The sequence below is a fragment of the Pseudopodoces humilis genome, chromosome 2, assembly GCF_049639895.1.
Source record: "Pseudopodoces humilis isolate 2021_Gansu_Grassland_sample_001 chromosome 2, ASM4963989v1, whole genome shotgun sequence".
Classification (NCBI taxonomy): Eukaryota; Metazoa; Chordata; class Aves; order Passeriformes; family Paridae; genus Pseudopodoces; species Pseudopodoces humilis.
This window is the reverse complement of record NC_142201.1, coordinates 89,852,115-90,140,472: the sequence shown is the minus strand read 5'-3', so window position 1 is coordinate 90,140,472 and position 288,358 is coordinate 89,852,115. Positions and strand designations below refer to the sequence as shown.

Genomic DNA, 288,358 nt, shown 5'->3' with positions numbered 1-288,358 from the left:
AGCTAAGCTGAACCTAAGTGATGTGACATGAGACACCCTGCTCCTGCTAAGATGCTGAATATTTTACACAGAGCTGTTCTGGGAAGCTGCTTGCATGTCTATTGGCCGTGATGCAGTGGAGATGCTGAGAGTCCACAAAGCTCTGAGCTGCGAGGTCCTGGTTCTAGGCAGGCAAAACAGGATGCCTGGTTACAGAGGGATGTCTGTTCCTCTGCAAAGGTTAGACCTAGACTCTAACAAGCAGGGAGGCAGGGGAGAGACACAGCTCAGGGCATCACTGAGAACTAGTTCAGAATGATCTGAGGATGACCAGACTGCTCTCATATCTTCAATTATGAGAGGTCTCAAGAAATCCCAACAGAGAAGGCACTAGAGAGGTGCTGTGTGCTTGCAGCTCCCTGAGTCAGCCAATTTTGGAAATAGAGGACTAACATTAATTTAGCACGTTTTTCAGTTAGCTCTTGTCCAGAACCAGATGATGACACCTGACCTCTGAACCACTCAGAGAGGCAGAGAGGAAAAAGAGAGGAAAGCTCCTGTATGGCTCATGCCAGCAGTAAATATACAGAAGTGGAAAGCAGGTGGATTACAGATACCAAGAGGTAGGCTTCAAATCAGTCTCAGGTCTTTTGCACCTCTGTCTCCCCAGTACTGGAGCTATTTCATATCCAGCCAATTCAGAGCACAGGCAAGGTGTGCTTTGCCCCCACTCTCTGTGGAAGGATGTGCCCTTGCTTGCTTCAGGAGGGAATGAAGGAGTGCAGTGAGCCTGAAGCAGGCCAGACTTTCAGCTGTACCTTTTATTCATGTCCAGGCTTTCCACAGTCTTTGCAGATATGGGCCCCTTCATACTATCTCCCTGTGTTACTCTCTGGAGGAGGGGATGGGGAGCAGAGTGAAGGAGAGCTGGTATTAAAACGGACCACACAGCCCTGGAGCACAAGGTGTCCTTTAGTCACCAGCTTTCCTTTCCCTTAGCAGCCCACTGAATTTTTGCAGGTTACTACAGACCTCTGACACAGCACCTGCACCCTGGAAGCAAAGGCAGTGTGTGGCTGAGTCACTCTGGAGGTGTGAGCAGGTGCCTCATCAAAGGGATACATCAGGAATGCAGAGATGCATCAGGAATGCAGAGATGCATCAGGAATGCAGAGATGCATCAGGAATGCAGAGATACCCAGCACCATGCAGGGGATGAGGCCCAACATCACAGCCAAGAGGTTACAGGGCAGGCTGGGCAAGTGTGTGCAGCCTGTGGGGTCATGGGTGAGGGAGGTGACCACAGCACAGCACTGCTGTGGGGTGTGATACGTGACAGGGAGTGGGACAGGCCCTCACATCCAGCTGTGGCACATCTCACATCAGCAGGCCTGCAAAACACAGCTAGCCAGCTTTGGAGCACATGCACATTTCTTGACTGCTCAGTCTATTCCAGGCACTCCTTCTGCATCCAGGGGACAAGGGTCACTGCAGTCCTTTCACAGGGTGCCAGTGAAGCAGTAGGGAAAGAGCCAAGGTAAACCCTTGAAGAAAAGCAAGAGCCACCACAAACACAACTGACTGAGCCCAGCAGGAGCAGGCGTGTGCTCTGTGTTGTCCCTTCAAACAACATTCAGAGAAGTAGTATTATAAGCCGGTGGCTGCCTCCCACAAGGCAGTCCTGGCTGGCACGGCCAGCCCTGCCAGTCGCTTTGCTTTTCGGCTTTGCCTAAGCCGCATGACCTCTATGTTTCTCTTTCTTTGCTATTACAGCATGTGGCAAAGAAGAGGGACTCCTTCCAAAACCTTTGCCCTCTTTGAGAGGGCAGCAAAGGACCAACTCAGCTTGGCACTGGCCAGCAAACATAGGGATAGCAAAACGCCTGCATCAAGTATAGAGGCTGCCTTCAGAAGTGCTTGGAGCAGTGATCCTCAGGAATTAAATCCCCAGGGAAACAGCCACTCTTGCCCATCTATTTACTTCCAGCCACAGGGCTCTGCCTCCACAGGGCCTCTACGCTGACTGGTGAAATGCAGAGACTTGAGCACATGGTACCTGGACATTAGGGGCACAAGCCAAACATCTAAGATACACCTGAGTCTCATGGCCTGACTCACCCCCTGCCAGTATTTCAGTTCCTATCCCTCAGCCAGGGCCCTCCTGCAGCCAGTGGACCCTCATCTGCTGGGGTCTCAGCCCATGCACCCCTTTTACCACAGCACATGTCCTTCATGGGCCTCCCATGTTTGCCAGGCTGAGCAGGGGAGAGAAAAGGCTTCAGAAAGCCTTCACAGCAGTGACACCAGTCCAGCTCTCTTCTATCCCCTCCCAGAGCTGAGATGATGGGCTATTTCAGCTAAGGGGACACTTCCCTGAGTGGCTGGCATCTGGGGATCTCACATCTAAGTCTTCATATTTTCCTGTGTGTCAGTCAAGTGAAACTAATCACAGATGCTTTTTAAAGTAGTAGATGCTATCTCACCAGAGACTGTCTCCTTAATTGTGTTGCTAGTTGACAGCCTGCCAGGGCCTCTGCACCTCGTCCAGGAGTTAATATTTTATCTAGAAGTTCAAGGGAAGCTCACTGGAAATTGTGCTAGCCTTGAAATGCCAAAGGTAACTTGCAAATATTTCCTTCCGGACCCTGAAATGTTGCTAGTAGAAACGTATTTTCTGAAAGAAGATGGCTCCAGACCTAGGCTAACAGCTGGGGAGATTATTCATGGAAATCAGTGCCCTGAGGCTCTGTATCACTTTCATCTGTCTTTCCAAAACCCCCCACCTTTATGGAGACCAAACGCATTACTCTTCCAGGGAGGTGAAATGAGAGCAGCTCTCCAGCAGAGGAAAATGTGCTCATCCTGAAAAGGTTTCTTTGTTCTCATTGCACGGGATCGTTTTTCTACTGTGCAGCAGATTTATGTGAGGAACAGCAGTGGCAGAGGGCATAATGACTCCATTTTGTTTAATAATTAACTCACATGGTCTCCGGGTGCCACGCGTTCCAGCAGACGCTGCAAGGCAGTCAGGCTGTGCCAGGGAGAGAGCAAAGCAGCAGGTGGGCAATAAGGAATAACCCATTTCTCCTCCTGCTCACTGATGTTGTACCCTGAGCACTTCTGGGGTCTTCTTACCTGAAGTATGCTGTCCCAACAGCTCTTAGAGCTCTGCAGGCTCAGAGGATTTTACCAAAACAACTGATACTGTGGCAAATTTTTCCAATGGGGAACATGTAGCAACTATTTCAAAGAGCAAAGCCAAACTACGCAGCAAGAGTGAATGGAAGCCAAAATTCATCTCATTGCATTTTTCAGCTGCCTTCAAGAAGTTCTGTCTTTCAACCCATCACTGTTTGGTTTGCAAATGGCCAGGAAATGCTTTACAGTGAAAAGATACATGCTTCAGGAGAATCTGCTGGAAACTTTTCACCAAACTTTTCTCAAATTTATTGCCAGTTCCTCAGAACCAGATAATTTTTGGAGAAAATATGTCTTCAAAGAACTTGCCAGTTTGAAATACTGCTGAGGGAATCCCTTTTCTAGGTATCATAACATTTAGACTTTTTTTTAAAGAAAAAAATTTCACTACAGATATAAAATACTTGGTTGTTAAAAGCCAGAAGGCTAGATATAGTAAAATGGTTCTAAAAAGACCATTTTAAGATTAGTGAAATAAAATATTTCAAAAAGGCCTTCCTTTCCCCTAGCAAAATATCAATTATTTGAAAGGTTAGAGATTTTAACTTCTTCTCCAAATATAAGATAGACTTCTTTCCACAATATCTCAAACCTTTGGGAAACGAGAAATCTATTTCCTGCTCAACTTGGCTTTTAGGAAAGCAGAAAACAATAAAGTAGAATGGAATTTGGCTGGGAAAAAACCCACAAAAATCTCAACCAGAATCCTTTCCTTGAGTGAAAACAATCCAAAGGTTATGAGAGACACTTGCAGTCAAAGCTGAGGCAGCTGTAGTTTTAGCAGCACTTCCCTTCCTGACCAAACGCCTGAGATGCCATCAAGTCCACATTGCCTGGGACCTGAATTCTGTTCCTATATCTCTGTCTATTTTAAGGCATATCCCATACATGGTCCTTTCAGCTCCTCACAGTCAGGAATGTGGCTCTTCCTGGAAACCACCTGCTCAGGGAGACAGCTGGGCTTTTACTGAGGGTGAGATCTACGCTGCAGCCCCTCCTGGGTGGGTTGAGGCGTCTTCCTCACAGGGTTTCACATCCTCAGCACTCAGTACAGAGCAAAAATGTGGGAGGCACTTTGGTTTACACAATTACAACTTATCCAGCCCTCAGGCATCAGATCATGGTTCAGGTACAACCTGGCACCCACATTCTCCCCACCTGCCTGACACGAGCTTCCTTTGCAGGCCTCCTCTGCCCTCTGCACTCATCAGGCCGTGAGTCCTGCTGATAGCTGGGGCCAGGTGACTGCTGCTCCATGTCCTGTGGAGGCTGCCAGCCAAGCTTTGTCACCATGCCTCTCCAGTGGTCTGAAATGACCTTCAAGAGACTGGCTGCAAGGTGAAAGTACACTAGCAGGTTGAAGCTGGTCATTCAACATCCAGGGATTAGAGCAAATCAGCAAACAAAGCTGGTTTGATTTGTCTGCAAGACATCCTTGTCTAAAAGTCAGGTCTGTAAGCCCTAAAGCCGAAGCTAAGAAGAGCCAAGGGCCAAGGTAACACAAGTTCAGAGGACTGGAGGACTCTTTACTGGGCTGCCTGGAACAAGGATAAGAGCAGGTGAGAAGTGGGAGAATAGTGTTGCAGACCATGTCTAACTGGGTACTAAAGTGTGAATGCCAGTCAATACCCTATCTTCTCTCCTACAGTCAGTCCCATGGAAATTCTGTATGATGGCATCATCCTTGGTTCAAAGAGGGAGAGAAAAAGTCCAAACCACCTTGGTAATGGACAAGTTCCAGAAGAGATCCTTGAAAATCCTACTCCAGCTGAATGTTCTAGTAACGTTCTAGTGGTTCCTGAGAGCCTTAATACAGATTTTATCTGCCCTGTGACTGCTGAATTGTATCATGTTCTTTCATTTACCTGCTGAGTACCTCAAGAACAGACTGCACATTGGCACCCCAAGATCATCAGGTGGTTGCTTAATTTCTTCAGAGGAGGGTTGAGTGATCTGGGAAGAGGAAAGTATGGAGGATCTCAAAAGACCTCCACTCCCTGCTTTTTGGTTTAGCAGCACCACATGCCTCCTGCAATGCCAGGTCTGTAAAGGTGGTGCCCAAGCTTAGGGCATAGTGAGGAATTATAGCTAAAGTTCTCCCTCTTCAGTCCTTGAACATGCAAAGGGTGGCTCCACAATTCCTCCCAGGGCCATCCAGCTCAATGATGTGTGACTAACACTTTCATTGACCAAAGACCAACCACTTCCCTCATGTGACCTTACATAACTGTTCATCTATTTCGTTAATGAATGGAGCTTGAGAAAATTTCCATTGCCCAAGGCCCTTAGGAGAAAATGCATGAGCACTGTCTCCACCTTTTGTGTGCCGATGTGAGATTTTCCTATGGATTAACTGAGTACAGTAGCATTATTTTTTGGTTGCTGTCATTGGTGACTGAAATGGTAAGCTGTCAGGTGCCAGGGGGGTGGGAAAAAAAAAAGAGTCTCTGCCTGAGCCAGGGGAAACAGGAGACTTCCCCCTGCCAGGAGGAGCAACAGGGATGTCATTGCATCACCAGTGTGGTCAGGGACTGTACCTATTCCCAGGCAAAAGCTGCTCTGTTTACTCAGCCCTGAGCAGAGCCAAAACACCTCCCAGCTTCTCCTCACTCCCTGCACAGATCCAGCAGTGCCAACCTGCTGGTATCCTGGGAGCCAGACCCAGTCCTGGGGCTGGAAAACAGCTCTCTCTGGCCTGCCGTGGTCAGGATGGAGCAGTCTGATACTGGGTCGCAGCAGAGAGGGGTGATATGCTCCTCTCAGCTATATTGGCACGTCAGAGGTACCCACCCCAGCATTTACAGCAGGTAGGAAAGGGAAGAAATATGGGAATACCCCAGTATTTCTAAAAGCCCCTACCAATGCTTCAGATTTTACCATTTTTACCACTTCACTGTGGTGCTGCCCAAGACAGAAATTATTTCTATCGTAAAAGTCCTTCCGCCAGTGGAAGACTGGGTAGGGGAGAGCTCAACACCTCAATGTCATGCAAAGGTTCTTGCAAGTGCTAGAGGCACACTGTTTTCAGAAATAAGATTCATGTTGTTCTCTGAGGATGTACTTTGGAACCAAGGAATATTTTGGATGTGCAGCCTGGGCTCCCCATGGTGTGGGCTATAAATCTCATGGTTTTTGGAACGTTGCTGAAGCTAAGAAGATAGCTAGGTTGAACAAGACATGACTGGACAACCATGATGGATGGAAGTGGCAGCACTGAAATAATGGAGGATGCTCCTTTTTCAGTTTATGGGGAGAAAATGCAAATGTTGTTCGGGCTTCTGTAATGCCTGGTCTAAGTGCAATGATAAGTAAATATTTAACTGCAGAAAGAACATTCCCTTCCAGAGACTTAAGCAGCCAAGTTAATCAGTTCCAGACTATATTCAAGTCATGGGTGTCAAGAGGACAATACAAGTTCAAAAACCTTGAGGATGTTCAAAGTCTGCTATGACACCTCAGCAGTTGCCATGTCTTCCCTGGGATGCTATAAAGGAGGATATTTTCACCTGCTGAGAAAGCAGGATGATTAACTCACTTAAAGACAAGCTTTATAGGGTGGGGGAAGGACTGAAGATGTCGCAGACAGGAGTTTGAAGAGCTGCTTGTTGCATCCAGATGGTGCTTCAGAAACCTGGGAGATGAGGCTGCTGCTGCAGCTGGGCTGGGAAAGCCCTCAGGCGGGTCTGGAGACATTCCCTGCCCTGGCAGCCCATGGGATGTTCACCATCAGGGCTGATGACAGAAGTTGCCACTGGTAGAAGTTCTCAAGCTTTGGAAAGTGCTCAGTTTCTGCCAGACCCTTCTCTTACACAACATATTTCCAGTTGTTCTTTTATCCAAGGATAGTTTGTCCTCATGTGTCTCTCCCTTACAAAGCCAGTCTGTTCCCTTCAGAGATTATACAGAGAAGGTTGTCAGTACTCATGTGCCTAATAAAACAAGTTCCTACAGATTTGATGTAGTTCATATTTTCATATATTGTCTGTAGGGATTGCACTGCACTCCCGGAGCATTGGAAAGAGGCTTGGCATTCAGCACATTTTCTCCCACCAGTATGAGCAGTTGATGAGCTGGGATCTTGGTTGCTCTTGGCTGCTAATTCACCTCTGGCTCCTGCTGCTGCTTTGGAGTTGAGACATCTCTCTGTGGAGGAAAAAACACTTCAAGAATATATTTCTCTTTAGGTCCATCTGTCCTCTGATGTCTTCCCCACAAAACCCCCTGAGGTTCAAGGCACATATTTTCAGTCCCCTGCTCCAGACACTATTCTCTAGAGCTTATTTTGCTTTAAAGGGCCTCATTTAAAGTTGGGAGGAGGAAGGAGGGAAGGGATTCAATGTCCATTTGGATGACTGAACATTTCTTAAGTGCTTCAGCCAAAGCACTCAACATTTACTGTTTGGGGTGTTTTTTTGTTAGCAGTCAAGAGTCAAGTATTTTATCATGAAATTTCACTCTTTGTGTATTATTCAAAGCTCAACTCCTCCTAGAGAAATGACAAATCAGAATAATGGTAAACTGAATTCTGGCTACAAAATAAAAAGGCATAAGTCCGTGTTGCTGTTTCTCACTTTGGATTTAAATCCTCTGGACTGAACAGCCCTTACCAGGCACTGTGTAAAGTTTTTACCTAAAACAAGATGACAGGGGTCAGAGGCCCAAGCTAAGCTGATTAGCACAGCTAAAGCCATATCACATTGCTACAGTGGGGTCATATGATTGATCACTGGGATAAATATTTAGGAAGCTTCCCAAGGGAAGGGGAATAGACGGGACTGGCCATGGAAACCAGGCAAAATGGACAACTGGATTGTAGTAACAATGGGTCTGATACCATTCACCCAACATAACACAGATCACAAAAGCAGGGGTAGCTCTGCCGTGGGCATTACCTCTGCCATCAGCTTCCCCTTTGAACACGTGCTCTGCTCCACAGGACTCCGCATCACCTTCACTGACTGGCAGGATTTTCAGCAGGAGGGACAGAGATGTCGCTCTGCAGTCACACACCCCCATCCTGCCAGGCTTTTCTGGCTCAGGCCGCTCGTGCTCCCCTTTCCCCACAGCCAGGGCCAGCACGGTGCCCACTGTGGAAGGGCAGTGTGCTCACCAGCAGGCCACACGGCCTTTCCGTGGACACAAGGGACCCTCTGTGAGGGGCACGTGGACCAGGAAGTTTTAAAGGGGCTCTGAGAACACCCAAACCACGACAGTGTGTGAGCAGTGAGTGGGGGAGAGCGTGGGGGGCTCCCCTCAGCCCCCGGGTCCTCCTCTAGGGCCAAGTTGTGCCCCTTGGTGTGCCAGAGCTCTGCTAGGACGGTGCTGACTGGCCTCAGGGACCAGAGAGGCCTCTGGGACATCTCTGTTTACCATAAATGATGAGCAGCATCCTGGCCTGAGCCCAGGCCTTCATAAGCACAGCCAGGGCCTGGCTCAGCCATCAACCCACTCACCATGAGGCACCCAGAGCCTTGACATGAAGAGTTTCCTGAGCTCCCTCCATAACTCACAGCGACCAAAAAGGTCACTGGGAGGGCTGAAAGGCAGGAGGGAGGGAGGTACTGCCCCAGTGACCACCTCACAGTTCTGCTGCAGCCCTCAGGGAGGCTTCTTTGTTCTGCTGAGACCTGGGTACCTAAAAGGCACAGGAGCAAAGGCAAGGCACAGGAATTTAGAAGGATAAACATGAAGACAAGGAGGTTGTGGGCAATGGAAAGTGAGCACACACTCATTGTTTTTGTTTTCCAGACATCTAATGCTTTTACAACACCTTTCCCCCATCAAACTTAAAAAAAGAAGCCACCAGACGTTAACCTTCTCCTCTAACCCCAGTTTTACCAGCTCTCATTTCTTCACTGTTTGCCTTTCCTGCCTTGTTGCAGACTGAGGTTGTTTGCCAGAAAATAAGACAAAGGCTCGTTGCTGCCAGAATCTGCCCTTCCAACAACAAGGAATAGCAGTAAGTGAGCAAGTAGGAACACACAGAGCTGTACAGAGAGCAGAAGAGAATGGCTCCTATTATTTTGGTAAGTTGCTGTTGACTTTGAGGCAGGACTCTCAGGGAAAGGTAACAGCTGGTGTTAGACAAATGATACAGCTAGAAAAAACAGAAGAGCTTTTAGACACACAAATCCTTCTTCTGAGCTGAAGCAAAAGGCTGTAAATGTCAGCCTAAGCACAGATTTGAAAAGTTTCCTCTAAGTGTCTCTCTTTGGGGAAAAAGGAGGCTTCACAGGGAAAGAACTTGCCTTTCTTCAGGGAGCAAAATGGACTGGATCCTCAATCGGAGCTCTTCTGCATTGGGATGGTGCTTCCCCACCTGTAGAAACCATGGCTGTTGCTGAATCCACCAAACAAAACCTGTTATGCTACTGCACTCCCAGTACTTGTGAAGCATTGGCAGATGGCTCTGTCCCACTGCATCGCTGCACACGAGCAGTTTGCAAGTGCCTCTCAGACACAGACTTGTGAAGTTGAGCTGCAATTTACGCTGGCCCCAGAGATTTCAGGTCAGCCTATGCAATCGCTTAATTCAGTCTTTGGTGCAAACATTCATTGTATTTTACAAAAAAAGAGGAAAGAGCAGCATGTAGGGAGAAGCACCAGGATTGAGCAGAGCTCAGGAACTTTATTAGAACTAGAAGAAGCAGGTGAATTAGAGGAGGCTGAAAATGCTTTTGAGCTGAGACATGATGATGGTCAACGAAGCAAGCTATGCTCTGCCAGGTTGCAGGGTCAAGCAACAGTAGTATATTAACTAATGATGTCAAAATGGCCAAAGGATTGGTGTCAGGTACAGCAGACAGTTCTGGGATCTGTACATCTGCTCGGTTTGAACTGCAGCACCATTTGTCCTTGGGCACATGCCTTGGCTTTGATATAGTGCAGTGGGGTTCACACAGGAGACTGCACCCGAGTATAATCACGTTGCGTGTCATGGGAGAAAGCCACCAGCCTGTGGGTGGCAAACTCTGTCCCTGGGATTGGTGCTCAGCCACACAATTTTCCTATTGCGCAGCATGGACCCTTTCTGACTTGCTGTCTCAGACCTGCCTCACCCTCTGCCTTCCTTCTGTCATGAAACTCTAGAGATGCTTCTCCAGCAAGAACACTATTTTGTACAGGGCTGATCCACCCTGCTATCAACAAGCAGGTGTCTTGGATAGTAACAAAAGAACCAGCATCAATAATGGAGAGGGGAGAGAGAGATAGAGGTGCAATGAAGTGGAGAGAGGGAAGCCAATCAACCTAATGAAATAAAGTACAAGGTTAGTGAAAGGCTATTTATAGACTCCAACTGGTTCAGCCTCATGCACTTAGAGGCTGGTTCAAACTGGCTCCTTAACAGCAGTAATAATCATTACCGAAAAGAAAGAGAAAAAAAAAAACTGAAAGCTTGGAAAATTCACTGCCGGAGGTAAAGCTTTAGAGCTGTCTGGCTAGAGTCAGAAGTAACTGCATTACTGAGAGATTGAAAGGTTAATAGGAAACCAGCTGACACTGAAAGGGAACAATTAGAGAGGTTAAGGGGCTTAATATTAGATTAATGGTTGCCTGGAGGACCAAAAGCAGAGATTTCAGGAAAATGGGAGAATGGTGTGCAGAAAACTGTTTGTTTCACAGATGAAGAGCCCCAGGTCTGCTCTTGCCACTCCCTGGATAAAATGGAAGAAGGTGGCTCTTCTATTCCTTGTCTGTCTTGCTCAGTCTCCTGTTTTCATCTCTCTCCCTCTTCTCCTATTTGTCTCTTGGAGTGTCTTTGGGTGTGTTCTCCCCAACACAAGCACTGTCTGTGGTCCTATCATAGTGTTTTCCCTGTGTTCCTCCTCTGTCCTCACACTGTCTCCATAATAAAATAATGTTTACTATTCTCATGGCCCTTCATTCCTCCCAGTGTGCTGCTCTCTGGAGGCAGTGGGTCTCCAGAGCCTGGAGGCTCTCTGGGGTAGTGGGAACGGACACTTTTATCTGCACTGCCTGTAGCCAGGACTCAACACTTCATAAGAGAGGAAAAAAATAAAATAAAGGTTGATGAAGATCAGACGACATATCTGTTCCCCAGCACATTTTCCACAACTAGATGGACAATAATGAGACTGGTCAGGTCCCTGACTACATAAGATAAGCTGTTCTCCCTTCCCCCACATTATGAGATGAGTAGCAAAAGATTTGGGGTGGACTCATTGCATCTGTCCAGTGCAGACTCTGCAGCTGTAACATTTCCTGTCCCATTCCCCCATGGCCACTGCAGGGACACAGCCAGTTCCCTGAGAGTCCCTGTACCTCAATGTCATGAGAATTTTGTCACAAAACACCACCAGCTGCTGCTTAGGACCATACTGGGAGCACTGAACTCCCTGCACCACCCTGAGGGACTCCTGAGACCCAAGGAGAGATTCTTCCCTCCTGCACCTTCAGTGGCTGCTGCACTCGAGAACCTTCCCAAATGCCTGGCCTTTGATGGCTGCTTCTGTAGTCAAACAAGTGCAAGCTGGCTGGATCCATTACACTGCTTCCCAGAGTACAGCCTCCCCTTTGAAGATCTCCACTGCAAGTTTAGAGTGCAATGCTCTCAACACTTCCTTCTAGGGTTGTAAAAGCCAGGCTGGCACTCCAACACTTTGCAGGCACCTGACAGAAAAGCTTATTCATTTGTGATAATGACAGAAAATGTCCCAGCCTAGAGAAGTTATGGTCATTCATGGGCTATTAGCCCCAAAGACTTAAAATGCAGTGTTCTGGCTTAATGCAAACCTCTCAAGGTCACCCATGGGGTCCTGAGGAGAAAAGACCAAGGAAGCTCTGACTGGCATCAGAAGGTAAAGTAACCTGTTTGCTTCTTATATCCATGACAGCTGAGCACTGATTTCTACTTACCAGCTGGGACACTGCTAATCAACAGAAAGACCAGAAAGATGACTAGAGAAGCATTCACTTGAGGATTCATCATGAGGATGTGTTTACCCTCAGGTCTTTCTTTCAAGCAGCCTTTTCTGCTTAAAAGAAATGAGCCTGAAGGGACAGGTCCTCCCTGTCACCTTCCCATTCTACATAGGAGCACTTCCCAGACCTAAAATAAACCTCCTCTATGAGCCTGGCCAGCCACATCCCTGGAGCTGCATGTCTGCTTCAAAAGATCTGATATGCTCTGAGTACTGGCCTCTGCCAGAGCCTGGGGGTGCCCATCACCTGCAGCCTGAAATGCCCCAGAGTTCAAAGCAGATTTCAGCTAAGGTTCCTGAAGTACTGTACAAACAGCCATTAATCCTCAAACCATCCCTGGGAGCCAGACCTGTAATTATTTAGCTCACCATTTATCTCTGGAACTCTCTGTGCCCAGTTCTCCCAGCCTGGGGATGAAGAGAGGTAAAACAATACCTACCATTTCATAACAAACTGCAAATTAAATCAACTGCAGCTCAGCCGTTAAGGGAAATGTTACCTTTTCCATAATCACCTCCTGCAGGCAAGTGCAACAGCTATTCTTTGACAGCTAGGTAAACTTTGACCAAAAAAATGACAAGCTCTGAGTGAGACAGCCAACAAGTGGCAAAAGATTTCCAAGAGCAGAAATCAGGAATCCCATCTCTTGGTTTCTTGATTTATCAACTGAATTGTCTTTGCTCCACCCCTCACTCCCCTTAAAGATGACTGTCAAAGAAAAAGAAATGCCACCTATGCCCTTTATGTGACTTTCTAATAGATTAAGGAGTCTGTAGGATTTCAGTCCAATGGAAAAAGATTAAGCGTTTTTCCACTTGTTTTCTTACATTAGAAATGCAGGTCTTCCGGAGCCAAGAAGTCTCCAGTCTGTCTACATCATGACAAAACTAGGACCAAACAAAGACAAGAGGGCAAGAACGGGGTGGAGAAGGGGAGAGGGGAGAGGAGATGGAGCCAAACTCACAACGTGCTGTTTGCAAGCAACAACTGCATAAACACAGTAACAAAACGGTGCACAAAATATCAGTAAGAAATTATGTGCTATTCAAGAGTTGATTTTCCTGCAGCTCCAGCCAGGGTGTGAGAATCCACAGAGGTCAAACTCTGAGTACCCCAGGAGATCTGCAGAGCAAGAGGAAAATAGAAAGAGATCCTCATACTTTTTTTTTTTTTTTTCCTTCTCAAACAGAAGCCTTAAGTGGCCCGATATCTCAAAGAAGACAGACCCAGCATAAGGAATGAGGAGAACTGGGTAGTAAAAGCAGACCAATGGCTGTCCTTTCTCTGCCTCCTGTGTTGGCCAGATTCATGCAGAGGAATCCCTGGAGAGGAGATGTTGAAGGGAAGGAGCATGGGGATGGGTGGAGTAAACCAGTAAAACAAAAGGCAATTACAAAGTAAAGCGGAGATGGAGAAAGCGACAGAAGGACAGGGCTGGAGCAAATGTCAGCACACAAAGGAAATGGTCCCACTTCAGTCCAAAAACCAGAAAGGTCACTAAATGGTGTCAAAGGGACAAAGCTGTCCTTTCTCTGCCCTCTTCCTGCAGCTCCATCCCCTACCTGTTCCGGGGAGGCAGCAAGATCCCTGCTCTGGTCTAAGCCCAGAAGGCAGTAAAGGAAAATTTCAGTCAGTTCCAGCTGCACCTGTTTAAACTACCTCTGTGGCTGGGAAGTTTATTTAGAGCAAGTCTGCAATATTCAGGCTTTGCACTGCTTTAATAGCCTGGGATCAAAACCTCTATGACCAGAGGATGGAGTGAAGGGCAGTAAGGGGTGGGAGGGGGGGGACAGGTGATGTTGCAGCTGTATTGAAAGAAGTGCAGTTGCACAGGTCCTGTCTAGATGTGGCTGAGGAGTACACAGATCACGTTTGCACAAGGGCATTTGGTTGCAAGCCACTGAGTACTTCAAGGACTAAAATCCAATTCAGTAAGGAGAAACCTTTCCTCAGAAAGTGTTTTTCCAATTCTTTGCAAGTAGCTCCTCCAGAAACCTCCAAGCACAGAGCATTAAATAATCATCTGTTAAAATTACCTCCCTCCTTTGCAAGTACCTGCCAGCAATGCTTCATTGCTGTCTCTATGTATCCTGAAATCCAGAAGTCCAAGAACTGCCTGCAGTAACCAAGTGTAAATCTTGTGTCAGGAAGCAGGTAAATACACTCCAAACTGGTGCCTTGAGCTATAAGGACACCGTTCCCCCATTCAAGGAAACTGGAAGGGATTGTGATGAGCTCTTTGTCAAATGCCACAGCAGCCAAGCAATTGCTGATCTTAGAGCGGTGCCTGCTGGCCAATCATATCAGAAGCACTTGGAAATTTTTCCACAGGGGACAAAGTTGCAGTCAAGTTCAGGAAGACATTTCTAGAGAAGAGGTGCATGTCCAGCTCTGCTGTGCTTCTGCCAGAATTCTGTCATCCAAGTTCTCACCTGCTGCAAACAAGCTGTCCTAATTTTGTGAATCAGTCTGCTATTTACTTCTATCAGATCTCCAGCCCCACACTGTTGCTTGTCTTTACTCATGAAGGTTTTATTATTTTCAAGCCAATCACAAGGTAATTGATGACTTGATTATTTTGGTACAATTGTTGTTGTCTTGACAATGCAATTCCCTGAAAAGTAAAACTTCTCAAGAGTATCATCCCAACAAGATCCTTAATCTGTTTCATGTTGGATGCTGAGAACATAAGACACTTCACATCACTTAGAGCTTTTGAAAAGTCCAACATTTTACATACCTTTGCCATATAGAAACATGCTCAAAACAGCAACAATGCCACTTGTGCAGGCTGGGTGGAACAGCTGCCAAAGCCACTGTTTTCTTACTGTCCTTATGACACGCTGGGCAAAGAAATTATGTTATGGGTGAAACAGCTCTGATCACAGAGGCATTGTCTTGCATCTTGCATGCCTACAAATAGAAAAATACAAAAAAAGATGAAATTACAACGATATAATTCTCTCCAGAGATAAAGTGTAGCACTCTTATGCCACCGTAACACATGTATAACACGGTATTAAACTGGAATTAATCTTCAGCCTGAGGATCTGGAGACAATTTAGATATGAACAAAAAAAAAATAGGTAATGTATCTTGTAATTTCTGAACTTATGAGGGAAATAGAGTTCCATCAGAGGGTTGGAATTATGTCCCCCCAAGCCCACAGTTCTTTTAGGTAATGACACACACCTCTCCATACACAAACACACATGGACACAGAGCTCTACTCTTAAGGTAGGAGTTTAAAATATCTAAGACTGGTAATGGCAGAGGGTTGCATCCATCTTCATGGGTCTTCCAGGGGCTGAGACAGCACAGCAAACTCTCTCTCTTGGACCCATGTTTTCTCACTGATGGCAGGTGGGGCAGCCTCAGGTAGAGATTTCCCATTACTCACATTTGTTTGCTGTTTTGCTGCACTTGAACTGGCAGTGTCATGTTTTACATCCTCAACATGAGCAGGCAGATGGAGGTGGGAGGTGGGCAGGCAGACAAAAATAACAATAAGGTTGCTAAATGACTTTCTGAAGAACTGGATATTATCTATACATCTGTTTGAGCTCCCCCATGCTGTACATAAACCAAAACATTCAGCTGAATATGTATTTAAGGTAAACACCGGCCAAATGTCTGTGTTAAACTGGCAACTGCACAGATTTGACCTGTCCTACTCTCTCAGAAAGGACCCTCTCCCCACATCCTCTCCAGCTTGGGAGATGGCCAGATGCTATGATGTGAGCATTATAACTCAAAAACATCTGAAATAATGTGAATTAAAAAGCACATCTCGGGTTATGGACAAAAGACTGTGAGCTACACAAAGTTAATGCAAAAAAATCAAATGAAATGTCCAAGCAGATAATTTTTCTACCAACAACATCAATCTGCTGAGAATAAAAGTCTATTTTCAGAACTGGGGAGAATAAGGGAAGACTGCAGAAAATACTGGATTCAGCAATCTCTAGTCTTTGTGTTTGACTTTGCCGCTACAATGAACTTCTGTCCTAATTTATTTGGCTTCAGAAAAATGGAACAGAAAAACAACCATATCACCCTGAAATTACAGCCTTCTGATTGTATGGAGTATTGTATTTTTCTATTATTTATCTTTTTGATTGTTTATAATGTTGCTAGTTTCTTTGTTAATTTTTCTTTTTTCTTTTCTTTTTGTTAAACCAAAAAGGGTGAGATGTCGCCCTGAAAACTCAGCTTCTGAGCTTGCTAACATAGTTTTCTAAAGACTTTCCCAGGACAGTAACTGTAAACATAGATATGTGTACATTCCTTCTGTTACACGTCTTGTGATGGGCATCTCTCATGGCCAGTGCAGTGAGAAAGTGTTATCCTGACCATCCAATCCCTGGCCGTGGCCAAAAGCCTATAAATCCTGGGAGGAAAAATAAACTCTGCTCTTTCTTTCACCACACCTTGACCTATGTCCGCTTGATCTATTCATCTTCAGCGGTAACAACAACCAGATGATAAATAATTATTAATGTGGAGCACATTACTAGTGATTACAATACTCCAAATCACCGTATGCATGTTACTACTGTGACACCATAGTGATTAGAAAAAGCATATTATGAGTTCTGGTTAATATACTCCAGAGTTGACCAGAGGACTTTCATATTTAATCAGTGCTGTTCAGCAAAATTCATGATTCAGAGGGATGGTGGAGCCTGAGAACTGTAGTCTGGCTGCATTCCACACAGTTATTTACTTGGAGATTTTGTAAGAGTGATCCCAAATCAGGTATTTTTTCCCATGACCTTATTGCCTGCTAGGCTGGCCACAGGAACCAACCAGGTCCACACCACTGGAAGCCAGTGCAACTTTTCTCAGGACTCTGGCATGCTTCAGAGTAGATCTGAAGGGAGATGTGATCTGCAGCATCCCTGAGTCACAACATCTTTTCACAGGGAACAAGATCCCACCTCCATGGGCTGGCTCTCAACCACAAAGGCCTTCAACCTCAAGGTCCCACAGCCAGTTCCTTATGCTTTTTTTATTAAACCCAAGCTTTGGCCCATCCTGCCTGCTGGCTTTGCATTACCCAAAATCCTAATGGTATTGGTGAGATCATTTCCCCAAGGGTCCAGGCCCCTCTTTCAGATGTCCTAAAGATATGTTAAAATATTGAATGTCTTCACCAATTTCTAATTTCTTTAGGGAAAAAAATCAAACAACTAACTATATATTGGCTCTTGAAAACATCTACAACTAATCATACCACATGGCAAATCACCCCCACACTCACCAAATGCCCATTGAGTAAGTGGGCAGCAACCTGCCTCCTACAGCTCTTAATGCAAAACAGCTAATTAATAGGTTATTAATCTCAAGGATCCTTTTTCTCTCCCTCTGAATCAATGGCCTTCCTTGGGAAGCTTCACATTCCACACAGCAGAGGGAAGCTGGGAGTAATTTCCTACACTGCTGGGTCTAAGTCCTGCCCCAGCAGAGCAATGTCACCCAGACACACAGAGCTTCAGGCTGCCATTCTGGCACTTAGAGTCTCTTGCCTTTTTTTTCCAAGTGTTGTGTCTCTGAGACAATCCTCTGGCTTAAATGAGACACCATCACCATCAACGTGATTAGTTTAGTTAAATGAGTTGTTTAGTTTAGCTTAACATTTACTTAAAACAGAGAATTTGCAACTGGAAGTGAAATGTTTAAAAATGTAATTCTCAACCAGACCTAGAGGAAAACACTGATGTCAATGGCAAGGCATGACTCTGTTGTCAGGACTGCAAGACACAGCTTACTGCAGTATAAGGCCAGTCATTTCAAAAGGTTATTCTGGAATTAATTTATCTTTGTAGCCCTAAAATAGTCTGTTTTGTAGTACTCTTCACAGAATTTCTGGACCTTCTTTGCACTTAGCCCCATCAATCACTGATTGTTCCGTTCACTTACATTCCATCTTCCTGGTCCAACTACACCCTCTTATCCCCTCTCTTCCCTAGGAAGCAAAAAAGGACCTGAACTGCATACTTGAAGCACACCCAGCGAAAAGGAATGGTAAACAAATATAACTGAAAATTATAGAAGAGGAAAATAACTTCTAAATTGAAAAGAAACTTGCAATTTATAAGGCTAGGAATGATTTTTTTTCCATCATTTTTTTCAGGTGGAGAGGCTCAGCTGCTAGTAAAAATTGATCAGCTTTGTGACCCACAAGCCTACCCTTAGATATCCAACAGGGATGGAGAAGCAGCTGCATTTTAGCCAAGTTTTATATTTGGGTCATATAAAACTTCACAGATTAGAAACTTAAATGTGTCCTTGAGCAGAGGATACACTGATTTCTCCCATGACTGCACTTTTTAAGCCACACTGGCCAACATGATGCCCCAAAATCAACCCTACTCACCAACTTTTAAGGAGGAAAATTCCCTTGAGGTCATGACTAAGGCAAAGTTTTTCAGAATTCTGCTACATGTTCATTTGGGACCCTAGAAATGTTTCGTGTCCTTGTACCTGCCCCATAGTTCAAACTGCACTCAGAAAAGGTTGAGCAGACACACTCACCTCACCTTTTTGCTTTGGGTGTCCCTAAATTGCACTGCTACTGCTTGAAGAGGATTGCAAACCTGTGTTCCAGCAGCAGCATGATGCCACACAGGGTGTGTGTGTCACCTTCTTGCACTCTGCCAGGCACAATCAGTCCCTGGTTTTAAGGCACAGATACAAGTCTGCTCATAAGGCAACCATGCTGCCAGCAGGTGTTCCTGCTGTCCTGAGCTTCTGCTGCAGTCCTGCTCCTAGAAGCCAATCCTCTCATATGAAGCTATTTCTTAGGCACTGATAAAGGCTGTCTCAACTCACAGGACTGCTTTCACAGTGGAATCTGTTAGAGACTGCTCCCAACAGCTGCACAGCCAATGCTAATGAGTGGAAGACACAACTTTTCAACCAGCACAGGGAGATCCAGCATAGTGTGTTTGCAAGCAACTGAAAGTTGGGCATGTCAGCACAACACAAAGCTGCCTGCACAACTGTGGGACGAGTTTCGTGACTAAAATCCACACTTTCAGCAGATACTGAGCTCTGAGCTCATCAATTCTGGGATTAATTAGGAGCACCATCTCCTGCAGGCACCGCTTTCATAGGTTAAAGCTAGTGTAAAGGAGAGTCAGGACCAGGGAATCAGTCAGGCTGTGTCTTAGGAGCACAGGTACTTAGCAGCAGCTTCTACTCACTGTGAGTTTACTTATTAGCTAAAACAGGTCTTACCACCAGCATCAAGGATGTTGGAGGGCAGGCTCACTTCCTGGAATACAGTCAGCATTTCCTGGATTCAAGTTGTTCACAGGTCAAAAATAACTGCATTTCGAGCAAGCTTCTACTCTCTGTTATTGGAAACTGCCTATTTTTCCATTCACTGCAAAGTAAGATCGTACACAAGCTTTTCTCAGAAAAAAAAATAAATTTATTCTTTAGTTACTTTAGGAGACATTTGAAGAGAAGGACATAGGGAATGGCATTGCAAATACTGTCACCAAAACCAGCAGGAAGTCAGGTGAATTTATTCTCCCAAATGTCTGACTTCACACCCTTATAGGAAAAAAAAAACAAAACTACCCCTCATAAAACCCAGAGAAACAACCATACCAATAATAATAAAAAAAAGCTTCAGTGTTACTTTGAAAACTGCAGTTTGCACGTCTACCAGAAATTTCTCATGCACACAAGAAACTGCAAGGAAAAAGGGTGAAAGCTGGCAGTGTGAGACTGTAGAGCCCGTAGTTCTTGCTCTTATGTCAGCCTGCCATGTAAATGGGTTTTTCTACTTCTATCAAGCTCCAGAATTCCACAAACCGGTCTTAAGACTTCCAGCAACTTTAATTAACCACAACTGCTTACTATTTTTGAAGGATGTTGCTTCTTGCTTTGGAAACAATGTCAGTTATACCAAGTGTCAAATAATTTTCAAAACCACACTATGCGAGACCTTTCTGTGTTGTTTAGTATTAAATTGCATGGGATGAATGCATTACACAAACTGGCAAAGTTTCTGGAAGCAATTTCAGACAGTTCCACCAGTCATTTTTAAACAAATATTTCTCACATTAATAACAGAAAATAGGACTTTGCCCAAGGAGGCAAACAAACTATAGGTTTACTTTTACCACAATAACCATGACAAAAGATATCTTTGTGTGGAGACTTGTTAAAAAGTTATTAAGACAGCATTATCCTGATAAATTAATTCAAGGTGGAATGGAGAAGGACACTTGGGTCAGGAATACTGACCCCCAAAAAACAACAAACAAACAAAACAAACAAATGGAAAAACATATAAAATACATCACTTTGGGTTAAGATTATTTTGGGATCAGTTAGTAACTCTTAAGGATAAATAAAAATTGCATGTATATATTACAAATAGACATGACAAAGTTTCTTACATCTTGAGTATTTTCTTAATAAATTATAAATATTTACAGACAGCAGTAGAAGTAAAAGTTCTAGTCCTACCAGAAATTACTTTTGAACTTTTGTACACTGTACAGTGAACAATCTGTACACTCATGCAGTACAGCTCCAAGTAGCAGAAGAAATTGTGGGAGTGGAAAGGGCATAAGTTGAAACAGGAGGAAAGCTGAAGCTTCTTAATCTTTGGTTACCAGTGTCAAACCTTCATGATTCTTTACACATACCAAGTTAAAAATGAACTGGCTTTCAACTGAACAATCAGCATGTACACGTAAAGAAAAACACTCCATAGCTTGACGTTCTTTAAACATTAATGCATGGTGGTTTTCTTTTTGATTGTTTTTGAGCTTCATTATATAAATTATCTCAGTTTTCATGTTTTTGTTCTAGTCTCAAGCAACTTAAAAACATACTATTATTTCCTATAAATGACTAGAAGTGAACTGACATTCTTAGAAAAATGTAAAGAGCTAAGGCTTAAAAAGAAAAGTCTTAAAAGTTAAAAAAATATAAAAAGCTTTAGGAAAAGCCCGAAACTGTTGTTAATAGCAGCTTTGTTCCAGTGCAACAACGAGCTGAAATGCAGTTTTATCACAGAATGAACCACTGTGAGGAGATGATCAATTTGCCAGGCATCTGGCAACTACAGGACATAGCTTTGTCTAGAACCAAGACTAGAAAATGCAACCTTCCACCTATCTGGGCCTGTTGAAGGATGAAGGTTTTTTTCTGATTGCAAAAAAGCACTGATAAAAAAGTGTGTAGAAAGCTGATCCATTTTTGATTTGTCCACATTCATGCAAATATATAAAACTTTGTAAATCTCTTAATATCAACTACAAAAAGGTTTGGTGTGTTAGTAGGGCACTGTTTGTTAAAACCATATACAAAACAATTCAAAATATTTTGTCCATGATTTGGCCTATTTGTCTTCAAATAGTAGCACTAGAAAATGAGGCTCTCCTTCCTGAGGAAAGAAAAACAGGTAGTGGAAAGAGTTCAGCCTGTCTTCAAAGTGCGTCTTGATGAAGCTCTGACAACTTCATTGCTTGTGGAAGCCCTTCAAGGGAAAAGGTGGCACCTCCTTTATCACTGAATTCTACTGCTTCTCTTCCATATTTGTTTGGGCAACAAAGCAATTATTTGCTTATGCTTTAACATCTGAAACAAAAGAATAAGAGAAGCACACAGGTAAATTACTATGTATTTTCTTCTAGAGATTGAACTAACTACATGAGAATACTGCAAGCTTTAAATACTAATGAGGTGCTGTGAAGATGCTCCCACTGTCACATGAGTTGTAACAACCCAGCCAGAGCAGGTGCATGACCAGTGATTTGATAGCCACTAAACATTTTATCCAAATTACCTGCTTATGATTAGGCACGTTCCTCTGCAACTGGACTACATTTAGAACATTTAGTACTTACTGACACCCACCTGTTAAGTAGCTGGTAACCTCTGAAATTGTTCTGACTCCATGACTTTGGATCACAGAATCAGGTAATTTAAGACACCACTTCTATTCAAACATTTTATGTCTATAATCTCAGTATGAGCTGTGCATCACACATGCATGTGTTGCTGCTGCTATTTCTTTCACACAGTAATGTCAGGTGATTTTGGAGTTTTCTCCTTTGAGGGCTGAAAATACAGCTCTTATTTAACAAGCAAGGAGACTGAAGGCAAATGAAAGTTACAGTGCAGGAAGTTCAAGACTATATGATGATACTAAAGAACATGATCAAAAAGCCAGTTTTGTGTGTGTGTGTGTGTGCTATTTTCCTGTGTCTGTGCAGTGAAAGGGTCTGAATATGAAATAGGGTTCTGCCAGTTTACATCTTCAGGGATAAGCATTTCATACCCCTACAAAACACACAAAATGTTCTGTTCTCACATGGTTTGCAAGCAGCACCAAAGCAAGCACGGCTGCATCTGGCACCTCAGCATGACATAACAACCGACCAGTTTGAGACGCTAAACCTTTAAAGGTGAGGCAGGAGCAGAGTTTAGCCCAGCAAATCAGCACGTCACATGGAGAAGGAATAGACACCGAGTTACTTCATTTGGCTTTCAGTATTACTCACTGTTAACTAACAGGATCTGACTCAGTTATTATGACACACCACAGCTTCCTCTGCAGCTACACAGCCTGTTCTAAGTCTGCTTCCTGGTTTCGTGATCGATTCATCAGCAGTTTTGTCTGCATCACTGAGTCAGGTTTTTTATATTCAGTCCTAATTCCCTCCTACCCTTCCATTCATCCATGTTTCCTCACATTTGGAGATTTTTGCACATCTCTTTTCAACATTGTTTTCAGCAAATACCAGAATTTATTATATAAATAGATAAAATATTAGAATTGGAATTTATAAACCAGATGTGATTGCTTGGCTGGTAATTCAACAGAAGTATCAAACTTGGCAGAACAACTCTGCAGCAGTAAGGTGCCACTTGCTTTCACACTGCTGTGCATTTTGAGAATGTTTAAATGGATTATCTACACCAGCAGGCTCCAAAGTGGGTGTGCACAAGGCAATCCATTGTGGTGCAGGGAAAAAGTATTTTTGCACCAGTAATAAAATTTTAAAAAGAAAAATAGTATTTACTTCATCATTATCATATTTTGATTTTTTAATTTTGTGTATGTTTTATAATGTATATAATACTTCAGTATGGTAATAATTGTATATAACATATAAATATACATAAATTGGGTGTGCATGTTAAAAGTATTTTACTGATGTGGTAGACAATCACAAAAAGTTTGGTGACCACTCACCTGCAATACAAAAAGCAGAAACCAGTATGAGATGCCCACAGTTACACCACTCAAGTAAGAACTGTATGACAGACAAAATGACATTTTTCCTTTTTTTTGCAAGAAAGGAAAATTATTCACAGTCAACCTCTGTGTCAGTCAGCACACTCCCAGACCGAGAGCTTCACGCTCACATACCTTCTTTATTGCAGCTGGAAGAGTTGTTCAGGGGCTCCCCATTTCCACCTCCTGCATCCTGAGTCACTTCTGCAAGGATAAAGGTGATACTCAGACAATCCTGGACCTCACAACACTCTGCCTCTCTGCCCCAGATGGATCAAGAATGATCAGACTGAGATTTGGGCCATTTGTTTGGCAACAATCATAACCCTGACCAACATGTCCCACTCCCATGGGATCACCATTCAATGCCTCCCTTCTCTGCTCCCTTCCTGACTCTGCATTCTCGTCACAGTCCCTCACACATGCTGTAGAGGCCAAGCACAGGAAGCGCTCAGCGCCCATGGTGCCACCCATTAGGTGGCATTTGGCAAAAGTCTCACTGAAGAAAGACTGCTCACGGCCCAGGCACTTTTTTTTATTTATATATATTATAAATAAATCTATCTATCTATCTATCTATCTATCTAGCTATCTATCTATCTATATATATATCTATCTCCTTTGTTTATGCTGTGGTCATCTGCATGGTTGGCCAGCAAGCTGCTGTTCTTTAAGGTGTCTGCAGAGAGATAAGAAGACAAATACAGTCCCCTGCCTTGCTCAGCTTCGAGGTATGGCTCTATTGCACCAGACTGAGTTGCTAGTTACAGCTCTACATGAATACACAATAGAAAATATAAAAAAATAAATATACACAACATTAAAAAGCTCCTGGAGAGCATTCAAAGGATGGCCATGAGGTTGGTGAAGTCTCTGAAGGGGAAGCCTTCTGAGGAGTGGCTGAGGTCACTTGGTTTGTTCAGCCTGGAGGAGAGACTGAAGAGAGACCTCACCACAGTCTACAGCTTCCTTGTGTGGGGAAGAGGAGAGACAGGAACAATCTCCTCACTCTCATGACCAGTGACAGGACTCGAGGACATGGCATGAAGCTGAGTCAGGGAAGGTTTAGCTTGGATATCAAGAAGTTTTTCCCCCAGGGGGTGGTTGGGCACTGGAACAGGCTCCCTAGGGAAGTGGTCACAGCACCAAACCTGACAGAGTTCAAGAAGCATTTGAACAACACTCTCAGGGATATGGTGTGATTATTGGGGTGTCATCTGCAGGGCCAGGGGCTGGAGTTGTTCCTGATGTGTCCCTACCAACTCACCAGATTTATGATTCTATGAAGGAATCATGGCCAGTTTGCCTACTGGGTCAGTAGCACTGACTGCTCCCTAAAACAGGCCTTCCTGATTTACACCATTCTTAACTATCTGATTGTCTTTCAGGGCACTGTCATCCTCATTCTGGTCTGTCTGAAAAGAGACCAGAGAAGAACTGTAGTCCCTCAGGAGCACACTCCATTGCTTCTGCCCCTCCCCAGCACAGGCCACTGCTCTGTGCAGCCCAGGGCTCAGAGCACACCTTCTCTGCAAGTTAAGTACTGCTGTGCTGTCAGCAAAAGCCCTGCTTGAAATTGCTTTGTACACACATTTCAGAGAAATATGAAATATGAAACTCACATTTCATAGCCTAGCCTACTATTTCCCATCCATAGAGAAGTGACTGCCTGTTCCCCACAGGTGCTGCTGGGTGTACTGCACAGAGGTGTCCTGATGTTTCTATTCTATTCTGCAACAAAATAAAGGATTTTGTTTTCTGCATCTCATGTCCAAACTAACCTTTACCTATGGATCTGATTTTTCTCTTGCCTGAACTGCATGTTTCCTTTCCACTTTAAGACAGGCATAAAATAAGTCTCATTTTCCCATACCCATGTCTATGTATATGGAAATAGTTACACAAGGGGTAACACAATTCTGCAGTGCACCACACCTTCGCCATCATCTACACAATCCCTACTTCTCCAGATGAAAGAAAGCTCTTCTATACCCATTACAATACATGCAGGAAGAATAAGCAGCAAACTCTGGGGGCTTCTGAATGTTTCTGAGTTTCCTTTTCCTTATTGTCATCATTGGTGATTTTTTTTTTCCCTTACAGGGAAGGGAAACCAAACTTTTCCAACCCCTTATTATCAGCTACTTGTGGAAAATGGTGGAAGAGTTAGTGAGCGAATGAATCACTAGTGCAACCAACCGGGGAAAAAAACTGACATTTTTTCTTGACTTGAACAATAATGTTCATTTTCTTGACTTGAACAATAATGGGCAATTTCATTAGCCCTTTGGAGTTAAAAGAACTTCTAGGAAAAATACAAGTCCCAGAACTTCCTTGAAATTTACTGCGACTGAACTAAGAAAACAAAACTGGAGCTTTGCTTAACTGCCTGATGAATGCAGTCAAAAGACTTTCCTAAAGCATAAAGCAAGTGGAAGATATAGCAGGCTTCATTCCTTAGAGAAGCACATTTCATCTCCCTAATACAAATTTTGCAAGCTGGTAAGCATCTCTAAACTGGTGTGCTGAGGCTCTTATCTTGCCTCCATGCTCACTTCTGTTTCCCATATATGGTAAAATGCTCTGCAAACCCAGCAAAAGTAGCATCATTCTCATCATATCAAGAGGGAACGTGAAGCCCCAAGAAGATGTTTGCTCTGTGCTGTTTCCCAAACACAGCCTCCAGGTCTTTCTGATTTGTCTTCTAGTGATCTACCCATCAACATTTACTGTTCCTATGGCAATAGGTTCTTCTAGGCCAAAAGGGGAATAGTAAACTCTATACTGAGAACATGCTAATATGACTTGGACTGCAAAAGGCCATGTGCAAAATTACTTTCCCCCCTTCATGTTCCTCTGTTCTACGGCTCCATCTCACTAGTAACCTGCTTCAGGCTCTTCATTCTCACAATAAACAATGTGTGAAAATGCAGCTGCAAGAAAACAGAAATCCTTTTCCTGGAATATGTATGGAGGTAGCACAACAGTCTGCAAAATATGCAACTCAGCCTTAAAGTGACAATTTCATTTTTAAGAGATGATCCTGTGAACCACTATGTTATGCCAATTTAAGGACTCACAATTAATTTCAACTTCCCTCCAGTAACCACTTAAGGTCCCAGACCATGACCAACAATGTTTATATTTATGCCTACAACTTCACAAAAGTCTTGCTGAAGTAGATCTACTGGTAAAGCTGCACAGATCTGCCATAAAAAGCCAGAGACAGCTGAGAAGAGAATCTGCATCTACTTTTTTTACTTCATCTTTGTGTTCCACGAACACTGTAACTTTAAACCCTTCCTCTTTGCAGACCTTAAAGAATCTTTAATAGAAACATTCTAAAGAAAATTTAAGTGCAGTACCAAATGAGGTCTTTTGCGGGGGTTATTGGGGGGGTTTTCCTACCCATCCTCCTTTTCTCACTTTCAGATTCATCCACAGTCTCGACTTCAGCAGTCTCTGAACCATGGGCTAGAACCACAGCTGTAACAAATGTAAGGCACCAGACTGAGCACCCTACATGAAGGCACTGTGAGCTCAGAACATTCCAGGAGGGCACTGAGCCTGCCACCTGATGCAGGAGCTTTGGCCATTCCCCACTGAAACAATGTTTGGTCCGGTAACAGAACATTTTTAAAGAATCTTCCCCTGCTCTCCCTAGTCTTCTTGACTGCCTTGGGGGTTAATTTTGTTTGGTTCCTAAAAACAGACCACAGTCCTAGCAACAAAACTTGTACATGTTAAAGCTAGAAAATGGTAGCCAAATTCACTCTTATGAAAGGGGCATAGACTAAAGGAGTTGTACCCTTCCTTAGCTGCTCAGCATACAGAGTGATTTCCACACCCCAACACACAGGAACCCAGAAAATAGCGCAATCTTGCTGCAAATTAAGGAAGTAAAAAAACCCAAAAACTCTTCAACAAAACCCTTAGAAAGAAAAAATCCACAACCAACCAACCAACCAACAAAAAAAAAAGAACCAAAAAATCCTCAATGCAGATTAGAATGGACAGCAGAAGCCCAGGCAGAGATCTGGACAGCAAGAGAGGAATGACAGATTGCCCTACAGCATGCACTTTTGCAGCCCTCATCCTGAGGCCAGCCCCAGTTCTCCATTGTTAGAAAAATAATTCACCTCCAAAGACAGCTTTTGACCAGGAAAATCTCAGGCTATTCACTGTCAGTAACTTTGTCAGCCCCACTAACACATTCACTAACTGCAAGTCCCTACAATCATCCAATATTGGACCTCAACTGAGATTTTGAGTCTGCATGTGCACACTTTGAGAACCAATTCAAAAGCTCAGACCCTGCCATAAAAGGAAAGAGGAAATCAGACTCCCTGCTCCAACCAAGAGCAGGTGTTCAAAAACATTAATACCCCAATACAGATTTCTTACCTCCCTCTGAGTTAGGCTGTTGTTGGCCATTCCCAGGGAAAAGTTGCTCATGTTCTCCTATAAAGAAATTAATTTGTTTTAGAAAGGGGGAAAAAGTAACTACATGGAAAGAAAACTTCTTTACCTCTCCAATGAAAGACTGCACTGACACAGAATAAAAACTGACAAGCCCAGACCAAGCACCAGTCTGATTTCCACACATTCGTGACACTCTCTTACCTGATCCATTCACTGGACTCTTATTCTGAGAAGTCCTTCTTCTTGTTTTAAGTTTAATTATACCTGTACAAAAATAAATAGAATACCTGGAGAAATTACTCAGAAATAAAGTATTGTACCTTTAAAAATTTGTTTACGGCCTCCATCCACTTCATCCCCCTCTCCAACCCCCAACCAAAAAAAAAAAATATGCATTTCACTGAGAACATGCAACTGAATACTTGACTTGGAGGAAGAACAGAGAATGAAATACTGTTTTGAGGGAAAGACAGTCAGTAAGAGATCAACAGAATGGATCTCCTGCAACAGCAAGTCAGAACACATCTAATCAAATCTAAGGTGGAGCTTTAAAATTTTCTGATAATGTCTTGTGCTTAAAACAGCAAACTTCTGCTGTTTGATTACACTTGTGCAATGCTTATCCCACCAAGTTAAAACAGGTTTATTTTCTTGCATGTTCAAACCCTCATTGTTTCAAGGGAAGTAACTGAATTGTTTTGATTCTAACTGATGATCAGTTTTGATTGACATTCTTTGTGAATTAACAGCAACAGCAGTGTTGTTTAACACCACCAACATGAACAAGGACATAGAAGGCACTGTCTGAAAGTTTGCAGATGACATCAAAGTGGGGAGAGTAGGGGACATGCTGGAAGGCAGGGTTGCCACTCAAACTGACTTAAACAACCTGGAGAAACATGCTGGCAGAAAAGATGTGATATGCAAAGGCAAAAAACAAAGCCCTAAATCTCTTAAGTCACCCCATAGACCACTACAGGCTGGGCTCTGCCTGGCTAGGAAACAGCTCTGCAGGAAAGGACCTGAAAGCATGAAAAAGCCCAACATTACTCAGAAAAATGCGCTCTTGCAGTAGAAGACTTCCAAATACTGGGCTGTGTTAGCAGAAACGCAGTCAACCCATCAACACAAATAATTCCTCCTCTCTGTTCAATATTTGGGACACCACATGTGGAGTACTCTCTCTAGTTTTAGTCTCCCAGTTAATGTAAAAACACCATCTTTCTGAACTTACTCCAGAAAATGTCCACAGGGCAAGATGTCTAGGGACAGGAGCTGTGCTAGGAGGTGCTGAGAGAATTGGGTTTGTTCAGCCTCAAGAGGAAGGATAAGAGGATGGCGTCTAACTGCAGTATACAACTAACTAGAGAAAACAAAGGAAACCCCTCTCAGAGGTACAGAACAAAAAACCAGGAAGCAACAGCTACCAGTTGCCAAAGGGCAATCCCTAACAGAAAATATCCTTCCCTACAAGAGTGATTCAGCACTTAAACATGTGCTAAAAGAGGCTGGGAAATTCCCACCCTTGGAACTATTCAAAGTTTGACTGGACAAGGCCTTAAGCAACCTGATGTAGCTTTGAAGTTCGTCATGCTTTGAGCAGTAAGTTGGATGAAACTTCCAGAGATGTATTCCCACCTAGTTTATTCTATGATTCCATACCAACAGAAAGTAAATGGACACTGAGCAGGAAAGCAAAAGGTCTGCATGCAATCTATATCTACTTATGTCCTGATCAGAATATCATCAATTAGTCCTTCCCAGATGGGAGATGCATCCAGTACTCTTCACCCTGCATGTGGCCCCATCTAGAAGTCAACATGAATCTTCCAGGCAGAGCATGCATAGGATGAAGAAATGTATTCCTGTCTGGGACTCTCTCCAACACAAAGAGAAAAGATGGTGTACTCCTCTTTTTCAAATCAGAAGACAATTTAACACAGAAACCCAAAAATGTGGTAGAAAAAGATACACAGTGATAGCCTATAATTACTATTTCTGATTAAAACATCAGATTTACAAAGAAGATACTTGAAATCTGTGTAGGCATGGATCGAAAAACAAATACGGAACTCCAAGATGACGGCAATCCAGGCTTCCAGGAAGCACAGAAGGTCCCTTTTATCAGCTGACCACACTGAGTTGTCAGGTAAGGCTTGGCATATGATACTCAAATCTGGTATAAGTCTGTCCCAACAGTAAATGTGATCTTGAGGGCAGCTTTATAATGCTCTCAAAAACGACTGTGAAAACAGACTCGTGAAGGAACGGGTGAGGCTACAAATACTTGGTAAGTAGAAACACTGTAAATCAAACACCCAGTCTGAAGGAGAACTATGCAAATGCAAACTGCAGTGCTTCCCAGGACTCAGAGCCCAGTGTCAGAATGCAAGAAAGTTCAGTACATTATTTCCTTCAAATCTATTAATTTTTGCCTAAATTGGACTTATTTCTTCTACTGTTTTTACAAAACCTTTGATGGCCAAAAATTGTCATACATTCTACAGAACCTCAGATGATCATAATCTGGAAGCACATAAAGCTCAGTTAGGAAGTGTTATACATACCTTTCCTGTGCAGGAATATTAGGCTTAATACTAGGATAACAGCTGCAGTAAGGACTAAAGCTCCTAAAAGACCACCTCTGTTTCTTCCGTGAGAACTGTCTCCTTTAAAAAAAAATAAAGACCGGTTAGTTAAAAAGCAACTGTATGATACATTAGTTCAGTGGAGATACAGCCTCAAATATGTTTTATAGCTATTTTTTAAAAAGCAACCTCAATAAATCAGTGCACCAGAGTCAGTTATTAGCAAAACCTGAAGCCATCTCCAGGACAGTTACATGTTAAGGACTTCATTTCAGTGAAGGCACATCATCACTTGAAAGGCAATGGCTATTCCAATTCTTGGCCTATGAAAGGCTGAGCCAGATTTCAAATAAATGAAATTTCAGCAACTATCGTGTATGGGATTTGCACTGCAAGGTCTTGATGGTTTCTGTGAGAAGATGCCAGAAGCTGCCCCCATGTCAGATAGAGCTAATGCCAGGTGGCTCCAAGCTGGATCTGCTGCTGGCCAAGGCAGAGCCCATTGGTGGCTGTGGTGGGGTCTCTGGGATACCACTTCTAAGAAAGGGGAAAAACTGCTGGACAACAACGGCAAGGGTGAGAGGGGAGTGACAATACGTGAGAGAATCTGCCCAACAGACACCCAGGTCTGTGCAGAAGGAGGTGCAGGTGCTGGAGGAAAGATTCCCCTGCAGCCCATGGAGGACCCCACTTAGAACAGGTGGATCCCCAGAGGAGGCTGTGACCCCATGGGAACCCACACTGGAGCAAGGTCCTGGCAGGACCTGTGGCCCCATGGAGAGAGGAGCCCACGCTGGAGCAGGTTCACTGGCAGGACTTGAGACCCTGTGGGGAACCCACACTGGAGAGGTTTGTGAAGAACTGTGGCCTGTGGGAAGGACTCATGTTGGAGAAGTTCCCGGAGGTTGTCTCCTGTGGGAGGGACCCCACAATGGAGCAGGGGAGAGTGTGAGGAGGAAGGACAGTGTGTAATGAGCTGACAGCTGACTGCAAGTCCCATTCCCCATCCCCCTGTGCTGCTCATTGGTACCATTACCAATATCAGGTAATGCTACTGGGAGCAGAGCTGAGTCTGGGAAGAAAGAGGGGGTTTCAGGGAGGTGTTTTAGATCTTCTCTTGTTTCTCATTATCCTGCTCTGATTTTGACTGGCAATAAACTGAACTCATTTTCCCAAAGTTCAGTCTGTTTTGCCTGTGATAGTAATGGCTGAATGACCTCTCTCTGTCCTTACCTCAACCCATGAGGCTTTTGTCATATTTTCTCCTCCCTGACCCACAGAGGATGGGGAGTGACAGATCAGCCTGAAGGGCACCTGGCAGCCAGCCAAGCTCAACCCACTACATGCCTCATTTCTAACAAGTTTCTCCAATAAAGGAAGAATTCTCTGCTAGTAAACCATGACAACTATTTTTGCATGAGAAATGAGAAATTTTGTCACTCAGGGACTACCTTATGCACCCTACAAACCAGATGGTTCCAAACATATTCTTCCTCTGTATTTAAAAAAAACCCTAAAAGTTCAAGCCTCAAGCTGAGGTCTGTCCCAAAGCAATAAGCAACAGGAAGAAAACCCTCTTTTCTATCTTATACCTCTCTATGAAGGAGGAAAGAACTGTGGTCATGGACTGTGACTCATGCACATGCTACATGAGAAATTATTTTATCTTATGGCTACTAAGTAATGGCTGAATAGTTTCACTCCAATTCATGGAGAGCAGTATAAAGAGGACAAGTTGTTAGCATTAATTACATAAGGCCAGAAGGTTCAGAAGAGATCTTCTATGACTTCTAATCTTTATTAATACTCAATCAAATCACAGCTAAAGGATTTATTATGTGGAGATCCCAAAAAAAGTATCTTTCCACAGGGATCAAACTTTCATCCTCATACTTTTCACAAACTTTATACGCACTTTTAGCCCAGAAATCACTTTTGCTTTAGACTCTTTAAATTCAACTTCCTGGGAAGTCAAGAGAAATCTTGCAAAGGCCATGCTGTTTCCCAAACAAGCCTCTCAGACTTGTGTTTGCTACATGACACATTTATTACCTTTCCCTTCTGGCACGCATTGAATCAAAGAGATTTCAGAGCTTCTTTCGGTTTGTGAAAATTGAATGATACATGTAGCTTTGGTGGTAGTATCAACATTCTCCAAAGGGATGGAAAGCTTCTGGTTCTGATAGCTGTGTGGATTGTTACTGAGCTTCCAAGCATAATTCAGAGGTCTCTGGAAATGTGCTATACAGTTTAATACAAGTTCACCACTGCTGCTGTTGCAACTTATTTCAGGTTCTGGAAGGGAATCTAGAAGGAGAGAAAACATTCTGTATTACTTTAGTTATAAACTATATAGAATTTCAGCACAGGACAAGGGCCGGAGCAACAAAAGCAGCAGAAGAGTGTGTAGGCAGAAGTGTGAGGGTATGTCCACATGTGCATGGGAGAGAAATGTGTTTCTGAAAGTGACCTGACTTCTGAATGTGTTTGTGGTTCTCCCAGGCCTAGTCCAAGAGTCCTCATGGTTCACCATCCATAGGACTAATCGACACACTGATCACATATATTGCCCAAAGACTGCTAGTGAGGCTGAGTAGATCTGCACAGGATGATGCCACAGATATTCAGGCATGTATAATATGCCTGCAGGAATATATTTAACAGATACATAATGCCTGGCATTACCTGGTCAGTTTGCTCAAAAAGTTTGGTTGTCTACTTGAAAGTGTGACGTGCCATCTACACATGCCCTAGAAGTCATCCCAAGGTGAGTAACGATGGGCACACAAATGAGATGCCACCTTTGAAAATTTGCTCAAAACAAAAATAGAGACAAAGAACAGCCCCCTCTATTTCTGTTTGCTTCCCTACTAAATATACAATGCCTTTTCTAGACATTTTAAAGTGAATAGCGGCTCATATTCTTTATGCAGTTCTTCCAGTACTTACCTAACACAACAAGTACAAAGTTTAAGTAGTGATCTTTCACAGAATCCCAGTACTGTAACTCATATGTGCCAGCATCATCCTTCTCCAAGTTAATTATAGTCAAGGATCCGTTCTCCTTAAGTACACTCCTGCTGCTGAGAGGACCAAAATATGTCGGTTTGTTTTGCCCTTCCCATTCAGCCACTTTATCCTTGTTTTTCTTCCAGACAATTTCCACTATTTTTTGGTCTGCTTGTACTGGAAAAGTAAAATTTTCTCCCACGATGCCAACTACGTCCTTACAGTAGATGTGTACTATGAGGGGAGGGGGGAAAAAGAAGAAGTTACTTCAACAATTATTTTATAAAACACTGCTTGGCTAATGCCATATGCAATGTCAGATACATTCAAATTTAGGTTAGAAGTACATCACAAAGTTGCAAACTAAGGTACACATCAGTCAAGAATTACCCAAACCCAGGCTGTCAGCACAATGGTATGACAGGAACAGCAAAAGAATTCAGTTTCCACATTCTGGTCCCAAGCAGAGTAATTGCCCCAATGATCTTCCCTATCCTAAGCCCCTCTATCCTCAGTACTTTCCCTCTATCCTCAGCACTTTCCCTCTGTTCACTTGAATTAGGCCTCCTGCCCATGAGCTGGTGAAAAATATTAAATGAAGAATTGTCACCACAAAAATCTGTTTTAGCATCTTGCTGCAGAACACCCAGACTGAAGTTCTGATGATCAAATAAACTGCAATTTTTCCAGTATGGATATTCACAGTTAGTAAAAAGCATACTTCAGATGCAAAACTTCTACTGAGTCCAACGCACCTGCTCTGAAGTCATGGGGGTATTAGGGATTTCCCTTGAAAAGTCACTTAAGCAAGTTTATTTCACAGCCAATATATGTGAAATAGCATCCCAGCAAGGATGAAGCTGTTCAGACCTCCACTGCTCTCCATTTCGAGTCAATTACATTCTGCTAAAAATGTCTTGGCATTCAATATAAATAAATAAAACACAACAGAAGAGAGGTAAGAGTTCTTCCCTGTTTTTCATTGGAATCAGCTACATTTATGAGGAAAAAAACCAAACAGCTGATCTAACAGAGAAAATCCTGCTGTAGGGAAGGGATCACAACCTCTAAACCATCAGCATCTTTGTGTCTCTGCTTCAGTCTTCAGCAAAGACCTCCCACTTCCAAATAGCTCCAAATGGCTCTAAAAGAATTTCAAGATCACTGCCATGGCAGACAGGAACATGGACAAAAACACTTTGGTATCAATTTCAAGTTACACTTATATTTAGGAATCAATTTTGGTCCACAGTAGCTGGTAACTTTTTACTTCTAAGTTGAAGGAAGCGCATGGTTAAAATGCAAATGAGGTCTCATATTAAGGCAGGATTCCCAATCTGTACCATGTAAAACTTCCCCTTAAACAGTAGCTATGTATGGTGAAACAAATATTACAGATGTCTACTCCTCAAGCCAACTGGTTCCAAGTGACAGCTAGTATTCTGGGTTTTATCATTTTTATTTACTCCTAAATGGCATCAGTTTAAGGACACACCAATTCCTATATCCTGACAAACAGAAGGTCAGCTAGACCTTCCTTTCCCACTGGCAAAGGACAGTGCTCGTCAGCTTTTCTTCCACACCACAGAAACACAGACTTTCTCTGACAGGACAATGAACACACACAATAGAAACTCACTTCCATGTGCTTGGCTAGAGAACCGCACATACATGTCTTCTCCATGCCTTACTTTTTATGGAATATCCAATTTCCTTGCAATTTACCCATGAAAGCACTCTTCTCGCACCACTGGAGTTGCAACTTCTTGTTGTCTGCACTTACAGAGTTGCCTTTTCCAGGCACAGGAATTGTAGAAGTAATTGGGGTAAGCTATCAAATTCCACATCTTGTCAACACAACCTACCTGCTTTTTTTGTATTCTACCCTGTTCAGGCAGATTTAAACATTTTACTTGAGCATCTCTTTCCACCTATCTCAATTAATGATTTCCAGAAGAAAAAAGATCTCACAAACTCCAGACTTTGTGTCTGGAGACCACAAGATTGCAAGATGCTGGGTAGGATGGAACACTTTGATCTGACGAAGCCTGGAGTCTTGTTAGAAACCTTTGTTTTATAAAGACAATTTCCAGGAGTGCATATTCCTCAAGAAGTCATCACTCACTACCAAAGGACCTATAGTATTCCTAGTCTGGAGAAAAACTCCCTCCTCACTGTGAAATTCTGCCTCTAGAAGGTAGAATGTGCCTGTTTTGGCTCAAAGACACAACCAGGCTGTGGTGGCCTGACATGAGCATGAAGCCAAACCACAGTGGCTGTTGACAAGAGCCTTCAGCAAGGACAGCAGCTGCTTGCTGGGCACTTAGAACATGACCAAGGACAGCCACCACTGCTCAGGCAACCACTTACAACTTCCTACATTTGGGTGTTGATCCAGCTAAATGCTCCACGTCTTAACTCTCTTTCAGTTAGTCATAAGTGCTAGGCTGGAGTTATGAGGGCAAAATTGTTGCTTCTTCAAGCCCAGGAGTGAGACTGAAGGAAAGCAGAGCTGAGAAAAACCCACATTTTCTCTCCATGGGTTCTACATGGCACAGGGGGGCACTGCTGTCCTCAGCACGCTCTCTTCTTGCTGGCTGGTGAAACAAAGGCTTGGCAGCAAGGAGCTGATGTGCTCCTGCCCAAAGGCATTCAGGGCTCCCAGCAGCAAGACACTGAAAAGGTTATTCCTCAAGGATAACTGTCATCTCCCTCCCACCTTAAAACATCCAGTCTCTGTTTTTATTCCCTGCTTCACTGGTCTAGCGAAAACATGAAGAAGCCTCCCACTCAGTGCCATCAGCTTTGTTTTTTCAAAGAAATCATACAGAAATGTTGCATGAGGTCATAACCACACATCTTTCAGCTTCTGGAAGAAGCATGTGTCATCATGCTTTCTAAATTCCTAAGAAACCCTTCACCATCTTTTCTGCTTCATTTTATATTGAAACATATTTCCTATTCCACAGTGGTGAGCAAAGAGGGAGAAGTGATAACCAAACACTCTCACACACCCTTTCTGGGAGGTGAGAACTGCCTTTTCTTTCATTTCTCTTTCTTTTTCTCTATTATTCCAAGATAAAGTTCACATAACACAATAGTGCTGTGCTAAGGCCTCCAGTAGCTTCTACAGAAACCACTAGAATACCTGCTCCTGTATCCCCTAAAACCCACCCCAAATTCCTTCTTATGCCAAGTCTTTGTGCTCTTCCCTTCCAGTCAAATCACATGCTCAAAGTGGCACAGATAAAGAGGAGCTAACACTGTGTGGGCAAAGCCTCTTCTACAAACCCACCACTTCACCTTGTCTACATCATCTTCTGCTCCCACTACTCCAGCAGCCAGTCCCACACAACTCAGTGCTGTATTTGAGTTTTAATTCCCCCCAGACTAATTCTGATTCTTTCAGCATTTTAGCAGGCTAAAGGTATCCATATCCAGTTCAGACTAAGTAGAACTTAATACTCCATTTACCAGCAATAAATGTTTCATTACTGTATTTCTCTACCTGGTTTGACTTTCTTCACTATTTTTCTTGGAGCTGATGTAAAGCCTAGTTATTTTGGAGAATATCTGTAAACTAAGCCCTTTTTATTTTTAATGCTAACATTAATATTTTTGGTCTCAAATATTTGAAATGCATAGGTATATATTAGGTCTGTACAGGCAGCAGCTAGGTTCTCCTATTACCATTAAGACACTAACATTCCACCTGGTGAAATTGAGTGGAAAAGTCCTTATTAATTAGTTTACGGCAAGGAACTATTTGCTTCAGGAGTAGGGATTTCTAAAGAGTAGATTTTTTTCTTATTTGTTGTAACTTCCCAACTATCCCTCTCTTCAGCTTTTCTAAAATTTTGAATTCCTCCAGCAACTTTAATCAGCAGACATTTACATTCCCTCCTAATCCTCAAAACCACCAGGTGCATAAAACCCTGAAATAAATGTTCAGTCCAGAAGGACTATGAGAATACTCACCAACCATAGTCCTCTTAATTCCCCTGCAGGCCACAAACACAACCCACTTCCCAAACTCCAGTAAGAAAGCACTTAGACCCATGGTGTAAAAACACAGGCAAAAGCTACAGCCAGGAGAGAGAGAACGTGGTTGACAACAAGCCCAGACTGTTGCAAGATAAAATCAGACTTGTGCAGGAATGAATGCAAATCCTACATGTAACATCCAAAGCAGAGGTGTTCTCCTGCACACTGCAGCACGTTCACAGACTTGTGTGTTCCTCCCCTGGACAATATGGGGTTGCATCTACAGAGCTCTACAATCAACAAAGTCAGGACCCAAGGGTGGCAACTACCAACAAGCCTGGGTCCCTCCCCACCACAAAATCCACACCTTCAGTCATATCCCTCAGCAAGGGCCCAATAACAGGCAGCATTCCCATGTAGAGGTTACCCAGTTATTTTTAAACTATGCTGGTGACCAAAAACACAGGGTTAACTTACCTACTCCTCCTTCTCCCTTTTTTTGTCTGCCTGTTCCTGCAGTGAAATAGGCAAGCAGACAGAACAATCTGCTGACAGACTGTACTTGATACACACCCCGACTCCAGCTAAAGAAACAACAAAAGAACACACAGAAGGTGGGAACACCAGGGCTCGTGCATGGAATGGAGCAGAAGTGAGCTAAGTGCAGAAGAATGACAGTAAAAGCACAGAGGAGGGGCAGCCACTGATCTCTTTTCTCTGGTGACCAGTGACAGGATCCAAGAGACCGGTCTGAAGTTGTGCCAGGGGAGGTTTAGGTTGGATATTAGAAAACGGCTTTTCACCCAGAGGGTGTTTGGCCACTGGAACAGGCAAGGGAGGGAGAGGACTGAGAATCGCCACTTTTAGCAGTGGTTAACTGTTACGAAGGATCATTGTGTCCTGCAGATTATTGATTATTTACAGTCTCTAGGCCTTGCTTAGGGACAGAACTGACTTGCATTTAAGCCTGCCTTGAGCTATGAACAAAAGCAGCAGTTTGAAAGCAGTCCAGAGACACTGGAACAGGTTGCCCAGAGAATGGATGCCCCATCCCTGGCAGTCTGGATGGGACTCTGAGCTATCTGGTCTAGTGGAACATATCCCTGCCCATGGCAGAGGGCTGGAACTGGATGGTCACTGAGGCCTCCCCCAACCCAAACCACTCTATGATTTCAAATCCTCTGGTCACTTATTCCCAGCGTCCAGACAGCAGCACTTCCTATGCTGTACAAGCACAGTCTTCATGTAGGCTCCGTGATCAACAGCACTGAGGAATAATCTGTCTTGGTAACTCTTTCCTTCAGTTGGGTTAATTTCTAGCCAGATCATCTTTGCAGTTCTACTTATAAAGGATGGCCCAAACTGATGCTACAGACAGCAACTACTCTTGACCTGTGACAACACCAGCTTAAACAGATTCCAAATTACCACCTCTGTCTCTTACAAACCCTCTATCACCACCCTCAACAGGGCCAAGAGGTTCTCCTGAGGCTGTAAGCAGAAAGGAGTACCAGTAAGGAAAAAAACAAAAATAAACAAACTTACACCAACTTTTTCTTTCTTTCTTTTTTTTTTTTTCTATTAACACCTTTAACACCCTCTGGATCAAAGGAGTCTGTATATGCAATGCAGAGATGATCTTGGCTCTCTAAAGTCTAAGACCATTAATCACACTAAGGCAAGAAACTATCATAATTTTTTGTCACTGTGTTCATCCTGTAGTGTTAAATAGCAATGGTAAAAATATTGTTTCATTTTGGTAAAAAATATTGTTTCATTTTGGTTTTGATATGACATAACAACCTCAGCTCTTATCAAGAGTTTTTAACCAGAGGGCAGAGGTTTGATTTTTTTTTCCTCTATGAGGAATTTATAACTTCCTGTTTATTCAGGAAGATTCAAGACAGGACAACACAAGCAGGTGTCAGCTTCACAGTGCTGATAACTGAATTTTCCATTTATACTATTTTAAAAAAAATTAAATAATGTATGTTTAATAATTTCTATTAGCAACACACAAAATGATCACATTCCGTAAGCAAGCAGAATTTGTTACGTGTCAAGATTTTCCCACATTCATCACAATGACTTGTAGTGTAGCTCCCACAACACCTCTCACTGAGTGCAGAGACACAGAAGAAACATTGAGCAATCCCAGTTGTTTTTCTGATCAATAAAAATGTAGAAAGGAGCATATATTTGTGTATATAGAGGAAAAAAAAATCCAAGTAATTTTAAAATAATAATAAAAAAATAAAAGCTAGCCCATACTTGTTGAACTGCCTAATGACACAAAAAGCCATATTGAGGGAAGTTTGGTTTCTATGCTGGTCACTCTCAGAAGTAGTATGAAAGAAAAATAATTTTTATCAGCTCTCAGGTTGTTAGTCTATGTTCAGCACTGGAGAGGCAACTTCTGCTTTTAGGTGAACCAAGTTTTCTCAGTTTAACTCAATTTTTATTAAGAAGGTAAACTGAGAAAGGAAGCAACCATTAATGCAAACATACAATGGAAATGGCAATAAGGAATCCATCTAAATATGCAAGAACTAGAAGGCAGTAATAGTGCATAACAAAGGGTTGCTGCTCAGAACACTGAAAGTTGTGTAGCTTTCAGATGAGCCTCACGGCAGACGCAGAATGCTTCTAGGTGCTCTAGTTCACATATCCAGCTTACTTCCCATATCCCCTCTGCTTTTGGGGCAGGATGCTGACACAGCTGAAGGAAATAGAAGTTGGCTGCCATCTGCAGTGCTACAGAACATCCCCACAGGTGTGGCTTGCACTGTGATACTCCTGTTGGTGTGGTATTATTTATCCACCTCCTCCACAGGGAGGACACAAAGGTCTCTCTCTGTGGGTTCCTTCACCAAACTAGGCCACAAATACCACATTTACTTTCTTTCCCCCCCACATACAACATCCAGAGTCCCAAATCTGAACAGAGTTTTGTCTTGAACCTCCAACAACTGAAGAAGCATGCTCTTGGTAGGTCTAAAATCAAAGTCCTTCCACAGCCTTGAGGCGAGGCTTGTAATTGACAAGTCTGAGGTTCCATCAGATGAAAAACTGACTTGGCCTGGCATTGTGAAAAGCAGGAATCCCCATGTGGTGAGTAGGAATTCTGAAGACACCCAAAACTACACTGCAACTTCTGGCTTCCACAGAGGAATGATCTTCTCCCCTACTCCAGACATTCAGTAACGTGAATGGGATAAATGCAGTGCTTTGAATTTGGATGGAGAAACGATTCTGGAGGAGAAGGCTGACAAAGGATGAGGATCTTCCAACAGCATCCTGGTGTTTAGAACAGGTGCTTGCAAGGCTAGAAATTTGCATGCCAAGTTGAAGAGCTGCTGATCTACTTCATGTACTTGGGCAGATCAGTCTGCCTTTCATGGTCTTAATTTTCACATAGATGATAGATTATTTTACCTTGTTAAAATTAACACTAAACATTTACACACAGTCAACACACAAATAACAGCAATAATGCAAGCTTACAAACAAAAAACATGGTGTGAAACCATGCCTATTTAGCTTAGTGAACAACAGTAAAGGGTTTGCATTCCTGATCTCCTGCCTCAACCAACCACTTTAGAATCAAAGTTTTACAGAGAAGACAACAGAACTACCTAAGTTTTTCATTAAAGGATGACATTATGATACTTTCCGCCACAATTACCCTCTCCAGTTGTCCAAGTACCATCACATCTTCCTTTGAATTGTATGTTCTTTGGAACCTGGAATCTTTTTTTTCTATGTAAGTCTATATAGTAGGTGGACTGAGACACGCAGAGCAGCAGCAGCAGCACACCAACTTAGATAAAGCAAGGTAATAAAGTGTCTTGACTCACAGAAAAAGTTAGAAGAACATACCCAGTTAATCATGCCTTAGTCACACTCATTTAGAAATCTCTGCAAAAGCGCTGCAGGTGAGGTAAGAAATTGCAGCTAAGGCTTAACATGGGCAGACTCATGCAAGTGTGCAATGTCCTGGCTTCTCCACTGGTCCTCCCTGCACACCTGGACCCCCAGTGCTCTCTTACAGAACTGGATCTCTCCATAACAATTAAATAAAGCAAGCTGAAGACTTCTGGAATGGTATGAGGAGGAAATCACAGGGAGTTGCTCTGAAGGCTCAGCAGCAGAGAAGTTCCTTTTTAAACAGAGGGATACAATAGCTCCTATTTTAGGCACATTCAGGAAACTCCCAAAGCAAAAAAAAAACCATAAAAAACAACCCAAAACTCAGTCAGAAGAAATCCTTTAGACTAGAGGATTGATAAATTCTTCATAGATTAAATCACGCTTTTTGGCACACCTAGCAATAGCAGCTCGCTCTGATGACAACAAGAAAGTTTGTACATCCATGTTCAATTTCAAGAATGAAGAAATTTTGATGTTCACAGCCCAGTGCAAGGGCTGTGCATGTAAGGATTATGCTCCTAAGGCACAGCAGTGGCAATTTGGATTAAGAAGGCCTTTGATTATTATTTTAACAGCAGTTAATAGTAATAACTTACTTCTACAAAAAAACCCAAACAACCAAACCCCCCTGAAAAACCCAAAAAAAACAAACAAAAAAACAAAGCAAAACCAGCCAACAACAAAACCCAAACCAAACAAAACCAACTTCTAAAAAAGCCCCAGACCAGCACAAAACGATTGAGAACTTCGCTGCTTTGTCCATGAGCAAAAACGAACACAGAATACAAAATAAACAGACAAGAATATTTCTACAATAAAAAGGGATTTCCTGACTTCCTTAACACCTCCGGACAGAGCGGTACGAGGAGGAGGAGGCTGCCCGTGTGCTGTGGAGCTGCTTCCTTCGCAGGGCAGGGTAACCTTGGGGCAGGAATCGACACCCCTCGCGTGGGTACCACAAAACTCGCACCCATCCCCACCTAAGTATCCCGTTAACGCAAGTTTGAAACAAACGGGGCACAGGAACCTGCCGAGAACGGGATGGGGAGTTCCAGAACGTGCTGAAGGCCGCTGTGTAATCGCAGCTATCGGTGCAGGAGGGACGCGGCTCCACAGGGCCCTGGGCAGGGAGCCACTGTCGCCGGGCTCGTGGGGGGATGGCGGCGGCTGGGGCAGCTCCCAGGGCATCCCCGGAACCTCTCCCCGCTCCCAAATCCCTGCCGTGCTCGCCCCCGCCTCTCCCCGGGAGCGCCCGTCCGAACGCCCCGGGAGCGGCGGCCGAGGGTGCCCCGCTCCCGCTGCCCCGGGCACGGAGACCGGGAGGGAGAGAGGGAAGATGGAAAGCGAAGGAGTCGGGAAGGGTCCCCACCGCCCCCTCACAGCTTACCCAGGACGGACGTGAGGCACAGGAGCGGCAGCCACATCGCTGCCCGAGCGATCACTGCCCGAAGAGAAAGCAAGACCCGCCCCGCACCGCCCAGCCCGGCCCTCCGCCGGGAGCTCCCCGTGGGCACTTCTGGGAACTCGGGGAGTGGGGAAAAGGGCCTTCAGCCGCCCCCCGGGGGCACATCCTGTGCGGTGTGGGATGCCATGCGGGGCCTTGGAGTGCCAGGTGGTGCCGCGATAGGGGCTTGTGGTTCGTGGGGCGCAGCGCCAGCAGGTGCGAACAGAAGTTGTCGTGTTGCTCTTCCATCAGGGAGGTTCATCTCTGATAATTGAAAAGCTGAAAGTAAATCAATTTAGTGTGGAGTGGGAGCTGCGCAGGTTAGGTGAAGAGAGAATTTCAGCAAGCAGCTTGCCGCCTTAGAAAATGATCGCAGAATTGTTTGGGTCAGTTCAAACCCCTCTGCCATGGACAGGGACACCTCGGCTCCTAATGCTCCCTGAAACCTGGTGTTTAACACTCCCAAAAATGTCCACTGTTCTCTTCGAGGGACACCTGGCAATGCTTCCTTTTGAGGGGTGGGCTCAAGGCTAAGTCTGGCCATGCTCTCCTGTTCCACCCAAGGTGAAGTTGTTCTCTGGGGATGGTGAGTGAAGGAAAAGAAATAGAACAAAACCAGCTCTGACTTCTAGGGGTTTTCTCTGACACCAGCTGCTCAACAGCCCATTCACACTCAAACACACTTAAATTCTGTTTCATGGATGACTGGCCTCTTGACACTACTGAGTGTTTTTGAGGAAGAAAGGGAAAATACCACAACAGTTTGGAAAACGTAAGTACTCAGCAACTGTTAAAAAACTGCTACTCTGACAAATATTCCAGCGGCAGCTGTGAGTAAGCTTTCCTTTCATGGCAGTGAGTTGCTGTGAGTGGAGGCTTCAACCTCCTTCGCCTGTATCCCACTCACAGTGCTTTACCCTGGCTGAGAAGGGTCCAGGTGCAGACCCTACAGCCTCAATGCTCAGCTCTCAGCAGCTTGTCTGTCTGTCCTGGGGAACAGCAGCACAGCACAGTGCTGTGAGGGAGGCTCTCACCACAGGTTTGTCTCGCAGTCAGATCTCTCCCAGTGCACTTGGCCCACACATTCACTGACAAGCAGCTGTGCTGGGCTGTTCACCATCCCTTTGAGAGACCTCAGCTTTGCACTTCACACAACAGAATCTGAAAAAAATTGGCAGCCATTGATATCTCTAAGCAGAGGTCCTTTTCCAGAGTAAGCACTGAAGTTATTCCTACTCAGGGATTTTTTCCCCCTTCCTTCTAGGAGTTACTGTAAGCTCCTTTTACTCTTCACTGATGGCTGCTGCATGAGGTGGAATGATGCTGCATCTTGAGCTGAGCAATGCTGTCTTGTTCAGTTCTTACAAAAACAGAATAATACTGATCCTTTCTCCATAGCTGTGTTGGAACATCATGACATGCAACTCACAAATGAAGGCCCATCCCATAAATTCCTTTTGCTCAGTGACAGAAACCCACACAGAGCTTTTCTGTCCATTGGTTACCTTTTCCCCTCTGTTCTTAATCTTTGACAAGCATCCAAAGGAGCTCCCTGTGCTGTGAAGGCTCTGAGTCACAGTGTTTATGCCAGAAGTGTAACATGGCCACATTCCTTCAGCACTCTCATGGCAGGAGCACCTGTTCTGTGCTGCTGACTCATCCTCTTCTCAGGTAAAATGTTCTCTCAAGATGTCAGAGGCTTTGGATTGAATCTTGTGGCTGGGAGGATGCTTGCACACTACAACTTTCCTGCAGGTCATGAAATGTCTGAGGTTAGGAGAGAGAAATTTGAAGCAGTTTCACTTTGAAACAGGTGATTTTAGGGTGGAAGGAACCACGGAGGTCACCCACATGCTCTTAAGGCAGGCCTATGTTCCTACTGAGCTGCTCCACATTGTAGAAGATGATTAGGGCTTCACAGGGCAGAGAAACTGAGAGAGAAACTTGAACTTGGAGGCTGGTGCCCTCAACTAGGTTCTTCTACTTGGTAATACATGGTAAGGATGCATTCTCCCTTATGTATACTTATACAGGTGAAAGATCCATAAAGTACTCAAAAAAAACTCAGATTGCTGGTTTTCCTCCTTTCCTGACAGAGTACCCAGGCAGACTTGCCCATATTTTCCCTTCCTCAGTTGCCAAGACAATCTTTAATGCATACATCCTGCTCTGCCATTGCTGAGACACACTTCTGAAAGCCAAGAGTTCAAATTACTTTTTGTTGAGATGAGAACTAATCCCAGTTCCTCTGTCAGTCCTGGGAACAATACACAGGAGTCTACATGCTTGACATGGTTTCTACTTCACAGGCAAATGACAGAAAATACAGGAGCTCTGAGATCAAGTATTCTAGCAGTAGGGGGGATCCAGAATTTAAGGAAGGTGTATTTAATGTCCTTCTTCAAGTTCAAAGGCCACAGGGAGAGGTTTTAAATAGTCATCATTTGCTTAGCTTACACTTAGCTTCCCCCAAGGTGCTGCTATGCCAATTGCATTGTTTCCAGTATCAAAAATTAGTTTTCCAGGCTAAGTGAATTTTCCTGTGATGAGATTTCCACTTGACAACAGGATATTTGCAGTGCTTATGTGCCTCTACCAGCTGTTGCTTTGTGGGTGGGGACTTGACACTTTCCGCTGAGTTGGGCACTTTCAGCATTTGCTTGAATGTGCAGACAGCACATTTCTGAAATTTTATTTTTAATTAAAAGAATCTGTGCATAAAATCAAGTTTGTTTGCTTTTACTATCCTTGACATACTCAAGCAAATCACACTGTGCCTCGTGGTTGTGCTCTGTAAGGGACTGTTAAACAAAATCTAAAGTGGTTTGAAAGTCTTTGCAACAGCGCTCCCATTGCCATTATAATCACTCCCATTGGGAAGCAAGATAAGTGTAATTAAGTTTCTGAATTAATAGAACTGTAATTACTCTGTAATTAAGTTCACAAGCAATAAAAAGAAAACCCTTCATACCAAAACAGTTGAACTAGTAAGAGCATTTTAAGCACAGAGTAACTTGAGTGGCTTTTGCTGTTTGCATAAGGAATCACACAGTGTGATGCTATAATAAAAAAAAAAAAAAACAACTCCAGGAATTACTAAATCTGAGAATTCAGAAAAAAATACTACTCAGGAAACAGAATTTTCAATTTCATTAAGACATTTCTTTTTAAAAAACCACCAGTTTTGTGCATTTGCAGAATTGTCAAACACCAGGATGTTGTTTAACAGCTCTGCAAATCACAAAATAAAAACAGATCTTGCACATCTTGGCCCAAGTTTTGTTTAACTCTAGGGCTGTAATACTGGTGCCTGCTTTATATTACATGGCATTTCAAAATTTCCATAGGACTTGGAAAAGAAGGAATGGGCCCATTGGAGTGCGCAGGCTTTATTTTATAATCTGAGATTTGTAAAATAAAATAAGATTAATCTGATGCTGGGGATGGAAAGATGAAGAATGGGCTGGAAGCTAGGAAATGTCAATTGGCATTGCAGCTTTCAGCCTTGGAAAATTGATTGAGTTGAAAAACACAATCACATATTTGTGAGAGGACCTGCCTCTCTGACAATAAGCCAGCTCGATTCTGGAGGCAAGTACTTCAGGCTCAGAAGGTATCTCTGTATGTATCTCTGGGAGGATGAAGTTGGGGTGAGGCTTCAAGAGTCCTCCAGGCCAGGCAGCTGAGGCTGCCTAACTTTCAGTGCAAAGTGGAGAAATTTATCTCAGAAGATTTGGAAATAAAATGATCTTCTGCCTAAAACAGCCCCAAAGCCTTCAGCTGGAACAATCTGGGGTGAGGAAATTACTGCTATCACCAGTAATTCTAAAGAAAAGTAATGCCTGATGCTTTTTGAAATGTCTTTGGTCATCTTTCTGATCAGACTGAAGAAATCTCTTTATTTTGTTATTCAACTAAGCCATGGTAGATTAGTACCTGGACAGGAACTTTACTTTGCTCATTGCCCTTCCTGCCATTTCACCAAGGGTGAAGCTGCCTTGTCGAGCACGATGGACCAACACAAAGGATACCAGTGTGTCCTTACCTGAAAGTCCATCTCAGGAATATGGTACCTCTTGTACACGTTTGGGTGTGCACATGTGATTCTCCATCTGTACACATCAAAGTGGTAAAGTTTTTTATTCAAAGGTCTCTTTAAAGTATTTGCACGCTTATGATGCTGGTGCATTACTGAAGCCCTAAAAAATGTGGTCTGGACATGTTATGGTAATATGACCACCAGTTACATTTTAGCCTGCCTTTCCCCTCACTTTTCATATGTAATCAACTCTTCTGCCTTATTTAGGCTGTTACTGGTATCTGACCAGAAGTAGAAATACAGGAAAGGCAGCAATGCAGTAGGAAAATACGATGCAAGGCTGATATGAATCTTCCTGGCATAGACTTACTGTGCAGCCTTGTGATAAACCAGCATCCCTACTCAGCATTTGGCAGAAAGGTCTAGGTAGCAAGGATAAAGCACTGTAACTTTATCACTTGCTGGGGCTGGTTTCACTGGCTGATTTATGAAGTGAGAAGTTTCCCTTGAGGAAAGGGAAGCAGGGAGGAAAGGAAGATCAACACCTTCTTTAACCAAAAAGTCAGTGAAACCTCTGCTTCAAATTTTGACTAATGGTTAAATAAGAGCAGAGGTAATTGCTCAAAATCCAAATTCGGTCGTTTTCCCAAAAGTGCACAGGCTGATTGATCATTACAGAGTCAAGCTGATCATTAACCACAGCTGTTTTTCCCCTGTACAATCCTTATGCTTGTATTGGACGAACAGGAAGATGGATGAAGATCTGAAGAGAAAACTGCTTGTTGTTCTTGCTGTCCTCTTGCTGCCCAGCTCAGCACAAACAGGTAAGAAAAACATGAGTGCCTGGCAAGGGTTGAAGATCTTACAGAGAAGGATCTGAATTCAATTCTCCCTAAACAAGCTGTGTGTCAAGAGGGCCTTGCAATAATCTTGTTAGGTGCTGGGGAGAAAAAGTAGTGCAAGAATGGACCTTTCTTCTCTTTTGCTTTGATTCAATCACTCCCAGTGATTTAATTCCATTAACCTGATTTACAAGAATGATGCAGGTTTACCCTGAAATGTAAGGATGCAGAAAACGGAACACTTGGCCTCTGGCAGTGGCATCTCCAGCTTCAAAAGCACAGCAAGTGTGATCTGCAGTAGCTGAAAGAAAATAGACAAATGCCACACTTCTATTTCTTTCTTTAACGGTACTGTCAGCGAAGCTGCCTTAGTGATCACATCTGCAGTCCCACATCACCTGCAGCTTCACTGCACTGCACCTCCTGCCTTGCCTTTACTGATGATCCCCCTCATTTCACGTCATTTCTGACACTCACTGTGCTGCACTGGACCCACTTTTGCTACTTAGACTGGAGCAGGGCCTACATTTTTTCCAAGATGATCTCTAAAAGTGTCTCTGTCTTCCTTGTCAGTGCACAGGAAGACTGAAATAAACAACAGTAAGGGATGGTCACATCCTTCTAGGGGAATCTGAATATTGGATCTCACCCCTTTGTGCTGACCCTTAGGCCATGTTTTGTCTAGTTGGTGTAAAGTATCTTCTGAGGGAAATTGGGAAGCTGGTTGTTTGATTTAAAAATACATAAATGAATAATTATTTTATCATATGTCAGATTCAAGGCTATTTCACTTCCTCCAGTCCGGAAAGGGAAGGTGCATGTATTGTCATTGCAGCAGGATGCCACTATGCCAGCTCTTAAAGTAACACTGCTAGTGACTCATACTGCTGAACTTTTGTGCTTGCTTTCTAAATTTGCTCAGGTGTTTTTCTAGCTACAGGTTGGATATTTATTTTTTTTCTGTCTAGGTCAAAGTACCTTCCAGCAGCAACCTTTTCTTTCTCATAAAGCATTTTCATCCAGTAAATGAATCAATAGTGAAATTATCATTGACATATTTTTTCATCAGCATTCTCATATTTTATCATGAGCACTCTCATACTTATTTCTGGGTTTTTGATGCAATTGTCAGTTAGACTTGTACCTTTTACTAAGCTTACCAGAATTTGAATAGAAATATCCCCATTCAGTGGTGATTACCTGTCAGCAGCAGCCGTTTTTTTTAAAGATCTAACAGCCACCTCATAAAAGTACTTAGTGGCTGGTGTAGGTGGCCAATTTGCTAAAAAAACCCAGCAAAATATCACTCACCTCTTGGTGAAACAACTCTCAGAAGTCAAAGCTGGTATTACGTCCATGGTTGTTTTCCCAGAGAGCTGGAATTCCATCATAGGACAGAAACAACTTTATCAGTCAGGTAAAGTTTCCAGAATTGCCTTATTTTAATGTATGCTCTATACTTTCAATCTTTATTAATAGAAGTGAAATTGCTACCTTCATTTTCCTAATGAATTTAAATGAGGGGTGTTTTTTTCCCATTGCACAGACACAGACTAAAAGTGCCACTTCCCCCCTGTGCAGGGAATACAGACAGACTCTCAGGGCATCACTGCACTGACTTCCAGACAGCCAATTTCCTACGGGGCAGCAAACTGAAGGTCCAGTTTCTTCTGTTCACCTCCTCAAGCCCCAGCTGTGGAGAGCTGATTTCAGCTGATGATGGCATCAAGAACTGCAGCTTCAACAGCAGCCTGGAAACCAAAATCATCATCCATGGCTTCAGGTGAGAGAAAGATGAGCACTGTGACTAAGTTTTCACTGGGAGATGAAACACTGTGAGAGCGTTCGCAAACACAGGGTGGGCTGGCATGCAACTCTCCTGCTTGTGTGATCTTCTTACCTCCCCAGCAGAGTGACTACATGCAAAATAACTGCTAAGAACAGAGACTGGGATTCTCAGCCCCAAATTGGACCCAGGAATTTTCTGGGAGGCTGTTGGAAAATGCTGCTGACACCCCACCCCACAGCACAACTTGAAGTCCTTTAGTTTGTGACCCAATGTCTTTTCTTTTGTGTGCTTCACACCCTTTGGAGCCTAAAAAAAGTTAGAAATTAGTATCAATTTATTTCCTTTCTCTTTCATTCTCTCTCTTTCTCTCTTTCATTCTCTCTTTTTCTCTCATTCTCTCTTTCTCTCTCTGTCTTTCTCTTTCTTCCTTTCTCTCTCTCTGTCTTCATTCCCATCTTTCTATCTCTTTCCTTTTTTCAACATTTTTATTTAAAAAGCCTTTTCTTTAAGATTTTTGTCCCTTTAAATTGTCTTGCTGGATTTCATGCCCAATAGCCTGGATTAATAAGCCGTTTTGAACTCCAAGCAGACAGATTATCCTTCTGTTCTTGAAAGTGTTGGGATTGGAGCTGTTTTGGTTTTTTTTTAAACTGACATCATTCTGCAAGTTTCTGTGCCATTTTTCAATCAGGTGTAACCATATAATATTATTTGTTTTGAAGTTCAAAAGCCTGAATAGAAAGTGCATAGAAAACCAGGATGAAACCATAGCAGATGTTGCAGGGCCTTCTCAGAAAAACAGCTGTTGCCTTCAAGAGAAATAGCACACTCTTCACTAGCTGGCATTAGAGAAACTGGGTAGAACAGAGCCTCCTCGGTTTTTCTGGAATTCTTTGGCATAGATTATCTTTTTTTTGGTTGTCTAGGGATGAGAAAATGTAGTAGTGAAAGACCAGGTGATCCGGCCAAAGACTTCCTGCCAGTGGCAGCAGAGAAGGATCCAAGTGTTCTCAGTCACCTCACTTGCTCCAGGTGGTCTCTGTGGTGGCTGAACGAATCACCACAGAGAGAGTGAAATCTCAGCCTGAGCCCTGCAAATGTGATCTCATTCATTAAAATATCTGGTTCCCTCCTGAATCAGAGCATTCTGGAAAGTGTTATTACACCACCACCAAAAAAAAATTTCCAGGTGTGGGTGTCTGGCACCAAAAATAAATTTCAGCCTCTGTCTGGCAGCCTCCTCTGAGACATGTGAAGCTCCAGCAGCAGTGAACAGCACAGTGGTACATGCCCTGCTTGGGGAACACCTAACACCCTTGTCTCTGGTGACTCCACAGGGCTTTGGGTACCAAACCTTCCTGGATTGAAGGGCTTGTCCGAGCCATACTGCACACCAGCCAGGTGAATGTGATCGCAGTAGACTGGGTTTATGGGTCTACAGGAGCCTATCCCTCTGCAGTGGAAAATGTCACACAGCTGGCCCTCGCCATCTCACACTTCATCAGCAAGCTCCTGGTAAGCTACTGGGCATTTCCAGTGCAGGGAGCACAGCCAGGGAGTTGCTCCCAACCTGCTGTATCCAGGAGTTGGACAAATGGATTTTTTATTCCAGATTTTTCTGTTTTCCCTCTTTCAATCCACGCTTGAGTATGCCACCATTTTTATTCTTCCTTTAGAGTTTTGACATTTTCTGGAAAAAATCCCAGTTGTCAGCTGCCTCTTCAGAATAAACCTAAGGCCTGCCTTGGGTTTTCTCAGATCCATAGTCACTGGACAGTCTTCTTCTTCTGCTGATAAATTTTGCCCAGGAAGCTGGAGGAAGTGAGATTTGAAGCTATATTATGTTTGCTCTGGGCTTCAGATACACTTCCCACTCTGTGGAAATACCCAGATGTGCCCCGTTCTGTTCATGCAAAGCACAGCTGAACAAGACTTCTGCAATCAGGGTGATGAATCCTTGTGTTAACAGCTACATGTAAACTCTACATTAAATGTTTGCAGTGTTGACCAATCTGTTTAGGGCTGGGTTTGCATCTGTGGACCTGAAGAAAGCCTCTGAAAAACAGATAAGGGCAATATCCATAATTTCCTAAAGTATTTGGTTTTCCACTGTACGCTTCAAAAGCAATCCTGCATTAGGAGAGTTATAGAGCTGCTGTGTGGGCTGGGACAGGATATTTCACCTTTCTGCTACAGAAACAATAGTTTTTATTATTGTCACCCTGCAGGCCCTGGGAGTCTCAGGGACATCTATCCACATCATTGGGGTAAGCCTCGGAGCACATGTCGGGGGCCTGGTGGGGCACTTCCATGGCGGTCACCTGGGACGGATAACAGGTACCATCAAACTGAGCCTGGAGTCCTCACCTCTCCTTCAAGAGAGAGTGAAAGAGGCAAGAAAGAGGAGTCATTCAAAGTGGTCTTTTAATTTCATAAGGACTCACTAGATCCAAGCTTATGGGCTTCTTCCTAGATTCTGACAGCACCTTTCCAACATCAGTCCCCTCCACACTGCCAAAAGAACACAAGCATTTGCAAAAAGGTCCTTTCACCTCTGCTACACTCTTCAAATTGGTGCCAGCTTAGCAAAGTACAAGCCCTCATGACTAGTGAAAGCCCATAACACTCAGAAGCTTTGCTTCCAAATTACAGCACATACATGTGGTTCTTAGAATTAAAGCCCACAATGCAATTGCAAGGGGAGCAGCCGGAGTGAGCTGCTCTGCAGGAAAATGTGAGCTGAGAGCCAAGGGGACAGTGAGGTGGGTAGTGGCCTCACAGACAAGGGATACAGTCCTACTGTGTTTGGGCAAGAAGAGCAGAGCAGGTCCAGTGACAGCCCAGTGGTCATCAGGCAAGTTTGTAGTGATAAGGCAAGCCTTTTAGCTTTTATTTACAGAAAGAACAGAAAATAAGGGTTTTTTTCCTTCTCCTTTTCCTCCTTCCCTTTCCCCTCACAAATGCAGATGTGCTCATTTGTATATTGTTGATATTGCCTTTTCCATAAAGAATTAATGAGACTAAGTCCAAAGCTGTGAAACCAGCGAGCTCCATGGCATCTGGAACAACCTGCTTCCTAAACTATTTTTGCCTGGGGAGTAAAAAAAAAAGTCTTGTGGTGTTATTTTTCCATTAAATGAGAACAGGATAAACCTCAGGGGAAAAAAAAAAAAGTAATCTGCTTCTTGGTATTGCCAAGGATACTTCTCTGTGTTCCTATGAGTCCACAGAAGTTGCTCTAGGAGCAAGTTTTAGGCAAAAATGTAGATGATTGCTAAAGACTCAATTTTATTTGTGAGGAAAGGGCTCAGAAGTCTCTTTGGTTTAAAATCGTTAGGTAGTATGAAACTTGCATAATTCCTGAGTTGGTTAATGCCTGGGGTGCTGAATTCGCCACCTAAATGCTGATCTCCAGTGACATTTCTCAGGCTGTAGTGCTGATACACATGACAATACAATTCGGGAAGGCATTAAAAAGTTTGATTCTGTTTCACCAAAACTCCTAGAGACACAATGCACCCACTCTGTCAGAGCTATTTAAAGCTCGGTCATGGCTTTACAGCCTAGAACCTTGAGTTAAAACTGCTGAAAGGGTGTGGAGCAGCAAGGATAATGCAAGGAAGCTGTAGTGGAAGCTGGCACTGGCAGAAACTATTCTGGAGCTTAATTGCTGAGAACTGGGAATAATTTATTATTTCTGCCTAGCAGTATTTTTTAAGTTTTAGATAAAAATAACTGGTTCAGAAATAAGAAAGAGAGGGGTTGAAGAGTATTTGTTGTTGAGGTGTTTGATTTTCTTACAGCCCTGGATCCTGCAGGCCCTAAGTACACCAGAGCCAGCCCTGAGGAACGCCTGGATCCTGGGGATGCCCTCTTTGTAGAAGCCATTCATACTGATGCTGACAGTAAGCTGGCTTCCCTCTTCCTAAGCCTGGGCTTCTGTTCCCCCTGACATCATTATTGATAAGGGGGCTGTAGGTCATTGTCCCTTTTTTGCCAGACTACCATGAATTCAAGTTCACTCTGAGAAAGTTCTTGTTAAGAAAGGCTTTGATGACCAATTCATATCCCAGAGCACTTCAAACAACCGGCAGGCGGAGATTGCTGCAGCAGAGTGAGTTTATGAAGAACCAGCTCGGCATGATTTTTATTGCCTGAAGGGAATTTGTAGGTCAGGTTTCAATTTGGTTTTTTCCCACCTGATGTAAGAAAAGTGCCACAAGAGTGCTGTCTGAAAGTAACAGAGTCAAACCAACAGCTGGTGCTACAACAGAGTAACTTCTCTAAAGCACTGAGGATCTACATAGGCAGAACACGTGCTAAAGAATAATGTGGTGCCTTTGAGTCACACCTTTTGCCTGGAGACCATGAAAACCTTTACCAACACAACTCCCAATTATCCTTCATAATCCCAAATTAAGGCTGTGGTCAGTTTAGTTCTCCTTTACATAGAATCAAGAACTAGGGCTGCTGAGGTGGTGGTTAAGACACGGTTTCCAGTCATTTTGATGGCAGGGCCTGGAGCATTTTCTTCTCCATGCATCAAACATGCACATGTAGAAGCAGGAAATCTGGCCTTGATGTCTCCAGCGTTAGGGCTGGCTCTATACTACTAATGCTCAACCAATTATTGGGACCTGTCATCAGCATGTAGGGTAAAGCCCAAGGAAGAGCCAAGCCTGAGAATGAAGTGGAATTTCACCTCCTTTCAGATTTCGGGATCCGGATTCCTGTAGGCCACATCGATTACTTTGTCAATGGAGGCAAAGATCAGCCAGGATGCCCCCGATTCATCTCTGCAGGTAAGAGCACTCTCTGACCAAGCAAAGAGCTCTCATATTTAGCAGCCTGTGAAAATGCTGTTTGGCAAGTAGCTCTTGCTACAGCCAGGGCAGTCAGCAAAGTGAGACAAACATGTTCACAGCCCACATCTCTTTTCAGCAGTACAAGAAGCAGGTGAAATTAAAATCACATACAGATCAAGTGTTTTGGCAGCACCGCCATCAAGAGAAGCGATTTTGGTGATGCTTCTCTGTGACACAAAACCCTAGCTTCAGTAGAGATGATACATTGCTAGAAAAAGCTCTTAGGTAGCACTAACAAAAGCTGCCTTTTGTTTTCATGCTGGTAGTCGCGTCTACTTAGAATGTTCCTTCACTCCCAGTTCCTTGGGAATGAGCAAAAAGCCTGAAGCTGACAGGAACACTCGTGGCTGCTTGTCTCTGGTTAATTTTTTTCCTTGCAGGCTATAACTTCCTGATCTGTGATCACATGCGGGCTGTGCATCTCTACATCAGTGCCTTGAACCATCCCTGTCCCATCATGGGGTTCCCCTGTGCAAGTCATCAAGATTTTCTAAATGGTCATTGCCTGGACTGTGCAGAACCCTTCCTGTCCTCCTGTCCCAGAATAGGTACAGTACCAGCATGAGATCTTCCTGGAGCAGATGACAATACATTCCTGATGGTGTCAGTGCAGAGTACAGGATGCAGTCCACATTTCTCTCAGCAGGATTTGCTTTGGATCTCTTTGGGAAGAGTGAGAAGCTGTTTCATTTTCAGGTTTCTACAGACACATTTTAAAAGCTCATATATTGCACAAGGTAGAACAGTAAAATCTTGAACATTTCTGATCTTTAAACATTTCCTACGGCCCAGATATTTGTTGAAAGAGAGTTTCCAGAATTGCCTGCCAGAATCAGTAGGCAATCAGCTCAAAAAAATGTCTTGCTTAGAGAAGCAGCTGGAAATTTTAGTTCAAGCCTGAAGTCTCATTCTTCTGCACCATCCAGTGTTACTGAGTCACCTCCTTTTCATAAATTTCTGCCGTGGTCACCCCAAAGATGATGGGGTCCAGTCCAGATGATGACCAGTCTTTGGACTGGAGAAGGTAATAGGCTTCTGAAAATGGGCTGTGGCATGAGGAAAGGAAGTGTCTTCTGCTGCTATTTGCAGTATGGTGCCAGAGGAACATAAAGAGAGGCTTTTTTTGGTATAGGTTCTCTCAGATCAGCCACCTCTTCTCCATCTCACCAAACCATTTTGCCAGCTATTCAATGATGCAGGCCATGAGTTCTGGTGGTTTGCTCATTTGACCAAGGAATTCCATTTCCCTTGTGTTTACACTGTCATTTACATCTGCACTAAGCTACCTGACTTGGCAGTCTTTAGTCTTGCTCATTTTGCACAGATGCAACTGATAGCACAGTTTGTTAGCAGAGGAATGAAAAGAAAGCCACCAAGAGGTTCTCTGGTGATGATTACCTGGGGTAGCCAGAGGAGACTTTCTGAGGGAATGTTAACCTTTCAAACAGACACCACAAACTTGTACTTGCTCTGATTTGCACTGGTGTGAGAAATGGACCAAGACAGGGGAGTCAGGAAAGGAGGTGACTGATTATATTTCTGTTTTGTCATTCATGGCTTTCCCTGCACTGACTTCATTTCCTTTCACAGGCCTGCTGGAGCAGGCAGGTGTCAACATGAGCAGGCTGCCTCAGGAAGTGAAAGTTTTTTTAATGACCAGTCCTTCAGCCCCATTCTGTGGTAAGTAGCATGAGAGAAAAATGAGCCAGAAGGGTGCTGGCCTCTGAGGAGCCCGGGTAGTTCCAGCACATCAGAATTCCAGTCCCCATCAGAGTCAGCTGCTGTGTGCCATGGGGTCTGAGACACACCACTGAAGAGCAATGACCCTGCACATCCCTTCCATAAAGCCCTTTCCAACAGATTTGTTAGTGTGGGCACAGCCCTGATCTAACACAGCCATGTGGTTTCAGGGCTGAAGTACAAAGGATGGAAAATGCCTGTTTGTTCACACTGGGCTGTACAGACATGACCCTGTGCCTCACATAGCACAGAGATTTGATTCTTTCTTATGTCTGTTTAATCTTTTCTGCTGGTGGGGCCAGGGAATGAGTGCTAGAGCTCCTCTTTTGTCATGGGTAGGTCCTACGGATAGTACATGTCCTCACACCAGCATTCTTTGCTTCTTGCTCAGTCCACCACAGCCTGGTTGAGTTCCACTTGCAGAAGAAAAGGAACAGAGTGACCAGCATTGAGATCAGTTTCAGCAGCAACAGCACCAAGGACACAGCAAAGATCACCATGTGAGTGCATGCTTCTGGCCTGTTTTTAACCTGCTCCATGAGTAAGGATGTTTATCCTAGTCCAGGAAAAGCACAACAACAGTGTATTTCCCTGAGTGATTAACCACAACCTTGCTTCTTGAGTCCCTCCACATTTTCCTTAAATGCTCTCAAGAATCAGGCATGTGCTACCACTACTTAGTAACCCTGACTGGGTCCATGTCTTTCCCAAGTGCACAAAGCAGTAGGAACACTCTTGGAGCCCCAGGTTTGCATACTTTGTGTGGCTCTGCTGGTTCCTTTTCCACACCATACTCTGACCTGGCACCACTTCAAACTGCAATCACTGTCAGATAGTCATTAGCCCTGCTCTGGCAGACAGGGGTGGCTTACAGCAAGACCCCAATCCACCAGAGGCTCCAGACAGGTGGACTTGGTGGCTTAGACATTTCTCTTGATGCCCAAGAGGACAGCAGTTGGAAAGAGGAGACAAGTGCACCTCAGCACAGTCAGGAACATAGCTTGTTGCCTCTGCAGTAATGCAGAAATGCTCTCGCTCCCATTGCAGGCAAAACCAAGGGGCAGGGGACCAGGATCCACTGTGGAGACAGGAAGATGTCTCTTGAAAGCACCACCTTCCACCAGACTGTGTCTGAATTAAAAAATCAGACTCCACAGCTCTTGTCACCAGGGGATCTCCCCACCACAAGAAGTTCCCCAGAGCCTTCCTCACTTCCTACTCCTTGCCCACTGCTCTGGACTGGGATGCAGCTAGCACGTGCTGCTGGCTTCCACAGAAAGCAGGAAAAGAGCCTGCTAAAGTGTCCCAGCCATCTCCCCTGGGATCACAGGGCTTCCAGCGCTGGCTCCCACACAGTCCTTACTGCTAAGCCAGACTATGTGACCTGGAGCTAATTGTGTTGCTGATTCAGTCGTGGGCACCAGGAGGTAGTGGGGAGAAATGGGGAAGGGGAAGCCACACTCTAGGGTACTCTCCAGAGTGACACAGATGCTTGGTCACAGATTTCCAGCCAGGCAGCACAATTTGGGTTTGTACACCAGCCTGGTGGAGCTCAGTCTGTTCGACTCCTCCTGGTTTGGAAGCCAAATCTGCCTTTTTCACAGATGCAGGAGGGAAGAAATAGTAATAGCCAGGTCAGACCAGGACCTCTGCAGCGCTTCCACTGGCAGCAGTCGGACACTGGGTTTGGTGGGAGCCCAGCAGGAGGCATGTGAGCCATGGAGGGAAAGGCTGCCCAGGGAAGTGAGCCAGGCAGGCAATCCCGAGGCTTTGCTGTACCCTCTGGTTTTAATGAGACAGTGGAGTTAGAGCAGGGAAACCTATCCAGAGATGCCCTGCGGGGGGGAACAGCAGCTGTGTTTCTTTTAAATGCCTTTCTTAGAAGCACAAGGCTAAACTGAAAAATTTGCTTACAGCAATAAACCTACAGATTTGAGAGTATAAAATTGGAGATATCCCTTTTATTTCCCACTAGTAGCAAAGGGCAAATTTTCTCACTCTAGGCAAAGCTCAGCCTTCCAGTGCAGTCAAGCTCAGAGTATCAAATGGGCATCTAAACATAGATCCTCACATCACAGTTCAGACACTGATCGATCAGTGACTTATCTCAGATGATCTGTCATGTAAATCATCCTGCAGTTTCCCAGAAGCGCAGAGGGACTTACTTGGGAGTGTTCAGCTAGTCTCAGACCTTCAGCAAAGGACTCACATGGTTGTGTCTTGCCTCACACTGCCCTTCTTGTCTCCTCTCCCACATATCCATTCCACTCTCACTCCTCCCCACATGTTGCTCAGAATGCCCCAAGAGACAGGTCCCCAAGCTTCAGTAGCTGACATGGGCCTGATGAGTGAGGAGTTTGCTACACAGGACACTTCCCAGCTGCACTCCTGTGTGCTTACACATCACATGGCATCATCCCCCATATCCAAGAAAACATACCTCTGAAGCCAGCCAAGTCTCTTAAATCCATCCAAAGGTTGTGCAGGATGGGACCCAGCATCAGTCCCAAGAGTGGCTCTTTCAGCATGGTTAACTGTAGTGAGTTCCTCTGTCCATGGACAATGTGCCGTAGAGAGATGGCCTCCATTTGCTATCCATTATTCACTTTCATAAACACAATTTTGCCATGCTTCTTATTTTTAGCAGCTTCAAGCCAGACACAGACACACAAAACCCAGCAACTAGTGCTGCAGTCTAAGGGAGAGACTGGGTGTGCTGCTGTGGGCTGGCTGCTGTGAGTGCTGCTGTCAGCCTGGGCCTGAGAATTACTTTGGTTAGCAGAATTGTAGGCTCTTCCTGACCCTTTTGTCACCTCTCCCCTTTCCCTGCCATCAAATTTCTGATCAGACAGTCACACAGGTGGTTTTGGGACTGTGCCAAGCAGCTGCACATATATCATTCCTCACAAGCACAAGGAAATCAATGATCTCCGTGCTCTAGGAGGTGCCAAGTAGACCAAGTGTAAGGCCCACTGGATGGACTCCATAGAAGGGACTTAAAATACCTGGGCAGCACAGATCTGTGGGACACAACTTACTGGGCTCTGGTCATTGGCTCATCACCAAACCTCTGTCATTTCTCAGTTCACATTGCCTGGGTAAGAGAATAGGGACAGACAAACGTCCCTCTTTCTAAGCATCCCACCTTTGACATGATCAAAAGCAAGTAGCTAGAGAAGAGTATAAAAAAATCTCTGTGTAAGCGTGTAGCAATACTTCCCCAAAGAGTTTCCCTGTGTCCAGTTACATCTCAGGGACTTTCAGAGCCAAAGAAGAGATCTTTATCCTTACTAGCTTTTGTACTCCACAAACCTGTCCGGTCCCCCTCCCTTGACTTGTACAGTCTTGTAAATTTCCTGGCATTCACAACATCCCAAAGCAAGGATTTTTACAGCTTGAAAGGAGTGGTACTCTGCGCACTGTGCATTTTTTTGATTCTGCCACCTCTTAGCTTTCTTTGAGGATCCCAGTTTGTGTACTGGAAGAAATGATGCACAACTGATCCCTATCCATGCCATTCACCATTTCATAGATGTTGACTTATCTACTACTTACTTTTCTGTGGCAAGCTGAGCAGTGTTTCAATCCATATGCAACAGGAAAAAGAATTGGTGATGGAAGGAAATATATTTATACAGAAATATTCCTGAATACAGAGATAAAACATGGAGAGACAGCCTGGAAGACACTCATGCAATGCCTTGTTTTGACAGATGAGCCTTCTCCATTTTATTACGTGAGGGCTTCCCAATAATACTGCAGATTCCTCCAGTGTTTCCATGGATCCCCACATGGACTGTATCTGCAGGTTGACTGAACACCTCCCTCAATCTCTCATCCTGCCTTGCAGACCCAAGGACCAGGAGACAGGCAAACATCTGCTGGCCCACCGAGTTCCCCTCTGCCAGATAAACAGTGTGACCCTGAGGTATATCCCCAAGAATCGTTTTTGGAGCAAGGACGAGCCATCTGTTGTTGGCAAGTTCTGTGTAGCACCACTGCCTCTCAACAGCAGGTAAGCCTCAGGAATGTCATACAGGGATGCACTGAGCCTATGGATGCAGCCTGTGGTTTGAAGCAATGCCTTTTTTCCACCTATTTAGGGAAAAACACATAAAGAGGTCTTTCCCATCACCCCTGTGTCCCCTATGTAACTCATTTTGTATTTGTGAAAGAGAAAAGCTACAAAGGTAGTTCTCTAGGAGTTTTCTAAAATTCGTGCCCCAGGATAAAAGTGTAGTGCCATGGAATGAAAAGGGCTGCAATTCACATCACCTTGAAGATACTTATGTCACAAATCACGGCAAAAGCTTGTACTAACTAAATTTTTTTCCTTTGTCCTTGCTTGCCCTCTCCATCTTCCCCTGCCTACAATGGGTCCCCATCTAAAACATGACCGGTGAACATTTTTCAGGATGAGACAACGGGAGACCAATAATATATTTCTGTGTTTTATACAGCAAGGTTTATAAAACACTAAGGCTGTAGACAACCATTTTGGCATTTTCTAGGTCAGACATGGTAGAGTATATACCTTCAGCCATAGTTACCTTTCCTGGAGTAAAAGCAGCCAAGTCCTCCTCATCCTGAGAGAGATAATTGTCTTCTCCATAATGCAATATTCTTGGCAGGAGTTTTGCAGATCCAAAGTTCTTGCAGGCAGGAAAAAACAACTGAGTCTATAGTGACACCTTAAACTGTCCATCCACATTGCTTCTGAAATGCTGGCTCAAGGCTGAAGCAACCTAGTGGATACTTCAAAGAAGGTTCAAATTCTATTTTGATGGACAGTAGGGAAGCTGAAGTTCTAGGCAGTAAAATATATCCAGCAGGCCCAGATAGGAGAAGAAAAAAGGCATTCCTATATAAATACCAGGTACTCCCTTGAATATAAGGACTACTCCTTACTAGCATGTTTTGCACTCCAGAGTTGGATATGTTTTTATCACTTATGAATGGGACAGCAAGGCACATTGCCTGAAAGAGGTTCTAACCTGCACCCCTGGAAGGACTGGACTTGGCTTTGATAGAGATAGAAAGCTGTAGAGTTGCACAGGCTCACAGCTGTGCTCCTGTCACTATACTGGGAGCACTCAGAGCAACAGTGGTGCTGCTGAGATCAAGGGAAAGGTGAAGGACAGGAGCCCATACACACCCTTCCAGCCAGGGCACAGCAGCCCATTCACTATCCCTTGCAAAGCCAGCCTGACTTCTCTGTGCTCTTCCCACAGCAGGACAAGGTCGTGTCTGCCCTGGATCCTCACCCTCCCCAGCAAAACAGACATCTCCTATGACCTGCCCACCGCTTGTGCCTAGCTCTGCCTTCAGGATACGCAGAACCAGAAAGGAATCCTAGATCTATCGCTGCTCTCTGCTCCCAGATGATACTTTCAGCATAAAACTGGATGGGTTTTTTACTCCCTGCACTAGGGGCAAGATGTCAAGGAAAAGAAGTGCATGGCAGATTGACAAATACAAGTTTAACTGGTTACAGCAAAATCTTTCAGTTGAAAGACTGGATTGACATTTTTGTCTCCCAGGTTCTGTACCCAGCTCGCAAAGTGAGACAGGAAAGTCATTTAATCTCAAGGTTTGAATCTATATTGAAGGAGTGGATAATATCACTCTTTTTGTAGTGGTATTTGTGTTAGTATAATTCATTAGTGTATTAGTGTTTTATATTAAACTGTCCTGAAATCTTCATATTAAAGGTGAAAGGTATTCTTTTTCCTCAGCAAGGGGAAACAGTGTGGTCCAAGTTTGGAAGGAAGGAGTCATTCTTAGTCAGACCTCCAATGGGAAACTCACTAGACTCATCTACAAGATGCTTTCAGAGGGAGACCCTATTGATTTTACAGCACATAATTCTCTCTGAAACTCACATGAAGTGAAACAGACACCAGGAGCAGCACAGAGCTGTCACATCCAATTTTGCACTGCTTTCACCATCTGCCCAGAATAGAAGGTAGTAGGAGAATGGAGCACTGTAGCCACAGTGCCACCTAACACGAAACAGTCCCAGGAACTCAGCACAGCTGTTCAGACCAGAAAAAGTAGTTGAAGTCTGGAAATAATTGGTGAAAGATTACAGTGGGATGCATGACCACAGAAACAACACACCCCCACCTATTCCACACCATGATACATATGCAAATTAAAGAGTTGACAAGTCTTTCATCATTTCTGCCCACAAATCACATCTTCTGTTGACCATTTTCCCTGGTTCCCTGTAGTGGCCTCATTGAGTGACAGAAAAGTGTACCAGGAATTCCATGCTCAGGAGTGAGGTACATGCTAAAAGCATTTTTGCCATGAAGAATTGTCTCAAGTCATTTGCCATGAACCATCACTCCTGCTCCACTAGAGTGTCACAGCAGGATTAGCTCCTCCTTTCAGTTCACATCCAAGATTTGGGGCCCAAGACTGTTTGGAAGGACAGCTAACAAACACCACCTCCAACACACACTTGGGAGGGGGATAGAGCTGGACTCTGACAACCTGAGAGAGATCCATGTTAGTTGGCATCATGATTGAAGAGTTTCCCGGGAGCTTCTTGTTGAAGACTGGAATATAAGCTCAGCAGACACCAGTGAAGGGCAGTGTGTAATTCAGCCCAGCCTGGTTCACTGCTTCAGGCACGTGTGTAAAGTTCCTTGACAGATGGACCCAGTGCCACTGCAAATTTCAGTTCCTTAGCAGAAGAGACCCCAGCAGCTCTCGTGTCAATCTGCTGCAGACATTTCTAAGCTGTGAAAGGCAGTGAGGTCAGGCTGAAGCACCAATGTATTGACAGAGCATGATAACAATCATGAGCAGGATGATTTCCAGGCCTGGGCTAGCCCCATTCTCCTGCTCTGCTGTGAGAGCAAAGGTGAGCAGTGCAAGGAGCTGTGTATATCACAAATCCGACATACTCACCACTCCAGAGTCCCTCAGTGAGAGTGCTTGATCCCAAGAGCACAGGTTTTGCCCAGCTGAGACTTGCAAGACAGGCCAAACCAGATGCTGGGCCACAGCCCCTGTGTGAATAGAGCAGGGCAGGGCAGGGCAGGTGGGGCTGCCTCCATCAGCCCAGGGCTGATACAAAGCCAGCCCCACAGGCAGGATGGCTGTGTCCGAGCAAGTCTGTGCCAAGAGGCACTTTCCCTGTGTTGATGGAAGGACCAAGATTCCTTGCTCTTTCCCTGAATACCTGCCCTGGAGAGGCTCCTACTCCCATTCCCAACTTGCATGAACCAGGCTCTGTGAGACAGAGGGCTCCTCCACAGGTACTTCCAATTCCCTGACTGAGGAAATGGCTGGGAAAGCTCATGAGACAAATCCTGTTGCAGCTGAACTTGGAAGAAGCCTTCCATCTCTACATTATTTTCATTGAGGCATTGTACTTCCTACCAATGGCTGCTCTCTTCACAGATGTTTTGTATCCATTCCTTCCTTCATTCGCTGTTTGTGCACCCTGAGGTCACGCCCCCTTGAGTGCACGAAGAAAAAGGTTCTTGCCTACATCTGTTCCAAATCTCAATTTCTTCCCTTTTTTATTTCAATAATCAATGCAAACAAGAAACCAAAAGTCTTTTTTCACCAGCTCCTTTAAGAAGCTGTGCTTGTCATTAATGAGAAATCCTAACTCCTGGAAAAGTAATTTCTGGTCTTACTAGTGAGATGCATATCATCAAACTCTCCATTGTAAGCCCTTTACCAAAGCTGTCAGGTGGCCCATTTCCCCTTGCCCTATCCACTCTGTGCCTTGAGATCACCTCAAGTGATCTCCCTCTTCAAATCCTCCCTCCCTCCACCTCTTCAAATCCTCAAACACCAATAGTTTCATCTCTGACTTTAATGGGAATCACTGAATCAAAGGGAACACAGATTCTGCAAGCAGGCTTGTATTGCTTGCAGGATATTTGTGCACTTTGGTGACAGAGCTGCTGACAACCTCAGAGAGCAGGCTGGGGAAGGCAGCTCTGGTGAACAGCCATGGGGTGAGAGGTGCTGGAGTGTCACACTGCAGTCTTAAGCATGTGCTTCATGTGCTCCTGAGTGTAGATATCTGCTGGCAGACGTCTCTGCATGCTAAAGAGTGTCTCTGGTCAAAAACCTGTGTGAGCATCTGCTCCCTTGGAGGGGCTTTGGGATCAAAACAGCCTGTTGTTCCCTAGAGTTCGGGGGTCTGAGTGGGAGCCAGAGGGGCTCGTCCTTTGCAGAGAGGGTGAGAACTCTGGAGATGGTTTTCAGAGGCTGCAGAAAGGACACAATGGAGGAGGAAGGAAAAGGGAGCCAGGGAAGAGAGAGGGGGAGGGAGAGAGAGAGAAAGAGAGTGCGCCATTACTATCAAACTTTCAAACTTTCCCAAGGCACAAACCTCATGGAGCCCACCATTACCTGTTCTTCTCCCCTTCCCTCCTAAATGAGCATGCAAAGCTATGTAATTCTTCAATAACTGATAAATTATTAAAAGGGGAAAAGGGTTATGCACTCATTCTGAGATGCCAAAAACAAACCCTTCCAAAGTGCCTTCTGTGATACTGGTTAAACAATGCCCACAGCTCCTTTGCTTTTGCTCTCAAAGCAGGTACAAAACGTTAACTACTAACTTAGACACCAAGTTGCAGACCATCAAGCATCCATCCACTCATCTCACCCACCAAACAGAAAGGCAGCCCCAAGATGTAACTGTAAAAAAAACAGGTAGCAACAGCTACACATCCTGCAAGTACTTGATAGCAACAAACTAGAACAAATGCAATGTGAACAGGAGAAAAAGCAGGCTGGTCTTGGTTCTTAAAATTTCTATGCAAGGAATAAAGCAAGCACTGAGCAGAACCTCTGAACTTGCCTCCTTTGAACAGGCAGCATCCTCCTTAGAGAAAGAATGTGCTCATCAGTGGGATATCACAGTCCATCTTACTCATAAACGGACTAGAAACACTTTCAAGAAACTAGATGACATGAATAGTAGGCCAATATATCTTCCATGAATATTTTCTTGTGCCTGACCTCTGTAGCACTTTGGCATTCAAGAACTGGCCCCCTGAACTGTAGTGCTGCAAGGTGGCTGTTGTAGTTGCAGGAAAGGAAAAGGAATGTGACCCACAGAAGCATTTCAGCATGGGGAATTTAGAGAGCTGCAAGGCGATTACCATGTTGGGAGTTACTGGGGAAGGAGATGAGAACACAGACCAGGGGAAAGCCCCAGGGGAGCTCTGACCTCAGGGACTTACTTTGAACAATGACACTGCAGGGGATTTTCCTGTTTATTACAGATGTAGAAAAAAGCTATGAAAGTGCTCTACCTGAGCCACAGCAGACCTGCTGGGATTATTTGCTGAGCTGTGACAAGAGTTTGGATGGAGAAAAAGCCTGCAGCTCCTCTGTATCACTTGTTTTTGTTGTGAGGCACTCAAGTTGCTGTGGAATATTGTCCAGATGTCCAGACAACTGCTGTTGTGCCTCTGGAATGTGATGTGGGATGTGATGGGATGTGCTGGGATGTGATGTGGTTAGGACACACAAGTGCCAAGTAGGGTAACAGGGAAGCTCTCATTCCACCATTATGAACACACTAAACAGAGTTTTTGATTCCATGTCTACTTACTTTAAAAATTAAAATACCACACTGTCTATTGTCTCCAGACTGACAGACAAGCAAGATCAACTTCCTCTCCCACCTCAAATACAAGCCTTTAAACATCTGGGCTTTTATTGCAGGTTTCTGCTGCCAATAGCGGCACTCCTTGATACTGTCTCAGTCACAAAATCTAGAAAGACAAAAACTTCCAGCTCATAGCAAGACTGTGTGGAAGAAAGAATAGCTTTTTGCTGTCTTTGTTGGGCAAAGTTTTGCCCAACACACACACACACGCCCCTTTTGTGTGTATGTTCACAGTATTGCCTCACTGCCAAAAATGGGTGGAAATTTTTCAATAAAAGCTACAATGTTACTTGCCTCCTTCCTCTTTTAACTGCATTTGAAATTCTGGTTTTATTGAGTTTGATCTACTAGAATTCTACAAGTGATCTGAGAATGGACATCTTCCTCCTGAGAAGGCAAAATAGAGTCAAAGCACAGACAAAGTGACTTTGCCATGTTCACAACACTACTTGTATTCACTTGTGATTGCATGTTTTCACAGATACTCTGACAGCTAGGAGGGTGGATGTCTCAAATGTGATTCAGTGCTCCTGCCTCTCCAATAAGGCCTGAAAAAGCTGCAAGTTCGTATCTCCAGCAGCCTACCAGCAAAACCAGGAGCTTCACATTCCTAGGACAAATGTGGATTTACTTTTTTTTTCCTCTCTGTGCCTCCTTAAAAAGGGAAACAACCAACTACACAAAACCAAACAACCCCAACAACAAAACCCTGATCAAAAACTCCTGCTAACTCTTTATCTGATTCAGCCAAAACCAAATACACACGTTCTTTCCTTGGCCACTTTCTTCATATCCCAGATAATATGAAGAATACTGCAGACTTGTCAGGGCTCATGCCAGGAGCCAATGCTCCCTGCCACTGAGTCCACAGTACAAGCAGAAGTAGACCCAAGCAGGCACAGAGAAGAGCAGGGTGCAATGCTGCTCTGGGGAAAGGCAGCCACTGTAACTACAGCCCAGCCCTGCAACTTCCTCCCTGCCAGGCACACCCAACTGAGACACATGCAGGGGTCACTTCTAGGACAGAAAACCCAATCCCAAACTTGGTCCCTGGAAGCTGGATTATTGTGGGCGGCAGCAGGAATGCACATTTTGGGGTCTGCAGCTGGTGTGCAGCAGCTGGCATGCAGTGGCTAGCTACAAGTAGCTCAGGGTGGAATTTCTCTCTTGGCCACTTGGATTTGAATTTTAAGCACAAGCCACTCTCCCATCTATTTATTTTTGCCTGCATTGTTCCTCTGCCCCAACAGCCACCAAGCACAAGAATGTTTTTCCCCTGTGGAGTAAGGAGCTGGCATTTTGGAAGAGAGCATCTCATTCTCACTTACTGGAAAGCAGAGTTTGGAGCATCTTAAAACAATATTTAGCCTGTCAGTCCACCCAGGGTAACAGGAGGCAAGACCTATACCACCCAGGGCAGACTTTTCAGCACCTTACTGATCTGGTAGAGATGAATCTCAGCAGGAAAAAGTAGGACAGATCAAATGCTGGGATGAGCTGCGGTGAGCAGGGAGAGGAAGGACTCTGCGCTTTCTCCCCCTGCTCAGACCGAGTACTCGCAGGGTTTACAGCAACTTCTTGCTACCAATCTGCTATAAATCCTGAAGCTGTTTCTAGTCCTGTTGGCATCTCCTGGGATGTAGGCTCTCTCACTTGCAGAGCTCTTGCTCAGCTCAATACTGGAGTTTATAGCTCTATATACTCCAGTTTTGAGTATATAGTTTTACCTCATGGTCTCTGCGACCACTTGTGTACCACCTGCCAGCCTGGACACCACTTCAGTGTTTCTGACTCTCCTCAGGGGTGGGGAGACAACTGGGCAGGGAAGAGCTTTCTATGGCCAGGTTACTGGCTCTTCCACCCCACAGTACAGCTGGTGCCTGGAGTCAAGCCTCTGCCCTGCTGCATTTCCTTAGGAAAACCATTGAGCCCACCTGGCTCAATGTCCCCATTCCTTGGGGCAGCAGGCCAAAAAACACTGCAGAGGTGCAAACCCACGGCAGATGGGGGCCAGTGCTCTGTCCAGGCAGATGCATCACGGGAAAAACTTGCTCTGCAAGTGGGTACTTACGCGAGGGTCCCACACACGGTGAGGTGTGCCCGTGCCAGGAGTGCCCTCACTTCATATACTCCCCTTCGCTCACATAGTCCATAAAAGACCCCGGCAACTCAGCAAAATCTTCCAAGACAAGACTGGTGGAGTCCTCACCCAGCAGGTCACTGTCGGGCCGGGATGCCCGGGGGCGCGGAGCCGGCGGTGGCGGTGGTGGCGGCTGTGGTGGTGGCTCAGAGACGCTGGCCTGGCCAGAACCGGGCATCAGCTCCTCACAGTCCTCCAGCTCCCCCTCAGAGGAGGCTGGCCCGAGGACATGGTAGAGGCTGGGCAAGCGGATGTCGAAGCGGAGGCCAAACTTGGCAAAGAGCTTCTCGTTGAGGGAGTAGAGCTTCTCCGAGATGTCATAGCCCAGATGGGAGGAGAAGAGCCGAGCGATGTAGCGGTCCTTCCTCAGGAGGAGGTACAGCTTTTTCCTCGGCCAGGTGATGTAGCTGCAGTCGGTCTCGGCTGTCAGCGTGACCTGTGGGGCAGGGAGAGAGTGGAGTAAGTCCCGCTGCCTGGGCGGGGGTCACCCACATTGGAGCCATGTGCTTCACTCCAGGGAATGACCTCAGCCCCTTTGAATCCTATTCTCCTTGGAGATGGTGGGGCTGGAGAGCCAGATTGTCCTGGTTGAATGACCGGATAAATCCTCACCTGCTGCTGTTTCCTCTCCCTAAGGAGGTGAAGACCCCATTTTCCTATGCAATTAATAGCATGTCCTCATTTAACCCAGCCACAAGTCTGGCTATGATTCACCCTCTTGCTTCCAGATAATGCTCCCTATTGACATCTGAGGGATGTAGCTGAAATGAACAGGGCAGCACAGAGATCCCCATCCCTCCACAGAAATGCTGTAGAGGGGGATATTTTTGCATGCCCAGGCAGTCTGAGTTGCCAGCAAGTAGTCCTGGGGGAGGCTGCTGACCCATTCTGCTGCTGGATGGCACAGCCCCACAGACCCTGCTCCTAGAAGGCCCTGAGTGTTTGAAGAGCCACCTAAAAAGCTTGCCTGGTCATCCTGTGCCCAAGTGACACCCTATCTCAGCAGTTCTGCTGGATTCTGTAGGGCTGAATGGCCTTGAAGGACACTGCAGCACAGCTCAGTGAGAGGAAATAAAAAGCTTTTACTGTGTTCAAGTATACATAGAAAACTCATGAGGGCTTATTGGACTGATTTTAGAGAACGTTTCATTTTCCTTCTGGTTTTGCCAATGTAGAGACAGACTTCTTCCCCCTAGGTGTAGGACAAGAACAATTTCAGTCAAAACCATTATATAGTATGTAAGTGTATATGATACTAAATAATAATAAAGACAAGAAATGCAGGAATGGTCAAACTGCCCTGGGCCAAAGAAGAACATCCGAGTGTAATGGAGACACTGGCATGAGAACAAGTGCCGGAGCCAAAATATCCCGGGGGCTCCCTTTCACTCTTTGCCCAGGGGTCTCCTTGGTCAGGCGCCATGGCAGAGGGCCACTGGGAAGCTGAACATGGCTTGGCTGCATGTGTGTGTCCTTGGGATTGATATTTAATGCCACTGCCCTGCAAACAGCTGTCTGGTGAAAGAAATATAGGAGATAAAACCTGAGAACTTTCCCAGGCCAGGCAAGCAAAAAGAAAAAGTTACACAGAAATTGAAATGACCAGAATCTCATTTTCCTAACCAACTTCTGTCACAGTGATCAAAAGTGATCCCTTCTTGTGAGGGACTGACATGCAATAAGCAAATCTGCCACCAGCAGCAATACAGCAAGACAGATTTCACTCTTGAATCCCTCCTGACACAAGTGCTCCAGCATCAGCAGGAGCCTGTAATTCAGCCTTCTGGGGAAAAGTGCCAGGCCTGAAACCAAACTCCTTCAGGCACTGGGACCCAACAGTCCTGTGGGAAGCAGGCAGCCAAAGAAGAAAACTCAAGGAAACCAGCTATTCTCGTAGACTAAGTCATGCTTCTGCCATTTTTCAGTGGGCTCAGAATTGAAATTTTTCAATCCAGAGAACCATGAGGCAAGAAAAACCTTCCATGCCCTCTTCCAACAAAGACACAGAGCCCAACATGCACTTTTTAAACCAAATTATTGTGTTGCTAGGAGTAAGGTTGAGATAAGTTTTATTAACTACTTGGGAGAGAGGGACTAGTGGGTTAAACAGCTGCCAAAAGCAGCATATCACCATGGTTAAGCACCGCCACCAAGAGTGAGGTCCTTCCAGGACATCATCTGGTCATGGACTGGTCAAGTTGGACCTGATGACTGCTGGTCTTGCACAGCTGCTACTTCTTCATGCTTCTCTGTAAGAACACATAGGATTTAGGCATTTCCAGCATATGGCTTTCCCTACCTAGGGCTCTACCTCCCCATCCTGATGCCCGGCACATCTGACCTCATTGACCAGCCCTGTCTTGCACAGCAGGAGAGATGCCAGAACATGGTGCTGGCAGGGATGGTGCAGCCTGGCACCAGCCTGCTCCCAAGCTGTCTCACACACCACAGATAAAGACCCTAAGGAGATTTGGGAACATTCAGTTCCATGGAAATCAGCTCAGAAAATGCTGTGGATGTCTTTGCAGGTTGCATGCCTGCAGTCAGCCATTTCCCTGCCCGTAGCACTGGGCAGCCATCACTCTCCCTGCTGGATTCTTAGGCAAATACAGCCCAAGAGCTAGCAGCAGTCTGCTGCCAGATTGAAGACCTGTGCAAAACATGAGATACCACCAGCCCTAGCACAGCCATGCTGTTGTTGCCCTTTCTACTTCATTACCTTGATCTGACATCCCTATTTCTGCTTGCTATCTGTAGCCCTGTGCCACAGCGACACAGCCAGCTATCTCCTGCAACCATAATCACTGGTGATGGCACTCTTTTCAGGAGCAACTACCATGACCCTTTCACACATGAGCCAAATTCAGATCCTAGGAAAGCAGATTTGGAGATCTGCCCTGTTTTAACCAAGTCTGCTTGGGGCTACCCTCATGAGAAAGCATCATTCCCTCGTGACCGTCCCACGGTCCCAAGGGATTAGCAAAATCCCTCCTCATATGCCCTAACTGACATAATCAGGATTGACATCCTGACAGGTATCAGGCCATCCTGGGATGTGCATTAAAGATAGAGGGATGTAGGCTTAAGTAATCTTCTCCAGAAGGAAAGCCAAAGAAACACTGTGGGTGTTGACAGCAAGGCCAAAATCCTTTCAGTTACTGCAAATGAGAATTGGTCTGGCCTCTCAGCAGGGGATCCTTCTGCTCAGAAAGAACCATATTCGGGTGTGAATCACCCTTTCTGCTTCTCCACGCAAAACACATGACCATCAGAAACTTCTGTGAGGAACAGGATGTTTATGGATTTACATCACTGCTGCATATTGCCACGGCTGCCATCCTGATGCCAGGACAATGCACCCTGCTAGCAGTGTGCAGGGCAAATGCACCGGCACAGGTACTAGAGAACATCAGAAGGGAAGAGAGCCAGCAATTTGACACCTTGGATAAACTGGAAGGGGCACCATGCTCCACCCTCCTTGCTCTCAGCAGATAGTAGGAGCATGCCCTGAGATCTTCAGAACAAGGCAGGAATAAAGGTTAAACAGCTGATCACACAATCCTGTGCTGGCTAAACTACCAGGAAGGGGAGAAAAGTACTCCTGGTCAGCTTTGAATGGCATAATGAGGCCTCTCTACCTCCTTCTCAGACATATAGCAAAGCACCAAGGAGCTGAGCTGGGGTTACCTGGAAAGTTCCTTCCTCAGAGGGTCGCAGTGACTCCCATTCTGGAGAGTCCAAGAACTGGTATGGAAAGACGTAATGAAGGAATTGTCCATCCTGGCACACTCGGATCCTGCAGAGGACAGGTGAGGCAGACAGGCTTAGGCCACAAAGCAGATGTCACACAAATCTGATAGTTCAAACAGTTCCACCAGGGAGGAAAGAAATACTTGTCCCACACATCTTGTACCCTCTTAGGACAGTTGCAGGTACTTTAGTGATGAGGCTATGCCTCCTTTTTCTGTGGGAAACTATTTGCTGCCACTTCCCCATACTCCATCTGTTTTCTGTTTCTTGCTACAAAGACAGCTCTCACAGGTGCAATGCTTGGTCCTCACCCAGGACTTCTCAGCCCACCGGGCTGCTGCTGCTTTCTAGGTACTTCTAAGCCAGCCTGTAGCTCTTTGTGCTTGTATCTTCCTCCTCTCTCCAGGACTGCATGAGGGCACTCCCAGTCTCGGTACTGGGAAGTCATTTCACTCAGGATCCCACAAAATCCCTCTGCCCATGGCTCCTCACAGATCACCCTGAGAGCTCATAGTTTGCTGCACATTACCACCCACTTTCTCTTCTCTTCTAAGTATCCCTTTCGCCTACTTTTCCTACAATTGCCTGCCAGGGTCAAGGTCAAACGTGCAGCTCTGCTGTGGGAATCGAGAAGGATTGCACAGGCAAGCAAGGACAATGCCAGGGCACTCTGGAGTTCTATTCATAGCTCTGCATCACCAGACTCAGGGCCTCTTGCTTTCCTGTCACCATGTACCCCTGCTGTATGATGCACAAAGGCAATTCTTGCCTTCAGGAGTTAAAAGACTCTGTTAACCTATGGCTTCCAATCAGCTGCCTGGAAGGATCAGGGACTGTAAGATACATTTCCTGATCCAGGCATATTCTGCATTTCCAAGACCCCACTTGCTCAGTTTGAGAGCACCATAACAGCAATGCTCTGCTGGGTTAGCACGGACCTCACAAGGCAACAGGGTGGGTACTGAGAAATGTAAATCCGTTCCCATCTACATGGAGCATCTATGTACACCCTTTACCAGCCAAGATGCACACTTCCCACTGCAAAAAAGAGCCCAACAACTACCCACCATCACCATCTTACTGTCTGTTGCAGTACTTTCATGCCCACAGAGTAGCATGAATTATCCAGTTATCCACATTATCCAGTGCAGGTCAAGACAGCACAGACTCTTCCCCATCGACATTATTTGCAGATACAGTAAACTTCAGAGCCAGCTGCTCACCAGAGATGTTTGGTAAGGGGAAGACCCACTGGAAACACATGCACCAAATTTCCCTCCAGTGCTTTGCTATTCAACATCCTGATGGATCCAGGGTGCTCTTAACACATCTTAGAAAAGGGACCAGCACCAAAAAAAAGGGAAGGTCAGCCATTCTTCTTTGCACACTTCCTCACCAGAGAGGATTGGCAACTGCAGTAAAACAGGAGCCCCAGGTGAGGCTTTGTATTACCAAAGGAAAATCCTTGTGAGACACACCTCCTGCAGCTCAGCACTGCTCCTATTTAGAGATCTTCTTCCTTTCCCATTCTTATGTAACATTAATGCCAAGTTCCTGGCAGCAGACTGGAAGCCAACACTATTGCTATTTGTATGCATCTGGATTTTGCAAATTGTTAAGTGGATGTGCTGCTAAAGGCATCCCACAGGATCTCAGGTGAACAAATGCCAGTACTTGATGAGCACAGTTCATTCAATCAAATCTCCAGTGAGACTGTCTAGAGGTCCCTGAGGTTCTCCTTGGTGGTCCAGAAGAAGGAATATCACAAATGCTTGACAGGACAGGGAAAGAAAGACAACCTGATTAGGCAGGATCTACCACAGGAGAATACTCTCTCTTTTGATGAAATGATGCTCAAAGTGAAAAATGTCAAAGCCCTGAGGGTTGGGGTGTGGGGAACAGGAACTTCTCCCTGAACACTGCTGGCCAGGGAGAGCAGGTGAACTGAGGCCTCAGCACACTCAGCACACAGCTCTACACATCACAGAGGTGTGCCTGGTACCCCCAGAGACCACAGGACCAGATACACTGCTCTCCTGCCTTGAGAAACACATTCTCACAGCCAGTCTGCTCCCATCAGAAATAAGATCACTTCAAAATGACAGACAAAGGGCTAAGGATTCATCAAAAGTATCACAGGTAAGGCTGAGCTGACCATTTCATTGTCCATTGCTTGTGTCTGCAAACGCTTCACTGAAATACTCTTAAGTTAGAAAAACAAAACAAAACTAACACCCCAAAAAGCAAATTTCCCCCTTCCCCAACAAACTGATGCATATCTCAGATCCTTTCCAGAGGAAGGAAATAATCCTCACCCCAGTTTCTACGGAGGGTGATAATAAAACAATAAGCCACAGTGGTTTGCTGTCAGACTTTGTTCAGAAATGGGGGAGCCTTTACCTGCCCGACAGCAGCAACGAGAGGCGGTCAATGGGCGTCTTGCCTTCCACTGCATAATTCTGGTCTCTGACTAGCGACTGCACCTGCTCTTCACAGCACTTCACGATTTCTTTGTAGACTTCCAGGGGCACCTGCAAGGGCAGGTACATGGTCTTGTAGAGGAGGTCAAACTCTTCTGGGATGGTGTTTCTGCGGAGCCGGTAAGCCAGGTGAGCCAGCTGAAGCAAGCAGGCGAGGACCAGCAGCATGTTCCAGATGAAGATATCCAGCCCACAAGCGCTCAGCCAGCCCCACAGAGCATAGCAGAAGTAGCCTGGGGCCAGGAGGCCAAATATATAGAGGGACCCAAAGATGCCACTTCCCCCCATGTAACCCAGGAGGACAATGCAGCTGGCCAGCTGGTAGGCTGCTTCCTCCATAATCTCCTTCCAGGCATCACACACAGGAGGCTGGAGAATAACCTGGTCCCAAGAGGGGCTGTTTGCGCTCATCCTTCCCCACTCCCCACCCTCCCCAGCCGTCCTGCGCTCAAAATGAATTGTCATACACAAAGGGTGCTGCAGAGGTTGGAAACCAGAGCTGCTGGGTAGCTGTTCCTCCTCTTCCTCTTGAGCACCGTCTGGTCCCACAGCAGCGCTTCAGAGCAACATGCTAAAAAAGTGCTGCAAATGTTTTTGCACTAGAAAAATTCCAAAAGTGTTCACTTCTCCTCTTTGTGGCTCACAAAGCGTCGGCTGGCCCCCTTCTTAGCCACAACAGTGAGAAAAGAAGCTGGCAAACGTGAGGCCAAAAGAGCTCAGTCAAAAAAAGAGTCGAGGCCATTAGCTGGAAAACTCAGAGACAGGACAGAGATCTTGCAGTGCTTGTCTTGCCTGCGCTGCAGCAAATGGAATAGCGACAGTGAGAGAGCAGCAGAGGGAGCTGGTGTTGAGTGTGGAATGTGTATCTCTTGGCAGCGGAACGGAGAGAGACCCCAAATGGATAACCATGTTTGGAATTGAAATCCAAGGAGCAACAGCAGCAAGGAGAACAGAGAGCAAGCATGCACCCGCTACTTAACATAACTCAGGCGGCCAGATAAGCCCAGCGCAGCACGAGGAGGGGAAAAAAGAAGGGAAAACAACCAGCTTATCACAGCGAGCTCCAGTCACACATGGGGCTCTCCACCGCTCTGTGCTCCTGCGAGAGAGTGACTTTCACACAGCAGATAAAAGGAAAAAGGTCACCCATTTTCCCACTGTGGCTCGTAACTGTGGCAGGGACTTAGCAAAATAAGAGAGGCTGGCTCTCAATTAATGCTCTCCAGGTCCATTACAGCTTCCCCTTACTCCAGGGAGCTCCCTCTCGTGGGGTGTTTTAGATCAAGGGGCACAAGGAAAAGCTCTGCACAGCCAGAGAACTGTGAATACAAGGGATATAACTAGAGCCTCTGGCACCCAGTTTCATCTATCATGAAGATGACACTATCCTGCCAAAAGCTTTGTGTAACACTTGGAAGCATGTTTTGTGGGGAAATCCTAGTTGAGGGATTACAGGCTCTGTTGGGAAGCACCCTTGAGAAATATCATCTCACATTTTCATTTTTTTTAATAGCTATTTAGAACTCGCCCCAGATCTTCATTTAGCCCAATGAGGACAGCCAACACTACCCACTCAGGTAACCCAGGACATAGGTGCAAGAGGAGCTTTTTGAGGTCAGTCCTCCATGGTCAGCTACACAAAACATGCATAAATACAATTCCTCCCCTGCTTCAAGTAACACATTATCAGTCACGCAGACAGGATCTGCCCCACTGCCAGGATGCAGTTACATTTCAGGCATTGAAGCAACCCACGTGGTCTCCCAACACAGTATGAAGTCAGCCTGCATGGGTCAGTGGGGTAGAGATAGGGTTTCAAGGGTGGTCGTGTTTCACGCCAAGCTTGCAGCTGCCCTGCCTAACATACCATTCCCATTGGCACCATTCAGTTAAAGACACACTAATCACCTCTCCTAACTAACAGTGCTCTGGAATAACACTGTCTCACAGGCAAGGCTGCAGCAATGCTATATGGCATTAAAGAATTCATCGTGGTCTTGGCCAGTACAATCTTATTTCTTCAATGATGAGGCCACGTGCAATACAGAGCTGCATGGTTCCTAAGAGAGCCCCCACGTGGGAAGGAAAGAAGACAAATTAAGCTTTGCACAGGATGAGTACAGTCCATTCAGAAAGGTGCTTTCTGTTAAGGGCAAAGTGAAACAGGGAACCTGGTCTTCAGAGGCCCCTTAACTAAGTGAAGAAATAAATGCTAGCTACTGAAGCAGAACAACACTCATCTGTAAGAGGTATGGGGAAATTAAGAACTCCTAGAGCCTTCCCTCGACCTTCTCTGCAAAGCAGGACAGATGATCTTGTGGCTAAAGCACCACAATCAAAATCTTGGGATCCAGGTTCTGTTTTTCATACTATTGCCATATATTCGCTATATGATCCCAACATTTTAGCCTCTGCAAAAAAAAATGTAAGGAGCTTTCTCTCCAGGATAGGCTGACATCTGATAAAATGAGAAATTGAGATATCAAGATTGTGAACACTTAGGAGAAAGATATTTTACATAAGATCTGTGAGACAAAACTGAACTGCTATGAATAGAAATGTAGAACTAGATTAGAGGAAGCATCCTGAGAAGCAGCATTGCAATTTCTCCTACCTTTTCATAATACCAAAACCCTTTTGCAGGAACATCAAAGAAAGTGGAAAAAAAGGAAGTTAATAATTTAATTCTTCAGTTAGGTAAATTCCTGAGTAAGAAATAAGCTGGAACACAGTATTAATGACTCATTAAGACAAAGAAAGTCCTTCAGCTTCAGAACATAAACAGTGGTGTTGCAGTGATGCTGAAACCAGCACTGTGGGTGAGGATGACCTGTTGTGATTTCTCTGTGAAAAGCAAACAGGAAGCTTTCAACCCACAGCAGTAACAGCACAAAGCTCTCATTAGAAACTGCACAACTTTTCTGCTGTGTCCCAATGTGACACTGTAGAGAGAACAATACAGCACTTTAAAAGGTAGATCTCGGAGCACACACTAGAGATTAATTTAGTGTTTTCAGACTCAAATTTCTAAAAGGAAGATTTGCAAAGTGATTGAACCACCAAGCCTAAATCTTCCTTTCTTCCTTGACAGTACCATGGCCATACAGATCATCTTCACAGTACTTCCAGTTTTCCACCCAGCAAAGGTAAAAAAAACCTCTTATTAGCAAAGAGACATTTTCTTTTCATGCCTTACTTTGGATTAGAGTAAGTGCCCTTCATCCAGGGATGCTGGTTCATCCAAGATGAATGTTCAAAAGCCAGTACTGATTCAATGGGAAATTGAGATACCAAAGTTGAAAACTATTTGGAATGAAGATGGCAAGTTTATAGAAAACACCTGAACAGCATTAAGACCCTTCCCTGGAAAAAAACCACAAAAGCATTACTTCAAAATGTGTTTGTGAAGAAGAAAAATAGACATGCCAAGCTTTTCAGCCCTGAAACAGGCAGTGTGGAAACAGGTACTTCACCGATTTCCCCACTTAAAATGGACTCAACCAGTAGCACTTAATATTCAGTTGCATGTGATGATGCAATGCAGGTACAGTCTGCACTATGTTTGGCAAATAAATCCTCTGTCCTTGAGAGCCACACAACACAGAGATTATCAGTCCTAAATCTCACAGCAGCTGAATGACTGGTTATTTTGCCCATCCCTCAGGAAGTCAACAGGTGATCCCATAAGCTGAAAACTAGTTTGATGACCTAAGACCTTGGTGGCTTGAAGTCAGAGAGGGCATAATCAAACACCTCTTTTTTGATTTATTATACAGTGCTGGCATTAACCTGCAAAATTGTTACACACAAATAAACCCTGTAGCTCTAAAGTATGCACATTTGATTTACAACTGTTGGGGAAGTCTCAAGCCTACCCCAGACAAGCTCACAGTGAATTACAAAGGTTCACAGATGGCATGTACAGTATGTAGTTGGGCTGCTCTATAGTTTAGTCAAGTTTCCTGCTACTGCCATGTTTCACACCCTCAAGGTATACATCACCATGTGCAGGACAGTGTCTGCCACCAACAATGTCAGTAAGTACTAACATAGGAACTCCCACTCCCTGAATGAAACCCTGAATCCCCTCCACAGGAATACCATAGTAAGAAATTAAGCCACTCAGCAAGGAATTTGATTTGACTGCAAGGCTATTCCATTGTTGATTTTGAGTATAGATTTGTCCAGTACCCTTTCTGTACTTGTTGCACACAGGTACACCAGCATCCCCACTCATTTCCAAAAACTTCCTAAAGTACTTGCCACGCTTTTACCTTCATGCAGGTCTAAACATCCCAGTCCTTAAGTGAATAGAATCTGTGTAAAATTGTGCAGGATTATGATTTTTTCCTTTTCTTGACCTAATATAAACAACATTCCACTCTCGTTTGGCCAGTCTCTGCTCTGCTCTGTGGCACCATTTCCGCAGTTTACCCAGACCATGCTACCACAAAGCAGGCACACATCCACCTTTCAGCATTCTCTTCAGTTCATGCTCTGACACACAATGGTTCAACAAGAAATAACCTTATTGAATTTTTACCTCAAGATAGTAATAAACACCAAGAAGACCACCAGGTCCTGATACTCAAACAGCTAAAATGGTGCAGGCAGCTTTGAATGCTTTCTGCCAGAGCCACACCTGCATCCCTACTCTGAGGCTGAAAGCCAGCATGGACACAACTCTTGCCTCAAGACAGGATGTCCTGAAAACATTCCTAGAGGAAGAGTCTAAACTCTCCTCACACAACTTGTGAGTCTCAGCAGAAGCAGCATCAAGTGCCACATCCTAAATGTTCACAATCAAAAGCCAATGCTAGATTAGGATACACAGGGCCCAGCAGGCAGAGAAACAATCATGACTGCACACACCCCTCCTGCAGGATCAAAGCCAGGAGAAAAATCTAGACAAAGCACAGATTTTGTATCTTCAGCTTCTGAAGAGAAAACTCATCAGGAGAAAAAGTAATTATCATCTTCAGGAAAGTCAACTCACCACAGGAAGAGTAACATTAGGGTTGCACAGTTACAATGTATGAAGCCAGAAAAGCCCCAACTGTAACAAACCAGAAATTGCACATAATGTTTCTCTAGATTGTAAGAAGGAATCAAAGGCAACAACCACCTTCCCACTATCATCCCATACAAGTGATAAAAGAAGCCAGAAAACAAAAGCCCATGCACGCATAGCACAAGACCAACACAACAAAAACTCAGCATAAAAAAAGCGCTTTACTTTCAGGCAAGTAACCGGTGCATAAAAGTCACCTGCAGTGACAGGGTGCAATCCTCTGCTCCATTTCCCTTGAAGAACTACTGTCTCAAGCGAGTTTGATATGGGAAGTACCTAATTTTTCATTATAATAATGAAGCTTGGGTAATGGGACTCAAAAACCGTCGGAAGAATTCAAACAGGGGAAATCAAATACAGTTTTGACTTAAGGAAGCTCATTTCGTAAGTTCGTGGTCACTTTTGTACAAACATAGCTACTGTCATGAACAACACTACAAGCTTCAGCATGACTGCTAAAAGCCATGAATGCAATGCTATCAGCATGATTTCACAATTTGCATCAGTGGGAAAACCCACCAAAGTCCTTTCTGTTCAACCACACCACCACAGTAATCAGTGTTCCTATGTTAATGATTAAGCAGGCTTTTCTCATTCTCTCATTCCTGAAGCATACTGTTTTCAGTAAAGGAGGACACTGTCATTTCTTTACTTAAAAAGAAACAGAAGTCAGGAACATTGGTCATTTTCAGGCTTTTATTACGAGGAAAAAATATATTTTCTATAGCAGTGGTCAAGAGCAAACAGTGGAAAAGCTACAGATGTGATACATACTCTATCATTAAAGATTTTATAAATATATTCTTTGTTTGTATTTGCTCTTTGAAGTAACTCGCAGAAATAATTTACTTTGCAGCTTTCCAGAACACAGTCACACCAAAGACATCATCTAGAAGAGAAAGGAAAGACAGCTTCACAAAACATGGATTTCCACTGGATATCGAGCAACAGTTCAACAATCAGCAAAAAAAAACCCAAGCACAAACCCACAAAAACCAATATGTACCCTAGCACCAGAAATTTAAACTGAGGTTTGGATCTCTTAGAAGACAGCAGAGGCAGCACCATTCTCTACTGCTGAAGGGTGACTCACAGAGGCTGGGTACTGCCCAGGGCTTCACCACCCTCACAGGACAGCAACGTTGGCTGTAATGTCAATGAGGATTGCTCTGCCTTTTCTGTTGTAAGGGCAACACCATCATGAACAGTACTCTGGGCCTGCCAGTGGCACCAGCTGAGGTGCCAGGACACTTCCGAGGCAGAGGTCCTGAAGGCTGTACTCACCCCACTCAGTCCTGCTCATCTCCTCATATTTTGAAGCCCAGAGCTCTCATACACTCTTTGTGAGCTTCAATTAGGTGCCCACAATTTTCTTCTCCCTTCTCAATAATGCTGCAAAACAAAAAGATTTCCAGGGTTTAGCAATAAAATGTTCACTTACTTTTACTCAAAAAAACAGAACTGACAAACTGTTGGGGAAAATTAAAAATCCCTATTAGGATCCAGAGGACTGTTTTTGGTGGTTTTTTTTTTCTGTCCTATCCAGGGTAGTGATGTTTTGGACAGTATAAAACTATCCCAAAAAGTTACCCAAGTCTGGAGCTGTGCACCTAAAACTCTGACAACAGGCATACCAGAACTTCCTGTTAACAGGCCAGGGTCTATTCTGGGCAAGTCCGGATGGGGACTTGTTATACAACACAAGGCTGTCACATCATCAAGTACGCTGAGCTTGCGAGTTTCAAATTATTCAGTAGGGAAGCAACAAAATTTCTCCAGTTAGAGACCAATACACAACAGCTGAATCAGTAAATTATATTTTAGTCCAACTTCAGTTGCAATTTAAGGACCCTGAAGCAAAAAGCAAAACAAAACACAGCACCTGTCCAGCTATCGTTGAAAAAATTATTCACCGTATATGGTAACTTTTGATGCTATCCATCCAAGTAAGAGCTTCTCATTGTTGGTATGTCATATGTACCACAAAAATATTTCAGACTTGCTTTTTGACTGAATGTCAGAGCTGTTTAGTTTTCTTCTTAGGTTTTACTACAATGAGCATGGACACGTCCCCTGGCTGCCCAGGGCAACTCCATCTGACCAGTAACATCCATCCTACCACCCTTTTCTTAGGTGGCCCTGGATTCACCACCACTCTACCATGTACATGCTCCCCTGAATTTAGCAAAAACAGTGTTCAGTATTATGTCACCTACCAAACACCATCTATACCACCAGCGAAGTAGTTAAAAAAAAAAAAAAAACAAAAAAAAAACCAACTTGGTCATCAAGATAAAGTTTTTTAAACTTTAAAGATTCACTGTCAAAGACAAAGGAGCTCCATTTTGAGGGTGCATTTCATACTGTTTTATAAGTCCTATGATCATGACTAAGCCCATAATTACCAGTGCAGCTATACAGGTCACCGTCAAATTTTGAGCTTCTTTGGGAAATATCATCCTCTGAGACTCAAAAAACCAGAGTATTTTGCTTTATTTAAAAGAGAACATAATTTATACTCAGGTGAACAACAAAGAAGTTATCATCTGCTGGTACGTGTTGCTTCAATAGTGCAGATTTACAAGCAGGCTCTTTGAAACCTGTTTTAAACTCGGGCTGTGAGGTTTTAACCTCTTCGTTGCTAAATTAACCTTTTAAGACAGTTTCCTCGCCTTCTCTGCACTCTCCCTCCTTCCTCGGATGCTCCCGCACCCTCCGTTCGGGCGGGGGGAGCTCCCCAAAACCCCCAGCGCACGCTGGCAAGGGCACAAACCCCTGGAAGGGAGGAGGGGGCGGGCCGGGCAGGCATCCCGGCGGGGCAGGGCGCACACACCGGCGGGAGGGGGAGCGCCCGGGCGCGGAGGGGCCGCCGCGGGGAGCTCGGGCCGGGTCCCTACCAGGCGTCCCGCGCCTTCTTGGTCTCGGGGCAGGCGCAGCAGGCCTTCAGCGGCTTTTTCTCCTCCCGCGCCTCCCCCGCGCCCTTGCCATCGCAGCTGGCGGCGGCCACCGAGGACATGGCGGGCGGTTCCCGGCACCCTGAGCCCGCGGGCAGAACGGGCCGGCGTCAGCCGTACGATCACTGCTGGTTCCGGGAAACCTCGCCCGCCCCTTCCCGGCCCGCGGCCTGCTGGGAGAGAGCGGGAGGTGCGGAGCCCTCCTACCGCCGGCTCCGCCGCCTCTTCCCGGCCGCCGCCCCAAGGCGAGGGCGGGCGCTGCCGCACAGCGGCGGGGCGAAAATGACGTTTTAGCAGGGACACTCGGTACTGAAGGAGCCAGAAGGGGAAGGAGGGAGCGGGCGGCGGGGAGGAAAAATGGCGTCGTCAGGCGAGAGCCGCTGGCAGCTGCTGCAGTCAGCAAGAGCAGCGAGTGACGCCCTGGGCTCCGCCAGCGCCGGGCTCCGCGCTGGAAGTTGTGGCCAGCCACCTAAATCTCTTTCTTCCTACTCAGCCAATGGGGAAAACAGAGGATCTGTTCTTTTGCTGTCCATGCTTGACATGCTTCAGTGATCTCAGACCTGGGGGGAAAGTTACAGATCTTGGAAAGAAGAATGTGCAGTGATACTGGACACAAAGAATGCAGAATTTACCGGCCACAGGGACATCTGGCAGAGCTCCCAAGATAAAGAAGAAAGTAATAAAGCCAACTCAGCAATTGTGTTAAAATAGCTCCAGCTGGGTAAAAGTTAATTCTGGTAGGGGGAGATGATGACCACCAGCTTAGGTACCACTGACCCCAGAAACCGTGTATTAAGGGGATCCAAAATTGTAGGAACACTGATAAGAACAAGGAGAAGCAGAAAGTGTCATGTAACACCTAATCAGTCACCTACTGAATTATCCATGGATCTCTGCTCAGTAGCATGTTACTCACTGTGCCATTTCTCTGGCAAGACTGTTCAGGTGACCTGCACCCACACCTGAGCCTCCTGGTTCAGCACACATGCACTGTGAGGCCATGCAGCCAGGTATGAGGATCTGGAACATGTACAGGTTGCACTTGTTGACCAAAATATGATTTTCCCGAATTCACATAAACATGCTGCAAGATAAAAGCCGAGATTGAAACATCTATCAAAAACACACTTCACTTCTCCACGTGCTCCCTGCAGGGTAACAGTTTGTAACAGAATTGCCCCAGAAGAAGGAATCGTTTCTTGGTGGGATGAAAGGACACAGGCTGTTAAGGGAGGAGAAGGAAGAGAATAGCCATTAAAGCACGGTTAACACAATTTGATACTCATTGCACCAATTTAGAGTACAATGCAGAGGGGAGACCACAGCCATTTCTCTTCTGAATTGCATTATGCATAAGAATTGATTGTTAACTCCGTGATTTTTGTTTTCTGTTTGTCCTCTGCCTACTGACAATGGCAGATGAATTATGTTAGAGAGCTATGTGTCAGAAAGAACAGATTTATCTACCAGTTAAGGAGGAATAGCTAAGGGCAGGCTACTGAGATGAGACTGTGAGAAAATTGTCAGAACGAGTACCCAGGAAAAAAGATCCAGTGAAAGATCTCAGTCTCTGAAAGGGATAATGAAAAAACCCTCCCTTGAGCTGCCATATCATTTGGTAGCCTGGTGCCACGTGTAAGAGTACGAGGACTGCAGGTCGCACTGGTTATTTACAGCTCTATATTTAGAGGACTAATGGGTGAAATCGGGAGAGACTGCCCGGCTGTCATGGGTTTCCAAATTATTTCCCCCGTATAGCCCTTTATCATAATTGAAGAACATACAGCAGCAGCTCATAATCTGTAAACATCACAGCAGCACTGCAATCGTTGTTGGCTTCTTGTGCCTTCAGTTTCACTCACTAAAAGAATGGTTGTCCAAAAAAATATGTACTTGTCTCCAATGGACAGATTTTTCAAGGAACCTAAAAAATGTATTTACATTCATTGTTACTGTTAGGTTTGGTAAGCCCCTATCAATGTCAGTTGAAAGTAACAGTCTGGGGCAGTCTGGGGTTTTCCAGATTTTTTACACTTCTGATATACATGATAGAAGGTAAAAATTAAGCTGTGGAAATTTTGTGTGATGAAACTGAGCTGAAGGTATTTTGATATTTTCCATGTAGCGCCTATTCTGGGAACAACTTTATCATCTTGAAAAAAGAAACCTGTTCAATAAAGTCTAAAGAAGTATTTTTGGTTTTGACTGAGTATAAACATAAGACAGCCAATGTTCCAGCAGCCCTGTAAACCATATGCTGTGTTTTGTTGTCAAAGAAATTGGTTGTGTTTTGTGTCAATGCTTAGATAACGTGAAAATTAAGGATTTCAAAGCTCTGGGCAAGATGTCTTGTCAGGACCTTGCTGCCTGTTACATTAACTGCCCAAGAACAGGACAGAGTTTCTCTTTTTGATCCAAGTTGCAGACCTGTAACTACCAAATGCTAATCACTCAGCAGTGGGACCAGAGAGAGAATGAATGCTGGGATAGAAGGACTTGTGCTCTGATCTAGTACAATGGAAGAGACTCTAGGGTGATTATTTACATCCCCTCTAAGCTTCAAACCCCGCCTTTAGGTGAAGGCAAGGCGTTTGAATACTGGACTGATATCACCTCAAGAAGCAATGCACCAGTCCCTTCCCAGACTGAAGAGCCAAATCCTCAGGTTTCAGGACTACAACATGAATTCTGTACACAAGGATTCTGTACTACAGGACTGAACCATCTCCTTCCTGGGAGATCACCTTGGAAATTAGTATGGAGGAAGTCTCCTTTCTTACTGGCAAACAAGCCCTTAGAAACACAAGAGCAGAATCAAGATTACTTTTAAGACTTTTGTGTCTCTTGAATGCTCTAAAAAGCCAGTACTCCAACAGATCATCTCTTTCCAGAAATACAGCCAAATCTTCAGAGCATCAGTCTGGAGGCAGAAGGTAGTTTTAAAGAATGAAGTCACTTTCCAGTTTAAAACCAGAACTGCTATCTCTAACAGCAAGACTCAGCCCACAGCATCCCAGATATTCTGGGGTCTCAGAAACTCTGGCCCTGCTCTCCCTAGTAAAGAAGACAACGACCCTCCTACAAGCCTTGGTATGAATTTAAAAGATATTAATGCCTTCCTCACATTGTTTTCTGCACATCTCTTACCAGTTTGTGCTAGGTTTAGGACTTTCATCACTTTGATATTATGTCCCTCCTTGTCACTGTCCATTGAAAGCATATCCAAACATTAGTAAAGACAGGAATTTGCCACACATGCAACACTGCAAAATCTGTATCAGCAAGTTCTGTGTGCAGTCTCCCTGGTAATAAGACAAAAGAAGGAAGCTGGTGTTTTGTACCATGCCACAAAATAACCTGCCCATCCCACATATGTTAGAGCAGGAACTATGAGCCATTAGACACGGGACATGTGGCAGCTTTTCTACAATGCAGATATGCAGCAGCTGATGTTCAGTGTGCATTTAAAGGCTGGTCAGGCTTATTTCAGCGCTTGCTGGGTGACTGACCAGCTGTTCCCTTTTGTGGAGGGAACACCCATGAAAATCTGAGCATTCTGGAATAAAACCCATTGCACAGACTTGTGGGAAGGACAGGTGTTTGCACTCAAATGGCAGCATGTGTTACCAATACAACAAAAGAGCATGACAGAAGAAGACAACTGTCTATTTTCTGATAGTCTCTGTGTCTGATAGTCTTAGTAACGTAGGAAATTTTAACCTGCATTTAGGAAATAACATCAATAGTCCTCCCAAAGACATGAATCTGCAAAAGGCTGTCCCTACACAGCAGTCAGACTTGCTGTTTCAGGTAAAAATCAGAAAAAAAAAATTTTACTAGGTTCAAAAGCACTTAGGCATGAAACAGATACACATTAGTCACCCATGAGGAAGTTGATTTTTTTCCCAATATTGCAGAGTTACCCAAGACAGCCGCCTGTAAAGATCTTTCCAAAGAGGAAAGCTCTTCTATTATCAGTTCTCATGACTTGAAAGAACAAGATTTTCAAACTTCTGCAAAAAGACCTATATGAATTTTCAGAACTTACCAGAATCAGACAACTGAGCCACTGTTAATATAAACCACTACATGCATGCATCTCCAATTAGTCACCCCACAAAAAGCAAATACTGCCTAAGGTCTGTTGCTTGTACATCACAGGAAACCTCATTCAGAGCCCAAGTCCAGGAGCCTGTGTACTGAAAAAAAAAACCACATCTTACTGTAGCTCCATAAAATCCTCCATAATAAAAACTAACCTTTATCAGTTCTGCTGCAAACCAGGCAGTGTTTCTGCAACTCTGGTGAATGGTGTTCAGCTGTCAGTCAATTGAGAAGCAGCAAAAGAAACTCCGCTTATTTTCCACTGCACACATTCCATTTGTCCTTTTTTTTTCCTGTAAGTGTTGCTGCTATTAACAATTTTATTCTGCTTGATGGCATGCCATTTTGATGCCTGTGTCAGTGGCAAACTGGGCTTGTTTGAATATATTCAAGTCTCTCATGATTTTATGAAATATAAAGCTCCACTACAGAAAATGGTTTAACAATCTCAATGAACTGCAGGACCTAACTGGAAGCCTGGAAGGAATCCTTAGCATTTACAAATACATGAGTCATTCCATATTTGAGACTTTACTGACTACAGCTACATACTTCTATGTACTCACATTCCAGCATCTCACTTATTTTAAATATTGCATCAGGACGTATACTGTGCAGTGCTGCAAGCTGCTTATAAAAAGCCTGCAACATCACATATCTTCTGAATCCATTCAGAATCCCCACAGCTGTTTTTTCATGGAGTTACGAGATAATGTAGAAAGTTCAGTCACTCTGAAGCCATTTCTTTCACATAAGTGGTCATTCTAGATTTCAACTTTGAACACCTCATTCATTTGCACTTGTTTTCTTTTACTTTGCTTCTTGCCGATCTTCTCAAGAATCTGTAGAATCCTGGTTCCCACCAAAATCAATGGGACTTGACTATCATGTGCTTAATGGTCAGATTTTAAGAAGCATTAGGATACCTTCATATGCAGGTGGAGGGATTCTCAAGAGAGCCTACTTGCATTGACATCTTCCTTAATACATTATATATCTGAAGTACAATTATTTTTTTTAAAAGTGTCATGGGAACATATGTCATCTACATGGCAGAAAATTTAATCTAAGTGCTCAGCTCAAGCCCACATCCTGACTATTTCGCCCTGACTTTCAATATGCTGTGCACTATTTTACTGTCTTAGATTGGTACTTACTCTGTATAACTTCATTTTACTCCATGCTTCCCGTATGGTCTGACATTAACTGCTCTAGTCACTTATTTAAAATGAGAAGGATTCTTCAAGGTCTGGTTCTCTCCTAGGGCTCCATGCATGTCAAAGAGAGGATGTTTCCAGATCAACACACTAGAGGCTGAGTTCTTACTGTGTTCTCACAGTCCGTATGTCAAGGCAACGATGATGTACTCAAGATCCTGTTTGGTTCAGTCTCCACCATGTGAGACTGTGATGTGGGAAGGACTGTGTGGGTGCAGGCAAAGACAGAAGGGAAAGACAAGGGAACTTGCAAGACTGAAGAAAGTGCAGGCTGTGTTCTCTTACATGAAGGAAGTGATACTTCTACATCCTTCCCTAGTCCTTGAAAGGGCTCTGTTGAGACCCCATCTGATTCTAACCTTTTTCTTCCAATGGCCTCACTGCTTCTTCACCTTTTTATATCTGGGAGGCCTAAACCCCTGGGCCCCTGGATGTGTGTTAGCCCTCATGTGACCTTCATCTGGTGGATTGCAATTAAAGGATGATCAGAAAATGATGAAAGCTTTAATAGATTGTATTAAGATTATGTTGCACTAATTGTTTAAGAATAAGAGTGTAATATTTGGAAGAGTTATACTGTGTCATAATAAGCTGAAATTAATCTCTGCAGCACTTCTGTCCAGGTATTTAACTTCTGTGGCTAAAATAGTCACAGAAAATCAGGAGTTTCTAATGCTCACTTCAGATCAGGCAAGCACAAAAATTCAGTCCCCAGAAAAGTGTCTTAATACACTGAAACTTGAGACCTGCAAGCTAACTCAATGGTATTGGCATTTATTCCTCTGAATATTACATGAAATGAGTGAGAACATTAGGAATTCACTAGTTCCCTAAGGAGTTCAATCCAAGATCCTTTTCCTCCTGAGGCAAGACAACATGCCAGACTACTGCCCTGCAAATCGTCCAGATGTCAGCTCTATTCTTTAAGAACCATCATTCAAGGAGATGACCCAATCCAAATTAAGTTAAGTATATGAGTGTCCTCCAGAAAATGCCTGAAATATTGGTAAAATTTGGGTTTTGTCACAATTTGAACCATAGGCTGAAAATGTCCTTAATTCTGCCTTCTTTTTTAAATTTTTTTTTTAAGTGCTAATTGAAATAATTACAGAAGTCTTTTAGCAGGCTTGGAAGTGAATTCTTTAACTGTGATCACAAAGAACTACTACTATTTTTCCTTTGAACTTTGACTATTTAGGCTATCCTCATCTGTATGTTGCTTTTATTACAGGAAATGTGCCCACAGTCATACTAAGAAAAAGAAGGCAAGAGAGAACAGGTCTTCTATAAACAATTTAATCTATTTTTTTTTCTATTTCAGCTGTTGTATGAGAAGATGCCTCTCTTAGCACGGCTCTTAGTAAAAACAGCACAAATTAACCACAGACTTCACCTTAGTGAAGCTCCATTTACCACCATCAGTACTCCCAGGCCATTTGGCACAAAAGATGACACAAAAGATGACACAAAAGATGTCACAAGTTACAAGTGAGGTATTCCACAGTGGTTGCCATGCCTTACCATAGCCAAAGGTCAACACAGAGACAAGGTCTCAATCCACAAAGCAGTAGATTTCACAGCATCTGTCTCCTCACATATTTTTGAGACTTACCTCTGCTTTCTGATGGGAATAGTGACTACATTTTCCTCCTCCTCTTTGCTGGCTGGAAGGAAGGCTCCCTTCTTCTGGATTAAATACAGCAATGACATTGACTGTAGCCTTGTGCTGCTGCTTTCCCACTTCTTTTGAATCACACACCTGGAAAAGATGTTTATTATACAGAGACAGTAAACCATGTAGAACAGACAGAGAATGGACAGGGAACAAACAGCAATCCAAGGGATTACCTTGGATGGGTCTGAATCCGTTTATATCAGTCCACATTTGGGTGCAAGAGCTGAACTGGTGGCACCCAGGTTAGAGCCTGTGATGGGCAGGACCATACATGGAGGAATTGTGACATCCTGTGGCAAAAATGGGAAACGGCACACTAATGCTTTTACCGTTTTACCTATTTTAAATAGATTACTTCTGGAACTTCCGGATATCAAAGCCTCAACGGTGGCTTTTAAGGATAGAACTTTGTAGTGTAGGCCCGTAGCTTAGATTTTTTTTTTTAATAACTAGAAAAAGTCACCACGAAGTATCACAGGCATCCAGCACCACGACAGTGCTGTCATTTGACCCTTGCTAAGAGTAGAAGATGACCATCTATGGGATGAAATTTAAAGCCAGATGGATGACATCTTGCCAGGGGTTTCACAGATCGTCATGGATTGCAGGATGAAAGTCACATTCAAGAAACCCAGCTCTCTCCCAGGCTGTGGAAGACAGAAGGAAAACGGACTAGGGACTCATCATCCGTTTAGCTCAACTTCTTTGCTTTATCCTCCCTAATCCTGCTTTTCCACACCCTTCCTCACTTTTTCAGCTCCTCACCTAGGTCTCCCATTTTCTTGCCTGAACCTCTTCAGTTCTGCTCTACTGGCTGCTCACGGTCTCTCCCTCCTCCCCATATCACACTGCTTCTCTACCACCCCACTCTCCTACTATTTTTTCTTTGCTCAGCCAGCCAAGTTTCTCCTCTAAAACCACGCATTCATGTCCAATCAATCTTGTCTTTGTTCAGCTACTGCTCTGCTCCCAACTAGTGCCTAATCCTACCCTGCTAAATTTTCTACTTCCCCCATCTGATTTTACAGTTCAAACACATCAGCAAGTCATCACAGCATAACAAGTCCATCAACAGAGTAGCAGTAATTCATCTTGCAGCAAATTACACCATCTTATCTCAAGGTTAATGTGAGGTAAAATTAATTTGGCTCAGCCTTTGTCACAGGCAGCTAAACTAGTGCACTTTTCTGCCATTTTGCAACATGCAAAGTTAATCCACTCAGACATTGTGCAGTAACTCTCAAGGGTGTGCACAGTTTACTCATACATCTGAGCACCTGGTGTGCCCTACAGCCAAGTGGCTATAAAAAAAAATCCAGATAGACAACATCCCAGCTCAACAACACAGACTTGTTCTGGAAAAGTTATTAATAAAAAAAAATACCAAAAGCCAAAACCCAACTCTATGGCCCACAGATCTAAGCAGAAAGCTCATCAGAAAAGATTTTTTGTAGGAAATAGGAATCTTATTTGATTGCTTACAGTTTAGTTGACTGTAGCCCACTTTCACCAAAGCAACAGGATATGTCCTTGACATATACAGATCAATCTACCAGATATGCTTTGAGTCCCTTTTCCAAAGTACTGATCATAGACAGGACTGCCAAAGTTTAATGCCGAGGATCAAGTATTTCCTCAGAGCCTTGTGTATTTTGGAATCTTTTTCTTTGGAATATCTGGTTTATGACATATATTAAAAAAAAAATAAACAAATAAACAAGATACCTTCAGACCAAACCTCACCACTTTGCCCTCGCAGTCCATTCCACAGCACACAACAGGGTGCTAGAGGCTCTGGCCAGCTCTCACACAGCTTCAGTCCATAAGAATATGGAGATCTCAGGCAAAGAACACTTGATATAGTAATAACCAACCCAACTTCTAACGCTTGTAAGGCTGTCCACTCTTTATACTTGTAGTTCACAGAAATTTCTTAGAAATATAACTAAACATTAGCCAATATTTTACCCACACATACTGTCTAATCAAAGCAAGTTCCATGAACCTCAACCTTGAGCTTTTTCCCTCAGCCACATATACCTGTCATCTCCCATGACTGAGTACCAGTCTTCAGGCAGCTATGCAGTGACCTGAAAACTTTTATATTTTATTTTTTGACAAGTTAGTTTTCACCCACATCAGTCTCCAGACTCAGTTCCCTACATAGTCTTCCAGGTGCCAAGACCTGACAGATCAAAGGCAGTAGGGCCAGGCAGCTCATGGTGAGCAAAGGAAAATGTGGCAACATCTCAAATTTAGTCCAATTTAATGCAGTTAAAGTTAATAGTGGAACTACACCTCTTTGGTCTAATATGACTCCAAAGAGTACTTATCTGTCAGGCTATGCCATGGCATCTTGCAGCAGTCTCAAGAACTCATTTAGTTATTCCATTGCTCCTCCTCAACTTGGTTTCCATCTGGATCCATTCCACATAAGAAAAAAAGAGGTCCAGGCGACCTGTATTTAGTCATCTCTGAAATCCTTAAAGTGGAAAAATGTCAGAGGGTGGAACCAACAAAGAATCATTTTTTGGCCAAAGTACAGTTTACACACCTCATTACCCCAAGGCAGCATGGAAAAATTTCAGCATGGAAATCATGGAGTTTTAATGAAATAAGATACAAGAAAGGAAAATTGAATTTGATCATGAGAAATGCCAGGGAACTCTATTAAAAAGTGGCTTTTGTTGCCACATCAATAATTATAATAAGGTATCACATTGTAAAGCTCTTCTTTACAGCCTGCTGGGCATCTTTAGGGTGTGGATCAATCCATTGCGGGAAGTCATATCCTACAGATGTACTGATATAGAGAGCATCTGTCAGGAACAAAGCTGTGACAGCATTTTTTAGTTCAGACACATCTTCAGCTGACCCACTAACCTAAAAAAGTTGTTGCTTCAGGCAAGGGATGGGCCTTTAAGAAAGTAAACCAGCATTCAAAGTTGAATTGTCTACAAGTAAATTCACAGAGCCAAGGAATTTGGAATACAGTCCTGAAGTTGCTCTACTGTAATGAGGTACTGAGGGGCCAGTGTTTTATGTCAGCCTTGACAAGCTGTGAATAACCCTTTGATATACAGTTTTATACACAAAATAACTAACATAAGGGACTTGCTTCAAGATTATAGACAGAAGAGTGGGTCCATTTGCAATTTCTCTGCTTCTTGAGTCCTATTCCAAGGCAGCATTGCTTGAAAATCTCCTGATGTTAACAAAAGCATTATCCCTTTCCAGTTTTAACATTTAGCATGAAGAAGCTTCCAACTTTGTTCCTTATAGAAAAGGATGGCCTCCTCCTTGAGGAAACAGCAATGTTTTGCAAAGCATGATGTTTATCTGTAATGCTTTATACAGGCCTCTTGAGATGCTCTACAGATGAAAAAAACCCTGCAGCCTCTCTGGGCAGTACGTACCAAGTCTATTTTCACAAAAAAAGAGAAGCAATTAGGTTGGAAAAGACCTCTGAGATCACCAAGTTCAACCTATGACCAGACACCACCGTATCAAATAGACCATGGCACTGAGGGCCACATCCAGTCTTTCTTTAACACCTCCACCGATGGTGATGCCACCACCTCCCCGGGCAGACCACCCCAATGTCCAGTTCCTCCTAATGTCCAATCTAAACCTCCTCTGGCACATCTTAAGACTGTCTTACTGCTGATTGCCTGGAAGAAGAGGCCAACCTCCACCTGGCTACACCTTCCTTTCAGGGAATTCTAGAAAGAGAGAAGGTCACCGAGCCTCCTTTTCCCCAGGCTAAACAACCCCAGCTCCCTCAGCCACTCCTCGTAGGACTTGGGCTCCAGACCTTTCACCTGCTCCCTTGCCCTTCTCTGGACTCGCTTTCACCATTTCATAGCTGCAGAAGTCCTAAATGACGACAAGCAAAGCTAAGAATAAGAATATCCAAACTTGAATCCCGTCCCTAACTGTAACTGCTAAACCAGATTTCTTAAGCACTAAGCGAGGGTCCCGGGGAGCATCACATGAAACAACTCCAGCAGCAGCTGCTGAAAAGCAAAAATACACATGTCCTTCCTTTCCCGGCTTGGCTCGTTCCCTGTCCTCTTCAAAGCGCAGCCACATCTCCTCTCTCCCGGAGGCGGCACAAGATGGAGGCGGCAGGGCGAAGCCTCGGGGCTCTGCGGAAAGCGGGCGGCGGGTGCTGAAGGGAGCAGGAGCACAAGCAGCAGCACGGGGAAAACCCCGCGGGGCACGGCTGCCCCCGGGCAGAGCCACGATCAGCCGCCCACAGGGCCGGGCAGGGCAGGGCCCGCAGCAACGCCCGGCCGCAGGGGCGGCACATTCCCAGCCCCGCCCGCCCGCCGTGGCCATGGGAACGGCGGCCGTGCCTGACCCGCTCGGCGGGGACGGGCTCCCGGCCGCTGCTTCGGCTGCTTCTTCGGTAGCCGGCCCCATCGGGGCGGGAGCGCCCTGGGCGCGGGCCCGCCCCGCTGCAGCCGCGGGCGGCGGCACCGGTACGGCCAAGGCCGAGTTGGGAGTTGGGCGGGGCGGGGTGTGAGGCCTCCCCTGGCCCGCGGCTTTCCCTGCCGAGGGTCCCCCTCTGCCGCAGGGCCCCGGGGCTGTCACCGAGCTCGGCACGGGGTGGGCGCCGCCCGAGCAGCGGGCAAGAGATGGGCTGGCGGCTTCAAGGAGGCTGGGACCATGAAACATTGGCTGGAGGAAGGCCAGCTCTGTGTCCCAGAGGGAAGCATCATGTACAGTATGGTATTTCCACTGATTATCGTTGCACCACGCCTTCCTTTTAATGTTTCATGTCATCACGTTTTCGGTTTAATTGATGGTGCCTCCAAAGGAAGCAGATTTTTCTACTAGATTTTTCACCGGTATCTTCCACAGAACAGTAGGATTTCAGCTCTGATGCCGATGGTGACATCTGTTTGATACAGAGACATATATTTCAGTTCTTTCTTTCTAGTTTGTTTTATACTCTCTTATAGACAAACTTTTAAAGAGCGAAGTGGACCCTGCTGATTCCTTAAGTATGTAACTAGTTCCATTTGTTCACTTGTCTTTCAGACCCGCTGTACACAGTGAAGTGAGAAGGACCCTCCAAAGTCAGATGTCCACGCTCAACTTGGTGATAGAGTGGTAGGTGTTGGCCAGAGACAGCTCACATGTTCACCTTGTCTTTTTCTGTATACACATGGGTAGAAACTCTGTCTCAGTCCTAAGCTGCTCCCTTAAAACAGCAAAGTACAGAACAGAGAAAGAAGTTTTTAGATAAAACAAGACAACACGGAGTAGCCATGATTGCTGGCCTATGGTGACTCTGTAACAGCAGCCAAGAAATACCCAGCTTCATGCTCTGAGTAATTTCCTAAGCTGTGTGTCAATATTTTTAATAGACTACTTTCATATGCTGTTAACTATAGCTTGTTTATGTTACTTAGACCTAATAAAATAAGTGGGCAGCTGCTGGGCTGTTGTTCAAGCAGAGCTGACGTTTCACACAGCTCGTTTACTTACCTTGGGATATACTTACACCTACTTAGACTAAAATGAAATATCTAGTGACATCTAAGCAGCCAATAAAGACTTCAAATCCATGCTAATTCTTCACACAGAATTACAAAGTTTAACTTCCTAGCTAATCCTTACCTAGTTAGCCCATGCTTGGCTTCCTACTACATTTGCTCCCCTGCTGTCAGTATTCTCCTTAGCTAGTTTAAAACCAGGTAGAGCATGTCTGTGGGAGCTGCAGTCACCCCTTCAGACAGGAGTGATTGATAGCTGCACAGGATACATACAGGTAGAATGCCAGAGGAAAACACATTTGGTGCAACTGCACAATGAGTTGGATTTTAAACTGGATTTAAACATGCACTGCTGAAGCTGTGCATGTGACTGAGACTGCAAGGCAGATATTCTGAACTCAGACTTCATTGCTGTACAGCAAGGAGAAAAGCCCTGAGCAGCTTTCCAACAATGGAGTCAGGGAGCATTTTTTTTAAGAATGTTGCTGGTTATCTCTTACTCCATTATCATAGAATGCTTCTTTTATCTACATGAAAACAAAAAAGTATTTGTCTGCCTCTCCATGGAGAGATATGCAGACAGAGCTGGGAACATTGCCTGTCATCAGTGGGACCCTTGCAACAATATGGCTGTGGTAACAGTTCAGGCCAGATGAAGTAAACAGAACTAAAATTGTCATGTCACAGGTGTAATGGCACAGATGGGTGTGGTAGCAGACTCTTGCATAAAACATGTTTTAGAATCAATCAGCAAGTGCATAATGTGTCATTCAAAATCCTACATTCTTGAATTCTTCATCTGTAGCTTCATAAATTGGGATGGACAGAGGCTGTGATACTGTTAGTTCATAGGTATTCTAAATTCTCAAAAGTTGAACTCCTTTTGAAGAGAAATGGAACAAAAATGCAATTTCATGTACAGCAAGAAGCTACTCATGGTAGGGTGCCTAGATCTTCATCAACTGACATTGTCTTACATTCTGGTGAGTACTTGAAATGTCACCTGTATGCATTTGAGTTAGCATCTGCTGAAATCAAAGGGGCAATTCATAACTCAGTTCTGATTTCAGTTTTTACAGAAGCTCAAGCCAATAGAGCTACATCACTTATACTTACAATTGCAAAGATTTATTTGCAACCATAAATTTAGCAATTTAAGGCATATCTACCCAGGGAAATTAGTCCTTAAAAGGAAGGATGTAGATGTTAAATGTGATCATTTTTGTGTGCTAGCTCCCTTTGAGTTATTTTTAACAAATGCTAAAATTGTTCCAGTATAAAATAATGTAACTTTACCCTGCAAGTGGAATATGTTACTTAATTTCTAGAGCACTAGAAATAGGAAGGAGTTACATGGGGTAATGTGCTAGAAGTTCACATTGCTGCACATTCACAGTTGCTGCACACTAACTTCTTTATGTAACAAACCGTTAGACCTTTTGGTTTTCAGTATAAGTTTAGCACTGGAAAACAGCCAGAAGACAAATCTGTGCATCTGCTGCTAGTCTGGTATGCTCCACATCTTGAGAAGAACCATCCAACTAGCTGACATCATTAGCATACGTATGCCGCCTTCTTTCCCCATCCCAAATGTGCAGTCCTGTAAATCACAGCAGGCTGGAATTCTGATCTCTTTAATGCTGTTTGAAGTGGCGTAATTATGGCCTCTCTTCTGTGTGTCCACACAAACGCTAGGTGAAGGCACCGATATTCTGAAGCATGGCTACTGGACTGATTCATTTCCCAGCCTGCAGTTTGTGCTTCAAGGACGAAGATCCAGTGCCTGCATATACTGGTCGAAGATGGAGAGCTCAGCAGCGCCTGGAGGCTCTTCAGCAGCTTGCTGTGTAAGTGTTCTATGGTTGGATAATTTAAAATGAACATACAAACAAAACCAACAAAAAGCCATGCACGCTGAAGTGGAGATGACTGCAATTTGCTCCTACTTATATTTCCCTTGAAATTAAGAGATTGCAGCTGTTGTGGAGTATGGTTACCCATCTGTTTCTTACAGGGTGGATGTTGCACATTCCTTCATCCCTGTGCTATCTGCCTTGCAGCGGTTGCCCTGAAAAAGAAGAGTTATTTCAATCTCTTACAGATCAGATGAGCTATGAAGACTTCAGTGACTCATGTGTGTTACTTCAGTGGGAGCTCTTTGATTTTAGTCCCGTGCAATTGCAGCTGGTTAGGTTGCTTTTGCTGCTCCTTCCGGGGTGCTTGGGGCCTGAACAAGGGCACCACATTTTTAGTGCTGGGGTTTCTTAGTTGAGCTTTCTCCTGGTGTCACAAATTGGGTTCTGATTCAGCAGATATTAAAAAAAAAGTTCATGTTTTTGCCACACCACAGGCTTTTTTAAGTCCTCTTGTAGCTGTATTCAAGACTGCAGACATCAGCCTAGGATTTTGTTTTCAAAGGCTCTTTCTGTTTTAAGCAGCTAGCTTTAGACCATGGGCTTTTCTGATGGTGCTTGCTCTGGGGTTGCTGGTAACTGAGTTCTACCACATGCCAGACAATAAGCAAAGATGCTCAAGAGAGATATGGTGGATTTCACACCTGGTTTTGTTCAGTTTCAAAGGCATAGTCTTCTAATTTTCATAATAAAAAGAAAAAAAAAGAAAATTGGAGTATTTTTTTCTTAATACTATTTTCAGTGTTTCAAACTGTCCCCAGCACTTGAACACCTCAGTGGTTTCTTACATTTTACCTTCAATTCTGTAACAACTTGACACCTCCACCGCTTTAAAGTTGATTTACATTTCAACAACATGTATTTGCAAAATATCTTGCAATTAACAAAAACCAAGAAATACACCCCCTCTGTTTCAGCCTGCACTGATTGACAGTGCTGCTGATATGGAAGACAGAATATTTCCCAGCTGTCTTCTCAGTAGTTGCATTGCCTCTGCAAGGTTACTGGGAATAAATGCTCATTTATTTCAGCCAAGTCAGCAAATACAAGTCAAGGACATGCAAGAGGCAGGATCTGTGGAATAAAAAGGGCTATTTCCCTGGGTTCCCATTGTGCCTATAACTATTCCATAATAGGATGAACAGTTTATGCTAATAAAGTTAGATCATAAGAATAAGTGCCCACCTGTGCTGAATGAAACACAAATCCATCTGGATGGAGCAACAGTCTGATATGTAAAGAGTCAGCTAGTGGAACTAGCCATCAGCTCAATTAACTCATTTGAATTACACACACAGTTTCAGAATAATAGGTTGATTAGTGCTGAGCAAGTATATCAGGTTATGACATTGCATCTCAAAATATTCCCTTCTCTTTTCTTATGTGATGGGACTGAAAGCCTTGGGAAGAGATGACTTTAAACTTACCTTGGCAGTAAATCATGTGTCATGGGAGGTTAATGAAGCATCTTGCTTTCCTGTGGCAGGTAGCCATACTCTCCCTCCTCAGATTCCACAGCACAGTTTGCAGGAATTAGATGAAGGCTTGGAAGACAACTGATCTCAGCATGTAATCCTCTGTTTTGATCTCAGCTGTTGAGCAATGTTATGTATTGTTAATTGTATTTCTGTAAATATACCTTTGTAATTAAAATTAGGCATCAGCAACCAACCCCAGCACCTACAAGCCCATACACCTTAAGGTCAGAATTCGTACAAGTTGCCTTATGGTCTTATGCAAAACCTGGCCTTCAGGACTAGCCATATACATAGCTGAAAGAAATAAAATCATCATAGAATGGCCTGGGGTGGAAGGGACCTTAAAGGTCATGTAGTTCAAATCCCCATGCTATGGGCAGGGACATCTTTCACACAGAGCTCCATCCAACCTGGTCTCAAACGCTTCCAGGGATGAGGCATCCACAACTTCTCTGTGAAGAACTTCTATTTCTTTGTCTTTAACAACTGTGCAGGTTGAGAAGAGTAAGACTGGAGTATAAAGCAGTTGTGAAATCAAATAGCAATCCTGATGAATAGCTTTCAAATTTCTCAGTTCTACCCATTATCCCACTCACTGCCTTAATGAGGTTTTCCATATGATCTTCCAAAGCCTTAAAGAAAACTCTTCAAGATGTTATAGTGAAAAATTTAAACAGTCTGCCTAATTTAAATTCAAACTGGGGGAAAAAAAAATGAAGTGTTCTTGCAAAAGATATGGTTGTTCCAGCATAGATTTTGAAACATTCCTACTATTGTCCTAATTTTTCTCCTTTACTGGGGAACTGAAATCGAAATTGCTGATTTTAAATTTTTTAACATTTGCTCAAAATCTCTTTACCTGCTTTTCAAAGGTAGAAAGTATCTTCTCCTTTGCTCATTCTATGTCTTTACACATATTTGGAAACTGTTTCATTCTTAACATAATAAGCTTGCTCCCTCCACTTCCAATAAAAGTAGTTTTCTTTACAAAGTCAAGCCTGTAAAAGTGGTTAATCCTTTTCAAAACAAGCTCATAAAAGAGTTTTAATAAAGGCAGCAAAGACCATTTCTTGACCACACATAGTGGGAAATATACATAAAGTATCAAACTGTTTTGCTACATAGGTAAATATGAAAAAAAACAAGGTAAAATTGCTTGTATAAGTGTGAGAACTGGGGGGAATTTAGAGTATGCAGCATGTTGGATAGTGCAACCGGAAGTGAGAAAGAGTCAAAAAAAAAAGGGGCATCATGAAAAAAGATCAGGACTTCTCTGAAGGTACTTCTTAAATGATACTCTGTATTTTGGCTTTCAGAGGTCAGTCTTCTCTTCAGATACCTCAGATTGTGTATGAAGATCCTGAAGTTGAAGGAAGGAATCGCTACAAATATTTTGCACGGTGAGGAACAAACTGATTTGAAACAGGGGTCAGGTTTTTTTCTGTGCAGTTTAAAGAGCACCCAAGAAAAAATTAGAGCATTATTTTTTCTGTATTTTTTCTCAGTTCTTTGATCACTGATAAGGAAAATTTTAATAGTAGCCATATCTTAAAACACAAGGTCTTTTTAAATTCACACTATGACAGAATTTTCAGTTATGAGTTACCATATAAGCAAATATATCAGACATTCTGTACTTAATAAGAAAGCTTTGGGCTGTAGATTATCCTATGCAAAGGAAGAAGATATCGCACAAAGCCAGTGTGGTTCTCCAGACCCCAAGAAAGGTGTTTTCTTAGGAAGGAACCTTTTAACTCCCAGTTTCTGCCAGAAGCAGAAAGGGAGCAGAAGGAAGCCTTGCTTAACTTTTCATCCATGTCCCCTACTGCAGGACTGCTCTACTCCTTCCAGAAGGACACTGCAGGTCAGCAATGGATTCAAGATCTGAACCAACAGCTACCATATAAACATTCTTGACTTAGTCACCCCTAAACCAGGACAGTCACATGCACTTTGAATTGCATTCACTATTTTACTCAGCAGCTATTGGCCACTATGTCCACTTTAAATATAAAAAAATTGCCAAGTTTAGTAAGCTGAAGTCTACTGTGTCTCCCTTATCAACAGTTTTAAAATGACAAAAATGATGTTATCTTCTGCAATATGAAATTGAGCTTCAAACTCTCCCAAAAGCTAAGGGAAATTGATAGAGAACTGCAATATGCAAACTATAAGAATGCCTAGGAAGAAATTATGAATATGTTGTTGAGCCCATATCACTTTCAAGATAGCTCATAAAGTATTGCAGAAAAGGAAACAATAAAATTAGTTAAGTCCAAACCAGCTTATCAGCTGATTGTAGGAATGAATTTCAGGATTTCAAGCAGTTATTAAAAAAAACCACTACAACTCTTTCAAAAAAGCAAAAATGAAGTGAAAAAATGAAGCTAATTAGTAAAACATATACAAAATGTTGGGAACATACTCAAAACTAACTTCAATAATTGTCTTGTTTTGCAACTCCACTTTCTGCTTTGACTTAAGAATAAGATGCAGTCCCACTGGTGAAACTTCCTCTATTCCTCCTTAGTTATGGAAGAGTTCTTTAATATTTAGGCACAATTCTTAAACATTCAACTAACAGAACCACAGTTGTGGAAAATCAGTATTAACTCCACTGAATTTAGTGCAGTTTTTCTAAATCATCACAATATTTTAGGCTCATTCTTGTTATCTTACTTTCATTCTTTCTTTTCAGACCTGTCAAGTCTTCTAAGCTGCCTCCAACTGGTGTTCTAGAAGCTGTTGCCAGTACAGAGTAAGTAGTGACTTGTGAAGAATTACTGTTGTAATGGAAAACATCTCACCAGAAAAAGATCAGGAAACTATTTAGCTGGTGACCACTGTTTTTCATAAAGAACTAATATGAAAAGCTTGTTAAGAGGTAAGCTGTTCTGATCATTGAGAATTCCAGAGGAAACAGGTGATGGCCTGTTTCAGAATTTGCTTTCAGTATATAAGTAGTGCTTTGTGAATAAAGGACATGCCTCTAGTGTATTAAGACTGTGACACTTGAAACAGAAGGCTAGATGTCTGAATTCTAGAAGAGATATCATTGCAAAGAAGATTCTCTGGTACAGAAATGTTGTTGGAAAATTTTCTGATATTTTATTACAATTTCTGTGATAGATGCAATGCTGCTCAGAGATGTAGAGCATCCATGATGTAGTTTAATGTGGTTTTCAGGAAGTACCAAATTCTGAGGTCACATAATAAAATTCAGTTTCTAGTAGAGTGGAAATTGCACGTGCTTATATCAGAATTAAATTTTTATTTTGGAATTGTTGGAAAGAGGAACATGTAAGCTAAATTGAAGCAGTCCTACTTCATGTTACTTCAACAATTTTGTGTCCATTAAACACAGTGTTTTAGAATGGATACGTAGAGAAGATTTGTATGTAATAATCATGAGAGCTGAAACTAGAAGATTTCTGGATTATTTACTTAAGGAGTATGTTTCAGCCTCACTATAGCCTCAGTCTGCTTTTACTAAAGATAATGATATTCTTTTATTTATTTATTTGTTATTATTTTATTATTACTCCAATGGGAGTAATATTAAGATAAACTGAAACACATTTAAGACTCCCACCTTTGACTGATGTGTTTCTCATTAGTTTGCTTGGAGGTTTTTTTAATGAATGTGACCAATCTTCTTCCATCTCACACCTCTTTTTAGGACAAAGCCGAGTGTCCAGTCAGCTGCAAGAGACAGACGGGTCTTTGTCCCCATGTTCCGAACTCTGGGAACACAGACAGATTACAGGGATGGTGAAGCACAGACAGATCCCTACTCCCCTGAATATATAGTTCGCAGTGGCTCAGTCCCTGAAATTCTGACACTGGCTATACTCACTTGGGGTGAGTTGTGAAATTAAGATAAATTACAATAATCATGTTGCCTCTTTAGCAGGAAGTTTATTTCTTTTATTTTCTTGTCTTTTCAAGTCTATTGCCGGCTTTGGTGGTGCTTTTTTGTGTGCATTTGGGGCAATTATTTTATCTGTTTCTAAAATAAGTATGATATTTCCCTACTTAATGGTGCTGTTCTCATGAAGCGTTTTGAAGACCATTCAATATAAAAAGGTCATGTTTCACAAATGTGAACTAGAAGCAGTTATTCCATTTACCCACTGTTCTTCAGCTGCTCTGAGTTGAACATTGTTTAAAAAAAACAGTATGAAGACTGCTGCCCCGGAATATACCTGTGATGATCTTCTCCCATGTCTCACCTGTAATGATGATGGACATTGCACAGGCCAAAGAAGGTGCTCATTCTCAGAAAGCGTCTTCCTAGAAAAGCAGCAGAAGAATGAAGTGCCAGTGTTAATGTGCACTGATCTGTAGCAACTGAAGGTCCTACCATTCCTCTATACTGTAGAATCTCACTGGTCTTAGAAGTATTCCTTCTAGCTTTTGACAGTTCTGCTTGTGTTTAACACGTGGGCCTGTGCCCATCCAGCCCTCTTATACTTTTTGGTGGTGGCTATTTGTAGGATTTGCCAATCTCCCAAAGAGCTAATGCTTCTTGTCCCTGTCAGGTCGGGGGCTGCCAGCAGGACAAGCTGAGATGGAGATTATTGACCGCATCCGGGAAAAACGTGCTTGGGAAGCAGCTCTGCCACCCATGGACAGTCCCTCAAATGTCGCAAAGAGGTTGAAGATGATGGAGGCTATGGAAAGGAAGGAGTGGGCCTATAGAGAAGAGGAAATAGATAAGTAGGAATCCAATTATACTTTTTTATTTCTTTTAATTATTGGATGAATAGAGAAGGAGCAAGAGGGTTTAGGGGATTGGCTGAAGAGTACAAGCCTTCTATTTATGTGAAAATACCTGATTTTGGGAAGGGATGCTTTTCTTAAAATTAATCTACAGGTCTGCTACCACAATATATTTTACCAGTGCTTAACTCCCTTTTTAAAATGAAAGATTGAATATGAGATATGCAATATGAGCTCTTTGTAAAGGTATGTAGGATTTGATGGTGACAGCATTGCACAGAACACTGCAGAGTACACCCAATACTGTCTGACCTTTTCTTTCCTTGCAGGTTGCAGAAGGTTAAAATGGAACTCTTTAAGAAGCTGCTGTGGAGGCGAGAGGAGAATCAAAATGAGCTGAATGCCATGCGCTTGAACAACCACTGGCAAAACCATCAGAAGGCTAAAGAAGAGAAAATAAGAAAGATTCAGCATGACTGTGCATTAAGTAAGTCTGAAAGACAGGAAGAGAGGGGTATAAGACAGTTTTCAGACAAGGTACTTCTATTTTCACAAGGTTACCATCTATTCAAAACTAAATAGGTTGCATCCACAATATCGATGTGCATGGCCAGCATTTGGTCTGTCATGTTTTTATTTTATCTAGCAAAAGCTCTTGTGAATTTACAGAGATACGGCTTTTACAGAACTATTTGTGTGAACTGCCATCTCACATTTGTATTTCCTTTTCAGTGCTCAGGAAACTGATAGCTAAGAGGAAGAATTGGATGGGAAAGCTAGAAAGACGAGATATCATCAAAGAGTATAATGACTTTTCATCAGAAACATACGCTCCTTTGTCTCGAATTGGTTTTTTCCCAGACAACAATTCTGACTACTATGCTATAAAAACCTTCTATCTTAACACCTTTGCAGGTAAGGCATTTTGGAAGACTTAGTTGTGGGAGATACTTGAGATGTTGACAAAATTCAGGTTTCTCCTCCCATCACTCCTCTACTTAATAATTGTTTGTATTGAAATCCTTGTATGTATTATAATCTTTCTTCATCTTATAATCTTAGGATTGTGTGAACTGGAAAAATCTGTCCAGCACTCTCTCTCCCAGTTCAAGATTAAAGCTCCAAAACCTAAATGCACTATCACTAAGACTGGCTATATTAAAAGGTCAGGAAGACTAGATGCAGTCCTGACACAAGTTCACCAGGTATGAAGCTGCATCCAGCAGCATGTCAGTTCCTCTTAGATTTGAATTGCTCATAAATGCAATTGGGAAGATGTGTAAGCTTCTTCCCAATTTCCTGTGCTGAATTCTTACTCTGTAAAACAGCTTCTAGGACAGCATGGATCAAACATGCAGATTGTTACAGGCTTGACTGCTCTGATACTCAGCCCATCAGTACTCTCCTGCTTCTACTCCAATCCTATAGAAAACAAGCACAAACAAATCTGTCTTCCTACAGATCAGGTATTTGGATTGGAACATATTATGTCAATTTGAAATTCTCACCCTTTTCTCATTCTCATTGCTCTGTTTTATAATACACTACTGACTACACTGTCAAGCTTCCAATAATTAAAGAAAGAAAATCTGGAATCATATTCTAAAAATTTTGCACATTATTTATATGTACTTTTTAAATACATACTGTAAAAACATCTGCAGCAAAGCATGATTAAAATGACCCCACTCATAAAATCAGGTCACCACGGTGGATGCAAATCACTGTTGTTCCCTAAGAACAGCATCTGATTTGCAAACATGCTAATAGCGTTTTGCATATCTTAATTTATCACAACTGTTCATGCAGATGAGGTGTCCATATATGCAATTAACCACCAAGGAAAGAAGTGCCTCATCTGCATATGCAATCACAATATTTGTAAATTACATCTACTTTTAAGTACACTTCTTTTGATGCTGTTGAGGGTTACCTTCACATAAAATCAGGAATATTCTTGGGTGGCTGCTGTATCTTTGGAAAATAGTGACTCTAATTTATAAAGCTTGGCAAATTTCACTTACATTTATATATATTATATATATATATATATATATATGTATGTACATTCAGCTCTTTTGGTTTGGTGTAATGTAATAATAACTTCAAAGCAGACAGTAACCTGCTATTGCTGATTTTTAAATTGAAATCTTGCTCTGAAAAATCAATCATATTATCTCAAGTTTAAATTCTGCTGGATCTTGTAAAGATCTCATTATTATCCAGAAAGAAAATTTTCAAAGAAAATCTCGAGTGCTACAGGAATCATTCAAGAGTAAGGACAAAACTTGTAGTTTTAAAGAAACAGAAGTGTTGAAGGGGTTTGAGGTTGTGTGGGTTTGCATAAAATTCAAGAAGTAATTGTGTAATCTGCATCATAACATGGTTCTCATTGTCAGCAGAATGTTAGTCCAAGCTTTTGGAGCTGAATTCCAGTTACAGCAATTGTATTCTGTTTGCTTAAAATACTCTTCATGGTTTGTAAGACTGTGGTGAAGTGCCCAAACTGTAGCCACAGAGAAGTGTGGGCAGCCAAATGGTGGCTGCTCACACAATAATGTCTCTTCAAAGAAAAACTGATGGACAAAGGAAGATGGAATGCAGAACAAATGCAGACAATTCTGCACATTTTCTTTCTTAAATCAGTGTAGATCACTTGGTCTGCATTGTTTTATAGCAACTGAGAGGCTAACAAGTAATACTCATTTCCCCACCACAAAAATTCCAAATGTATATTCTTTTAAAATCACAAACCATTTCCTTTGTATGGGCAAAAATGACAAAATAAATTCATTATGCCACATTTAACTGCTGCTTTTAGATATACAGAAATAGACTCCAGACTGGTTGCTCCAGACAAGCAGAAAGTACTGACACTGTGAAACACCCAGACTGTCTCAGCCACTGTTAGATTTAAACAAACTTTCTGTTCAGAGAATCAAGCAATGACTGCCCTAATTAGCTCTTGAGCTCTGTGGCTGTTCCTGGTCACTTCTCCTATCAGAGGCTTTTGCTTTTGAAGTTTGATGGCTATAGCATGTTCTGGCTTAGCAGAGTCTTGCTGACAGGTCCACCTCAAATATTGCTGGAGCTATCAAAAACAGAGCAGTAAAGCATGCAGAGTACTTGCATTAATAGAATTTAGGAGAATCCTCCCTGAGAGGAGCTCTCTGACCACTTGGAATAAGCAGTCCCAATTGTGCCAATAAACCTCCCATCACATACAGTAGAAAAGAAGTTTAAAGCAGGTAATTAGGGATCATCTTACCAGAGCACTGTGTTGCTTTGCCTTATTTCTATAGCTAAGTAGACAGATCAGTTTTCTGTTCTAAAGCTTTTTTCTAGTGCTCTCCTAGCACACTTAATCTATACATTCTCTCGCATAATCCTAGAATAAAGTGGAATCCTAGAAAATTCAGACAGTACATAGAGATCTAGCTCTACAATTAGTTCTTAGAATTTTTGCTGGATTATCTGGAAGCAAGTGGCAAATATAGGAGGAATGCTAGATATTAGCATCAGAAGTAATTAGTTTTAATAAAGGAAGTTTCCAAGGCTTGCTTCTCTGCCCAAATATGAGGAAAGATTGATGAGTTCTCCTTATCATATTCCCTTTTTTTTTGCCATATTGAGGGTATTCCTAAGATTAAAGTTTTTTAGAAGGGATAAGCAATAATCCAAGTAACTACAAAAAGGATCTGTTTCCTCCTAAGAATGAGAGCTGCTTCTTTCAGACATGAAACTAAGCCAAAAAGAAGTGATTTTAGAAGCAGACTTTTTTTAGGACCATCCTGAAACCTTTATCAGAAGTATTATGTACACTCAGTAGTCTGAATAATTCTCTAAAATAAGCGAACATGGCAGAAACAGGAGTGACTCAAAATCACTGTTAAAAACAAAAATCTTTATCTTAAGACAGATCAGTAAAAGGACAAAGAAAGATAGTTCCTAGCCAGCACAGATAAGCACAGTGCTTTAAGGAATGCAAGTGAGCCATTATATAGACAGCCTAGTATGAAAATCCAAGGCATTAAGGACATAATATACTAATACAGATAACTACTGCAATAGTTAGTTGAATAAATTCAACTAGGTAAGTGAATACACCAAGGAATGGAGGAGGTGGTAGAAGACATCCCAGTGCAGAACCATACATGACTTTAGGCAGACCCTCTGTGCTCTGGTGACTCAAGAGGGATGAAGTGTCAGTTGGTTTCAAAAAGTTGGGTCAAGATGAGGTCAGACTCAGAAACTTCTTAAAGCATCATTAGGTACAATTCTCACCTTCTGTTTTCCTTTATCTGGTTGCTGGAAAGAGGTAGAGAAGTAGAGGGGCCAAGAATGTCTCTAGAGAAAATCTCTGCCAACTTCAAAGCATAGGAAAGGCTGTTTAAGCAGTTATTCCTTCAAGAACAGATCTCCACACAGTGTTAGTTGGCTCATGCTCAGACAGCTCTGAGAGTTTTTATGTCAGTCTTGATCAGCCAAGATGCAGCAGCCATGCTGCACTGCCTAGGACATCAAGGCAGCCTGTCCTTGATGATCCCACCTGAAAGGAGGCTGTAGCCAAGTGCATGTTGGCCTCTTCTCCCAGGCAACCAGGACAAGAGGGCGCAGTCTCAAACTGCACCTGGGGAGGTTTAGGTTGGAATTAGGAGGAATTTCTTCACAGATTAGGCATTGGAATGGGCTGCTCAGGGAAGTGGTGGAGTCACAGTCCCTGGAGGTGTTTAAAGAAGGACTGGACATAAAAAAAAAGATAGACTCAGTGGCATGGTCTGGTTGCCATGGTGGTGTTCAGCCATAGGTTGGACTTGATGGTCTCAGAGATCTTTTTCCAACCTCATTGATTCTGTGATTCTGTAATGCCACAATCCCCAAAGGAAGAAGGAGAACCATGACTGTATAGTTTGTGCTGTATACGAAAATCAAATATACCTAGGATCTTCTGGAATGGGGAGGATCACAGAGAAGATAAGGGAGGAATCTAAAGAACGGATTGAATGATTTCTTTGAATGGAGGGTTGCTTCTTAAGCCATTATCCTGTCAAGAGCTCTCAGAAGCTGGTTGGGAAGCCAAAGTGTATGGTGAAAAGCATGAGTGCCATTGCTGTTCACTGCATTTTCCAGGAGACTTATGTTCTTTCACTGTCCAATCCAATCAGATCCTACCTTGACTCTGAACCTACTGCTTGAATAAAAGAATGTATCAGGAAAAGTGGAGCATGACACTAACATTTGGTGTATGTTGCTCAGAAATTTAGTACTTTTATCTTTTAAAATCAAGTATTTTTGTAGTGATTCTTGAGTCCTGGTGTCCTTTTTTCCAAAAATGAGAACTTGCTAAGTTAGGCAGAACTAGTTAAGGCAAAACCCCTACATTTTCTTCTTCTTTTCTTATATTAAAATCTTAAAATAATTTAAAGCATCAGATTAAAGAAAGCAAATGCTAAGCATTTTTTTTACTTAATAAAGATAGCCAAGCAGGCAGTAGATAGTGCTGACATGAAAACATAAAGCCACTTCTAAGAGTTGCAGTATATCTCAAATCTACATTAATAAGGATTCCCTCTTGTCCAAATTAATCATAAATTTTTCTTTCTTTAAAAGTTGTTAGTCTGGTTATATTTTTGTTATTCTGGGTAGCAGGAAACATTTTTGGAGGCCACAGTTTTATCAGAAAAATTCTTATGTATGTGAGATTGTACTAATAAACATAGTAGCCATTGTTTTCAAAAGAGTCACAACTACAGCAGCTTTTTCTTTCTGCTTCCCTTGCCCTGCCATGCAAATCTCCTTATAAATCATAGCCAGCACTGTTATAATCTTCATGGTAGAGAGCTCTAAGGTCTTCACATACAAAACACAGTTCAACAAGTCTCTCAACATTTTTGAACTATAACCATTTAACATGGCTGAAAAGCAGTTTATAGTCTCTGATTCTTGCATTATTAACATGGACCATTTAAGAAGCTTTCAATAATAAAGTATTTTATCCCCTCCACCTAGAAATCTCTCTCCTTTTCTGGAGCAATTCATTATCCTGGCCTGAAAGAACAGATCCTACATGCAAGAAGGGTTTTTGTACAATGACTACTGGAGTTTCAAAACTTCATTAATTTCACAATTAAATTCTGTGCAAATGCCATCAGTTTCCTGTTACTGGAGAGATAAATTCAGCATTGAACTTTTTTCTAAAGTTTTTCTTTTGATTTCCTTCCCTGGTGAAATACTGTATTTGAACATTTGAAAGAGGGAGAGTGAAAAAAGGAAAAGGCACACTTTCCCTTGCTGGAATATGATCTTTCAATAATAAAGACTAAAGATCCAATCCACAGAGTAATAGGATTATAGTTTTGAAGATTTAAATGGATATACTTCCTTTTCTTTGCAAGCCAAAGTGTGATGTCCTGCAGCAGGCAAGCATTGTCATGCAGTTGGAAATGCTTATCTGACTTTCTAGTTCTAAGGGGCTGGGTGGGAAATTGGCAGGACTTGGTCTTTTTAAACAGTTTGAAAATGTCTTGCAAGAGCTGAGGCTGTGGTGGCACTCTAGTCTGCTGACAAAGTGTGGCATCTGCCACCAATCAGCTGCAAGCAAGATAAACCCATGCTGACCATTCAGGGCATTTTCCTGGTAGATGGAAGTTTTTGGACAAAACAGTTTCTCTTTTGCCCCCAGTCCACCTGTACAGTTGCTGTGGGTGCCACTGGGCTGCTGGGCAGTTGTAGATGAGCAGAGCAGAGTTGCAAACATATTTTGCTAGGAAGGGGTCATTTGGTTCAATCTCGTGCAGTAACAGCCTATCATACAAAGACATTTCACTGTCACAGAACAATGACAATACCTTCTTCCAGTGATCCCTTCATAAAATCTCCTGAGTGCATAGCATTTCTAAACCACAGTAACAAGCATTACCTATTGTTAAAGGCAAAGAGCTATAGCATTCTTAGAAAATTAATTATTTGAGAATTAGAGATGAAGTTCATACCCTTTTTAGATTAATTTTAGGTGACTCACAAATGCTGATGACTTTTTAGTTAATATGGTAAAATAACTCCTGCTTCCTTCTTACATATGATTTTGACATTCCCATCAATGTCTTCTGACCAACCAATAGCCTCATCTATGACCATACTCAGTTTTTCAGTTGATGTGCAGTAAGAAATAGAAACCACAAGCCTGCAAAGCTTTCAGCTCCGTGTTGTCAGTGTGGTCAGCAACAGTCAGCATCTAGAGGAGTGGTCTTGTTATGTTGTTCTATTTACCCATGTTCTTATTAAATTGGATGTCTTTTGCAGGCACTACTGGAGAAGAAGAATAAACTCAAGGAGCCAAAGAAGCCTTCCCCTGTCTGTGAAAAAATAGAAAGCCCTGTTCCTAAGCCACCCACTCTAATCCTGGAAAAGCCATCAATTGTAAGTGAGCTGGTTTTAGCACTTTTTTCCCTGTTGGTCCCTGATTGTTTCCTACACAGTTGTTAGAGGAATGCCCAGGGAATGAAAGAAGGTAGTTTTATCTTTTGTGTGCATCCATGTTAAAAATAGCCATCATTATTTCTTAAGACTCTGTCTCTATTCTGTAAGGATACTAGCAGACCAAGATTTGAAATAATTTACAGTATCTGTTGGCCAAATCCTTAAGTAAACTTTATTTTATAAAGACATAAATTAGTAGGCATGTTATTCCCTTGTTCTTGGGCAACAAAAAGGCATAATAAATTATTATTATTATTATTATTATTATTATTATTATTATTATTATTATTACTATTACGATTACTATTATTACTATTATTATTCAGTAGCTTCCAACCTTCTGATCTGACAACACTATCATAATCCAGTGAGGCAATTAAGTTTAGACTTATTGAAGTCAGAGAGACGTTGGCTGCTTAGCACTGAGCATGCACTTCATTAATTTTTTGGAATGAAGTCTTGTCATCATGCAGGATGCTGTGTTTGATGAGCATGCACCAGTTCACAGATAATGATTCTCCTGCAGAGACTGAAACAGCAGTAATGATGTGTCATGGGGGATGTGATATGCTGTAGGGAAAAATTACTTTTTAGGGGAGCTGCAACTTCCTTTCCTTTCTTAAAGTAACATACTTAAGAGCTGGTTGCCCCAGTGGACTGTTTTGTCTTCTTACTAACACCATTTTCATGATGTACTAAGAATCAGACAGAATTGCCACATAAACTTGTGAATTTAAGAACCACACAACCATGAAAGGGAGGAGAGAAAGCCTTATTAAATCATCTGTGTTGCTGTGTTTCTTTGTGCAGCATGATATTCTATGTTTTATGCAGTCTATTTTAAGATGACTGCAACTAGAATTTCTTATCTCCTCAGGGAGAGCTTTCCACATCTTTACCAACTTCTAAGCATTAGATATTGTATTGCAGTGGTGAGTTTACATGTTTAGGTTTACCAGTTTGGCAGATTTCTAAATACTGTGATGTAACCTGTAAAGAAATCAGAAAAATGTTCCTACACTTGTAGCCGTTCTTGAGTGTGTTCACAGATTATTGTTGGGGTTTTTTTTTAAGAATTCCAATACAATAGAATTCCATCTTCATTAATTTTGTCAACATTTGGTTTTAATTTTGTCAACATTTTCAAGAATCTTTATATGGGAACACATGAAAGATGGAGCTCTCCAGTGAAGCTCCATCTGTAAAATCAGGCCACTTGAGCCACTGAAGAACAGCAATAACATCTCCTGCCTTGACAAATCCAAGTAAGGTTTCTCCTACCGGGTGGCTGTCAGGAGCAGTGAAAACAAGGCTTTTCTCTGTTGTTAATGCTTCTCTTCCTGCCACACACCCATACAAGTACCAACTGCTAAGTGCTTCCCACTGGAACTGAGGATCTTGGAAAGGAACTGTGCCAGAAGAAAGTGGAGAGAATGGACGGGAGAGAGGCACTACTGCAAGCATCCTCACCTTCTCTCCCCTAGTCATTTCTAATGGGCTTAATAGCCACAAAAGCTCACAGAGCACCTCTGAATTCCTTCATTACTTTATGACTTTCTTCCAGCCTCCTCTAGTTTGCAGCCATCTCCTAGATTCTTCTATATCCTTAATTTTATTTTTTTTTTTCCTGCAGGACATGATAGGCTTTTCATGTCCCCTCATTCTATCCTGCTGGTCTGTAGCAGGCAGATGGACAAGCTGATATTACACTTCCTAAGGCATCATTTGCTGCATTCAAAAACAGAAGTACAGAAAAATACTCCTCATAAAAATTCAAACCTAATCTTAGTTAATATCACACCAAGCAGTTTGGCTTACTGGTATGTGTGCCATCAACATTTCCAAAACTGTCCTGAAAGGATTTCACACTGTAGCCAGGTGATGTGGTAGAGTTTAGCTCTTTAGAACTGGAAATTCATCCCTTCTTTTTCCAGAGAAGAACATACCAAATCAAAAGTCCTCTCGCTAGTTCTGCTTTGCTCCTCCCGGGTGCTGGTATGGAACGGCAGGAACGCTTCCTTTTGCGCTGGGAAAACTCAGTCTTCAACACCTAAGAGAAAACATAACTAAGAATCAAGCCCACATAACTTCTCTCATCCCACACTCTTCCCTGTTTTTCCAGCACTTCTTAAATACCACATGTCAATGCAGACCTCATAGGTTCTTTATTAAAAAAAACATGCTTCCAATTTTAAGATTTTTCTATCTTTCCCAGGCACCCAGTGGATTTTATCCTTTTCCTACTGTCAACTCCAAACTAGAAAACCCCTCACCTAGAAAACTACTGCCATCTGTGCTTTGTCTATTTCCTCTATTTAAAATAAGCCCTTTTTTTTTTTTTTACCTTCTGTGGTCATGTTCCCTTTCCCACCACATGCTCTGTCATTCTTCCAAGTAGGTATCAATCACACAATGCTAGGCCAGTAAAGTTCTCAAAGAGACAAATCACAATGGACTGTAGTTAATTTTACTTCCAAACAATCACTTTCTGAGTCTTAAATTTACTGAGTTACTCTGATAAAGATCACCACTGGAATAAATATCAAAAGAAAAATTGTATATGTTCCTCTTCAATTTAAAACCCTTTTCTGTGTTTAACAGTTCTCTTGGACATATTCTGTCCTCTTAGTGTCTCAGCCTGTTAAATTAATGTAGCTGATGTTCATTTTGCAAACTTGGATTCAGTCAAGCTACAAATATTACTTAAAATGCATACAGTAATTTTCTCCATCAAAGTCTCCTTACCATTAGGTTCTCATCTCTAAAGACCCTGTAAAATCTCAAATAGAATCTAATTATACAACCTTTCTTCCCCATCCCTTGTAAAACACGGAAGTACATGTTATTCTGACTCACTTTCCTTTCCCTAGAAATTAGAAGAATGGTGTTCAGAAACAACCAAGGAAAGACAGGATATGAGTTAGACTGTTTAACAGTTAGACAGATAATCTACAGAAATCACAGTCTCCAAAGAATTACATAATTGTTGTGTGGATATTTGTTATGTTCTGACAGGAGGAAGAGGAAATAGACCTGGCAGTGATCTGTCTGCAGAAGTTGCTCCGAGGCAGGGCTCTTCAGAACATGGTATTCTGTTTGTTAACATGGTAACTCTTTGTTAATGTCAGTCTTCAGAATGATGGTGGGAATGACTGATTGAAAAGGGTGTTTGAAATCTTTCTTCCACAGCACTAATCAGGGGTAATGAGGCTCTTCATAGCAGAATTACTCAAATGGAAAATTCCAGACTAGATCTGGACTGCGAGTACATTTTGCCATGATTACACCAAGGTCCCAGGCACAAGAAACCTCCCACATCCCAGCAGGGCAGTTTGTATTTTGTACCATCTTTCTGCTTTCCACTGGTAGTGAGCTGGACCACAGATGAGGAGCAGCTGAAGCCTACCACTGTGATGTGCAGGACCCATCATTCTGCTTTCAGGGGAACAGAAGGGGGTCTAGCTAAACAATTAATTTACTAGCCATGCCTCCTGGGCTTTATATTGAGTCTGTCACTTGTGATCAGACTAGTCCTGAAGGTTTGTTTTTATGTCTGCAAAGAGTACAACTGATACTTTCTCTTGCAGTAACTATTTAATGTTTTGAAGTGTTCCCATGCAGGACCCTGAGCTTTAGTAAATGATACGATATCATGGAAGCAGCTTGAGGTGGAATATGGACTTCCCAAGTGTTCTCCAGTTGTGTGATGATCTGTAAGAAGGATGGTTGAGGCCAATGCAGGATTGTTGACTTTCAGAGCATTAAATATCCCACCATTTTAAGAATCTTCTTCCAGCTACTGCTGGATCAGAAATATATTACTGAGTTAGAGAATGACACAAGCAGGGTTGAGTGATCTTTTGTTGGTCTTGGAAGTCCTGTTGTAAGAGAGTGGGATTGAAAGTAAAACAGTGTTGGAAGGGCTGGGCTACATAACTCCATAACAGGGATCGTGGCAGTTTCAGCAACCTCCCCACCAATTTATGGCTTTGGGCTGTTGCTGGGATCCCTCAAAACGAAGGTCAGAGGACAGGAGATGTTGAAACACTGTGAAGCTGTGACATTGAGGCTGATATAACAGGGTATGCAAAAGACTATTACCCTTTTGACATAGGTGGTGTTCTGCATTGCAGTGGTCCGAGTTTGGGTAAAGCCAAACAGAATAATAATAATAATTAAAAAAAAAAAAAAAAAAAAAAAGAAGAAAAATAAATAGCAGATTTACCTGACAGCTGTAGCATTTGCCTAAATACAACCACAAATTTGTTACAGAGAACTGGGTCTTGGTAACAGCTGACCTTGCAACTTGGAGAAAAAGGGTGTGCTCTGCTAGCAAAAACATGTTGCTCTCTAGTCTCCATTTAATATGCTCAGTTGTTTACCTTTATTTTAAAGATGTCTGAAGGGAAGGAGAAGCACCTGGATCTGATCCAAGAGCTGCGCACCACTTACGTGCTCCAGGAGGATGGACAGCTGCTCTTGAAGGCACAGAAGCAAATGACACTGTCTTTACAGCGACAGCATGAGTCACAAATGCGCCAGGTTTGCTTGCATAGATGGGAAGGTTGATTCACAGCTCTGTCCTGACCAGACACTCTGTGCCTGCAGTACCACAACACTTTCACATTTAATTTTTTATGTTTTCTATTATCCACAGCACAGAAGGCACCCCAAAAGCAATAAAGCTCTCATAGCACAGGCCAAGCGCTGAATGTCTGAGGGGCTAAAATTGGTCTCTCAGTGCTCTGGAGACTCTGGGGAATCTCAGAAACAGACTGAGGCACCCTGACCACAGCTGCTATGCAGGCTGTGTTTGCTTTGTTTGCAGACAGAGCACTTATTTATATTTACAGAGCTTTGAACAAACTGCAGTGTCAGATGATCCTCAGTTTTCCCACATTTCAATCCATTTGACTGGTACTATGACCTGGTATCATAAGATGTGCTTGTCACTCACATCTGTTGGATGTTTTCCTGAATGTTTGTTACTACTCTGTAATTTCCCTGTCCTTTTTGTAGCTTGGCACCCTCTCAGGCTCCTCCTCAGCATAAAACCTCAAAAAGGAAGCCAAAGCCAACTTTGTGAATCCTGCTGGGCTCAAGACTTCTAGAACCTTAGCAATGGTGACACATTGAGGTACCTGCCACTGTAAGCAGAGCAAAGAAATTTTGGGCTCCATTCTCTGCCAAGGATCTAGTGAGAGCCAGGGATGCAAATTTCCATCCTGTTTCCTTACAGTGCTACAGCCTTCCAGGGCAGAGTGAATGCAGATGCTGGTCGGGATTAGATTATAAAGAAATTTTGTCTAGAGTTCACTACATTTCAGAGAATACAGTATCTGTCACATTCCTGCAAGTTTTCTTGTTTTTACTGCTCTGCTGTTTTTCCAATGACCAGCTGTGAGGCAATTTGTCAGCTTCCATATTAAAATAACAGCATCCACTGGCCTGGTGGAGATGAAGCCATACCACAGTTTCCTGCTGATTGGGCAGCAACAAAATTTCCCCTTAAATCTCAGTAAAAATTGAACCAGGTGACTGTTTTATCATTTAACATTTAGCATTTCCAGATATTCCCTCATGCACAGGAAACACAGGTGTGGAATACAGGAATACAGAATATTTCTTCTGAGGAATTAAGAGAAAAATAAAAGTCCCAGGCATTAGAAACTTGCAGTACTCCATTTTTTCTGGAAGCCCACGTGAGAGTGAAGGAGAAGGCAGTTCAAACACCATAATGACATTCATAGAGAAGGAAGGAGAGCAAATGGTAAAGATACTGACCTCTGATCTCAGAATTTCCTTTTTGGAAAGCCACTATCCCCCTCTGCTGGTATTGGCCTCCTCTCACTTTTTTTTTTTACTGTCTCTGGAGGTTCACAGTCCAAGGCTCAGGTTTTCAAACATTTTGAACTTCAAAACTCTCAGGAATGCATGTGCAGGAGTTTTCTCTGTGTGTGGCTATTTCAGAAAGTCACTGAAACTCTCAGTTCTATAGGGTTTGGTGGTCACAGGGTTTTTTTCAGGGTTTTGACCATTTCAGTGTAAAAGAAATGCTTCCGGCTGGAAGAGGATGGAAATTCCACATAAAACAGTCAGAGATGAGGAGTTGAAAACCGTTGACTCATATATAACAAAAATCTAACACAAGAGTGTTCCTAAGTTGTTTTCCTCCATTTCACACCAGTTTTATATACAGCACCTGGAGCAATGAAGAGGAGGGAGCACTTCAGTTCCATGTTTAGTCTCCCTGTGGGGTGGTGCAGTTACTGCATCACCATCTTCCATCTGAAGCACCTGTGGGCTAAGTGCTGTCACTTCTAGATGTGTGCAACACTGACAATCCCACTTTCTTTGAAACACTGCCTGGGCAAATGGCACAGCTTTATAAGAAAGCTGATTTATTATTACTTGTCTGGGATATTTCAGCTCCACTTCAACTTTTATGTTTAGGTCTATTCTGTAATTGCCTGTTTATTTCAACAGAACACAGCATCCCAGCCAGTTCCAGACATTCCCTCCTGCCAAGGCCTGTGGCTTCAGAGTTCATTCTGGAGATAATGAACTCCCAATAGATCTTGTCTCTTTCTGCAGTGCAATCACACATACCCAGACCATAAAACAGGATGTGCTTGGAACAAGGAGTGAATGGCACCATAATGCTGAACACCTGGAATCTTGTCTCAGCTCTGTCACAGACTTTCTGTTTTTCCATTACCCCGAATTCTGAGGTCTCATTTACACTTCTGCAAACTTAATATATTATTACTGTCAATTTGAATTTGTCAGCAGTTAGTAACTTGTACAATTTTAGGTTCAATGCCTGAAGCTGCAGGCACTCATGGTTGCACTGTGCATAAACCAGTCAGGGCACATAACACATGAAGAGTGCCAAACTCCTGGGACTGTCCCATGGCTGATTCGAGTGGATGCTGCAGAGCTGTCTCACATGCCTGTTGTAGTGCTGGGACTTCGTACAATGTTCCTGGGGTTTCTAACACAATTCTTTGCATTTTTCTTTTGAAAGCTGTCAGCACTGGAAAGAGACTTGGCCACAGTAGAAGGAAGGACACTGGCGAACATGCTTGATTTTCTGTCCAAAGAGCTGGTGAGGCTGCAAGAAGAACGGAAGAACCATGCTTTGGCCCTGCTGGCTCAGAGGCAGAGGCGGATGCGGGAAGCGGAGGAGAGCGGACGGCGGCAGCTGGAAGAGAGCCAGCGGCAAGAGGAAGATGAGCTTTTCAGACAGGCAAGAGAGGGAGACTGGCTGGACTGTAGGCAGTTTGTAGGAGCTGCCTCCTTGTGGGAAGGTCCAGATGGATAGGAGCTGCTGCAGCACTGACTTTGGTGATGGCTAGTTTTAAAATTGAGGGGGAAAGCTTAGTGAAGAGAGAGTGATGTCTTCCTGAGAGAGTCATGCCCGTCAAACTAGGGATGATCTAAATACCCCTACAGACATTCCGGTTAGGCCTGTCATGAATGGGTGTAGGTTTCTAAATTTCTCCAATAAACACCTATGGAGAACAGATGTACCTAGATCATCTCTAGGGATAATGTTTTGTCAGCACTTGTTCTGCCCAGCAGAAATATTAGGTGCTTTTCCAGGAAGGATGCCTTTAAGCAAGGGTTTGGAAAGACTTTGACCCCTCCCCCAGCTCAAGTGGACTGCAAATAACAAGAGGTACAACATTTATTTTGAAGTAATGATACTAGATAAAATAACCTTGAAACCAAGAAAAAACCCTTGAATTACCATACTCCATAACTATTCTATAGTCCTGTTCCTATTTCCTAGCTCTTAACTGCATGAAGCATACTTCTCCCCATTGAAAGACATGAGTGGGAGTCTAATTGACTAAACCAATAATTTTCAAACCTTGTGGGAGGTGGTTAATACCAAAAGGGTCTGGCATCATGTTTGTTTTTTAAAAATTTTAGCTTCTCGTCTTTTCTGTATTTCTGAGTGGTAAGCGGGTAAGGCCAAGGTGCCATAAACTTTTGCCCTTCAGATTAGGAGAAGGAAAACACACATTTCTAGAATCTCATCTCTACAACCATTATAAGAAAGCAAATAATTTTATCTTGGATTTTGACTGGCTTGATGGAACTTTCTCCTTCAGGGTTTGCTTGAATGAAAGCTGATTTATTTACTGAAGTCAATATCCATGATTATTACTTGGCAATTGTTGCTCAGGGGACTGTGAGAACTGAGGGAACAACTGTCATTACATTCACAGGTCTAACCTGCTGCACCAGAATTGGATCTGTGAATTGGTTTTATTTCACCTGCACTTGTTCAATCAGTTCTCAGAAAGAATTACTAGAAAATAAATTTTTACAGAAAGCATCTCTGAAAACAAATCTCAGGTTGGCCTGCCTGAAACAAAGAGCCCTGTGAAAATCTGTTCATGCTTCTCTGGAAATCTTCCACTGTGCTCCTGGCACAGCAATAGGCAGAGGAATAACATCTTGGTGTTTTGTTCTAGGTGGTGCATATTCAGGACAGAACTATTGACACCTACTTGGAAGACATAATCCTGAGCAGTATGGAGAGGACAGCTGAAGAGCAGGCCAGGGAAGAGGTTCAGAAAAGGGCTGTAGAAATCAATGACATTGCTTACGAAATGGAAAGTCGGTAGGTTATTAAACAGCACGTGAGGGGCTGTTCACAGCAGTTTAGAACCTGCCTGACCATGTGCATCTGTGGCTGTGTACATCATCCAAGCCATGGGAAGGGCAGGGCAGTGCTGCTCGTGGTCGCTTCATTAGTGTGGCTGCTGTATGGGAACCAGGCTGTTCCTACCTGCTACACACATATAAATCCATCAGAGCCTTATTTCCATACAGTGTATGCCAGGTTCCCTTTGCAAATCACTTGTGTGATCTGTGAATCACCCTTTTTAGATTTCTCCACACCAGTGTGAGGCTGTGACTGAGCTTTAAGTGAATCTGAGAACTGCCTAAAGCAATACCCATTCATACCGATCTTTTCATTTATTTACACTACTACAGAAAATCCATTTGAAAGAGATCCTAAAAGATACAGCTATACACAGCCTTTCATTCTGGGGTGGCTGTTCTTTAAGGAGCTGCCAATGTCCATGGAGGTCACTCATATTGATGGCTGCCTGACAAGGCACTTGGAGTAAAGTAAGTTGTTGAGAACACCAGAGTCTGTGTTTGCCCGGGGCATCAGCAGTGAATACTTTTTAGGACCTGCCAAACCCCCGGTTCAGTTTCCGTGCTCTTTTTTTGGAATTGAGCCATAAAATTCCCACTGACACAGTGACTCTCCTATGGTACAGCAGCTGTGTATTTTGTATCTAGATGAATGCAAGCAGAACGTTGGAGTCCTTGGGGGAATGAAGCATAGATAATGCATGCAGTTCCCTGGGCCAACTGGGAACCCACCAAACACTGGCATGGAAAAGAGCATGGGGGCCAGCCAAGTGCAGAGTCACAAAAGGGAAGAATTTAGCAAACTCAGCAATGGACCAAGGACTAAATTGACAAAGACACAAATCCTCAGCGATATCTCTGTGTCTGACTCAGTTTGTCATCAGAGGGAGCTGAGCTTCTCAGTACCTTTGAGGATAAGGAGTATAGGGTGATCCTGCTTTCCAGTGCACTGTGGAACACGTTGGCACAGGGGAATAGTCACACTGTCATCTATTTGTAGGATAAAGAGACCCAGCTGACAACTGCTGCCATGACAGCATGACAGTACACTCCCTTGTAGAGAGTAAAGCAAGGGAGACCTGTTTTTGCAGAGGTGGTCTAGATAGAAAATTAAAATACTAATACCACTGTGCATCTGTCCTGTAGTCGAACTCGCCTACAGTCAGAAGAGATTGTAGCAGAGCTGGTTTACAATTTCCTGATCCCAGAGGCTGAGAAAAACTTCATGAGAGAAAGAGGTAAGAAGATCAGTAACTTTATTTTCTTTATGAACTGGTTCACTCTCCTTATTCTAGCTCCCTGAAAGGAATGATGCAGCTAAGAGTTGTCTCAGTTCCCTGAGATTCCTTTTTGGCTCTCTGCAGGTAGAAAGTTAAGCTCTTTCACCTTTTTGTCATGAGTTTTTCATGAGCTTTAGTCTTTTTAAATGGTGAATGAAATTCAGACCTGCTGTAAGATCTGGCCTGTGCTTATGCCAAGAAAGGTTGGATCAGATAATCCTTGATGTTCCAGCCTGGTTTGCTATGAGAAATTTGGTGTCTCTGCAACAATAAAACTGCATTAAAAGAAGTAGCCCATTGGACATTCAGAAACAAACTGGTAAAAATCTTTAAGTAGCACAGCTGTGAATTGTGTTATTACATGGCAATTTCTAAACCTGCAGAAGACTTTAACAAGCAAATTACTTAAATATGTCATATATGGAAGGAAGTTTATATACTTTCCTATGCTTCCCTCTCCTTCCCAGTTGGCTGAGAGCAAGAGGTAAAGATAAAGTTTTAAGGTTGGCTGTAGTAGCATCATGTTTTAAGGAGATAACTCTGCAGTTGTAAAGGATATTTCTATTTAACAAAAAATGGAATGTTGTCTATCAAAATACAGAGGGGAAGACACTGGAAACTTGTGTATTACATTAAGTAATGTAATGAATAAGTGGCTGTTCCTAACTGGGATGTTTCCACTGACCAGCACAGGTGGAAGATTGTGACTAAACCAGTCACCCACAGAAAGTGAATATTACTTCAGGAAAGCAATTGCATCACAACAGAGCTTGTAGGGGTCCTTGCTACAGTGCACTTCTCTGCCTTGAGAACAAAGACACTTAGTTCAGTGCCTCTTTATTGCTTTGTGAATGAAAACACAAACCCTGAGTACGCATTTTGTGGTCTCAGAACTATACTAACTTTCTTCTTCCTGGCTTGTGTGCTGCCACAACAACAGGACCTGTTCTGCAGCTGGCAGTTCTGCGTAAGCTTAAATCAGCTCCCTTCGCTCCAGCACTGCTTCTGCCAGCCTTCCAGAGCTGGTGATGTAATTGTAGTCAGTGAAGCCTGCAGCTCAGGCACTAGCACACACGTTAGCCTGCCTCAGAAAGGAGAGCAGAAAGAAGACCTGGAGATGGCTTAGGATTCTGGACATAGTGAAGACATTCATCAAGGCTCAAAATATGTACTGGGCTTAAATGCAACAGCAGCTAATGAACAATGCACCTCAGAAGCACTCCCAAACAACAGAAGAAAAAAAAATCTTCAGAATCTGTGATAGCTACAGTGAGTTTGCCTGGAAAGCAGAGCTAGGCCAAATTAAAAATTAAAGGGGATGCTGGTGGAATACAGCAGTAGGATGTTAAGTAAGAGTGATCAAATGTGATCAGGAGAAATTTGTCATGATATTCTTGTGACAGCAGGAATCAAATGTCAGGAAGAGACGTGGCTCATACTCTTCTGCTATTGCTGCATGGGGTAGAGGGGGCTCCATTCACTTAAGACAGTTGAATTCTACCAGATGTACACTCTGATGAACACACCCTGCTGTAAACCTCCTGCACAGTGATACTTTCAGAATCATTAACTATTCCATGGAAATCCAAAGGAAATAGTACCAAAGAATGGCATTAGATCTTATAAACACATTACTGCATTGCATTTCTGTGGTGGCTTTTAAAGCCTTCCCTATAGTGAGCCGAATTATTCATTATGAAACTGTGTTTTAGCAACCTGGCCCATGCTTGAGCATTCACCTTCCTTGAAACTCTCAGGAAGTGATCTAAGAGCACAGTTACCTGTCCTGTCAAAGGAGCAAATCCATTTGCAGAACAAAGATTTGAGGACCTGCAGGTTCAGTCTTTGCCTACATTTAAACGTCCCCTTAAACACCTCTGTTTTGCCATTGCCTAGTGTGGGATTTTTTTCCTCCTCATTTCATTGTATTTTGATGCATAAAAGCAGGGGTTATCCCTGGTTCACCCTGAAAAACCTCTGCACCTCAATTCTGAACCCTGCCTCAGTGGAAGTAGAAGTCACTGTGCTGATATGAAGAACCTCGCTTGGAAAAGGACAGTCACTCACCCATTTCAGCACACTGTCCTTTAGATGGAATTCACTGTGGAGGGAGAAAGGGACTGCAGAAATTCCAGGGGAGAATTCCCAGTATAGTTGATGCAGTTGATGCAGTTGATGCAAACACAACCGAAGCCAAAATGCCTTGGGTAGAGAAACCTCTCCTGGGAGGGAATGAGGGCTGGCTGGTGAAGGTCAGCTTTTCAAATGCAAGTGAGATCCAGTTGCATTCATGGTTGACAAAGTGGACCTGGGAGATGGATAAACATAAACAGGGTGGGTTGGTAATGCTGAGTGACTGAGACAGGGACAGCAGAACTGTGTGCCAGCATGCAGGACACCAGTGCTTCAGATTTGCAGTCCAAGCACAGCTCAGCCTTGAAACAGGCCAAAGTAAGTCTTGGACTTCTGGAGGGAAGTGACAGGATGAGAGCTACACCTTGCTCCTGCATCATTCCTTACACCCTCCATAAGGCACACAGTGCTTCAGTCTCCATGACTGAGATAAAGAGGGAAAGGGAGAACAAAGAATAGTCAAGAGCAATAAAGAGAGCTGTAGGGTGAACACTTAGGCTTGGGTAATTATTTCCCAGGAGGTGGGTTGGAAATGCATACAAATAGCTTTGGATGAAAGGAGGCAATCCTGCAGTAGCTGAGGGGAGGTGATAAGGTAGGCAGGTGACTTCATGTGTCAGTTGTGGCTCCGAGTCTTACTTTGAACTCAGTCAGAGTTTCTGAGTGCAGGTCAAATCCTGGCACAGGAGATAGCAGATTTCAGCTGGATTCTTCAGAGGCTTGCTGCAATTAACAGACACTGAAGGAGAAGTCATGTTAAAGCCTGAAAATATATCCTGGGCAGTTGTTCACAAAGCTGGAAAGAACACTTTGGCTGTGCTTCCCACTGTGGGGGCCAGTCTTCAAAGTGAAATGCAAAGTTGGTTGCTGCTATTAGGTGGCAGTAGAACGCTTTCAGCCAAAGTTAGAAGGGCGTGATTTTTTTTCCTGAGACAGACTTTTCCACAGCTGCAGGGTTGCTAAAAGCTATTGCTCCCCTCTCCCCTACAGAGAACACTTCGCTGTACATTTCCAAGTAAAAGCCTTATCTCTTTTTATGCACAGTGAGGCAGTCCCAAAGAAAACACATCTATGCTGCTCATCAGATCATCCATGGGGGCACAGAGAGGGCTCTGGCTGATCTGGCACCGCATGAGGAGGCATCTGCCACTGAGAGAGAGGAAGATTCTCCTGCTGGGACAGCTGCTGGACCAAGTGCAGCTGACAGCACTCACCCTGCCACAGTTGCACATGAACTTGGACAAGGATTCCACAAGGATCCTACAGCCTCCTAGGACAGAAGATGAGTGAGTTCCCCTTCTCCTCTGTGATTTGAGTTAGGAGCATGGCAAGGGAAAGGGAAGCACATTATATTTACTTTTTCAGGGCACCCTGAATGGAAAGCCCTCTCTCTCCCTTGGGCTGTCCCTCCTGCTGCCTGCCAGCAGTGTTGTCCTTGAACTATTCTGTATACATTTTGGTGTGGCAGCTCCCTCCACTCCCTCCCTAACTTGCTTTGGACTTCATTAATTTTTCTCTTCTGATTATTTAGAGAAGCTTGAGTGAGAAAGCAGTGTTAGCATTCCTTGTTTGTTTTCCTGGCACAGACCAATAAAAGTCTGCACCTGGGCTTTTGGTGGTATTTCTTTGCTTCAATTGCATTAAATGAAAAAATACTTCATAAGTGGGAAATTTTGAGTCAAGAGCATCCACAGACAAGTGTGTCCCACTGATTTCCTTAGTGGTGTAAGGCCCAGTGGCTTCCTGCTATTAATAAAGCACCGGAGTTGAACAAAACCAGTCAGATTTTGCATCATCTTTTCATATCATTAGTCCTTGGAGAAAGAAAAGGTGCCCCTGTCCTCAGCAGGGTGGTTTCTGACAAGCAGGCAGTGTCTGGCACAAAGCTGGGTGATAGCAGGATGACATGGGCATGGCAGGGCTGATGCATTTTCCAGAAATGTTACTCTTCAGGCTGACCGCTTCTTGCTTTTTATCACTGCAAAGAGCAGTTCTGGAAAGAATCTTATTTTTGTTGGAACAGTGTTAGTCACTCTGGCTCTCCAGCTCCGAGGACTACACAGAAAGGGTGCTGGCTTTGCTGTGTACTGGCTTTGCCTTGTTTCCAGGCACAGGGAAGCAGCAGGCTCAGACAGGCGCAGTGCATCTGTCACAGAGCTCACGGCTTGCTCAGCTCTCCAGCACTTACGTGTCAGAACTCCCAAGGGCTGTGGCCTTAGCGCATGAAGGGACATTTACACCAAGCACGACATTTTGGAGGGGCGGGCACAGCCACACCACCACACCCAAAATGCTCATTCATTGATGGCTACAGCTTACACAGCCAACAGCAGTACTGGTGCTCAGTGCTACAGCGGTAAGGGGCTGATCTCTCCCTGCTTCCATCACTTCTCCCTGTGGATCGTCTTTTCCTTGTGCTGGGTCTGTAAAGCTCAGGTGTGGTTCGGCTAATCCCGACCGTAGTGCCTCTCCTACATAACACAAACCAGCAGTTGGTCAAAAACGGCACTCATTAATGCTTTCCTGTAAAAATTCTGTATCGAGTCTTTGCTTTGTGGTTAGGCTGGGGCAGGGTACAGGGAAAGGAATTTACAGGGAGGGGAGAGGGAGGAGATAGCAATCTGGATACCCCTGTATTCCACTCGGGAGTAAATAACAGCCGGAGAGAGAGAAAAAGAGCTGCACCAAACCACTGCTGGTCTCCAGGTCGCTGAACCAGGGGCACCAGGGGACTGCTGGGGCCAGGCAGCCTCTGTAAAGTGCTGCAGTTTCTGGCAGGAGTCAGAGAGAATTGACCAGTTTTGGTTATGACTCTGTGAGGATGATCCCATTATGGACTGGGGATTTGGGGCAATTCTCATGGTATTCGTAGCTGGTCAGTAAAAGGGAAGGTTGCAAATACAAAAATATAGAACAAAACACTCTCCACAGTGTGGGAGGAGGAGCTGTGCAGGGATCGGATCGGTTCTGTAGCCTCAGGCCACCTTGGACAAATTTAGCCTGGTTAAAAGGAGGGGGGATAACATGAATCACAAGATCCAGTGTAATAGGAGAGACATGGAAAACTTGATACAGAAGAACAGGAAGACCCATCCATTGAGGCACTTGCTGTATTTCTGAAGATGGTCTTTCAAAATAAACATTCTGCATGCGGCTCATTGTACAATTGGGTGTGGTTTTATAAAGCTAAGTATTCCAACAGGTGTGGGAATGGACGGAGGTTGCAGCACTTTCTGTCGGGATACAGCTCTGCATGACAACGAGAGGGCTGGGGACTCCAGATGCTGTACACAGGCTGAGCTATAAATGTCTCAGCTTCTATTATGATTTAAGGGGCACCATCAGGGTAAAGCCATCTTTTCCACATGACATTGCCTAGCATGTAAACTGAAGGCCGTGGCAGGATTCCTGCAGGAAGCTCTTCTGTAGAAACTGCTTTCAATTGTCATGCAGGTCTTTTTTTCTCAAGCTTTGCAGAATGTACTTTGAGAAAGAAAATGAACACAGTGCAGAGAATTGGGATCATAAATCAACAGCATAAGAATGCACCATTCCCTCTCCTAGCAGGAGACCGAACAACTCTGGGGAGGAGCCCGTACCCGAAACAAACACAGCAGATGCCTCCAGGGCTGCACCAATACAGTGGAACCATGAGGAAAATTCAGCTTGTCCCGCTTTTCTTTCACGAGCTGCCCGCAGGGAGGGAGCCTGGCAGTGCCGCTCTGCTGGCTCCTGTCTCCTAGCAGGTGGGGGAGACAGGCTGAGCCAAACAGGCCTCTGGGGTCACTGCACCCTGAGAATGGCAAAAAATTGGTCTCTGCAGTAAATGAATGAATGCAAATTGTCCCAGGGCTTCCCTGCCCATATAGCTCTGGCAGAAAATCCTATGGCACCAAGTACAGTTCAGGAAAAAGGACTCTGGGTCCTTCTTTACTGGAAACGTACAGTGTCTGCATTTCTGCCAACAGAAAACCACACCAAAACCACACTCCCCCACTCTCCTGGCTCCCTTCAAAGCAACATGACCATCACAAAAGCTGCTGCCATAGACCTGGGTGTGGTGCTGTTAAAAGAGTTCCTGCCACTTTCTGAGCACAGCTGTTCCCTCTGCTCCTGGTCTTGCAAGTGTGCAGGATTTGCTTGATACTTCATTGGGCTCAATTCAGCCCTCAAACAACTTGTTTTTTTTAGGAGAGTGGGATTAAGCCTACAAGTATGGTCCTCACATGCTCAAGGCTTTTAACAAGGCCAAGTTGCACTATTGCTGACTATCCAAGTCCTGTTTCCCTGCTTTCACCAAAGTACTGTTCATGCAACTTTTCCTGTGCTTTTATGATTGGTGAATCAGTACTGTGCTGGCATCCAGTCTCCTCACCACAGCGCCCTCCAGAATTGGGCCTGGGCTTGGATGGCTGGGCTTCTTGTTTCCTGTGTCTGCCTGTGGAATTGGTTTGAACACCTGCCAAAACTGCCAACTCCCCGAGACAGAATGTTTACACCTGAATTAGTAAATTCAATTTTCCCGGGACCACCCTGGACCACAGCTCCCACCTCTCCTCCCAGCCACGGCCTGGAGCAGAACTGGCAAGGAAAGCATCGCAACAGACACTGTTTGCATGAGACAGAAACGCCACGAGGCCGAGGGGAAGGGTGTACGCTGAAACCCGTGGAGCAGGGCAGCTCCGGCTCTCTGCTCTGATCGTATCATTCATTCCCTCTCGTTCCTCCTTTTCTCCCACATGCTGCATCAACCCCACTCACCTTTTCCTCCACTTCTGGCTGGAGACAAGGCCACTTCTCTTGGCCTCCTCTCATGTGCCACATCCCAATCCTTCAAGCAGCACTTGGAAGGGATGTCCTATTCCCCTTTCCTTCCTGCAGGGCTGCTTACCTGTATCCACATGCATCACCTCAGCACAATGGACCTGAGAGCTGTGGCTGCTCCTGCCAACACTCACCATTGCAGCTGCCCACTGCTCTACAGCGGCTTGGAACCACTGTGGCCAGATGAGATTTATCCCATCCACTTCCCCCAGTGTGGAGGTTGCATGGTAGCCAGCACTCCTGGAGCTCCTCAATTAGTGCTGGGGCTGTCGGTCCTTGTCCTCGGGGAGCAGCCGGGAGCGTGCGGTGCCCCTGAGGTGCCGATTGCAGTGAGATAAAGGTGGTAGAGATTTGCTGCTTTCTCCCTGGGCTGCTGCAGGATTGAGCCTAAGAATCTCCCTTTTGTTTGTTACTGAGCCAGTAACAGCCTCTTGCAAGCACCATGTTGGTTCATTATCTGTTGAATTGAAACCTCTCTCCACCTACCAACGTAATTTTTCTGCCTCCAGCCAAATGCAAAACATTTTTTCGTTGCTGCGTGGGCCCCAAATCAGTTGTCTCCAGCAGAAACAGCTTCCATTGACCAACCTCTTCCAAGGCCTGGTGCTGTGAAACAAAAATCTTAAAAGAGGTATAACTGAAATGGTCCAAAGAGTCCCCAGCTGGGCAGTCCGTTTTCCCAAGGCTGCTAACTTATGGCAGCATTCCAAACAGCATCACTGATCTCAAGTAAAAATGCTCTCAAACCACCTGGGTTTTTCCAGTAAGCACTATCTTCCTCCTGAGCACTCTGGCCTGGCAAAGGGTTTAGCTACAGGAACGAGCTGCAGAAGGGAGGAGGAGGGTATGGCTGCTATTATGCCAGAGGAAGCAATCATGGAATTGTTAGGATGTAGAGGACCTCTAAAGTCACCAAGTCCAACCATTAACCCAGCACTGCCAGTCCACCACTAAACCATGTCCCCAAGTGCCACATCTCTTAAATATCTGCAGGGATAGGGGGTGGCTTCACCACTTCCCTGGGCAGCCTGCTCCAGGGCTTGACAACACTTTCCATGAAGAACGTTTTTCCCAATAGCCAATGTAAACCTTTCCTGGTGCAACTTGAGGCCATTTCCTCCTGTCCTCTCGCTTGTTACCTGGGAGAGAGACCAATCCCCACCTGGCTGCAGCCTGATGCTGGGGAGTTGTGGAGGGTGATAACAGGGATCTGGGAAGAAGGGGATTAATGCCCTTTGCTTCCTCTCAAGCTCCTGTGCTGTTCCCACCACACACCTGACCCTGCCTCGCTCCCTGCAGCCGCCGTCTCCCTCTGGCAGGACCTGGCAGTCCCTCTGTCACCAGCAGGTGTCTGGACCCTGTGACTGCTCTGAGCACTTGGAGGAGCACTTGGAGGTGAGGTAAAACACATGGAGGTCAAGCAGCCAGTGCCAATGAACAGTCCTGCTCTAACTCCTGCCTTCCACCAGTCTTTAGAAACTTTGCTTAGGGAAAAAAATGCCAATCAAAAAGCCCAAACCCCTCAATCTCTCTGCTTAGCAATCCATTTCTTTCTGAGTTCTCCGGGCCTCCCACTGTACAGAGGGCCTATGGCTCCTCTGCTGGGACAGGTGCTTGTGCTCTGCCAGGCAGCTCTGCCTGGGGATGAGGGTTTGTTTGCCCACAGCCAGAGTTTCTCACTCTGCAGCAAGTGAGGGGGCTCTGCACTCTGCAGACAGCCCTGGGCTTGGGCAGACTGCCCCACTGCAGCTCTTGGGGCAGAGCACCCGGGTCAGAAATGCCCTGCTGCAGCCACTCACAAGCTTCCACAAGGGAAGAGGCTGTTCATTCCCCACTTGTCCTGGAGGACCCAGCCTTACCTCTGGAGTGAGCTGAGAGGGGTGATGCAGAGAGCAGGGAATTCCTGGAGGAGAAGGCTTTAACTCCACTGACTGTATGGGACACCTACCCAGCTGCATGCAGACTCAGGGAGGAATAGGATACACCAAGAAAATACCCATGCCAGGGCACTGGGAATTAGCTGGGTGTGCAGCAAGATCCAGGGCTGCATTCCTGCACTGACCAAAGGCAGGTGTTTGCTGTGAAGTCCAGTTCTCCCTTACAGCCCTGAGCACTCACCTGTACTCTCACCTGAGATGAGCTCCCAGCAGGATTTTGTTTTGGGGGTCAGGTCTCTGCTCCAAAGCCTCGCATTGTACAACACACACCCAGACAGAGCCTGGCTTTCCTGCCGTGCCCTGTGGGGCATTGACACCTACACACCTTCCTTTCCTACCAGAGCTTGGATTTTGCAGCCTTTGTGCACAGCTGGTTTAGCAAAGCCAGTCCTTTGCCAGGAACACCACGATTCAAGACTAGCAAGGGACAACAGGACGAGGGCGCAGCCAAGCCCCTCCCAGAGCCCAGGGAGGGAAGCGAGGTTCCAGGCTGGCTGATGAGGTTGTGTACCATCTGCTGGGCTCACCGTCTCCAAGCAACTGGACGTGGTACCTCAGACAAACTGCAGTGCCCCTCTCTCCCCTCTGCAGTTCGTGGCTCGCTTCCCTCCTCCTCCTTCTTTGTGACCCTTGTTCTTCTCCCACAGAAAGCCACTTGGACCTTCCCACCAGCAGCCCAAAAGCTGCCACCTTCCAGATAACAAATGGTGCCAGTAGCCTTGACACTGACTTTTAATTCCAACGCAGATGGCTGGCAGCTCGCTCGATAAAGACAAAGCACATCAGTGGAGCAGATCTTGCACCGCATTCAGCTTGGTGCTGCTTTAGGCTCAGATTAGCATTTTAAATCATCCCAAGGCGTTGGTGACCGACAGCTAAGTGGATTTGACCCTGGTTTGCAGACGGGTCTCAAAAAGTATTTTCTCACAGGGTGACAGAATGATGTTCCACGGAAGGTTGTGCAAGGACTGGCTCTTGATGCTGAGGTGTTTCATTACATATTTTAAAAGGGTGTTTGGAATCTAAACACGCTATGAACTGTAACAGTCCCACTGGCAATGCTTGCAGGAGTTACAATGGGAGGGAGTGCTGGATAAACTGGACAGCTGCAGCCTCTGTGCAGATGGCTGAATGCAATCCTCAGGTAAGGAGACAGACAGGCAGCAGCTACCAGATGCTTCATTGACACTGGGGAGAGCACTGTAGGGAACCTCTGGCTGCTTTTGGTACTCACAGCTTAGGGAGGGTGTTTGAGACAACTGCAGAGGAGATAAAATTTGAACCATTACAAAGATGTGCAGGAGCTGAAGATCCCCTTCCAATCAGCTTAGCAAGTAGTTAGGAGGTGCTTGAGTCCTGTTCATTTGGCTCTGACATTCAGAAGAGAGATCTGAGACTGGATCTCAGAGTTCCTGTGCAAAGACAGCGCATAAAGAGAGCCCACAACTTGCATTCCAGGTGGGGGAAGTTCGGAAGAGACAGGAGGCCCCAGTGCATGTCCATCCAGAGAAGTGCCCAAGGATGACTGACCACCACCCCAGATCACTGAGGATTGTGATGAACTCCCACCAGAAGCAAGTTTTAACAGATAAACTCACCCAGAGGAGGGGTGCTGTAGTTTCAGCAGCGATGTGTTTGCAGATGTAAATGGCCGCCCTGAATGCCAGGGCCGAGCAGAGCAGTCCCAGTCTCAGCAGGAGTTGGATGCTTCCAGAATGCCAGTGACCTTGTGGGACAGAGGTTAGCAAAGGGACAGCAGCCTCTGCTCACCATACTGCTTCTGGGGCAGCCAGGCCATGGGTGGCTGCCTGGCCCTGCCACCCCGGTGCCCCAGAGCAGCAGGGCCTGCACAAAGCAAGCCCCGAGCCCGCTCAGGGAGCTGGCACCTGCTCCGAGGGGCAGGGCTCCAGCAGCCAGGAGGGGCCAGGACAGCTCCCAGACACACATTTGGCAATCAGGAGAGGATCAAGGAGATCCTGACTCAACACTCACTGTGTGGACCCATCAAGGGCCCCTTCCCACCCTGCTCCCACTTGTCCTGGAGGGCTCTGGAGTGGATGCTCCAGCCCGGAGCCCAGCAGAGGTTTCACGGGAACAACCGCAGCTCGTGGCACAAAAAAAAGGAAGAGGAGTCTCTTTGCAATATAAATTTGTTTTTATTGAAGCAGCAGTCACATGACCTCGCATCTAGCCTTTAGGATAGCGACAGAATGGATTCGGCCAGGTCAGCCAGCCCAAAAAAGGATTTTTATTTTTTTTTTCTTTTTTCTTTTTGCGCTAATAGACATGTCATGTTTAATACATACATTATCCAGTACCGGAAACCCAACTCAGAGATAGCTACGTGCTGATTTGCTGGAGGAACGGTCCACTGGACGTGGTCTCGACAAACTTTACAGATCACCACCAAATAACATTACTAATGGGATCCAATGATTAAAAAAAAACAACCCAAACAACCATGAGTGCAGGATTCAAAGCCAGCAGTTTACACAGGTTCTTAAGTTTGTATCTATAGGTGGACGGTAAAGGAAGATTGGTTGGTTTCAATTTGAAATATTTATGTCCCAGGGTTCCTCTCTCCATCAAATCAAACGGTATCATAGACAAGCTGGCATCTCTTTAAAAATAGCATGGAATAACACAGCTCATTTAAGAAAACATGCTCATTTCTGGAGGTTTTTCTTTATTATTACAAAGATTCACGTCCACCTATTCTCACAGAGTGGAAAGAGGCATGAGGGTGAGGAACAAGGGTCAGAGAAGGGAGAGAGGAGGAGGGAAGAAGAGGGCAATTTTTTGAAATAAAGACCACACACTTGGTATTTTTTAAATTTCATTTCCAGGCTAACCTACTTTTTATTTAATGCAAATTACAGTACCAGTTAACTATTTCCGAACCGAGTCACACAGAACAAAACGTATTTACAAGGGGAATGGGGCGGGGGAAATAATAAAACATTAAGCATACTTTCCACAAAAAAAGTTTATATTTAAAATGAAAAAAAAAAAATCAGTCACAGAGGCATTCAAGTAGTAATAATGTTATACAGGTTTTGCTTTTCCTTTAAATCAAGACAGATTTGCACAAGTGTATGCAATAGTTTGTATACAACCCACAGTCCTTAATATATATATATTTAGATTTCTGTTTTTAAGATGGAAGTGGTCACGCTAATTGGTGTGTACAGGCCCAAGTGATCCATCAGCAACACATTAATGAACGCAAATTTTACAGGCAAGCAAATTATATATATATAAATATATTTTATATATATATATTAAAAATAAATTGAGAAAGACCAACACAAGGAAGCTACTTTTCTCGAGCTAACCCCTTAGGTACTGTTTTCCTTTCCTGTCGTTTTGCCATTATTGCAGTGTTGCAAAACGAAGCCAACTACGACCAGAAGCGGCCGAGAGCCCCGTGGAAATCAGCTGCCACCCCAGGGGTACCCGCTGGCAGTCTCCGGAAGGCAGAGCCCGGACCGAATACCCTACTGTGCTTTTCCTCATCGGCTTTTTCCTTTTTCTCTGCGGTGGCTGAGGTTCCTAGTACAGGAGTACGAGTCTGACAGGCTGCTTGACTTCTGCTTTTCCAAGTACTGAAAACTGGGGGAGGGGGAATTTTAGGTTGCAAGTCACAGGCACCTGCCATTATTTTAGGTAAAGCTTGGCTTCGAAATAAGGGGACAGAGTGTTCAGGGGTCTTCTACCAGTCAATTTTCTTTTGCAGGTAATTTTCTTTTTTTCTTTTTCCCTAGCAAGGTAGATAAGTTTAATAGTAAAGAACACCAGTGTCTTGATTGAGCATCCATCGGGAGAGACAGACTGCGATCCAGCCCGGCTCAGGGACCCACTACGGCAGGGCTGACGTAAAGGACACATCAAGACCACACTGGGTTAAAAAAGAAGCCTGAAAGAGTGTAAAAGAAGAGAGGGACAGCTCTGAGCAGACTGTCGCCAACAGCTTGGCATCACTGACCTTCGTGTCACCAGAAAGAAAGTGCAGCCTCTGCTTCACTGGAATGAACACGAGATGCTTCGAAATAAAACAGCAACCTTTGGTTTGGTAAAGAGTTACGTGTTTTCCCATTCAAGACAATCTTATGTGGAATACTAACAAGGTAGTAAAACACAAGCAAACTAGTTTTAGAAACAAGGCCTTCGTGCTGGGCACAAGAAATCAAGAGTCATGTTAAACTTATCTCAAGAAAACAAAAGTGACTTCGGGGAAGGATGTGGGGGAAAAATAGGGAGAAGAAAGGGAACAGAAAGTCCTCCCGGCAGAAAAAACCACCGCAGTCTCCTACAGCAATGCCCCCGCTCCCACCGCAGCGCAGCAACCCTGTGGGATGTGGGGATTTCCCTCCCTGGGGGCCCTTTCCGCTCGCGCTGCCCCCGGCCCAGCTGCAGGGAGGGTGGGAAGGCCGAGCCTCCTGGAAGCTGCTGCTGCCCAGCCGCTCCTGAGCGCAGGATTGAGGGGAGAGACAAGCAAAATCTAAATGGGCTGCTAGGGCAAGGGTCCGATGAAATAGGCTGCTGCTAGCGGGAGGAGAAGGGCAGGGCGGGCACCTTGGAGACTCCCAGAACAAAGCCACGGCTCCAATGAAGTAAGTGACGGTGGAGACGGTTTCTTTTCGTTCTGCTACTGACCAGGGTATCACCGAAACCTTACAGCACTCAAAGAGTTAGAAAGCGGGGCGGGGAGGGGGGAGCAAAGATGTGGGTTTGGGGGTGGGAGACATTGTTAATAAAGAAGGAGGAGAAAAAAATAAAAGGGAAATAAAATTCAAAAAATCATGGAAGCGAAGGCACTCCAAACTATATAGATACACTATACATCGCTAGAGTTATTGTTACAATAATACAGGCCGGTACCTACTGTACAGAGTTAAAACTATATGGCTTTAAAAAGCTCGTCTACATTTTGTCTGATTATTAAACAGAATCACTGCCCTGAACGGTAACTTTTTGCTCATTAATAACAGTTCCTGGGTCCACATATTTACATACAAAACAATAAAACTCAAAAATTCAAAAACAACCAAAAATAATAATGTACAAGCTTGAATTTGGTGAGGAGCTTTGTTTTTTGTTGTTATTTTTTCTGTTTTTTTCTTTTTTTTTTTTTTTTCTTATTTACAAAAAAAGGTTGTTCAAAGACCTGGATCTAACTTGTATAAAAGAGTGTGTGATCCTGCTATGATCCTTGAAAACAGAAATAAAACCAGAGGGGCACCCCTGACCCTCCCCCCCGCCTAACACACACGAGACACACACACAGACGCCGGCACAGTCACAAAACCAGAGAGAAACGCTCTGACTCCCCTCCGCCAGTCTTTAACAAAAAAATGAGAAAGAAAAGCCACATGTCCTGGCACAAGCAGCAATTTTTTCTTTGATATTTTTATTACTTTTTTTTTTTTAAAGACTCTGTAATTTACTGCCTCCAAACAACAGCGCCTGTGGCCAATGCTTCAGCAGTTTTGTCTATACAGCAGATCCATACCCTGCCACTGTCCTACTTTTTGAGTCTCCTGCGTGGATTTGGATCACTGGGTCAACCAAGCCCCTTCACTTACCTTTCAGGACACTGACTAGCCGAGCGCATGCATTAAGACGCTCTTCAGCCCTTTCTATTAAGTTGCAGGTAAGGATTTGGAAAGCCTTCTGTTTCTCAAGGTGGGTGTGCTTTCCTCTGCAGCCAGCCAGAATGCAAGAAAGCTTTAAAACCTTTTTTTTTTTTTTGTGTGTGTGCCCAACAGCAAATCGCTGAGGGGTATAACATGAGGGTTTATCGGTTTCATGGTAGGTGGTCACTCACCTCTTCAATCAGCTCCTGCATCCCCAAACCCACCGCGTGCCAGGCAGGAGGGAGAGGGCAGAGCTTTTATCAGTTCCGGGGCTGCTAAGAGACAGTTTCCAAAAAAAATCCCACGTCAACAGCATAAAAGGTACAAGAAGAAATACACCGAGCTCGTGACCAAGCCCCTGCCGCCCCTGCGGCGGCCGAGCTTCCAAAGCCGCTACTGCCGGTTCCCCCCGGGCCACACGAAGGTTCCGCGTGTTCCCGAAAAGCAACTGCTTGCCTTAGAGATCCGCAGGTCGAGGAACGGCTCGGTAAGCACCAAAGGCGACTACAGTTTCTCTGAAGAAGGATAAGGCTGGAGCGGACACCAACCGCAAGCCTACCACAAGATCAGGTCTCCAAAAGTCTCGTTTCCGCGCCGGGGCTGCATCCGGCCGCTCACCTGACCCTTTTGCAAGGAATATTGCTTTGACTTCAGGAAGAGAGACGTGGATGCTCGCACCACACGCCGTTGCAGGGAGGAAACCTGGACCCTGAACTGATGGACTAGAACAAGCATTCACCTCACGCTTCAGTCAGACTGATTCGAGATCGTAGACAAAATAAAAAAAGCAGTATTGTATCTATGTATACATGTATATATTTATATAATATATATACACACACACTCATATAGAGCCAGCTTTCCTACAAGTCAGCAGGTACAAATTACCATCAAGAGCATTCGGATGTGTATTTTAATATTCTACCAATGTAAAAACATAATGGCGACGTGGCAATATGCATCATAAATAAATAGAGATTAAGAAAAAAAAAGGCAAGAGGTTAAAAAAGATGAAAATTAAATACAGATTCTAGCCGTGAATTTAAAATCAGAACTATCAGAGAACGTGGCATCCTGCAAGTTAAAACTGCAGTTAAAAAAAAAGTATTACAAAATAAACCAGTAGCCTGTTACAGTTCACATTATAAACCCTGGTGTCCTTTTCCTGTATGCACCTTAGGAAAGGGAAGCCTGTTCAAATCAAGAGCCAAGGAGGGGTGGGGAGAGAAAAAACCCAACCAAACACACTTTCACAGTGGCCACTTCCCAAAAAGTCCCTTAACATCCATCCACCAGCTGGGCCCCTGCCCCTGCTGAGGATTTTGTTCGTCCGCTCTTCTCTGCTGAAGCTGGGAGCCAGCCCGAGACATGGAAACAGGAGCTCCAGCTGGGCAAAGGGGATGCCCCAGCAGAGCCGACCGCTGCTGTTCGTGCATGTGTGTGTATTATATTATATTATATATCACCCACTTGGGCAAGACTTTTCCCACATGAAGCTGCAGATTTCCTCATCACTAGCACTGATTTTTAAAATGAAAGGCTTCCGCTAGCGGTTCAAGCCTTAGACACAGGGCAAACCCTCCCCCCCCCACCCCATGGCAACCTATTTTCCTACCACGTCGCCCGCTCCGGGTGCTGAGCCAGGGCAGTTCTTCAGATAACCTGGGATATGGATTTGCTGACAAGAAACGCTGAGCTCTGTTGAATGACCCCTGCTAAGCTCCCGACCAAATTCAAGCTGTGCACTACATCAAAGTCCGAAACTTCACTTAAAAAGAAAATAAAAAAAGAGGGTAAAAAAAAAAAAAATAGAACTTCAGCAGAGAATGAGGTTTGGGATTTGTTTTGTTTTTTTCCTTCTTTCTGTTGTGGGAGGGGGTATGAGGCAAGAGTCCTGGTTCTGAAGTACACAACAGCAAACTTCCAACATGAAGAGATTGTCGAGGGGAGACATTGGTGTGTTGTATTGCTCCACTTTCCCTCCTCCCCCCACCTAAGTCCCCTGCCCCGGACACCCTGCAGAGTGAGAATACAATGAAACTGGTTTGTATTTATAGATATTTTACAAGGTTAAATAAGAACAACAATAATAATAATAAAAAATTGAACACTAAAATGAACAGGTTGGTTGGTTTGTTGTTTTGTTGGATTTTTTTTTTTTCCTCTTTTTAATTTTCTTTCCAAATGTGACCAGTGTTGCTGAGCAAGACTCAAATTACTGGTGATTTTTCCTGTGCAGCTGGCTGCTTGGTACTGGTTCAGGTGGAGTTGGAGGCTGATGCTGTAGCTACACTATTGGTCTGAACTCGTTCTCCTGCGTTAACATCTGCAAACAACAGACGAGAAGGGGAGAGAGAAAAAACAACCAGCATTACCTCCAAAACTGAGACACATTGGAAACAACAGCTATGACATTTTCCACAAGGGGAAACCCACAACTCCCGCCAAGACTGGTTAGGATGCCCTCCTGACTTCAGGGCATGCAGATGGAACAATCCAATCTGGGGATAGATGGAAGATGGTCTTTAAGCAGGGCAAAAGCAACCTGGAGGGTTGAGGGCTGTGGTCTGGGCTCCAGCAGGTTCTGCAGTTTGTAACACTGGCTGCGCAGTGCGAAGTTGCCCGTGTTACATCACATAAATACAGGACAAGGCACACTGGCATTGCCAAAGCCAACACCAGTGTCTGCGGTTACTATGAGGTTTCACACTGGTGCTGAAGTTTCACATTGTTAGTCCTTCTTATAATAAACCTGCCTGTTAGTTGTGTGAATGAGTGCGGACAAGGAACGTGACAAGCCTGCTCCCCCGGCAGAAACAGCTGCTGTGCCAACGTGCAATTCATGCACTTGTTGCCTGAGAAAGTCTTTCAAGTCTGCTGCTGTATTCTGTGTTGCTTAACCCAAGTTGGATCTGCCACCTTCTGAACTGCTGAAGCAGATTAACATCAAGGCCTGAAGCCAGTAATGAGGTTTATGCAAGCACATGATATGTTAGAGGATCAGATCTCTGCAGTAAATGCCTCCAACACCTTCTCAGGGAGGGACAGTGCTTCAAAGAGAGACAAGTCACAGGATCAAGGGCATGTGTCAAAGTGCATTCCAAGACAAAGGAGGGTTTGCAAAGAAATAACAAAAGGAAATTCACTGTAACTGTGTTTTCAGAGGCTGTATGTACTAGGTATTTCCTCTAAAAAAAATAGTACTAGAAGAGTTGGTGGGGGAAAAAGATGCACCAGTTTTACCTGGAACCATTCTATCTAGTATCTAATTAGGCAAGTCAGAAAGACTGTAAGATACTTATAGAGTGGGTGAACACCTAAATGCGTGAAATACAGGATGGGAAAAAGGTATTAAATGAGGTTTTCTCTAAGAGACTGTCAGGCATTTTCACCCACCTAATTTAAGATTAACTGCAAAGCTAATGATACTGCAACAGGAAAATACATCAGAAAGACTTCTTATCTCGGTACAGAAGAGGGCAGACTGGGAAAACCATGTATTTGAAAAGACACATGGAAAGGGTTTATAAAAAGAAAGAACAGATTTGGTGACCTCAGCCTGAAGGGCTGTGTGACTGGCAGGAATACCAGACATGATGAAACACACCGGTGGGTGCTGGGTGTGCAGTAACATTTCTCCATCACAGAGAAGCTGGGCAATGCTCTATGGTCACCTGTTAGCAAAACCCTCTCCTCTTCAGCCACACTTACCTGACCACAGCCAAGAACAAAGGTAATGAACTGAATCACAGATTGCTTTGAGTTGGAAGGGACCTTAAAGAACATCCAGTTCCAACTTCCCTGCCACGATCAGGGACAACTCTCACTAGAGCACGTTTCCCAAAGCCCCATCCAGCCTGGCCTTGAACAATTCCAGGGGCAGACACAACTTTTCTGGGCAACCTGTGCCAGTGCCTCACCAGTCTCACAGTAAAGAATTTCTTCCTAATATCTAATCTAAATGTACCCTGTTTCAGTGTGAACCCATTTCCCCTTGTCCTAACACTTCATGCCCTTGTAAAAAGTCCCTCTCTGGCTCTCTTGTAGGCCCCCTTTAGGCCCTGGAAGTTTGCCATATGGTTTTCCCAGAGCCTTCTCTGGGGTGAAGAGTCCCAGCTCTCTCAAGTGAGAGGTGCTCCAGACCCTGATAATCTTAATCACCTTCCTCTGGACTCGCTCCAGCAGGTTCACATCCTTATGCTGGTGGCCCCAGAGCTGGGCACAACACTTCAGGTTGGGTGTCATGGACCAGAGTCGAGGGGCAGAATCACCTCTCCCAACTTGCTGCCCAAGCTGCTTTGATGCAGCCCAGGATATATCTGGCTTTCTGGGCTAGAAGTGCATGCTGTCAACTCATGTCCAAGCTCTCATCAACCAACACCCCCAAATCCTCAGGGGTGCTCTTAATCCATTCTCTGCCCAGCCTTTATTTGTGTGTGGGGTGCCCTGACCCAGGGGCAGGACCTTGCTCTTGGTCCTGTTGAACTCGGTGAGTTTTGCACAGGCTCCCCTCAAGCCTTCCAAGGTTCCTCTGGATGACATCCCTTCCCTCCAGTCTGTCAACCACACTGCACATGCCAGCTAGAAATGGGCAGCACTTGCTGAGTCACAAATTAAGTAACATCGACAAGAGTGGCAAAAATAGTAAATCAAACAATCAGCAGCACCCAGAAACACAACTGACAAGTGGGAAGAGAGGGTGATGCCTATTTGAAAAGGAAATGCTGCAAGGAATGTGTGGGAAGAAAGACAAATTGTCCTGTGGGCAGAGGATGCCAGATGACCGCCCTGGGAGTTTCTCACTCCCCTTTCATCTCACCCCAAATTAATTGCATCCCCTCCTTTACAAAGGAATGACCACCATGACAAAAAAAAGAGAAAAAAAGCTCATCTAATTAAAGCACCAAGGCAGCATGACGACAGTACCAATGTTATGTGGGAAGCTGGCCTTGCAGCAGAGAGATGCCCTCCTACGTGGAGAATTTCCCTGAAGGAGCAATTCCCAAATCCCACATGCATGCAGACCAAAAATGACCACAGAAATCAGAAGTAACTCAGCCAGCCAGATAATAGTTTCCACACTTTAAACTCTCACTATGCCTGTTCTAGATTAATTTTCAAGTATGGATGAACTCCAGTTAATGCAACATCTGCTGGCAGTGCTTGATGTGAGCAGCTGGAGTCTATAGTGTTGGCAGAGGATTTCTCTGTACGTGTACAAAAAGTGCTTGTATTTCATTTGCTGAAATAAAACTTGTCTTTTGATCTCAATTTCCTGAAGACAGCAGAGGCTGAAATTGTAATCATTACATCGCTACTATACAGAGATAAAGAAAAAAAAGAGGGGATTGAGCTTCATGTAACATATGCTCCTTTTTTATCATCACTGTAACAGGGGAGTTCCTGAGAATTATATATGCCACATGTTAAAATAAATCAGGTGATGGAGGGCAAGAACATTTTCTTGGGGCTTTTCACAACAATATACAGAAGCCCCCCAGGCTGGGACAGAGCTCAGAGCAAGCCCAAGGCTGACCTGGCTCCCAGCCTGCAAGAAAATGCAGTATTTAAACATTTCAGCTCATTTGTTGACTCTGCATCGACAGGACATTTGAGGAACAAAAGAGGGGCTTAGTCCATCATTGCTTTGCTGAAGCACCAGAAAAAGAGCACAACTGGAATATGAGGTTCTCTGGACATTTACTTCTCACCATGAAAAATCAGTGTTTGGGCCTAAGAGAAGGAAATCTAGGCCCTCAGCAATACTGACAGAGGACAGCAAAGCCCTGCTGGGGAGCACAAATAGGAGCTGGCACGCAGCTTTGTGGCACAGGACAGACGAGTGCCCAGCTCGAGGTCAGGGCAGCCTCTTTGTCCTGAACCACCGCCTGACACCTCTGCCTGTGCAGGCAAAGAAATGTCATCAGGGTTTAAGTGCCAGCTGCTTCCAAAAGTTCTTCCAAACAGAGGGCAAAAGCATGTCTCATCATTATAGAGAACTTCCTCCAATTCAGCTTTTCCCTCTAAGGAGTGCCTCAGCTTTCTTGGAGGGTACATGGCACTCCTTAAAAACCTACTGAAAGGGAAAGACAGGGCTCCAGTTCAGAGAGCAACAGAGATGCCAGCTCAGACTGAGGAAGCCCATTAGCACTGCTGACAGCATTAGCTGGGTGCATTTGTGATGCTGACAGGCTGTGCTGCTCATCTGCAAAGATACAGAGACAAAACTACCACCAGCCTGGGAATCCTCACAGAGAGCTGAGGAGACAAGTGGAAGGAGTAGAACAGCCTGGTTTTCCTATTGTGCCTGCCTATGGATGTAGGAATCCAGGCTCTGAGCAAACCTGGCAAAATGTGCAAGTTTTACTTCTCCTGTAATGGATTCATCCCTGTTCTAAGCTTGTAGAAGCCTGAGAGAATTACCTGCCCATCTTCTCCTGGTTAAGGAATTAAAGTTTTTCAAAATTCCTTCAATGTGAATACCACAAATGCACTAAATCTTATTTCATGGAGCACTGTGGTGTTTTTCAACTACAACACACTGGCAGGTAACACCAGATCTAATCTGTTTTGTTGCTGAAAGTTCAGGCACACTATTGCACTCAGGATTACATGGGATCAACACAGCGGGATGCCTAAGATGATGACCCCAGAATCCCTGCTGGCACAACTTCCCTGCAGATGGCAATTACACTCTTCCCATCTTAACGCTGACTAACAGAGTGGTAACTACTACTGCTGCTGGCTGATCCAGCAAGAAAAACGTAGTCACACAAGCAAATATGCATTGCATTCAGCTTGGTCTGCATGCCCGTCTCTCAGATACTTTACCTGCACAGTTATGAAACCATCCTCTTCCTCCTCCAGACATCCCCAGAAATACAACTGCATTGGCATTTTTAATCAATAACCAGTCTAAGTCACAGAAAGCTAGTGCATCATTTCAAGCAGGGGCCAATAAATCTCATCGTTCTTCTCCTCCACTTTGCTTTAGACATGCCACTTATGTCTGAGAGTTTCTCATAAATGTTTAGGAGAATTTACTAATGCCAGAGAAGCAAGACTACATATTACCACTGCAAAGCCAGGTTCCATTACTAGAGCAAGTACAGCTTTTTGCCCCAAGAGAAGAGGAAATCAACATGAAATGTAATTCTCTAACATTCCTTGCTAGAGAGAAGCACAAGTCACACACTAATAATGTGAGTTACAATTACATTATTTCCTCTACCCATTATTGCTTTGAGAGCTACATTTTGCTGCATCATCGCCACTCAGAAAACCAATTTCTGAACCTCTACTGCTTAGTTACACAAGTAAACATTTTTCAGAGAAGTCTCCTGCCTATCAGGATGCCCTGGGTTAGGTGGGAGATTTGCTCCCACACTGCTTTAGCAGTTACTGAGGAACTTAACATTGACTGCTCTGGGAGGTGCAGGGTGGATAGAGAAAGAAGGGACCTCTTGTGTGAAAACCTCTTGCAAAGTGTAGCATCACCATGCAAAGCACAACAGATTAAAATAACCTCAACAGGACCTAATCCTAAACAGCATAACTCTGATGACATTCTCACCACCTGCAGTAAGAAATGACCAACTGCAGAAATCCAAAGCTGACCAATACTGAATTTAATTTCACAATTTCTTTTCAATCAGCAAGGATATTATTTTTGGTTTTGAACCACAAATAGGAGGACATATCCCTCAATGCAGTGCTTTAAAAATGTTGACATCAATAATATGGGATAGGTTGAGGTTTTTTTGCTTTGTTTTTTTGATTTTTTTTTCTTTTAATACTTCCCATTTAGGACTTGGTCTAATGCATTTTCTCCCTATACAAGCCCTTGAAAAGTTCTGAGTGAAAACAGATTTCTTAACCCCATTAATTCTTCAAGACTTGTGTCTTGGTGGAGAGAACTCCTTAAAAGGCATGAAAGGGACATTAGATAAAACAAAATTTTTCAGAAAGGCTTAAGATAATTTTCCATGTTTGTATTTTGTAGTTTTTTTAATCACTTTTACTACTTTATCTGTTTTCTTACTTGTTGAGCAACAGATGCACATAAGAAGGAAACAGAGAACATGACTATTTGCAAAATACCGCCAAGTGTATGAAACAAACAAATTTGAAAATAGCAGTTTTGCTTTCTCCTAAATTCAGAGTACATAAATGGCACATGTTGTGTCTTTAATTTACTGCTACTACAATTTCAAAGAGAAATCTCATCTTTCAAACCTGGGTACATCTGTCCCAGAGTATGAAAATGCTCTCTGTATGGCACTGGCTGGACCAAGTGCTTCAAGTATCAGGTAACTGTCCAGCACATCAACCAGCAAATGCTTTCCTGCATGTTTCAAGAGCAGCTTTTGAATAAGACCTTCTCCTTATCAGCTATCCTATGCTAAGGAAGTGTCCTGCACTACAAAAGGACTGACAGCTCTTGTGGGCTGGAGCTGACGTGCATGCAGGACATGTGGAAGCACACCTGTTTTGCAGCCCGCCTTTGGTTGCCCAAGCCCTGAGACAGCCTCTGGTGTGCTGATTCAGGGCTGACTCAGAGGAAGAATGCCATGTACTGAATCACCTCTGCCACATCCTGCAGCACCTGGGAGTCTCTTTGGGAGTCTTCCAACTGGTATTACCAGGCTTTAAAGCTTTCACTGGAAACAGAATACAATATGGAGTGGCTATTGGCCAACAGTGAGCTTTTAAAAGGTTTCTGACAGAAACCTGAGACAGCAGGAGGCAAACAAAAAATTCACTCAGTGCTGGCCAAAACCCAAAAATCATCTGCCTTGTGCCTGACGATGACACAAACTAACTCAGTAGGAAGCAACTGCAACTACTAGGATGAGACAGTGAGCACGCTGACTGAACTCCCTAACTAGAATTTTAGATGCCAGTGCCCTTACGGAAAAATCCTCTCCATCCCACTACACAGAGGCCACATGCTGTGAGCTAGCTGTTTTTTTTTTTTCTTTCTAGGCATCACAAACTCATGCACCACCTCTGTTAATTTCAGGATGGCTGAGAGCATAGACATTAGGTGCAAAACAATCCATTAGGATTGCCAAAAAACAGCTGAGATAATGACTTTTTTTTAAAACAGTGAAAGTCTATGTGAAAGGAACCAACAAATTAAGCAATCAAATTCAAGTTTGAGTGCCCTGGGTTGGGATTTGGGTTGGGGAGCACAGTTAGCACTGAAATGACCACCTACCAAGACCACGGTTCAGGTGATAGTGAAACAATCCCTTCCTCCCTGCTCACTTTGTGGGCTGAGGTGGCTCATGGGCCTCAGCAGAGGGAGGGTGTCTGGGCAGCGGGAGCAAGGGTGGGGAGGGAGGGAGGCAGGCAGTTGCATGTTCTCACCTGAGGCCGCTGTAGCATTTGTAGGGGTTGAAGCAGCTGCTTGGTTCCGGGCATGAGCAGGGATGAGGATCGAAGCCAGAGATGGGTTACTTGACAGTTCTGGAGGGGAGGTGGAACAAACAGTTAGCTCATCATCCACAAAGAGCTCCACATGCAGGATCAGCTCCTAGGGTTTCCCCCAGTAAGGGCACCTCAGGTGAAACACATGCCCTTACAGCCCAAGGTCACGTTACATTTTCTTCTTTGCCAACCAGCGAGAGGAAACCACAGTGATATTTAGCAAGGGAGTCTCCAGAACAAGACTGCCAAAACTACAGATAGTGGTGCAAAGGAGTAATTTCCTAGAGAAAGACAGTGGCATGGGAGTGAGCAAAGAACCAGCCAAGCCTGTACTTTGCAATGGCCTGATAATGCTGTTTCCTTCTGAGCACTGGAGAAGGATCCCCTTCTGATCCCACCTGCAATCAGTCTCAGGGAGAAGGCTGATAACAGTGGTGCTGCTTTGGGCACTGGTTCAGCAAGCAAGCAGCTGCAACAGTTGCTCCAAGAGTTCAAGGATCAGTTCTTTGGCTCACTCAAGCATCATTTTTTCTCAAGGACTCAGGAACCCAAGACCAATCTCTCACAGCATTCTCCTTGAGCGAGGCCAAGAAGAGGTAATGTATCCTTTAAAAGGACAGGGAAAGGCAAAGGGAATTGGTCAGCTGGGCAATTTAAATGGACAACAAAATGATGCAATCCTTCTGTCTGGAGACATTAACCAGGGAAAAAATAGTCATGTCTTTTAGGCTTCAAATCTAATATAGTTTCAGTGTGTATCAGAATGAGAAACTGTGGGAGGATTAAGGCCAACACATTGCCAGCAAATGACAATCTTCTGGCACCCATTCAAGAGAATCCAGTGCCTCACAGAAGGTGGGACTGAGCCGAGACAAGACAGGTCCTGTTTGTTTCAGAAACAGGAGTGACTGGCTGTCTCTTGAGAAAGCAACATCCGGTAAAAAAGGATGTGAACAGTCACCTCACGGAAGGAGACTGATGACTTTTGGAGCTCTAGGAGGTCATCTGGAGGAGAAATGAGAACAGGAGAATAGCAAGCTCTTTACGCAAGACCTCCAGATAGCACAGGCTGTACAGAAAACCAGCCAAATCATGACATGGGTTCAGTCTCAAATTATTTGGGCTCATTTTTAAGAGGCTATTACTTCTCTTTAATGCTAGCTTTGAACTCAGGGCCTAAAGGGAGCAGTCCACTTGATTTTTTTTTTTTCTCTGCTGTTACATTAAGTTTCATTACTGCTGGGAGGGCAAGAGGCAGAAGGCTCCCCTGATTAAAAGCCTCCTATTACTACACATTTTGAGACCGTGTTTCAGCACTTATGAATGCAAGCAGGTTGCTACACTACCTGCAACCCATCTAATCTATCTCGTAATACTCCATTCATGTCTAAGCAGACCTAGCTTGTCCTTCTAGAAAGCCTCAGTACTTACAGTACTTCTAAAAATACAAAATCCTCAATTCCTATGGGAGTAATTCAGAATTCATATCTTCATAATGTTATGCAGGATTTTTGAATCTCCATTTTAAATGGAAAAATAAACTGAAGAAATAAACTGAGTCCTTAAGTGTCAAAGTGGAACACCAGTTATAAACCTATACTTCAATACTATCTTGGATCTTAGTATTTTTTTCCAAATTTGTTTCTCAAATCCGTTATTACTGGGAACCCACTACACATTGCTCTTTTTCAAGTTTCTATCACCCCACATTATTTTCTGCTCATCATTTGAAACAACACAGGGCTGTGATCCAAACCAAAACAGAACAAAAACAAGAAAACCCCATGACACTTGCTACCTTCCAGTGCTGCACGGTGCCTCGAAGTGCAGCTACAGACTGACAGTGTTGCTGTAGCCCAAGAACTAGTTGATCAGACAGAACAACACCCTTGCAAGGGCACTTCAACCCCCTTCTCATTCCTCCCTCATCTAATGTTGTCAGAACACCTCCTTTTGTATTGTGGCAATAATAATGGCTTTTTCTTGTGTTTAATGCAAGTGCAACCATTTCCCTGAAGCTACCTCAAGGAACTTCCATAGAAACTAGAAGACTGACCTTTTGTTCCCGTCTCCAACTTCACATTATCTTTCTTGGTATGGATTTCTTAAATTCAGCATACTCTACGTGTCTTTAACTTAAGAGGAGCAGGACAATTCAGAGGAGATAGAAACAAAGTAAAGTGGACTGTCTTGCTTGAAGTTTAATAGCAGCTTTGCTTGAGAACTTGTTTGAATTTTTGCTACAATGCGTTTTTGCACCTATCCCATCTGTAAGGATGAGACATGGCAATACTGTGGAGAAAGCTTAACCTATGATTATCTCCAGTCTACAAAATACTGAGAATTTCTGTCCTTAGTGACTGCCTCCACAGTATTTGGGCAGGGTGTTCAACTGTAGCCTGTTTATGGAAACCAAATATGCAACTCAAGGCTGGGTTAATTACAATCAATAGAGTGGCAAGAAGCTATTGTGGTCAAGGCAGTCCAGACACAGTTTTCAATATCATATCACAATTCATTTATGAGACCCAACTCCCATCCACATCAGCTGGGAGAACATCTTTGGTTTTCTGCTGATCAAATCATATCATCTGCAGCCACTTAACATCTCCAAGAAAGAGCAGGAATGAAAATGTCCACTTTTACTAGAAGACCAGATCACCTTTCATTCCCCAAACACAGGAAAATGCCTGGTGTTGGGAAACAGCAGTGTTCTTTTTCAGCATTATTATACTTGTTATATCCACACTCCAAGAATTCCCTGGAAAAATTACTCTTGTACCATGGGGTTTTTTTGTCACAATAACAAACTTGCCATTATATATGCATATAAACATATACATATATATCTCTCTAAACAAAAAAAAAAATTGAAGGTCACAGGCCAGGGTCATTAAACAAACAAAAATCCCAGTGTACTCCCCCTTCAGCAAAAAATTTATCTATTTATCTTTGAGAAGCGTGATAACCATTCTTAAGTGCTGAATCACTGAAAGAATTTTACAGTCTTCAATGGCCAACATGGAGTGACATTAACTTTTGTGACGCAGCACAATTGCTGACATGTTACAAGCAGTTTAGGAAATGGCAATCATTTCACAGACTGTTTGAAAATTTGGCTTCTAAGAGAAAAACTGCTTTTTGTCTTGCTGATTTAAAAGCCTAACTGAATTGCAGCTCTGTGGTTAGCAGAGATACTTCCTTAGCCAAAATAACTTTTTCAAAACCCAATTAGCATATAATATTTGCTTAAATTAAGATAAACTTACAGGCAAGACATTACAAATGACCAGACAATGCTCTCTTCAACAGATTTAATCTCTAATCTCTTTGAACACCCATATGCCCCACAACTACAGCTGGCTGACAGAAAACATGATCTTGATCTTCCATATACCCTCACTGCTCTTTTTCTAGACTCTATCTGAGCAGCATCAGTGCTCAGGTCAGCAGATTTGGTATGCTGTTTAACTTCTTTTTGAAAATCAATCCAATGCCCTAATGGTCAGATTTATCTAGTAATTTCTAAGTTTTGCCTTCAAGCCCTCTGCAGTCACCTCCTACTTCATGGGTTTCAGGCAACTGGATACAACCAAATCAAACACTTCTAGAAGTTAATATTGCCTATAATAATGTTAATAATGCTATCTAAAACAAAATTGTCTTTCATTACTTTTTAAATTACCACAAATGACTTAACATGAGTCATTATCCATCTAATGATCTGATATGTTTTGCAGTTGGGATTTTTACTCTGGAGCAGCCAATTTGATGGAACCTTGCACAGTAAAGACCAGAGAACACTGAACAGTAGACACAGGAGGAGCAAAAGCTTCTTGTATATTTTGAATTCATAGTCAAGACTGTTGTACATTTACCAGCTACAAAGTTCTTCAAATCACTGCGCTAAGCAATGTATTTAGGTATTTAAAAACAACTCTAGTTTGGTCTTTTTTGAGTTTGACTGGTTGCCTGCAACAGAGTTTGTTTGGAAATGCATTAATGATCAGCCTGTGTCCTGCCTTCGCCTTACAGATGGTAAAACTGGCACCTGTAGATGACAGACAGAAATTCGGGTTTTTTTTATCTTAAGGCAGTTTCTCCACGGCAACTTTTTTCTCTTACATTCCCAGGACTCACTGTGTAAGGGAGGGCACATTAGGTCATTAGGATGGCAAAAGAAGAGCTTTAAATTTGCTTGAGCATTAGGGTAGCTTATCCAGCAGCTTCCACACTACCTGAGGGGAACCAGGGACACACTGTTAATACATGTATCTGTTTTTCCTCTAAGAAAAACCTTTTTTTAATTGATTCACCATAGACGTTTCCGTTTCTTTTTAAAAACCTTGTTTTCATGTAGTAGAGAAGTTCAATCTTAATGTCATCATGAAACAAGCAATACTTTCAAAAAAGAACAGGGGTGAAGCTGTATTAAGATAATGGGATCAAAACTATTTTAGCTACTGAAATTGGCCTTAAAGTGGCAAAACAAAAGGCAATCCAGGAGTACAAGAAAGCACTTGTAACATAACTGCTAAATTTCTAACAACAGATGTAGAAATCAGCACAGAGAACAGTGACCTGGAAGCATAAGCTACTTACTTGACCACTTTAATGTATTTATGCTTCAAAAATGGCTTCTTTTTTTTTTTAAATAAAAAGGCTCCACAAGTTGAAAGAGAGGTTTCACATTTTGGCAGAGGAACATGGCACACACTAAATAGTCTGAAAAATGACACTGATGCTAATTGGGCCAAAAGGTGATTTAGACTTTCAACAGAAAATGCATACAGAACTATTCTTGCTCAAAGGGTGAGAGTTGGCAGCTAATCACTAAAAAAACAAAAGAAAAAGTGCTCCAAAATGAATTACTAGCATATTTGTATGCCATATTCTCACACGTTCTGTCTTGGCAGGCATAACTATTCTGGGGGCATATCAGTTTTACATTTCTGACTTCTGTATAAAATAAATAGATGATTTTAAAATCTGATACCAGCCTGGCTTCAAATAAGAAAGTTAGTTGCACATTTATTTTTACAGTTTCTAAAAAATTACTGAGTCAGTGTAATGCCAGATGAACTGTACACCATATAAAATCTGGACAGTAAAGCATCTGTATTTATCTTGTATCCAGAACCCAAATGGGCAGTAACACTACAAACCTCCCTGCCAAACCTAACATGCATTACTACTTGGCTATGGTGTTTCAGATATGAAGAAGCAGGACCATCTCCAAATGATATTCTAACCTGCATGGTCCACTGACTGTGATGTTTCACACAAAGCCATCAGCCCGGCTGCAGACCCTGAGCTATCTATTCATATTCACACTCTGCAAATACATGCTATAAGCATGTAATCCTTCCTGATGCAATCCAGTAACAACCACCCTCAGTACCTCAGCAAAACTGAATTGGAGGAACCAAGACTCTGAAAATCCTGTAACTTCAAGACCTTTCCTCTCTTTTTGGAATGGACAACTGGTTATGCAACTATTTAATAAACTTAGTACCACTCAGAGATTTTTTTACTTCTGAGGGAGTAAAATCTGCATTACATTTATCCCGCTGCTCCTCCTAAAGAAGGGATCCTTCAATGCTCTCAGGCTACCTTGAGTGGTGAAATTGAAGAGTGCAGGTTTATCTCGCCCGTTTGGTAACTTGACGTTTGGGTCCCGTAGTTCATCGAAGAAAGAGTGGGCGCAGGCCTCCAGGGGAGTCAGGCGGGCGGTGGGGGTGTACTCCAGCAGGCGGCTACATAGCGCAATTGCTTCAGGGGGAGTGCGGGGCCGGAAGACCTGCAGGGACAACAAGAAAACAAGCAAGGAGAAACAGGTTGTCTGGCTAGGTAGGTCTCATCTCTTAGTTGACCAGAAGCAAGTCAGAGCAATTAAACCTCTCATTGCCCAGCAAGCTGGAACAAACTTGCGGTTTATGCTAATCAAAGTCCTGCAGCAAGTGTGGGAAAATCCATTCCTGGGGTTGAGAAAGGGTTAATTGCAACGCCTTGCACTAGAGTGAAGGTGCAATGCCAGCAAGAGACTTCATGAGAGCGCACTCAGAAAAACAACTTTGAGAATGAAGGGGAAACTCATTCAAAAATCATGACAAACACACACGGGTGCTACCAGCCATGCATATGGGGTGGAGTGAAGGTAGGGAAGGAGGTTCAAATGAGCAGGATTCACTGAATGTAAAAATATAATACAGCCCCACTACAGTTTTGGGTTGGGGTTTTTCTGGCTAGTGAAGGAAGTCTTACTAACATGGACTTTTGCAGGCAGGCAGGTCAGACTGTTGCTATGGAGGCTGCTGTTCAGCTTTGGAGAACAACAAGGAAAGCACGGGTGGGGTGCAGGAAATGTCTAGCTCCAATTTGCAAGTTACTCCTTCTGTGACCTTATTCTGGCAAGCTACTCCTGTAAATTTATAGGGATAATTCCTGCACATTTGGTATTTGTAAAGACAGCTGAAAATTGCGTCAAGAAAACCAACTATTTTAGTCTTAACAGATTTTTACTTTGAGTGATTACAAAAAGCAGTTCTTCACTGCAGCTTTGTTTTAAACCTCTAAGAATGGTTCTACCCACTGCTAACCACACTCTCCATACTCCTTCCTCATTCCATTAGAAGCAAAATAGGAGCTAATCATGTATGTGACCTGGATGGCCTCCTCAAGCACTTGTGTCTTGCTATGTTGCAGGTAAAATGCAGTCTGGGGTAAAGGGAGTAGGGTGGGCAAGAGTGTTAAGTTCTGATGCCAGCATTTTTCGTAAAAATTGAGGTAATCCAAAATGCCTTTGCACCAGTGGAAGTGAACTCAAGCCACACAGCACCAAGGAGCAAAAAAGTAAAAAAAAAAAAAAAAAAAAAATCAGTGCATAACATGCTAGTTATCACAGATGAGAAACTTGCACAGGCGCTCCTTTAGTAGGTTTTAAACCAGGCATATATGCTCTCTTGAATGAGAATCAAATACAAAAGCCAAGTTCTGCAGGGACTGCAATTCCCTGCCCTTGGTACTCAAGCTGGGCCAGCAGCACTGGGTTTGCTGCAGTGTGTGCTGTGCTGACTAGTGTGGCAGGGAATCCTGACTAAAGGAGTCAAGGAGCTATGTTCAGGAAGACCTGACTTTATTCCTACTTCCAGGTTATTGCAAAACAAACTGCAAAAGTTTTCACACAAGGCTTACAACGACAAAAAGAAAGGCTTTAGCTTAACACTGCTGGCAGAGAACCTGTACTGACCACCGTGTTACCAGCGTAGGGCCACCCGAAGAGGCAGCAGAAGCTGCTTTGTGCCTGCTGCCTGCAGAGCTTGGATTGCTGACCACAGCACACAGTGGATGCAATTATTACTCCCATGTCACAGCCTGACCAGAACAAAATCCATGACTGTCTACAGTTAAAAAAAAAAACAAAAACAAAAAATAAAAAAAGCCTTCTGGCTTCCCCCCACCTCCCTGCGGTAAGTAGCACAAATGTGTATGTCTTGAGGTAAACCCACAGAAGTGAAGTTGGTTCTGTATTTAATGAGAGGTAAAATTACTGAGGTCTCCCTCATGCACCTTCACAGTGATATTTTAATAAGTTTGATTTATCACAGCTTGAAATTTTAGTACTTCACTTTCAGCTGTGTTTTTCTCCTCAGTACAGCTCACATATAAGCCACTATACAGATTTTATAAATAAAATCATTTTATTTCATTACAGTAAAGCTGACATGCCCTTATATTGAGAAAATTAGTAGGCAGTCACAAATCTGACATATGTAAAAGGAGTACTTGCTTGTCCACTGAAATGCCTCATTTTCAAGTCCTTGAAACACTAACATGTTTCCTAAACACTGTTATGAACTGCTCAGCTGGCCTTTGGACCTGGAATTAGTCAATTGGGGTAGGCAGTTCCCAAAGTCTGCCCTAACTGCTTCAAACCAGGAAGGGGGAAAAAATATATATATATATACTAGGAGGCCTCAAGTGGCCTTCCCCTGCAACAAGTGGTGACTAACACCACAGAGGTCCGTGCCCATCTCATCTCTATCATCTTGTGTTACATTTGCCTGGCTGCTGCCTTAAGGATGCAGTTTGAATTCAATTATTCCACTTCTAGCATTTCTCTCCTTTTTTTTCAAGGCTAGGCCTAGTAATTTGAAAAAATGTTTAAGTACATACCCGTACTCCTGAGGTGAAATGTCCTGTTCCTGACGAGTCCTAAAGATGATAATGCAGTGAAATAATCCAAACAGGGGGAGTCAATCCAAAAGAGAATAGTCCAGCAAGGAAAAATATAGCCAATATTATAAGAAATCCATGGTGTGGGGGACATAGTAAATGTTTATACAATTAGAAACTTTAAACATCAGTCTCCATAGCAGCAAGTCCAACTTCACCACAGTGTATGCCAAAAAATCGATTGTGCAATGGTGAGGCATAATATAGAAACATTTCTATATGAAATTTATGTTCCAATGCCAGTGCATTTACTAAAAAAATAAAAAAAATTGAAATCAAAACTCTAACTTGAACTTAAAGGGTAATTGAAATTCCCATAATAAAGAATTTTCAGTCCTCGGTCCTGGATATAAACGTCCACAGAACCAAGTAGCCAGATTAGTTTGTCTCCAAAGATGTATCCCACTTGTAAATCTGTCCCAGACACACAATGTCAACTTTTGGATGGTTTTGGGTTTTTCTCAAAAAACCCCATATCCCTAGCAATTTGTAATTTGTGCTGAAGACAAAGTAAAAATCTGAGACCTATACTTCAAATTTGGATACTTTTAATTTGCGTGCACTACGAGTACCTCAGGCCGCCGCGGATTATTCTCCATTTTGGATTGACTTCCCCCTCCACTGGATTTTGTTTGCTGGCATTATCTCTTTAGGATTCTTCAGGAACTGGACGTACCACCTCAGGAGTGCGGGTATGGACTGAATTTCTGTCTATTGCGGGTTTATTCCCCCTCATACCCGTCGCACCCGTTACTTAAGAAATTTTTTTCTCCTCAATTTGTCCCCTCCCGCCTCCCTTTTGAATAACGCCCTAAGAAATAAAAGCAAAGCCCTCTGTGGTCTTTTAGCTCTTCCCATTCAGCAAAGTTCCCCCGGGAAAACTGCCCAATTCACCCACCGAGAACTACACGAGCAGCTGTCGCCCACGGCAATGGCTACGCCAGCACTTCCGTGCCACGGGGCACCGACGCCAAAGCAATGCTGGATTGATGCTCCGTGGCGGGAAGGGGCGGGAGGATGGACAGACAGTGGGACTTGTGAGCTGTGAAGCCCCTCGCACATACATCTCAGCAGGAGTTTTTAAATCTCTGTAGTTCTCAGTGAGGGAATCAATTTAGTAAATAATCCGCGGATTATTTTTAGTCTGCGGACTAAAATTTAGTGCACGGACTAAAATCCGGCCCATCAGAGCAAAGTCTGTCTCGGTCTAAAATACATTTGGGTGAAAGCAAAATTAAAAAAAAAGGAAAAAAAAAAAAACAAAGGAAAAAAAAGGAAATAAAAAAGAGAAAGGAAAAAAAAAGAAAAAAGGCTAAGTGCACAAAGTGTTTGGGTAGACTAACATTTAGTATGCAGACTAAATACGGCCGGGCAAAAGGCACAGCAAGTCCACAAACAAAATAAAAACCAAAAATAAAACACTGACAGGAACTTTTAAAGCAATCAGATACTACCCCACCGGCGCAGCAATTCATTTTTCTAAAATGAAACAAGACCTTGTATAAGGCTATTTGTCCACAGGAGGGACCGAAGGCTCAAGTTTTCATTTTAAAAAATGAACCTGTTTTGGAGATAAACAAATGCAAAAAAAAGGCTTTACATACAATATTCTTCAAGAAAAATTTGCACTTGAATAACTCAAAACCTCTTGTTTCTGCAAAGCAAATGAATTTCAGGCTGAGACCCAGGCTGCTGGTTTTTCTCTGGGGATTTTTTGGATGAGTTACAAAAATCTCTGGATGATCATGTCAAATGGAAATGCTGACTCATCCAAAGCCACAGCTTTTGGTGCTTTTATTGGTTTTTCCCTCCCCCTTTCAGATCCCAATAAATCTATACCTCACCAAAACGCTGAGGGACCAGTGCGAGTTGTTTCTTTGTTCAGACATGCTGGTGATGCACAAATACCGACAGACCATAAGAGCGACTCAGCAAGGCCTGACACACTCCTCTCTCCTTAAGTCGAACTGCTATCAATGCAAATTTTTTAATCTTACTCCCCTTCATTCTTCTGGAACTACTTCTTCAACATTTCAGGTTTAAGTGCCCTGGTGCACTACACAGCTCTCATCCCCAAGAGACTTCAGTTCAGATGAAGGCTTTGTGCACTAGCAGAGCAGTAACATTTTATCTTACTAATTTGAAATAGTTCCTACCAGTGTAGTGGAGTTTACACCCCTTCTGAATTTTATTTTTCTGCACATATGGAAAGATGACAGAAAAAGGATGGAAAGCACAGAATTCTCCTATTTCACTTCACTCACATCAACATTCAGCTCTCAAATAAAACCACATGGGGCAAGAGCTAAGTATTGTTTTAACAGAATGGTTGCTCTGACTTTCAATTCATCGACATTCCTCAAACCAACCTTCCATGCACAACATGAGCTCCATCGTCTTGGCATAATTAAGCCCCAAAGCCAAAGCTTCACAATGTGACACCAAGGTGCTCTTCTAGCCAGTGTTTATTAAAAGACATGATTTCATGCCATCCACCACTGTGTGTTTTGCATGCAGATTGTGAATACTGCCCGCATGCTGTGCTACCTAAGAGAGCAGAGGCTTAGGAAAATGACATCTGTTGCTAACACATCAAGTTTGTGACACCATGGTTAAAAATTTCCTCACCAGCTTCAGACTCACACACTTTGCCAAGAACCACCCACACCACTGATTCAAGGCTGACAGTCTGTGCACATCCTTTTGGTTTGTAAGCACATTTTTTATTGCACATAAACATTAAGGTAAGAGAGATAGCTCCTCCCTTCAACCAAAAGCTTGTACTGTTTATAAGCCAAGTCATCAATGTACATCACAATCCTCAAACCAACTTTTAAAAAAGGCTATCATATAATACAAGTACTATGAAGCAGCATTTTGATCACTGAAGTTTAACACAATAAGGCTCATGAGAAACACAACACATACAGAAACAAAAGGAAGGGAAGACACACACGCAAGATGCAATGTACGCACTGAGCTCTACCTGACACAAAAAAACCCCAAGGCTGCATCTGAAGCTCTTGGGACTAGTCTTGTTCTAAACACCTGAGAATTTCAGCATGGGATTTCTGAAATATGCCATTTGGCTATTTTGAAGTCTGTAAAACTCATGTGATAAAAACAGATGATAAAAGATGTCCAGAAAAGAAACAATGGTGTTGGGAGGTATTTTAAAATATATGTAAGCCCCCCAACTTCTTTTTCTGATTAAATAATCCCTCTATCTTTTTTCTAAAAGAACCTCAGAAATAGTATATTGCCTGATTAGTCAAGAATTCCTGTCTGATGGCACTTAGGGGAAAATGAAGTAACGACAGAAGGGTTAAGTGGCATACAAATGAGCCAACACAGAACTGGGAACAGGACCAGGAACCTGTCTTCAAAGCTACTTCTTGTTGAGACCACACACTTTTTACTGGGCTCCTTCCATTGAGGACCCTGTGGAGACAGAACGAGCTTGCATTTATTACCCAGTGCATGTGCTCTTTTTGTATCAAGCTCCAAAGGAAAGCAACAAAGCAAAGAGGAACAAAATAGCTCCCCTTCTTCTAAAAGAGAACCCATAAAATGTACCTCAGCACTCTCAACCTCGCTGGGACAGCTGCTATGAACGGCCTAGACAGATGTGTTGCAGTGGGATGGCTAAACAGATGGTACTGCAGAAGACATATTAAACTTAGCATTTGACTTCCGTACATCTTCACTGATGGAAATTCTTTCTTAATGTTGCATTAGTGCTCGCTCATTTACTGTTAGGCAGTACTTTCTTTACTGCATACGAATTGGGCAGAGCCAGGGCAATTTACCATCCAGCAAACCTGGCTTCTTTTCTCAGCCATAGTGTTCTGCCTGAATAAGAGATTTACACTGTCAAAAATCATTGCTGCTGCAAAAGGAGCTGGCAAATACGAACTTGCCAGAAAAACTTTTTTTTCTTTTAAGTTAGTCTCCAGCAGAGCTGTTTTCACTCTTTGCTTGTAAAGCAATTACACATCAAGCGAAAACTAGAGCTGTACTCCTTAGAAAGAGGTCAGGGCACAGTTTCACAACAGGCACAAATCAAGTCCAGTTCATGCTGGAAATAAGAGTTCTGCCATTTTGGACATGCAGGTCTGCCCTGGTTCCTTGTCCCAAGATCTGCAGTATGGGCAGAATGGTCAGTCAGGTAAAGAAAATGGATCGAAATCCTGAACATGTGTTGTTCAAGAGGTCTTAACTACCATGCAAAGCATAATATATTTCAGGAATATGCAGGTGGGAGGTGGAAAACTGACCTGGCTCCATAATGAACCTAATGCCAATTATGGAACTGCAACCAAAGAAATCTCATCCTCACTGCATCCTTGTTCCTCTACAAATAAGCAGACTTAAATCTCAGAAAAAAAAAGTTTGCATTTTCATCTTGAATCCAAATCCAAGTCCACTTACAAGATTTTTGACAAAAGAGTTTTCTTTTGTCATCAGTTATAATTAGAAGTGACAAAATGAGTTGTCTGTTTATCCATTTTACTGTTTGGTATTCTTCCTTGAATCTACAGTATGAGCAGTCATTTTGGAAGCATTACAAGCAAAACAATCTGCTTAAAAACTAGACAAGAACAAGGAGAGCAGGAGTAGGACGGGATGAAGACATAAAACCAGTTCTGGAGGATGGAAAAACATGTTCATCAGAGAGACCAGGCTCTACATCCCAGTCCCAGAGTGTGGGGAGGACAACAGACTGTCCTGCTATGAGCACAGAAATATTCAGCACTCAAGGTAAAATTATTAGTATGGAAAAACATATATACAGAACACACATGCACACGAGAGAATATCAAGAATAAAATATAAGGCAAGTATTTTATAGTATTAGCAGAAATTACTTCATAATATAGGCAGAAATATGAATTCTAAAGTCAATATCCAAAGCTACACTTTTAGCACAACCAACTGTAGTTCTGCACAACTTCAGCTGCAGCAAGAATTGGCCAATACTTTCGGAAAAGTGCCAGAAGGGATGAGCCGGAGTCTGAAGACTCATCTTAGACACTCTTTTCCCATGCTATAACCATTTGGCTTCAAGACATAGACAAAAAAAAAAAACAACACCCTGAACAGTACAAATAATAAAAAAGCCCCAGAACAAAAAGGAAGTGCTTACGAAGTTGGGAGGGATCCTGACCAAATCTCCCACAAGTTTATTGTGAAGGCGAAGTGATACAGAGAAAAGTCCTCATGTATTCATCCACAAGAGTGCACAACAGAGGGGCAGAGATGCTCAAAAGTAATCTAAACCTGACAGTTTTTCTCCCTGTCTCTTCCACTGTCAGGAAAATGACTCCTGTCTTTTTCCAACTCAACACTGACTTGGAAATTATTATTCAGGCGCCAGCTAAGTATAGATTTGAGGATGGTGAATAAAGCCATTCTCTTGAGTACACTCAAATTTATCTCACCAAAAGTATATTTTAAAAATGCCTGCATGCTTGAAAAATCCTGCAAGTACTTTCAGAACAGGAGAAACAAAGGCAACCAAACCACAGCACAATGAAGGGACTAACATTTTGAAGAGCTGTCTGCAGTAGAAAATATTTCCATGTCTGTACAATGGAGACAAGGCAGAGGTTATGATTAGGTAAAGAAAACTGCCTTTGCTGTTACAACTTGCATTGTTCTGCCATCATGAAACATGGGCATATATATGCATACATATCTTTCATTATCCTGACATTATACTGGCAAACATGTGGCAGTATCCTTAGGTGGGGAAAAGAAAAAAATCCAAAAGAGTAATTTTCCCCATAGAAAGGGCTTAAATTATGTCATTCTATTACATTTACTACAGTCTTAATGAGATCCTTTACTAGCTAGATGCAAGAGGAAAGGCAGGCTGTCACAGTTGGACATTTTATATATTTCTGGAAGTTATACAGCCTTTGTTTTTCATTACCCCAGGTACCTGAGACCTGAAGGTAGCGTCTGAGTAATGCCAGGATAAAGGGCAGCTGTAATGGGGCCATGGTAAGCAACACCAATCTACCACGAGCTTCTGAAGAACGCCTTTAGACCTTCTGTTGCCTGCTTCACTGTCCCTGCCCCCTTCCAAAAGGGCCAAAAGATTCACAGAAAACTAATCACCAAAGCTGAACTTCAACAGCCCTGTGATTTACAGTCTTGCACTTGATCCTGGATTTCCTCCTTGGCTTTCCAGTCACAGAGTTATATGGCAGAGATGAAGCTTAGTCAGAAGAACAGAAACAAGTATAAAGATTAGTAGCACAGATCAGACTTCACTTCTGAGAAGAAAGGCTCAAGGAGTTGAGGTGGCTGAAAGACACAGAAGCAAAGATAAAGATATGATCCAGTAAAAACAAGAGCAGCAAATCTCCAGAAAGGGTAGTGACTTTTATTTTATGAGCTGGCACCATTGGAAAAAATTGACTTGTTTTCCAACCCAGATATACCTATAGGTGTGTTTAAAAGCCTGCCTAATCTTTTCTGACTGTTGTAAGTCAGCCATATTCACACCCTTGAAAAACACTGCTGTTGTAACAAGATGCCACTTACTTCACAGACCAAGGCAGACAAGCTGTTGGATGCACCTCCATGAATACAAAATATTCTATACAAAGAACATTTAAGTTACTAAACACACTGGTATTCTGAAAGGGACCTCCCCCACCAAAGCACCAAAATGTTCTGGATTCCTCTTGTTGAGGCTGGGCTTGTAAGGATAGGTGACAGCGGAAAAGAAGAGGGAAGCCTTATTTCTGCAGAATGGTTTGAGAGACTCCTGGAAAGTTCAGATTCTCTTTTCTTTTGCTAGCCAGGGACATGTTGAACTTCCATTATCAGGTGCCTCATGCACGTAAAACTGGCATAAAAACACACATAGCTGGCGAACACAAAACTATACTGGAGAAGAGAGAGGCCTCTGTAGGTTTTATAATGGGAGACTCCAATGCTTAAGTTACAAATTTACTTCAATCTCAAACTGTCAAGAAATTGAAAAATCAGTCTGAGAACAGTTTGCACTGCAAACTCATACTATTGCTGCAGCATAGAAAAATACTTTTTAGAGTGTTAGTTAGACTTCTCTCATAATTTAAGAAGGAAGGTATCAATACTGTATTAAGATAATACCAATCCATTTGTACCGAAAAACCTAAGATACATCTATGAAGCTAGGCTTCAAACATCCATAAAACTCGTGCTCAGTATTCCAATTTTAGCCCAAAATGTATTGAATCTGAATAATAATATTCCTTTATAGATTTGTCTGTCTTCAGAATTAAACAATTTCTCTGTCTCTTTAAAAAACTCAGAGTGTATTACATTGCACTATAGCACCAGCCACCATTCTTCTTCACAAGTAGCTAACAGCAAGTGTAGCAGATTACACACCATCACAGCAATACTGAATAGGAAAGTAACATATCCCTGCCTCCCAGAAATGCATAAGAACAGACCAGAACCAGACATATCCAATACAAGCCAGCACCACAGAATTTCAGATGCAACCTGTAGATAGTACAGCTTCCAAAGAAAATTCTTAATTACATTCTATACACACTTTTTCAGACCAAGAAAGTTCCCTGAAAACAAGACCTTATTTTCCTATAGATTACTGGCCTGGAAACAACTAGTTCCACACTGCATAGAAACATGCACTGGGCACCTTGACTGCCTGAAACTAATTCCAGGCAGGATCTACAAACCCAACTTTAACAAATACCTGTGTTCTATTAAACAGCACAAAACAAGGAGAATGCTCTTGTGTCTAAGAGCTTGCAGCAGGGAGTGACTATATTCTCCGTAGTTCTCTTTCAAACGTGCTGAAAGTAGCTATCTAGAAGTTATTTCACACATACAAAAAAAAAACAACCAAAAAAAAATCTGTCTGCTGAGTCCTCTGGTCATAACTACTCGACAAAAATAACCACCTTCAATCGTTATCTTCAGTAATTCTTTAACTTAGATGGCAAAGATTTGTCCTTCTGAAGCTGCAAGTTCAAGTCCTGTTCGCAACTAGCTGTAGCAGCCTAGTTACATACAGTTGTAACAAAAACCCACAAACAACTGACAACATTATCACTTTCACTTCTTCAGTCACTCCTGTTTTTATAAAGCCAAAGCTCTGAAGAGGTTTTTGTCACTATTCAATTCTAAGCTAGAGAAGCTCTGAGAGGATTGCCTATGCCCACTGACATGTCATCAGATATTATATCAATGCAACTGGGTAAGAAGAACCAATTCTATATAATATTATTACTTAAATCTATCATGCCTCAACATGCTCAAAATGTTGAAAGGAAAGGATCTTGAGAAGTAATACAGCGAGAAGATAAGAAGATAAGCATCATTATCAGCATCATGCTGGATAATTCATTTTTTAAATTTAGCATTTGTATAATAAGTACAGATCTCATAAATTAAGTCTCATGTAACCCAATTGTAATAAACTGGTTTAAATGCTATTCTACACCCAGCTGACACCAGGAAGGGCTGTAAGCAGAATGACTTGAGAATGAGAAGCTATGCTGCAAGCACAACTCTCCAAAACTAATTGTGACCTAATGGAGAATGCAGATTTGATCTTCTGGCAAGCTCAACTCACTTCTCCATTTCACCTGTGATCCTCTACAACAACAAAAAACCCATTCTTTATAAATAGAAGGAAGTTTCAGTCTTTTTGTGAAGCTTCTATTTGCTAAAAGTTGTATTCTAAAAGACCCTCAAGTGCATTCAGATGATTTGTAAGACTCTTTAAGCTAAGCATTTAAGCTAACTATGCAACTCATGTCCTACAGTACAGCTCTGCACTTCTACTCCACTGTATATTAATTTAACCTCCCCTAATCCAAACACCTTCAATACAAGAATTCAGATGTGAATCTAATATTCAATGCTACAAGGTTTTTGGGCTTATTCTTGTGACTTTTACCAGGATACAATTCATAACTGAAGAAACCACTCCCAGGGATTTCATCTGCTCTAATTTTTTTCCCCTCAGTAACCTAAGGTATAAAAAAGCATTGCTGCATTTACTAACCTCCCATACTATTATACATCACTTAACCAACACACAGAAGGTAACTCTGATATGGAAATGCAAACAATGGACTAGTGGGGAAAAGGTACATAACTCATTGGAGAATCTATCACAAAACCAGTGATGTGCAGTACTGCTCTGCCATGTACCTGTCAGGCACATGGCCTGCTATCAATTAGCTCTAATTAGTTTATTCAGTGTTTCTACTGCCATAGAGTGTTTGGTCCAAAAGAATCTGCCCTGGACATGTGCTCAGCTAGGCATGCAACCCTTCCACACATAGATATTACTTTCTTAGCAGAAGGAAACCTGAGTGCTGAGATAGGATGGAAATACACTGTGACTATAACAGACATCTCTAAACCAGCAAGATGAAACGTTAACTACCCAGGCTTCAATTGTCTGAGACTCAATATTTAACTTATTCCACACCCAAGAGGCTAACTGACTGCTACTCTGTCCCAAGTCAAATATTCATTATTTCTTGATATATGGAAGACCAATTAATTGTGCAGCAATGTATTTGTTTCATTGCTAGCAGTTTTCTCTTTGGTCACAGAGGTAATAATATTGCCTGCGTGTACTGCATTGGTGTCTCCCTATGAAAGCTAGATAACAAGAAATCTTAAGAGGTAACTCCAAGAAAAAACATCTCCACACAACAGCACACCTACAGAAGTACAAACAGAGTATTATCTATGAGAGAAGCATTTAAGAAAGTGACTGTCAGCCCTCATCAACACCATTTAGCAGCACGAAAGTGCCACATACATACTAGAACACTTTGCTCATTTCTATGTGATTTTTGTATCAGCTGATAGCATAACAGTATGTAGAATACTGCAATCTGCTACTAACACACACACACCATTATAAAAAAAAAAAACAAAACAAAAAACAACCCACCTATAGGCAACCCCCAGACCAACAGGTATTAATGTGTACTGCTTCAGTATCTCCTTCTCCTCAGCTTCATCAAAAGTTTGCAGGTCCCCAGCTTAGTTAAAGGCACCCAGTTTAGACTGAAAGCCACCAAATCACTGAACAAACTGAACAACTTGAATTTTTACTTTCAGCCCACATCTTTATTATTCAGATCATATAGACTCACCTTAGTCCATGGATGTGCCTTAATCTGAGGAAATTTGAATTCAGTATAGTTTGGATTCATTTCTCTAATTTGCTCCCTTGTAGGCGTTCCCAGAACCTATACAGGAGAGAAAGAAAAAGAAAAATTGCTTGGATATGCTTCATATGGAATTAAGACTGAAGTATAACCTATCAGACATTGAGACAACTGAAGTCCATCTATGTAACTAGTAAGTTAATATAAACAACACAACTTTTGCACCCAGGAGAGGGAAGTCCTGTTTCTGGGCACCCTCCTCCAGAGGACCACTGTCCAGAGTTCAAAATGTGTTGCACTCTGTGCTGCTGCCACTTGGCCAGTCAGTGGGCAACACTAAGAAGAGGCTGGTTGTTTCTTCATTCCCTCACACCACAAGGCTTTTATACACACTAATGAGATACCCCCACCTCCCAAGCTTTCTCTGCTTCAGGCTGAACAGTGCCAGCTCTTGCAATTTCTCCTCATATGACAGATGCTCCAGTGCCTTAATCACCTCTGTGGCCCTTGCTCCAACATCAGTGGTCTCTTGCTGGAAATTCAGTTCATGCTAAAAGCCCAGTATCAAAAATTTAATTATCTTATAGAGATTTTCCACAAAATTTAAACATCTCTCTCAAACTTAGCAATATTTTGGTGGGGTAGAGGGTTCACTTTAATTAGGTTTATATAGATCAGTACTACCAAACACATTCAGGAATTGCAGTTCACTGCATATGGTTGATTAAGGATCAGACAAGTAGCACAGACTATTTTACAAGTCAAACAGCAGTCCTCTGACAAGCTTAAAAGATCAGCCAGTTACTGATGAGTGTCTCCTGCTCTCCCTGCAAACAAAACCGTGTGGGTTTGGGTGGTGCTTCCTCATCTCGATATTTCCACATAGAGGACAGACTTCATTTAAATCTAACTTGGAAGTATCTAAAAGGCAAACCATCTCTGGTTTACCTTCAGCAAGCTGTACTTCTTATTCCCAGAATCTGCACAATGTTATTTATGGATGCAAACGAGTGTATGAGAAATAACTAACAGTTGCACATCTCTTGGTAGGGGTGGGTATATTTTGAAAGGATTTCAGAAATCCCTTGAGGGAATAAGCCTGACAATATGGCATCACTGCTTTCTTTTCAGTTAGCACCAAGTATGAGCGAGCCATTGTCTTCTAGCTATATATAAAAATTGCAAAGTATCTTCAAGTAATCCCATTGTTTTCTGCTTGCACCCAGCTCTGGGCACCTTTTTTGCTGAGAGAAGGAGAGATGGCAGAAGGACGGAGTCACTCCTCTATGCTGGGCTCAGGTTTATTTATAGAAAACCTGTAGTGGCACTATTTTGGCCCCATGACAAATCCCTCCATACAACATAGTGAAATGTTATCACCTCATCTCATCAGACTGCACTGTCACCATCAGGCAACAAATGATCATACGATGTTGGCACTCTACCTTGCTGCTTGACAAAGAAATATCTGGTTACAAATTTTGGTATCTGTGTACATTTTCATTCTGTTGGAAGAACGAAAATTACAAAAATGCACTCCAGAAAGTCAGGTAAGGAGGTAAAAGACCAAGGTAACTGCTGTTTGAGTAATTTGTGGAACAGAGAAACTATCATCAGGTATTATGAACAAAACTTGGAATCTCTTTGCTATTTAAAATAAGAGTTGCACAACACAAAAAAGTCCTACCCACAAAGCTACCTTTTAAACAAAGAGCAGCAGCAGAGAAAATAAACTCTGTAACTTGTTCAGACAGCTGGATAACAAATTTGACCAACAAATTGTTTAAAACGAACAATAATGTTTTGTAAATCACATTGCTCATGAAGATTTAAAACCCACCTAATTCTAAAAGTCAAGGGTTACTCTCAGAGATGCCAGCAGATTTTTTTTTTGTGCATGTTTGAAAACACTGTTTTTGCTTAGGGGGTAAAAAAAAAAAGAATGTTTGCAGATTCCATATATTTTGCTCAATTTTCAAAGGAAAAAAGAATTGAAAGAAAAATGTGTCCTCCTCCTGCTGATTTTCAGTCTGACACCCCCACCAGAGCATTAGCCACCCAGCTGCCAGCCCTGCCAGGATGGTGCTGCTCTCAAAGCTTTGATGACCATCAGCCTCAAACCTTTCCAGTTCTAAAAGATGAGGTGATTTCACACTCCTAAATGATATTTTCATCCCAAATCAGGATAAAAGTGATTTTTAAAACCTTGGAAGTTTTTTTTGATTATTTAAATTAATTTTCTGAAAAATGATAAGCACCTTCTATTGCTCTCTCATCTTTTCTAAAAGCTAAGTTTTCAGGCCTCTCTAGCATAAACAATACTTTTTAAAAAGCATGTTTACCTTCTTTACCCTTTTTCTCCTCTAAAAATTTCTTCAATATCTTTTCTAAGAAGCAGCGAGTAGATTTATTTTTAATATAACCCAGATATATCAAACTGACTTTGTTGCCAAGGCTGCTCAGAACAGGAGCCTACACAGTGCAAGCATATTTGAAGACCACCTATAGCATCAGAGGCCTCAGATTAGATAAGCAAGGGCAATTTAATAGAAGAACCCACAGACAATGTCTACTCATACATTTCACTAGAAGCACAGCTGTAACTCCAGATGATGGGAGAGAGCAACTCCTAAACTCAAGTACAAGCATCTAAGCAACAGCACTTAAAGTTTCATGAATGCTTAGAAAAGAAGGTACTGAAGAGGGATCATGGTAGCTGAAAGAAAGGATTGTCTGACCTTTCAGCTACATAGCAGCCTTTGACACATGAAATAACTGTACAAAAGGAAAAGTGATTACTAGTAGCTACACAGTATCTTTATATTTACTTTGTTCTCCTGTGACTGTAAAACCAGATTGCACTTCCAATTCGTACTGAAAGCGGATTGAAGGAAAAAAAAAAACCAACCCAATCACAAAGCAACACACCCCAAAATCCAACCAAAAACTGGAAAGAGAAGTAGTTTGGAAAGAAGAATAGAAGTTTTAAAGACTGTGTCAAATTCAAGTTACAAATTAGAATAGTGGGGTGAATAAAGTGATAAACTGTAAAACTGTACCAGTACTTGATATATCTTGAAGAGGTCCTGTAGTGGATCTCTCCTCACCCCCCAATATACCAATTCTGTTTGCTACAAAATTTGAAATTGTAACTCACTGATTCATACCTAATTTTCAGTATATTAGGAATAATTTCAAGTAACCTTGGTAACAGAAATCACTTAAGCTGCTGCAAAAATTGGTAAAAATTTTTCTTTTGAGAAAGCAGTATGAATTACTGTACTCTTTCTTGTCAGAATTGCTTCATGAAAGAGCTGCTCTTGCTGTATCAACTCTGAAAATATTAGGGAGCAGATGTACCTTGGAGAGCTTTCACAGAATCACAGAATGGTTGAGACTGGAAGAGATCTCTGGAGGTCATCTGGTCCAAACCCCCTACACAAGCAGTGTTGTCAAAAGTCAGTCGCCCAAGACCATATCCAGGTTCTGAACATCTCCAAGGACGGAAACTCTACAACCTCTCTGGGCAAACTGTTCCAGTGTCTGACCACCCTCACAGCAAAAACTGGTTTGTGTTCAGATTGAATTTCACGTGCTCTAATTTATGCCCATTCTTCTTGTCCTGTCATGGGATGCCAAAGAAAAGAGACTGGCTCCCTCTTTGAACCTTCTCTTCACATACTCTGTACACTAGTAAGATCCTCACTGATCTTCAAAAAGTCAGGGAGCTTTTAGGAAATACAGGGTCCAATAGTGAATTATTCAGGTCAATGCAGATTGGCACATACTATTCTATTTCCTGGGGAGTCTTATGGAAAGTGATTTTATCAAGGAAAAAGCTGAATTTTTTTTCTTTTCTATTTAATACTTGGAAAACAAGAAGAGAACCAAAGTAATTACTGCAATAATAAAAATACAGTTGTCTGATGGAATCAACTGCAACTAGAAATAAGAGTCAACTTTCAAATGAATAAAGGGGAGGTCTATGTGAGACTACAAAGCACTTTCCTGCAAGTGAAGATGCCAGATCAACTAGTTTTGCTCTTCATTACCAAATGTCATCATCATCTCTTAAATAAATATAAAGAAGCATTATCTACTAAGATTAACTAAAGAATACACTTGCTGAGAAGCAGACATTGTTCTGATTCTCCTAGGACAAAAATTGAACACAACAGGTTTCACAGTATATTCTGTCAAGTTTTTTCCTTTACATAAATCTCTAATGGCTCAAGCTTACCAAAACATTTTTATTCCAAAACAGGGTTCGTGAAGGTAGGGTAATGGTATGTATCTCCTGCAGTTAGAGAAAAGCTACAATAAAGAAACTCACAAAATGTCATCCTACCAAACAAGAAGGGGGAATTTATGAACCTGGAGTAAGCCCTGAACTTGAATAAAGATTTTCAGTTTATGTTCTTATAACCAACTTTTATAGGAGGAAAAGATGGATTATTCAGCTCCAAAAGACACTTCAGTTACACCTCACTACCAAGACAGCTGCTGCCCACACCTGCTTTACTATGCAAAACTGCGCTGAGTCATTTATGACCAAACCCACACTGTTGCAACAGCAGAGGAAAAGGAAACTGCAAGAGCTTCAACAAATCCCAGTGGAATAAAGGCCCTTTATGACAACCATTGTTACTGCTGAACATTTGCCAAAATGTAATCAGTTAGAAGCATAGGGGACCTTGGTTAGAAACAAGGGTTCAGAAGCTCCAGCTGGTAGTAACCAAACTAGAGAGGGGAGAGTGTGATAACTTAAATGAGAAACCTCTAGAAAGACATGGTTGCAGTGGTATAGTGGTCTTCCCTGGGAAAACTGTGCAAGTCTATGAGGAAACATATTCCTAAAAGTCTGATTTTTATGGCCTACCAGATGGCATAATTAATACTTCTGTAAACATGACTGCACCTCTTCAGCATAAAGTTGTGAGAGGTGTGCCAATAGTTATTAAAAAAATTCACACTGTAGCATCTCAAGCAGTTGACATGGCTTGAGACAATACTTCAAGAGGTCTGTGGTAGAAAGTAAAATAAACTTACCTGCTTTATATACGCTTCATTCCAAAAACATTTTCTTGTCAAACATTGAAAGCCAACTAAATATAGATTTTTTTTTTTCTATTCATAACATGAAAGGAGCTATACATCAGGAATAGGAAGAAACCTATTGTCACCGCTGACATGAATATAATTGCCCATCAACTTTTTATACTGCCTGCCTGCAAGCACTGGAAGTGATGAATTAAGTGAGGCACAGGAACAGCCAAGTTGTGATGTGGGGGGACATCACGGAAAAAAATGCCAGGAGACTTCCCTGAGGGCTGAGGACAGAACCCACGTGAAAGCCCATGTCAGATGCAGGCAGGTCGTCAGCACAGGACCACATCCAATAAAATGAAACACTCTCCTATGGCTTACTCTCTCGGAAGAGAAAGCTCCTCTCTGCCCATTAACTACTCTGACTGGATTTATTTTATTTCAAAAACCGAGCCCAGAATAGTACCTTGACATTTGAGCATGAGCCATATATTATAATTGCAGTCTATACTTAGCAGTAGGCGCAGTAAAACTGTCAAGAGCCCAAAAAGTTACACATGAATAGGATTCCTGATACTATTGAACTTGCTTTTTCATACATTTTTTCCCCCGTGCCTCCCCTTACACAGGGAACTATGGGAAGATTTTATTATTCCTCTTAAATTACCATGAAATGCCAGTTTTGGTGCAAGGAATAATCACAGTACAGTGGCAACCAAAAAACTCAAAGCAAACACCACCCCCACCCCCACAACCCCCACTTCTTTCCTGCAGTTTTCACAAGTTGGTTGATTCATCTTATACTCTAAATAGCAGCATATGGAGAAAATATTTCCGGTAAAGAAAACACCAGGCAGATTGGCTGATGCTGTCCTCCCCATGTCCCAGGGCTGCTCAGAAAATTATTGCTGCTTCTTTTGTTTGACAGATTTTTTTATTTTTTTTTTTTTGTTTCTGCTTTAGAGAGAAGTAGGGGGAAGGTACTAAACAGAAACTTTGAGATCATTCTCTTGGAAACAAACCCATTACCCTTCTGAGATTCACTTCCTGCAACAGGAATAAAGAATAACCACTGTCTGCAGGAACTGTTTTAGTTTGGAAAACATATGCCAGCCAGTTTTACCTTGATGGCTCTGGAATCCTGTAGAGCTTGTGGGGCCAGGAATGTCAACAAACTCCCAAGCTTTCACAGAGAGCATGGCAGTACTGCAGCCACCACTGCTGCACTGCAAGCTGTGCACCAAATAATGGAGATTTATGAAGGAGTCTGTCCTGACTACATCTCAAAGAAAAATCACTCTCGTGGTCTAAGTGCTCCTTCTTTCAAACTGTACTCAGCAGAGTCCCACTTGCACACTGGATTTTAAATAGTGAAGTGGCAACTGCAACCCTCCTGGGCTACTGGAAGAATCTAACAGGTACAAGGCTCCATGACTGCTCTGAGGCATAGTGTTTACTTGTACATAGTATCTTTATGGGATCACTGATGAAATCCACACTATCACCACTGTGACTGTTTCAGAAACTGTGCACATTTCTGAAGGAGCTGTCACTTGAAAGCCAGTAGGGGCATGAATTTTAACGAGTATATTGGGTTACCCATTTGAGATATTCCCAGCGATGGGACAACCTAACATTTGGAATAGCAAGCAAGAGCTAAAAATAAGAAGAGTCACTATTCAAGATCAAAATTTGGAAAAAAACACAGCACAGCACATGATTTCTCTCCTATAATAGCATAAGTATTCAAGAAGAGTATACCTGGGTTAAACTGTTTCTTCAGATGGAGCTCCAACACAGGATTCCCTTATAACAATTATCATTTTGTCAGGGATAAGTGGTCAAAGTTCTTTCTTTCCCAGCCAGACTGAGAACATGTGGAAAGACCATATTTAAAGAAAAAGGAATAAGAGAAAAAAGCTGAAAGGAGGACTGTCTTTTGATGCAATTGAATGTGATGCTGTGGTTCTACAGGGGCACAGTTTTTCAGAGCAGTTTGCAAATACACAGTAGGTCTGGAAAAACTCCAGGTGCAACTATATGGAGAAGATCTTGCAAGACTGCTTGAAATGAAACTACATGAAGAGTGTTGAAAGTGTATCAAAATCTTTGTCAAAAGCCAAAAATGCTTGTGATGCAGCAAGGGGCTGAGGATGTTGAGCATACGGCCTGCATAAAGGGCAAGCTGTGCCAACTGATACATCTCCATGAACACAGCTAAAGAGGGGATGTCATCAAGAACTGCATGAGAAAGGAGAACTAATTTAATGTGATGGCATTTTGAAGTCATTATCCAGTCTAATGCAAAAAACTTCACAGCCAGGTGTAGCACTCACTTGCTGTGTTGTGAAATAAACTCTGAATAATCACAGCTGAATAAGCAACTGAAGAGAAAACTGAAAAGTTTATCTTGGCTCACAAAAATGCCTCAAGTGTGACTGTGACTCAATCATCTTGAATTGATAAGAACCAGCAGTAAAGTTTCTAAGTTGACCTCTTCCGCAGTGGAATCCATCAAAAGTCTGATGTGTTTCCAAGCATGTGGGTATTTTCTTACTATAGCCCATTTTTGTGAGTTTAAAATAACACCATTTTCCCTGCTCCTAAGTTTCAGACACTCAGATCTAATAAAGCTATCTAAGAAGCAGGACCCCAGATAGTCCAACAGCAGCTCCCAGGCCCCAGTCTGCAAGCTTCTACCAAGCTCACTGCTATTCTACAACTGTCAGATCCCACAGCTCTGCTTCTCCCACAGCCAGCTAGAATTAACATAAGTCTGTGTTACAATGAGAGCTTTAAATACTAGTTTTCTATGGCAGCAAATGGAAGAGGTGGACACCATCTGTCAATTTTTTTTTTAATGAATCCTACCCTAAAGGAAACTTTATACAACATCACGTTTTACATGTTGTGCCAAGATTTTACATTTCTGGTAATTTTTATGCTGCAGAATTGCATGTCCTCAACTGTACTGAGGCTACGAAACTTAAACTCACTCACGTGGTTGCTTCTTTTATACCATCCTTTCAAATCTAAGTTGAATTTAACCATCATTCTGGGAAGTGCGTAAGAGCAGCTTTTCATGTTTTCTTTGCAGAGTTAAAAAAACAAATCTGCTTAATTTGATTATTGGTCATTTGTAAAGGATGTAAGACGGGATAGATCCCTTCCAACAGCTGGCAGAATGGAAAAAAATTTGACCTCACTTTCTACTTTTTCCCCATTTTCAAAAGGTGAGGAAAAATTTGAGGTAAACACACGTTCTCCCTCTGCTCCCACCATGAGAAATACTTGTAAGTGAATACAGTGTTACAAGGGAAGCACCTCGTTATCCCATTCCTAGAAAACTTCTCATGGCTGTTGATCTTGAACACAATATTTTCAATTGTAACTCTTCTCTGTATTCCCACTTTCACCTTCTACTAGAGCTTTTCTGAATATTTTCTACAAAACTTCACAACAGAACATTAGACAGACAAGGGCACTAAAAGGCAATCCATTTCTCCAGTTTGCACTCAGCTTCTCTTCCCGTCTTACCTCAGAGTATATGCTGTATTGGTAACAAATACTGTCAGAAGAACATGGTACCCACCCATTCAGGCTCATATTTTACATTATACTTTCTTCAAGTTTCAGTGAACATCTTTTTTTGTGATTGCTTCTGTAAGATTTACAGTATTTTTCCGCCAGACTTTCCTAAAACATATTGCCTCAGTACATTTTCTTTCACTTCAATTCTGTGTTGTGGACTACATAGGTAACAGAAGTTGAGAAAACTGCAGCACAACACAGGTGTGAATGATCATGAAATATCCCTCTTTCTATATTTAAAGAAATTAGTCAGAAATTTGTTTCTGTGAGGCTGAATATCATAGTTTTAACCTGTAATTTACTGAAATACTCTTTACACTGGGTATTCCTTCAGATGCCTTGAGAAATAACATCAGTTTGCCAGTACTAGATATTGTCACTACAAGTTAGTCAAGAAAAGTTACCACCACAGATGGTACAACGGTTATCAGCAATTTTACTGAAGTACTCCTCTGCTTCAATACAACTGAAGTGTAAACAAATAAGTGCCACAATTGGAGCACATACATGCTATGAAATTACTGGTTCACAGATGTTTTCTTCAGTAGTACAGAACTGATGTTAACAGCTTCTCTTAGCAAACTTTCAACCAAATCACAATTTTCTGCTTGCCAAGCATGCCAATGATAAGAGACCATCTATCTCCTGATTATTTTACTTTCACATTGTGAAATCAAAGCAATGGTAGGGCAGAGCACTACAGTTTTGCCAATAAGGCCTCTCTACACTCAGATTTCTGATCAAGCCATGGACAGTCATATATAAGTTATGATATAAAGTTCTATTTACAAAAATTTGGGTGGAGGTTGGGCTCTTTTCATGGACAAGTGAAAGGACCAGAGGACACAGTTTTAAGTTGCACTAGGGAAAGTTTAGGTTGGACATTAGAAGGCATTTCTTCACATAAAGGGTGATTAACTATTGGAATGGACTGCCCAGGGAGGTACTGAAGTCAATTGTCTCTGGAGGGGTTTAAGGAAAGACTGGATGTGTCATTTAGTGTCATGGTCTAGTTGACACGGCAACAGTGTTGGGTCATAGGCTGGATTCTATCTCAGAGGTCCTTTTCAATCTTGCTGATTCTTTGATTAGCTTTAGTTTTCCAGGATTTTTGACATTAATCAAGAAACAAACCAGGACTTTTCAGAAATGTCTAAAGGCAAACACCACATGTTATCACACAAAATCCTGAGGAGGTCTGGTCATCTGATGTGGACCCCTTCAAATGTCACAAAAGCAGTGTAGCAAAAAGCAGCACACCACTCCAAGACATTTCTCAAAAGTTAAAAATATTGTCACTTGTACCATCATCAGGCCTACATATGAAAGCAACTCCAATTTTTCATTAGTGTTTCCTAAGCAAAATGACTCAACTTGGATAAACTGACTTTGAAATACACTGGGCAGAAAGGCAATAAGAAGACATCAAGAAAGCCATAGGAGGAAGTATGTGCAAGACATGGAGTCTCCAGAGGAAAGCTGCTGACTGTATGTTCAGCAGGACAGACAGAAACTCACTGTAACAGAAGCCAGGTTTGTGTGGTCAAAACCTGGAAGAGATGGGGAGACAGTCTAGAAATGTCACAGTGCATGCCCAAGCCTCACTACCCCATGTCCTTCAGGAAGGAGAATGTATGATCAGTCAGTGTTGGTTCATACACTCTCTTAGGACAGGGACAAAGACACCAGCAGCTCTTCTAGTCAATGACACAGATGAGTAGGGAGTTCTCCTTTTTCACCCACAGATTTGGAGTTTGAGGGACTTTTCACATGCATGCCACACAAATATTTATGCATCAAGCTAGTGGCAAAATCAAGGAGGAAATTCTCTTACTACAGTTCCCTCATGGTGATGAAATCACAGTACGTGTACACATCCCCTGTAAAAATGCCATCTTATTATGTGCATAGTATAAATTCAGAGGAAAATTATACTGCTCCCTCTGGAAATCTTGTTTCCTTCACTGCAGAAGTTGAAAAAGGTAGAGTAGAAAAGGGTGCTGGGAAGTCAGACACCAATCTATGAACTATTCTTCCGTGCTTCTAATTTGAGAGCCACAGAGGATTCACAGCTTTCCAAATGAAATCAATCAAGATGTGCTTGGACATAAGTGATATGTAAGTGTTACATATTCTGACACATTATAGTTATTTTACCTTGAAAAACAAGACTTCAGGTGGTAGGTACCTTTGCCCTACATGTCCTGATTCTCTACCTGCCAATACAAGTGCCCTTTCCCACCTTTCATTTTAAAAGAGCTAGGAGGAAGGAAGAAGAGAAGGCAACTACATATGTGAAGAATCTGGCATAAGGAATTTAACAACATTGTTTTCAAAGCCTAGTACCAATTGTGTGCAACAAAGGAAAAAGAGACAGACTCTTTAAGAATGAAAATCATACATTAATAAATATTGGCTCCGTATACAAGCACTTTCTCCAAGCATACTGGAAGTACAATCTTTTATGACGGGAAAAAGCCCCAATATATCATTATGCATGACTGCAAGAAGAGAAAGATCATCAGGTTCTCAAAATAGCAAGAGACGTGTTTTCAAACACTGTTTACATGCAAAACTGTCTATATGTGAATTTTCACCAGTTTCTAACAGAGCATGTTTTTGTACTGATTCCCAAGCAATAAGGCAGTCAAAACAACAGCTAACATTCCATACCTTGATTATTTCCACCAACTGATCCACACCACTGTCACCTGGAAAGATCGGTTGTCCTAGTAACAGTTCAGCCAATACACAGCCTGCTGACCACACATCTAAAAAGGGAAAGGTGGAGGACAGGGAAAGGTATCAGTAAAATATACATATTAAGCCATTCATAAAAAACCCAGTCATTTTAAGATACTTACTTTATCCTTTGCCATGTTTGATAGTGTATGCAACACAGCTAAAAATAAAAAAAATATTCCTATACTAATGTTACCAGATACCTGGTATAAAACAACATATGCAGACAGTCTTAGAACTTAAACTGTGAGATAATGAGAACTAGAATATCATGTTAAATACAGTAATATACTGACATTAAAACTTACACATGCAGGGAAAAGACCATAGAATGGTCAAAATACCGTTTGTAAACCAAGAATTTCCCCAAACCCTGTGTTGGTTTAAATCACGCTGATCATGAATTATGCATAGGTATCATCCAACACAATGGCTGATGCTTTTACTGTTTCTGAGTGTTGAACAGACTCAGTTCTTCATACATATATTGAAAGCATACATGCACTGACAGATGAACCAGTACCGTAAGTATTACAGGTATCCTGAAGAACATGATGATTAAGGGATCTGGGAGGCAGCCTCTCTAACCACTCACTTTAAGATCTAATCTTTATCCCAATTCCATTTGCCAGCCTGGATGACCAAAAGAACTGCAAATCATAGATCACATGTCAGCAGCATCTGTAGAAGAAGCCTTTAACTAATATTTGTATATACACCAAAAGCCTCAAGTAGTCCTTACGAGCTACTCCTGCTTCAAGAAGAAATTTTTTACAATCTCTTGCAGGTGTATCTTCTCAAATAATTAGGCAATTGAATATTACAGAAGCAACTTAGGAATGTATCTAAGCGTACTACAGAATACATGCATTTTATTTTTGGAACGTAATTAACTAAAATGAAAACTCTAACAAAGCAAATGCAGTAAACACTGTTTATCAAGTGCTTGTGAGACTCTAATGTAATTAGATTCACAGCAAACAAATGGGATTTCAAGCTGCTAAACACAGGAGAGGTATTGTACTTGGATGCAGAAAACTGCTTTTCCCCAAAAATAGATTCACTATACGGTTTTCTAGAAAGTCATCAATTGTTGCATAAATAGCTGAAACCTTACACTAAAATCCAATCTCAAACAAGCAATCAGCAACAGAAGATCTGTAAAGCCTGTATTATAAGGAAACACCCCAAAAGGGAAAATCCCTTCCACCCTTTAAACTCACACCTACTTTTATGAACAGTCAGCAGCTTTGGCCCCTAGGAGAATTTATCTCCTGAGGCCTGTTCCACCTGAGATAATCTATACTAAGGCAGAAATCCTTATTCCCTCATGCATTTAAACTATGTCCCATCCCTGGAAGCCTTTGAGGTCGGCCTGGATGGAGGTCTAAGCAATCTGGTCTAGCAAAAGGTGTCCCTGCCTACAGCAAGGGATTGGAACAAGGTCATCTTTTAAAATCTGTTCCAACCAAGGCCATTCTATGACTCCATGGTTCTGTGAAGCAGGATATACACAACTCTGCCAGTTATGGCTAAAGGTCTGAGTAAGGAAAACATCTCTGACAGTTCTCCAAGCCATCTATTATCACTTTCTCACAACCACTACAGAGTGGTGCAAAATATAATAAAAAAAACTTTCAGGAATTTAAGATTTATAACAAAATAATCTGCATGTTAAAACAGTTTTCCTTGCATCATTTCTAAAGGAAAGAGTGAGAATGCTATGCAAAATACTTCCCCTCCTCAAGAATATGGTTTAATTGGAACATATTGGAACATATCAGGACAAACAGCACTGTCATTACTTCAGCTTTTGAAATTATTCACTTCCAAATCAAACGGATGCACTTTTACCTAAAGTCTTGGTACAAGCACTGCAACAGGGTTTATCCTAAAAGGTAACTACTTACAATGTAAACAGTAACCAGAAATAATCTGAAGTTTGAGTCTTGAATTTCAACAAGCAAACATACAAGATAATGCTTTTTAATCCTTTAGTCACATTTAATAAAAGCTGATATGGCCACTGAGGTGCTAAGATCTGTTCTGGACAGCAAGCTAAGAATAAATCATGTAAAAATAGTTTAATTGCATCTAACTGCTAATCAATGTCTCTCACTGACAGCTCCTGCTGTTGGACCAACATGTACAGCAAAACCATTATGCAAAGCATCACTTTTTGTGTCTCCCATGCATATTGGGTTCAGAGGAATTACACAACAGTTCAACAGATAGCATAGATTTCTTCAGAAGTATTAAAGAGATACATTAAATGTACTAGGCAGTCAGAGCACTGTAACTTAAAGGTTATATATGGCAAGGAAAAATATTTGACAGTATATATACAAACACAAACCTGACAGGAGATAAGTAATCAATCACAATTCACTATTAAGATTTTGAAACTATGCTAGTGTTACCTTTTTCAGATTAGACTGTGGCTATTTTAAAGTATTTTAAATAACCTTCTGGTCTGGCTGCTCCATGAAGCTGGCTTTGTGCTGCTTTTGCTTTTCCTAGTTTCCTTAAATGCTTTTGCACTCCACCAGCCTATTTCAAGTAAAAGCCTATTTCTGTAGGGCAAAAGTCTCAAACCCAATACAAAAATTTTATAAAACAGTGGGGAGCATCAGTGTTGCTGCCAAGGTGAGGAGGGCTCAGTCCCTGGGGGAAGAGCTGGGCTTGCCCCAGCCCTGCCAAGGTGCAACTGCGAACAAATCAAACAGCGTGCACATCCTTGTTCAAGAAGGCTAAGCACAAACAGCAGAGGGCACATGAGAAAGATGAGGGCATCACATGGGAACAGAAGAAAAAAAAAGCAAGGATGTAGGTCATGGGGAAATAGGTGGCAATAGCTGAGGAATACTTGTTGCATTCATGCTGGGTTTAATCCCTCAAAAATACAACAAATCCACCAGAAACCCATGTATTAGTTCCTTGTGCACTGAAATCTTCCAAACTAGGCAATTTACTGTTTTGTTAGAAGTCTATTTACTTTTCCTTTATTTTACCTGCTAACACTTTAAATATACAGTGAAGTAAAACACACAGACGTTTCAAAATACCCATCTTTTTTTCAGGGGCATGTAATTTCACCAATTTCCAAATTAGGACTTGGGCAATGTTCCCAGAGCAAGGAAGTGAACAAATCCTTGAAGCATTCTCATCAAAATCCAGAAAATGGAGGCTAACTTGAGCAGCTCCAAGGAGGGACAGGAACAGAGCACAATATACACAGGTATTTATACAACTCTTGATAAGCAATGCACAGAAAGAACAAATGAAGAAATTTCAACTCTGCTGAAACTTGATGGCATTTATGCCGTTGATAATTGGCATTCATTATGTCATTGACTAAAATTTGGTTCCTGGATAATCTGCTCTTTGTATCCCCACACCCTTTACCTCTTGCATTTTAAAGTTCATCTGCCACATCAGGATGGTAACATTTTTCCTGAAGCAAACAAGTACTAATGTCTGTATTTAAAGACATGTTACTTAAATGAAGTGATCAGTTTTTGACAGTTCCTTTCCAGACACTTTTCTGTCTTCACTCAGAGGTAACTGCTATAGATTAATATGTGGTGTAACTACCTGCTCTCAGAGGACAGGAAGCATCTTCTGAACTATTTCCTTTCAGTATGAGCAAGTTAATTAAAGCAAACTAGGACTCTCATTCACATGCTTTAAATTAGCTAATAAACAAGGTAACAGAGAATCTTAAAAGAAAATATGTCAACAAATGCCCCTTACCCTTACACCAAACTAGTTGGGACAATGTGAAATTTTAGGAAAAAAATACTGAAAGCTATTCATTTTAAGAAAGCAAGCAAGGGTACTTTCTTCATACCTTCAGTGAAATGTAGTGTAAGCAATACGTACAATAAATACAACTACCAGGCAACAAAAACATTCAAATAAGCTTATTTCAGATAGATTTTCACACATTATAATGGTAGCTAATGCCATATCTTTCTTAAAGGACACTTAGACAAATACCATTATCACCTAACCTACCTCCATTAATTTAAACATAAAAATTCATCTAGCCTCTTGTACAACAAAACTTTTCTTAAATTAAGTTTTTACTACTTTATTTATCTTCAGAGCTGTTAGGTGGACATTGTTTAGTAATATAATCTCCATAATGCCCTTGCTTTTGAATGCATTCTAGCATAGAAGGTAAGAAAACGAGTATTTTTGTTTAAATCAGGAAGAGGCATCTGGGAGGACCACCTCCTTAGCTTTAATTCTATAAGCGAGCAATGGCCATTTTGAGTTGGAAATTAATACCCTGTCCACAAATTTCACTTTTTCTGATCTCAAACTCTGTCTTTCCAAGCTGAAAAGCTGGCCCTCTTCACAGCACAAGCACCATTCATTGCATTACACTGTAGCTCCTCTAATTCCTTATTTGGAGGACATGGAGGAGGAAGAGAGGGGGGAAAAACGGTTTCTCTCATCCACTTAGTAAAAATTAGGAACTTCCATTTATCTGATGCTTTATGGAGCATATTTACCTTCCTACTTTTTTATTACCCTCTTCTATTCATCTCTACCTCACTATCCCTTCATCTTGATGGACTTCCTCCACCTTGGAGGGGACTCAAAGTTGCTGCTCTGGAAACTGTGGAAACAAACCAAGAGTCAGAAAAGCAGCCCTGGGAAGTCATAAAATCAACAGATTCTAGCTGCCAAATGCCAGACCCCAGAGCAGTTTTCACTGCTGCTTGCCTGAAATGATATTTGGGATGTCAGAACAAGGGCAAATTCACAATTACAGGCAGGTGTGCTATGTCAGTGGAAGTTTTGCACATGAAGCCACCACAGATCCATGAATTGAAGAGAAGAGTAAGGCTGGAAGATGAAAATGCTTTAAGACATGTTTGTTCCAGTATTTGGAACAAAAGCTAAACACAGGTACCTCTATTCTTTTGCAATGAAGAGATTAAACTACAATGACAGGTGGTAGAGTAGTTCAGTAAGTTAACACACCTGCTTACTATCAGTGTTGGAAGTTGCCATTTGAGAAAGAAGCAAAGCCTTGTCACTGTTTGGCAACAGTTCTGGGACACACCTGGTGGTGGTTCTTCCCCAAGAAACTGAGACAGGCCAACTACACATGCCTGCACAAGAGCTTCTGCTCCAGGCTGCTGAGGTGAAACACTCGTGCTTGCTAGGAAAGTGAATGAACAACTTCATGACACTTATTTTCGGACTCCCCAAGAGAAGCCAGCAGCAGTCACGCGTTGTAGCCACCATCTCTCCCTGCCAGCAGCTATAAATGTTTCCTGTGGAACACTCCCAACTCCTGCCAGTGCAGTGGTGGAGCAAACGCACTGAGACCAGCAGCCCCTCATTGATCAGAAACACCACCAGGATCTGGTGAGCTGTCCCCTGCCTCACCTCCTCACCTAGGGGAAAAACACCAGATTGAGGTAAAGCTCAGCTGCACAGTTTCTTTCCATACAAAAGGAGCACGTGGCAATAGGAACATCTGCACCCACCTCTACTCCAGTGCCTGTCCCAGGACAATGTAGGGGAATGTGGGCAGCCATCCCAGGGTTTTTCAACAGCAGCATCACCCACATGACCAGCATAGCCAGAACCCTGCCATCACAACATACTCTGGGATGCTATAACACACAGACTGGCAAAGAAGAAGCCTCAGCCAAAACACTGTCAAGGCATAGCCAAAGGGATTGGTTTGGGAAAAAAACAACGAATCAGTCCCTCACTTCCCTCCCCCCCAAAAAAAACCCAACTGATTAATAACAATAAACTCATGCAAATCAACTGCAGGAAGTAAAATATGTCCACTCCCAGCAAGCTTTAGGGACTCACACAAACACACACACTTGCAGAATTCATAGCCAAAGGTACACAAAAGCCTAAACTGTACAAGCTATGAAGGCACCCAAGTGACACATTTGTGCCTGACCACTGAAAAATCCTGTAAAGTTGTAAGACAGGCACACATCAGAGCTATTATGGGTAAGGACTTGTAGCTATTTGGCAACAGTGACTATTTAAAAACTCAAATAGGTCATTTCCCAGGTCATTATTTTAAAAATAGAGTTCCAGGTCTGCTGGAGGCACTAACTGCAGTAAATGTGATTTGATGCTACTCTTACTATGGTATATATTTAAATGCAGCACTAATGTGGCACTTTATAGAAGTGTTACAAACATCACACCCCTGGCTCAGTTATTTTTTAAAGGACCTTTCGGGTTAGACTTGAAGTCATGCACTTCAATGAAACAATCAAGATCCTAGAAGTTGAATGCAAGTTCACAGTTTGTTGTGACATCCATGAAAAGACACATCCTGGAACCAACTGCTACACTGAAGAGAAAGTAATGTTACAAGGACAAATTCATGTGTTTAAAGACAACCTGGATGAAGCCAGACAGCCTAATGTAACTCCTGGTTACAGTGCTAAACAAGATGACCAACAACTGACATGGTCATAATGCAGCTGGCTGTGCTGTCAAGTCTTGGGCCACCAGTGTCACTGCTTAGTCTTAAAAAGCACTTCTTGCTCAAAAATACTTCCAACAGTTATCCTATTGCAGCGCATTATAGTCATAAGCCCTGCAGTAACATTAACAAACAACAAAATCCTTTACCAAAAGAGCTGAAAGCCTTGCAGATAATGTAGGAAAATTTCTACTTAGAACACTCTTTGGCTCTGTATTCTTCACTGATTTTACTTTTACCGTAGTTTTACTAGAGGATATTTAACTGAGGGAGTAAAGATCCCTGTAATGCCTTTACATGTAAAGCTTACTTTTAGTTACCACACACACACACACAAGTGATTCTTATAGAGTGATAAAGGGAATATATTCTTATAGAGTGACAGTGGGAAAAGGTTGTTAGGCTAACAACTCAAGAAAAGCAAGAACTAAAAAAATCAAGCATGCCAACATATAAGTTTAAAAGGCAGTATTACAATACTTAAGCATTTTACAGTCCCCTATACTCTGAGCTATGGATTATGCACTAATAATTACACGCTCTTTCCCTTCTTTTAATAAATCTCTCCTTGGCTGCTGATTGGTTTTCCAACAAGCTGGATGAGTTTGGATGAACAATCCCACGTGAAACAAGGAGTTCTCACTATGCACCACTACTGCCTACCTAGCAAGAACTAAGGAATATGTACAAACAGCAGCACCACAAAATTAACCCTTAGAATTTCTAACATTGCAGAATGTTGTGGAACTGTAAAGCATGTAAAAGCAATTTATTCCTGCTCATCTCCCAAATCCAATGAGAAAAAAGTAGAAAGTGAATAGGACAGGAAGGAACAAAGGAGTATTAATTCTCAAGCAAGTCAATGCAAATTTCAAAGAAAGGACTTGGAGGGACAAGTGGGGATTTTTGGCACAAGAAAGTCAGAACAATGACTGAAATTCAAGATATTTTTGGAGGCAAGTGAAAAATTTCACTTTCAGAACGGAATTTTTATTAGAACCATTTTAGAAACCAGCAAAACAAAAATGGAAAGCACAACTTAAAAAAGGGTCTGCAGTTAGAGCAAGATACACTTCACAGGCTTATCTATAAAGCAGTCTCTCCTGGTGACACATAAAATACTTGTTTTATGCAGTTATCCTCTGAAACAGGAGGTCACAGTGCATTCTGATAATGCAGCTGAGCCTATTAGCTCCCAGCTGGAAAAAAGGTATCAAATGGGATCAGCCACCTTCTCTCACTCATGAGCTCACAACACTTTGCTTTTACCTGGGCTCTGCTGCTTACTGCACTGCACAATAATGCTGATTGCACTCACACAGCAGGAAGTTAACCTGCCAAAATCTCTTGTCAGTTGATGCTGAATCAGCAAATTAAACAGCAAACTGTGAGAGCCAGGGTATCCAGGGGCAAGAGCAGGGGTGGGGCTGCCACTTTTGGCAGCAGCCAACAGTAAGTTCTGCTCTTCTCTCTTTATTGTGCCATTACTTTCCCCGGACTACTCTTGGTTCTGCCTCTTTTTCTTTCATAGGTTTCTTCTTTTCTTTCATAGGAAGGTATGCAAGAGTTGCTACAATACGTACTGAATAGTAGCTAATGGGAAAAAATTAGTGAGAGCAGGGAAGCCTTCAGGAACGTGTTGAGGTGGGGCTTTTGTTCCCTTTTAAGAACTGCCAAGTTAAAACAAGACAGCCAGCCACTGAGTTTCACACTAGTTCAAACATAGTAAGTTTAAATATACTGGTTATAATCATAGTCTACCAAGAGTTGATCATGATCTCCAAATCCTTTTGAAAACATTAAACCTTGCCTAAGTGACTCAAGTCCATAAGCAAGGTAAAAGGTTCCCCAATATTGTGTTGAGAGCCAAATCTACTCTCTTTTGCACTAGAAATGAGAAGGAGCCCAGGTAGCATTTTGACTGAAAAACTGAAGTTACCAACAACCAGCCAACACACACTGTTGTTCATTTCCAATATTTTTCATTTTGCCGTTCATTTTTAGTTGCCTGCTGTAAGAAAACTTGGCTGTTCCTGATGTCCATCAAACCTCCAGTTTCCCTGGTACTTCCATGACAGAGCTATGTGTCAGGTATATGGAAAGAGTTCTTTGTGTTCAAAATTAATGACTAAAGAACAGCAAAAGCTAGCAAAATTAATTGAATTAGAAGGACTTCTGTACACAATATATTGAAGTTGTTAAGAGAATTTAAAGTCAATCATTAGGCCACATTTACCTCCCCCTATAAACTCTTTACTAAAAGCCAAGTAAATAAATTACAGACTTATGTCTAAACCATAGCACATCAGAAGCAGTAGGTGATTTTATACAGACATTCCATACAGTTATTTCAAGTTATTAAAATACTTTTCTAGATAAAATCTCATACCTACTTTTAAACTAAATAGCAACATTACAAGGATTTTTTTTCCACTTGTAATCAGATTTCCCCTCTCTACACTGAAAAGGTCCCTTTCCTAGCGTAATTGACGCTGAAATCCTAAAAGGTGTAGGAAACATCTGTATTTCTTTAAACAGTGATACCCAATAATTTACAACCAAATTCAGCCCCTGGGGATTATATTTGAGATCTCTGGGAACCTTTACACTTCAGTACTGAGGCAGTTGATACAGATTTCAACCAAATGCACACACATACCTATACTGGAGGTATAATCGGTGGCTCCAAAGATCAACTCTGGTGCCCTGTAGTACCGAGAGCAGATGTACGACACGTTGGGTTCTCCACGAACCAGCTGTTTTGCACTGGAAAGGAAACAACAGTATTTCAGTAATGAATGCTTTGCAGAATTAATGAATTGCTGTGCAGACCAACATTACGCTTTGGCACTCTTCACCCATTCCCAATTCCCAAATGTTGAAGTACGATATTCTTCTAAACTGATGCAAACTGACTCCTTGATTCACTGTGAAATCAGTCCAATCCACAAAGCATTTACCTTGTACTGGGGACAGCACAGGAAATTCCAACTACGATCTAGGTGAAAAACGGGGTCAAATTTTTGGATGCCAGATGTCTTTTGCTAGATACAAAGGCTTGTTTACAGTGGAAAAGAAGACAGAAAACAATTCAGTCAAATGTAGTCACCGTTTAAGGTTCAAAAGCTCTGGATACTCATAAGGACTGAGTGGGGTATTTTTATTTGTTTGCTTTTTTGTTTGGTTGGTTCTATCACAATATTCTGCCACTTTGCTACTTTAGAGAGTGTGGTATGACGTGACAAAGAAAAAGAAAGCCTTTGCCATTGTATTCACATGTTAATGGTCCACGATTAACATGAAGGTTTCTTTTATATTGTAATCGATCAGCCATGAAGGACCTAACCCACAGTACTGCCTCAATACTTCTCTTTGAAAGAATCCAAGAAAATAATGGACCACAAGAAGACATTACTCTGGGAATATGAGGCTATGGGCATATTACACTTCTTTCTTAATTAACAAGTGCTAGACAAAAGGGAGCTGGAAGACAAAACTTCCCATTTGGAAATATGACATTCACCTAAATAGCGCCAAACACTGCAGAGTTGCAAGTCAGCCAAATTCAGTGTTAGCTCTCAGACACCCCTCTCAGCCTTTAGCAAAGAACTTCCACTACCCATTTTTAAAAGTCTCGGTTTTTCAGTGTTCTATATAGAAACTACAGTTGACAAATTCCCACTGATAAAAAATAGTAAGTATTCCCTTTTCATGCGTTGTCAGTTTTGAGCTTCAGCGTAATTCCTATTTTGTTCCAACACTGGTGAGGTAGAGCTGACGAGGAGATCCTGAGGCACCAGCCCTGGCAATGCACTGCTTGAATAACGCCCCCATCTGACATTCCCACTTACTATGGCCACGCAAATTTAGCAACAGCAGCTTCTATGACCTTTCACACATATACCCCAAATATTTTAGCCTGCAAAGTTACAGCACAATCTGAAGACTGAACTTTCCCAGAGAGAAATCTATGTCCCATCTCACTGCAGATTACTAGAATTTCTGTTTCAGTGCTAAGATGGGGGCTGGACTCCAAAGGTGATTCTTAGTGGATATTGGAAATAAATGTGCCTTTGGAAACTAGAACATAGATCCTATGTTCTATCCAAGAGCTTCAACTCGAAGTGCTGCTTCTGATTTTGAGCCTCTATGGTATTTACAACATTAAGTGAATTGTTGTACGTGCAAGTAGACTGACCAGTGTAACATCAGCCTTTTTAAGTTACAATGCCACCACACCTGTCCTCTCTTGCCCAAACATGTTTCACTGCAGTATTTGGTTTTATTTTCCATGGTGCAGTATTTTCCCTATGTCAGGGTGTATTTATTTTATTTTTCTAATACCTGCAAAAGTAAGAGGCGTGCAGTTTAATTCCTTCCCTCTTAATATAGTTTTCCAGCTCTTCCCTGACACTCCTTTGAACTCACTTTGGAGGGAAAACAGAATATCAGTAATTTCTCTTTTAAGCTACAAATAAAGACCTTCTAAAGGACACAGAGAATTTCTTGGCAAAGTTGCATCAAGGCTCACTTTGAAGGAAGATCTTTTCACAAGGTTTCAGGCCACAAATGTTCTTACCTTCCAAAGTCACAGAGTTTTAGAACAGCTGTATCAGGGTCCAGCAAGAGGTTCTGTGGTTTTATATCCCGGTGGCAGATCCCAAAGGAATGGATATAGGCTAAACTCCGGAACAGCTGATACATGTACAACTGGAACACAGAAATACCAGTCAAATCAGGGTAAACAATTAGTTTAGCACAAAATCTTATTAGAAGAAAAACAAAATCACTGAGGAAAAAGACCATACTGAAAGGCTGTTAGGGCATTCATAAGGTGGGCACAGTATTTGCCATACCTTCCCTACGTACACACTTGTGGTTCAAACCTTTTCACGTGTTCCTTGAGATAGCATAATTAGCATAATTACAAAGAAATAATTATGCCAGTTTCCCAACATTTGTAAAGAACAGCAATCATAACAAGCATACACAAAATAAAGGTGTTTCAGTTTGCTCTACAAATCAGCTTCTTCACAGCAGTGAAGTATTACAGGTTATTAAAAAACCCAAAACAACCAACCAACAAAAAAAAATGCTCCACAAAATCCAAAAGAAAACCCTTCAGTTGATGAAGCTATATTAAATGTTGCCTAAAGACAAGGGTAGTGTCTCAGCCTGTCACTGAAGTGAATCTCCCAGTGTCTCTTGCTGAGGGGACAGAGTCATTTTAGTTTCAAATCTCTGGACAAAAACAGAAGGCAAAGAAAACCAACTGTTCAGAATAATTTTATACAAACAAGTAGGCTGAGGGAGAGTTTTCTCTGCCCAGTTTCCAGAGCTGGCTAACCCCTTAGCAAGGAAGAACACAGCAAGGGGAGATATTACAAAGCTAAGAACTTCACAGGACAAGCTTATAGGGCAAGGGGAGTATGTCCAGCTTCTGAAGCTACACATTTTTGGTAATGTTTAATAAAAAACTGCTGGATTCAATTAAGGATGTATAGCATATATAGTCATAAAGGCATGGAAAGCCCTCTTTTAAGGTTGACAAAAGGCTGGCAGGTTATTCTTTATTTTTGTTGTGTTGCCACAAGTTTCCACTTAAAATCAAGCTACAGGCAGGACACTGTACCAGAGATGCACCTCCACATTATTCTTTTACAAGCATGTTTTCCACAGTTCACCTTTAACAGACTACATAACCAGGTGCAATTGCTTGATATCGGTATCACGTCATGTTTGCCTCTCTTTCATCACTATCTTTGTCGTCACACTTTCTCTCCCCCTTGTTTTTTGTTGCTTGTTTGGCAGGAAAGCAGGAGAGGGAAGAGAATTGCTTGAATTTTGGCTCTAGGCCTCTGGTTTTCATACTTGTTTCTCAAAACCACAACTCTGCACAAAGAAGAGCAAACAAACATTTTTTCCGAATTGCCTGTTCTAGTCCCTTAAGTATGTATTGTGCAAGTATATTGCAAAATAGTGCAAAAGACTGCTCTAACTTGAGGGGTCAAGTCAACACATGTGGGATTTAGAAAGTATGCCTTTCATCTCCACACAGCAAACCCAAAATTTCCAAGGACTCCTTCCAGCAGGTTAGAAATTACAAATAAATTTAACCAGAAGATTACTAGAACAGTAAAGCTGCTTCTGTGCAGCTTTAAGTTTCTTTGATACCCAGGGAAAAGAAGCTCTCTGCCTGCCTAGTTATCCATCAGAAGTGGTATGACCTGACCTTTGTTGAAGCCAAGATGCCTGGAAAATTGCAACATCTCTAATGACATTAAGGTAACACGATCTTTTTAAATACAGGATTATATAAAAGCCTTGCCAGAAAAATAAGAATAACTTTCCAGGCTACCTGGAACAGGAAGTCCCAGGCATCCTGCAAGATGAAAGAGCTGAAGGAGATTTTTCTCTGAAAGTGTAAGGAAGAACGATTTTCTCAAGTTCCCATAACAGAGAACAATTAGGTCTAGAATACTGACAAAAGATATACAAACCATTTATCAAAAGCCAAGCCTACAGATTTGGGGAAGCATTATAACCTGAAGACATGTTCCACCAACAGACCAAACAGAGTGACCTTGAAGTCTGATGGATGATAAAATTCTGTGCTTTCTTAAAAATCAGGCAAAAGTGGTACCTATTGCAGAGACATGCCATTTATAATTTATGCATATAGTTATGGCACAAAATTTCATTATTGAAATAATTACTATTTGTAGCTTTCACCTTTGAAACTTTCATCTTTCAACCAAATTGAAGTTTTTTCTTAAGCCAGCCCTTACATTAAACATCATACTTTTAAAGAGGAGTCTGGAGAAATCAACAGGCATCAGGAAAATTTGTTGGTAATCTCCATTAAATATTACCTCTACACCATGTTAACGAGTTAATGCCACGTGAAAACATCATCATTCACTAGTGTGTGGACTGTGGTCACCACAATATATGAAACGGAACTATGAGGCCACAGATGGGTCCCATGTCTGACAGCAAATGAGAAATTTTATTTATTTTAACCCCTCTGTAAAAAACATAGACAACTTGAGTAAGGTTTTGAAACTACAATGTGTATATAAGCACTTTACCCTATGTAGCTTTGAAGACACAAGCCAATATGCTTCAAGTGGAGACAAAAATGTGCCTTTCATGACCACAACAAAAGTACATGAACTCTTACTCATACGCCAGGAAAAGGGGAAGATAACAGATTAGAGAACATCCTCTTGACATCCTCTTTCAGTTCCTGACCTTTGTTCTATTATGTCTTCACCATCTCAGGAAACTGAAAGCTGCTAATCTAGCTGGTGTTAGTCTCTGTCTAAGCTGCTTCAAAAACAAAACACTCCCCCCACATTCAGTCTCCCTGACCCATTCCACGATTTCTGTAAGGTCACAAATTGGGAATGTTGGTTTAAGTCTCAACCCTCTCTTCTTCCTCAGCCATAACAACAAGTAATTCTAAATTTTTTCCTTGGCTCAAGATCTATTTGCTTGTAACATTTCTGAAAATTGACTATTATGCCAGAAAAGAGTATCCACAGTGTATTTCTACAATATCTTTCTTCACCAAACCACATCTACTGGTTACCTACCTTGACATAAATCATAGGGAGCGTCTGTTTGGCCCGACTATAATGTCTGGCAACTCTGTATACTGTTTCAGGAACATAGTCCAGCACCAAGTTGAGGTACACCTCATCTTTCTGGAAGAGAGAAGAAAAACAAATCAGCACTAGATTTGGGGCATGAAGTACAATTAAAGTGTTCAGAGAAACCTAAAAGATGAGAAAGCTGTGGACATTTTTAGTCCCATCCTTAGTGTGAGAACTGCCACAGAACTTTTTAGGCTTTGCACTTGTTCATTAATACTTTTGTCAAATTTCTGTTTAAGGTAATGTTAATTGTTCTGGTATCCAGTCTAAGATATTTTCTGACTATAAATGGAGACAAGGATATAATTGTTCTGCCCAGTCAATATTTTCATTAGGAAAGCATTTCAAGGTAACATCTGCATAATTAGTTAAAACACCCTATTAACTCATTAGTCCCTTACTCCCAAAAAGTACAAATTTAAACATTCAAAACTCAGCCCCCAACCACAACACATCAAAAAAAGTTCAAACAACCTTAATCTTTTAGAAATGTTACTTTGATCTTACTGGACTCCCAGCTATTAAGAGATTAATACATATTAACCATTTGTAGGCAGTAAGCCATTGTTAACATTTTTAAACATTTTACAGTTTATTTCCATGTCCCAGTTATGTCCAACTTAAACATATGAACTTATTCATGACAAAAGAAAACAAGCCAAAACCGAAGTCTCAAGAATAATTTTTAATATCTAGGATTAAGTTAGAGGTTCATGTTAACGTAACAGAGAAACAATGAAAGTAGCTTTATAATAAGGTACTTTGTTACATTATAAAGTACCTTATTATACATTAGCAAAGGAAAGAAGGAACAAAGAAGGCTTAAATGACAAAGTACTATGATCATATAGTGACTAACTGCAAAACCGAGAATTTTCAGCACTAAAACAGGTCTTAAAGAGACTTCTGATATTTTAATGCAGTCTTCAGTGAAAATCCTATCAGGATTGTGAATACATTTAATGTTGGGTGGTTGGTATAATTAACTATATCAGCATGAAAAATTATTTTGAAAGCTAGTGAATTAACTAGAAGTAACATCTCCTGTATCTGCTATTTTATCACCTAGAACTTTCTATAGAGAAAGACAATACATAGGGAATTTAAATGGATGGAAACAGCACAGAGCTCCCAAGTCTTTGACTGGAGGCCCTTGTCAGAAAATCTACTGGCTATCTGTATCTTAACACCTAAGCCCAAACCTCATTTAGCTACAGCAATTTAATACTGCTACTCTACTGTGACTTGACCTATCACTTCAAGCACGGAGTAAGGTGTGTTTCTCTCACAGTGCTCTGCTGTCCTGCCACAGCAAAGAGCAGCAGCCTGGTACACGGTAAAACACAGAGAAATACACACCTTGAATACATAATGCAAAGAACTGCTGACTTTGTGTGTTTTTAAAGGCTCAGAACTCAAGATCTCTATTCACCATTATTTGATGTTAAAGGCTTGAATTTTCAGGATATTTTAATAGCTCTTACCAATGCCTCCTTATAGACCAAGTCACCTTGCATGGCCCTGCCTATATCATTCCTGCCTATGTCATTCCTCCCTACAAGAAAAAAACCTCTTTGCTTAGGATCATTGCTTAAATGACAGTGGCAATAGCACAGTACCAAGCAAGTGCCCACCAACTTGTACCTATCTGGTCTTATCATACTTCTCAAACATAGACAAGGAGCAGCCTCCAAAACCCTGCCTATACTGCTGCTTCTCCCAGTGACATCCCAGGAACTGGGAACAATGTGAAGGCTGCTGGGGTCCAAGCTGGGGAGAAGAAATTTTTTGAAATGGATGAGAAGAGACAACTACCAACAGTGCAGAGGAAATACTGGATGGCTCTGGAACTCCACAGATGTGCAAATGTATGCAAGAAAAAAAATCCACCAACAAACTCGTATTTTAGCACTTTCCCTGCAACAAGAAAAGTTCTTCTTTCCCTGACTCTCACTTCAAGCCAATAAAATTCATCCACCACCTCTTCTTAGGTCAGAACTTTCAAGGTTTAGTTATAAAATACCAAAAATAAATGTCCCAAAAATTCAAAGTCAGCTTACGCCTGGTAAGGCAACCTGTAAACCACAAGAAAAAAAGTTTTATGAATATGAAAGCTGTTTGCTTCAGTGTATATACAACCTGATGAATATCCTAAATATCTGCCTCTCAGAGGATGGGAAAGTCCTACTGGTGACAAATCACTTCACCAAGTATTGTTACTGAGGTTGACTTTCATCCAAGGATTTACGTTTCTTGTAACAAAAATATTTACTTGAGAAATTTAGAGGAAAAAAAGTAAAAATTAAAGTATAGTGATTTTATAATCCTCTCATAATGTAAACAAAAGGACACACATAAAACATATGATCAGTAAACCCTGTCTACACTACTTCACAGCAGTGATTTTTGAGAATTACAAAACTATTCTCTAATTAATGTAATCTTTGCTTTGCTTTTAGTGCCTCCATTTTTATTTTTAATTTTACATTCTTTTAAAAATGGGACCAATTCAATAGCATGACATAACACAAGCACAAAAAATCTTGAGGCATTTGCATCTTTGGAGATGGGAGCTTTACTTCTGAGTTTTGATGCTATCCACAGTACCTGAACAAACAGCATGGGTTTTGTGTGGCACTGCTCCTGTGTAAATGTCTATCACACAGAACATGAAGACACATGAACACCTTCCCCCCACCCCCATCAATTATCAAGTTTTGATGTACTACTTGAGGGACCCAGAACTCCAATGTACAGCTATAAAGGCAAGGCTTATGCCATTGGCCATGTAAGCAACGGCATATTCCACTCGTACCACATGCAACTGACTCCAGAAGTTCTCTTAATGACTGCTATAATGAATTAAAGACTATTCAAGTGTTTTGAGTGACATCCTCCTAATGTCATCTGGCACTGGTCTAATAAACAAAAAGGAAGGAGTTTTCATGAGCCCTAATCCTTCTCAGTGAGGATGAACTGGATGAAAATAATATCCAAGTTACCTGGATTCCCCTGAACAAGATTCAGGACAATCTAGGAAGCAGTCATGGCCTGACAAGCTCTGAGCATGATGTAACCTGGTTTGCCAATCTCATGCATTCTTCCTAAACACATATTTTTCCAGTGACCCAGATCTATTGCAGTAGGAAACAGGGTTAGCTCAAAGAGCCTGCCAAATGAGGGCAACTGCTCGAGGATCGACTGAGACGATCAAGGCTTATCTTTCCATTACAGAAAACCTCACCACATATTCCACAAGTGACTTGTTTCCATACTGCTGTTTCAAAACCGCTGGTCTGGGAACAAACCAAGGTAACCTGTCACAAGCATGTCTGAAATGACCTACAGAGAACAGAAAAGTCCAGAGGAAGCTGCAGCATACAAAATACGGAAAGCAAACACAAGATGTCATTAAATAACTCACTTCTCCTTGAAGACATTGGTCTTGCCAGCTTTCTGCTGCAGGTCAAATGTTTATGTGTATTTATATTCTCCTGTGCTTGCTGCTAAGGTTATGGCCATGTACAGTTCAAAATTAAAAAAGGGGAAGGGCAGAAAGTCAGATCCTGAAACCCAGGATCAAAGTATTTCATTAGGATTTTGACTTCAGCAATGTGGCTCATGTACCGGCAACTGCATCAAGTGCTAGAAGCTGCTTTTTGTCACTTGGCAGATAAATCCTCAGTTGACAAATACTGTTCCAAAATGAGCCACAGCAGAATAACTACTCCTTTGCCATCAAATTGCTCTGCACCTTTCAAGAATCACCAGTCCAGGCACTGCTTCACTCTGGTGGGAAATACTTAATGCAAGTAAATACTCACACAACCTGTACCATAATAAGAGGCATGAGAAAGACTGACACAAGAGCCAAAACATTTTTGCAAATTATTTTTTTTTCTCGTGGCAGAAATTGGAGACAAAACAGGATGAAAGTACATGAGCATTACACACTAAGTGGCTGAAGACTGAGTGAAATTGAAAACATTGCCTTACTTACAAAGGAAAGGCTGCATGGAGATCTCAAACTCCACTTTAAAAACTCTTCTCTCTTTCAGTCCACATAAGTGATCTTATGTGTTAAGTCTTAAGTTTAAAGCACCCTCCAGTTGTGCTTAACTGAGGCCTATATAAAGAAGCAGCTACTGAATTAAAATAAAGCAATGGCTATTGAATTCCAAGATTCAATTTTCTGGATTGTTCCTTGCAGTGATAGTTAAAATATTGCTTCTCTGTGATCAACCCCTACCTCAACAAACCTCAAATTGATCCTGAGCTTCTACAAGCTTTTGTTAGCTTTTGTTTTCATGTATCAGACACGCTACATTTACAACATGCATATATAATGCAGCAATCAATATTCAGTCAGTCACAGTCCAACTATTTCCCCCATTTATCACCACGATGATAGAAGCCAGGGAGGTCATACATGCCAAACACCAGACTGACAGCAAAAGGAAAATTCTTTCTCTGAAAATATGTCAGCATCTAATAAGACATAGGAAGTATTCCTGAGTTGTCAAGGCCTATGTGGAATCCAAAGAAAACTTCTCTGTGAACATCAGGTAATAAGATAAAAAGGTTAAGAAACTATTCTGGGTGCTCTTTCTTCTAGGGTGACCATATTTACTGCTCAACCCTTGGAAAAAGTGATCAACATGCCCATTTCAGTTTGTATCTCCTGGGAGATTAATAACCGTGTGACCAAGGTTCTGGTGTGGTTTGGGATGGGTTTTCACTTGTTTTTAATGGATTCCACCTGCTCAGTTGTATGAGCACAACTGTGAGGAGATAAACAATACAGGAGTTTCTTAAACTAACATTGCATTAGAAGAAATAAATGTGGAATTGCACTCTGAAGAAATTCACTTTACATGCCTATTCAAGCCAAATGCAAACAGACAAGTAATATGCCTAAAATTAAGTAATACGCCTCCATTTATTATTTAATAAATACCAGATACATTATCCCAAGGCTTCAGTATTAGGGCTGTATGAGGTAAATAAACCAATGAGTTTACTCAAGAGGATGCTTCCTTTACTTTCTTTATCAGCGCCCCACTGATGACGTTTCAGAGGTAGGTGCTGCACGGAGCTGTTACTGACAGGATGCAGCTATGCAAGGATTCTGTCAAAAAGCACCTGAGCGATTTACCTTGCAGTTGGAAAGCAAGAAAATGCCTTTCAGCATTTCATGTGGACTATGTCTTTTTTGAGAGCACATAATTTGAACACTAGAATGTCAGTATGACGTAAAATATGCCCTTCACCCTGACTTCGGCATCTAGATTTAGACAACACACAAGGTTCAAAGTCACAGTTTCTGCTCTAGATTAAAAAAAAAAAAAGTTATTTTACTTTTCTTAAAGCTACAGCCAGCACACACTTCACACCCCTTTATCAAGCACCATGCAAGACCCACCTTCATTCTCTTATCTTAAAGCCTAACATTGTTCATTAAAAATACAAAGACTCTGGACACACTTTCAAAAGACAAAGCAAAAATTTGTAGCCTTCCTACTCTTAACTAATGAGTAGACACGATACACAAGAAAAATTTGAAAATGTAAAATATGTGCTAGCTGACCTTATTTGTATGAAGGAATGGTGACATCCAGTGGCCACGTGTGTCTGTTTTTAATTGCAGTTTACAAACACATCTATTTCAAAACAGAGCTTTGGCTGCCACCAAAATAAAGGGAGTGTAAGCCTAGAGATACAGTTGCAGTTTCACAGAGATAAATTCAGGGGTGTAAGAACGGTTGAAGACTCAACTTCAGTGTTCAGAAAGATACCAATATTTTCTAATAGTACTGCAAATGTTGGGTAAAGCATCTCCTTTCCTAATCTCTCCCTCTTAATGACTGAGTTTGAGAATTGAGATTTGTCCCAAGACTTCTGTTCCTATGCCTGCTAGTCAAAACTCAACAAATTGCTCTGTAATCCTCATTACTCTTCAGCAAAACAGAGTCATGTTATGTAGGTGGGAACTGCCAAGTGGGTCAGGCATGATGGCAACATAAGGCCAGAAGTCAACCGTCCCAATAAAATTAATATTTAAGAACTTTCCTGGGTCTTGCCTGAAGCCAGCTGGTTTACATTATCTACCTTTGATCACTGAAAGAGTAGAGGTTCTTAGGTGATACACTAAGACATTCTTTGTCAGGGGGGAAAAAAAAACCCAAAAACCCAGCATTTTCTGACCTTGTTATCCCCTCTAAAGAGTGGCCACTGTAAAAGAAAAGGTCACACATTCAAATAATTTGGCAATCCCTGATGATTCTTGTTTATTTTATGCCCTGTGAAGTCCTTAAGCTTATAAATGTACTTCCAAGGAGAACTTCTATGAAGCTGGAAACATCTGCCCAACATCTAAAAGGCAGGAGTGAGCTATCATCTTTGACATAAGTGATCTGTGGATATCTGAACCCCAGCTCTCAAGCAGAGATTGTGCCATAAATTGGCCATAAATCTGTTGAAAGACAAAAATTAACAGATGATGTTCGGATCACTAGACTGTCCTGCACACCTCCTAATGAAACAAAAACGAGAATCTTTGGAGATCCACTGTTTTCTTCACTGTTCGCTACCTTCCAGAGTGAATAGGAATTTCTGAATCAGGATACATCCATGACAAAAAGCTAGGCAAGACAATACACAATAATGGTTCAAACTACATGTCTGCTTCAGTACAAAGCTGCCTTCCTAATGGCCACTTAACACTGGGAAGATGACAGCAGGAGTTAGAGCTGGCAGAGGAATGACCTGACAACAGGAGCGTGACCAACCAGACGTACTGGATGGCTCACTGGCCTAGAGAGAAACCTCTGAGCTTCCTATTTTCACTGCATGCACCTCCCACACTAAGAATCTAGCCACTGCTGCCTGCTCTGATCTTGTGAAGCCCCACCACAGGCAGACAAAACTGCTGCTTCTAATAACAAAACGTACTCAAAAACCAGTGACTGCTCATAACTACAACTAAGGAAAATCCCAGCCTGTCACAACCCTAACAGCAGTAACTGATAATCATTATATGATGACTGGTGCCCTTTCTGAAATGAGCTTGGCAGTTCTCAGAGGCAAGGACTACAGACTTACCAACATCACAAAACTCCTCATAGTTGGCATTAATTGCTGCTTTGTTGACAACAAACAAGATCTGCCAGGGATTGAATGAATGTTAGTTACTACATTCATCTCTAGTGATGGCCCTTCAGCACATTACTAGGCTGGTGCAAAACATTCACATAGACTGTCAGTACAAAATTGAGCTTAAGGCTGTTAATTGCCCTTTTTATGCAGTTAGTTTTTCTTTCTTTTAAAAGTTCAAGTAAGAAATCAAACTGTTCCCATTTTAACAGGGAACAGAATGAATGGTCCTTATATGAGGACTCATCTGAACACTCCTGCAAGAAATAATGGTGATCTTCATGCCTCTCTGAAGGCTGAGGATACAACTTGCAAACCAGACAGCTGCCCTTTTCTTCCAAACTTCTTCATTGCCATTTAGCCCAGTGCTGCCAAAGCACACGAGATAGTACACAGAAGCTTATAGATGCAACTCGGTATGTATCTCCTGCATTTATTTTAAACTTCAGCCTAAGTCTATGGGAGTAAATTTCCATCCTGAGTCTTCATGGACTTTTGGCTACATGCTCTTATAGCTAAGGCTAAATAAGACCAGACATCAAATAGAACATGCAGAAGGGCCCACTCAGCTTCCAAAAAAGCATCAGCATATTGCCAATTTGTGATCTCCCTGCTTCCATTTTTTGCTTTGAATCCTCTGAATACTAAGCCACCTTAAGGAAGAAGGTGGATTAGTATTCAGAAGGAAAGAAAAAGTAAGGACATAAGCACTGATGCAATTACTCAACAAAAATTGTATTTACTTTTACTTTGATTTGATGCAGAAACAAATCCCTCCAATAACTTTTCATCCTCTTTTGGACATAGGTATAGATCAATCAGTCTATTCAACACCCTGAAGTATCCATACAAGAAAAACTGACAGTTATGACACAAGGATCTAACCAGAAATAGAGAGGAATAAAAAAGGCAGAATTAGGAACTCATTTCAGGTTTTATACAGCTGAGTAATTTTACCTGACAGCTGTTGATTTAAGAAGTTAGGTCGTTCTATAAAACATCAGGAAAAACTCTTAGCAAAGGAGTCAGAGGAATTATTTCCTATATTTGTGTTTGCCCTGCCTTGGAACATGGCTTGAAAGGTTCTCAGCAGAATCAGGCTAGAAAGGACAGGCAGCAAGACCACCTCCGCCTGCAAAACTAAATTAAAACCTATGGGTTTTTTTATTTTTTTAAATCAAGCTAAATGCAAAGCACTTCCTGAAATTATGGTAATGTAGCAAAAATCAACCCTGAAATACATTCCTCCCTAATAGTCTGATGTGCAGTAGAAAGTTGACAGGCAAACCAGGCATCTTGCTCAAGATCTTATCCTAAGGCATAATACCAAAGCTATCAAACAGTGGAGCTGGCTAGTCCTAAAATCCTGCTCATTTTCTACAAGAATTACCTAGAAAATCATAAATCACAGAAATACAGCATGGGAAAGTCTTGTGACTACTTTCACCAGGAGAAACTTTCATACACAATTCAACCCATTATTTGGTTGGTTTCTTTCTTTCCCTCTGGCTCATTCCACCAGATATAATTACACATTTTAAATTAGTAAAATGCACATTACAACTACGGAAGTCAGTGCCCTGCTATCAGATATCTCATACAGCCTCAAAAGAAGAAAAAATCAGAATCTACTCTGGCAAATACATTAAGGAAGAGGCTTTTGAAAAACTGGGTTATCCTACAGGTCTGAATGTCTACAATGTCTAGAAACTTTCAAAAAGAATGAATCAAGAATGAAATAGTTTATAGAAGCAACTTGAATGCCATGCCTGTCAACTGTCATCTTAATATAAATTACATACCTTCTTTGAGCTCTTTTAGACTAGAAATCATTAATCAAACATGATTAAATACTTAGTACTCAGAACAACTTTTTATATCTATATATACACATAAAGGTATAAATGTGTGCATGTATACACACACACTTTGCTATATAGAGGCAATATAAATTCAAAGATGCTCAGACAAGAGGGAGTCACCCAGTAACAGAAAAGAAAGGAGAAGGAATCAGTCAAAGCCATGTTCGATACATGAATTTCATGCTGCTAAAGCTTGATGGCTTTTGTCAAAAGCATGAAAGTTGTTTAAGCAAATGGGAGACATGAAAAGGACAGTTCATCACAAGAAAAAAAGAGAAGATAGGGAGCTCAAGCCCTTCAACCAGTTCCACACAGCCTGCAGAAACAGCCAATGGAGAGCTCCAAATCTCTACAAACTAGCGCTATAACTTGGATGCAGCTGAGGAATGGTCTTATTAGCAAGCGTGTTTTAGACTTGTTTTTCTATTTGACACTTTCCCAGTTTTCCAATCAAGAAAAACCTCCTGTTTTGCAAGAATTAAGCCAGTTTTAAGGTTCCCCAGTGTCTAAAAATACCTAGCAATTGAAATGAATTAAAGTGATTTTAGGCATGTGGCTTTCAAAGAGTGCAAGTCTTACTGATGGAGAAATCCTCTGAGGCATCCCTAATCAAGACAGACTTAAGCTTCTTGGGCATTGGCAAAAAAAACCCCAAAAACAAACAAACAAAACAAAAGAAACAAAAAAATCACAAAAAAACCACCCAGACAAACAAATAAACAACAAAAACTGACTAAACAACAAGGAAAAAAACAACACAAAACCCAAAAAAAACCCTGAAACAACAGAACGAGAAGTCTCTGGGCTTAGAGATGGTGGTGTCAAGCACCAGGGAAGAAGTCTAAGCAACAGGAACAGGTGGAGTAAGCACAGTGGCACGAAAATCATTATGCAAAAGTATGCTTGATATGTAAGTATCAAAATTTCAATAAAGAGGTCAACAGTATAAGATTTACCTCAGACTTTCCCATCACTGCTAGACTTGAGTTAATTATCACAAACACAGATTAATGGCAGAGGATCATCAAGTTCTTCACAAAGACAGTCAACAATTGCACACCCAACTCATCACTACACCACTACATTTTCTGCTATACAATTCTTGGATTTTTATATTACTCTTCCCATTGGACTTGGCTTCATTAATCAGTTTATATATTCCTGTGGGGACATATCATTTATATATGCAACTTCTTCCTACATATCCTTCCTAGTTACCAGATAGGACAATATACTTTTCTCCCTTCTCCACTCCCCAGACAGTTTGATTTTGAGGGTAATATGGAAGAAAAATATGTTATTGCTTCCCAAAACTGTCAAAAGCATGGCAAGAAACATTCTCCTTCTTTGCTACATGAACTTCAGAACACCATCTTGCTGCTGTCTAGAGTTTTTCCCAAACAGCAGACAAACTCCATCCCCCTTCCTCCTAGCAGAGTGCCAGTCTGCTACAAGGCAAGAACAACAACCTGTTATACCCCATAGTCCATGGAGGAAAAGCTGTGGCAAGCTGCTGTGCTAACACTCAGCTTGTGTTTGTTACAGCTTCTTCTGCAGGTGTTTCCTGAGAGCTGCAAGAATGGTATGCATGCCATCACACACTTATCTTCACATGCTGCCACCTACATGGAAATACTTGCAAGCCAATTATGTTTCATTTTGTATTGAACTGCAAGAGACCTTGCACCCTGAACTGCAGCATTACACGGCTGATGCTCTGCTGGGTGTGTGCTGGCCCCAGGGATTGCTTCCCATTTGTCCTATTTTGCAACAGGGTAGCAGTGGAAAGGCACACAACAGAGGCATGAAGACCAAGGAGCAGAAAATAACACCAAAGAAAACTTCTCACTGAAGCGCAAAAATTCATTGGCCATGGATAGAGACACTTTTAAAAGCAAAATTAGGGCTGCCATGAGGACTTGAAATAGCAGAACAGAATATCCACTCTCAAGTTCAACATCATTTAAAGATTTCCAAAGGAGTTTTTCTCAAGGTACTGTTACACAAAAGCTCCTGGGACAGTGTTCTGAGCAGTTTTAACACTCCACTGTTCGCAGGAGGTTTTTGAAAGTCATTAGATAAGGCAGTTGTCCTCTGTGCAGGAAATTCTACTGCACTCCAGTCAAGTTACAAGCTGTTTTAAAAAACCCAAACAGCCAACAAAAAAATCCCAAACCCTCCTTCACAGTATTTTCCTTTTTGTACTCATACTGCTTGAGGAATTTCTGTTTATGAACAAAATACAGCTTAAAAAAATGACACTGAACTACCAACAAAACAGACACACTTATCTATTAGTACCAGCCAAGGGCAAGGAAGCAAAGGGGAGATTGATTAAAAAAAATAATTAAATACTCTTAAATTATATTTCTCCTTGAATGCTGTAGTTTTGCAAGCTTTCTATAGGCACAAGGCCAGGTCACCCACAAGACACCTCTCAGGTAACAGCAGATCTCATCCAATTATCCTCCTGTACACTGTATAAGACATAAACAACTTATCCTGGAGATGTCAACTCCTTTTCTGGCTCCAAAGACCATGAAAGTGTGGGTTACCTCTCCCAGTCTGCTGACCCACTTCATGAACCTGCAGTTAACAGCCTGCCAATAGCTATCAGCTCTCATATACAGCCCTTTATACCACCATGGACAAGTGTATCAGCATCTGAATACAACTAAGGATGCAATCTGCCTTAAAAAACGAAAGAAAAAAGGGGAAGCATTTATATAAATTAACTAAAAATTATATAAATATTTGTAAGAATATATAGAAATATCAAGAAAATTCAGAAGGTCATCTAGTTCATTTCCCAACCTCACAGCTTACATTAACTCCCATACAGACCACAGTCACTTTGTTTTTACTCAATGGATGATCCTGTTTTAAGGATAAGGTTGGATCAGATGCCATCTTGAAGTCCATTTCATCCTAAGTTCTCCTATGATTTGCAAAATGCTGATACATACTTAGATAAGGAATACATTATAATTTCACATTAAAACTAAACCTTGTAACCCCTTCTTAAAATATCCAAGGAACTTTTAAACCTGGACTGAACAAACACAAATGTCAGTATCTATAACTCTTCTTGAGAGTTATTAAATCCAGCTATTTTCTCCTTCTTCTGGAATACAAACATTCTCACAAATGTTACAATCACATGATCATATTCTTTCCTCTGAGCTCTGAAACTCAGCCTGGCTCTGGGACAGATGCACAAGGAAGGGGGACAGAAGCATACAAAGACTGGTTCTGGGAAAAGTCACATAAATGCTTTAAATCTAAAATGCTTAACACTGAAGCCTAGAAAACATATGTATCTGCACATACAGAAAGCATGCTAGAACACAAAACCCAGCTGCAATCCACTAAATTAAGAAAGGGGCAGTGTGTATGTAAATATACTGCACTCTTGTTGTATTTTTAGCATAACACTACTCCTTATGGGCCACACACTTCTATACTGAAGAACATCTGTTCCAGTATGACCTGTTGGGCACCATTAAACCATTTTCTTGGTGTTGTATGTCTAATATCTTCACATTTCTGTCTCCAGACATTCAGACAGTCCAGTTATACCCCAGACAGTTACCAGGACACATTCCTTTGTTTTCCGTTTTTACCTTCTCTCCACTAGAGTAGAAGAAGTAACGCAATCGGACAATGTTACAATGATCCAACTTTCTCATAATCTGGAGCTCTCTGTTCTGAAACAAGATAAAAGCAAACAATTAGAAAAAGTTTCTGTGGAAAAAGGTAAGGTACCATCATGAGCACTTTAACATACAGATACAGAAGTTGACTAACTGAAGAACAATTAAGCTGGAAAGAGGCAATAGCTTCCACATGTTTTTTAGTATATGTTGCAATTCTTTTATTACTGAGAAGATTGACAGCTTTGACTGCATTTTCTCTTTAAAATAAACATCCACAAATCCATCACCTTACTCAAGAATTACCTATTTGCATTATCAAAGGGTCAGTGGTAAAAGGCAAGATGACATTAACTTTTCATTTTTATTTTCTGATCTTATAATAATACAGTGTATCAAGCTGAACGATAGGAAGTCTATCCCCTTTGAATACTGCAAAAATAATGCAAACATTGTGAAAGTAAACATTTCCAACTACGTGCCCACCCTTCTCTACAGTGCAAGAGAGGTTTGTAACAAAAGAACTTTTCCTCTAACATTCTTTCTGCAATACCAACAAAAAACACCTGAAATTAAATAGGTAACTCAATTTCCACTTGTGTTCAACCACGGTTAAACCGGTTTAGACAGACAGAATAACAGCATTATTTTCCCATTATATATCAACCTGAAAAAGCTGTTAAAATAAAATCAATTCATCACGTCCATGATAAACTGTGAACTTTACTGCAGTATTCATGGCATAAATGAGGCTTGAACAAATGAGGGATCTTAAAGCCTAGCAGGTAAAAACAAATGAAGTTTTGAAATGCAGGTATGAGTAAAAACAAGCAAGTAAAATTAACACAGCTATGTTTGTCACACTTCATTCCACAGCTGTTGCTACAATGCTTTTCTTCTCTAGTCACATTTACACATTGCTGTTTTTCCTTTCTCAATTAATACACAATCTGCAGCTACAAAAATAGAAGGTATTCCTCTTTTTACTTTGATCATGGGATTGCTAATCATATATCCTAAACTAGCAAGAACTAATACACTAGACTAATTCACCGTCTTTACTAGCATCAGTAACTCTGGCCAAGTTCAGGAATATTTGGGAAGAGAACTCTTTAGCCACCACACATTTTCACACTTAAATGCACCAAGCTAACACCCACTTTGTGCAGTGCTGCTGTCAAAACAATGATTTCAGATTCTGTGTTATCAGAGGGTCCCATACGGTGTCTGTCACTACAATTAATTGTTAAGGAACTTCACAAGAACCACTCAGAGCTTCTGATGCTAACACGGCTACAAACTCTGCTTTTAATTCCTCTAAGCCATGTAGCCTTAAAAAAAAGAGGTGCTACCCAAGATGCAGTATCATTAATCCTATCAACCCTGCCACCCACTGACTGAAAAAATACTTCAGTATTAGCCAGCTCTTTACAAACACGAGTGACATCTCACACACTTATCAGCTGGCAATTACCCAGCCAGTAGTTAAGGAGAAAGCAAGACCCTCCCTGAGCCTGCCTAGCCTCTGAGCAGATTAAAGCCTAAGACCATTTGATGCATACCAAGACAGGCCTATTCTACATTGCAAGATGAAGCGAGAAAGTAAGAGAAAGCAAGGAGAGACCTATGAGGTTTTCATGTAGCTCCTGATACCTTATGGAGTGAATTTTTGAGAAAGGAATATAGGCTTCACCACATAACCTCATCAATATGCCTCACATCTCACAGAGTAATGCATTCTCCTGGTAGGAACAGGAGCTCACATATTCTCCACTTACTCATTCTTTATTAAATCAAATAAAAAAAAGTAAATTATGGGAGTCATGGCTGGGGCTCCTGTGCTGCATAGCACAATTCAAACTTCAGATCAACAGAATCCCACTCTTTTCTTTTGTCCAAACCACTGCTCCCTGGGCCTTACAACATGGGGTAGGATTTCAATTAGTGAGTCAAAGCAGGGATGGCTCTAGATCCCATTGGTTACAGAACCACTAATTATGACAGAAAATTAATTTCTCCTCTTGGCTTTTATGGCATTTAACAGTGTTACTATAGGACTAAACCAAACACTGCAGGTTCTAGCACCTCAAACAAATTCCACCAGCATTTCATAGCCCAACATATGGTAAGTAATTTCTTCTTCCCTTTTTCCTACTGACTGCGAGATGGGAATACTACTTTTTACCTCATGGACTTACTGGAAGAAACATGAATATGCTAAGCATTAATGTGTAAATATTATTTTGGTAATATCTCTACTAGCTTCTTAAAATACCCATACATACTCTAAGTCAGGTTATCACTTTGTGTTCTTTAGATAGTGTGTACATGCTGATTGGATACACTGGAAAAAAGAAATCAGCAAAGTTATTCTAATGCTAGGCTGAAGTTATATTTATACTCTGGTATCTCATCCTAGCACAAGCACAGTTTCTGCCTACTGTGATGCCTTTCACTTTGATCCATCTCCTTCGACTCTCATCCTGACCATCTGCTGCAGCTGCACAACAAGTGCTTCAAGAGGTGCTAATATCAGGGATAAGTCCTAAACCAGTTACACAGTAACCTATATCTTGCATCCTGTGACTAGGCAGAAGGAAACATATCTAAAACTGCAATCTTAGTCAAATAGTCACCTCAGCTATCTTAAAACCAAGCAGATTTCTAATCACCACTCCCTGGTGGAGTTAAAACTGGAAATACTTGAACAGTTGCAAAGCTCAAATTGGATATGGCAGGGGAACAGCTACTGATGTTCATGTTCAAGAATTACTTTTTTCTTGGGTGAATACTTCAAGTAGTCTCACTTTACCATATACATCCCTGTATACATCTTAAATACGTAACAACCTTTTCACATTATGATGTGGGCTATTAAATACCAGTGCAGAATTGCATGGAGGGGAAGGGGAAATACCAGATTATAACCAGGGAACCTTTAGTTAAATGAACAGTGACTGATGTCATGCACTAAGTGCAAGAGATGAAATGCATGTCTAAAGATAATGCAAACTAAAATCCTTTCAAAACATGCTGATGTGAAAGGCTGACACTGCACATTCAAAATACAGGGTAGATGAAAACCTAAGGCTCATTCTTATCCTTAACTGATCATTTCTGTCTTCCAAGAAACACAGATGCAAAGTCAAAGACTTGAAGAGGAGGAAGTTGTTATACTTTCCTGTTCTCCCACCATTCAACATGAAGGAAAGGGTAGACTTTTCTAACTGAATGAGTGTACCAGGCCTGGTAAGCACCACAGAAAGCAATACCCTTCAGCACCAGCCTTGCCACAGGAAAGGACCCAGGAGACATCCGTTCCCATCAAAACGTGCTGCTGCAGAACACATTCCTCTGAGGAGCCACAAACCAATGGGACTATGAACAGATTACTCAGCAAATTTTCTGCAGTTTGATTTCTTTATCTAAAATAATTTCTTTATCCAGAAGGCAAGAGCTGCTGATGTAGTCTGCTTTATGATTAGGGCACTTAAACCCTTCACTAACTACTGAGGCAAATAACATGTGACAAAACCCTGTTCATCACTTATGAGGACAACTTTCCTAGACCAGACTGCCTCTTATCTGTTCAGTGTATTGAAGAAAACTGGTTGCTCATCAAGGTTAAAGATTAGGTTAAAGATTGCCAAGACATCAGATTCTTAACTTCAAAGCACAGCCTATAAAGTTCATGCATGAAGATTCATGCCTTCTCTCCAAAGTTACATTCCCAATCCCTCAGAGCTGTGCTAACGCTGCAGGTGATATGATACCACCAAAGCAAGGTCATTTCTGCCTCACTACTGTAATCTCCTATTACAGACTCGGATAGTCATCATTCCCTGCCACACACATTCCCTCTCCTCCCCATCCAGGGATTTCTAGAGTTAAACCAGTTTGCTCCTAGTCTGATTCTTTGCCTTCTCCCTGCCTCACACTCTCTCCATCCCTTTCTCCCTCCCCTTCTTACAGCAGGGGATAAAATGACTAGCTTATCAAGAGATGAGGCTTTATGGACTTGCAAGTTCCTGAACTGGACTAGAACAAATAGGGTGAAAGGTTTTGTTCAACTCATGTCAGCATGATAATGTCAATATAGACCCAATGAAATGGAGAAATATAACCTGGATCCAGTTCAGAAGAGAATTCCTCAGTTTCCTTAGCTGAAGGGCATGCTGGGTTTTGATTTTTATTTTTCTTGCCTTTTTAAAGTCTCAGCAAGGTTCTTTGAGGATTATATTCAGTGCAGATGAAATGGGAGAAAATAAGAATTTATATTTTTCCTTGTGTCACACCAAAGACATGACCTGGTTATTTTAAACAGATGAAATAATGTATGTCTTGAACTTTTAGAGAAGATACCTTTCAGATGGAAAGGCAGGATAAGCTACCAGTCTAATTCAACTAGTACCTTCTGCATCTGACTTCTTGTTTAAATCAAGTAGGACCAGCAACTAAGGTTAATCTTATTTTTGCACATTTTAAAGTAATTGTTATTATTCTTGGTGTAATACCTTCAAATTATGAAGCTCAATACTATGTGTTCTTCTCTCAGATTGAAAAAACAGAAGATGGAGCATAACTGCATGAACTGTGGCATTATAGATAGATGGAAGCAGTACAGGTAGATACAAATTTCTCAGTAGACACATTACTCCTGCTCTTGTATGTCTTGTTTACTGTTTCCTCCTTTTCTCTGCCTCTACCATAATCTTCTCCATTCTACCACATTTCTTACCCTACATAAAGGTTTTTCCACAATGAAGAGCATGAAGAGAAAGCCATGGGCAAACTGGGGAAGAAACCAGTTTCCAGCAGGAGGCATAAAGACAGCAATGAAGCAGAAGGGCTAGCTTCTTTCCTACCCCCACCACTTCCTCCCTCTTCTACAGCCAGAATGACTCATCACATCCACTCACCTTCACCTGCTGCACTGCTGAGCCTGCCCTGAGAACAAGCTCAGGCTGAAAGCTCAAGAGATCCAAAGCATTTTTCATCCAGCAGCAAAAAACTTCTTTATTCTGACCCTCTCCCGCCACAAGAAAAAGGCTGGACTCCAAGCACAAGGCAGCAGGCACATGCTGAGAGGACTTTCAGTGTGATCCTAGCCAGCTACGCTTGATGCCTTGCAGAAACAGCTGCTTGCACATCAATTAAGCCATCCCTCCTAAACTAAGCTCTGTAAAACTTACTGAAACAAAGACTCAAGACCGCAGAGGATGTCAATGAAATAGCACCTTGCAGGTTACCAAGGGGTAGTGGCATCACAAACCCCAGCATATTTAGCACATTTTCAATAATATTGTTACTAAAGCTCCAATCCAAGTATGCGCAGTTTGTCCTAAGCTTAGTAGTCAGTCCACAAAATAAAAGCTGTACCGTATCTTCCTAAAAATTTGTAAAGTTGCCTGACCCATTCCTCCAAAGACAGATTTCAAACTCCATTAATCACAAAAGTGCTTTTAAGTTTTTTGCTGTCCTGCTGTCAGCAAAAGTATTATAGAAACTACTCTCACAGAACTGACTTTAACAGATATATGATAGTTCAGGCATTTTACAGAATGAAGGCCAATTCCTACATCCATCTTGACCCAATATATCACAAATACATCAAGTGCTTGGAGGAAAAAGCAGTACAAAAGGGGCTTAACTACAGAAGCCTGGGCTGGGAATCTGTCCATGTTGCTTATCAATAACTACCCACCCATGTTAAGTCCATTTTTTAGGCAAGCAGTTTTAAAGCAAAGATAAATGTTAACAGGGATCACAGTTTTCCTCATTTACATTAGAAGCATGGATTAGGACAAAGCCCCAGTCTCCCCCTCCTGTCAGTCACAGCATATTTACAGCACAAGTAGATCCAATTTGGGGTGGTCTCCATTTTTAGCACACCTGTCAGTCTCAAACTCACGCAATCATGACCTTTAATCCAAAAATAAGAGGACAATGCCAACAAACAAATACTATCTATTAAATATCTGCACCTATGACATGCCAAGAGCTGTAATGCCACAACACCCACCACCCAGTTCCTGCTGTCCCATCGATGACTGTTAAATACAGCCGAGCCCATCAGGTCAGAAAGTCCACATACCCTGCTGTAACCTCTACCAATGTGTAACACATGCACATGGCACAGAAGCAGTTTTGAGGGTTAGCAACTGTAGAAACACTTCAAATTTTTAGCCCATAAAGTCCCAGAAACATAGATCAAATACTAATTTATATATTGCTGACATTCTCAGATTCCCTAAGGAAAACAAAACCCAAAGAAACAAAACTAAACAAACAAAAAAAACAGTGATAGCCATCAGCAGTTTACAGTTCAAATATAGAACTGCTGCTTTAAATATCCTCACTCTCCACCCCCTTCCTTGTATCTCTTCCTGCCTGCCATTCACAGGAATCTCAAAGGGAAAATCCAGAGGCTAAGTACCTATACAACATGAGAATAACAAGTGCATGCACCGTGCCACACAAGGGGCATGAGCAGAGGAAGCTGCCAGGGGGTCCAAGATACAAAATGCTTGTGTATGCACATCTGTGCAACTTGGCACAATGTGGTTGCAACATGCTCTGTTTTACTACATAACCTGAAGGAATCAAAGGCTCCAAACCCAGCTACACCTTGCTACCAAGATCCACAACGCTGCTGCACTTTCCACTGTTTTTCATCCTATAAAAATCTGATAATTAAGATCATGAAGCACCGGACGGAGGCGCACAGCAAGGCTGCACTGCAAAGTGCTCCTGATACGCTGGCCTGCAAACACCCAGAACGAGTCACAGGCACAAATTGCTTGTGTCAGCTGTATTCTGTCCAAAATTTATTACTGAGCACAGCGACCTTCAGCCTTGGCATGGGTACAGAGCAGGGCAAAAAGTGTCAGCTCTGAATGCGGCAGCAGCAGGCAGGACCTGCCTGAAGACGCCAGTGGGCAGAGTATGCTGGGCTGGAGCTGGAGCCAGGCCAGGGCAAGCTGAAGGCACAGGGTTCAGGCAAGCGTAGGTGGGGCCATCAGCACACTCCCAACCTGCAAACTCATGATTTATTAACAGCTCAACTGAAATTAAAGAGCAGGCAGGGGCTGCAGGAGTCAAAAATATACTTTAAATTAAAGATCTAGAATAACAAGTGAAAAAAAAGTCACACAGCTACCACAAAGGTGGGCTACATTTCATTAACTCCTTCAGAACTAGACAGATTTGAACCACAACCACACAGTAATGAGTGAGCTGACACACATACTGGATGAAAATCCAAGCTACTAACACACACCTTGTTTTCACCCTATTAATTCCTTCTATTCTACTACTGCTCCAAATAAACTCAGGCATTCATCCCTTCTCAGGAAGGGACCACATGCTCTCCAGTTCCTAACTCTTCCCCATTGTAGTCAGCAATGGCAAGTGCCGTATTTTGTCATGTCCAGGCTGCTCTTTCCAATGCAGAGCACAGTCCTTTAAGCAGACAACTTGATCTTCACACAGCTATTACACATAGTTTCCTATAACTGGAAACAGAAATGGCTTATTTCTCTTATGTGTTAAAAGATAAAACAAGGCTTGATCTCTCCTGGGAGAACAGAAGAAAAAAACATCTGACTTTTCTTTCATTTTCTTCCTGTATCTCACCAGTTTCCTGAACAGCAGAAGATAAATTCATTAGCTCACTGTTTCCTCTGTGAATGGAAGTGGAGTTTAAGAGCCTCCCAGAGACTTCATACCATCTCCAAATTCCTTCCAGCTTTAGAAGCTTGAGACTAAACCTGGAAGACAAACAGATTTCCAGGCATCACGTTGCTTCTATACCACAACCTGAAATTCACTAAATCATTTTTAAGTGGTTGTTTCAAATACTGTGACCTGACAAACAGGTCAGTTGCACACTTCATTCGACAGCATCTGCTGTGCTCTGCCAGCAGCAAGTGCAGATGCAGGAAGCATTGCAGTGTACCCAAGATAAAAGTTAGAAAAACAGAACTCAGTCTGAAACTCAGAGAGATTGTTCAAGTTCATCATAAGATTGAAATAAAGTGCAGTAGAAGAAGAACTGAATGGAAAAGTATTTTGTAAAAGGCAGCCCTATGCTTTCCGAGATAATAATAGCCATTCTTTTTCAGTAGAAGCACAGAGAATCTCTGTTAAAACACTCTTACAGTAAAAGTCCTGCTATTTCATAGAAATAGCAGTCAGAATTTTTCCTTATGTTTTGACTTTTAACTCTCCAACTAAGTAAGTATAAATATGCCTTTAACATCAGTCCTCAGGGAGTCTGCAACATCCATAGAACCTTACACCTGCAATCATAACCAGAACAGGTTGCAATTAATCTACTAATCAAATAAGTTCCAATCTCCCATGGGCATAAGACATTTGCTGGGTTGCTAATCACTATGTTATTAAACATTAATTAAATGTTTTATTACTCTTGGCCTTCTCTTCTTACATATGATGCAGCAGATGTTTCATGCAAACAGATTCCAAAGGACTTGCAAAACAAAAGGAATTCCTCCTCACCGTCAAAAAAAAATTATTTAGGAAGCAGGTAAGTACTGCTTCCAATGTTTATTTTTCCTTTGTCTCAGGCCTATTGCTACATGACATGAAAATGCCTGATGTTACAAGTCATGAGGGGCTTTTATATCAATCCAAATGACTCCCTCAGACCTGAAAGACAAGGCTCAAATTAGAAGACAAAAAAAGGGGAAATGGCGGGTGAAGACTGAGTAGGGAGTAAAGGGAGGGTGGAACTGGCAAGTGGAATTAGCCCACAGATGATTATTTGCCAAGCAGAATTAAATTTTCAAGAAGTACAGTTTCTTAATAATGAGTTCCCAGATAACAAAGCTTTTAAAAGGTTAAGCATTCCCTGCTGAATTCAGAGGAAGGTTGGGCAGCTCCTCCATTGAGGCTAGGGGAATGGGAGAAGAAATTGGCTCAACTCCAGCAGGGAAGTTAAAATTGGAACTTACACTCTTTACACCTTATGCATGTACACAATAAGCTATTCTCCCCAAATTCACGTTGGGTTTCCCACCCCCTGGTTTGTTAAGTTTGTCATGAGCAGATAACAAAATTTATTAGCTACTGCTTGTAACTAAGAAAACCACCACATGTAAATACCAGGTCTAAAATAAACCTAAAATAATAAATACCCTACCAAATTTCAGATGATAGCTCCACATATAAGAATGTTTCAACACTCCTTCATAGTTTTATATAAAACCAATTCAAGCTTCCCCGAATACGTATCTTCATATTAAAAGACAGCGGCACATTCTTCCCAGAGCTGCAGCATAATTTCACCAGTTGACCTTTGCTAGACACAAACAACCTATCATTCACTTGGAAAGGGAAAGCCAGCTATGTCAAAGTACAAATTTACTGTAAGCTGTTGAAGAATTAGTGTTCCAAGCTTGATAAAACAGGTTATCAGACTTCATGCTTGAGGGTTTTTTCTGTAGTCAGCATTAGCACTTTTCAAACATTGTCCCATTTTTCAAGAAATCATTTCCTTTGGCAAAAGAGTGTCACAGCACTAAAATGAAAAGATTAGGAAATCTTCACATTCACTTCTAGCTTAAATTGCCCCAAAAGAAAAAATACAGAGAAAAGCAAGTTTTATTAACTATCTGCATAACAAGGTGTGTTTTTTAATGACAAGTTTAAAAGCAGAGACACAGAACTATGATTAGATTCACGACTTAGTCACACTAAAAAGGAACAGACATCTCCAAAAAAACATAGGTGCAAAAAGAAATTATTTCATATGTCAGGTGAGCACCATGAATTTAAAGTGACACATTTTTAGCAAATTTCAAAAGGTTACAGTACCACCTCATTTGGCTTCCAGTTTCAGAGTTTCCCAAGCACCAAGTCCAGCTGGACCAACACAGGACAGGGGCAACCTAATTAACATGAAGCCAAGTCCTTCTTCCCCCAGAATGTGCAAAAGTCATAGAATCACAGAATGGTTTGGGCCAGGAGGGACCTTGGAGATCATCTAGGTCCAACCTCTCTGCCATGGGCAGGGACATCTCCCACTAAGACGAGGTTGCTCAGAGCCCCATCCAACCCAGCCTTGAACATTTCCAGGAATGAAGCGTCCAGTTTCTCTGGTCAGCCTGTTCCAGCGTCTAACCACTTGCACAATGAAGAATTTCTTTTTAACATGTCATCTAAACCTAACCTCTTTCAGTTTAAATCCATTCCTCCATGTCCTATCATACATGCCCTTGTAAAAAGTCCCTCTCCAGGTCTATTATAACCTCCTTCAGGTGCTGATAAGCTGCTCTAGGATCTCCCTGGAGCCTTCCCCAGGTTGAACAGTACCAACTCTCTCAGCCTGTTTTCACAGGACAGCTGCTCCAGGTAGCTTTGTGAGCATCCTGACTTCCATCTTGTTTCCAGAAAAAAGTGAGAGCTGGCACATAACCCTGTAGCAAGTAAATGGAAGAGAACTGCTGAAAACAAGGGACTGAAGGAACAAAGATGACTTGGGTCAGACCAATCATCTTGGCACCACATCATCCAAAGGTTTGTCAGCAGCCATCAGCAGATGCTTCCAAGGAAGTTCCTAGTCATCTGGGACCCTAAAACCTGAAAACATCGACATTTAACTTCTCTTTACTGAACCTGTAAGTTGTTTCCAAAAATGCAACTGTAGAAGACAAGAGGCTCAATGCAAGTCAATCACAAATTATGTCAGAAATTGTTTCTGACACCACCTACCATCTTTCCAATGGATTATGCATTCTTTTGTGTTTAATACACAGTGCTAGAGGATTCTCATAAGCTAACTCACTAAAACATCCACTGTTAATAATAATGCAAGCAGCAAAACCTTCACTGACCTTGTCAAGTATTTCCCACTACAAGATCTTCTTCTCATTGTTTAAGATCTTCCACTACACACCTCATGCAGAACAGACATCTGAAGCTGAGTAATGATCCTGCCCCTCTAAGTCAGCTTCACTAAGGCCACACCTGGACTGCTGAGTCCAGTTCTGTGCTCCTCAGTCCAAGAGAAACATGGAGCTCCTGGAACGGATTCAGCAGAGAGAAACAAAAATGGTGAAGGTACTGGAGCATTTAACTTATGAGGGATGGCTGAGGGGTCTGGGCCTGTTCAGCCTCAAGAAGAGATGACTAAGAGGGGACATCATCAATGTCTGTAAGTACCTTCAGGGAGGGTGTCAAGAGGACGAAGCTAGGCTTTTCTTGGTGGTACCAAATCATGAGACAAGAGTCCATGAGTGGAAACTGATACATAGGAAGTTCCACCTGAATATGACGGAAGAACTTCCTTACTGTGCACTGGAACAGGCTGCCCAGAGAGGTTGTGGAGTGTCCCTAACTGGAGATATTCAAGAACCATTTGGAAGCAATCCTACGCCATATAGTCTGGGATGACACTGCTTGAGCAGGGATGCTGGAACAGATGACCCACCATGCTGCCTTACAACCTTGCCCATTTTGTGATTCTGTGAATTAATTTCCTTGTCCCTCACTTAACCAGTGAAAATATCTTTTTCACATTTTGTTGAAATCAAACTCTCTCTACAAAGGGGCTGACACACTTTGGAATTCAAAATCCCAACAGTGTGAAATAATGAAGATTATTGTCTGCTGAGGATGTGATACTGCCTGCCTTGCTTATGTAAGCAAGACAGTATCGCTTCCTACACATTCTGCACACAACGTTAGGTTAAGACAAGAGTCACTGTATCTTGTGCTCACTGTATACTTACATTCAGGAAAAAACAGATAAATTTTAAAGGTGAATCAGTTAAAACTTTCTACATTGTTTAACTGGACAGCTGAATTCAGAAAGGTCTCAGACACACTTATTTCTCTTGGAAAGTTCATTATCTACTCAAGAAATCAACTACAGCATTTTCACCCACAAGCAGATCCATGCAGACAAGCCAGTAGGACAGCATGCCACAGCTCAGTGCTCCACCAGGAAGGGACTTTCTTCTACCACCTGCACATGGCGTTGTGCTTTTGGACTGCGTACACGCTGTTCCCACTAGCAAGGAGGATTCTTTCCAAGAGATATTCATCAGTTCAAATCCAAACAAGAGTCCTTGCGCTGTTTATCCTTCCTGCTAATTGATGGCCTTCATGTTGCCACAGAAATTGTTCAATGAATACACTGATTCTGTTATGCCTCCAACACTCCAGGCAACCCTCAACATGCCCTAGTTTTTCCTATGTCTCATACTACTTTCTTGTCCTACTAGATCTGTTAGCCCTGCGTGAAAGCAGATAACCTTTATGCCTGTTATGCAGTTACAGAGTCATTGCCTACCAGGAAATCCAGCACACTATCTGCAAATCAGGTCCTCTCTTGCCCTTATGTTGACTTAATTTAAAAAAAAAAAAAAAAAATAGCACCAAGTTCTTAACTATTTGCTATGGCTCTTTAAATGCTGACTCAAATCAACCTGTTGTGGTTTCCTGCACATTGGGAAAGAACATTTCCATTTCATATGTTCTCATACTGCTGCTTTTGCAAATATCTAAATGACAAGTAGACAGGGTTAACAAATCCAGTATAATTAAGGAAGCTCCAGGTCTCACAGGCAATTCTTGTGCAGGTTACTGTGATGTTGCACTACCAGAAGAATCTAACCTAGAAAGAATATAGAACTACTTAAAAAAAAATTACAGAGCTTCTAATACCACTACCACGTTGTAATACAATGCCTCAACTAAAGATTATTATCTGTTGTTATAACCTGTTACCACCTTCTAATTTTATAACTCAGAATTGCTCACTATTTATAAAATATGTTCAACAGAGCACTACAAAGAAAAGAAGTATTATCCTCATTTTTAGGCATTCTTCAGAAATCCATGCTCACCTTAGTTCTCCTGCTCTACATCCTGTTACATCTGCCAGACTTCATCTGAAAAGTGCTTAGCAAGTTGCTCAGCACCAGAAAACAAAGTCCATCCTCATAAGATACTCAATCTTTCTAATGGTTCTCTAGCCCATGTACTACATTTTGGAGTAACAAACTGCTATGTCCTCATTTCCACACATGCACACTTAGTACTAATTCCCATGGTAGTCAGCAACACATCTTTTTAAAGGTTCCTCTATTATTTAACAGCAAACCTGAATTTTCTACTAAAGTGCTCACAGGCAATGTCAACATCCCCTATGAAGTTTTATTCTAAAAAGGAAAAAATAAAAGAAAGTAAAAAACCCTCCTCTGCCCACTCACAGCCAGAGCAGCGCAACTGGTGGACAGCACAGCAGTAGTATTCGTGTCTCACTGCAACACCCGGATATGTTGCAATGTCCCACTTCAGGGACTAAGCAGCCTGCAACAAATTATTTCATTTATAATCAATCAACATGCCTGCACGGATAAACTCATCTGGTATAAATGAGATGCCTGTGTTCAAGCCCAAAAAACCTGATACAACCTTCATGACTCAATGTGCCTGCTGAGATTAAAGGAAGATGAACGTGAAAGGGCCTGCAAACTCAAGTCTGATAAGCAGATCCTTGGACAAATTTTGAATGAAAAAAAAGAAGAGGATGAATCTTTAAAAGACATCAAGTTTTAGATTCTGTCTTCATCACTTGATAAAGCTCAGGAGAGAAAACAAGGAGCTTTTTGTGACAGGGTGATTTTTGAAATTAAAAAAACCCTGAAATTAGATCCAGCTGTTGTTTTCCACATGCATTATTATGCTTCAGTGATTCATACTGGATGTTTGTATTTTGACTGGTTAGCTGAGGACCTAAGCAATCTAATCACCATGGCTGGGCTTTCAAAGGAACAGCACAAATGAAGATGTGAAATGAGCACCTTTGTTGGGCTTGTAACAATTAGACCTGGCTTCAAATCTTAGAAGAACTAGAGAATATAGATGTCTGTAGTCTGCTTATTTGCATCATGACACATATAAGAGCCTCCATTACTCATCTCAGTTCACTATATTAAGCACTACATAAACAAAAACCCACCCTGAAGAAAGTAGACTGCCTTCTCCTTAGTTGAAAGTCTGTAATGTGTATTTAAAAATATGATAAACATCACACCTCACATTTTCACCTTAAAGAAGAGTGAGTCCCTTCTTTGCTCCTGGCCAAAAAAAACATTACAAATGCTCAACGACCACTTCTTTGACATCACTCGTATTTTAAAATAAGTATCAACACCATGCCAAGGCATCAAGGACTGTAATTAGAATGTTCCTTAATAGAATAAGTTTCTTGTAACCTTTCCAGAAATATTTCTTATTTTGGTACAACTCTACAATACAACTCTTATAAAACCACTCAAATAAAGATCAGATTCACTTTCATTTCTTGTGATAGATCATACAGGAGAGTCTAGGTCATCCAACAAAACCTCAGTCTACATTATCCTTCAAATTTAATATCCCAGTGTTCCAAATAGGCCATATTTCACTGCATAAAGCAGGCAGAAAATGTAATGGAAAAAACAAAGCAGAACAAAAAGCCCAAACAAGCTCTCTTCAAAAACGCACAAATTAGTAGAAGAGGAATTCTTTGTATTGTGTAGGCCTGAAATAACTCTGATGGTCACAAACATCTCACCTTCTCAGTCAGGAGGGACCAGGAAGTATCTAAGTCACATGAAAAAAATGGCAGCATTGCTAATTTTAGAATATGCCCAATAGTCAGAACTGCTTCTCAAGATGCTTGACAAAATATGTAAAACAGCTTCTTTTTATTATTTTCCCATGTCTTGGTACTACTTTTCCAAGAAGCAATGGGTGGTGCACATGTTGCCTTTAGCAGCAAAGAAAACAATTACCCATTACATGGCTCTCAAAGTTTTGAACACTTCCCAGAAGGAACATGCCATTTGCTTAGGAAGTGTCAGGTCTACTCAAGAAAACAACTGGAAAACAAAAATTATTCCCATTTTCACATTTACCTAAACCATCCTCATTTTGTTTGCTAACTTTGAGTTAATCCTCTTCAAGGAAGTGTCACAAATAAAATAAACCTCAATTACAGCTCAATTAAAAGGTTTTAAACAAAGCCAAAAGGGCTGAACTACAGCACAGTGCCGGAGGGTAGGGCACAGCTGGTCTTGGTGACACATAAATGAGAAGATCTGTCCCTTTTCTTTGCTTCAGAAAGCCTCCATGGAGCAGCAGGTGGATCTCTTCTGTCCTTCCATGACTAGCATTTTATAGGTTATCCCTTCTTTTCTGTCAAGTGTAATAGCTGCCACAGCAGGATATTTGAATAACAAATACCAAGTTAAAAACAAGAGTTTTGAACTGCCTGATTTAGCAGCCATCCCTTTTAAAGACAAAAAACCTCAGTGTTCCCTGGTAAAAACTGAAGACAAATTATTTAATGATATATTCCAATCATGCTCCACAACTGGAATGTTGCATCAAAGATAATTTAATCAAGTAAGTATTTAGTAAGCAATTGAGAGCCACAGGTAGGTAATGTTGCTAGATATAAAAACTGTTTATGCTAAATATTCTGTAGCCAAGCAAGTCTAGCCAGTGGGACTTCCAAAAAGTATCTGCATGCACCAAGCATCCAAGTAGTCTCAAAAGCACCATTTTTATCCCATCAAGCCGATCTTCTATTTATACTCTACACAATACTTTTTTCCCTAACTAGGAGATAGGTGTGGAAGGCTCCTCCTGGGACACCATTTCTGCTCAACACCTGCATTAATGCCCAAGCTTTCTATAGCAGCAGCATTACCAAAATCTCAAGAGCATTAGATAAGCCTGCTCTCTGCCTAATCATCTCAGCTCCTACTCCAAGATGAAAAAAGATAAAAGTAGCTTAGATTTTATATACAGTCTCATACACAGTAGACTACTAAATCCCTGCGCTCCAGAAGGACTTCAGGAATTTTACTGTGACTTTTTAAATTACCAAATTCAGGCTCCATTCACAAAACAAACACTGCCCTTCATTATCCACTTGCACTGGTTGCACACTTAGAAAGTCTTCTCCACTGCCACACCAAGACTATCACCCACTAAATACTTTATTTTTAGGTAAGAATGAGAAAACCCAAATCTACTCTACCAGCCTGTAATCTGCCAGTCTCAGAAATGCCAAGATATAGAGTCTCCATGGTAGCGATCCTGAAAGGCAACCAAAGATCTCTCCATAGAACACTACAAAATGAAGAACATTAAAACAAATTTTTACCTTTCTTACACAGACCTACAAATCCATGCCATAATCAAGGCTCCCTCTGAGTAGCAGGTGTGACCCAGACATAAAACTGATTTATTAATATAAAATAGAGTTTATCCCTACTGCATATGCAGGGTTACTGTTTTTCTGAGTCAATCCTTCTCAGGCACTTAAGAGGCAGCAATAGCAATGTTAAAAAAACAAAGGAAAGGAAATTATCTTTCAAAATGGAACTTAATTTGACCACAATCAGGAATTCTGCAACATCCAAGTACACTCTTACAGTTATAATATGCTGCAGTATGTGGCAGAGTTACAGCTATTCATGTGCTTTAAATGATGCATTTCCATACCTTGATGGGTTTGGAACTCTTTTCAACTGCACTCTCCACTCTGAATGCCATTATTTCAGAATAGCATCCATTTAACCTCTGTCTCTCAAAACAGTCTCCACCTAATTTAGGAATGTATATATACAGAATATATATTTCATAGACTATATATAAATGTATGTATTTTGTGAAAATCTGACATATGAACTCACTTCCTTTAGAAGACCTAAGAGACAACAGGAAATACACCAAAGCATTATTGAAGAACCTGTATGAGTTATCTGGACTAGTAGGGCAAAAAACTTTTTATGAATGTAATGTATCTTCCGGTTCATTTTGTTGGTCAGTAAATACACATAGGACAGACAAGTTTTAGTCTCAAGTTATACACTAGAAGTGAGAAAGAAGAGAGAAAACTGACAAAACAGGTATCTTGTTTTAAAGTCCCATCTTGGTCATAGTCTAGGGAGTACCACAGAAAAACTCATGGAAATAGAAAAGCTCAAAATCCAAAATAAATGCACCACTTAAACTGTGGCATGGATCTATAAAAGGCCTCAGGCAAATATCCATGGGTTAGGAGCAGAAAAGCCCTCAAGAGCTCTTTTGACTCCTCCCTTTACAAAGAACAAATTCCTAGGGCCCTATATCCCTACTAACGTGTGGGTTTCCACATGGCAACATGTGGAAACACATTTCTAAACATGCACAAAGCCACGTCTGCAGATGAAGAGCATTACCTCCTCTATCCTAGACCAACTGTAGCTGGATGACACTGCATTCCCTGGACATTAATTATCAGTCCAACTCTCTAGCTAAAAAGGAGAAAACTGAAATCAGTGCTTATAGTACACACTATTTCATCTCATGTGCCAAACTGAAGACTTCTTTTGCACGAACAGCTATTATGCATCCAATTCAGTTGTTAGATTTGAAAACATCTCCGGGAGCAGCCAGAACTACAAATAATTTTGTTATACAGACTTTAAAATAATACAAAGTTAGAAATATGATTCTTAGAGCTCTTAGATCTTCTAGGCCACTGAAGTACGTCCAGGGAGGTTACAGCTGATACAATGAACAGTACACTGCTTTCTTCAAAGATTGTCAAATGCAAGGGTAAACAGACTTTTTATCCATTAGGAAAGTTTGAGAAAATTGGAAAATGTAATGAAATACATGGCTGTGAGTGAGAATTCAGATCTCTACCCAGCCTTTTTGGTTGCTGAGAACAGACAGGCACTGCAACTGCAATTACAGCCAAATGACAGAATTGGCTCCAATAAACTTCCAGGAGACAGCCAGATCAAGTACTGCTGTAAGAAAAGCTATTTATCTTGGTAAATGTCTCTGATAATCTGGCTAAACTAAGTTGGACCAGAGCTACAAATCTGGCCTCTATACAAGAGCTAAAGCATAGATTAGAAAAAACCTCTCTGAAAGCAAATGTAGCCCTCCAGCTGTTTAGAAGATGGAATAACAACCTGAACACATGCCCAGACATCTCCCATTCTGGAAATCTTATATGATAACCTCAGTCTTAAAGAGGGACTGTATTCCCTTAGATGAGGACAGCTAGGAGTAAAAGGGCAATTTTGATCAGGCTCAATTATCTTTCTACTGCTGGTTTTACAAATGTTCACAGTATTTGCTGAAGTCACTGAAAAATATTTTCAGCCTTCTATCCCCACTTGTGATACAAACACAAACCCATCTCATTAGTCAGAAGACAGATCTATTGTTCTGGGTGCTCTTTCTAGCTATTAAACAATAAAATTAAGGCATCCTTTAGAGAGTAACACCTCCATGGTAGTGTTATGAACAGTGATTCACTATTCCTCAGATCTTCAAAGTAACTATGATGTGCAAGTCCTCAAAGACTTAAAAGAAAGGTGCTTAAATGTTACTAATTCTCATCACCATGTTTTTCCTTTGTGACTTTTTATCCCATGGGTGCTTCCAAATCAACTGAGATACAGTAAATAAAGGCATTCTTCTAAGACAAGGCCTTAGAGATTAATGTTTGAATATTCAATGATCCTTAGATGTAGATATGAGAGAACTCAGCTAACTCACACACAGATTAAATTAAAAAAGGAAGTTCAGTCCTTAGTTCAGAGGAAACCTGTGCAGATAACGAGAGGCCACAGTGAAAGATAATCACAAATACATCAGAGCAAATCCAACCTCCACACTGTATTCAAGACTTTAAATATTGACTTAAGATGAAGATAGCATTCACTCAGAACCTCTGTGATAACTTCAGGCTGAACATCAGGAGAAATTTCTTCTCAGAACGGTTATTAAACTTTGGAATGGACTACCCAGGGAGGTGGTGAAGTCATCATCCCTGGAGGTGTTCAGGAAACAACTGGATGTGGCTCTTAGTGCCATGGTCTAGTTGACAAGGTGGTGATCAGTACAAGGTTGGGATCAATCTTGGAGTCTTTTCTGTGACTTCGATATCTGTTTGCGTGCTTGAAGGAAAGGGTCCACAACTCAGGCACGTACAAAGGAAGTCAAGGCTTCTATGAGTTATCCAGTAGTTAGCAGATACAATGGCTTCTCTTCAACTGTACTCTTAACGTTCTCATGACAAAGCAATGACACACAGAAATAGGAGTCTGCAAGATGGATCTGCTAAAACATTAAAAAGCAAGATGATGCACGCATCTTGTCTGAACCTGGCAAAGGGAAATCAAACCTGCACAGAAGAGACAGTGGTACCACTTCCCTTAAAGCTTTACAACTGGGTTCCCCAACACATATCAAGAGGCTGGGTGTCAAACTCCTGTCTGCTTGTCAGTATATCGACATGACTACCCATAGCCTGAGTTTACAGACTGCAAAACAAAACTTGGATAACCTGACTGAAAGAAGAGTTAAAACAAGTAACTTGGGCACATCCCTCCTCAAAACACCTCAGATACACCAACAATGGCCTGAACAGATTGAAGCTGCCTGAAAATAGAGCCTTGTTTTCCAGTATAATGCTACTATCTGTTGTATCTTTACTGGCCATAGATAACCAAGAGCTAAGAAACAAGCTTGGGGGAAGTCAGCAAAAGTGGAACTAATTCAATCCAATTTGTCATATTCTCACAGTGGTCTGTTAACCACTGAGATTCTGAGAGCAAAAGATGCAAATCATTAATCAACAAGTTCACTTTTCACATGCATATTTACAGAATTATACCTTCAACCATGAGAAGAGATAAAACCTATTACAAAAAAACTGGGTCAGCTCTAGATTTCGGAATGCTTTAAACGGAAGAGTCTCTTGAGAGGTTAACAGAACTTAAAAACCTAAACACCTAGTTATTTTTCAATGGAAATTCTTCCTTGTGGTTTTACATTTTTCATATGAGCTGCTATGATCAGAACTGCTGCAAATAAGTTAACACAAACAGCGGATATGGGCTACTTTGAAAAGGTTCTTTTTATACTTAGCTGCTTGATATATCTGAGGCAGGAACTGAAGGAAAGTTGTTGCTTTCAGAAGCATTTCAAACAGCTCAGAAAAGTACACACACCAGCAGAGAAAGAAAGAAACCAGAACCTCAACACAGACTTATTCTTCCATCCTGCTGCTTTATTGGGCTTTAAGGCTCAAATTAACACTATGACTTTACGTATTAAAAACAAAACCAAAAAACCAACAAACCAAAACAAAGAAACAATAAACATGCAAATGCTCACAACACCTATTCCTTCCATAACTAAAAACAGGAAAGAGCACTGCCTACTATTCAGTGGCCTCAGCTTTAGCACTGCAGTGCTTCACATTTATGGACCATCAGGGCCCTAGTTTGACATCCTCTCACACTCCAGAAGATCTGCCTATTTAAATAATTCAGGCAACTAAGCCAAGGGCACACACGGTTGGATGGCTAAACCAAGGCAGTCCCTGAATGATTTGACAGACTGGATGGCATGAATGGTTCCCATTACAGAATTTGGCTTTCTTTTGCTGCACACTTTATGTCTGTGTGAACCATTAACAAGAAACGTGATGCTCAATCTAGACTGTTTGAAAAGGTGCAGGAGGAGTACAAACACTCCTCATCATTTAGATTTCAACAGCCCAATGCTAAAAGCAGAAACATCAAGTACTGCAATTCAGATACGAGAAATTTAACTACTTATTCTCAGTCAGCTGTGAAATATTTCTAGCAGTTCACACATTCATTCCATTAGGATTTCTTAAAAACCTTAATGGAATAACAGAAATAGCAAAAAATAACTATTTATGCTAACATGCCTCTTTGTTTATTATTGGTTTTTGCACGATTAGACAGCAACGTGACAGACTTGTAAGCTAAAGAATATTCCAGTGAAAATGCTAACAAAAGCAGTGCAAGAATTTTTATGCTACCAGTATTTTCTTTTCAGGCATCACAATTAAGCTGTGTCACTTGAGGGCCTGCACAGACACATGGATGAAAATAATTGAAAATACTATGAATCTTTTAACGGCACCTATTAATGCTTTGCCCAATTTGAACCTATTATTATGCACTTGTGGGATGGAAACAGAAACACAGTATAGATCTGTGAAAGCCAGGTCATTCATTGTCTTTTGGAAATTTTGCCATTTCCAAGCATTTTGGTCCCAAAGTTTGTGAACAGCTGACTTATACTGTTTTTCAAAGAGAAACATCCCTCTCACCCTTGTTTAGCTTCTAACTGAAAAAAAAAATAAATCAAAAACCTACCATCCCAAAAATATAACCTTCCTTAACCTTTAATTAATTTAACAAATTAAATTGTTTCACAGATTAATAACAAACAGCACGTAGTTTGTGAACTACTCATTCAAGTATAAGGTAATTGCCCAAAATTACATTATTTAATTCCTCACACTTAGTATGGAAAACTAGCTTACTGAAGACAGAACTACAATCTGAAATAAAGCATCAATTTCTAGGTGGTATTTCATTTATTCCCTTCAACTATTCATACCAATAATGAACTCTAGACACACACATTCTAAAATCCAGAACAATTCAGAGACCCTGTTTAAAACAGTGCCATGCAGGAACTGCAATGTCAAACTGAAGAACTACTGAACTGCAACGAGGGAGTAGAAAGAAGCAGCATTGCAAACTATCTTTACCATCACAGAAACTATAAGATTCAACTATTCAGCACCAATTTAACACTCAACTTCTTTCTGGTCCGGATGAATGCTGGGAGGCTGACTTGTCATAGTAGCAGAAAAAGAAGAAAGAAAAAAAGGCAACCCCCCCTCTGGTAATTCCAGCTTTCAAGCTAGCTTTAAACTTGGACAAAAGCATCTCAGCTTCCTGGCAGAGATCTAAAATAAGCAACTGAGGTACATATTCCAGACCTACACCATAACTGCGCTCCACATTCACAAAATGCAGTAAGAGCCTAGAAGTTACACTCTCTTGGGACTTCCTAAAGTTTCTGAATCACGCCCTTTCAGTTTCAAGACTATCTGCTGGCTCTTCTCAAAGCATTTTTTTGAAGAAATCATGACTAAGGAATTATACTGCATGTACCAAGATAAATACATCACGATAGACAAGCACAGGGATAAAGTAGGCACCAGCCAGAAGCATACAGCTGAAAATTTTATTCATGATTCAAATATCAGGAAGCAACTTTCATACATTGCCTTCCTCTTGCTGCTTGTCCACCACTGGGATCAGTGCAGACTGGTACTTCTAAAGTGCCCCCTCCTCTCTTCCCTCAGAAAGTGATGACAATAAATCAAACAAGCTACCACCACCTTTGGCTACCTACAGTAAGGTTGGCTTTTTTCCCTCAATCATTGCTGAAGTGGAAGTATGCATTAATGAGAGGGGAGTAGCAGATTTCTATTAAGGAGCTCCACTGACCAAGCCTTGCCTCTGAACTCGGGCAGCTGAGCACGGATGGCAACAGCCCAGCTGAGCTGTACCCACAGCTCAGCTCTCTGAACACAAGAGCTGGTCTGCTCCTGCACTGCACTCAAACCATCCAGCCAACAGACTTTCAGAGTTCTCTCTTTAACTGGTAAATTATGTGGTCCAGCATTTACTGCCTATATCAGGCATTCCTAAAGAGTAGCATACCCTGAAGTAATTGTATGCTATTCTTTATATAAGATACAACTGTCTAGCTTCCAAATCTGTCCAGGCAGAGGCTCCTATTCAACCTGCAAGAATTTATACCTCCTGCCAACATAACATACACTTCTACATCAGAAGGTGAAAAAAATGGAGGGGGTGGGGGTGGCTAAACTGACAAATGATGGGAAAAACTAGGGAGCTTAGACCAAAGGTAGATGACGCTGTATAGTTGGGATAAAAGTCTGGAATAAGAATATGAAAAAATGCAGAACTTGGGTACTAGTGCAGGCAGATGTGACCCATACAAATTATGAAGTTTAAAAAAGTATTTTTAAATTAATGCTATCTATCTGCAGATCTACACATGGACTTAACTATTAACTGGTTAAGTCAACCCAAACACCTGATTTAGGGATATTAAAGCCTGCAGGTATTGGATGTTCTCAGCTTGTATTATCACATGTAGACAATTCAGAGTCCAAACTGGAAACACCCTACTTAGCTTTTCAGTTTAGCTGTTTTGCTTTAACAAAGAAAGGGTTAATATTCAAGAGATGTAATTTTTTTTTTAATCACTTAAAGAAACACTCCAAAATAGAAAGATATAGTCAGATAACAAAATGTCACTGAACCAACTTCCAAAACAAAAAACAATCAAAGACCAACATCTAACTCTAGATTCCCAAGAGAGACTCATTAATAAAAAAAGTTAGATGTCACCAGCTATTAACATCTGATGGTCAGGATCTAAAATGCTTGGCCAAGTTTTCATTTTACACACTGCAAAACCCCAGAGTTACGAGACTAAAACAAAGATTCTTGTCAAAAGTCCTAGCTGACATCTACCAAGCATGACAGGGTATAGGAAATATCCTGACCCTCCCCCTAAAACCTATGCAAAGGGAAGAGAACAAAAAGCTCCTTCTAAGTACTAGGTTTAGAATTTGTTTTTCCTTTTCTGTTTTACCTCTTCTTTATTCTCCTAAAATAAGGCACTCTTACATCATATTGCATGCTTCCCAAGTACTAATTACCTTCAACCCATAATACAGTCCAGAAATAACTCAGATGTAAGAACTATGTAAGAACTTTATATGCCTTCCTCAATTAGAAGTAAACAAACCTTCATTACTTCAATTTAAATGTATCGTACCCATTTTTCATCTAATGCATCTGTGATATGCTGACGCCTGTGGTGATGATAGCATATAATTTGTAGATTCAAGGAGAGGACAGACACTAATTCCTTCAAAACACTTCAAAACAATGTTTTTGCTACGAATATAGGACACAAATTACAAATATTACCAGTCAAACTAGCTGTGCATGAGGTCTTACTGTGAAAACAAGAAATGCTAAAACCACTACCTCTGCTATCATGTACTGCTTGCACAGGATGATCTGCAGGCCACTTGACTATAAGGGAAAGCAGCCAAGTACATTAAGTACCAAGCTGAGGACTAAAAGAAGTGATGAGATGGCTTATGGTTCTTAACTTGTATTTGGTTTGAAAATCACTAGGTAAAAAGACTGCTCTTTGGAGGGCTACTAGCTTAGAATAAAGAATCACTAGTCTATTAAAACCACCAGGACAGAACACGTTTATACATCAGGAAACAAGAGAAGTAAGCGATTTCAGCCCAAACTGCCCTGGGCTAAGTATTAGTTAATCTCTTGCTTGGCCTTCACAATTTCTGATTTACTCTAACGTAGCCTTCAACTTTGTAGGTGCAGCAACTAAGAACAAAGCCCAAAGGTTTCTGTTCCTTCCAGCTGTTTAATTACTAATGATGGGAGAAGAGTTTATGCTAAAAAAAGTCCCCTTAAGACAAGCTTTTTACTTGTTTCCACAGCTCACTGTCCAAGAAATCTGGTCTGCAACCTGGAAACAGCTCATCAAATCAGGTTTTTTAGCTTCCTGATTTGCACTAATACAAATAATCATAGTGACTCACTGATTTTCAAGTTAAATTACTGCTTTATCATAATCCATCTGTTTAATCTTTAGTCCCGAAAATTTTTATGTGTATTTATGTGCTCCAATGAAAATAAACTAAGTAAATCAAAAACACTGCCATCAAAGAAAATCAAAAACATTGCCATCAAAGACATGGAAAAGGAGATAACATTCATGAAAATATAATGCATAGGCTCACCTTAAATCTTTTATCCTGCAGGACTTTCTTAATGGCCACAAGCTCTCCTGAATCACAGAGTTTGGCTTGATACACAACACCAAAAGATCCATTTCCAATCACCTTGGTGTCTGTGTAGCTGACTTCTTGTGGTCGGTCCGGACCTTGTCCAGGAGTTGCCACTACTGTAGTTACCTTGCTGCCATCTTTGTCTCCTGCAAAGCAAGAGATACACAAATAATCAAAATACATGTGTAAACAAGATGACCAAAAAGACTAAAACAGAGGAGGGTTAAGACAAAGATTTAGATCAGCATATATACTTCAATATTAGAGAGAGAAACAGAAAACCTCTGACAAAATGCAAAGAAAACACTAAACATGTCTTTTACCAATATATATTAAGTGGTGACAATTTTTCATTTAGATTATTGCTAACAAAAATTTGCTCTCCAGAAGCAAATAATTGGGCAAAGGTAATGCACAAAGAAGCCAAGTACTTATCCCTACATCTGATTATCAAGTAAGTGATATTAAACACAGTGTTGTTCGCATTACCAAAATGAAGCTTTTTCCTATAACTTAAGAAACGAAACTGCCCGTACGAGCTCAGATCAGCACTCTGACCTTCACAGACATTTATGTGGCAACAAAAACCAGGAGCACTTGAAGTTTGTTACAAACCTACCCACATGTAAAGCTTCAGCTTGTAGTACTAGGAAGCATAACCTTTGTCAAACCTGGATGTGTGCACCTGAAATGAAACCTAGGCTGCATCAGATAACACAATCCTGTTCCTTCCTTCTTCCATGTCTGGACTTCCTTGCAAAGAAGGGAGGCACTTGTTGGGGCAGGGTAAGAAGAGGGAGAAGGATGACAACAGCAGGCACTTAGCTGGTATCTCAACATGAACCAGAACACAGCCAGGGACAGTGCTCAGGATGCAAGATTGCAGTGGAAGCTGCACAGGTGAATGTGCTTTGGCACAGATACAGCAGCTGTGGGTTTCACAGGCACTTTCCCAGCCAAAAGACCCACGCCACTATTGCCTACTCTTAGCCCCACTGTTACTAACCAACAGTGCTTTGCCCTGTTCATAGTCTGATTTTGTTCATAAAGGAGCAAAGCTTTAGGCATTTTACAAGCACACTCTGGGCATTTCCTGCCCTTCAGTTGCAATAAAGAGCCTCCTTCAGGCTTGAGTTACAGAACCAAATAGGGCTGCAAGAAAAACCAGAACCTGCTGTTCCACAGCAGTTACCACAATTCTATAGAAACTGTTCTCAAGAAATGCTCATCACATCTACTTATTAACAAACCTTCCCTCCACGACTTTCTCCAGGTGTTCTTTTTTCTTGCATTTAGAAAAATCTTTCCAACAGATAGCCTGATTGATAGCTCTAGTGCAGTGCAGGCAAAATGCTGCTTGTTCTCCTCCAAAAGGGCATGGAAAAAAAAAAAATGCCACAGCTCATGCCTGCTCTCTTCCCCGACTGCCTCCTTCAAATATGAGAGCTGTTGCAAAGGAAGTTATTTCTCTTTGGGGAACCTCTCCTCTCACTGCTGAAAACGATGCAGGTACAGCACCTAAAACTAGACTCTGCAAAGGAAGCTTATCTCAGCCCTACCCAGCATGCTGGCAACTTCTTGTGTCTGACTTGCAACACACTTGTTTGTACAGCCCAGCAAAATGTTTGCAGCTTGTGCAATGCTTCAACCTCATGATCAGCTTGTGTATCGAGCTCTCCTCTGCGGAGCTGCTGCCTGTCCAGTCCTCATCCACCTTCCACTTCCTGACTGCTCTTATCAAGGCCTAATATTCTGCATTTGTCCTGACTGAACTGCATCCAAGGCTACTGAACTCTCTTGCCAGCTTGTCACATCCTTCAAGCACAGTCACTATCCAGAGATCCATTTCCCAATGCTACATGAAATTTACCTGAGAAATTGGTGAAAACTGGTGAATCCTATGAGACTGCCTAAAAGCCTCGCAAAAATCCATGAAATACCTCATCCTATTTTTTTTTTCTTGAATGCCCTGTTATGCTCAAATAAAATAATCAAATCATTTTGTATGCCTTTCATGGGATTTCCCGTAGCCCATTGTTTTCCTTGATTTCTCGTGAGAAAATCAGTTTGAAAACTTCAGTCAGGATACCCACATCTACTACTACTTCCTCTGCATCTATAAGACTCCGAAGAAAAGCAGGTGGCTTGATACCATTTCCTCCTGAAAAATCCACATTAACTACTATTCATCTCCTCTGCTGCCTTTTAGGCTCTTACAAATTGTTTCCTTTTATGATTACAAATACTCCATGAAACAAATTAACAAATCTAATATTAAATAAAGCACATTAGTGCTAAGGGTGCCAATTACTTGCCAATCAATACAGACTAGGTATAGCCTTTCCCCATAACAGTCATAAGAAGTTGAGAAGCAGCTTTATAGATTTGGAGAGAAAATGGGGCATGGGGTAGAAAGGAACACTAGACAGATAAATGTCTTTTTACAGGCAGAGAGAAAAGCATAAACAGAAGCATACTAGCTGCATGGAAAATTCACTCTCCTCTTTCATAACTGTAAGAAATAAAAGGAAGGAAGCCACAAATACAAAGAAATGTTTTTGGGTTTTTTTGTAAACAAGTTGGAAGTGTAACTCTCATAGCAGCAATACATTTATTTGCCCAACTGTTCTATGATTAGCATTCTAACTCATCAAATATCCAAATAAGTTACACCTGCTTTAATACAGCAATCCTCATCACATAAAAGGTAATTCCCTACCTGCTCAGTTTTGAGGGGCTTAGTTTTTTCTTTTTGGTAGGCTTCACTAGACCAGACTATTGAGATTATTGTAAACGAGTTTTGTTCTCCATTTTCCCAAAAATCAAGACTAATGAACTGTTAGAGATAAAAATAATTGTCCCTGGCAACACTGGTTGAGATTTGAAGTAATTGGTATCAAGAGATCTGCTCTAAGGACTTTCTTCAAAGCTGCAACTTTCACAGGGACCTCCTTGTCCACAAAAGAAAACCTTGAATTTCAGGCCACTTCAAGTGTTTTGTCCCAATGTGCAGCCCACAAGCTGCAACCACCCAACCAACTTTTCCAGGGCTTAAACGAAAAACCAGTCAGCTTTAGACACTTTCCTTTAAGTCCACAGGAAAACAGCTCCTAACTAAACTTGGTGAAATCATCAGTGCTTAGAAGCCTATGCACTGATGCTTTAAATACTACACCAAGAATTACTTTGTTTCTTTACCAGAATTTATGGAGCATTAAGCCTCACACAGCTTTCTCCCTGCTTTCAGTGTCCTGGGGTGACTTTATGATACTGGTATCCCCAATCATCTGGTTTATGTTATATATTAAGTTCTGCACCTTTAAGACTGGCTTTGAGAGCAAGAGAGGGGGAAGAAGAAGCGCGCAATTTGTGTTAAAGAAAAACATCACTCCCACACATCTCGCTCCTGGACTGTGGTGTCTGCAGCACGGACAGACAGCGGGACAGAGCTTCTCTCTGGCTTTTAGTTAGTTCTAGCTGGCTGAGGCAGAGGAGTTCCCTGGATTTTTGGTTTTTTTTTTCCCAATTTTCTTGGATCTGTGCAAGCCTGCTCTGGACTGAACACCCAGCCAAACCCCGAGAGCTCACGCCTATGGCCCACCGGGGCCTGGGCCTCGGCGCTTTCCAGCGCCGGAGAGACTGATAAGGACCTGAGCGAGCCGAGCTACACCACATGAAAAGGACTTTTTCTTCCTAGATTTGCCATCCCATCGAACAGCAAGAGGTTTTATTATTTAATATTACTCAATTTCTGTTAAATAAACAGCTTTTTCCACTTCTCTCCAAGGAATTTTTTTTTTCCTTTTCCCGGACCAGTTAGTGGGGAGGGGCATTTCCCTGGGGAAATCCCCATTTGGAGTTTTCCTTCCTAATTTGCCCTAAACTAGGACATTCAGGAAGCAATAGTTTTTGCAAACCATCCACAAAACATACTGTAAGGACTCCAAGCTTTAAAAAGTTAAGCCTGTTAGAGTTTCAGTTATATTCTATTTTAGTATTGTTGAACCTGAGGGACTATAAGGGTAAAATTTACCTTGCACCCTTGACGGCTTTGATCTCCAAGAACAAAACCATCTCACTGCTGCTCAAAGTATACAAATAATGTGTTTGTATCGCAGCAGCATCCAGAGGCCCCAAGCCTGTTTTGCCACTCCTTGCACTACATAGATGTAGGTACTTCTCACAAGATCATACACAGTTCAGAATGGTTATCCCAGTTTTAATTGTCTGGACAGCAAGCGCTGACTTGCCAGCAAAACAGCACATAAAGGAGTTCACTGAACAGCTTTTAGAAATGTTGGGCTTAGCCTCAGCATGATGGAAGATAGCAGAGAGGAAACAGCCCTGCCCAGCAATCTTCAGGACCTCTAAACAGATTCCTAACAGCAAACACCAAGAAGCATTGTACCACAGCAAGTCTTAAAGAGAGGCCTAGACAGCTCTCATCTCATTCCCTTCATCTCTTATTTTGTTTAGCACTGTCACACTTGTTCCCAGTGGACAGGCAAGCACTGCCAAACACTGAATACCCTCAACACTTTTGACTGTAAAGTCTACAGAAGAACTAGGACATTAAATAGAAAAACTAAAGAAGGAAGGACTATTATTAACGAAGCACTAAACAGCACTTATAGCACAGCTATAGTGATGAAAAGCATCACTAGCACATGTCCAGAACTTGCTGCTTTCTAGGGCTGACAGCAATATGACCATACTTTACCATAACCAAAAAGCAAATTTGTGTGACTGTATAACCATCATCTATACCAACCACCTTTGTAACATTCAGGGTATAAGCACAAGGAAAAAGAAATATTCATCACACTATAATACACTTGCACTTAGTTTCATGGAAACTCTTATAGCATTTCCTCACACAGTACTGATGTTTAACATCCATGTTGTGGTATTTGGGTAGGGTTTTTTTGATGAAGAGCTTTTTCTATGATTCTGATGTAAAGCTGAAAACAAAATCCAGACATTACAATTTCCAAGTGCTCTGATTGATCTAGTTCACTTCCTACCTTTAGTATGATGACCACATGGGACAAATCACAAGCATTAGGTAGAATCATTGAAACCATTGTTGAAAGCAGAGACTGCTCATTTCTTCCCACAAACTGATGAATATACTCCACTTAGAAGACCACAGACCACCAGTGCAAGCTACAACCCTATTTTTGCATCTCAAAAAAAAAAAATACATGGTGGCAGGTGTTTTTGTTTCTACCCAGGTGAGAGATGGATCCTGCTACTAAGCAAGCATCTTGTCACATATATACCCTATACCAGCTGCAGATTCCTACTACAAAGCTCAAAGGTGACCATCTGTAAGTGTACTGCATGGATACTTTTGGCCTGTGCCAAATGAGGTGTTGTTCAATAAAATTCACTTCAGTCCTCAGGGACCATGAAAGGTATCCTTTGCTATTGATCACCCACACACACCCTCTACTGAATGGGCCTGGAGAAAGTCCAAAATTATGTCTGCCCTACATCCTTTTAGCTGTTTAGTGTCTGACTGAGCAGTAGAACCAAACTTTAATATGCATACAGAGATCTAAGATTCTTTTTTTCCTCTCAACTATATATGTGTGCCCTCTTCTCCTCTTCCATGTGTTTTACAGTTGAAGTTAAGAAACAATGTATTAGTACAATGATTACAGCAGCTTTACTCCTACTTCAAATGCAACCTTGATCCTTTGCACTCTCTATAAACTCCAACTTTTCCTCTCTTTTGACTTTACTTATTTCCTCTTGCTTCCCTCCTCCAGCTGCTACATTCCTCCTCACCGGCATGCTCACAGGCTTTTCCATTAGATACTACTTAGGTTGTTTTTAAGTCCTAAAAGAAACTTCACAGACCTGCAACACACTCTGTACAATGTCTGAGTCCCATAACAGTGTTCACTTAAATATCTTCACTGATTTGTTTCAAATCTCAGTATCAACGCCCTGTTAAGACATGGCTCAATATTAAGTCACTTGACTACTTTCCCCCCTTCATAAGGCTGCACTGCACTGTTTGATCTTAATTTGCTCAATGCAGTCAAAGAGTCACTTCCACAGAAACCTGACACGGCTGGATCCAGCCTCTGCCAATGGGATTAGGTTACAACCAGCAGCTGGCACAACTACCTAGAAAGAAGTGAGCAACCAGAGGGAGATAGAAGTTTATCAGAGCTGCAGTGGCTCTTCTCAGTTGTGGGTAACTGGATGGTCAAAAGATCTGACTACTGAGCAAAGCAAATGTTTTAAGAGAAAACTTTTCTTGAGCTATCTGCTAGAATCTGGTGGTGATCATCAGATAAGGCTATGAAATATAACACCTGACTTCTTAGATAATTGTTCATGGCATGTGAAGAAAGAAGTAGGTCAGCAGCTGCTCTAAAAGTCTTTAATGTGGCCAATGTATGCTTGAGGAAAGACACTGTCAGCAATAGAAATCAGTACTAATTTTATTTTTCTAATAAATTTTTCCTACTACATTTTTTAAAAAGTTAGTTTCACAAAGAGCTAATTATTATGAGTCAGTACAGGGGAGAAAATATTAAAATGGTATTTGTGAACTGTTTTACTAGACAACTTCCTTTCCTTATCAGTGAGCTTCAGGGATGTTACCTACTGGGAGACAGTACAAGATAAAAATCCTAAACCATATAGAATCATAGAATAGTTTGGGTTTGAAGGGACCTTAAAGCCCATCCAATTTCAACTCCCCCAAGCATCAGCAGAGAACCTCCACTTCGTCAGGCTGTTCTAAGTCCCACCCAGCCTGGCCTTGAACACTTTCAGGGATGGGGCATCCACAGCTTCTCTGGGCAACCTGTTCCAGTGTCTCACCACTCTCACAGTAAAGAATTTCTATGTGTAATCTCAAGTTCTCAGTTTGAATTCATTCCCCCTTGCCCTAGCACTATATGCCCTCGTAAAAAGTCCCTCTCCAGCTTCCTGGAAATGAACATTCATGGACCAAATCAGAAAAACTCAGGGAATCAAAGAAATGAGTCTTACAAAACACAATGTGGTTTGGTTTTTCCATTTACTCTGAACAAAAGGAATCCTTGGAATTACAAAAATAGTTCAGGCCAAACATTGACCAAAACCTGTAAGTGTGCCAATCATCACGCAGATAAGGCAGATGCATTCACTAAATATATACACACACACACACACACTTGTTTTAGCACAGAAAATGTCACTTGACTTCCTGACTGTAACTGAATACTGCAATAAAACAGAGGCCATTAGACATCACTTAAGATCAGAAGAATCTCATGATTTGTACCCAGGGATTGTGGAAGAGCTAAGAAGTATGAGAAGTGATATTTGAAAGGAATCAGAAAACTCAGAGAAGTTCAAAGATGGATGGGATGATTCATACAATCCTGTTATTTTGAAAACAATTCAGGTTTAAGTACAATACCAGTTATTTTGATAATGAAGAAAGAAGCAGTAAGGTACTTCACAGAGATCAGATTGTTGGATTCCATGTTGTTAGAGACTACAGATTCATTTTAGGAAAAAAAAGATAAAAACATTGATGCACAAGTACTGTGACTTCTGAAGGGTTTCTGATTTGCCATCACATCCCAAATTAATGAAGAAACTCATGTACAGAAAGAAAAGTGATTATTAATCGAATTATAATACATTAGCCTGTAAATTTAACATAAAATATACTAGAAGGTGCCACCAGCATTAATTTTTGCCCTCACCCTTACTGCTTTTATCAACAACCTGAAAGAACAGCCATGAAATACTAAAACAAGATTTAGAGTTATGCACAGGGTAGAGATCAGTGAAAAAGCGGCTGACCTTCCCAACTAACCCAGGCATAAAGGAAGCAGAGGAATCCAGAACCCAAGATCATAGCCATGAATCCAAGTCAAGTCATCCATAGAGTGGAGTCATCAACTCTGACTTACAAGACATCCTAGCAGACAGAAGCACACATTGCTACTGAGACCTAAAGTAATCCTTAGAGGTATAAGCAGAAGTACATCAGACAGACGATAAAAAAAAATAAAATTGAAAAAAAAACCCAAAAAACTCTGTTATTTCACACCTATTGAACAGCTACTGGAATAGTGTGCTCAATCCTGATAGCTGAAATTCAACAGTGATGATTCAAAACACTAGAGATTCAGAAAGAAGCCTCAGACATCATAAGGTCAGCTAAAATACATTACTTTGAGTGAGACTAAACAGCACAAACAATTTAGGTCAAAGAGAAAGCTGGAGGATTATCTCTAAAAGGAAGAAGGAACAGACATTTCAGAGAGAGCTCTGATCTGCAGGTGGAGGACATATTGCAAATAATGACTAGAAGCAGAAATTGCAAGTTTGGGACAGAACTGTAGGTGGACAAAATATAGAAAAAAGTAATTTCCTTACTAAAAACTCTGAAAGGTAGGGTTATTTTTGCAACACTGATTTTTATTTTAGACTGGAGTCTTTCCTTAAACAAAAAATATTCCTGAACTGCAACTGCTAGGCTTGAAATAAAAAAGCATGCACAGGATGAATGTGATGTCTCTTAGGGTCTTAAAAAGGTTACAAAAGTTCAACACCCACATAAATAATTTTTTCCAACTCAGCAGTAATGCAATGGTGTCATAACTCAATATTAAATATGCTGCTTTCCACAGCAGTTAAAATCCAAAATCTGCATTCAATTTAAACAAGAACAAAGTAAAGTGATAAATAATGAAAATGTGAAGAGTGACAGGTCATTCTTTGGCTTTATTGCTAATGATCAAATGATAGGCACAGTTAATTATGTGTCAATTCACTTCAGTTCAATCCCAAGACAAATAATCAGGACAAATTTCAGCAACAACTACCAAGTCAAAGATCACTAAGAAAAAAGGCTTTTAAAACACCCTGAAATCAAAGTTGCCATCACCTCTAGCTGGACACAAAGGATGGAAGTAAAAGGAAAATGTTCATTCCACTTGTACCAAACAACAATGCTTTTTACATGTCAATCATTTGGAAAAAAAAAAATCCAAAAATTCTACCTTGCAGAAGGCAAAACCTGTAACTTCAAAAAACGGTAGCTCTACATTTTGCTCAACAGTTTCTAAAATGGCAAATTCAAAGTACTAAGTGTTAACTTTAAGCAGGAAATAACTGAAAAACTGAGCAAAAAGTAAACAGAATACAAATGGCTGATTTCTATCTAGCGAAATAAACTGTCCTATCACTAGAAAAAAAAAAGTAAACAGTTCAGAAAGGTGATATAATTTTATTATTAAAATGAAACTGTGTAGCTCAAGTGACCTCTTTTTCATGTAATTGTGTCACTAAAAAAGGAAAAAGAAACTAAATGTATTTCCAGCAGACTGTGACAAGTAATGGCATGCCTCATATACCTGTATTTGATGTAACGAACACAAAAAGTTACATGAAGATGCAAGGACATTTACCCCCTATTATTTATCTGTTGAAAAAAAAGAAAAACTAAAATTTCGTAGAAGCATCTGGACTTACTGCATCCCAGTTCAGATATTCAAAATGCCATTGGGGCTTTAAGTCTTTCTTTCAATCATAGACTTTTGGAGGAGGCATTCAATTCACTCCCTTTGAAAGCTTAATGCTAAAGACTGTAAACAGACCCCTAAAAAGTAAGCAGGGCAGTGAGCAGGTCCCAGAACATTCACATGATAAGCTTGTTAAAATGTCCACTGAAAGGTCACATGAAGTTCTAAGGCACTGACTTTCATGGTTAAGATATAAAAACCTGTAGAAAGTCAGTGCCTTTGAACAGTTTAAAAAACAAAACAAAAAACACAGGAGGAAAAAAAGATGGGAAGAACCCTGTTGATCTAGCCCAGATGCCTATCACACTGGCCATCAGACGACCTCCCTGGATCCAGCTGTGGCAGATGGGATTCCAACAATCAGCTGCTTACATCGACCACTATGAAATCCCAGCAAATTAACACCCCACTGATTTATAAACCAAACAGCTGAATCCAGAAGGGATGTTTACTTGCAATGCCAGAAAAAAAAAATCATTTTGCTTTAAGCTGTCCCTCCTACCAATGTGTAAGGTGGTGCCCACACCTTTCTGAGGCATATGTAAGGTCTGTGTTAACCATCTCATTAACACAGAGTTTGCTTCAAGTACTCTTTCTGTCATGGCAAACACAGATCAAAACTGCATATTTCTAAAGAAGAGAGCTGCAGTTAACACTCAGGTGGGGAAAAAATTCTGCATTATTACCTTAGGGAGTACTATAAAAAGAATTTCTTTCCAGTGACTAAACAAAATATCCAAAAGAATGCTTCCACTTATATTTCTGCTTTGGAAAAAAACACAGAAACATACAATTAAGGTAATCTAAACACTGGCTGCCAGTGGGGTTTCATAAGCACTCTCATGCTTGTTAACAAGTTATTTTTAGTAGGTACTCTTGTTCTTCTCTCTCTCCACCCACATGCAGAAGAACCCACCCCACAAAAGCTATTTAGCTATATAAATCAAATATAAATTTAAATTTAGATAAGGTGATTCCACAGATTAGGAAGCAAGTACCAAAGCGATCATAATGGATTTTGTTTTTATACTCTTAGATCAGGTCATTTCAGCCCCAAAAAGCTTACAGGTTAAATGCAGCACAAGAGACAAGGACAGAGATAAGGAATGAACAGAAACAGTATGACATCATTTCAGCATAAGACTGGGGCCTCAGTAGTATTCTCCTTTGCTTTTTTGCTCCAAGTTAATTGCTAGCTGAGAAATTCAGCCTATATGGTACTAGGATTTCTTATTTGAGATTTCCTTTAGTTATTCTTTCCTCTTACATCATCAGGGAACATGATTTAGCAAATATCTGCCAAAGACAGCTATAGCAGTTCAGCTGACACGGAGGAACTTATAAAAACACCTGTAACTGAGCCCTGACACGCAGAACCCCAGGTTACAAACAGATCGTGTTTATCCACTTGTTAGTGCCATTCAACAGCTGACCCTGAACGAGTCTATCCGTGTCTTCTAGCAGAGCTGATGAGCGAATCCATTGTTGGTCACCTACTGACACGCCTACTTTAAGACCACTGTCAGAGACTCCAGAACTCCCACCCCCTGAAGAATACCAAATAATTAACAGCTCATCTGGGAAATTTCCCGGTGGCCTGCAATCTTCCCATCAAAATATCTGGTATGACCTGCAAACCTCTCACTAAAGTAGTTTCTTGCAAACTGCTTAAGTAGGGAGGCTTTTTACTTGCTGGAGATCTCCCTAGCTCAGCTCTAACTGCATTTGTTTGAGTTTTTGAATCCAGTTAAATGTACAAGTCACCGAGACAAGCACATCTCTGACCTCTGAGAATAGACATCACCACTGGGTTTTTTTTCCCTTTTCATTCTCTCTTTGCAGCCTCCAAGGGGCTTCAAAAGCATAAGACTGTACCATTAAGCAAAACCCACAGAAAGCCACCTGCAGTAGTTGCAAGTTGCCAAGACCTCCCCCCCCAACACTTGCACAAATTAAGAACATCTTAATACATCTTACAGGGAGTCTCTATTCTCTTACTGGAGGTTTAAATAAAACATCTTTCAATTGTGTTAATTACAGTAGTGCTTAAGTATGAAGCGTGAACAGGACCCCACTGTGCTAGGCACAGCACCAGGAATAAGAGACAGCTCCTGCCCCCGCTGGGAGGGAGGAACCAAAAAGGAAACAGGCTAAAGAAAGAAAATAACGTGAAGGTAAGGAACAGCAAAAACACAGGTGAAAAAACCCAAAACATCCCAACCCTCCAAAATGCTAACATTAAAAAGTGCAGAGAAGCAGAAGCAAGAGCAGAGAATCAAGGAGAGAATTTAGAGCATGACTGTAAATGTATTAACACTGAACTGAGAGAACCCACAAGTGAGTTATCCAGGGCTGTGAAACACTTGCTGTCATCACTTCCACAGGCAGCCCAGATCAGCAGAGCCTCCAGGTAGTTCTCTGTGGCCTCTGCAAGCCTTGCCAGACTGGAGAAAGAAGCAGGGCATGAAGCAAGCAGTTCCACATCTGCTGGAGTCTCCTTGGCAGGTCCTATCTGCCACATTGTGAAGCCAATCCTTATGACAAAGGTGCGCCCTCAAACCTTGACATTTTTGTCTAAAAAATGAAGAGCAATTTCTGTATTTACGGATATCGTAGGTCGACTTGGAAACCCAGGTGCAATGAACAGTAACACCCACTTAACGTGCAAAGTTTTCCTGGCAGGACAAAGCTCACCCCTTGCGAGAGCCCTGGGTTCTAATAAGCTTTTCTGCTCTCTGGAATATCAGAGGACTCTCCTTCCCTTTGCAATATCTCCTTTCTGTCAAATACTCCATAATTATGTTGTCCAATTAGGACCTGACATGTTTTCTTACTCTTCAGCTTCACCGAACGCATCACAGAAATACAGCACATATTTGTCATGATATTCTCTCCAAACAAAGAAACAGCATCTTGGACCCTGAGTCCAGCCCAGACAGTGAACAAGACAGATCAAAATCACAGTGAGAAACAGATTGCTTGGAATTTGAGACAGCAACCAAATCCCAAAGAGAAAGACAGATGAAGCTAATTATGAAAATGCATTTGGTGACTGTGTTTTAAGATTGGAGGAGGAGTAAGAGAACTGCCAGCTGTTCAGAACCTACGTTCATCTTGGATAGGAAGTACAGTGAATAAAAAAGTCAAAAATTAGTAGTAGCCAATCTGAATCCCTAAGATGACCATGAGCTGAGGATGAACACCATTCCAAGACTGGAAAAGGCATTGCAACTGCTTCTCCAGAGAGCAAAATCAAGTTGTGGTACGCTGTTCAATTCATGCTGCAGAGCACAGACTACCTACCTTTAAGGGACTCCACAGCCTCCACATCTATCTCGAATTACTGCTTTAGATTGTGCCACAGAACAGCACAGGAATGGAACAAGTCCATTTAGATTAAAGATGTTTTTGAACTCAAGGAGAACGTTATCTTAATTAACATTAAGAAACTGTAGGCATGCCATCAGTGCAATGCAGATATACATGGCAGGAGTAGATATCTTGGTGAAGGAGCTATTATTACAAATGAGGCAGCATTTTAGAAGCCAGATGCACAAGCTATTCACCACTGGCAAGTCCTGCTTTTAAAATTTATTTATTTTTTTAAAGTAATAAAAAGAGTAGAGCAAGAAGAGCAAGAGAACTAAGTGTTGGACATCTCTAAAGCTATTTAAGGCAACCAGAGAAACTACAGCTTATTTTCACATTATACGTAATCTGATCAAAGTGGGGGCTACTGCCAGAAAAAGATGGTCTTACTTCCCACTTTCATGTTCCTGCCATAGCAAATCTGGCAATCTTGTAGCCTGGGGATGAGTCAGTTTAGCCTACTGATCTGACAAATTAATCCTGTCCAAAATAAAGCAAGCCTCAAATCAGCAAGCTGAACTGACTCATCTTAAGGACAGGCAGTTGCTAGATCTGAGGAAACGAAGAACTGGGAACAAGCCTGTTCCATACTGCCCGTACTCCCAGGAAAGCCACGCTAAGTGTAACACAAGCCCACACCCAATGGCACAGTGGAGTTGCAGCCTGTGGAGGAGACTGCCTCCAGAAGGGCAATCTTGGCCCTCCCATCCTTCTCCATGCCCTGTCACCGCACTCCCCTCCTACCAGGTATCAAATGACTGCTATCTGAAGGTGAACTGCATCCCAACTGCTTCCGGAGGAACAGAACTGCCCAAAGAGAATTTACCCAAAGCAAAATGAGCACTAGGGCTGGCAGAGGAAGGAGATGGAAGCAGCCTGAGCAATCCCTTGCCATGACAGCCTGTGATAAGGGCAGGCTGAATCAGCCAACCTGTGGGCTTGGGTGAACCAAAGTGGAAGCACCTGGGCACCACCTTCTCAAAGCAAAACACAAGTTCATACCATCAAATAACTGAAAATTATTTCTACTATGGTTAAAAAAACCCCAACAACCAAGTTACATTACACCAGTACAGACCTTTATTCTGAAGAGTAACAACAGTGCCTTAAAATGCATGTTTTAGATAAGAGAAGGTATCATTTTCTCCTATGGCTTTTTAAACCTACTAAGAAGTTTATTTTTCCTCTCTCAGAAATTATACACCTACTTCAATACCAAACTACAGAAGATGTCTCCAAATATTTTATTGCAATATACAGATTTTAGTAAAATAAAATCCTACAAAATGGGAATAAGTTTTCTCCAGAAAGAAAAACATGAACAAAAGTAATACTTCTCTTAAGAACGAGCCCAGGCACCTGGGGATTTAATTCCCTTCTGCCAGCAAATGAGCAGACAGAGGCTTTCAGGGGAAAAATACACACACAGCTGAAATTTTCAAACTGTTCTTGTAACTGTTTGTTAAGGAAGACTGCTGAGGCTTGAAATCCTAAAATAGAGAGGTATCTGGAAACAGGAAGAAGAGAGCAGCACTTTTTAAAGTAAAAATTCCTCTCCATTATGCCGGTAAGAGGAAAAAGAAGTAACAAAATCAGACCTTTCCCAAATTCTGTGGCTTTCCATAGTGAAGAAAGGCAGTATCACTCTTCAAGATATTACAAAGCAGAAAATAAGTGATACTAAGTAAAAGATAAGCTTAAAAACACAAAGGAACAAATTTTAAGGCAACAAACATTTATGTTATATAACTAAATCTATCTAGCTATTTATATATTTTTCTGCCAAAGTCGTACACCTGTCTGGAAGGTGTAGTTTTTCAAGGGCTGCTGTCCCTAATCTATGTAGGTTTTGAAGACACCCAGGCTTTTTCTGCCAGCAACAAAACAAGTTTTCTTAATTAAATGCTTGATTGTCTTGGAGGGGGGAAGAGAAAACAGACTCGGGTCTCAACACTGTTGCTTTTCCTTCTCTTCTTGCACATACCCTAATCCCAGGAATCTCAGGCAAGATAAATCAAGTATTACGAAGCCAAGACTGAGTACATGCAAAAGATTTCCATTTCTAGAAGGAAACAATGGAGCGTAATATTTCTCTACGGCTCTTACAGCTGGAGAATTATGGCAATGCTTTATCTTGGTCCAGGTACGGAGGCTATTTTCAACACATTAAGAGACATCCATCTCAGAGGAGAGTAAATACAGAGAAACAACCTAATGTTCTTGCAGACAAAAGTTTCATTACCTGCTTCAGAAGACAGTAACCAACAAAGTGCTCTGAAGAACACAATTTCTTTATTATAAGAGCTCATATTTAAAAAAAAAAAAAAGAGATACTCAAGTATGATATTGATGATGATAAAGAAAGCACATAACAGAGAAAGCATGACTTCATCTAACCCATTTTCCCTTGTCTTACAGCAGCAAATCGTATTTAAGGAAGAGCATGAAACAGGACAAACTTGCAGCACACCAGCACACTTTGCCAGACATCAGCTATAGGTGGCTTAGGAACTTTCTAAGCCAGAGGCAGTATCTCTGGGCATTTTTTCCTGAGTTTGCAAACCCAACCCGGGATCTGAAGGTAATACACACAGTAAGCCAACCAATCATTTCTACAAAGGCATACAGTGAAGGGACATCTCTAAAGCATATCAGTGTCAAGACTACCCAGTGGAAAGCTGAAATCTTATCTCAACATCTACAGTAGCAAGTAGTGACAACTCTGTTCAAAGACCAGGATGGCTAAGGCATGTGCCAGCTAAGGCATATTACCGAGCATCCAGGCATTTTTTTTATTACATGGAATTAGTCTTCATCTTGCTCATAAATTCATCTTCCATCTTCCAACTGGACAGAAACAATATAATCTAAATTGGTGTCTTTAAATAGACTAAATAAATTAAGATCAAAACCACTTAGCATGAATTTGGGAATAGGAGAGGGTCACACCAACATAAAATAAAGATCAAGTAGCAGTGACTAAGAGTTGAGAAGAAAGTAGTTCTTGAAAAGGAGCATATACACTATGCTTGAATGCTTGCATTTTGGCTGAGACAGGAAGTCTTGAACAGAATTTTCCACAGTAGCAGGCACTCAACCACAAACCCACAATGAAATTTCATTAAGACATTACAGCCTGGCACTGTAGGAAAGATAATGAATGCATAAATCAAACTTATCAGAGAAGGATTTGGCAAAGGCAAGATGATACTCATCATCTTAAAAAGCTATGTCAAAACCCAACAAAAACCAGAAAAAATTGCTTGTGTTTCAGCTTAGATAAAGTTATGACAAAGTACTCTTTTTTCCTTCTAGTACAAATATTCTTCCGAATAAACATGTTTTTATAACAATCAAATCAGTAATTGTCCATTATCTGCCAAGAAATGAACCCAGGATTCTGTTTTTCTTTACACTTGTATATAAGAAAACATTTACTATTTCATTTTGGATCCTTGATAAAATCAAACAGCCCTACAATTCAGCATGCAAATAAAAGAGCCAGTTCTTTTCCCAGTATCTTCCCTGAAGCATGTAATTGAGTTGGTACACAATTTTGTAATTAGTGATAATGTTTGCAAAATACTTATTTTCTCTCTAAGATGACCTGAAAATACAATCTACTTTTTAATCCCAATATTGCTCCTTCTAGTTTGTCACTTCCAAAGATTCTGACAGCTACAAACTACAGGACGAAACGCCTGGTGCCTGCATCACAAATGAAGCAACAAAGAAAAATCTTCAGGTATTTATATGTATTGCTCTTGGTCAGAGGTAGTCAATGTGTGGGTTCATCAAAAGTAGATGTGAGGGAAATATTCAAACCCAAATTCACCCCGTTTCAAACAACAAAGATTATGGAAATATGGAAATATTGACATTACTCAAAGATGGGATTTTTAGTTTAACAGTTGATCGTTACCTATCCCAACAATGGACCTTCATCTACCTTTACTCTTAGCTCATTTGCCAGGGCAGCAGAATTATTCCTCAGAAAACTGGGATCAGATGAATAAATGGACATGAGATATTATACTTGTATAGGATGAATAAAAATTGGCTTCCTCCACAATTCCAAGTACTTCAGAAGGTCTCCTCATCACTAAAGAATCTAGACACAAAATTAGGCCTCAAGAACAAAAAGCCAGGACATTTTATTACAGAATAAGAAACTGTATCCAGAGGAGAAAATGCCCTTACTCATTACAAGACTGTGGCTGTTAAGGATTGGGAGCACAATGTGGCTTATGCACCAAGAAAGCTCTGTCAAATTAACTATACAGCCATTTCTTAAAACCTAGAAGTTAATTATTTCCTTGATATAGTAAAAAAGAAAGATCTACAGCTAAGATAGGAACACAGTCCCCAAACACAGGCTTTGAAAACTGAACAACCATAAGGTATCTTGGGTCTTCATGATCATCTAAGAAACATCACTAGGTTAAAAATCAGTCACCAGAAACAAACAAGGATTCAGATTTCCGCACAATTAAAAAAACGTTCTGAGAATACCACTGTAGTGGTTTTCAACATAGCAGATTAGATACACACTGGTTTTTAATAGTCCTAAGTTACTCTTTTAAATTTCACAATCCATTCTCCTACCATTTACCCCATCAGATACAAAAGTCCCCACAGAATCCACAGAGGACAGATCAATGCAACACTGTCTAAAAAACACATTCAGTTTAATCTGTGGCCATGATCAACACAACACAGACAATCCATCTTTCAAAAAACCACCTTATGCTGGTCCAATTATGAGAAACAAAACATTTAACAGGATTTTTCCCTTATGACAAAAATTTTTGAATATACAGATGCTTGTAAGCTTCCACCAGACAAGCTGAGCTCCAGGGTTTCACAGCCATCATTCCCATCTCGAAAATCATGGTTGAGCTTTGGCACTAGAACATCCCTTGCAAGTAAGTAATTATACACTGGTGCAGTGTATTGCAGTTTTACATGTGTGTATTCTTTCACATTCTATTATTTCAGCTTCAGCCTCAACGAGAGCAATGTGAATGCAACATAAAGGTTAATTCAAGCAGAAAAGCAATTTGCTGTCTTCCGTATTTCCTATCAGGATTCAATAATGACTTACTGTCACCAACGCAAGTCTTTCTAGATCAAAGCAATGCTACGGGAGTTCAATACTCTAATACCATACCCTACGGCCACAAGTCAACAGTTACTGTTTATGACATATTTGCACTTAAACAATGACACTGTACCAGTAAAGGGTAGCAGTGAACTTCATGAAAATAATAGCACAATCATCACAGCAGCCACAGCTGCAAAGCAATTTTTTATGAAGAACAGGATTAGAACTCCTACCTTGATGGGTTTTATGTGAGAACTTACTGGTTACTGTAGTTGCATGTTGCTTTTGTCTGGTAGCTAAAAATCAGATTTGAAAGTCTCCCACACACTGTAGCAACTCTCCCCTCTACCATAATTCATCACACACTAAACCATGCTGATGAAAATGTTTGTGTGGCTAGGCTATAAATATCAATGAAGAAAAGAAAAGCAACCTATGTTTAAAAAAAACGAAACATTTGCAAGTCTGGATCATCTCACTAGTTGATTTCACAGAACAGCTGTGGGAAAAAAAAACCTACCATGGGGGATTGAACAGGTCAGACTCAGCCAGCCTTCCCTACTAGGAAAACTAATGTAAATCTGTACCAAAAAAAACCCCAAAAAACAAACAAACAAAAACCCAAAATAACCCCACAGCAAGCTATAAGGGATTTGTTAGTTTTAACACAGATAATTCTTGTCACTAGCAGAAAAGACCTGCAACACAAGTGCTAGGGATGGCTCAGCAATTGTCTTATTTTTTTTTTTAATTTCACCAGAATTAATGTACTGTAACTGTAAGTCACATACATATTTACATTAAGCCATCTGCCCAGTTAGGGTCTAACATACCCTGTAACACAGTGTAGTTAAAAGTCTGCAAAACTGCTGTAATTATGACTGAGTTTTCACTTCACATTATCCAAACCTATGCTTTTGGGCACACTGAGTCAGGAGGGGAAAATTCTCATTACTTGCAAGTTTTTCTTAAGTTCTTCAACAACTGTCTCTCCAAAATAATTCTCCAGTGGGAGTCTGTAGGGGTACTGACGGGTAAATGCAATCTTCATCCATGGCAAAGCTGCCAATACTAAGAGCATAGCAAACAACTGCTGCTGAAACAAGCTGAATATGTCTTTGGCCAAGAGAAATCCAGCTAAGCACTCCAAGGAAACAGGTAAAAGAAATCCAAGGAAAACACAAACTTGGACTTTCAAAAAGTTCAGACTGCTGCTTTAACCGTCTATGGCAAAAAGTCAAGGCTATAGAGGAAAGAACCAATTACAGGCAAAAAGCTGGCTAAAGACTAGGAAGCAATGGTGAGACTTAATAGTCAACTTTCCACTATAGAGAAGAGTCAATAGTGGAGCTGACCTGGCAGCATTGCTAGGAATCATTCTATTCAACATCTTCACTGACCTAGATAGAAGTGCACAGTGCAATCCTCCAAGTCTGTAGATAAAGCTAAGCTTTTTCAGGTCAGCCAGCTGCAATGGCAGTAACTGTGAACTCTGGAAGGCCCTCACTGAACTAAGTAGTGTGGTAGATGAGCTTCAATGCAGAATGCACACAGATCCATGAAAATAAACGAGAGGAAAAAACCCCAACAAACCATACTAAGCTTCCATAGCAAATTTATAGCTGGAGTTTACAATTCAAAGAAGTGATCCTGAAGTCATCACTGACAGTCCAGGAACTACAGGCTCACTGTGCATCATGCATTAAAATGTCATCTAAAAAATGGACAGAACCAGTTCTGAGAGAACTCAGAACAGGGCAGAAAGTAATTGTGCTGCTATGTAAAAACTTAGTGCACTGCAGTCTTAAGAACCAAGATGTGGAGACAAGAATAGCACATGAGCAGGGCAAAGCAGAATTTTAAAAGGTATAGAAATGGTCAATTAAAGGATTAAAGATAGAGCAGTTGCTTTAGAAGAAAAGACTGAAGAGGCTGGGGCTGTTCAATCTGAATGCAAGATGACAGGGTAGGAGGATATAATATATTCAAAGCCTATTTGAATGGCAGTGAATACTTGATGGCAGTAGGTAAAATCAACATAGCTGGTAAAGAACTTTGGAAATCTGTTATCTCAGGATTGTGAGTGGATACTAAAGGGAGCAGACAAGGATCCAGCCTCTAATGTTCAATCTGATGATTGGTTCCTAGAAAAGTGGGAGGATAGTGAGTCACAGATCGGCCATGCTCACTCCCTAAACAGCAATGTGACTGTCAAACACCAAATACCTGACTCATTATGGTACTTCTTACCTTCTAAATCAAAACTGGAAAAGAAAATGTTAATATTAAATATTTCAAACTGGCTTAATATACCAGGAAAACTTCTTAAAATACAATTTCATTATCTAGTTTTCATTGTATTCTTACAAGGAGCCAGACCTAAGAAAAGGTTGTAACATAGATGTGGTGAGAAGCCTGGTTTTCAGGCTAGAGAAGAATGAGAAGGAAGACACAAAGCTTAGTTATTTCAATTACACATTACTCTGGGTACTTAAAAGTCAAGAAAAGCTTGCTTACAAAACAGCTACACACCTCTGTGCCATAGGCTCCATCACTGAGAGCTTCAACATCAGCAAAGGCAGCCCAGGTTAGAAGTGGGCTGCCTGCTCCCAGCTGTGTGACCAACCATAGTTATTGCTCCTTGATGTCATCTCAAGGGAATTCTACCCAGAGTAAAACGCACCTTTAAAAGGCTATCTGTTTCTTCATGAATGCCCATCCTCTCCAGGTAAATCAGGAGGAACAGAAATAACAAACTTAAAATACTGAGTCACTGGCCAGTATCTCAACTACAGAAGTTTCTTCAAAAGAGACAAGGCCACATCAAGCATCTCCACATGGCTGGTTTCAAGTACTAACAAACAAAGCAGCCTCACTGGTATTCCCCTCTGCCTTGGAAATGAGTGCCACACAGCAGGGAGGTAGTGAGGCTCTCATCCTAATTTCTGCTTCTGAACAGATCTACAGCCTGCTCTTCTGACCCAAACCTCTGTTATTGGGTCCTTTGCAGCAGGGCAGAGCTCTCTCCACCTCTGGACTGAGTTTCAGGGCAGCAGTACAGGGCCAGTACACCTTAGTGTTACTTTTATCTTGTTCTTTACAAGATGGTCTGAAAACAGCTTTCAGTACTACATGATGATGTGAAGGATAACACAGAAGACAGGCCTGGAACACACAGCCTCTTTTTCCCTTGAGACAAGAGCTTGTTTGCGTAGAACAGAAGTTACCCAGTGGTCAGGCACTGGACTGAGCTGAGACCTGACAACACAGACCGACCCTGAACAAGTACCTGCTCTAACCAGCCACACTGAATGTGAAAACAGCTGCACTTGCAGAACCAAGCGATCCTTGCCTTGGGTCAGCACCCTGAGCCCTGCTAGAAATGGATTTCAGTGACATCTTCCAGGGCCTTGGGAAGCTGTGGGGAGACCAAACCACCTACCAGAAGAATCTGCTACAAGACTATGCCCTCTCTCACTCTGTTTGCAGGCTGTGAGGAACAAGCATCCACAGCAACAGAGAAACTGTAAGAAAAATTATTTGAGGCTTTTCCATGTCTTTAGTTTCTAGTGAAAGAAATTACCCATTTAAGTGGCAACACAGAAAACTCAGCCTGAAGCTCTGTAACTACAAAGAACAACCACTTGCTTAGGAATACAGCACTTGTGAATACCCCAAACACTACAAGGGTACTAAAGACCAAGGGTTTCATCCCCACTTAAACACTTCAATTGTCATTTTAAGCAGTTAACAACACATCCACACACTTAGCAAGCAGCAGGTATAAAAGCAACAAATTCTGTTTTACTAATGAATTAAATTAGGAAAAGTGTTTTTTTAAGTAATTCAGTTTCTGTCCATGTATTTAAACTAGGAACTTGGAAGCCCACAATCCTCAAATATTACACTTCATATAACTATGATAAACATGCTTTCTAGTGTCTTTGTTCAGCTTGTACTTGGGTTGGAAAAGAAACAACAAACCAAAGTAAGAAAAAGTCAACCTGACCTATGAAAGAAAAATCCTATATGACAGTACACTAAAATCCGCTAAATTATTCACTAACTGGTATCCATTTCAATTGTTTTGCCCCAATACTGCTACAAAATTTAGCTTTACAACTTTCTGAAATAGTATTTCAATATTTCATGCTAAGAGTCTTGTGAAGGAGGATGCAGCCTTCCCAATTCCTTCAAAAGGATATGGATGGAAGTGCCATGTTGCAAAGGCATGATGGAGAGAATACACTGTGCAAAAGCAAATTTGCAATTATTATATGCATGCAATTTAAACCCTTATCACTGATTACAATACAAGCACCCTGAAGAAATTATGACTTTTTGTTTGCTCCACAAGTTACAGAGCTCTCCTGATTCAAAGGACATAAAAAACCTCAGTGTTTTGATGGATGAGTGTTGAGAACAATATTAAGATTACGGGGTTTTGCAATATATCCTAGCCCTTCTAAGTATCTAACTCGGGATTTTCTATATACTAAAACTAAATGCTGACTTGTTAATGCTTTACTACACACACTGTACATTTTTATTCTTCAAATGTAAGCAGTTTCCTGAAGATAATGTTTATGATATCACAGTACAAAAGTCACTGAACCTGTTATCAGAGGCCACCTACATCTTCTGCTTGCATGACTTCAGCTCATTTTATTTTGTCTTGTGTTACTTATGCCTGACCACAAACCCTTTAACAGTTTAACAGGGTAACTTTTGTGATTAACTCTGACACTTAAATCATGTTCTATTTTTTAAATAAAGTGAGGTAAGTGTATCAAAAATACTACAACTCCAAATGAAACAGTAGTTTTGTTCTATGACAAGACCAACAGTCTTCTTCCAGCAAACAGAAATCAGCAAGATGATCAATTTCTGCACTATTTTTATCATCACATATTCAACTGGAGGAACTGGGAAGGCTTTCCATGGTTGTTTTAAGTTGTATGGCAGTCTATCTATAGAATCCTCTATTCAGTTAAGTTTACCATACTGTTCGGAGAAATATTGAAAGTGGTAATTTGGAGGCTTTTCCAAACACAAATCAGAGCAACAAAAATACAAAGGAAAACACCAAGAGTTACTTATCATTGTAATGAGTAGAGACAACACATAACAGCAAAGAAGCCCAGGAATTAAAACAAACATTGAGATTCTGTCAATTAACTAACAGAGATAAGAAAAAAAGTGATAAAATCCCTCGAAGTTAAAAAGGCTACAAAGCCCTATGTTTATTACTACTACCTGGAACAGGCAGCATTCCTTTTTATAGAGTCTGGAGTGGATCACACCATAAACTCAGCTCTCCTTAAAAGCAACCCATATCTCATAATTAAGCAAGAACCCTGGGCAATACAGAGAGGCTTAACCCTAAAGACAAAAACTTCCTTGTCCCACCTCAAACCTTCGGAGTGTCACAATTCTGTTTGTGAACAGTTAACAATTACAACAGTACGTACAACAGGCAGTTTCTGTTTGCTTTAATGCAAAACATGGGCAACTAGAGCTCAGCACATTTAGGTTTACTCAGAGGGGAAGCACAAGTTCAAATTGCTATTAAACCTGCACTACATTTGCTTCACAAATCTGGCGATCCTACTGAACTTAAACTAAAATGAATGCTTCAAGCACACTTGAATAATATTCAAGATTAGTTATGTCCACCTAAACCTTATTCTACCCAGTTTCATTGTATCTCTTCCCTAATTTGTATTCCCATATCCTTTCTCCATTTACTCAAATTGCTCTTCAGATCTATTTTGCTCCTTTCAGCTCTTCTCCTGTCCTGCTTCTTCCCTATGTGTGACTTAGAGTTACAGTGCCAGCCTCTAGTTTGGTCCTTTCAATTCCCTCAGATGGGAAGTGTACCTCTCCTCATACCAAGCCATATAGTCCAATCCATCTCAAGAGGTGAGTGATGGTCACTGACATTAATTCAGCCTTCTTTGCAGCTATACAGCCTCCCTGTGATTAAAGGCAGATTTGAATTTGTGTACAAATCACTGTCCAGACATATACACAATCAAATGCTGGTCTACGGAGTGTTTATCCTGCAGCTGGGAAAGAACCCATCACAACTCATACTCCCAAACTTTTGTACACAGTTGTGCAAACAGCATGATCCTATTCCCAGCAGAGTCACTGAGCATCTACCCTGCTTTACTGCAAATTCATCAAGCAATCACAAATATCCTGTGGCATGGGGACAATAATTATTCATTTTAGGCTTTAAAATCTCCCAGAATTTTATCTCATCCCACCTAAAGGCCAGGCTGCAAAAAAACAGTTCCCAAACTGTAAAGCACTACAGACCAAGGGGCACACAGTTGCTGCCCCCCACCAGCTCTGGCACTCCTGAAACACACAAGCCAGAGATAACAGACCATACCTGCAGTAAGCAGTCTGATGCTGGACCAGACAGAAGGCCACCAGCTAGCAAGCTGGAAACTGCATTCACAAAGCTAATTATTAGACTGTCATTACATTAAAATCCAAGTCAATTTTAGCTTCTGGCAACCTTATAAAAGGTGCTTCTGATCCCTGAAGGCAAGGTACCTGGTAGCCAACAACCCATTCAGACTGGTAAGATTGGTATCCCCTCCATTTGGTGATATCTCTACGTACATCACGCACTCTGCCACTTCGGTACTTGCACGTGTACATGCCTCAAGAGAACACCTCTTTTTTGCAACATATTCTTCTTTCAGAAGTTGAGCAAGTGCTTGTAAAGTTTCCAGAATTCACAGGGAAGTTGAAAGCTCCTAATCCAAGTTTATGGGAGCAATTATAGCAGCTTTTGAGTGTCATTTTTAATGCCTTTGGCATAGATGTTTTTTTAAAGGATGGACTAAAAAGCAATGAGTAACCTGTATCTCTGTACATCAGAAACAAAGCAACTCAAAACATTTCTACTTCTTGTAGAGCAAAACACATTACCTTCTCCCAAAAGGGATACTAAATTTTAGACTTTATTTCTTAAAGTACCCCTACACTCTGTATATAGAGTTTTCATTTCATCCTGTAATTCACACAGCTGTTAAAAGTGTCTTTATAGTACAGACAAGCTTTACAAAAAAGGCTCATGGACTACATGATCACATCACAATTGCAGATCTGCCTTCCACTTATCACAGCATTCAACATATAAACATCATATAAAACTCACAAACATGAATTACACACAAGAATATCAGGAGAATGAAGTATGACGTAAGAAAGAGTATTACCCTGCACTACCTCCCCACTCTCCAGCTACTTGCATGGAACCAACTCTATTGCTTATAGAAAACTTAACTTCTGTGTGTGCGTCTGAACTAAGACAGCTTCGCGCTTCTAATTGGATTGCCACATCTCCAAATGCCAATCTGGAAGAGAAAAGCTGTTTACTTCGATGATGGCAAACAGCAGAACTGACTGAGCATCATTTTTGGAACTGCTTGCTTAATTTCAGAGATCAGCTTCTTTCAACTGATTTTTCCAAGCTGAGTGCAGTTACAAGAAACGCTGCACCACCACTAGCACAGGCTGAAGAATGTGAGCTTTAAGCAGGAGCTTTCTAATTCTTCCCTTTAAGTACAAGTTCCAGCACATGAGGTGAATGCCTCATGTGCATAAAATTATTTTAAACTCTAACTTTCAGCTGGTTTCTGCTAGTCTTGATATCCACCTTGCAAAGCTGAAAATCTGAATGCCCATAAACACCAAATTAATTTCCTTCATAAAAATCACTCCCAAGAATTATTTGCAGTTATAAAAAAAATTAATATTTCTTCACCAAAAGTCTATCAGACTTTGAACGCTGTTAATTCCACCTTTAAACTAGTCATAAAATATGACTAGTACACACAAAATACGAACCAGATATTTTAATTAGGTCATTTACAGAAAACAGTAACTGACTAGGCATCACTTCTGTATTTAAGACAGTCCCTAAATATAAAATCTGACCAGAAGTTTCTACACTCAGCAAGTCAACTGGTGCACCAGAATAGCTGCTCTTCCAAGAAAACTCCAGGTACAAGTAACCAGCTGCCAAGTACAGCTCACTACACTAGGGCTTGTCTGAAGCCTGTTTACCTATTTCATTATCTTAAAAAGCAATGGTAATGCCAACAGATCTCTAGGTACTGCCAGGATTTCTTTGGCAAGTACACCCATCTTCCATCCCCCTCCTTTCCCTATAGTTGACACAATTTGTAATCAAAGCACAATCTTCACTAGGACTTGAAACAAGCACTTAAGCCTCATTTCTTTGTTGGTAGAGGAGGGAGGGGTGGTAAGAACACATAGAAAAAAATGAAGGAAGCGTTAATAACTGAATTAAGCTGAAGCTTTGCTGTTTCAAGTCATAGCTATAGACACTGACTTTCATAAAAACCTCACTTTTTGCTATGTCTGTTTTTTTCAACTATTAGTATGAATGCAACGTGAAAAACTGTTTCAGTAGTGTTTTCACCCCTACCATGATAAACCTCAGCTCTAAGCAGTTTTAACCTAGTGTCACCATTCTATGAGGCAAGTGATCTGCACACAGACCAGTGTCTGAAAATCTAACTGCAGGTTTCCGTCTAAGGAAGGAAACTGCTACTCAAGGATGTCTGCCAGCCCTCCAGGACAAACAAGAAAGCGCTTTCAGTCTTTAACTGTTATGGGTGTGGTTAAACAAGGCTGCTGAAGTGACCTAATACTTAATACTTGGCTGTCATCAGAAGGGACACTCCTTTCTGCCCTCCCTCTCCCGCCAGCCATACAATCTGTCCGATCCCTTGTCATCACAGCTACAAAAGTAAGCCAATTCAACTTGCTACCCCGGCAGAAAACTGTTTACTCTCAGAGTTAACTTTCTGATAAATAAGCAGTTCAATCAGCTCACTGTGTGGTCATTTAAGCTCCATTGAGACCATATGGGAAGGAGTAAGGGAATACGGCCATTCCATCATGGAAGTCCATTTTGATAGCATGAGAAAATATAAATATCATTTACTTAAAAGGGTTCAAAAACAAATAAGGGTATTTTTTGACCCATCATACAAGTTGCTGCTACTATGTGTTCATGAAAATTCATTGAACAGAAAATGGGGAAGGAGGCTCAGAATCTGTTGCATAATGTCACTGATTTAGAAGACTTTCAGGGTAAACTCAAATAGGCTCTGATCTGAGTAGTTCTCTTAGAAAAGTACTTTCTAGGCCTAAAATACACCAGAAGTGCCCACTGTAAGTAGAAAAACCATTACAATAAAGGCTGGTAATTTCAATGCTCTCTTGAGGGCAAATCCACTTATTCAGTCACCACTTCTCAGAAAAACAGGAAGGCTTAGAAGAACAATCTGCTGGCTCTCCTGTCTCGTGAGCAAGGTGCTGACAGAGAAGTAGCTAATTATTTTGTTGCTGTAACTTATTTCATTATCATTCACTGATTCCAGTGGCAGCTGGCTCATCAAAACTGACTTTATCAGAAGTTTCACATCAGGTGTTTTGTTACAGATACTGTGACCAAAATTAATTTGTTCAAGTGATGAAAAACTAGCCTTCTAGTATGTGTGAGTATGACTCATCCTCAAGTCAGGATAGACACCATTTCTCATTATCTTTACTTGAGGTGATAAACAAGTAGTGACAAAAAACAAGAATTACAGCCAATGTATCACACAACAGACTGCACTGAAAGAATGGCATCTCACACGCTTTACAAATAGAAACAAGAAAGGAAATTTCATTAGTAAAAGAAGCTGATGTGCAAGATGCCAAGTCAACAAAGGAAAGCTCAGTAACCACAGAAGTAGAGATACCTGGAGAGAAAAAGGAATATGTTTTGTAGAAGGCAGACAGAGAACAATAAAGGAAAACTAAGAGAGCAAATGTGACAAAAAAGAAAATGAGAATATGCTTACAAAACAAAAAGGAGAAAAATAAAATGCCACATCCCTTATTAAAGTTTTAAAATACAGTAATGAAATTTCTTACAGTCAACTGGTAAGAAATGGTTATTTAGGCAAGCCAAAGGGAAAACTACCATGCCTGGCAAGACTGAAAACACAGAGCAGATGAAAGGGACTAAGCAGTCAGGCCTCAAGTTCAGATTGTTGATACAGTTCAGACTGAGTTATATTGGAAAATCTGAGTAGGGAAGACCTCTGTCTTAAAAGGAAATCACCCAGACTTCTCAGAAGTACACTCAAAAGATTTCTTCTCTCCCATAAACAGATTAAAACAAACATGGAAGAGAAGAGGGGAAAAGACCACAGACATAGAATATGAAGTAACTGTACTCAGCAGGGATTCAGGAGCAAGGAAAGGAAGAGGATGTTTAGTCACCACCTTCTAGAAGTACCGAGATGAAGCTGCCCTACCTCTTCCTACCTAAATTACTTCAAACTTGTATGGAACAATGCATATTGGATTACAGTGAATCAATACTTTACTAAAAAGACAAAAAAAAAGACAAAAAAAAAAAATTTTATCACATACTATTTATGAACTATTTTCCAGCTACATCATGACCTTTAGGAAAAGTAGATTTGTATAAATTTTAAGCAGTCCCTTTGGCTGTACAAAGAAGTCCTACACAGCTATAAACACTGCTACCTGTACCTCTGACCTCAAGGGGAAGAATTGGCCCCAGAAAGAATTACATCTTGGCAGTGTCCTCCTGTCTCGGTACAAGAGACTTCTTACTCCCGCAACACGTTACCACAGAAACTGGGTCCTAAGAATAAAACACTTTCAATCTATGCCACAATCCCATTCTCAGAATCTTATGAAGGAACAGTGTCAGGTGGACTGTGACTCTCTCCTTCAGAAAATGGACGTGCAAACAACCCACCATGTAGAATGAGTTTACAACAGAATAGTGTGCTACAGCTTTCCATCTTCACAGTCACGCTGAGATAGTTTCACTGTCCTTTATTTACTGTCTCCTCCTGTGGCTCTGAATGAACACACACAGCTATTGAAATGTAGCATCTTATTCAGTTGACCTGCAATGATTAGTCACATGTCCATACCCTCAGGTCCCTATCACTGTAATACACAAGGGCTTCATAAACTGTAACTGGCCTCAGAATACCTGATAATATAGGAAAAGGCTACTAATCACTTGTTTGAGTTGAGGCATTGGACAAAACACCATTTGCCTGCATCAGACAGCAGTACTGCCTGAACAGTAAGAACCCTACTATGGATAAAATCACGAAGTTATAAAGGCATTTTTACACTGGTATAGCCAGTTCCACATGGAATAAAAAATTGCAAGTGAGATAAAGTTTCTCTATAATGGCACACTGACCATACAAGAGCTTTCCACAGCATATGCACCACTTTTTAAAATCTCAGAGCTAGCAGGATGGCAGCCAGGCACACACAGTTTGTCCGGGTCCCAGGACAGCAGCAGCAGAAGGTGTGGCAAATGAACCCAGACCTCCGAGCTTTCATGTTTTGTTCACCTGTAAAATATTGCTGATGCTCTTCACTGTGTTCTCATTATTTTCTTCCCTGTCAGGATGACAAGAACCAAAGCTTGCAGAAGCTCTGCAACCAAGCACTTGTTTAGAGTTCACCTCAAAACAGGCATTGCCATACAGGAGTATTGTAAATCAACTTTTGTCTCTCCACTATTAACGAATAACTGTCCTATGACTTAAAGCAAGACTAAAAACTGGGATAAAGACAGCAGAAGTAAAAACTGGGAAAGGCCTTGGGACTGAACTGAAAGCTTCACACAGTGAGCCAGTCTTTCTGGCTGACTTTCTTTAGGAGGCAGTGCTCCATGACAAATTCATTAAGAAATGTTGCAAGTCACTCAATGTAACGATAGGGATTAAAATACAACTTGCAAATTGATATGTTGGGTAAAAAAGCTAAACTTTTGCCTTAAGAGACAAATTATAAGCAAAGTTCATCTCTACTTTTCTGTGTTTTGTATTCTACTCTGTTTTTTTCTGTATATTTTCCTCCCCACCACAAAAAGACCTGGACATCCGTCATTATCAGCCTAGTCTGATAGAGCAGAAATCTCAAGAGACATTTTGGATCCCCTGTCAATCAGCAAACCAGGAATACTCCCCCACCTCTCTCATCCTGGTTGGCAGCAGGGAGCCAACTGATCAGCATACACATACCAGGCACCAGCAAAAACATGCTCTGCTCCAAACAAGTCAAGGTCCATGCCTTCCCTGCCTGTGAGAGGATGAAACCAAGGTCACCAAGTTACAGTAAATAAATAAATAACACTGGGCAAATCCTTATAAAGGGGGCATCACTAGTTTCAATGCTGTGGTGGGTTGACTCTGACTGGATACCAGGTGCCTACCAAAGCTGCTTTATCACTCCCCTTTTTCAGCTGGAGACGACAGAAAAAAAATGTAACTAAAAGCTGACAGGTTGAGATAAGGACAGGAAGATATCACTCTCCCATTACAGACATAATAAACTCAATTTGGTGAAAAGTTAGTCTAATTTATTACCAATGAAACCAGAGTAAGACCATGAGAAATAAAAATGAATGTCAAACACCTCCCTACCCTCCCTTCTTTACGGGCTTGACTTTACTCCTAGTGTTCTCTACTTCCTCTCAGAGCAGGGAGAGAGGAAATGGATGTTGCAGTTGGTTCATCACCTGTTGTCTCTGCCATTCCTTCCTCCTCAGGGAAGGACTCTTCCCCTCTCCAGCATGGTGTTCCTCTCACTGGAAATAGTCCTCCATTAATTTCTTCAATGCCAGTACTGCCCCCAGGCTGCAGGTCTTCACAAACTGCTCCAATGGGTCAATCTGTCTCACCATGGTCTTCATCACCAGCTGCAGGCAAATCTCTGCTCTGGCACCTGGAGCACCTCCTTCCTCTCCTGCACTGATCTTGGTCTGCAGGGCTGATTCTCACATATTTTTGTTCCACTCTACCATACCTATTGCATAGGTATTTCCCCCTTCTTAAAAATGTCATCACAGTGCTGCTATCACCACCACTGATGGCCTTGGCCAGCAGCTGATGTGTTTTGGAGCCAGCTGGCATTGCTCAACTGGACATGGGAGCAGCTTCTGGCAAGTTCTCATGGAAGCTACTCCCTGCTACCAAAACATATCCACACAAACCCAATACAACAGCTCAAAAATCCGTGCCATACAAAACTTCTGCCCACAAACTTCTCAACCTTTGCTTTTAAGGATTGCAGGGCTGTTTCCACCTACATTTGATTTAAATTCCTTCACCTGTCCTCTCTCGCACCACGTGTTTTAATCTCTTGAGAACACACTCTTAAGAAACTTGTAATGGCGAGAGCTGTGTCTTTGGCAGTACGGTCACTCCATGTTTGCACCTGTTTGTGCATGAAGTAGACATTCAGACTGCAAACTGAATTAAAACTGCAAGCCAGATGTGTCTTTTTATACCAGTGGACACCTCTGCCACCAATTGCGACCTGCATCTATGCTTGACAGGCCATAATAAAAGTAGCAACAGCTAAAAATACTGCAAAACCATCTGAGGCTATAAATAAATGGAACTCTAACATGAGAGTTTATTTCCAAACCATAATCTCTGAAGTGGTTATAGTAATCATTGGTTTTTAATTTTTTACTTTTTATTTTTTTCCAACAAAGTAAAACAGACTTAAAGCAGACCCATCTGCATCAAAGAGATACTCGACCAATCTACCTCAATTCTACACCCTACAGAGAATTCCAAACTGCTGAGGACTGACTGCTTTCATTTTCTTAATGCTACTGCCACCTAACATATTTCAATAGCAAAGCCACCAACCCACAAGTGCTCATGGTTTTCTGGGAGAAATACTTCAGAGACAAGCAGGAACCAACCTACACACAGCCTGGGAAATTAGCATTCACACATGCTCTAGCTGAACACATCACTAAATGGGAAATAGCTCTAAATGAGACAAGGGACTCTAGCAAAAAAAAAAAAAAAACTCCAAAAAAAAAAAAAAAAAAAAAAGGTCAATTTCTCTTAATCAAGAGGACAGAAAGCAGAACAAGTAATTTCTTAACCCTTTACATTTAGAACAGATTGCTGCTTTAACCATAGAAAAGCTAAGCCAACATGTTTCAAAGTGTTCAAGATCTACAGAACTGACAATTTGGTTTTCTATTTCTGTCTGCTTACCCTGCTGCTTCTGCCTGTAAACATTTTGTAGGAGGATGTGAAATTCAACAGAGAGGACTCTGAACTATGAATGACTCCACAGTGGCACATTCTTAGAAGTGCGTGGTGGTGCCTATGAGCTCACTCACACATGATAACGTCACCTTCACTGGTTAGGGTCAATTCAAGGCAGCTACAGCTCTACTTGGTTACAGCTGAATATCAGTTCATTAGTGTCAAAGGGTCCTGTCCCCACCTCCAATGGTAACTTGAAACCAGAAGGAAAAAAAAAGAAAAATAAGAAAACAAGGAACAAAAAAAGGAAAAAATATGTCAATGTTTATGGGGAAAAATTAGGTTTTGAGAACACCTGGTAATACCTTCAATTCTTCGCTGGTCTTCAGCTTCTAGTAAAAACACACACTGAACACTGATGTCTCATCTCATTAGGCCTCATAGTTTGATTTACCATACTCATTTTGTCCAAGTTGATGACATGAAGATCTCCGTATATGTTGCATAATTTATTCTGAATCCCTAAATTCTGGATACTTCACCTTATGAGGTACCTATGCAATAAGTATTTGCTTCCTGGTCTGTACTAACAACATAACCAGCTGCCTGAACTAGTAAATCATAATACAAAAAACATCCCAAGGTCTTATCTACACGCAGCTGAGGAAAGAATAAATTAGGTAAGATTAAAGTAAGATACATTACACACAGATATTCTGACTTCAAATTAGGTATACACAACTCACCTTTAAATATACCTTGACCTTATCAGCCCAGGTCAATGCAACTGCTTTTTCTCCACAACAAGGAAAAGGTTTGCTTTATAATCACAGTTAAAAGATACAACCTAATAGTAGAGCACAACATTGTCTACACAGATCAGAACAACTACTCATTTCATAAACACATTATTAAAGAACTGCTTCTCATTGCTTCTTCAACTCACAGTCTTTGTTGATTCAGTAATCAACCTATATCATATCTATATAATCATATCTATATAATCATATCTAAGACTTCCAGCAAAAGAACTAGCTATACATGACACATCACATCATTAAGGATCTGAGAAAAGTAATGTAGGTTTCTCCACCAACATAGTTTTTCCATCAACTGAAGACAACGTACAGGACTGCTGGCTGCAGAACATGAACTTTAATAACAAGGGACTTGGAACCTCAACATCCCAAAAGATAGTAAAATTACATATTCTGTTTTACAGATGCACATGTGAACAGATGGAGGAAAAAAAACTACAAAACAGAATAGGAACCAATACCTGTTTTTAAATAAAGATACCATTTTACCTAACATGTTGCAGTTTTAAGTCAATTAAAACAGTGAAAAAGAGAACATCACCTAATCTTCTTAATTCTAAAAATTATCATTTTAACAACTTTGCTATACCTTGAGTTTAGGATAAGACACATTGTATACATCCCACATATGTTATACCATTTCTATAAAACCAATATAGAAATGTACAGCAGATGGAAAGGATGAAATGCCATACAAAACACAGCATCTCAGAAAACCTTGGTGTCTTCTGCTCATCAGAAATGCGCACGCTTAGCCAAGGAAGCTGAAAACTTCAACACTGCCCATCTATAACATCAAAACAAGCTAAAATACATAAAAAGTTACCACAACATAAACTGATTTTCCACAAACTCAGGGAAAACACTGGACAGTAGTTCCCATCATTACCACAAGGTAAAAAAGTTTGTAAGCATGCAGAGATTTACTGGAGCTGGAGCCTTCCCAGCACACAGCACCCTGCCAACCACAGATCAATCCATTTGGTAACCGAAATTCAGGAACAGCTGGTTTAGACTAAACATCGCTAAACCCAACTTTCTCCTCTGCCTGTAGCAGAGCTTGACTGCAATGAAATAACATTGTCACTGCTGAAGTAAAGCACAGTTTTATGAAGAAAATAAAATCATGAGACCAGAGCTTCTTCAGAAGACATGAATTTCCACAACTTATTCATAAGGTGTTTGGTGTCCACACAGCTTACAACTTTTATCAACTCCTTCAGCTTCAAAGAATGTACTACCACAGTGAAGCAACGCTAACTTCTGCTAAAAGACAACACATTTCCACCAGCTCCATGGCAATGAGCAACATTTTGACTTAAGTGCCCTACAAAGGCTTGCAGCTACAGCTAGAGATGAACATCAAATTTTGCATTGATGAAGATTCATCATGTCACAGGGCAACTGTTTGAAGAAAAAGTGCCTATTTTACCTTTTTTGGACCTCAGACTTTCACATACAGGGAATTAAATCACAAGACAGAGCCAACAAAGCAGGAACTTGAATGGAAGTCGAGACTTTATCAGCAACTAGATTCAGTATGTAGTTGCCATACAGAGGCTCAAAGGAACTTGTTTAATACTCTGAAAATAACTCCTAAGGTGACATCTTTAGAGCTATTACCACAACATAAGAAGCAACTCTTAAAAAGTAATAAATACATACTTCACAACTCCTTCCATAGCAGAAAATTCAGTGCAACATTATTTCAATATTCCAAAGTAACAGAAACTCACCGTGCTTCTTTCTGGAGTAAAACTTCCTAAAGACAAGATAAAAAATACTGAATATATTTTTAGAGTTTGAACAACAAAAAAAATATCTTATTTTAGACATTTAAGTGTATAGCAATTTTTACCATTAACGCAAGAATTCAACCACTCTGCTGTGTAAATAATCTCGTGTTGCCTCAACTAATTAGCAGCGGCTTTCCCTAAGCACACTGCATGTTCTGAGATTTTTAAGTGGCTATACATTATAAATATGAAAGTAATTGAGTCCTCTGAGATGACTCAAAAATTCTAATATTCCACATCAGCCAGAGAGAGATCCCAGTATCATGGTTGTTTAAGAAAGTTTACGAAGTTCAAATATATTTGCATTCTTTTTGAGTTACGCTGGAAGACATGAAACCCTTCAACCCTCAGAACAGCAATTATGGCCATCACTTCAGACAACAACATATCAAACAAAAATCTATTATCCTATAGATAATCACTGACTTTCAGAATAACTTTTTCTCCAGTAATACTGTACCACTATGAAGAATGCTTGTCATGGCAATCTAACTACACTTCTTTTGGGAAAAGAGGGAAAGAGGAAATTTTGAAGGCAGGCATTTTTATTTAAGTACAGTTTTAGCCTCATATTCAGAACAATGGACTGCAGCCAGATTATATTTCAAGGAATTCTGAGTAAAAACATGTTATTTTTTTTTCTGGAAAACAGTAAATTCTGAGCCCTGAATCACAGCCAAAAATAACAACTCTAATTTGGGTATGTACTGGGAGAAGTATGGAGGCAAAACAGAGTTTGAACACACAAAGAAACATGAAGGCCAAGATTTGGAGGTAGAAGGACATACAGTCCTGTGTACAGTACAGCGCTCTGTAGCCAAGAACAAGCAGCTAGCTAGCTCTTAATGGCAATTATACAAAGAATAAAATGCTTATATAAAAATTAATATATGCAAACATCAACCAATAATACTAGAGTTTTTATTTCTTTGGCTACAATTTTTGACATAAAAATCAGATTGAGAGCCCAGTTTGTCAGCAAATAAAAAACAAAACATACTTACAAAATTAGGCCAAAATAAACAGTTCCATTCATAGTGTAGATGATAATTTAAGTTGAATTCACATTTTATAGATAGACAAAGGCAAAATTCCCTCAATTCCTCTTTCTGGAGCCACCAGCGGGAAATGTACTAGCAGTCAAGGGAAACCAAGAAGAGCCACAGCTGGCCATGCACAAAATTCAAAAGCAAAATTTCTCACCTTCATAGTAACTGCGGTTATTTTATGGCCTCACTACAAGGTGGAACATCACCCTCAGATATATGCAGCAATTTAAATGCCTCAGCACCTCAGATTATACCTGTAGGTTTGGTGAACTAAACCAGATGTTTTTACATCAAAAAGGCTAAGAATTTTTGTTTTCACAAAAAAAAAATAAAATATATATATATATATAAACCCACAACAAACAAGAAGAAGCCTTTAAGCCAGAGTTTAGAAGTTCAAGACTGTTTACATCCAGTTATAAACTATATGTGACAGCACTGGAAGAGGCTGACACCTCATAACCAGAAGACATGACTTGCCAGGCTTCATACAAGTTTTTCCAGGGTTCTGCCAAGAGTCGAGCAAACTTCTCAACCCTGCAGTGATCAAGCTAATTCAAATGACCAAGTGATTACTCTGTATATACAATTAATTTCACTGCCTGCAGTCTTGAAGCTTCACAATAACCAAGAGAGCAGAAACATCCTCAAAGAGCATATTAAACTGGTGCTTCATTTTTATGCATCCCAGTTACTTTTTACCTGATAGAAACAAAGTGCACACAACTCTGGACTACTTGATAAGAACACATAACCACGTTATTTTCATGGAACAAGCAGATTTAGAGCAAAAGCTCAGTGTGCTTATGGTAGGTCTTCCCAGTGCTGCATATCTGGTAACATCCTGTAAGATCAGAGGCAGGTGTCTGTTCAGCAACAACAACACTGTCACCACACTGATTGAGGCACTGAGCTCAACCATCCAAGGACAACATTCTCCACACTACCAAAGGAATGTAACAGTATCAGAAATTCCTTGTAATGATTCCTCTGAAGCTATGCTTATCCATTTAAGAAATGCCACTTGGAGAAAGAAAAACCACAATAAAACCAACAATCGTGAGTTTAGCCAAAATGCTCAATACAAAAGATCCATGGCAGGAAGAGTCAACAGACAGAAGAAAAAATACTTAATAAAAACACAATCTGGCACATCTCAACACTGCATTAAAAATAAATAAAACATGATAAGCAAACACATGCACTTTTATCCCAGTCCAACAGAACTTGAACTAAAAAAGTTTAGTGAGTCATGATCCAAACAGAAGCTCATCAAGGCTACCTATGCTTGGAAACAACACAAACTGTACTCATGTTTTACTACTTGATTAGAATTAAGACCCTCCCAAAATTAGTTTTTGTTGCTCTTGTCTTGGGCATATATTATGCTGAACCTCCTCACCTGCAGAAGCATTAGGAAACAAATTTTCATAATCAAACCACATTGAATACTAACAATCTTAACTTGTTCAAGATTTTGCCTAATGCCTTTGGGGGGGAAAAAAAAAGCTTTCTAGAAAAGGTTTTGCTGTTAGCATGTCAGGGATGTGAGAACAGTAAGTGGAAATAGGTGAGGAATTCTGACCAAAACCAGTTTTGGTTTCAGTTTTTTTCCCTTCACAAAATCCCTTGAGAAAACAGGTCAAGCAGATCAGACAAAGAGCTCTTCTATCCACATCTAGAATATATTGTTTCACTAAAAGCAAGAAGTGGCATTTAAAAATTTATTATGAACAAGAAGAAAAAAGCAAAACCAAACAAACAAAAAACTACTAAAGAAAACCTGGATGGAGAAGTAAAATTTTGTTTAAAATAGAACTTAAGTGAGTTTATCTAACTGCCTTCATCTATAAGGCTTACAATTGTGATATGAATGTTCTGCACAAAACCTGACATGTACTTTCCAAAAAGCAACCAACCAAAAATCAAAACTTAATTATGACTTAATTATTCTCCCCTATTTTTCTCCAATACATTGAATTTGTACATAATAATCTAAACACTGAATTGGAAAGTCTAATGTCTCACTGAAGTTACAGAAGGCAACCCCATTTGTCTCTGGAATTCCACAGAAAATGAACTATAATACCTTAAGATTCAGAAGGTAAGGCATGCCTATAGTACTTTCAAATCAACCTGGTTTCCCCTATATTTTAACATGCAGTACCTACCAGTCAGTACATTCCCTCATGTCAAGACACTACATCCAACTCCCCTCTAAAAGTCAAATAATCCAAGTTCAAACCAGGCTGCACAAGCAGTGACAGCGAAAAGCAACTTAAACTTAAGTGATACATGTTCCTTGCATAATACTCACTCAGTCCCTAACTTGGATTACAACCAGAACATTGGTACTTACATATCTGAAAATGAGAAGGGGATTCCCCTAAGTTATCTGTGAGCATTCCTAATAAACTAGGGGCAATGGCAAAAAATATTAATGCCTCTTCAAGAACGGCAGGAAAATTGAACAAATCAGACAAACTCAATAGAGGGTAGAGTTTCTTTTTTTTATTATTTTTTCCTAATGGAAAAAATTCAGGGGGAAAATTGATGTTATCCTAAATATTTAAAGACAAAATGTTTTTTTTTGTACAGGTCTCAAATCCTAAACAGAAAACAAGTCTGCTGGTACAGAAAATTCCTAAACTCAATGCACATCAAGACAATTCAACATCTGATAAAGCTACATGGCTGCTCTAGTTACTACTGGCCACAAAGAAACATTTCATACATGTTCATGAATAACTAGATTAGAATGTTTCTATTTATTCACTTTAGCTTTATTCCAGCCACTTTAGTGGCCTGGATGAAGGCACACAATTGTTCTTTAACAAGAGCAACGAAGGCTTTCTCTTCAAGCCACAACAAAGGAGGTCTCCATATATACTGGAACATCCCCCTCAGCATGTCTGAGGTTTGTTTCTTGAGTTTATGTTGCTAGTGTTATAAAATCATGAAAACTTATCAGCTTTAACTTCTCATATATATCTTACAATAACTGGAAAAGTAAAAAATATGTTTTAGGTTCTCAAGTGTATCAACTTCTTATTGAAGGATGCTATATTGAATAACCATAGGTATATACTCAGTCAAAATAAGTCTTTAAGATGCATAGTTTTTCTTGAGGAAAAGACATTCTAAAAAATCTTTTCCATTGGGAGGAACAATAAAAATAGAGACATTTCAGCAGAAAATATATCCTTTTGTAACTTCAGTGCCATTATTTTTACACAGACAGCGTAACTGAGAGAAGTAAAAGCAGTAATTAATGTTTGCTCACACTGCCCTCAAGGTACTTACAGAGAAAAAAAATATTTATACATCTGACTGTTTTGCTAAAATTAAGACAAAGGCCATCAGTTTCACCTCCCAATTCACCTTTTCCCTGATATCCCAGCTTTTGGTCCACACTGAATTCTTCTTTCGTGAAGTCCAAGTAATCAGGTGGGTGTTTAGCTCTCCACATGTATCCTGAGCTGCAGCAACTCCAACTCTGCTCATTTCCTTCCCCATCTCCACTGCAGAACACCCACCACAATCACTTATCACCCTGACAGCTATACTGCTCACCTGTCCCACTCATACCAGCATCCTTGTGCACAACTTTGTCCAGGCTTTCAGCATATGGGCTCTCCACAGCATCCTATTTCTGTGATACCTGGATTCATCGTCACTGAAGTATTCTTGTTCATACCGGCAAAAGTAAAAATTTGTCCAATATTAAAGGCTGTTTACAAACAGAAAAAGGAAAAATGCAGCAAAATAAAAGTATAAATTTTGCTCCTGCACTCGAATTTTCTTGAGTGACTTTAGATTCTACATTTTCTTTCCACTGGCAAGAGCTAGAAGAGTGCCTCAATGAAGCATTTCTCCTTCATTCGCCGCCAAGAAAACCATTCTCTCCTGTAATAAAGTGCTGCTTTTGGGTACACCACATGACTTAATTAGCATGCTTAATTAAAAACTTCCCAGCTGGATCCACTGATCTGCACATAAATTTTAGTCCAAATCTAGAAACTGAGCCCACTTACATATGTTTCTACCACCATCTCTAAAAAGGTACCAAGACAGTATCCAAAAAGTTCTGTTCAAAAAACATATTTAAGACATTGGTAGAATACGAAACTTTAAATTCTCACTGCTTTCTTTATTTAAACCAAAGGTGCATTGCTGCATTCTTTAAACCAGACCCATTTTCAAGCTTGCTGCTCCACTTACTCTTTCCCCTCAAAAAACATTTTTGTATTTGTAAAGCAGATCCGCACAGAACTGAAACTCACAAAAAAATTACACTCACTTCTTGTGAGTGTAACATCAGTAAACTCTGGCATTGCAAACATTAAAGTCAACATTTTCCAGAGAACTCCATTCAAGAGTTCTGGTTTCCTGCAGTTTCAACAGATACTGAGTACAACAAATGTAAAGGACCAAGAAAGTGACATGACCATTTAAACCAGAAGAGATTTTAAACATGAAGACAAGTTACTAATATTTTACAAATATGGAAGGGGAAGAATTAGTATTTTTCTCCATTTCTTCTTCATGAGAAAGGTACTTTAATGATAAGCACTGCATTAACTTAAAATTTCAGTCAGCTCACCCAGTGCCTCATACTTATCTAATGCATCCTAAACTCACAACGAAGTTCAGGGAAGAGAGGGGATTTAAGCATTAATTTTACTGTTATTATTTACTTTGAAGCCTCATTTTCAGAAAACTCAATCTGAATGGCTCCCACAACCCAAAAAGACCACTTGGTTAGGCTCTACTTTATTTCTTTCCTTGCTGCCTTTTCTGATGCCCGGTTACTTTGTTGACTTCTTGTTGCTGTCACAGCACTGAAGCTGAAGAATGTCAGCAGAAGCATCCCAGTCTCTCACAGCTATCAACAGGGAAGGGGGACAAGTTTTCCACAATACACAAGTTGTAAACTCTTCCATCATTCAGATAATGACAGCTGCAGACAAAAAAAGAACTGTACGCCCCGGCAGTCTAAGCCACCCAAGAGATGGGACTATTTTGTGCATGTTGAAGTCAGATCAAACACTAAAGCACAGCCTGAAGCCAAGCACTGCCTATAAATGAAGTACGACCATCTCCAGAAAGAGCCTCACACAGCCTTACAGCCAACCTTCTAATCCTTCCATCAGCCAAAGATTACAAAAGGAAAAAATAAAAGGCATTCAGGACTACTACTGTACCATAGGAGGACTTCGGCATAAGGTTAGTGGTTTATCATTTCCTCTCTTTTATTTGAGCAGAATACAAGGAAAAAACACTAATTTGACATCTATCAACTTTTTCACATTCAAAATCACATGGAATATGGAAGCAAGGACTGAATGGAATTTTACAATTCAATTATATTTACAGTTCAGGATTCCAACCTTCCACAGTAACTTCACATGTACAAAATAAGACTATAGCTTTGCAAGGCTCGGAAAAATCATTTGTTTAGTTCTAGTCAAAGTTTCTGCATCAAAAGGGAAACAATGTACCAGTACAGATGATCATTTCTTCTCTTAAATATCTTCATAGTTTCTCATGTGACAACTCCAGACTTAACAGTTTCACACATCCATCTTACTTGCCAGAAAGCTACACATAAGTCAATTAAAATCCCTAAAAAAATTCAGATAATAAAGTGACAAAAGGCAACACTAAGATCCTCTTTGAATCTTTGAATTTTGAACTAAATTAAAATTAAAAGAATGTAACAACTATCTACACTCCACAAATGTACAAGACCAAGAATGTGTTTTCTTTCTTGGCTCATGTTCTATGCAACATCTGGTTTCTACATGCAATCTTCAAACTCTTGTCCCTTTATTCAGTTAAAACTAAAGCAACTGCTGTGAAGAGTAGTTATATATTAATGGATATATTGAACGAATGGATTATTGAGTGAATATTCTTCTTGCACTGGCATTATACACCAAAGCAATACACTCTAAGTTGTTTGGAGCAGTAAGACACCCCTAACAAAAGCTTGTTAGCTATGCAGCTGGGTCCTGGTCTCTGCCTGAAGCTCTGAGCAGTTCTTGACTTGTGCTAAATTCTTTTGTGTTGAAGCAAGAACCACAGGATGGAAAACTAAAGGAAAGCATTGCTTTTCTTAGGACCCACATAAAGCAAGATCTAGAAACCCCCACAGAAAGCCTGTGATTCTCAGCTGTTGTACAGGACTACCAAAAAACAAGCTTTCATTTGAACAGTGCTTGTACAAAAAGTGAAAATCAGAGCAGATTTAAACATCTAACTAAAAATACTCCTCAACTGCTTTGCCAAACACAGTACATTTACCTAAACTCCAACACTAAGGAAGCTCTATGAGATCAGATATTAGAAAGAGGTTGGGGTTTTTTTATACAGTGAGGGTGGTGAAACACTGTAACAGAAAGGTGATGGGTGCTCCATTTCTAGAAACTTCGTAAGTCAGATTGGACAGGACTCTGAGCAACCTGATGTGTCTGAAGATGTCCCTGCTCATTGCAGAGGGACTGGACTAGATCACCTCTCTATGACAATCTACCTTGTTTTTAAGCGTTAAAGCTGCGGCCAGTTTCACAGATCCTTATCTCTGCATCCACTAACTGCCAGCAAGCTGCCAGTAACACAACGCTACCTCATCCCAAGGGGAGAGGCAAGAGGATCAGTGTGCTGTAACTGAAATTCATCCCAAGACCATGCAGAAATAACTAGAATGACAAAGTAATACCATAAGGGACTACAGGCTGTCTTAATTAAAACCTCTCCAAACTTCTATATATAAACTACCTGGCAAGCATCTTCATTTTTCAAACAGGCACTACTGGGAATCTGACAGACTTCCCTAATCTATTCCAGTGTTCTGGAGGTTCTTAAGAGTTGACTCAACTAGCTTAATAAGTGTTTGCTACAGTTTAAACCCACAAACAGTTTCATCTCATGTAGGGAAGACAACAGCTTTGTCTTTTCTTTCCAGCTATCTTTTATGTACTGAAAGAACATTATGAAAAGAAATCTCCCTTCTACCTCCTCTAAAAAAAAAAAATCAATAAAAAGAGAAAAAAAAATCATTCAAAGTGTTTTCAGTTTTCCCCTAAAGTACTTTTTTTAGACCTCTGACCATTTTCCTTGGCATGCAACTATCATTCTCCCAGTACAATACCAAAAATCAAGCGCTGTACTTTAGCTCATTAGCGTGCCAAGAAGTGGGAAGGCTAACTCCATGTATTTTAAGTGACACTGCCATCAATACATCCAGTAAAAGATCTGCTGGTTCTCCAGCATTGGTTGCCTCATGGCCACTGTGCAAATATCCGACTCCAGATTCTTCTCTGCAGATCTCCTACCACCCCAGTTATCCCCAAACCTGCTATCAGCACAGTCAAATCTACAGCCAAACCTTACTTAAGAAAAACATATGCCATCAGCCTCTCCTACATTTCATCTTACTTAGGGTACCATTTAGTTAAGATAATTTTGAACACATGCCCCTTAATCCTAGGAGCACCTCTGATAATGCAATTCAGTCTAGAAATTTTACTTAGATCAGTTACAAAAAAAACCATTAATACTTCACTACACAAAACTTCAGAAATCCTGATTTTGCACATCCTTCTGGTTTGACAGGAATCCTGGCTTCAAAGAACATTTATTTTATAATGGCTGCAGACCTGTTCTTAGATAAACTTAACTTAATAACAACATAAAAACAATAACTTAAATTAATATTTAAATTAAAATTGAATTAAAAATTAATAACTTAATAATAACTTTAAAAGTTATATTTCTGCCATGATATATAAAGTAGTTAACACTGTGAAAGTGAGCATATAAAATATAAAGATATGTCATTTGTAAGAACAGACATACTGGGTCAGATCAAGGCACTGCCTAATCTACTTTCCTGTCTTTGACAGATGCCATAAAGAAACACCCAAAGAAGTAACATCCAAGCCATTAACAGGAGGTCTGAAGATAGACGTTTGCCTTGAATTGTGTATATATACATACTGCCATCTATTTTAAGCACATTCAGTAATTTTACCTAACAGTAAATTACACAGTTCTTCAGCACTACATGTTGTTGCCCATATCCAATATCAGTTTAAGGGAACTAAGACCTCTCAGCTGTATAAATCCAAAAAAATTAAAATGATGCCACAACAAAATTACTGGAGGAAAAAATTAACAGTATTCCATAAAAGTAGACATCTGAAGGTTTTAGTGGATGATGTGTTTTAAAACAAGCACTTTCATGCCACATAGCTGACTCTATTTACCAGCACGACCCATGGCTGATCTTGTAACAGGTTTCATTTATGTGATCTACATATTCTTTTCTTCAAAGAACAGCCATGGGATGGCTCACTTTGTAAGAATCTGAAGAACACCATATTTTTTAAAAGAGCATTTTTGAACAACTTCTACAGATTTGCAGCTATTTATGCTAGTAGCACAAAGGAATTTTTTTTTCTTAAATCTATGCCAAGTTGAAGCAAAAGTGATTCATAACCGCACCAGCCTACTTTTCTGTGTCCTACAGAAGAAAACACTCTTAAACCTTCAGTAGGAACACAAACTCTCAAGTCAGACTGCCCAGCTTCCAATAACGTCACTATAGTTTCAGTCCATTTTTCGCATTTGAAGAGTTACACTCTATATAGTCTACCGCCAGACATCCTAATAGGTACCTTTCACAGGGGAGAACATTCCAGATATAATTCACAAATCTGGTAGAATGCTAGAATTATTGCACTAACTCTTTGTATCTTCGTTTTAAAATGGGGGAAAGATACTTAGAGGTTGTTGTATATTTAATGTTTAATGACTTTCTTTCCACCTAAGCACAAAAACTAGTAATGTGTATGGCAAAACTGCTTCCACACACAGAATAACTCCAAGCTAGGGTTGAAGAAGTTGTAGAAAACAAAATGGTCAAATAACCACTATTTGACCCACTGCATGTTTCCTAAGTATGAGATGGTTTCATATTAACACAGACAAAACAAGAAATCAAAGTTAAATGGCACAAGAGATGTCCAGAGAAATTCAATGGATTTCAACAAACAAATCTCCAGGAGTTCAGGAACATCTGCTCTCTTCAGCATCAGATGAGAGCAAATTATTCCTCTACATCTACAGACAAATTCCCTATCCCTTTTTTATACCACTTTTCCTGACAAAATCCTGGACATTAACTGAATTTTTAGAAATACCTGCCTTTATCCTCTACTATACTTAGAAATCACAAGGCTTTCAAATACAGTCATAAAAACTTGCATCTGTAGTCTCAAAGCAAAACTGTAATAGCCTATGTACAGCAGTCTTGAAGAAACCTGAGTCCTACCAATCAACTTTTTGTTCTCCTTACTTCATAAACACCCTGCATTAGTTCTACAATTTAACGGGCTACTGATATATTTTCTATACTCTTCTTCTTCATATTTCCCAGGAAAATATTTTGCACGCCAGACATAGATGCCATCCCTAGCAGCCTTGGCTTTGGGGTGCTTCCCCTCCCCGCCCCCACTAGCATATCTTAATTCTGAAGGGTGTAAGGCATACCTGTAAAGTACTAGATGAGTGCTGCTCACCCTTGCAGCAAACCCCAGTGCACCACAGCTTCACTGGATGCACAGCAGTGCACAAGAACACTGGGAGAAATGAAAGCACCACAGCATAGAAGATTGCACAGGAAGGGTGAGTAACCAGAGCAAGTTAAAACCTACATCTTACCACTCTTCCCAGGTACTCAGACAAGAACACCATGAGCGTGTAAAGATAAACTTTTGCAATCATACATGTAGGTAGAGCAGTCTGTAAAGGCTTAAAAGTAAAAGCCTTCACATGTGGCCTAGGTTTAAATTCCAGATCTCAGAATTCTAGATCATCTCCACCCCTCCATATTATATTTCTGACCGCACATATGTGTGTGCCTCTCTAGTCTCAAATATATGTAATAAGTCATAGAGAAAAAGGAGCTGCTAGAGGACAACTTAACATGACTTTTCTCAGCATCTACTGATTTCAAAACAGTCTGCCAGGAACTCCTTCATAATTCCACCTGCTCTTCACTTAAAAGAAAAAAGGGCAAAATAAATTAATAACCCCCATACCACAATGTCTGAATAAACTAAAAACCTTAAAAGGCATCTGTAGATACTATATTTTTTAAACTAACACTAGAAAAAAACATTGTTTTGCAATTATGCCACAATGTAAGAATAAAAATTAAGGTTTCACCAGATATTTTGAAATACAGGCAGTGTCATTGTTTCAGTAAACATTTCTGAAGTATCATAATTATTAAAAGTTATGGACACAGCATAAACATTTCTGCACCACTTCCTTTTAGAGTTGGCCAGCTGTAATAAATATTTAGTCAGTCATGCACTGCTCAAATATTGCCATTGAAAAAATAACCCAGGTTATTAGTGAAAAAAATAAATACACAAGCTACTGCTTAAAGCCAAGGCATTGACACCAAACAGAAAATGTTGCTTGTTGCCTCATGAATATCTCTACCTTTCTCCAAAATCCCACAGGTATTTCAAATGTGCTACCTGGGAAAGCAGCCACCATTCTTTTCCTGTCAGAGATCCCATGTCAATTGCCATGCTTGAACCTTGTCAGCTTTCATGGACACTGAAAGCCAGCTACTCTAGCTGAAGGGAAGCTTCAGTCCACTGAAGTTGAATCCATTGGTTAGACAGACAGAGACTTGTAGGTTGGGCAGCATTCATTCCCATAAGAAGATTTTCCGTTAAGCCAATACGAAACATGCTCTGCTTGCTTGAATAACATTCAGACATTCCTGCTGAAGAACTTCACCTGCACATGTGAAGAGTCCACCAAACTCAAATGCCATCCCATGTCACTTGAATAAGAACCTGCACACAATCCCAAACCAACTATGCCCACCGCACTAATCAAGGAAGAGCAAGTTCAAAGTTGAGCTCAATCTAAAATGGACAGTACCTTTTCTTGGGAGTTACAATTAAAGCTCTCCCTGCCTTCTCACTAACCAATATAATCTGAAATTTGGGTCCACAATTTCTGGAATAATAGAAGTTTTCCCACTCCACACAAACTTTATGCTTTTGTCTCTAGTACATTCAGTAGATGTTCCACTAGAAAACCCAGACAAATGGATAAAAATCACCTAGCTATCCACGGGCCTCTAAAACATTTCCCCAACACTCAGCTCAGCAATCCATTGTGGTTACTAAAACATATTGCTAAATCTATTCCAAAGTCTCTAAAAGTGGAATTTGATTAGGAAGGTTCTATTCTCTGAGTGACACAGAAAAAAAACGTAAGTTTGCAATTGCTATGGTGCATGACTGTACATACCCGTGGCTCCCAAGGCAGCACACAAAACCACAAGTAAGATGGCAAGATTATAAGTGAAATGGTCAACAGACACATTCTTCTCAAGGACAATACCATTTTCTGCTTCTTTAGGTTTCAATTGAGCAATTGTATATATAAAGAAAATAAAACATTCCATCTACTCACCTGCAGAGAGACTGCCCTGCCAGAAAGCTTTCGTTCTCTAAGCAAGGCACAAAACATTTTTTCTGATGCTGATACTGGACCCCACAAATGGAGGAAATACATTTATGGCTATGGGCTTCACTCATGGGGATACAGATGTGTGCCAAATGATTCAAGTTTACTTGGGCAACATCCAAATATTCGGTTTGTTTAGGCTGATGAATTTGTGACCCCTTCCTCCCACTAGGAAACCCACTCACACAGGTCAATTCGTTGTGCTACCTTTTAAAAATAGATACTTAAAACAACTAAGCAAATGAGATGGGGTACAAATATCATTGTATGTTCTATGTTAATGTTTACAGGAGGGTGTGAATCAAAAAACCAGACTGGCACTACCAACTGTGACTAAATAGTTTTCCTCTTTCTACACAGCAAGAAAAATCAAATTCTTCTCTGCAGCAAGAGTCACAATTTATCCTTCTACAAAACATATTCTTGGCCTGCCTGAAAATTAAACAATTGCCTGCATTCCTGGCAAAAGATATTACTATGAACTACAGAGCTTGTATCTGACAAGAATTCTATTCCTACCAAAAAAGTCAAAAGAGATGATGTAGCTGTAAGAAGTCTGCCTTGGTTGGAAAAATTCAGCTGCTGCTTCCCTTCTGGTTATAACTTCAGAGCCAACACCCAACTCTTCCCCTTCTAAGTGCTCTGACCCAAAAGACTGGCAATTTTTGCAGCTGCACGCAAACATTTATCCTCATGCACGTACAACAGCACAGTGCAGGGCCAGTATTTCTAAGTCCTACAAACCGTCCACAGCATTGCTTATCCAGTGGCAGCAATGGGAAATATCCTCCCTTCCCCTTCTGATCAGGGGGTCTCTTATTATGATCATCTACTGCCAGGCACTTGGACTACTAAAACGTTTTTCCAACTCAATCCAACTGCCTGAAAAGACACAGCAAGCAACATAACTATATCACTAAACATTTTTGTGATATATCAAGTTTAAGAGACATTTTTCAGACACAAAAATACTTTCACCAATGCTACATAATGGTCATTATACCCTTCAAAGAAAGAGACACTCAGGCCTATTCAGATATATTAAAAAGCTATAAAGGTGTATTTTTCTTAGCTGTGTGTTCTCACTTCTGTGAAAGCTAAAGTTAATTTCCTGTGGCAGGCACCAAGGCCCACTGCAGCCCCACAGCAACCTGACTCTGTATCACCCACACAGAAACCCTGGAAACCATCTAGAAATTAATCAACATGGAAGAAAACTGGCAGCCCACTTTCACCTGTAGAGGAAGCACTGGTACTGATGAGGCCAAGCCAGAAAGTACACAGTCCCTGCTACAGGGACACAGCAAAGCTCCCAGCAAGGACTGAAGCTGTCCCTTCAGAAGGAACTGTTGCTGTATGACTTTTGTTAAAAAAAAAAAAAAATAAAAAAAAAGCCCTGAGTTCTTGACATTGACAAGCTATCTTACCACTTTCCTTTCTTCCATTATAAGACAGTCTAGGTGAGAACACAAATTGCCTTAAATGCTTACATCTACTTCCCGTCTGCAAGAGATAAAAGTACAGAGTGAACTGCTTTGCTTTATTTCCTTTTCTGAACAGACAAGTCATCTGTGGCAAGAGCACCTAATGAAAAGATTCTTTGATAGCACTGAACATACAAGAAAAATCACTGTCCACTTCTTTTAGAGGCACAGCAGTATGACTTCTGGGCATCCACATTTTTGACAGTTCTCAGAGACTGATACAGGACTGCTTTCAGAAAGGTCTCCAACACGGATTTCTATTGAAATACCATCATCTCACCTCTCCTACTGCCCTGACAAAGCATCACACAGCAACACCTATAGGATAACATGCACCGTTTTCACGGAAAACACCTAAATAATGACACTCCAGTGCATGCTAAGCTATTACCTATGGGGGCAGGAAGGATTCCGAAGAGGTGGTGAAAACAAATTGTTGTTACCCAAATCCAGTTTGCAAAAGCTTCAGGTAGACATTCATTCGAGGCTTCCGTTTAATGAGATGCAGCAGCGCTGACCAGGAATAGTTGTCTGTGCATGACTATGATGTTGTACCAATTTCTCACGGACCTGCATCTTGCTACCACATCTCACACCTTTCTCACCTCAAGATCAGACTGCTATAGTGCACTCAAGCGGTTACATTTTAAATCAATTCCTAAAATATAAAGTGGCATAGACCATTATTCTTTCAACCTTCTACCTCCCCCAATGGCAGCATGCAGCACTTTGGAAACAATCTCTATGGGATGAGAAGTGACAAGGGGATTTCTGGTTTTGCATCTGAAGAAAGGGGGTCTGACCTGTACAGCACCCTACAGGTTTTGAGGCTTTATGGCTGAAAGAGTAGCTTTTCTTGTCACATTGCAAATGTTGTAATTGGCATTTATTTTCAACATACATAAAGAAAAGAGCACCTATTTGTCTAGCTTTCTGAAAGAAGGTCCGAAAAGACAAATTTTTGAATTTTGCATGGACCTGGATATTCTGTGAGGCATTCAAACTTTCAATAATCTCCTTTTCCTAGTTGCTTGATTTTAAAAGTTTTGTTTGTCTTTCAAGGCTGCTCCAGGCTGATGCTCATTAAATTCAGAAAGCAGCCAAGTAACTCCACCAGCCATATCGCTGCTGCAGGAGACAGCCACTTTAGCACTTCCCACACTAGCTATGGGTGACTAAAAGTCCTCAGAGTAAAGTTAAAAATTAAGGTTTTTTTTTAACAGAATCAAAAGGGAGAGAACTCCAGAAAAATACTCAAGTTTTAAGTTGTCTACAGACATTTCTGGAAATTCAGAGGTAACACACTTTTCAATTTAAATTGGGACTCAGTCATTTGAAACAAAAATACTCCAAACGCTTGAACCAAGAGGCTTCAAGTGTTCTCCAAGCACCTGGCATGGTTTAGCTACTGTGTTCAAATAATCAAAGGGTTTAGCATTAATTCATTTCAGAAAATCCTACAGCTGATTGCAGCACAAAGCTTTAACTGCAGGCTTTTTGCACACACTCTGTAGACTTTCAGAATCTTCTTTACTCATCCATCCAGTTTAAGAGAGAGCATGGGGAGAGACACAGCAACAGCCAATATCTCACAGATTCCTATAATTGTGAAGATCTGTGATGAGTAAACTGAACTCCAATACTGGAGAATTCCTTTATCTTTTATCTAAATCAGCTCTTAAAGATAGAATATAAGAAAATTAAAGAGCTCTCTGGGGCAGTAGAGGGAAACTCTTCAGGCCACATGGTGGTCTTTAGCTTTTCTCATCTCCTTGCCACCGCCTGTGATACCTACAAGGCCCTTTCAAGTTAACAGATGAAGCGATACAACAACTTCCAGAGTCAGCATGCATGCAGGCAAGGAACACACTCCGTAAACTATAGCTGTGTAAACAGGTGAACAAGATGGTTCCAATACTGCTAGGAAATACAGAAGGTGCATCAAGGGGTAACAAGAAGGGATCATCTCCAAGAAGCAGTGCAGGGAAGAGGAAATGTGCAGAACAGAAATGGAATCAACTAACTAATGGTATGAATAAAGAGTCTGTCAGCATCAGAATTAAGTACAGCAGACAGTTCTATTCCTTTTCAGACTGCAAGGCACAACTTTGAGGCACTGTAACATGAAACACTTTCCACTCAGTCACACATATTCATTAGCTGACCCCCTCAGTATATTTTTTCTCAATCTAGGAATGAGAAGAGCTGCTCACTCAGCAGCAGTCAGAAAGCTGGACAGGGCTAGGATGAGCGACGGCCAGACACATAACGCTCAGCAGGCTTCTGGAAGGGAGTGATTTTCCTCTCTCCGGCAAGGAAAGCAGGATGGGCAGCTTTCAGTTTCAGAAACCAATTAGGTAGAAACTGCTATCAAAGCAATAGAGAGGGCCCTACCCTAACTGGGTTGAGAAACACCAGGTGGTATTATCTCAATCGCTTGGCAGTTTCAACAGCCCCACTCATTCCTTCTCACTGAAGGCAGCCAGGGTGCCCTTTTCCAAGGTTCTTCCCACACACCTACCTGGACACCACACAACATTAAACTAAACTGTCACCTAGACACCACTGCTACCTAAAAAGCAGTCACTTTTATGTAGTGGTTTGTGGAATAGCTACTAAAAGAGCAACAAACTCACAGACTTTACTCCTTCGTGAACCACTTTTAAAGAGCTATCACACTCTGTGGGAACAATACACAGCAATATAGGCTTACCAAGCTATTGTGCTTTCAGGAGATTTTACAATACAGAAAAAACCCAATGAATCTAAGAAGAAAAGAAAAACTTCAACAAACTCCAAGTCTGGCACCACTGTAACATTGTTCCACAGAGTCCAAAATGAATTATTACGAGATTGTCCTTCAGATTTTGCAACCCAAGAGTATGCGGTCAACATCAGAATTAGCTAAAGCAAATAAAATCGCCTTCCTCACCCTCCAAGTTGACAAATCCTGCATAACCAATTACAGACCCATGACAATCACACATGGAGCAAAAAATTCTTCATGGCAAGTGTTAGCCAAGACATTATTTACTGCAGATCATCAAGACAATTGGCTACAGTTACAATAAGTACTTGCTGGCTGTAAGGACTTGGTGTTACTTGAAACACATATTTCCCAGAAGCTCAGAGAAGGAAAAAAAAGTAAAAAATCAATTCTACAGTCATTAGATGAAAATTCTCAAACTGCAAATTTTGAGACTTCTATTTTTACACTGATATTTTTGGTCATGTGTTGCATGACTACCCTTTATATTTCAGGATTATTTTTGTAATAATGCAGGGTACCATTTGAGAAACAAGGTACATCTGCAAGCATTGCAAGAGCAACTAGGTAAAGAACAAAAGAAAACTTCAAGTTCCTATCTCTTCTCATACTATAACGTGCAGGTTGACAGTATCAGAAAGTGGAAAACTGGAAGCTTAGCTCTCTCCTTTTGAGGGCCAAGCTTAACAGAAGGAGTACACACACTTTACTTTTTGTTCAGGGAAAGCCTACGAACCCAGCAACACAGTAATACCCTATCTGAGGAATACTCAGCAATAGGAATACCCTATTTGAGAACTATTTCAATGTAGAAATCCATATGGTTGAGTGATTTCACAACCACCAAAATATAAATAGAGAAATAAAAATATAGTCATATTTCAGAAGACAGATGTATGACTTGAAAGAGATACATGAAGGCCACAGGGTTCCTACTGCTGCAGAGATGTTAAAACCCTTGTACCATCCCTGACAGAGCAATGAGAGCAGCATGCTTGAGAAGTCATCTTTCCCAACAGCCAAAGGAGAAGCATCTGCTGGTAATCTCCCATCCTTCCATTCAAGGCTTCATTCAGTTACCAACTTCTGAGAACAAAGTATCATAAATTCAATCTAGTAAATTGCACAGCAAAGAGATGAAAAATGCTTGCTCACTCTTTCCTCCCCATATACCTTGGGAAGAAAAACAGAGTATGGTTCTAGTTCTGTTCCTCCCAGGAAACACAAGGAACAATGAACCCTCCTCCAGTATTTTATTAATGCTTTTCTCATCCCTTAGATCTATCCTTCCTAGGTAACTGTTGCAGCACTCAGACAGGAGAAGCAATAGCTGCAAGAGACATCAGAGCAAGAGTGACTTCATCATTTGATTTCACCGCTCTTTACAAATGAGAGCAAAAAAGGCTGACATCAAGCAAGACAGGTTTTGCTTCCAAAAGACCCACACCAAAACAGAGGCACTAAAGATGTCCCAGACGCTCAGAAGATACCAATCCATCAATTTTCACTTTCCTCACAAGGACTCTTTTGTCCCAGCTTTAACTCGAACTGGCTAAAAAGGTAACTAAGTATCAGCCTACAAATATATACCAAAATGAAAAAGCCGCCTTAACTCTGTCCACCACAGAAGCACTCAACACGGGCAATACACAGCTTGCTACATCATATGATAAAATGTTACCAACACTTTGCTAACCAGAAAAATAAAACCTTTTGCGACACCCTGGAATTTTTCTCACTTAAAAAGAAAAGAAGAAAAAAAAAAAAAAAGTTAACTTCCCAGGCTGTCTTACATGGCTGGATTAAATGAAAATAGAAACTGCACTTCCCACAGAATCCTTGAATGTGGTTCTCTTGCTTTGTTCTGACATTTTTTTCCAGACAGCAGAAGGACCAGGAGCACATGACTAGAGCGACTGGGGGGGTTATCACAAGTGCATGCGCTTTATGTTACGGCCTTTGTTTCTCCCTCAGTGTTATACACTTGGGATTGAATCATATTTGCAAACTTGTTAGTCTGCATCAGTTAGCACCCTCTTCACAGGCAAGCATCTGTCTAGTCTTTGACCTCAAATAAACGGGAACGGAGCATCAATGACCTTTCAAGAATCAAGCTGTAGAGCCTGAATAAGACAAATTTAGTTGCCGAGTATGACAGGTTGAGGTCTCGCTTGGTTTAGACAGCCACCTGCAGAAATACTGATCAACAAGACCTGCTTTCCATTCCACAGCCACATAAAGTAAGCCAGTAAATTAAAATGGAGTCACCCACAGTTCTCCTCCATACAGATCAATAATCCTTAATAAATACAAATGCTGGACCTGATCAAACCTACACTGCCGTGCTGCTAATATGGGTTTAACTGCACCCACGGTTTTTGGAGTGCTGCTGGCACATAAATCATGCAGATACAAGGTGGACTACAGCCCCTGATCCAAATGCTCTCTTCAAGGCTTCAACCACAGCGGAAGACATTTCAGTGCAAATAAAACTATCAAAATTTCTCATCTGTCAAAAAAGCTCACAATCTCGCAGTGCTTTGGCACGAAACACACAAGCCCCTGCGATGGATGCAGGCATGCACCCACAGAGCCATGCCAGGTGTGGCTTTATACGAATATCAAATAGATCAATCGAATGGGAATGCATATTGAGTATTCTTGGTCCCATAAAGATGTCATCCTGCATTTCGGTAAGGAAAACGAAAATATCTCCAAAAACTACACTGTTCTTATGAATCTGGAAGAACAATTCAGTTCTTAATGTGAACATATTCAAATCAGGAGTAAAGAAATTATGTATGATAAGCACATAGCCGACCTATAGAAACTCAGAACTGGGCCTTTCTGTATCAGCACTGTACATTTGTTGAGGTTTAATTCATATTCTTAATTCACATAAACCAGCTAAACCCAAACGACAGAATATGAAGAATGAGCACACATTAAGCATGATTTCTGACATGTCTGTACAGAATAAAGCACAGGCCTCGTTCTTAAAAATATTCCTCTGAACAGAAAATTGGAAAAGGAATGCTAAGCTTGACATGTGAGCCCATGCAGTACTTATTTCAAAATAAGCATTTTCTTACGCCTTCTTCTAAGCATTTTACCAGAGCCTGGAGGATATTAGAGACACCTTTTGTAAGCTCCCCTCCCCCTCCTTTTTTTTTTTTTTTTTTTTTAAATGGGCTGGACTAAAAGGTGCTCACACCCGATCTACGGGTGCATGGAAAAATCTTCCATGCTCTCTCCCCTTCACAGCCAGGAGCGCTTTAAAAAAACCTCAAAAAAACACATAATGAACGTGAATGTCACGGTCATACCTGTGTGCCCGCAATTCATTTCCTCCTTTCGGTGGGAGGAGGGGAGGAATGAAAAGGAAATACTGGTTACGGAACTCCCAATCCGTTTCACAAAGGGGGGAAAAATGGCTTTTTAATGAGCCAGAGGCCGCTAGCAGCGACCAGGAGCTAAGGACGAGGACAAACCCACCGGGATTTTCCGTCCAGCAGGCCCCGAACGGAGCGGCGGCGTGCGCCTATTCAAGGTTAATGGGGGGGGAAGGGGAGAGAAAGGAGCTGCCGAGGCCGGGGCTGGGGCCGGGCTCCCTTCGCCTCTCCCCGCCTGGGCGAAGGGCGGGGGCAGCCTCCCCGGCCTTCACCCCCCACCCGAGGGGAGCAGGATACTCACGGCTGACTTTCATGCTGCCGAAGGCCGAGGGCTGCTGCACCGGCTTGCAGCTCTCCGCGAAGGAGGTGGTCCTGGGCCGCCCGGACATGGTCTCTCCCGCTCTGCCCCAACGGCGATCACCTCTCTCCTCTTCCTGCCTTCGCCCTCCGCCTCGCCCCGGCGGGCCCGCCTGCCGCTCCCTCGCTCGCTCAGCTGCAGGAGACGGGTGGGACGCGCCACATGAAACGCCGGGACCCCCCCTTCCCCCCCCGGGGAAGCCCCCTCCCCTCTCGGTCTCTGTCGCCCGGCGGCTGGTGCTCCTGCTGCTTCTCCTGCTTCCTCCTGCTCCTCCTCACGCCGCCCGCTCCTCACACGACCATCCTTCCCGACCGCGCCGGTGGGTCCGAGAGCCGCCTCCCCCCGGCGCCGCTCCCGAGCGAGGGGGGTTCGCTGGGCCTCGCTGCCCCCACCCCGGGCGCCAGTCACATGGGGCGGAGGCTCGCGGCCCGGCTCCTCCGATCCCGCCGCCGCCGCGTTTCTCTCCTTTTATTTGCTTTATCTCTTTGTTTTTCCTTTTCTTCTTTTTCTTCCTTCTCTTCCTTCCCCCCTCCCCGTTCCTCTCCTTCCCCCTCGCCTCTGAGGGAGGCGGCAGGCAACGGGACTATTTTTTTTCCCCGGCGGAGGGATCTCGGGGCACCGCCGAGCGGAGGCGATGCGGCACTGAGTCGCAATAGGATCCGGTGGTGGCGGCGGGATCCGCGGCGCGCGGAGGGGGGTGAGGCGGCCAGGCGGCCCCGCCGCTCGCTGACGCTGCTGCCCAGTACGGCGCTGAGGCGGCGGCGGCGACTCCGGAGGTGCGGCCGCTCATTGCGCCCGCACGGGCAGCTGGCGACGGCTCAGGCAGGGCACGCTGCACTGCGGACGGCGGCCGGCGGCGATGGCACGGGCCATGACGGCGGCGGTTTCCCTGCTCCTCCTCAGCCTGGCTTCAGAGCGCTGGCGGCGGTTGCTGCTTTTGCTGCTGCTTCCCCAGGCGCCCAAGGCACATAGGACTCGTCCGCCCGGCTGAAGTCTCCCGCCGAGCCCCCCTCCCCGTTCCTGCCGATCAGTCCCTTTGTCCCCGCTGCTCCCTCCGCTGCGTGCCGGGCTCCCGCCGCTGCGCTCTGTGCGTGCGCCAAAGCCGCGCAGCCGCCTGTGCCCGCCGCCGCCCCACGCTGCGAAGCAGCCGTAAGCGCTGTCTGTGAATACCCGGCCGAAAAACCCGGCGCGCCCGCCAGCCCCCGGCCCGAGGCCGTTACGGAAACGCCCGAGCCTTCTCGGGGCCAATCCTGAGGCCGTTACGAGAATGCCTGTAACTGGCCGGAACCAATCACGGAACCACCGCGGGCGCGACCGATTCTCCCCGAAGTGAAACGGACACCCAATCGGAGCGCGCCGCCGCCGCCCTAGCAGCGCGGGAGGGCGACCAATGGGAAGGAGGGCTCTCTTCCGGCCATCGCCGGGCCAACCCAAGTGGAGCCGAGGAGGAAGAGCCAATCAGGGGGCGCGCTGCCTCCGTCACCCAGCCCTGGGACGTCTTCAAGCCGCAGCCTGAGGCGGAGAGCGGCCGCAGGCTGCGATTGGCTGGCGGCGATGAGGCTGCCTGCAGGGGACCAATCGCGAGGAGCGGGGCCACGGGCGCACCCGCTCCCGACGGGGCACGGCCGCTCACCTCTGTGGGGGCCGGGAGAGGGCAGCGCGCATGCGCAGCGCGGCTGGGAACCGCCCCTCAGGCGCGCCCCCGCGGCCCGTCCCGCCGGGAGCGTGCTTGGGGCAGCGGGAAAGGAAACCCTGAATTGCGGGGTTTGTGCTTAAAACCCATGAGGCACAGAGGTGTTGCGGTTCTTTTTCATTGAGCCGTGAAAGAAATGGCGCTGACGCGCACAGTGCTGCCATAGAATCATAGAATGGTTTGGGTTGGAACGGATACTAAGGACCCCTCAGTTCCCACCTCCCTGGGCAGAGACACCTTCCACTAGACCAGGTTGCTCCAAGCCCATCCAAGCTGGCGTTGAACATTTCCAGGGATGGGCCATCCACAACTCCTCCGGGTAGCCTGTTACAGTGTCTTACCACCCTCGTGGTGAAGAATTTCTTCTGAATATCTAATCTAACCCTACCTTCTTTCAGTTTGAGGCCATTCCCCTTTGCGTGGTCACGACAGGCTCTTGTAAACAATCCCTTTCCAGCTTTCAGGTTGGAATGGGGGGAAGGAACAGTCGTGGATGTGGTTCATGAAGCGATTCTGCATCAACTGGGCCAAGCAGGGGAAAGAAGATCAGGGCTCTCATAGAAAGTCCTCCCAGTTCAGCTGTTAACAGCAAGGCTTCCTCACAGATAACACAGCTTGTATTGAGGCACTAAACACTCATCATTAGGTACCACTGCCACCATAGGTAGATTGAGCTTGCTCCTTGTCAGAGTTCCAGGCACTGTTCTGGAAGAACTCGTCCTTCTTCAGGGCTCTGGAGCGTCCCTGGGGGCAGCGGCTCCCAGCCCTGGCACAGCCAGCACTGGGACACTGCTGCCTGCTGTGACCTCAGTGAAATTACTCGGCAGACATCAGCACAAACTGAGCACCGCTTGCTTATGCCATTAAAAAAAAAAAAAAAAAAAAAAAAGAAGCACTCTTGCCAGAATAGTTTATACCACAAACAAAATAACTTTGACTAGCAGAAACAAATTTTGCCAGTGTTAAAGACTAAGAGCTGCTGTTTTCTTTTCAAGGCATCAAAATATTGCCAGATTTAATATTTTTTACAGCCCTGTTCTGAACACCATTGCTATGTGACCAAACAAAGACCTAGCCAAAGGCAGCTAAAATTTATCCTTTATAAGAGCTGTTTTCCAAAGCAAAAAACAAACCCAGTCTGTCAAAATGGTCCTGTTCAGCACTTTGCTCTCCTCAGGGTGCTTGGCTTGCTGGAAGCCTTTTTTTCTGCCTGATAAATGCTGAATGGTTTCACCTACTACAAAGGCCATGGGACTGTTCAAGGCTTGATTCTTCAGGATCTACCTGTGCAGCTCTGTACAGCTGTGAACCCGACAGGTGAGAGTGGTGTGCCCTAACAAGGCCTAAGAGACACTGAATTTGCAGCATAGGAGTGGTACGGCAGCCACCCGGAGCCACCCTACCATACTCATTTTTCCAACCTCCCTCTGAGGCACCACTGTGTCAAATGTTGCTTAGACACAGCTTCAATGAGCTACCAACAGTGAAAACGACATTTTCTCTCCTGTTTAGCAGAGCTGTTGTCAAAAATTAGGGTTACAGATTGGGTTAGCTCTCTGAAGAACATTCGTACATGAAACAACAAAGTAAATATGCCATCAGGCAGTGGACAGCTCTCTTCTACCTGAAATGTACCACCAGGCATTCCAGTCATTATTTTTACTGGCTTTGGGCATCAAAATGCTGACACAAATCACATTTTCTTATTTTCTGACAAAATTCTTTTAAATTGCTACATAAACAGGAGAACTGACTTAGGAGAGACAGCCAAGCTTTATTTCTTGAAAAAGTTGGCAGTCTGAAAAACAGCAGTTGGGGGAGGGTGATCTCTTTGCTTTTCAGCATTTGCTGTTACTCACAATACTGGTAAATAAAAATCAGACAGATGCATAATTTATACTGATGGTGCCCATTTGAAAAGTATCCCTTAAAGCTTTGTAATGAGTCTACAACCTGATAATAAAATTGGAAATCAACTTCATTTACTTACAGAGAACAAAGCTACTTCATGAAAATAACTTTGTGCTTGTCCTCCTTTATCTGGTATAGCCATTCTCTAAAATCCCTCTGTTTCCTCTTCAATAACAAAGTAATCATATCAAAACCACAACTTGGTTGCTACTAATAACGCTTTTCTGAATACAAGCCTATCTATCCATGGAGGGAATGCATAATACAAAAATCCCAGCTGCATTATTTCATATTTGGCAATCCTGCACATATTTCCATGTCATAATTTAGCTACCAAGTCTCCAAAGCTTGTCCATTCAAGTTGTAGCATCTTCTCGTCCACCAGGAGACCACAAGTGTGTTTTAAAGGAAAATTGTGATGTATTTGAGGGGATAGAAAAGCATAAAGCACCTCCAATTTCTGTTAGTCTTTTCATAAATTCTTTCCTTAGTTAAGACTACTCTCAGAAAAACCCTAAACACACAATAAGGTCATCTCTTAAGATTTCATCCTCAATTTCAAAAATGGACTGACAATTAAAACCATTTGTGAGAGTCATGAATGAGCTAGTTGCTTTTTTAGACTGAAAGATCCTCTTTTGACAACATTGCAAAGTCCATATTTATTTTTGGCCCCTTGGCTGATGAGATGACCTCCCTTTAGAATCTGCAAATATAAATAGAATTGACATTTTAATGATCAGTTTTCACAAGCTTTTATAATCCAGCATCTCAAGCATCAATATTGTTTCAAGTCTGGATGCACAGGGCAGTTTTACAGCTGCCCTATCTCTGTAATGTGCAAGCACCCAGTGAAGTTGCCTGATTAGGTGAAGTGTCCGAGAGAAATTACTGAGGTGTTATCTCTCTGAAAAGCCATAAGGTGGCAGTGGATTGGAAAATTGGTACATCTTCTGGGTAGAACAAAGTTCTAAGGAGTTCAGAAGTAGAGTAGGGGAGGGGTTTTGTTTGCTTCTTTAGGGGTTTTCATTTGTCTGTTTGCATTTCATATATCAGCAATAAACTTCAATCATTCTAATCAGACACTGAATAGACCTGCTCCAACAGGAGCCAGTAGACATGTTCCTGCACAAGAACTCCTGCTTTTTTCTTTCTCCATTGATTCCTTTTCAAGTGATCAGCAGGAAGATTTTCTGTTTGCTTACCCTGCAGCTCTTGCTGGGTCATTCCACCAGAAGGCATGATGAGAGGCCTACCTCTTGCTAATCTGATAAGGATGCAATCATTCAAGGCTATTTTGCTATGCTAGAGAACCTAAATTTTATTAATGGATCTACCAGTCTTGTATCTAACTCCTTAATATTGCCAAGGCAATTATCCAGAGAATAAATTAGTGAGATACTGTAATGGCTTCTCTCTTGTTTGACTGGCATGGGCAAACTCAATAGTTATGGTTGAACTTTAACTTTGCTTTTTTTTTTTTTCCAGTGGAAAATCAGAGATTGTAACAGTAACATATTTACCGATTGCCCAGGCATTAGTGATTAAACAATAAATCCTGAAAAGTGGTTTTGATTTTTGTCCCAGAACAAAACCCAAAGGAATCTATGTTTAGAACATACCAGTTGCATTCATGTTTCTGAGCAGGACACAAGTTTTGAATCCTGAGAACCCACTATTTTGCAATCACTTTCTGTCACAAAATAAGTCATCAACAGCAATTGCCTCAGAAGACAGCTGATGTTTTGCTGATCTGGGTGTGTCTGGGTGCTCCTAAGTCCTTGCAAGACTACAGGTAAGTTTGCCAGAACCAATAAAGCCAACTGGTCCAAACAGTTCAATGTCAGAGAAGTTACAGACAACTTCTGTATTCCAAACTTGTAGTGCAGGTGAATGAGCAGAGACACCAAATACAGGTTCATGGCAATATTGCAATATATGGAAAATGTCAGTGACTCAGTATGCAGGCAGGTACATCCTTCTGTGGAATTAAGTTCTCCCTGCTGATGCTCTGCACAGGTTTAAGGTGGTTTTATCCACTGGCTCTTGACAAAAACATCAGGTTTCCCATTATGCCAGGAGAGTATCTGGTCCAGTTGGACAGTTGCCTTTGCCCCACAATTTGTCTTCTTAGATAACCCTGGAAAACAAGTGTCCAGAGCCAGAGAAGCTCTGTCAGTTGAATGAGCTTTTGATAAATCTTCCAGATTCTTGCTTCATCTATGGCCATTTACTCAGGAATCTGAAAGGGTTCAAATCTAGAAAAAATATTGGTCTCTTCTGTGTGTATCATTTCACTTGCATTATATTCAGTCAAGCAGCCCAAGACTGATACCCCTTGGCTCTCTGTACTACAGTTTTGGTGGAAGACCCTGTTAATGTCCCATGCTTGCAATTTCCCTGTTCCCGCAATCAGCTTCCAAACTGGCTGTTGAGGAGACTTTCAAGGTAAAGAGAGTTAAAGCCAGCCTTATTCCTGAGGCCCTCAGGAATTTTGAGAATATCTTGGAGGGATAGACAGCCTTAACTACAGCCCCAGTATTAGGCCTACTCTTAAGCTGGATCTTGGTAGATGTATGGAAGAGACATGTGCAGGGGAGAAGAGCCAGGTTGGCTTTCCAAGTCATCACAGTGACCTAGAAGTTATACAGGGAGGCAGGCACAACAGCAAACAAAGGAGATTTTTCTCTGCTTCCTCCTTCAGACAGCTGGGGAATGTTGCACCAGGGTGATGAGGTACACAAACACAGGAAGATTCACTAGTTCCTATTGAAATAGTTTTTGGAAAGAAAGCATTGCACGTGGTGCAAGGTGACAACAGGAGAAAAGGCTCTTCAGAATAGATGTTTGCATCAGCAGAGAAGTAAAGGAAGCAGCAATAGGCCTGGTAAAGCCTGCCTGGGATGCTGTCCTTGCTGGAAGGGCTCTCTGCAGAACAAAATTACCATCCTTAACTGCAGTGAAATGTTCATCCAGCTCTTGCTGTTGCAGCTGTTTTTACCCTAGCTGAAAATAACTGCATGGGTACAGGTCTCCCCAGGACAGCCAGTTCTGTGGGGGAGAAAGAGGACAATAGTGCTTGGTGGGTTAGAGCCATTCTTGATATCCACAAGGCAAAACGTGTTATAGTATATCTGCAGAGGGAAATGATTGCAGTAGACAACACATAGCAAAATGGTTGAATAGAACTACCAAAGCTCGGTCATACATCAGCTACAGCAGTGACCTTGCACTGTTGTATGTCTTGCCTATGAACTGGGGTCTCTAGTTTGCAGCCCTGAATGAGAAGTGGTGATTCTCTTCAGAACCTGGGAGAAAATGCACAGCTAATTATGAAGTGGACAAAAATGTAACAGTATTTTCATTTAGTTCATTGAGTTTTTGCCAAGCACTCTACTTGATTTAATGATCCCTGTCCCCGGCTGCTCACTAATCACCATCGCACACTACTTCCTTCATCTTTGGCTGGCAAATGGTTCCTAATTGTTGCTGCATCTTGCATTGTACATCTGGTGTTGACAGCTGTCCTTGCCCTGAGATGGAGAGACAGCTGTTTTTAAATGGAGAGCTCTCTCTCAAATCTATAAAACATCTGGGAAAATATGGCACTGAAACGGAGCTATTAAATATAAAAATCTAGCAAATATGCGGACAGGCTAGAGGGTCTGCAAACACAAAACTTAAAAGTGGGCACAGGAATCAGAACAGTGAAGACTCTGCTGTGTCTTTAAAACACAAATCCTGGGTGTTTCCCATAGAACATGACTCCCCTAATTCCCTGTAGACTGCTTGACATCATAAAATCTTTTACACTCTGCACACCTCCTAATTTGATCAGACTAACAACCCATGTTGCTTTTGCTTCAGCCTATTAGACATAATTCAAAAGTCTTTCTAAAAGGCAGGATTCAGGATCGGG

The 288,358-nt window shown here is 41.9% G+C and overlaps 6 protein-coding genes across 9 annotated transcripts; 2 read left to right on the top strand and 4 right to left on the bottom strand.

The window, feature by feature from the left end:
- Window positions 1–19,567: 19,567 nt before the first annotated feature.
- On the bottom strand, window positions 19,568–42,784 carry CD58 (CD58 molecule). The gene is made up of 8 exons (XM_014253483.2): window positions 42,710–42,784; window positions 33,349–33,642; window positions 32,452–32,706; window positions 30,379–30,480; window positions 28,013–28,075; window positions 27,794–27,850; window positions 23,525–23,593; window positions 19,568–21,726 (listed from the first exon to the last, which is right to left on the bottom strand). The coding sequence occupies exons 1-8, from the start codon at window positions 42,744–42,746 to the stop codon at window positions 21,713–21,715; spliced, it is 891 nt and encodes a 296-aa protein (XP_014108958.1). The 5' UTR covers window positions 42,747–42,784; the 3' UTR covers window positions 19,568–21,712.
- A 4,739-nt stretch (window positions 42,785–47,523) lies between these two features.
- Window positions 47,524–61,381, top strand: PLA1A (phospholipase A1 member A). Of its 2 annotated transcripts, XM_005523888.3 has the most exons (11): window positions 47,524–47,629; window positions 49,229–49,430; window positions 50,774–50,951; window positions 51,665–51,773; window positions 53,240–53,341; window positions 54,149–54,238; window positions 54,682–54,849; window positions 55,892–55,981; window positions 56,433–56,541; window positions 59,892–60,056; window positions 61,273–61,381. In XM_005523888.3, exons 1-11 carry the CDS (start codon window positions 47,557–47,559, stop codon window positions 61,355–61,357), a joined length of 1,371 nt encoding a protein of 456 aa, XP_005523945.1. In that variant the 5' UTR covers window positions 47,524–47,556; the 3' UTR covers window positions 61,358–61,381. The 2 variants fall into 2 exon arrangements, with proteins under 2 accessions (XP_005523945.1, XP_014108805.1); XM_014253330.2 differs by lacking the exon at window positions 53,240–53,341 and having other exon boundaries at window positions 47,549–47,629.
- A 2,736-nt stretch (window positions 61,382–64,117) lies between these two features.
- POPDC2 (popeye domain cAMP effector 2) lies at window positions 64,118–74,956 on the bottom strand. Of its 2 annotated transcripts, none has more exons than XM_014253479.2 (4): window positions 73,984–74,955; window positions 71,521–71,629; window positions 67,903–68,269; window positions 64,118–64,279 (listed from the first exon to the last, which is right to left on the bottom strand). In XM_014253479.2, the coding sequence occupies exons 1-4, from the start codon at window positions 74,526–74,528 to the stop codon at window positions 64,197–64,199; spliced, it is 1,104 nt and encodes a 367-aa protein (XP_014108954.1). In that variant the 5' UTR covers window positions 74,529–74,955; the 3' UTR covers window positions 64,118–64,196. The 2 variants fall into 2 exon arrangements, with proteins under 2 accessions (XP_014108954.1, XP_014108953.1); XM_014253478.2 differs by having other exon boundaries at window positions 64,148–64,279; window positions 67,765–68,269; window positions 73,984–74,956.
- A 4,860-nt stretch (window positions 74,957–79,816) lies between these two features.
- Window positions 79,817–82,275, bottom strand: COX17 (cytochrome c oxidase copper chaperone COX17). The gene is made up of 3 exons (XM_005523886.3): window positions 82,032–82,275; window positions 80,419–80,526; window positions 79,817–80,023 (listed from the first exon to the last, which is right to left on the bottom strand). Exons 1-2 carry the CDS (start codon window positions 82,148–82,150, stop codon window positions 80,442–80,444), a joined length of 204 nt encoding a protein of 67 aa, XP_005523943.1. The 5' UTR covers window positions 82,151–82,275; the 3' UTR covers window positions 79,817–80,023; window positions 80,419–80,441.
- An 11,854-nt stretch (window positions 82,276–94,129) lies between these two features.
- Window positions 94,130–123,745, top strand: CFAP91 (cilia and flagella associated protein 91). Its single transcript, XM_005524027.3, has 16 exons — window positions 94,130–94,202; window positions 96,284–96,435; window positions 99,296–99,379; window positions 100,678–100,737; window positions 101,659–101,840; window positions 102,521–102,698; window positions 103,031–103,188; window positions 103,434–103,616; window positions 103,764–103,906; window positions 110,004–110,120; window positions 113,196–113,267; window positions 114,576–114,722; window positions 117,208–117,429; window positions 118,667–118,815; window positions 120,006–120,097; window positions 123,317–123,745. Exons 2-16 carry the CDS (start codon window positions 96,308–96,310, stop codon window positions 123,544–123,546), a joined length of 2,145 nt encoding a protein of 714 aa, XP_005524084.2. The 5' UTR covers window positions 94,130–94,202; window positions 96,284–96,307; the 3' UTR covers window positions 123,547–123,745.
- Window positions 123,746–131,856: 8,111 nt separating this feature from the next.
- GSK3B (glycogen synthase kinase 3 beta) lies at window positions 131,857–281,018 on the bottom strand. Of its 2 annotated transcripts, XM_088068506.1 has the most exons (12): window positions 280,779–281,018; window positions 225,424–225,617; window positions 200,655–200,738; window positions 187,958–188,068; window positions 184,939–185,069; window positions 183,019–183,125; window positions 173,810–173,907; window positions 162,485–162,580; window positions 152,277–152,315; window positions 149,715–149,901; window positions 144,042–144,140; window positions 131,857–136,995 (listed from the first exon to the last, which is right to left on the bottom strand). In XM_088068506.1, the coding sequence occupies exons 1-12, from the start codon at window positions 280,864–280,866 to the stop codon at window positions 136,928–136,930; spliced, it is 1,302 nt and encodes a 433-aa protein (XP_087924632.1). In that variant the 5' UTR covers window positions 280,867–281,018; the 3' UTR covers window positions 131,857–136,927. The 2 variants fall into 2 exon arrangements, with proteins under 2 accessions (XP_087924632.1, XP_005523941.1); XM_005523884.3 differs by lacking the exon at window positions 152,277–152,315.
- Between the last annotated feature and the right edge of the window lie 7,340 nt (window positions 281,019–288,358).

Excerpts from the sequence above, each read along its gene's own strand:
- CD58 (XM_014253483.2), bottom strand. The coding sequence starts at position 42,746 with ATGTGGCTGCCGCTCCTGTGCCTCACGTCCGTCCTGG. Across the intron at positions 28,076-30,378 it reads AATATTCCTGCACAGGAAAG|GTATAATTAAACTTAAAACA; the intron begins GTATGTATAACA and ends ATTTTTGTACAG. Across the intron at positions 23,594-27,793 it reads ACAGCCTAACTCAGAGGGAG|AAGTGACTCAGGATGCAGGA; the intron begins GTAAGAAATCTG and ends TTATCCTTGCAG.
- PLA1A (XM_005523888.3), top strand. The coding sequence starts at position 47,557 with ATGGATGAAGATCTGAAGAGAAAACTGCTTGTTGTTCTTGCTGTCCTC. Across the intron at positions 47,630-49,228 it reads GCCCAGCTCAGCACAAACAG|GGAATACAGACAGACTCTCA; the intron begins GTAAGAAAAACA and ends CCCCCTGTGCAG. Across the intron at positions 49,431-50,773 it reads ATCATCATCCATGGCTTCAG|GGCTTTGGGTACCAAACCTT; the intron begins GTGAGAGAAAGA and ends GTGACTCCACAG.
- POPDC2 (XM_014253478.2), bottom strand. The coding sequence starts at position 74,528 with ATGACAATTCATTTTGAGCGCAGGACGGCTGGGGAGGGTGGGGAGTGG. Across the intron at positions 71,630-73,983 it reads TCGTTGCTGCTGTCGGGCAG|GATCCGAGTGTGCCAGGATG; the intron begins GTAAAGGCTCCC and ends TGTCCTCTGCAG. Across the intron at positions 68,270-71,520 it reads CTGAGGAAGGAACTTTCCAG|GTCACGCTGACAGCCGAGAC; the intron begins GTAACCCCAGCT and ends CCTGCCCCACAG.
- COX17 (XM_005523886.3), bottom strand. The coding sequence starts at position 82,150 with ATGTCCTCGGTGGCCGCCGCCAGCTGCGATGGCAAGGGCGCGGGGGAG. Across the intron at positions 80,527-82,031 it reads AAGAAGGCGCGGGACGCCTG|CATTATTGAGAAGGGAGAAG; the intron begins GTAGGGACCCGG and ends TTTGTTTTGCAG.
- CFAP91 (XM_005524027.3), top strand. The coding sequence starts at position 96,308 with ATGGCTACTGGACTGATTCATTTCCCAGCCTGCAGTTTGTGCTTCAAG. Across the intron at positions 101,841-102,520 it reads ACTGGCTATACTCACTTGGG|GTCGGGGGCTGCCAGCAGGA; the intron begins GTGAGTTGTGAA and ends TGTCCCTGTCAG. Across the intron at positions 114,723-117,207 it reads ATGAGTCACAAATGCGCCAG|CTGTCAGCACTGGAAAGAGA; the intron begins GTTTGCTTGCAT and ends TTCTTTTGAAAG.
- GSK3B (XM_088068506.1), bottom strand. The coding sequence starts at position 280,866 with ATGTCCGGGCGGCCCAGGACCACCTCCTTCGCGGAGAGCTGCAAGCCG. Across the intron at positions 144,141-149,714 it reads CTTCAATTTCACCACTCAAG|AACTGTCAAGTAACCCATCT; the intron begins GTAGCCTGAGAG and ends CCTCCCCTCCAG. Across the intron at positions 136,996-144,041 it reads AAATGCTACAGCGGCCTCAG|ATGTTAACGCAGGAGAACGA; the intron begins GTGAGAACATGC and ends TGTTGTTTGCAG.